Below are 288,358 nucleotides of genomic sequence, written 5' to 3'. Positions count from 1 at the left end.
AGCGAATGCCAACAACTCGCGTTTTACTCAAACTTATGATCATGTGACTTAGCACTTTGAATAAGTAGAACCCATGGTGCCATCTATTACAATACAATAAAACTAATATTTCATAACGCTAAGTGAATAATTCGCAAAAGTACCTAATAGAGTCTAATAATAATCCTTTAATCTAAACTACTTTTCTTTCTGTTGAACATTTTTGCATTTTAAAGTTCTTTCATATCTCCAATAGAAAAAAAATCAGTCCGTTTCTATTTTTTCGAAATAATCTATATAAATCAAACTTTTATTATTTATTAACATCTCTTGCTACTTTTCAGCTCGAGTTATTCGAAGAGTTTTCCTAAGGTAAAAGAGACAAACGTCTACAACGTATTGGCCAGTATTTAAAATCACATAAATGCCACTTCCAAATACATTTATTTCATCATCGAAGAAAATGGTATTTCTACTATTAGACTCTTTAGAATCCTGTACATTAAGCAAATTGTCTTCGAAAAAATAAATGATTCTGATATTTCTAATATTAATATTTCAATAGCATTCCTAGCCAAATATGACTTATGTGCCATAAAACGCAAATAAACTCGTACTCAATTGCATTCCATAAAGGATAATATAATTTTGGAATTTTCGCCCCCGTCTGAGTAGCTGAAAATAGCTATCTGATTAGAATCAATAATTATTCTGAGAATTGCAGGATGGCATCGTATTGTAATCCAAAATCTTCCGAATAGTTTAAAATATTTTAAGGCATGGAGGGATTAATTCTTAAAAGTTTCGGAAAATTTGGCCCAAAATAGGAAAAAAAACCGCTCATGCATTAAAAAAAAATATCCGATTATTCTACAATTCAAAACAATTCAAAATTCCTCTTATCTTCTATAATTTAACAGCATTTCAAGGATGAGTTTCTCTAAACGTACAAAAAATTTGGTTTAAAAGTGAATTTAATATTTTGCATTCTGAGAAGTAATGAGTGGCTGCTGTGGTCCTGTCGTAAGGTCTCGGCTTCAGAAGCGGAGGGTTTGGGGTTCTAAACACTGTTCCACCAATGAAACGTCGTGTAAACGAGTGTAGTGCACGTTAAATACGTCGGGGTCAGGCGTCTCCCCACTAGTGTGATGAGGATGTAATAGAGGGAGGGTGCCAGCTCAGGTGGCATCCTCATCATCTGCCCGCGGCTCAAAATTACGACGTCCATCTTAAAATAGCTTTAGCGTAGCTTTAAAACGGGACTTTAATATAACTGAACTGAAAAGTAATGAGATGTATTATTATACATTCATGAGTAACAGGATTTCTTTTAGTGCTTAGAAATCTAGGAAAAATTTGTAGGTCTGTTGTTATTCCTAAAAATTATTGTGAAATATCATGTTATTTTACTGATTTTATAATAATCATTATCCCACAATAATGTGAAAACAATGCATCCTGTACAATAACAGTCAAACTGAACATAGGATTAATAAGGGTTATTTCATATCCCGAAGTCTGAAAATCTAAGAGCGAGAGCTCATTTCTTTCGTGAAATAATAGATATTTCTATACATTTTGACAAATCTTAGAATACGATACATTTGGAATACTATACTTGACGCATTTACTGTTTAAGAAATGTTCTAGCTTAGAATATGATACATTTGGAATATTATACTTGACGCATTTACATTTTAAGAAATGTTCTAGCTTAGAATATGATATATTTGGAATATTATATTTGATACATTTACAACTTACGACTTTTTCTAGCTATATGATCACAGCAGCCTGGTTATTGAATCACTACTTCGCCAGGTAATCACGGATTCGAAACCCGATTCCAACATAGATCCGCTACATATGCGGTCCTGGTGAGCATTAAACCTCTCGACATTTATCAAAATCTTCAATTTAATGTGAAGTGAATTACGGTGCCGGCACTGGTATTGTCCTCCTCATCTGACTAATGCTATTGTAATATTCGTCCCAGAATAACTCTCATCTGCAATCAGTAATGGCAAGTAATCTATCAAATTTTGACTAATTCTATTAAGTTCTTTCCTTTATCTTACAATTTTAAGCATCTTATTCGCCTGTATTCAGTGTAGTTGTGAGAAACTTTTGACTTTTTAATATATAATTTAAAATCTTGATCCTGTGGTTCATGATAATCTTAATTTCCATCGCTTGGGGGTGGCTGATATTTTGAAAGTAGGTAAATAAATTTGAATACCTTTACGATAAAGTAATTATCACATTTATAAATATAAATTAATTTTATTATCGATAATGTGATTATCACATCGAATGTCTATTTATTTACTGATTGATTGATAACTGAGTTTGTCAAAACTCCTTATTCTGGGTACCTATAGGAAGTGCCCCCCCCGTCCATTTTTTTTTTAAACTTAGCTTATCAGACGAATATTTCTACTTCAAGGCAGGGAATAAAATCCAAAGACCTTAAAAATTCAGGCCAAAAAAGAGAATAAATTGTAATTCTTGAATAATCCGGAAAGTTTTTGGAAAGACAATTTAGGAAAACTTTATTTGAGATAAAGATGCCGTAAACATCCTAGATAATCGAACGAATGACCAAAATTTTTACAATAATTAAATATTTTGAAGTCATTTAGAAAAGTTCAATTTAAAAATGGATCGTTAAGTATTCTTACTAGGATGTAATCTCACTTTTCAATTGTCATTCTTAAACAATGTGAGTAAATGCAACATTAAAAGATATTGTAATTGTCTAAATCCTACCCATTTAGCCCGACACTAAATGTTATCAAGCCAGCAGCTTTCAATTCTAATTCACTGAGGGAAAATTCAAATATCTTCCCAATTCTATAAGCTGTCAGTGTTCTGTTATTTACCAAATTTTAATGACTGATATTGTTCTTAAAATTATTAAGACTTTGAAGCAAATTTAAAGTTCCTGCCCTCTCCAAAATTTTCTGAATTAAACTTAAGATGAAAAATTACTTTTCAAAGATTGTTTTTGATCGGTTTATTATCACCAACTAAGGAAAGTTACGGAAATCTTGTAAGTGATTACCAGTAGAAACCTAAAGGTAGCATTTACTTTGCATACATAAAAGCGAGGCCCTCAAAGGTGCAACTTTTGACCCTCTATTGACCTTAATAACCTGATCTCTGTTCTGATTTACTGTCCGGTCTATCTTCAGAGTTTCTCTTTCTTCCTTTCCTCGTTGCTGGACTCTACATGAAAAGCTGTTACCCTGTCTTTACATCTATCTTCTGATGAACAGGAAAGGCACCATTGTTGGTCCTGCAGACCAACCCTTTTGACAAATAATTGCAGAAGGGGGGAATAGTGTATCAATTTGGTGGTAGCCTAGTCATATAAATGATTAGTTTGCTGGAGATCAAACGAAAGTGGACTACTTCTAGGCTTTGATTAAAGTTAGTAAACATTCCCGGAAATTGCCCCTGGCTTATAAGTCCTCATTTGTGTATAAAGCAAGTAATGAGTCTGGTGATTCCAGAGTTAGCTATATTCCCTTATTAAGCTCGGCAGTGAGTAGTGACATAAGGTCCCGATTCTCTTTGCGTGGGTTCCTTCCTAAAACCACACAACCTGCAGTGACCGACCATTGACATTGACACAATATCAGTGAACGATTATTTATTCATATGACCTTTTGCAATCGAGAAAGGTTTGTATAGCAGTGCACCAAATCTTAATTTTTTTAAAAATTAAGATCAAGCTACCTGTCTTTAAAAATATTATTTACAAGGAATTTTCCCTATTCTTTTGGTCATCTTCTCATGTAGGCATCACAGGAAATAAACAAGCAAACAGTGAACCTCATTCAACTTCCATTTTTTGAATACTCTAGAACCAGCTTGTAGTCTAAGAAAATATATTAATATTTGTTACAGAAAAAGAGGCAAAAACATGGGAGCCAGATTACGATAAATTTCATGACCTTCAGCCTGTCTTTGAGAAAAGGTCAGATGCAATTAACAAAGAAATGGCGCAATTCCGACTAGGCTTCTCCATAGACACGAGATTTATCCCCTGCCATTTTCTGCTGATTGATTCGGGTACTAATTTTCTTTGGAGATATATTATGTCTGTGAAAAACATTCTTATTGATTATCCTCATTTTAAAATTCACCTTTCGAGAAGTTTAAAAAAAATTTAAGTTACACAGACCAAACTGATTGGTCAACATTTCCATGATTACTTATTTGTATATTGTTTAAATAGTTGGCTTTAATTATAAGCATTAAGAAATTTATAAAACATTTTACTTCTCGTTCCACTTTACATCTCCATGATAAATAAATATAATTTATATTTAAGAACCCTTCATATTTTTGAAATTAGCTTGCTTTTTTTCAGAATTCATTTTCTTGTTTGGCGCAGCATAGCCAAATAATAGCTATTATGCCATAATTCTCACCCCAAACTTAAATCAGGAAGGCCTTTTTGCGAACGGATATATAAATATTAAAATTTAAATTCTATTTTTAAATACGTGAATAACTAAAAATAAATGAGCACTGTTAAAACCTCAAATATTATTCATTTTTATACGCTTAGAACTGATGGATTCATATCTAATTTGCGCCAATTCATTTACAGTTCTCATTCCATGATTACACAGTATTCATTTACAGTTCTCATTCCATGATTATACAGTATTCATTTACAGTTCTCATTCCATGATTATACAGTATTTATTTACAGTTCTCATTCCATGATTATACAGTATTCATTTACAGTTCTCATTCCATGATTATACAATATTCATTTACAGTTCTCATTCCATGATTATACAATATTTAGCTTGAAATAAATCCTCCTAGACCAGACTAAGATAGATTTAATTTCAAGAGTGACTCAAAAAGTGCGGTAGTTTTCAACATGGTTTAGAGGATTTTATTACTAATCATTAGCAAATTTTTTCTAGGAATTCTAGTCCTCCCAAGATTAATTCTAGATGAAGGATATTCAAAAGTTCCACTTGCAGATAATTTAGATTATCTCTAATTTTTGCCTAATTGAAGATTGTAAGATTTTCCCGAGTTCTCTTTAAGAACTGTTATGGGAAAAAATTAATATTTCATGTGCGTTATAAAATCATGAAAGAGTTAAATATGTATATATTGGAACATTTTATGTGGGCAATATGTTTTCATTATTTGAAATTTAAAATGTGTAATTAGCATCTCTGTCAACAAATTCGGATTAACAGTTGATTTTCGAAAACTCTGATTAAGACTAAAATTTTGGCTGAAAAAAAATGAATAAGACTCGGATTCTTTCGTATTTGAAGAACCATTCAGTTCAATAATAGAAAAATAAAATAGAAATAATTTGAATAATTTGATATAATAGAAATAATTTGAGACAAATTCACGCCATCTTTGTAGTTAAAACTAGTCGTATTAAATTCTATCTTCAGGTTATTTTTCTTTAATATTGATGTTTTAATCATGGATAGATAAAATATTTAAAGTTTGCGCTTATTGTAACCGTAATTGTTTTGTATTTTAAAAACTCCTAACCCTTTAATCTAAGCCAAATTCGTTGCATTTAGAGCAAAAATAGTGTAAGAAAATTCGTGCTAAGTAAAAAATGTTCAAAACTTTCAAGTGGAATTGTGTAAAGCCTGCTTATTATTATTTTTTTTATGGAGCTATCAGATTTTTTGCACCACGTTATCGGAATATTGTATACCAAGTTAGTTGAGCATATTAATAAAGCTCATCTTTTCGCTTAATTCTGAAATACTAAAAAATTAATTCTCATTAAAAATTAATTGTACCTTTTGAATATATTTACTTAAAATGTACTGTTCGGTGATAATGTTTAATATGCTGATGAATGCTAAATAGGAGTTGATGTTTTTACTTCATTTTTAACATAAATAACATTACTTTTGAAAATGTTTAGTCTGAATAGTACTAGTTAGTTAGTTATATATTAACGTCCCGTTTTAAAGAAACTCTAAGGCTATTTTGGTGCGTATCTCGTAATTTTGAACCGCTGTCAGATAACGAGGACGTCGCCTAGGCTGGCACCCCTCTCTCCACACCACACCAAGCCAGCGGGAATACGTTTGGCCCTGACTGATTTAACGTGCAACAGACCCCCTTACAGGACGGTTCTTCGGTGGAATCGGGTCTCGAACCTGAAAACCATACGGCTCACGAGCCGAGACCTTACCACCAAGCCACCACGATCCTTGAATAATACTGGAACAGAGACTACGGGAAAAAATTTAAATCAATTTAATAGTTAAAAATATTGAATAGTTAAACTGAAATACTCTAGATTTTAACATTAGAGGGAAAATAAAAATAAAATTTCTTGAATATCCTTTTAGGATTTCCATTTCCTAAACATTCTGAATAAATGTAGTTTCAAAACTACTGGAACTTAGATAAAACTCGAACGTTAGTTATTCCGATTTGTCGATAATTCGAGCTTCAGCGAGTGCACCGAGCGAGAGTTGGTGTCTAGGATTTTCTATTAACTTAATGTTAAAAATATTTTGTGCAATTAAAATCCGTGCTTATATGAAGTCAAACATATTAAAATTGCAATCTATTTCTGAATATTTGTCGATTAAATGCGTCCTTGTTTTCTGTGTCTTCAGTAATCATTAGTTGATAATTATTTAAATAATAAATAATCTTTCAATATTCTCGGGGACATGGTTAATTTATAATGTGTTTAAATCTAAAACTCAAATTACGCTATTTAAATCAATTTAACATGGTAGAATCTGATTTGTAATGTTTATTAAGAAGATTTATTGTATGATAAATGTTATGTTCAAAATGTTGCCTATGCTGTTTGTGAATTAAAATTGTTTATTTATTGAAAATGTTTATAAAATTATTAGAATTTTATATTATATTATTTATTAAGTTCAATTATTGTTTATTTACAAATGTTGTAATATTTATCTAAAATGTAAAATAAATTCTTTGTTGCCACTTTTAAATATAAAATTTTCTCTTCCTATACTCATTTTTAGATCCAGTTTCTTTAATTAGAATTTCTGGATAAATTAAGTTTTTTTCTGCGAATCCATCAGCTTCGAATTAGCCATGTTTCACCGTATATCTATTTATGACAAACGTTTGGTTCAAGACAGTTTTTTAAGTTAATATTTTCTATATTCGTCGCCACATTGGAAAACAAAAAATCTTTGTTGTCACTTTTAAATATAAAATGTTCTCTTCCTATACTCATTTTTAGATCCAGCTTCTTTAATTAGAATTTCTGGACAAATTAAATTTTTTTCTGTGAATCCATCAGCTTCGAATTAGCCATGTTTCACCGTATATCTATTTATGACAAACGTTCGGTTCAAAACAGTTTTTTAAGTTAATATTTTCTATATTCGTCGACGCATTGGAAAACAAAATATATCATTGCAAGCCATTTTCCGGATTTAAAAAAAATCCCGGTATAGATCTTACGAACACGCTTTATAAAAATCTTTGCAGATTTAATCATCCAAGGGTGTTGCCTAGAAATTAATCGAATTTCGGAAAAGTTTTTTTTTCTTTTATTATCATAGCCCTCACACACATTTCATAGATTTCTATCAAGTGTTCAAATCTTTCCCCATAGATTTAAAATGTTAAATAACTGTAAAAACTCTCTTCACAAAATGAAATCTAAAGCATTGACTTTAAAAGATAAGAATATTTGAGTAAAGGCATTAGTAAGGGTTGAGTGGTTTAATCTTTCTGTACGAAAGATAAGGCAGCACAGAAACCTAATGAGAATCTGTTCTTCATTCAGCTTATCAGTTTGCGGTTTTTCAATACTAAATGCAATGTAATTCGATATTGTATGTCCCAATAGAACAGCTCAAATAAAGTATGTAAAATTTGGGAAGGAATATTGCAAGTAATTTTTCACCATATAAAATCGAACTAGAAAATAACTCTTGGCATGAAATTTCAGGGTGTAAGTAATTATCAAAAATTGAAATCTTAATATAGGATTCTGAAATTTAAACACATATTAGAATGGTCAAAAGTATTTAGTTCACTATTATGTTCAATACAAAACAGACTTATTGAATTTCGCAACGAATAATGTGCAGTCAATTGTAAATAATATTCATTATTCATGTTAAAATTTTAAAGTAAATTATGATTATCACATCCTAGAAGAAAGCAGTCAATAAGTCGTAGAAAAAATCAGACCAGTATCCAAAGTGATGACAATTCTCTCTAGAAGATGATATAACTAAGTTCGAAAAAAGGTTATATCTCAATGTAAAGTTTTGTACATGCAAGGATGTACAATTTTGTCCTTGAGAAAATACAACATTTCTTTTGATAAGTCGTAATGCCTCTTCCATTAAAAATTTGTATCGAATTGTCCTTACTGCAGAAAAACACGGATAGTTGTCTATTCCTCAAAGATCATTATAAGCATGCAGATATTGCGTGATACACATTGATTCAAATGCTAATGAGCCTTCACAAACACACATTAAACTTTAGTCGAAGGATTGCTTTCTTTTTAATTACTAAGAGTTACTCCGAAAATGCCCTCATAAATTTATAAAGTAATTTTATAACGAAGACGGTATTTAAGCAGTACTCCCCTCTCCAAACTTTCATTTCAAGCCTCAGAGTTTGATCCTTGACGTTGGATCCTTGACGTTGCATACACCAAGCACATATGTTTAGAGGAATAATATTTTGAACCAAGAATTCTCCCAAAGGTGAACATTACGTTCAGATCACTATAATCGTGGTCCGATAACGAGGATGATATTCATACTGGCATCTCATTTTCCAAACTTCCATGACTCTGAATGATATTTGACAAGAATCTATTACAAAATCTACGGTTTAATATTGTGCTTTATATATAGTGGCACCCAATCAAGGTGTACAATGTTTATATTTCTCTTTCGTTTTTCATGTTTTACACGAAAACTTTAATGCTCACAAAACTTTAATGTCATTTTTTTAAACTTTTTATTTACAGGAATAGTACAATATCCTTTAGAAAAGGGATTGTGTTAGGAAACAGATATGAGTAATTGGAATATTTTAATTAGAGTAATTTTGAAGTGGCGGATTTCCATGTCATGAAATTAAATATATATTCGTAATATATTTAATAAAATAAAACCATTTTTATTTGTGTGTTAAAAATATTTTTCTATTTTTTCTTTTAAATATAATATCTATTATGGAGATTTAAAATCAATTTTTTTTTCATATCGACTTCCATGTGGCACCACCAGTACAGAATCAAAATTTTGTTAAATAAAATGATCAACTAATAAATATCTGGAAAAAAGTTTTTCATCAATGATACATAAGTGCGCACTTTTATATACTTATATGATATTGTTTCTAAAATGAATCTATAATATTTTTGTAACATTATGATGCTGGCAGTTGATTTTCAAGTGAAAATAAAATTATAAGATTTACAGGTATAATAATTGCAATTATGTATATTTAGAAATTAGTATTTAAATGTCTGCAAAAGATAAATGTCTACATGAAATTACAAATGAATTCATCTTAGTTACATATAGGCTCGAAAAATTAACAGGAAATATTATAAGTTTGTTAAAATTGCTAATAAACTTGAAAAGGGAAATAAAAAAAGTTCTCAATAATATGATGAAAAAAAATCATTTGGAAAGTTCCAAAAAATTCTTAGATAAGTTGTACAAAAATAGCCCACTTATAATTTTCAAGAATAGGAAAACGTGTTTCTGCAGCAGTCATTTAGCACGTTTTACTTCATCCGTGCTTACAAAAAAAAACAGACATTAATATCAAATATGAAGATTTGTATTTACTGAAAAACATTATCATCACTGTTATATCAACTTCGAATGTTAAAATTGTTGAAACGTTTTATCGATGTAAAACACTTGAAAAAGTAACTTCTACTATCAAGTTGTTTTAAATAATGCGATTCTTGTGCGACGTCTTCAAATGACATTACCTTTCGTGGTTCCAGCTTTTATATTAATATTGCGTTTGATTTCTTGTGTGAGGTTTACATTGTATGAGATTTCGATATAATATAGACGATAATTCCAGTTTCGTAATTATATAGCTTCTTGGTTGTTGAAAGCGGAGGATTAAGGTATTGTATGCAGTATTCAGTTTTCTATTTTTTGAAATTTTCGTACATTGCATATAAGCTTTGAATAAAGATGAATTGCTGGAAATGCAATTTGAATTTTTAGAGATAATAAAACATTTGAAATCCTCATTCAACACTTTTATTGATATTTGTAATTTTTATTTATTATTAATAATAAAATTGTTATTGTTAATTGTTTTACTAATTTATTAGAAATTCAAGTAGTATGATTACTTCTACCATGCAAAAGTGACTGTCATTTTCCTTTGTTTCTTTTTTACACTCAAGAAGTATCTTGAATCAAGGAAGAGTTAATTATAAAGTATTCGCAATGAATGAATAATTAATTAGTATAAAAGGTTATAGGGCAAATATCTTAGATTGGAATCGTTTTTTATAAAAAAATCTTGAAATTTATCATGTGCTTTGTTGATAAATGATTGCTGTAGAAGGTGTAATTACATGTATATTTTTTAGACTTTCATGGATTGCTCAATAAGTGATTTATCATAAGCAACACCTGCTGTTCTATTATTTAACACATGCTTCTTATCGAAATATTTTAATCTTATCTTTTTATTTTATAGAACGAGAATTTATTAGTTTACCTATAAAGTTCATAACATATTAGCATTTAAAAAGCTCTTTTTTTTTTCTTTTTTTTTTTTTTGCCATTTTCTTTACTATTCAAATTGGTTTTGATAACCATTTTTATGCAATGTTTGTGAAGATTCAAATATTTTTGCAGCATAGCTGATTGTTCTTTAAATGTATAGCTATCATTATATAACTAATTATTTCAATTAAATCATCTGTTTTCGCTACAGCTCAATTATCCGGATGCAATTAAATGCCATTTGTATGCTTCCTGAGACGAGGAAGTTAATATAAAATTTTAAAAACAGGTCTCTTGAAATGATATATCAATAAGATCATTTTCAAGACATGTCCATAATGATACATGTATCCATTTTTTGGTAAAAATATTTTCTACTAAATAGTAGAATGCACAATTTTTTATCAATAATATGGGTGTGAAAACAAAATCCTAAAAGCTTAAGGTACCGATGCAAATACACTATGATAATGAAAATTTCAATAACATTTCTAGTATATTTTTTATTAACGTTTCAGAATTTTCTTACCTATTATATTTATTGTAAATTAATTATATAAGAATTAAGTTTAATTAAAAATTTAATTATAGTGCGGATTTCAAGACTGCACAATTTAGCGATTTTCTTTTGATATTCAAATTTTGATAAATTAATTTTTCGTTACGTAGAAAAAACTAGATTTATAAGTCATGTTTTTATAATTTCTGTTTTTAGTCTTTAATGAATATTGTACTTCATTATCTTAAATAATATGGTATCTGAAAGCCATTTTATTCCCTTTATATTCATTAACAAATTGCATTCTTTTAATATCAAAATTTAATACCTTGGCTGTTATGAGATTCATATCTAAAATCTAATTTCATTTCATTTATTAGCTAATTATGACTACATTGTACAACAGTTAAAGGATAGGAAGGAAATAATGGTCTAATTAGTTAGATGATAAGTCAGCCATCTGACTCTCTGACCCACCACGAAGGCACACGGATTTAAACCATAAAACTGAATGACCGGATCGCCGCAACAGCAACACTGGCGGGAACTGTGGTTGAGTCCTAAGGGCCATCACTGGCAACGGTACAACCCTCCCCGCGGAAGTACGTCCCGTCATCGATGGGAGGAGTCAGATCCCCCACCTATTTGTGTACCCTCCAGGGTGGGGAGATCCAACCACCATGCCAGAAGCATCTCATCCTCATTTCGAGATGCCCCCCGGGGGTCTTTAGTTAGATGATAAGAATCACAGATGTAAATCACAGCAACAAACGAGTTAAAGAAATAAATTGCCAGACAAGTTTAAAAAAAATTGTATTTTCATGAGGGACAAATAATTCAACAAGACTCCGGGGCAATCTATCGAGAAGATAAAATAAATTCGATTGCAAAAGGTTTTTGAAGAAAAAAGATGAAATATTTTAGAGTGAATAAAAGTTCGTGCTATGTTTGTTTCAAAGAGACCTAATTTCAAAATTGTATGAATCTATGAAGCATTTTGATGATGAATTATTTGATGGATACTTCATTTTTAGAATGATTCAGTCGCCTTAGTAAGAAACTTTGAATAATATAGACGACTAAATTTATTTTGCCTTTGTATTTCGAAATTCTTAATTTAGATGTCCCAATTCATTACAAAATAATATAAAACTAATCGTAATCATGATGTTCCGGATTAGGAGAATTAAACTATCCATATTCAGATTATTTACTTTAGAGAAAGAAAAAAAAGTGTATGGTCACAAGAGCTCTAAATTTTGGTGCTAGATGAAACTAGGAAAAATTGATCGTAGTTTTATTTTTTTAATTTCTTGAATATTTTGATTGTTGAGCTATAAACGACTTAGCCTAAGTACATACCTCATTTTTGAAAACTAAATTAACATTCAATTTAACAAAAAAGTCTATATATTTCATAATACGAAGTTTATGAAATTTTCCTAAGAAACTTGATCCTGTCTGAGATAGGGTTCTAATCCTAGGAGATTATCTTCTTAATAATTTAAAAGCACTTTTTAAATAATTGTCCTCATATAAAACTCGTCCAACTCATCTACTAGTAACACCAATTATACCACAACTGCAATTATGCCAATAATCAAAACGAAGAGAAACCACTCGTCTTGATTGTTTAGATTACCATATTTGCAACAAATTTCGCCTAGCCAGAAGTTCATCCCTATCGCAGATTGTACTCCAGACGGCTCGGAACATTTTAGGTACTTTTTTTTGTTTGCTGCAACTATTCCAACAATTTTTAGAAGCTTTTTATAGAATCAAACCTTCCTAACTTGATTTTTTTTCTATATAGACTAAGAATTAAACCACTTAGACATACGATATTGCCCAATATCTGGTATCAAACTGAAGTATTCTAAAAACTTGAAAATATGATGAATTAAAATATTTTAAAAGTAAAGTTCAGAGACTTCAAAGAATGAAAACTGAAAATATATTTTGGAACCCCGTTCCCAAAAACACTCAGCTTTACACCTTTTTATTATAATTCAGAATGGGTTGAAAATTATTTACTGTACATTATATAACTCAAGACCAAATAGATATGCCGCTAACAAATTATCAGTTGTCTTACAATTTAAGAAATTCATATCTTATCTAATCTCCTTAGTTTCCCTTATGCATTTATTAAACTGAGAAAACAAATGGTGCAAAATATTACAGAAGAGAAAGATACAGAAGACTAAGCGCCAGGTCCTATTGTAACCATAAACAGCTATTTCCGGCAGTACCATGCTAAAATGTCCAATTAGTATGAATAGTTGCCATCGCTGTATTAATATAAAAACTGAGGATAGAATGTTAAGAGCTTTCTCTGTCAATTACTTAATTCCTTCCACGCGAAGTACATTCCATCATCAGAATGGAGGTAACTTGAACCCAAACCATTTCTGTATTTTGCAAGTAAACCAGAATCTGCTTACTTATTCTGCGATTTTTCAGTCATGCATTTGTGATGAAAGAATAGTCTTTATTGTAAACATAATTCAATCCTCGTCTAGTAATAATTCATTGTAAGTCTGCATATTAATTAAGAATGTCAGTGATTTAAGAACGAAATAGGTACTAATTATTGTCATAAATTTCATTATTCTTTATGAAATAAGAGTAATGACAGATATTTTTCTTTATGAAAGTGCAATGACAAATACCATAAAGATGATACCCTATATATATATATATATAATATATATCTTTTTCTTTTTTACGTCTTCATTTCTCTATTCTCTGAAATTCATATGTCATATCAATATCAATGAATTCTTGTTTTAGAACTTTCCAATTCTGAAAATAATTATTATAATTATTGGAAATGTACCTGCCAATATGTTTCTATCTGCATTTGGATATTATAACTCTAAACCACAACAAACTCGAAAGATCAAAATTTCTCTCCAATGTTTGCAACCTTATACCAAAATTGAAGATTTCTATTAAATTTTTGCCAAAATCCTATGGAAATGACAAAGGATCAGAAAAACTAAGGAAATCTGTTTCTTTTACATGTAAATTAAGTCAAAACACTAAATTAAGTCAATGCATGCAAATTAAGTCAAAACACTAAATTAAGTCAATACATGCAAATTAAGTCAAAACACTAAATTAAGTCAATACATGCAAATTAAGTCAAAACACTAAATTAAGTCAATACATGCAAATTAAGTCAAAACACTAAATTAAGTCAATACATGCAAATTAAGTCAAAACACTAAATTAAGTCAATACATGCAAATTAAGTCAAAACACTAAATTAAGTCAATACATGCAAATTAAGTCAAAACACTAAATTAAGTCAATACATGCAAATTAAGTCAAAACACTAAATTAAGTCAATACATGCAAATTAAGTCAAAACACTAAATTAAGTCAATACATGCAAATTAAGTCAAAACACTAAATTAAGTCAATACATGCAAATTAAGTCAAAACACTAAATTAAGTCAATACATGCAAATTAAGTCAAAACACTAAATTAAGTCAATACATGCAAATTAAGTCAAAACACTAAATTAAGTCAATACATGCAAATTAAGTCAAAACACTAAATTAAGTCAATACATGCAAATTAAGTCAAAACACTAAATTAAGTCAATACATGCAAATTAAGTGAAAAATGCAATGAGCTAGATAGATGAAATTTAGTATATGATTTTATGAATATAATTTTATTACTATTCAGTATAAGATTTAGAAGATCCATAAATGTGTATTAAAGGCCTCACCAAATCCATCAGTGGGTGTTATCTGTTGATCTGTTTATAGTTCAAAAGGGCAACGAACTAGATGGATGAATTTTACTTGAATTGTACATTAAAATTCAAATCTGTCCCTAATTTAGCTATAAATCATCAAAAGACTGTCACGATTATGGTAATTGTATTGAAAGCCAAACACAAAAGCGTTATATTGTGTACGAGAAAATAATTGTGAAAATAATCCCACCTGTTTTTGTTATAATGCTTTAAAAGGAATTAAATCTGACAACAACGTACAGCATCCTACATTTCTAAACATCATGCTCAATAGCAGTTTCTTTTTTAACACTTAATAAGTAAGATAATCCACGAAAAGAAAGATTTCTTTTTATATACAACAAGTAAAGAAAGAAAGGGACAAAGTAAAAGGAGACAATTGAAGAGAGGACGGCGAAAACAGAATTCCTCAGGTTTACTCTACAACTTAACGAACCACTGAAGTACCACCGATTTTTATTTGTCGCTTTACTTTGTTCTCACTCATCTCAGGTTCAGTTAGTCTTCTAAGATCGGATTTCGTTAAGCTCCTAAAGTTCGAACAATTCTTGGAGAGTATTTGCAGGTAAAGCGTTCGATTTATTTCTAAGAACACAAACAGTATCTGGGGATTTAATTTTTCGCTCCAAAGCGTGCAATAAATCGCTTCTATTACGCTTGAGATATTATTTTTGGGTTTATAAAATTGAGATCTCTTTATTATTATTATTATTAGCAATCATTTTTACGAAACAGGATTTTTCCGAGTACTTATATTACGTCATCACGCATTTGCATTTGCTGTTTTTTAAAGACAAATATTATGAAAATTGCTTTTTAATTTAAACTCGCGTTTTTACTTATTTTGATTATTCTATTAGTTTCTTTTCTGCTTATGCAGAAATATACATATACAAAGCATGGATAGCATATATTGGATGAATATAAAATTGAAAATTGAAAATATCAAACATAAATGAAAATATGAAGTTTAGTTAAAGAAATTAAAATTAAAATGATGCTTTTATAATTATATTTAAATGTATGGCAGGTATGAGAGTATTTGCAGATAAAGCTTTCCATTTATTTCTAAGAATGCAAACAATATCTGAGGATTTTATTTTTCGCTCCAAAACGTGGAATAAATCTCTTCTATTACGCTTAAGAAATTAATTTTAGATTTATAAAATTGATAACTTTTTTTATTATTGTTATTAGCAATCATTTTTATGAAACAGAATTTTTCCGAATACTTATATTACGTCATGACGTATTTGTGTTTGCTGTTTTTTAAAGACAAATATAACTCGTAGTTATTTATATTATGAAATTTGCTTTTTAATTTAAATGCACGTTTTTACTTATTTTGTTTATTCTATTGATTTCTTTATTGCTTATGTAGAAATATGCATATCCAAAGTATGGATAGCCCATACTGAAGGAATATAAATTGAAAATATCAGACATAAATAAAAATATGTAGTTAAAGAAATAAGAATCAAAAATATTTTTATTAATGTATTTAAATGTAGAAAAAAAGTTTAGCAAAGATATAAGGCAAGCTAAACGAATTTATAGCATAAGATTAAAATTACCATAGTACAATGATCTAATTGTTCAAGCAATTTTTTTTTTTTTTTTTTTTTTTACGCTCTGTCTATTGAATTATCATATTTATAACTTTTTAAATAAAAATTGTCAATTATCAACGTTATAGTTGGATACAAAAATTACGAGGAATCCATAAATATCTTAAATATTCCATGAACTATCAGTTGAATCAAAATGGCTAAGCATTCTTAAAATAGGTGTTATCTTATGAAAGACCAGGAAGAAAAAAAATTAATTCATATATTTGCATCGTTTTATAGCAATCCACAGCAATTCCGCAATGCAGTAATTCCCATCCACGTGTTCTTTACTAAGTAAAAAAGAAAACATTCCTTAAGAAATGAATGAATTCCACTAATGAGGCTGTTTCAAGAATCCACGCGTGAGGTTCTTTTCCAAGGATCCACGTGCGGGATTCTTGGAATCCTTCGGTTTATGGGCCGCACGAGCTCACGATACACGAGTTGAAGAATTGTGAAACTAAGCATCAGATGGGGTATATGCTTTTTTACGATTTAATCTATAACGTGGGAATCCTAAAACTCGATATCATTAAATCACAAACGTACCTGAGGGAATTTATTCCATCAGTGTATACATGTAACATATTCTAATATGTCTTTTTAATTTATAATTTTCAGAGTTTTGAATTTTTTGTCAATTTTTCATCCTATTAAAGTAATTTTCACTATAAAACAAAAATATCTCATTTTAAAACTAGAAAATTTTTTTATTATATAAAATTTTTCAAACTTTATTTTTAACTTTCAAATCATGTGTTTTTGGATTTTAAACAATAACCTAAATATAAAAGATTCCATTAAAATTTCTAAATATTTTTTACTGTATTGATTTTAAATGCCATTAATTAATACTATATTTTATTATTTATTTTTCAATTGAGGTTAATGCCAGAGTATTTGCAATAAAAAAGATGTTAAGAAAGTTTTTTCATCCAAAAAGAGGGCCACCTTTATCCATGTAACATGTCATGGTTTAATTTTAGAATAAAAATATTAAGACTTACTATTATAATACTATTATTTACAAGCAAATCAATAGACTTTACTTATATATTGGCAAAATCAGTTTTCATTTTGAATAACAATCGTCTTCTAAACTGGAGTTTTTTTTTTTTTTAAATAGATCATTATGAAGTAAAATATTTGTCCTACAAAGAGTTTAGTTATATTAACGCCCCGTTGTAAAGCAACATTAGGGCTATTTTTGGACGGACCTCGTAATTTTTAACCGCGGTCAGATGACGAGGACGAAACCGCAGCTGGCACCACCTCTCCACACCACACCAGCGGGAGGACGTTTGGCATGACGGATTTAACGTGCAACAGACCCCCTTATACGACGGTTCTTCGGTGGAATCGGGTCTCGAACCTGAAACCCTACGGCTCACAAGCCGAGACCTTACCACCAGGCCACCGCGGTGGTTTGTATTTTTAAGAAACAAATACTTCTAATTTGAAACTATTTGTTTCGAGGTTATAATTTATCTAAGGATTCGCTTCATCTCTATAATTAATCAAATAATTATGCAATAAATGATAACAAGTGTTGGTCATGAATCTGAGATTACCACGAAACCATTGCTCCTATCTACCACTAAACATCATTTAGATGCTATTCTAGTAAATATAATTGGATAACTTTTTATATCTCTTTTTAAAATTGAACTGTTGCGTAGTAACATATTCTTGGTTTTTTTAATCAGAAGGTCTGTAGTTCAAAGCCCAATTCAATGAAATATCTCCTGTAGTAATTGTTGTCGTTTCTTATGGCACTTGCCACGGACAAGTTCGCTGTTACGAAGACAGCGATTTAAGCCGGAGAGGGAGTGTATTTTGTCTTTATAGTAACGCCAACTGGGGGCAACAGTACGACTTTGCTACTCACACATCACTCATTCGCTTGCACAACCCCTTTTTACAGGAGGACACATTCACACATCTCACAGATAGAACAACCATGCCCAAACCGGGACTCGAACCCGGGACGCCCAGATCACGGGGAAGATGCGCTACCCCTATGCCAGGACACCGGCTGTAGTAATTCCTTTGAAGGGAAACGTTCTCCCGTAGCTGTCATGTCAAAATTGCAGGAGGAAGATGCTATCTCAGTTACTGTCCTCGTCCCCAAGATATGTTCCAAGATATTCTCGCACAGCTTCAAAAGGGAGTATAATATTAAAAAAAATCGCCAAAGTATCACATCAGTGTTCACATATTATTCATCACTAACTCCAGAGTTATTAATGTTCATGTTGTTAAAATCACAAGACAAATATAAGTTTCCACATTATTCTGCACTGTAAAATCATATCATTCCTGTACTTATCATAAAATATGTCGGATTTATCCACATATGCGGTGTTTTTTATATGTATCTCTTGAGCATGAATAAAATCCTCAATTTTCAAGAACTTTTACATAAAGCTGAAAATTTTTTATGGATTTTTAAATAATAGAATTCTTTAATTTCTTTCTATATTTTTCTATGAAAATCGATACATTTGAAACCATTTTATAGCATTTTCTATTTGCCTTCAGCTTTGCCTCAACGTAACATAACTTGAAGGAGTTCTTATTTTCCTTTCTTCCTTTCTTTCTTTCTTTTTGCTCCAATTTCTTTATAAGAATCATCTAAGTTTCAGTGTAGTTTTTATAAGTCTTTGAAACTACATATTCTAAATATGAACTTCCAGATTAGAAAGCTCGTTTTTAGATGTTTATTTGAATAATTCACTTAGTTTTTAAGAGAACGGTAATATGCGCTCAGTGATGGCATTAAATGTTCCCATGAAATCCTCTAATACTGATGTATATAGTATATATTAATATTTTAATAGTTTATTTTTAGATAAACACGATTTTTTTCTTGTTTATACAAAATATTTTTATTCTTTTTGTATGGGATGGAATTGTGTTAAACATTAGGGTTGGTTGGATAGTATAGGTACGCAAAGCTAGCATATAAAATTTATTTAACCCTTTCTAGGGCCGTGGGAAGTATGCTTCCCACCAAATTTATCAATCTTTGTATGAAATTTTGGATGTTGGCATAAGTTCTGACAAATTTTTTTACTAAGTCAGAAACTTAGATGCTTCAGTTCTTTATCTCAGACAAAATGATGTGTCTTGATTTGTTACTTAATTATTAATTAACAGAATTAATTAATTAAACAAATTAAATTTATCTAATATCCTAAATGAATTCCTTTTCTTATTCTAATTTCAAGCCTAAAAATATTTTAACATAATATGACTAGAAAAAAATGGCCCTTTAAAGGGTTAAAAGAACCGATATACGATATAGCATACAAAATTTGCAGCTCTTCATTATCTCAATTTGAAAGAAGTTTATTTGATACAATTCCAAAATTTGTAAATACAGACCTACGTTTTGATGAGCCAGAATTTATAATTCCAAGTTTGAGTAAACTCTGAGATATTTATTGCTTCTGATTTAAGAACTGACAATGGAATCAATACACATGAAGGTCATGTGACGAAAATAATTCTGCATCGTCCAATCATCAAACTTTACGTTTTTATGTTGATATGAGGGTACATCTTTATACCGTTTGAAACTGGAGCAAGATTTTGAAACAAACATTGCAGCTGCGCACGGTGAACGCAAGAGCATAAATGAATTCCATTAAGGTGTAAAAGTAAATGAATTTATCTGCTGAACCCTGCAGCTGGATACCATACGACTTTGTCTCTAATCATTATTTCTGACAAATTGCTTTATTCTGACCAGGGTGTCTATTCTAATTGTGGCCTTATAGCTATTTTCCAAGTCGTTAGCGGTATGCGTATTTTTTCATTTGGGAAAACTCTTTGAAGTAAAAAATGATATTTTATGATGCTTGCTTCAATAAATAAATGAAATGAAAATGAAATGAAGAACATTTATTTACTCCCCAGTTCTGTGAGTAACAATTAGTGTTCATGACAGATTAACATTCTGTAAAACATTTTTAAACTTTTTACAATTAAAACTGTCCGAATTATGAATTCTACTATAATTGTCAAAATAATTTTAAGGCGACAGTGGGTTTTAAAATAAGCAAAAAAGCGTGCAGTTTTATTTTTATCGTTTCATCACCAAAATATATGTTTATAGTGTTACTAAAATACTGTTGTAAAATGTTTTGTTCAATAAAATAAATATTTGAAAGGTTAAGAGAAAAAAAGCACATCTTAATGACTTTTCTCAAAATGATATTGTAATTAGATTCAAATACCTTGGAAATGTTCCAGGTGTCTTAATTTTTGAAGAAATTAAATGAAATTGATAATAAAGATTTCGGTCAAACATTAAAAGAAAATGAGGTATGCATGGTATCTTTCGAATTTTTTTAAGATAGTTAAAACTCAATTTTATTTCAGAGAAACATAAAATTCCTATGAACATTCCGTAAATGCATAAAAATATTTCTAAAAAATTAGCATTTAGTTGGAATTATAAAATCATACATTATTTTGTTCCAATTAAATTTACATTGAGTAATAAGAAAAATAATAGAGAAAAAATAAAAATTAAATCGCCTGGAATATTTTAATTTTTTAAAAAAATTATGTAACTTTTAATTTTTTTAAAAATAACGTGTTTCGTTTTAAAATGTTTTTAAGAAATTGGGCGTATTTCTATTTTAAGGTGTACGTACACACTTGAAGATTTTTTTTTAAATTTTAACTTTAAAAATCCAGTTTTTACACAGTAGGTTATTAATATATGTTTAAACTCATTTCAGTGAGAAAAAATCATATTACACTAATTACTAATTAATTAAATAATATTTAATGAGCTAATTAGCTTATTTTTTGAAACATGATATCTTAAATTCTAATTTGTACAAACACACAATTCTAGTTGGAAATGATGCCTAATATTAGTCTTCATGTTGTCTGCCTCAAACAAGTTATAAAAATGTATAGTTTTTTTTAAACAATTTTTTCATAAACGATGAATAGACAAAGCGAGATTTTTTCTGTAATTTTCACTTTTAAACAACTATTAAAATTTTATTTCTATAAATACAACTTTGATTGAGGCATAAAACATCCGCTATTTTATACAGATTATTTTGATATATATATAACTGTATTTGGTTAATTTTTTGTTGAGTTATGATTGTTTGAATGAAGCAACATAGTCGAAAAATATCATTCTTCATAAAATGAGTTTTAAAAAAACCGTAACTAGAGTTTTTAATGAAAGCACCTCAAGAAAAATAATTATAACTCAAGAAATATTTCGAATATTGACAACATCTTGGTATCGTTTGAAAGCTAAAGGATCAGAGAACATTATTAAGCAATAAAAAAATATTCGATATTTTGAACGATTTTCAAAGTTTCAAGTGTGTACATACACCTTAATTGATAAGCATACAAAATTTCATAACCCTAAGTGAATAATTCACAATAGTATCTATTAGAGTCCACCGTCCCCTTAAATCTCAAGAACACTGGTAACAAACGCTCCTATGGAATTAAAGTTATCCATTAACGTATTTTAGGTTTAGAGTTCTTTCGAATACAAGGCAAAAGGAGGTATTACTACGGTTTCAGAAAGTCTTTTAATACTAAATTATTTTCTAAGGAAAAGTTTTATATCATAATTTTAATCATTATCATTGAACCATTTTGTTTTTAATAATTTGATAACCCTTCACAGACCTTTAAGAATTAAACTCCAAAAGGTTGGGATTTTTTTTCGATTTAATTATGAAAATTGGTATTTTGAACTAAACCGAGTAACAAAATTTTGCTTATCAGCTAATTAATTTCTGAAATTAAAGGAAGATAAAATACTCTTACCAAAGATCATTAGGGACAAACTCTGGAAGTGAAAAACATGTTGAAAATTGAGCAGTAATGCTAAAAATATTTTAGATTATTCACTGATAAGTTAACTCACCACTTAATTAAAGACCAATCAAAGTAATGGGATAGCATTTTTTAACACAACAGAATGGAATTTCTAAGAATTACGAATCAATTTTGAACTTCATTTTCCATTAAGTAGAGTAGTTTTACGAAGGGTTACATTACTAAAGATTAATAAATAAAACGGTTGCAGCGTGCCATTGTTTAATTAATATCATTTGATCCACTTGTTTTGTTGAAATACAGAATAAAAACTAAAATATAATCTTGTAAGTGCTGATTAAATTTAAAACGAAATCGAAATTTACATAAAAAACTGTTATTAATGAAGATCTCGAATTAAAGAAACATAAAGAGAAAATTTTAATACATAAATATGTATAATTTAAAATTGTATTTTAATTAATGTTAATTAATTTTAATTATGAAAATTAGATGTAAAATATTGTAGATAAAAGGTATTCAATGTAATTTTATTACTGAGAAACTCTTCAAGGCGAAATTCTTATCCAAATAAGCGCCATGATAGTTTTTCTGAGAATATTTTGGAACGAAAATGGATGATTACTTTAATCAGGCCCTTATTTTTCGATAAGGCTTTTACGCCTTTTAATTATATAACTATTTTTTTCTGGATCATTAACTGATTAGTTGGTGAAATCTATTTGGTAGGATATTTATTAAGAGTGCAGTTTTAAAATGATGAGACTCAGTTTTTTTTCAGTCACGTAACTTACCTGGCCACTGCATTTGAAACTAACATAACTGGATACGGGTGTCTTTGAGAGGGGCTCCTGTGATCGCCAGATTCAAGTCCATTATATCAATTCTTTTGTGGTTTCTTAGAATATAAAGTCTGCGAAAGTGAATCCACAAGTATAGCAGGTTTAATAAACTGTATTATTATGACATGTAAATATATCACACCAAATATATAAAATAATGTGAAAGGAGAAAGAAGAATTATGATAATAGGGTTCTAAGTAATATTTTATTTTGTAATGAAATTATTTCTTTTCTTCGTGTTGTTTACTGTGCAAACTTATTTATTATTATTATTTCATACAATTAGAATATACTCTTTTGGTTTCTGTTGTTTAAGCCAATAAAGTTGCAACAGCATGCTTAATTTCGATCAAATAATTTAGTTTTCGAAAACTTAATAAATTTTCTTTGAAATAAACATATGTGCGTCCCATTTGTTTTTAACTGCTATTACTGCGTCAGACTTTGTCACAAAACAATTTAACCTTTTTTATGATATATGTTAAAGTATATGAAGAATTTTACTAATTATGACTTAGAAACGAAGGACTGAATAAAAATTTCGAAATCTCAATTTTTTTCATGATCCCATTTATTGACTCAAATAACATAAAATATAATTATTTTCTTAGTTTAAAATTTTTCCTAATTGGAAGTATATGCCTATCTCTAAATCCACTTCATTTAGTAAGTATTTAAATATATTTACGAAGTTATATCCAAATAGCTTTTTAAACAATTCTACAGTTGGAAGTTTAAATAACTCTCCTTTTCATGTAGGTCTTAAAAAAATAATCAACTGTTTAAATATTAGTCAAATGAAAATTTTGAATAATACTTCTGGGACGAAATACTGATTTAAAGACATTTGCTCTATATTTCAAAATTTTGTTCAAAATTTTAGATATATCATGGATCTTCAAACCTTGATATGGAAATAAAATCAGTGATGTCTAGTCATTAGAATAAGAAGTCAATAACTGTTTATTCTTATTTGTAAAAAATGTGGGACTTTTTTTTCTCGTAAAATGCTGTTTCACAAATTCTATTCCTTTCTGTTGAGGTTTCTAATTTTGGCTGTTGAAATAATTAACTTTGCGCGAGGTGATTAACTGATTTTTGCAACTTTTTAACAATGAGCTTCTGATCACGCCTCTTATTGAAATTCATCATTAAACTTGAACGTTTAAAAAAAATCGCTTTGAAAAATTTTATACTCATTTTGGAAATTTGAAAGCGTTGTACATGTGATTGAATTTAAACTAAGAAATGGATGGAACTGAGGCTCGAAACTCAAGTTTCCCAAAATATTTGACATGTAAATGGATTAGTTCGAATTAAATTATTCAAGAAATAAACGTCTTCCAACTGTGTGAGATAGGTGTTTTGGGTGAAAGTTACCATTTTAGGTGCTCTCTTTATCGTATAAAGTCTTAGAAAGGTCTTTGTTGTCTAGTCATGATCAATAAATCGGTTGCAAAATATATCTTGTATTACTTGTGTAATTAAATTAATGAACAAATCAAGTCGGGAAAGTTAAGTCAGAATTTTCATGATTTTTCAGTTTTGTTGATACTCTTGTCATCTTTATTTTCAATGTTAAAATTGAAAAAGGATGAACAATTGGCCCACTCCAAAAAACAATAAATATTTCCTCTAATTTTGGTAACAAAATAATAATACACTACATTTGCTTTTTATTTTTACTTCTCTCTCTTGAATGGTTTTTTTTTTATAAAAACGATCCGCACTTAATAGAAAAAAATGGGTATCCAATCTTTTAATTTCTACGAAACAAATCTAATAATCGGCAGCACTGATGTGGTGTGTAAGTTTGGAGAGGGGTTGTGCGAGCTCACGTATCGTCTTCGTCATCTAACCGCGGTTCAAAATTACGAGGTCCTTCCTAAAATAGCCTTGGTGTTACTTTAAAAACTGGGCGTTAATATAACTTAACTAAAATTGATCGGCAGTTTTTTATTTTTTTAAAATCAAACAATTCTAAATCATTTAAAATCAAACAACTGCCATTTTTCAGCTCATTCTTTTTAAACTTGCAATGTAGTTTCAGGAAATTTGTCGGGTTGCTTTTTTCCTACGTTATCAAAAATAATTGTATGTTGATTTTAGAATTTTTACTTTAAAAAAAATGATTTTAGAATATAACTATGTTAATTGGGTGTGTTTGGCACAGCATTATCATATTTGACTCCAGCTAATTTTTATAGTGAAAATAATATTATGGACAAAGGTTTTATAATTTGGTTGTTATTGAACAAAATTTAAGACCCAAATTTCCAGAAAATGGATTGATTGCAGCTCTATTCTCTTGTAATTTATTATTAAAATGAAATGACATATTTTCAAGTTCTGAACAGTTGAAGTATAACGATATGGAAATTTATAACGCTTTTTAACGATATGGAAATTTATAATTCGTGATTTTAATTTCTTTCAAATTGTTTAAGATAACTGATCCAGTCATTATTTAAGAGTAAATTGTGAAATGGGCCTTCATTTTTAGATCCGGTGACTTTAGAGGAGTTCAAATATAAGTAGATTATGAGAACCACATTTTTTTTTTTTTTTTTTTGAAATACTTGTTTCCTGCTGTATTGTTTTTCTATAGTTTCCAAACTAAAAATTTATTATTTATCCTCTCTTTTTAGTTATTTTTCAAAAGAAAAACTAAATAACTTTTTTTTTCTAAATATTCCATTGTTTCGTCAGATTTTCTTAAATTTTTGATACAAATATTTTTACTTTCAACTACAAAAATTTATGTTCTAAAATTTTGATAAATGGTTTAAATTCTTTTATTTATGTAAACATTTTTCCAATAAATCTCTTTGCATAAAAATAAATGGCTAAATAAAATAAATAGCTCTGAAATCACTAGGAATTTACAATCAAATTCATAAATTATATTATTTATTTTCTCAAATTTTTGCTCACCCTAAGCTAACAATTTGAAGTAATTCATCTGCCATATCAATTAATTTAAAAAAGAAAAAAAAAATCTGATTTTCGACTAAATGAAAAAATAATTAATGACAGTAAAACATTTTTTTGTTATGAAGCTAAAAGAAATGTAATTTAAAAAATAGAAATTATACATTTTAAATTCTTACTCTAAGATATTTATCCTGGAACTACAATTGCATACTTTTATGAAAAAATTATTAGATAAGTAATTTCTGACAAATCATTTTGAACTAAAAATAAATTATTCATAAGCATTCAGTTTTTAAAAAATTACTCTAAAATGTGTAGTATTAATTAAAAAATATTTTGATTCGTCATAAAGTTTATTAATAGACAATTACTTGAGCGTTTCCATTGCATTTATTTATTAATCAAAGTAATTAGTTTGTATTTTTTTTGTTTTGTTAATGTTTTAACAAAAAAAATATTATTGCTTAAAATACTCAACATTATATATATATATATATATATTACTTAGGTCTGCAGAGAAATCTAATGTTTTTAAAAATTGTTTACTTTTATCGTAAACGTCCAAAATGAAGAAACAAAATTTTATTAATGTCAAAATTTTTGATATAAAAGATTCTTAAATTGGATAATTGAATCAGTTTCTCCTCTCTCTCTCTAATGCTCCTGATTGACCTGCCACGAAGCCAAGCGGGATTTTCCCAAACTAGTCATGATATAGCCTAATAAAGTTCTCACTAGATGGCGCTACCTTTTAGGAAAGTTGTCCTTGCGCTTTTAAACTAGAGCAAGTCGGAGCGGCAGCTGTCTTGCATCCGCATCAAGTCGGAGGATAGGAGGATATTTATCCCTCCTTGTCTCAGACTCTTTCCAAATTCTGGAGATGCAAGCCCCTAACGCATTTCTCTCGAGCGAGATACAAGCTTAGTTCCCGCATCAGAGCAGGCCTTGTGCCACAGCGTGTCTCCGAAGGGTAGACGACGGCTATATATACATTGTTTGGAAAGGTAAGTGTTCAACTTTGCTGCATTAGACCAAAACTTTTTTCTCATAAATTAATTATTCAAAACTGCGGATTTATTATAATATAGATTAATATTTCGCAGGAAAACTTAATTATTCTCTTTGAATTGGGAAGCATTCCGTGTAAAACATTAACCAAAATTTTTTAAAAAAATTTTACATCATTAAAAGTTAATAAGTTTCTTTAAACTTTTTTTGTGGAGTGCTTTTACCTAAATAAATTAAATATCTATATCCAACAGTTAATTTTTAAGTAAGTCTTTATGTTTTATTGCAAAAATTTATAAGAGAGTGATAAATGGTTTAAATTTTTCTATTGATAAAAATTTTTTTCCAATAAATCTTCAGGGGGAAAATAGCTTTGAAATTTCGTACAGTTGAGTTATTTTTTATCTAAGTTAATTTATATTAGGGAAGCACGTGTAAAATTAATGCTAAAAAATTATACTTGTTTATTTTTCATTTTATGAAAATTGTTTAAAATATCATTTAAAATCGATTTATCTTTCGCATACCTTTCACTTAAAAACTTTTTCTTCTTGAAATTTAATCGCGATAGTGAAAATTTATAAAATCAATATCATTCAATACTTATTATAATTACTATATTTTATTATATATAATCAATCATGATTTATAAATTTTCAGTCTAAAATGAAATTAGATGCATTTTAAAAGCAGAAATTTTGCATTTTTATTCTTAAATAACTTTGAAAATTAAATATTTGTCATAATGTGCTAAATAAATTCTTGTGTTTTTTTTAAATTGATTAATTAAATTTAAATTTTAAATTTTAAATTGATATTAGATAATAAAAAAGAAGCAATATTTTGAATCCAATTTTGAAAGAACAGTTTGTAAAGGGAGCCATTTCCCATGAATTTTTTATGAAATCTGCAAATTCAAATCTAATTAAATAAATATTAAAAATAACTAATTATTGCATTTTTTTATTATTTTAATTGATATTTTTTCATTCTTTTTTTACTTTAAAATTACTGAGAGCTTTTTTTGACCAAGGGTTTTAAGATGATTTATTATGTATTTTAAAGATGTATTTATTAGAAGAATGAAAGATTATCTTTCATATAAAATATTTCACTTAATAAATAAATTATTTATAATTTTGCAATACATTTTCGGAAGATATATTTGATAAAAGGAATACTGTATATGGTTATTTTATTTTGAGTAATACATTTAAAAACCTTCTTCTAAATTGTATTTATGAAAGTTTAAAACTCTTTCTGTTACTGATTGTCAAGTTAAGAATTCTTAAAATATTTTGAAACTGCGAGAATAGAAATTAAGAAATTGCTATTCTCACTAAATAATAGAATAGCAATTACGAAATTACTGAAAAATAGTGAGAATAGAAATTACGATATTACTGAAAAATAGTGAGAATAGCAATTACGAAATTACTGAAAAATAGTGAGAATAGCAATTAAGAAATTACTATTCTCTATAAATAATAGTATAGCAGTTAAGAAATTACCGAGAAATCGTGAGAATAGCAATTAAGAAATTACTATTCTATTCTCCAGAAATTGCTATTTTTATTTTATTATTTTATTTTTTTATTTTATTTATTTTATTATTTTATTTTTATTTTTTTTATTTTATTATTTTATTTTTTATTTTATTTATTTATTATTTTATTTATTTTATTATTTTATTTTTTATTTTATTTATTTTATTATTTTATTTATTTTTTATTTTATTTATTTTATTATTTTATTTATTTTTTATTTTATTAATTTTATTATTTTATTTTTTATTTTATTTATTTTATTGTTTTATTTTATTTATTTTTTATTTTATTTATTTTATTGTTTTATTTTTTATTTTATTTATTTTATTTTATTTTTATACTTCTTACTAATTTTAGAAATTTATCAAAAAATATAAAATGTTCACACTTGTTCATGAATTTGTATTTTCAAATACAGCAAAAGCAATTATTTTTCTATTTGAAATCACATCTTTTGTGAATTATTTAAAACATTTTTTTAAATCTTTTTATAAAAAATTTCCAAAAGCACACCATTAAAAATTTTTAATATATAACGGAAACTATTTCATGAACCCATAAATTAAATAAATTACAGAACAGTTCTTCAAGCAAATATACATGTTTCTTTCGTTCAAATATATATTTATTGCTTATTTTTTGCATATATCATCACTAAAATATTTATTGCATAATTTTAAAATAAGATTTAAACTTTGAGTACAAGTTTTAAAAACATATTAATGCTATATTTATATTAGAAGAAAAATGCTTCCAATTTATAGCATTTAACAGAAAATTAAAACATAGCTTTTTTGAGGTTCAAAAAAGCACTTTTTAACTGAGAGTCTAATAAGTTGTACATAAAAAAGTCAATTCTAAAATTAAAATTTGAGATATTATGTTCGAAAAAGTGTTACGTAAAATCCTATCTTCAATGTGACAGTATTGCTTTTCAATTTCTGATGCAAAAGCTCATAATGGTTTCGAGTACACATAGCATAAAATTATTATATGAAAGTGTTATGGCAACAGGCCAAAAAAATTTAACAAACGCTAAAATGCAATATTGATTCTCAATATTTTTGTATTTGTGTTTAGTTTGCAATTTATTGCTGTCTTTTAATATCTAGGACAACGGTAAAACCTTCTGAAAACGCTTTTACCCTCGAAATTTCTTTAATTTATTCACTAAGAAATTAATCTTTTATTTTAGCTTGATATCTGTTTTCTAAAATTGTATTTTCTATTTTAAGTAATAATCACCTTAATGTTATTAAATATGTTTGCTAATTTTAGAAATTTACCCTTCAATTCACGATTTTTAAATTTCAAAATCAAAAGTTTTGATTCGGGAAGTTTATGTGTAACAGAAAAATATACAAATATTCGAAACTGAATTGAGTTAATATTAAATAGATTTTAATGTATGTATAAAATTTGATACTGTGTGCATGATGTTATTTTTCCTCTTCTCTCATATTTGATATAATTAAAAGTTACAGAAACTTAAAACTTTTGTAAAACTTTTGGAAATTAACTTTTAATTATTCATACATGAAATTATCTTAATCAATTGCTGCTCTTGTTGAAACAAAAATTACACCACATTTTTCACATTTAACATAAAAATTTTTCATGTTTGGAATGTTTGTACCGTTGTCTATGGTCAGAAAGTATTAGAAAGTGTCCATTCCCACCTATGTGAACCTCAAAAAGAGGAACGCATGATGCAGAGGAAAAAGAGGAACGCAACTCATGAATTATCCAATAAACGACTGAATTTGTATTAAGAAATCATATGCCCTCACTTATTTTACAACAGCAGCAGTTAAATAGTACTAAATTCTTTTTCTGTTCAGAGCTTAAATTTTCTAAATTTATTCATGAATTTTAATAAAAAGGGTTAAATCGTTATAGCGCTATAGATTCAAATACTCCATCGATAAAACAAGTAATACTGTTATTCCTGCATTATAAAGGGACGATGGAATATCGATTTAAAATTTTGCCGATACTTTTCCCTTTTGTGACATTTCCAGATGACTTTTGATTTTAGCATACTTTTACCGATAAAAAATATTTATTAGGATTTTAAACATTAAGTAATTGTATGACTTTTCAGTGCATATTCAATTTAGTCCCACTCAGTATAGTCAGTTTTATATTGTGCAGGCATTTTGATAACATGGCTTCCTTCAAATAAACTGCAAATTTTATTCTATGAAGTCATTTCATACTCCAAAGAGAAAAAAAAATTACTCTTGCTCTCCCTTTTCTTTCAAAGCTGAAAATATGCTTTCATTTTGCATTTTTTCCCTTCTAAGGATTGGAAAAAATTGAATAGATGCTAATTGTTTGCCTTATAGGAAAACCTTATGCAGATCATTTCATTACTTAATTAAAGGACCCCTTGTAGCACTCTTGTTTTTATGTTAGCAATGTTTCTACTTCCTTAGTAAGGCTACCGGAAATTGCTTCCAGAAATAAGGTATCATGATGTCCCTATTACTACAAAATGAACAACTTCTCTTACGATAGGAGTGTTGAATGAACTGTATGGTCTTTTATACTCCGCCCTTATCTATCAAGGCTCATTTCATGATTACACTTTTGCATTTAGCGATTATTAACACGATCTATCAAATAAAATTGTATAAATAAATAAATCCAGTGTAGGTTTTCATCATGGCATTGAAGCTTTATGCAAATGCCTTCGTTGCTTATTCAAGTGATCCATAATGGCACTCCATTGTTATGCTGAGTGATCTTGCTCTTCGTGGGTGTGTTCTGTCCAAATAACGAAGATTCCTGGCTGAGCATCCTTTCGGGTAAATAACGAGCGTGCTCAGTCATTTATTAAGCGCTTATGTAGTATTATTACCGTGAAATACGGCCAACTTACGTCTGCTTATTATGAGAGGAAATCGATCCGTTTGGCTGTAGCTTTGGTACTAGCTGGTTATTAGAATTGAGGACCATTTTCTGAAAGCTTTGAGTAGGCTAAACACACCCAACTTCCATTCTACGGAAGTAGATCAATTTATTTTCACTTTAGTTTTCTGTAAATTGAATATTTTGTTAACCTCTTGTATTGAAAAGCAGTGCTTGACTCGTATTACTGAATCTTGGAAATGCTTAAGTATTTGAGGTATTCTTCCCATTCTTCTATGAATGGAGATAAATGTTCAACATAAAATGTGGCATTGAATTATTTTAAATAAATTTGTAGCTAAAATTATTAAAGTTGAAATCCATATATAAGCCAAGGTATTTAATTCATTGTAGAACAATTTTGTACATTTCATTTCTATTAAAATTAATAAAACTTAGAATATTTAGTTTAGCATTTCACTTGGACGTCAGTTTCAAGACACAAATATATTTAAAACGTGAAGTTGCCTTTTGAAAAGCCTTTGCCCTTTATTTTCGAAAAAAAAAAAAAATGTGGAAATAGTATTTGCACAATTTTTTTCACGATTTAATGCTTTTATCTTTCTTGCAAACACAGAAATAAAAAGTTCCAGTAGCTTTTCTATGAAGAAGTTAAATGACAAAACTTTCTCTTTAATCTTTAAAACTCTTTAATCTTAAACTCCTTCTTAGAATTAGTAGCGTAAATAAATAAAACTTAGAATTTCTGTATTGCAAGGGCTTAGTTTTTCTTTTTAACAAATTTCGTTTCTAACTGCATAAGTTGCATATTAATACCTTAAGAAAATAATAAAAGCAAATGAATAAAATTAATTTCCATATTCAGTAAAGGCTCCTTAATATAAAAAAAAATTAACTCTTTACTTGATAATTTTTTTCATAAAACTGGATTAATTCTTAATCGATAAAATGAACAAAAATGAAATTCTATCCCTTTTCCGAAAATATGTAGATTATATAAGTGAAGATTTAAAAGAACATGAGCTTAGACAGAGCTAACAAAAGACATTAAATATTTATTTTAATTAAAACAATTTCTCACAGAACAAAGAAGATCTTTTGTTTACAAACTTACTTTACGATCTGAACGAAGGAATGGGAAAAAAAAGTCCTTGACACAAAACAGTCTTACAAAGTCCCGAACCAATTTCCCTAAAGCCTTTTCCCTTTCAGTGTTTGATGGGAGGGGGAAAGATATTACTTGCGCTTTAAAAAATGGACCCTGAGAGAAAGCTAGGGAGAAACTACGTGAGCCATAATTAGATCCCTTGAGGCAGCAATCCCTGTTGACGCGGAAGGAAAAAGCAGCATTTTTACTCACGATAACTCACGATGAGATACTGAGAAAACTTTTGCTGAGTTCCACATTCATCGAGGGAATCCTTCGTGAGTTGTGAAAGCTCATATGGAAATTTCTGGCTGTGTATTATACATAAAATTTGAGCTATTGGGGAATTGAAGCAGTTATTGTTTCATGCCCTGCCGATTGCATTTTTGTTTGGCAACCATTTTTGAACGCCTTGCATGCTCTCTGAAATAATAAAATGTGATTTTCCTCGAGCGTGTTTAATTAACATATTAATATATTTTGGAAATAAAAAATAGGGATATCAAACTTTCAGTGTCTTGCGCATGAAACGGTCTTTCAACAGAAATGAATTAAGTATTATAAATACCCTACATTTGGTTCAAAATATGAATTCAGTTAATTATTACTATTATCAATATTATTTGTTGGAAAAATTAATTCACGAAAGAATTGGAAGAATTGATTCACGGATTCCGAAAGTCACGGAAGAATTGATTCATGACGATATATTTAAAAAATCTTTCCTTTGAATCAACATTCACAGAGAAAGTCCTCTATGAGTTTTGAGATATTGAAATTCCTGACTGTGCATATTATATATAAATTTTAGATGTTGAAAGGTTAGATGAAATTAATTTTTCATCCATTTTTGGATCAACATTTTGTTTATCAATAATATTTCTACATAAAAAAAATCAATTATTATGTGTGAAATAAATTTCTTTAAAAGTCCACTTAATGAATGCCTTAATGAATTTTGGAATTCCGAAAAATGAGTATCGGAATTTATAATTACATTTTTAGCAAGCAAAAAGAATTTGTAATGATTTGAAAATTCCTTTGTACATTGGAATGTATCCCTGTACATTGGAATGTATTTGTCAGCTTCGATGTAATTTACGAAGCCTAAAATCTGGGTTCATTTAAAAATTAGTTGATCAAAATTAAACTTTATTTATTATTACTCTTATTATCAAATGTTGAAAAAGTGATCTACGGTATCTATATTGAAACAAAGTGAAGGCATTAGTTGCCCGACTACCCAAAGAAAATTCCACTCATATAAGAAGTAATCCGAGAGGGATTAGAGCTCATATGGAAATTCCTGAGTGTCTATTATTACTCATGAATTCTATAATGTTACGTTTAATCTATTGTTCTTAAAATTAATTTCTGAAGATCAACAGACTGTTTATATAACTTAGTTATAATTTTTGAAAATATTTTGTGCCATCAGAGGTTAATACAATACGATTATCCTCCGGCGTATTTTATTAAATAAGAGTTTTAAATTTGAATATCAGCAAAATGCCTTGAGTACATATAGTTTTCCTTGGAATTGAAATAAACTTCCATGTTTCCTAAATAGATCACCAAAAGTTGCAATAATTATGACTAAAATATGCCTCCTTATTTTTTACGTGCCAATATCATTATAACTTTTTGCTGAAGGACAATATTCGCGGAAATCGAAAATGAAATATTGAGGAAACTTCTCTTTAAAATCTTCACTAAATGAAAGGAGTCTTCTCTTAGCTTTAAGAACTTATATGGAAACGTCTGGATGGATCAAGATATTGATTAGCTATAGAAATTAATTTCTTATGCAAAATGACTGAGCATTATGCTTAGTAATATATTCAAAGAAACTAATCATTGAACATAAAATCTGATTTTCCAAAACGGAATTACTTAATATATATTCATAGTTTTCGAAATTCTTGAAATATATATGCCAGCCTTTTAAATAAAACATAAATTGATAACAATTTGGGTATCGACGGAGCTGAAATAAGTCTCTGTTATTGTTTTCTTGGTCGGTTGCTAAGAAACTTATAATCGTACAAAAATCTTGATTTCAAATGTTTTGCTCTTAAAAAGGAAATCGATAACTTTTTCCGATTTAAGAAATAATGAAAACTCGTATAAATCGAAATAGTCCACTGTAAGTTATGAGACTTCATATTTAATTCTCTATCATGTACTTGAATTTCGGTGTATCAAATTTTTGTGTTAGTTCCAGAAGTTCATCTCTAATGCTTATCGTTTTGCTTATTAACTTTGAATAATTTGTGCTTTATCAATTAATCCTTTTTCATAAAATTATAATTTTTTTTTTCGTATTTTGGATGCGATGGATTTTGAAAATTCAGAAATATGTATAGAATTGAAAGTTTTTAAAAAAATTCCCGTGAATAAAAATAGAATTTACACAGTTTATTTAGTGATAAGCAGTTTAAGTGAGGAATCTTACGTGATTAAATTTTATACTTGTAAATTTCTCTTAATTGTAAAAGGTTCCAAAATTTCAAAAATATGCATGCATTGAATTTTTTTCAAAAACTTCCCCTAATGAAACGCATAAATATTCCTATAGGTTTTGCATGGTCCTAAATGTTGACGTTTCCCAGCTATGAGTGAAGTAGAAAATTAAGAGTTTAAGCTATCTCTCACAACTCTAATCTTATGAGTTTTGAATTGCCATTTCACCTATTAATGACTCCTTGCCTGTTACACCGCGGATTTTACCATTGCAACTATTTTTTTTTTTATTTATTTAAAAGCTTGTTTATTCAAGAGAATTTTTATGCTAATAATCAATGAAAGATAAGAGAAATTCAAGTAAGATTCTATGTTTACCATCTTAAGTCGTTATTAGAAATTTGCATAAAAGGTAATATAATAGTCTTTCCTTATTTCCCCCACCTTAAGAAACTGCTCAAGTTAATAATACCATTGATTAAATTCAGGAATTATGCCAATCATTATCCCTAAAGTATGGAAATAAATTCTACGATAAATATTTTCGAACTTAAATTCAAATCTTAATGAATCGAAAACTTTCCAGGTGCAAACTCACTTGTTATCAGTTTTAAATAGTTATCTGAAACTTACAATAGATATCCTTATCATATAACAAAGATAAAATTGCTCAGTTAAAATGGAAAGATTTTGATTTCTTAATATTACTAAATGGATGATTCATCATTAGAGGATTAAGGAGATCAAAATCTTCTAACCTTTTTTGAGAGAGATGGGAAATCTTAAAGGATTGTAGGGAAGTAAATGTTTTCTTCTCAAGCTGGGGGTGGGGATAAAAGAGAAAAAAAAAGGAAACATCAACATGCAAGCATAAAATGCAGAAATTCTATTGAATGTATTTAAAATTTCTCTCACAAACTATCACTCAGGTTTGAAATCGGAAAATGCATAGAATCCCCAGAATTTTTTTAATATTTCTATGGTTTCGTGATCCTAGAAATAGCAGATTTGTGCTTAACAAAGTTTTCACCTGATTTGAAGGGAAATAATATATTTTTGCTTTCATATGACACAAGAAGAAGTCAAAGCATGATAAGCTAGGCTATCTAACAGGTAATAAATTTTACCTGATCTTTAAATTTGACCTTGTCCAAAAGCCTAGTAATTTACTAACTCTCTAGTTAAAATGAGTAAGTAGCACAGGCTTTAAGGACATGTTCTTTTTTGGTAAGTTCACAGAAAACTTATTTTAGATAGATCAGGTTCTTTCCTACCTGCACAAGAACACAGGTAAGCTCTTACGAGATAGTCTCTTTTGGGTGCAGATATCCACTTCTTGTACAAGGAACTCTATTGCATGAACAAGATATTTCCAGCCATGTAATGCTTTGTAATTCCAAATCGTCTTCGTATTCTTTACTTCTACAATAAGTTTATTGCAACAAAATGGCTGAGATCATGATTTAGGAAACAACAATAATAAATCAAGATTTAAACTCCATTATGAAGTTACATGACTACTGTTTAAAGAGCGAGTTTAATCATTTTAGTCTGTTAACCGGTTGATTAATTTATATTCAGTGCGTTTTGCATTGAAATATTTCGTCATACCCAGTTAACGGGTTAAATGTGGTTAGACGGAGAGGATAACATCTAAGTTGAAACTCCCATGTCACGCCAATATAACAAGGGATCATATAAATATAACTGTAGTAAAACCAGCCATAAATAAGAAGAAACTATTAGCCATTTATTGTGTACAGTAATCATTAAGTGTACAAGAAAATGTGATCATTTTTAAATATATTTAAAAGTGAAAAACAATGTTTAATTTACAAAATTATATTTAAAAAATGATTTAGTTATAAAAATATGGCAACATATACATTATAATTATTTGAGGAATTTGGTTGCAATAATGGATTTAGATTTATTATTTTCCCAAATCCAGTAACTAGTAATCAGCTAGGTTTAAAATTTTTCACCAATTACATTTTGTTAATTTACAAAACGCTGCAACATTGGTAATTTCAAGGATTCCCACAGAGCTTTCGATTGAATTAAGCATAATCACACTTTAATACTCTTAACGCTCTTTTAAAGCCCTTTTAGCACTTAACAGAAAAGTACAATTTTATACTTCAAGCTATAAAATACAATGAGGTGTTTACTACATTGTTACTTGTTATTATAATTGGAATTGTTCTTGTTCCCTTTAAATTTTTTTAAAAAAAATTGTTTCCATATTTGATTTTCAATTTTAATTATAGAATTTCGCTGAATAAATTTTTGTTAAAGTAAAAAGGACGATGAAAGTAAGTTGGTCGATTTTCTATTTTTCTCTATAAATCCATTTTTACTTTGTTTCAACTAAGCAAAAAAAAAAAAAAAAAAAAAAAAAAATGCATGGCTTCATTATTTTTTTTTTAAAAAAAAGAGTTTATTTTTATTTAAAATCATTCAAATGTTAAAAGTAATTCTTTAAAAAAGGACTTTCGAATAGACTTTCAAATAATTCAAACGGTCAATAAGTTTCAAATCATAACAAAGAAAAAACACAATGCGACTGAGCATAATAAAAATTTAAATAAAATAAATTCTTGAATTTTGAAGAAATAACAGCATTCAGGTAATTACTCTTTTTTAGACTTGCTTACTCTCTACAACAAGGTTTTTTTTTTTTTTTTTAGTGATTCGGGCTAGAACCTTAAAAGTTTTAAGAAAAATTCATCACATATTATGCAAGAGCTTTAAACTTCTGTCAAAGTCAATAATATATAGCGCTTCTTAAATAACCAAGAAAATTGCGAGATCAGCTACGACCACGCTAAAAGAAAAATAATGTAATTCATTTCGTCACTTTGTTGCAGCATCTTTTAAGCTTTCTTTTGAAAGGAAAAGCAAGTTAATTTATTTCGTCACTTTGTTGCTGCGTTTTTAAACTTTCTTTTGAAAATGGTAAAAGACCGTTTTCAGTAAAAATCTAATGCATCAGCCACCAAATGCCAGTATTCCCGACAGATTTCATATTTTGTTATAATCCAAACGATGAAAAAATTATCAGAAAAGTATATTTTTATGCTTTATTTTACACAATGTTGGTGTTAAAATGTATAATAAATGAGTTGCCTGAATTCTAATGCCACAATGAATTCCATTATTTGAAATGCTTATTATAAATACAAATATTTCAATGTGTGTAATAAAAACATCAACCTTCTGTTAAATCCAACTTTTGATTAATTGAAATCTAAGTATGCAGGAAATATCTTACTTTTATGCAAGTTTTAAATGGGAATAAAGAATAAAAGATTCAATTATTTCTCTTCAAAATAATTTTTAAAATCTATTTTTACAATTTTTGAAACTAATACCAGTTTTCTAACTACGTAATACATGAGGAATTTCTAACGCGGTGCATTTATTTAATGTAGAATGTATGTTAAAACGACAAGTATAAGTAATTCCTAAATCTTTTTTAACTGATTTTTCTGTTTCTTACATATTATTTTGAAAAAAAAAACTGTCTGAGAAACATTTTACTATAATCAAATAATACATTTTATTTAACTGTAAATTAGTCAGACACTCGATGTAGATTATACTACTAATACTACAACTATACCAGTATATGCAACTTATATTATACTAATAATACTTATAATATAACTAATACAAGTTTTCTAACAACGTAATACATGAGGAATTTATAATACGATGCATTTTTTTAATGCACAAAGTATGTAAAACAACAAGTATAAGTATTTTATAAACCTTTTTAATCTGATTTTTTTAAATTTACATATCACCATTTTGGAAAAAGAACAAAACTGTCTGGCAAACATTTTACTATATTTAAAGAATATATTTTATTTAACTTTAAATTACTCAGACACTCGATGTAGTTTATGGTTGTTGTTAGAGGCAGCAGGAGGCCATTTTTAGCTTTAACTTGATTTTCTGGAACGTTTCTGTACTATTAAAAGCATCAAAACTAGAACTACCTACTCTCAAAACGGATTTTACGACTCAGTTGAAATAATTTATTTTGAAAAAAGTGCACCAGCTGTTCATTAAGTTTTGTTCAGTGCTTTTATGTTGATTGTAGCACAGAGAATTCCATGAATCTGTTTAGAAATCAAATTAAAATATTCAAATATTTCTTAAATGAAGTATTATTAGTATTTTCACTATATTGTATTTTAAATCTATTTTATTAGAATGATTGGTAAAGTTCATTTTGAATTGAATTTTTTTACCTGTTATACCATCTTTACCACAAATAAAATTTTAGCAATAACGAACTTTTCATTTTCAAATTTAGAGGCTAAATGCATAAAAAGCAACAAAAAGTAAACGAAATATGTATAAATCGCCTTGAAAATGGTGTGAATAAAATAGTGAAGCAAAAAGTAAATCATGAAACTTGTTTAAATTCAATAGCGGTACAAAACTTAGTATACCACCTAGACAATGATTAATAGTACAAAAATGTGATCAGATTTGAAAGATTTAATAAAGAAAATTTGCAAAAAATTTTCAAGGGTTTTTTTTTTTTTTTTTTTTTTTTTTGATAGTATACAAGAATTTAAGCGAATTATTAGAAACGCGGAATCAATTTTGGAGATGTCTAATACATGGGAATTCAGTGCCGCATTAGAATAATTCAACTGCGAGCGTTTTAATACTTTTTGAAATAACATGTATAAATATTAAAAGAGCATATTCAATGTTTCAGAAAATCAAATGGGTCCTGACTTACGCCCAAGTTCTGAGTATCTATGTGAATTCTTAAATATATAGGACATGTTCATATAGATGTTTATATAGAGTCAATGGAAGCAAAAGCAATCACTACAATTTAGTTTCAACTAAATGAAACACAAAATTTGAAGACCCAAAACAGCAAATGAAGTGATTCATATACGAATATCCTACTTTAAAGCTTCATAGGAACAATGTTTTATGACATGATATCTGTGACAGAAAGTCCTGTTAATAAGTAATTTGAGAGTGTAAAAAATCGTTAATGTGAAGCTCTTACTAACTGAATGAACAGATTTTAGATTTTAGAACTTATTTTACTTCTTCTGGTCTTCAATTAAAAAGCTGCTCTAGTTTGAATCTGCCATTTGCATTTCTTAAATATTATCAGTATGGTTCTTCGTCTTAGATTGACTTCACATCGGATGGCAATATCAATCGATATCGTAGGAATGAAAAAAAAAATTATGTTTGCTTTTATTTTTTTTTAAATATGAAATAAATATAAATATTAATGAGATATTATTACATGGATACCCATCTGGTGGATATCACCAAGAAAAATGTAAGTTGTCAAACTAGATCGTCAATCAAATTAGTCTAACAAGTCTCTATCAGTCAAATTAGATAATCAGAAGCCTGCAAGTTAATCTAATAAATAGGTGAGTAAATATCGTTTACACTACCTTCATTCTAGAAATATGCATCCCATAGAAATCCGTTTGTTCTCTCTGGCCAAATCATGAAAATTAAAAAAAAAAAAAAAACTAAGTTGAAACACTAGCCTTACTTATTACTGCCTAAAATCTCTAAAGAGATACATATACATTACGTATCCACAATAAATACAATTCTTTTCAATCTCTAAACCTTCTTAACCTGAGAGGACTTAAAAGATTTTAAATGTGTCTTAAATTATTAGAAAAGTAACTCAGATGAATATCCATTGGATGGATATCGCCAAGAAAATGGCCCACCGCTAGTTACTAACCTCAGACCGTATTGTGTTAGCGATCGATATCATTAAATTACTCTTCGGCAATGAAATATTCTTTTGCAAGCTATTATTTTTAGGCATGTATTGCCTATGTATTATTATTATTCATGCATTGCCTATGTGATATTATTAAGCATGTATTGCCTAAAATCTCTAAAGAGATACATATGCATTGTGTATCCACTGTAAATACAATTCTTTTCAATTTCAAAACTTTCTTAACCTGAGAGGACTTAGAAGATTTTAAATGTGTCTTAAAATATTAGAAAAGTAACTCAGACGAATGTCCATTAGATGGATATCGCCAAGAAAATGGCCCACCGTTGGTTACTAACCTCAGACCGTATTGTGTTGGCGATCGATATCATTAAATTACCCTGCGGCAATGAAATATCCTTTCGCAAGCTATTATCGGAGAAGGGAAATCCAAGGCTGTGGTGAGGGTGGATGCTCCTAACATCCCTCAAATCTCTGGCGATTTCCTTTGTATCCCTCAGCCTTTCCGGCCAGTCGAAGACACGCACAGGTGCTTAAATGCTCCCTCGAGAAAGCAAGGACTGGACTTTCGTAGCAGTGTCATTTATTCCCTTGTTTTTAGTACCCCTAAGGGAAAATGTACCATTGCATTTCGTTCTGTTTCTCTTCATTACTGTAAACTGAAAGGTGCGATGAAGGAGATGAATGAATCTAATTTTGTCTTTCTCAAAGGCTTATATAGTTTTGTTATCGTAATGGGATTTGCTACTGTAATTCATTCTTAATATTTACTTGAGAATAATTCTAAAAATTTCCAGTGTTTTTGTTTTCGTCTCTTTTTGCAATTAAGAAATCAGTTCACTTATACAAAAGTTAAAGTTATCGTATACAAAATTGTTTTCACTTCAAGACTTTTTTCCGAGTAATTTTTTTCTTTACTGTCTTGACTAAAAATTTTTGAACTACCTATTTTAGCTTGAAAATGAAAAATAATAATAATAATAATAATTTGTTTAGTCCGGATGGCGAAAGTATTTTTTCCCTTTCGATAATTCCTATGAATTTGCATTTCTGACCAACTGGCTCCAAAATATTATCACTTTCTCTTAATTTCCAGGAATTTGCTATTGATCATGCATTTATTTGGATTAAGTATTTAAATATTGTGGCTTTCTTTTAATTTTCAGAAATTTGCTATTGATAATGTAGATTGTCCTTATTTTGATCAAATAGAAACACAATCATAAATAAAAATTCGATAAGTCGAATATATTACAAAAATATTTAAATGGTAATGGAGCGTTCAGCCATGCTTAGATTTCCAGCTGTGATCTTTTATAAGAAATAAAATAAATTTCTTATATTCAAGCAACTATCACAAAAGTTCGCTAAAGAGCTTTAATGAGTTACCAGCTTTAAAATTCTGTTTTCTTATCATAAACTTCAAAAATCTGTAGTTTTCGTGGATATAAAAATATCCAAATATTTGAATTTTTAAAAAAAATTAAAAGCCTACTTTTATTAATATATTAAAGAGAGAATATGTCGCATTTTATTTCTTAGTCTTTAATTTATAATTACATTATTATAAATATTATGCAAAAACGAATCAAGTTTTTCTCAATTTCAAAACCGGTTGTCCCACTCTTACAAAATAAAATATATTTATATTAATTTATTAATTTGTAATTGAGTTCAGAAAGTATTAAAATTGTACATTTTCCTCAAGAATATGATAGTATACAAAATTTCAAGACATCAGTATAACAGAAAGTGAAAGAAACATTAATTGTAAAATGCCATCATAGAAAAAGTGAAAAATAAATGTGTAAAAAGACTTTTCTCTATAAAATAAAATCTCTTGGCAGTTCATATACTTACTATTAATATGGTTCAATTCTTCAGTAGAAAGCTCTATCTTAATATATTTTTCTGTTCTCTATATTTCTTGAAATAAGTAAACATATAATGGGGGATAACTGTACGAATTTAGATACGTCAGTGCGAATTTAAGGATCGTCAAAAAATATCTGTTAATAACTGGCATTTTTTTCTTAATTTTCACTTTAATAAAATATTTTACGATCATTTAGTATTTTATCTTAGATTTTTCCTTGAAAGAAAGATTCTACGTAGATTTCCTAAGTATTGTTTTCTTTTCCTAGATTTAAAAAAGAAGAAAGTTGTATTACTTTAGCTAAATTTTACGCTCAGAATAATTCAATTCACTTTTCAGCTAATGAGTCATTTAGCTTGGAAAAATACTTTGGTGATTAAATGGGATAAAAAAATTACCTAAATTCAAATCTATTAAATTTTTATAAAAAATAAAATGTTACTAAAAACGTTTCAGAATAATACAATATTTTACCTAAATAGTATCTTTTTTATATTTAAACCATACATCCCAACAAAATTAATTCTATATTTCAAAAAACATGTTAGCTACTCATGAAAGTTCTAAGCCAATACATCAAAAACAACTCGGAATTCACTACTTCCACTCCTAAGCATACAAATATAAAAATTTTCCTACTATCCATCATCCCAGTACACTCCCCCCACTCCCCGGATTCCTATTTAGATCTCCTATTTACTATTCTCAAGTTTCGTTTCAGAGAAATTGATTTGAGTTCAATTTATTCTGGCGACCGTGGGGGTGTATTTCAAAGGCCAACCCTAGAGCGTAAATCCTGATTGTGACAAGCATGGGTGGGAGAGTCGAACCCCGAGAGACAAATCTGCACCACATAGACTCATCCCTGTCTTCGTGCCCAACACACGCTCTGGACTGATCGATAGAGGCGGCCTTAGTTGCGATCTGTCCACCTGGAAAGCTGATTGAACCCCCCAACACGTGACTTCACTTAAAGGTAGTGGCCAGCCGACTTTCTCGGAACAAAAGTTTTTCTCTTAATTGAGCAAAGACTACGTAAATTAAACAAATTACACAAATTAAAACACGTGCCCATTTTGAGTTAGTATCTAATTATGTGTCGCAAATATCTTCCTTGGGGGGAGTTAGGGAGGGTAATTTTCTACGGATAGTGCCGCGGCAGAGGTAACAGCTTTGTTAGCGAGATGATTTGAGGGGGTAACTCCTGAAGCGGATGATGGGGTTGTCAATTTGCGGGGTGAAATGTGGCTTAGTGATAGAGAATAAGTGAATAAGTGGGGGAGAAGTAGGCTTAGAAATATTATCAAGAGTGTGAGTAAACACGAAGGTGAATTAATACCATACCTTCAACAATACCTTCTGTTTATTAAATTGTTATCTTAAATTGAAAAAACGCTCTTTAATTAATTATTAGGTTTAATTAATTGTTTTCAATGTAATATATTTAAAACGTAATTTAATGAATAAATAAATTTGACTCTTTGGAAGTTCGGAAGCTTTTCATATATATAATATCTATTTGTTCTGTAATGAGTCAAACTGACTCATTAAATGATTTTGTTATTAGTTGTTTTTATCAATCCTATGATGCAATTGAGTTTACTAGAATATAGTTGTAAGATATAAAATTAAATTCAATAAAAACCCAAGGAGGGAATGTATTTCTTAATTAGTTTAAATAAGAAAGATGTTTTCAATAAAGCGTTTTCATAATGAAATTTAAATAAAATTAAACTCGTTTTTTTTTTTTTTTTTTCAAAAAGCTCAATTTGATATGTGAATCAAGCTGGCTCTTTTTAATAAAAATATATAATTGATAGTCTTAAATCTAGTATTAAGGCGCAATGCCTACATTTTTTTATAATTTTGGAGCTTCCGTCTTTCAAAATAGTTTCTTCCCTAAAAGTCATAAAGAATCGGAGATTCTTTTAAAAAGGAATTGAAGGAAAGGATTGCAGCCCGTCTAGTTAAAAACTAAAGTAAGTAAAATTAGTTATTAAAGTGGGCATAAAAAATAAATTAACGTACTAAAAACTGTGAGCTAATTTTCTTTAGTGTATTTAAAACTTTTTTTCATATATTCAGTATGTGAGTATTTCCACTTTGACAACTCGAAATAAAAAAGCATATTGAATCGTAAAAAAAACATGGCAATTTATAAAATTATTTGAGAAAACTGCTTTTAGATTTAAATAAAAAAAATTATCGAAATACAGATTTTTAATCTTTGGAGCTACTCCTTCTTTATTAATTACTTTCAATTATATGATTGATAAGGACTTTGAATGATTAATTTGCGCATCAATAGTGGAACTAGCAAAATACTTATATTTAAACATGTTCATCATTAATCCTTCAAAATGGCCGTGTTTATACGTTTTAATTTAATTTTATTTGTTTCATGTTCATAATAATGGTAAGCAATATTGATTAACATTCTGATATGCTAGATTTTTGAAATTTCGTACGTTTATGTGTTTTTAGTTATAATTTTTTATTATTTTTTTTTACTATTTTACTATTTACTATTTTACTATTTTACTATTTTTACTATTTTAAAAGTTTCAGATTTTAATTACCATTTAATCCATTACTTTAATTGAAAATTTTCTTATGAGTGGTTCACTATTTTAAACGTTTCGGATTTTAATTACCATTTAAACAATTACTTTAATTGAAATCTTTCTTATGAGTGGTGCTATCTTATAGAATATTTAAAAAAATTATTTCCCAGACTGAGCAATATTTATATGTAAAAATACTACAGAAGAATATTAATTAACTTAAAATTATCACAAGCGTATAATGACAAAAACTAGAAAACAATGCATTTTTTTTAAATCTTTAGTATCAATAAAAATTTATTTTTAACACTTTTTTTATTGGAACGAAGATATAATTTACTTTCAATTTAGTTTATTTTAAATATTGACATACAGTTTAATTAATTGGGCCCCCATCTCTCTTTATATCCCTAAATTCAACCTAACCAAAAAGTCTTCTTACATGTATAAATACATTAACATGTTTATAATAAATTAAATTCTTTGCAAGTTTCCAAGGAATTGTATAGAAATAAGAAACATTAGATTTATTCCCCCTATAAAATTCTTTGAATAGCAAGGAGTCCTTTTTATAAAGCAAATTCCTTTCTCGCAATTCTTTCAAATCGGGAATACGTGATAAGTCATTCGTCTCACAGATTACATTACTCTGTTTTGAATTGAATACAGAATGTGGCAAAATTATATGGTAATAGCTTCAACGCATAAAAGCGAGGTTTGACGCTTCCTATTTTCCCTTATGCAAAATGCTGAAAATATTGCAGTAGTGAGAAAAAAAATAAAATTGAAAGCGGGATTTTGATAAATTTTTTTCAATTTTGACTACCATGAGTCAAAAGAAATCGTTTTTAATTTTTTGTCTATATACCGATCGGTGAACTTGTGTTATATATAGATTTAAATTCAACTACCTAGATGGATGAAATATGGTATGTAATCCATCAAAAAAAGTCTGTTTAAATAAATACGGTAAATAAATGTTGTACAAAAATGCGATAAATCAAAAACGCAACTTGCACCGTTATATTGTTTTATCTTAAAAATTGTAGATTTTCGCCAAATTTTGGGCTAAATTCCTCATCGGTTTGACTGTCTGCAATGCAATAAGTTAGATAGACCAATCAGTATAATTAATCTAAGACACTGTAAATCTGTAATAAATTCTGTTCATAATTGGTTATAGATATGAGAGTTTGTTTATCAAGACACATATTTGATTCACTTCATTTCAATACATGATAGAGCTTCATACACCGTATGACATGTATGAAAGTATATTAAAATTCTGGGAACAAAAAACAATTTCGGTATTTATATGAGTCTTCTTTTATATCAGTGTTTCTAAAGGCACTTTATATTGTACAAATGCATTTTCGATTTTAGTACAATTTTTGAGATTTAATTTGCAAAAATACAAATGGTTTAGACAATAAAATATTGTTTAAGTTTGTAAAATTCATTTTAAACTTTAGAATTCTATGCAGTTCATTACTTCATTTAAAGAGAATTTATACAATAATACTCCTAGAATAAAAGTTAATACATAATGAATTCGTTTATACCAACACCACTTATACTGCATATATCTTACGTCGCTGTCAATACAGCATTGGGATTAGCAAAATATTAGATTTTATATTTGAAGTGTATATTTTTGCTTTACTTTTTCATTTTTGAGAATAAATAGATTGTTGTTGTTGTTTATAATGGCACTTTCAACGGATAAGCTCGCTGACGAAGTCGGTGATTTTAAGCCAAGGGAGCGTCTCTTGCTTTTAGTAGCGCCAACTAGGGCCAAGAGTACGTCTTAGCTACTCACGCCTCACATTCGCTTGCACAACCCCTTTTTACAGGGGAGCACATTCACACATCTCTCAGATAGAACAGATGAAGAACAACCATGCCCGAACCGGGACTCGAACCCAGGACGCCCAGACCACGGGGAAAGCGAGCTATGTCTATGCTAGGACGCCGGCATAAATAGATAAATATGACTTTTGAATATATCTCTTCTATTTCATTAGTGTTGAGGGTATTTTATAACTGCAACCCAAACATGTTATGCATTGTGAAGTCAAAATTTACGAAATCACTTTTTAGGAAAAACTGACTTTTTAAGTTCAAATAATTTATCACAAACTGTAATAGAAAAGGAATTTTTAACGATTTATTATACAGAAAATAATCTTTTATTCCTAATCAATAAACCGAAAATATTAACAAAAATGTTACATGTTGAAAATATAATGCGTGAAAAACTGCCGTTTTAAATTTCAATCTATATTTCTAATATTTATTAAATACTTTAAATATTTTTCTCCTCTTTGCTAAAATATCCACTAAATATTGTAATAAACATAAAATGAAGCCCTGAAGTACATTAGCTCGAAACTAGACAGGGAAAAAAACTCGAAAACAAATGAGAAGCAGACTTGTAAAAAAAAGAATAAATAAATTCTTTGTGTCATTTTTAGAGACACCACACCCAAAACAGAATTTATGAGTTCCCATAAAATATGTTGCGCGATTTATTTTATAAAGACTAGACACAAATTTTACTTAAAAAGAAGCGATTCTTTTGCTTCTGGGATGACTTTTAATACTTTTCAGTGTTTGCCACATTTTCTGTCTTAGTTCTAGATATTACGGTAACAACTTTTAATTCCGTTTTGATGTGTTTCCTATGGAAGCACATAGGTATATCCTATCTAAACTTTAGAATCCATGTATCGGTATGTTTAAGCAAAATGTTTGACCCTCGTACCTCAAAACGGCCCGCGGTGGCTTGATGGTAAGGTCTCGGCTGCGGAACGGGTGGGTTTCAGTGGACCCGATTCCATCGAAGAATCGTCATGTAAGCGGGTCTGGAGCACTTTAAATCCGCAGAGGCCTAATGTTCTCCCACTGTTGCGGTATGGAAGCTTAGAGAGGTGGTTCCAGCTCAGGTATCGTATTCGTCTTCTGACCACGGTTCGAATTTTCCGAGGTCCATCCCCAAATAGCCCTAGTGTTACCTTAAAACGGGACGTTAATATAGCTAAACTAAGCTCGTACCTCAAAAACTATATAACCAACCACTGAAATCTAATGTCATTCGACAAATTGCACATGTTGATAATGTTACCTCTTAATATTTTCCCTCTATGGGCTGTAATTCATATGTGAATCTTAATTCCTTTCGTTCAAATTTATCTTCTTACCAATAAGTTATTTTCACATAATCGGCATTTTTTTCCAATAGTTACTTTCATCTAATGTCATTCGACAAATTGCACATGTTGATAATGTTACCTCTTAATATTTTCCCTCTATGGGCTGTAATTCATATGTGAATCTTAATTCCTTTCGTTCAAATTTATCTTCTTACCAATAAGTTATTTTCACATAATCGGCATTTTTTTCCAATAGTTACTTTCATCTAATGTCATTCGACAAATTGCACATGTTGATAATGTTACCTCTTAATATTTTCCCTCTATGGGCTGTAATTCATATGTGAATCTTAATTCCTTTCGTTCAAATTTATCTTCTTACCAATAAGTTATTTTCACATAATCGGCATTTTTTTCCAATAGTTACTTTCATCTAATGTCATTCGACAAATTGCACATGTTGATAATGTTACCTCTTAATATTTTCCCTCTATGGGCTGTAATTCATATGTGAATCTTAATTCATTTCGTTCAAATTTATCTTCTTATCAATAAGTTATTTTCACATAATCGGCATTTTTTTCCAATAGTTACTTTCACATAATTAGCATTTTTATGGCGATTATGTGGAATTGTGCTTTCAATAATCCCACATCCTACAGCTGTATGCTAACAAAACTAACCTACGCTTCTATAAATTTAAAACTTTAGGTCGGGGGGGGGTCGATGTACATAACATTTCAGTTTGACATGCCTGAACTGTCAGATTTGGCATGAACTAAGTAGCTCCAGTGGAACATCTTTGGTAGAATCATCTCGAATCCGTTATTCAAGGATAACGAAGAATTGTGGAGTTGTGCTTTCAGTAATCCAATTTCCTACAGCTGTATTTTTCTGTTGGTAAACTCTTAACTTCGTTAACATTGGATAGTGGATTCGAGTTTCGATTCTAACAATGTTCCATTTAAGTTGCCTGGAAAACTCAAATGCTAAAAAAGATCGATTAAACAAGGTTTAATTTTATATAGACTACCAAAAAAAACTTTTAAATTTATAAAAGCATAGGTTTCTTTTGTTTTTAAAAAACATGATAGTAAAAAAATAAAACGTTTTTAAGAAAATTTAATTTTGTCGTCATAAAAAGAATTTGAAAAGGAATATTCTTAATATTTAAAAGATTAAAGGTTATAAATATAACTGTTTTATATCTAAGATTATCCCTATACTTTCTTGATATCTGTATTTCTCATCACGTTTATAAATATTTAAAAATAGTAAATATATCCAATTGATCCCAAATTTAGTAAAATTATGCATTAGAAATATGCGCAATGTGTGATTTATTTTTAATATGAAAATTCGTATGATTCTTTCTTACTGGAAGAATATATCCTTCATTAAAGATAAATAGAAATCTTACTAATTTCACACTAAGAGAGATAACAAAGAATAAATCACATAAAACTGGAAATTTCTAATAAGAAAATTTTTAAGTTCCTTCTAAAAGTAGAGCAATATCTTTATTAAAACACTGCATTTTTTTTATTATTATTATTATTTAAATCGGTTATTCACCACCATTATTTTAGAGGCATTTGCACTGAATTAATTTAAATTCTGAAACACGATTCGATGTTTTGAGTTATCACAAATAGATGTTTTTAATCTTCCTTTTTCTTGCCACCTACTTATGTCTAAATGCACAGTTTCAAGGTCATTCTTTTATCACCTTATCAAAAAAAAATTGAATAAACGAACAAAACCTGTCTATCGCTTGTAGGCAGATATCAAACCTTCAATTCTACTTCGTTTTAATATTTGGTCTTTAAAATTTACTCTTTTTTCCTTGTTCTTGCAGAAGAATTGTAATAAATTATTCAGTCTGATAGAATGTTTAATGACGTTTAACAACATGTGATTTATTTTCTCAAACTATTTATATTTCTTGCATAAATCACAGAAAATTTCATAAACAGCTTTAAAGAAATAAAGCCACTAGTGGCTTTAATATTTGCAAGCTGTTATTCCTTCAAAATTTAGAAACCTTTTTTTTGTTGTTTAAATCTTTATTTTGCTTTATCTCGTATGTTTTTGGTGATAATTTCAAACTTTATGACAGTTTAAGTGTTTGGCAACATTTTGGAAGTTTTTATTATTCCTTTTATATTTAAATTATTTTAAATAAAAGGAATTAAATCTTATACAGATTATTGTAAATAATAAATTTTATATCTTTAATGCAGCTCCAATAGAATTTTTATGAAAAAAATGAATTTTTAATTTTAAAAAATCAATATTTACCTCCTATTAATTTTTATATTTACCTTCTATTATACTTCACCCATCTGGAAATTTTAATGAGTAATTAAATATAAAATATATTTTAATAGTATAAATTCTTACTTTTATTTATCTTTAAATATCATGAAATCGGATTCCTCTTATTACATTTTAAATTACAGACGGAACATAGATCCATAACTATGAAGATTAATATATATACACAATAATCTAATTATACGTCGAATAAGATAAGCAAATGACCCTTTGATAAAAATAAGAATTTTTTTTTTCGCTCGAGGTTACGTTAAACAAAAAAAAAATGTCTGGATAACTTCCTAATTTTTCTGGGAACAAAGCATTTGTTTCAAAACTGTTGCTAACGCCTGAATACCGATTGCCATTGAAACGGTTAAGTTATTACCTTAAATCGCCATGGCAACCCATAATTAAGAATTTCACCTAACAGCATCAAATTTTCATTGATTTTTCCATTATTCCTAACGCGCAACATTCGTTAGTATTGGTTCCTCCGTCTGAGTGGCGCGGAAAAGTCAGGTAATATTCATTAGTATTGGCTCCTGCGGTTGACTTACACCGCCTGAAGCAGATGCTGATTCGCACCGAAATTCCGTTTCACTTTACATTACTTTCGTGACTGTTGTGGGTGCAAATGTTGCGGTCGATCCATTTTTGACGCACCCTTTTCCTGTGCTGAATGTGATGAGCCTGTTATACTGAGTGTCGGCAGGAAAGAAGGGAGGGTAGACGTGAACAGGATGACGTACCTGCCATTTTTAAGACATGGCGTTATATGAGTAGCTACGTGCTGTGCAGCGCTTAGGTACAAGGATCGCTTGACATCAGAGAATGCATTCAGATAGAAGGACAAGGAGGGTTGTAATGTTCAGGATGCTGTAATCCATTTTTTTTTTCTTTTTTCTTTTTTGGAGAGATGCCGAGGGAAATGTAATACAATCCGATTATCCTTTTTACTTTTAGTCACATAAGATTTATTGAAGCGTGGAAATCTAAAACCATGAGAGTGAAGTCTCCAAAGGCGATGTTTCGAAAATCGCATTTGTTGGAAGCTAAGTAATGACTCGTCGGAATCCAGAATTTCTTTTAAAGATTATCAAAAGGCGTACGCATGTAACATGCATGCATGAAGTATTTATTACATCTTTTATCAGGCAGATTGAGAAAAGAGAACTGATACATATCCCGAAAAAAGATAATTATCTTTCATTATATTTCATTTTTGTTGAAAAAATATGTTGTGGCAAAAAATAAAAATGACTTATTTTTTTATAATGAAACATGTATTGAGTGGTAGTTATTTGAAATATTTAATTCATGATGATAATAATAATAGTAAGATTTTTTTATAAAATATTCTATATAAAGAATTTAACTAATAGTTATCATTAATTAACCTGCATTAAATCTTTATATGCTCTTGTAGAGCCTTCGTTAGACAAGTGTAATAGTTTCGGAATCGAAGGATTTTATTAAAAAGCATGTAGTTGGACAAATTTCTGTGTCTTATGTTACAGTTAAAAGATGTTAATAACATTGTTAAAAATTTCTTTGGGAGAACTATTTTAACTGACAAATCCATTTTGTTCAAATTTAAAATTGTTGTCATATGATAAAGTTAAAAAGTGATGCATCCATTTCTCTATAAATGAGCTTGAACAATTCCTTGTTGAATTCTTAAAATATCTCGATAATAACTGATAACATTTTGTTCAGTTTTGAAACGATGTAACTATTTTGAAGTAAATTCAAATCTAGGAGAATTTCTGTGATCCTATATATTTTTTAAAATTTCTACCGTAGAAAATTTTTAAAGAATTTTTTTTTCAATATTTTTTTAAGTTTTAAATTGTGTTTAGTTTGGAAATGAAATGTCTAAAAGATAGTGAAACCAAACAGATCATTGCTAAAATGTATGTTGGATCATTAACTTTTTTTAATAAACTTGGTTAATTATGAATAGCATAGAAATTGATAATAGCACACAAATTGAGAATAGCATAGAAATAACCTTCTTCGTCCTATTCATATAACCCAAAGACGGCAACTGTTCCTCTATGTTATTAATGAGCGTGCTTGGATTTGGTTCACATTAATTTCTTGTAGTTCAAATGTCTCTCTCTAGCGTGGTGTCGAAGTATGGAAAAAGGAATGCCAGCTTAAATATGACCTTTATTTTCTGATCACATACCAAATTGCAGAGAGCCATCCCCAAACAGCAGTCTTTTAGTTTTTAAGCATTACTTTGCACTAAATAACTAAACAATGCAGAAGTTCTAGTATTTTATATTTTAAAAATTTCATCCAGTCATTAAAGGTTCATTTCGTTCAATTGGAAAATTTATTTTCTTTGTAACATCTGAAAATAAGATTTTACAAAGTGCGCATTATAGCAACACAATATCTCTTTCCGCTTTTATTCGTCCAAAAGGAATAGCTCTTTCTTTCTTATATGGCATAGTTTTGTGTTCATTTATGAATTTTTTCTGTTTCTGTTCAAACCATTGTTTTGAAACACATTAATATATCAGAAGATTGAAAGTTTAATTTATAGAAATTATAAATATTGTCATTTATTGCAATCTAATTCTAGTATTTTTCTTTCAAGGGGAAATATAATTCTATGATGAATAACATACAAATTCTTTTTTAAATGAGAAAGTTTAGTTTTCTGTAATACGTTTTTATAAGGATTCAGATGCATGCTTAAAGAAGAAAGTTGTGTATAAATATTTTTTGCGAGAAACATGACATATTTTCTAACGCTAAATTTTGGAACATGATTTAGATGCATAAGATTTCTGACTTACAATTTCTTCATTAAAATTTCAAACTTCTTCTTTGATATATAACTGATAAATAAGATTTTCCAAACTTCATTCGAGTTTGTAATTCTTCATCAGAATTTGGTCAGATTTTAATCATTCATTAAATTTCATATAATTTAGAACAATTATAATACTAATAATACGATATCTAACGTATATCGTAACTTCATGATTTACGTAACGTTTTTATTGAATTGCATTTATTTTAATCATTTATGTTTAGAAAAAAAATTCCATAAGCTAGTCAACATTTAAAAGACTTATATGTTTTAAGAATGTAATTTTTTGTTATGAACCTAATTTTTATCTTCCTATTCAGCTACTAAAAGAAATTCACATGCAATTCATATACATATATTTACATCAAAAATGAATTTCTTAATATTGCAAAGTTTGTTTAATACTTCTCTTTCGCATTATAACCAGGTTTAGTTTTATTTTGTAGATAAACAAACATTTAATAGTAGAATTCATTTTTTAAATAAAAGTAAGCTCATTTTTAAGGATAAAATATTACAAACCTGCAAACTCTTAAACTAAAGCATGGCAAACATCACTTTAATTAGCACGCAAGATGTCAGTCTATTGCGTGCTATTATTTTGCTCTTTTTCGGATCTTTTAGCTTTTCTGCTCCTCCTAAATACCACTTTAGGACATATCTATATCAGAAACCCCTGAGTATGCTCAAAATGAGTAAATTGCGTGAGTGCCTTTAGTCGCACGCAAGTAAAAGCTAAAAGAGTGACTATACAGATATTTAAACCTATTCGTCTATTTGGGAATACATCCAGAGGCTGAAGAAATGGAAATATAGATCTTCGTAAAGCCCAGTAGTTGTCAAAGGCGTGTGTTTCTATAGCCATATACTGCAAATTATAAGACGCCTATGAATTAAATACAATCTGAATGTAAAGAAATGTGATTGAATAGGTAGAATAATAAATCTCCTTTTGACAATCCTAATTTATTCCTGTCGAATTTTTGTTTTTACTCATGTAAAAAGAACTTTTTTTCTGTATGCTTAATCTATCCTTAAAGTTTCTAAAAGATCTTTGGGAATACATCCAGAGGCTGAAGAAATGGAAATATAGATCTTCGTAAAGCCCAGTAGTTGTCAAAGGCGTGTGTTTCTATAGCCATATACTGCAAATTATAAGACGCCTATGAATTAAATACAATCTGAATGTAAAGAAATGTGATTGAATAAGTATAATAATAAATCTCCTTTTGACAATCCTAATTTATTCCTGTCGAATTTTCGTTTTTACTCATGTAAAAAGAACTTTTTTTCTGTATGCTTAATCTATCCTTAAAGTTTTTAAAAAATCTTTTGGGAAATCTTATCACGGCAAAACTATGCACAAAACGCGGAATGATGTGTAAATATATGAGAAAGTAAAGATCAAAACCTTTATTAAAAATCATTGATTTTCCAAAATGTATGATTTACGTTTCATATCTGAATTAATTTTGAGTCGCATAATGAATATATTTTAGTCAAACAGATTATTTCACCTTTACATTTTTAAAGCCCCTAAAAAGAACTTTTTTTCTGTATGCTTAATCTATCCTTAAAGTTTTTAAAAATCTTTTGGGAAATCTTATCACGGCAAAAGTATGCACAAAACGCAGAATGATGTGTAAATATATGAGAAAGTAAAGATCAAAACCTTTATTAAAAATCATTGATTTTCCAAAATGTATGATTTACGTTTCATATCTGAATTAATTTTGAGTCGCATAATGAATATATTTTAGTCAAACAGATTATTTCACCTTTACATTTTTAAAGCCCCTAAAAAGAACTTTTTTTCTGTATGCTTAATCTATCCTTAAAGTTTTTAAAAATCTTTTGGGAAATCTTATCACGGCAAAAGTATGCACAAAACGCAGAATGATGTGTAAATATATGAGAAAGTAAAGATCAAAACCTTTATTCAAAATCATTGATTTACCAAAATGTATGATTTACGTTTCATATCTGAATTAATTTTGAGTCGCATAATGAATATATTTTAGTCAAACAGATTATTTCACCTTTCAATTTTTAAAGCTCCTTTCTTTACACGGTAGAAGAGGAAATATCTCTCAAAGGCGACGGAAGCAAGCTAAGCAATCGTAGTTTCCCAGTCTTTGATTAATTACTGTAGTGCAGAAAACGAAATTAAACAACTCAACAAGAGGATTCGAATATAATATAAAATAAACTTTGTCCAAAAAGTTTTTTATACTATTATTATTATTCTGAACAGCAGATATTTTTTTATTTTAAACCTTTTGCTTTTTTTCATCTCAGGATGAATTATTTCTCAAATTCTCTACTAGATGGTGCCACTGATATATCATCGAACTTTAATCTAATTCATGATTAGTTTATAATTGTCATAATTATATCTTTTTAATTTTGATTATTTTATACTTTTTACTTTTATTTTATAATTTGATACCTCGAATATTATAAAACCAATCTTCTTCTCAAACTGACTACCAGGTGGTTCCACACGCTTAGAATCAAATTTTTAATTGAGCCAAACGATTAATTAATAATTAAGTTCCAAAAAAGCTAGAACAACATCATCGAAAACAAAATTTCAAAATTCTAGCACTTCAGGAAGCAGGTGGAAAAGGGATTATTCATTTCTGCCTTTTACAAACATGAAATATATTAATGTAGACAAAAAAAAATGTTTGATAAATTAAACAAAAATGATAAATGCAGATAAGTCTTTGAATTCCAAAATCATCTTAATTAACATGCAATTATGGAAATATAAGAAAATGAAAGAACAGAAAGCATATGAAAACACGCAAAGTGTTTGTCATCCAGACTGGTAATAAAGAATGGTTAAAATCTAACTAGTTAACTTTAAAAACTAACTATCACTATGGCAACCCAAGTCTCAACACCCTTCCTTCCATACATTTTAATACCCATTGGGATGAAGGAGTAAAGATTCTTAGATACTTTGAAACTAGAATACGAGTACTCTTCTAAAAATAGTAGCAGTAGTTGAAGATTGAGAAAGATTTAACTGTCTCTTAAGTGACGGTAAGAGTAAATTTTGTTAAAAATGAAGGAATTGTATTTTTGTCCAAACTGAGGTGTTTTATATGTTTATTTATTTATTTTATTGGTCTCAAATTTTGCTATAAGGAACTCGGAAAAATGAATGGTCTAAAGGATTTATGAAAAAAGGACTTACAATTTATTTAGGAAAGCAAATATTCTTAAGGCACTTCTGTCACAGTTTCTTGTCAAATTCAAAATATTCAAGGTTACTTCAGATAATAGAGTAGAAAGCTTAGATTTTTACATTAATTTATACAACTAAGACTTCCACTCTTGTAAAAATTGAAAAACGAATTTAAGGGAAACAAAAAGTAATAGTTTTATATTTTGAAATTCGAAATTCTCACCTTAGAGAAAAAATTTTACTACTACTTAAATAATTAGACATAAATACTAATAACAACTAAAAAGCATATTTCTTTTCTAAAATGGGTGTTTAACTAAACTTTAAATTTGAATTGAGATTCGAACACTTGATATTTTATTGATTAATGTAATAAGTGATAACAGTTGTCTGGGTTATTGAAGATAAAACTAAACTTAAACCAGAGGGTCTTGCCGAAACTTTTCCTACATTCTCCGCTTAAGGAATTGTCTCCCTTCTCCCGCATAAAGTTATGGAGCTTGGGTAGGACAGCAAATGTCCTGTATGGCATTAGTGAATAGTAATTACGAAATATATATTCTTTCGAATAAATCTAACATTTTGACTGAATCTATCATAAGAATGTATTTTGAGCATATCTTAGCCAACCGAATAAAACCAAAAATTGACACTTAACTACAGTTGTAGTCACAAGCTGACTTAAATAATTTCATTGATTCAAGTCATTCTGCTTCTAAGCTGTGTTTACATCCATGCAACAGTACATACAGACAGATGGTCAATCCTTTCAACAATGTGGTTCAAAATTTTACAAGAATATATATTTTAGATGCTAAGCTTGTGCACCAAATTTTATTTACCTAGCTCTTTGTATTTTTGAGTTATAGAGATCACTTGTAATTAAACAGCCAGCCTGCAGAAAAATCTGCACATCTGACCGTTCGTCCATATACCGAATTTCATCCATCTAGATCAGAATGCTTTTGAGTTATCATGTTCACAGATAGGCCAATGTGCTTTTCGAAATCGGGGGGAGTTCTGAAATGTGGAGATACGTCGAAATCTTGACTTAGAATTTTTTGTTCATTACAATACTTCATACATGAGAAAATAAAAATATCGCATCCTTACATTCTGTTTGTATTATTATATCCAAAAACTGAAAAAAGAAAAAAAAAACTTCTTTCTGGCAGGAGTAGTTTGGATTAATAGTTAAGATAATATCAAAAACTAAAAATAAACTATTGTCGAAGTGCCCGTGTTTACTGAATAACAGGTCTTCACAGATAACAATATAAGTACTGTGGTCTACACAGTGTAGCTTCTATTCTCCTCGAAGTTTTTACAACCCTTTATCGCCAATGCCCATTTACCACACAGCATCACCATTACTAGACCCTCCAGGCAAGCGAAAAACTGCAACTCCTCCAGCAACTTTCTTATCCTCATATTTATGGTATTCCCGCCAGAAAGGTTTGTATAGTTGCGATAAGAAACAATCGCGTCAGATAGTTCTTCAAATATCGCTAGAGACTAAAAGAAAATAAATATGTAATTATCATTAATTTATTATTAGGGGATTGCACTTTAGAAGAAAAACAATGCTGTTCAGTTTTCAGTTTAATTAACTATATAAACATGATAAAGTTATTTTCCTTAAAATTTTATGACTTAAAACAAAAAATGTAAACATCGTTTGAAAGATCTTAAGAAGTAAACCTTATAAATGATTTTGATTTCTTGGATTTAGAGATATTAAAGAAGAAAATATATTTTGAAAAAATAAAATGTAAGTAGAATTAGATTTTGAAAGTTTAGCCATAAACATCATTAAAGTGAGCCAATATACATTTCTTTTTTTTATTTCAGAGAAAAATCATTTTATTAAATTTTTGTTCTTATTCTTTCTAAAAATTCTAAATTTAATCTTCTTACTATGAAAGGAACAATGAACGAACTTTGCGAGAAATAAAAGTTATAGCAGTCATCAATTCAAACAAATGTTTAGTTGTTAGTATTAAATAATAAATCACCACTATTTCACGAGAATACCAAACTTAACTAAATAACTTTCAAATTAGATATTTTTAATAACATTTATTATTGAAATTTATTTTCTGTGCATGTTGTTTAAATTTTCGTTAATCAACTCCAGAAATTTCAGCCACTGAATTCTTTACCAATGCATAGTTTTAACCCAATAATTCCGTTCCGTTAAGAATGTTTTTATTTAAATTTAGTCCCTTTCAACCACTTAGTTAAATGTTTATAATCGACTAAAATAATTTAATTTCTAGAATGTTTTAAAAAGCTCTAATTTTTTATCAAAATTTTCACAAGCCTGAGAGATAATAACTACATTCTTATCTAGAATAATTAATGGTCCACCTCTGGTCTCGAAATAACTCAATTACTACCAATAAAATACTAAATGAACCAACTGCTCAGAAAGATCTTTAATTAATTTAGTTCTAGCATTTCCAGAAAGGGAAGCATTTTTCGTAATTAGTGCCTTTTTATAACTCGATTTCTTACTTTGGAAGCACGCCATCGCCGCAACTGCAAAACTCAATACAATTCTTTCATACCTTTAATTCTTGTGCTCTCATTAGCTAGACAATAAACATCCAATTCCAGAAGTTGTGGCTCAAAATGGTGAAAGATTGGAATGCATTCACATGATTTGTCGGTTCAAATTTCTTTAAGATCAGCGCTTTAACTTTATCTACCATGAATTTTAATTCTCTTAACTTTTTCCTCTGAATATAATTTTTCACTTATTTATTTATTTTGGATTATTTAAATTGTTTTTATAAAAATATTGTTATAAGAACCGTGATATATCAATACGACTTTCTATGAAATTCAACAGAATGATCTAAATTAAGTATCATCTTTTATATTCTTATCCTTGTTTTTGCTGTCAAAGCTAATTTTTTTTTTGAAAGATACGAATACATTCGTAAGATCGCTCGGCACGAATCTCAGTTTTCTCGAAGATAAATGTTTGAATAAATCGAAGTGGCCTGAATGTTGATTTTATTTTCAAATTGTATGATATAAAGTCCCTGTAAAATTTTTGTTTAATTGGATTTTTTCAATGCTTTTAGGAAAATTTTTAGTTTCATATCTTGAATCTTAAATTTTAATTGTGATTGTGTTTCCTTATGAGATTTCAAGGTGAAGAACATTTCATTCATAACGATTAATGTATTTTTAAGCTAACAATATTTATTAATAATTAACTTCGTTGGCATTGATTATAAAATAAAAAAAATATTAAAATTCTCCTTCTTTAAATGAAACATTCATTCCATAAAATTGCTACATTTCAAAGAATTCATTAAGCTTTTACTCTTTTATTTTTTCTAACTAAATCATACTATATTTTTCTTTAAAATTAAAAATTAACAAAGCATAAGTTTTAATGTTCCATATCTCTTTGTAAAACTTTATATTTAATAAATTATTAATAGTATTACAGCTAACTAAGCTAACTTAATTAACTATTTAATACTATTACAGCTAACCAAGCGAACTAAATTAATTATTTAATGTTATTACAGCTAACTAAGGTAACTTAATTAACTATTTAATATTATTACAGCTAACTAAGCTAATTTAATTAACTATTTAATATTATTACAGCTAACTAAGCTAATTTGATCAACTATTTAATATTATTAGAACTCACTAACTAACTAATTGTTAGTAGTATTGCAGCTATTGTCTTATTTTATAAACTGCTTAGTATTATTGCAGCTAAATGGTATGAACTTTTGCTTTTAATTTATAATATTCATAGCACGTTAGCTACCTCAAAGTTCAATAACATCAGTATCTGAAAAGATTTATCAATTTTATTCATTACAAAAAGCAATTAGTATAATGGAGAAAAAAAAAAGCACTAAATCGTCAAGAAATATAAATCCCCTATTCTTTTGCCTATGGTTGACATTTTAGACTCATTCATCAGTCTTCGATAAAAAATTTTATTTTATCAATTTCTTCCACCGCAAGTAAAAATCGTGCCCTAGTCACCTGTAGGACAGTGTGGTTTTTCTTCCTGTTACACGATGTTCATGAAAATGCATGATGACTCCGTTTGTTTTCGTGATGAACTGAGTATTCGTGTTACGTTTCCTCGTGTTACTGAACCACCTGCTCTTAGGGTTACGGAAGTCAAATACGTGCCACAGGGTAAGCGGGTAATTCAGTTACAAGACAGACGGTTGTAGTGTGTGGCCTTCCAGCTTTGCATCATTATAATCTCATATTCAATATCCATGAATGTTAAATAGCGTGCTAAGGATTTACATTATTTTACAAGTGTGTTTGTTACTTTTGTAGGTGTGAGCGTTCAGGTGATAAAGATGGATTCAGTGTATTACTATTTTCCTCTTTTCACAATTTTAGGCTGTCTCATAACTCAAGGTAAGTTAATTAAGTTATTAACATGCAAATTATTTGTAAAATAATTTTCATAATACGATTCGGATGAGCTTTAATTTGAATTTAACTGGTTTCTTTTTTCTTATGCACCTGTAAGTATGTAAAAAGCAATTCATTTTTTTCTGACTAGACCAAATCAGTCATAGTCACAGCCACAATGGAAGATAAAAGTATTTAAAAATAAAACTAGCTTTTAGCTTCAGTAATAACAAATATTTTGAATGAAATTGAATGAAACTTCAGAGCAGAAAATATTCGCATGCAACATAACCAAAATTACTTTTCGTCTATTTTTTTATACAAAATAATAATAAAGCTCCTGAAATTAGAATATCAAATAAAATGTCTTTGTAGGATCTTTTACATTTTCAGCTATAGGCAAATCCACTGGTTCAAACTATAGGCAAATCTATTAAAGTTTATCCTAGCTTTTTGGAAGAACCTTTTGTTAAGAGATAAAATATTCTGGATTTTTTCCTCGGTATAGCATAAATTTCAATAAATACAGAAGAGATGTTTACTATTTTATCTCAAAACAGCTCCATAATAAAACAGCGGGCTAAGGAATTAATATTCATTCATTCATACTTTGAATAAAAATATTTGCATAAGCAAAGAACTTTGCTTCGTATTTGTCAAAATTTCTCTTTGTTGAAAATACTCTTGAATTTTCATTCAAACTTATTTTTTTACACAGAATTGAAGGCTTAAGAATTCAAAATAAAATACCGCAGCTAAGTAACATTATATATTTACAATAAAGCCTAACAATAGAATATTCAATAATTCCTGTTTTCCTCTAAATTAAGTGCTCAAAAATCATTTTACATTTTAAAAATATAAGTTATTTTTTATCAAAATATTCCAAATCTATTGTTATTTAATCATTCATAAATTTATTAAATGTTCGCACTTTCAAATATGTTTTGAACTTTATCATTTTGGTAAAGAAAAACAGAATAACAATGAAATACTCTTGTAGATCAAGGTATATGAGATTTGTTTTTCCGTTATAGAATTTTTTAAATAAAAAAAAATTTCCAGGGCTTTTATTCTTTCTACAGCTTTTTACGTTCATTCTCCTGATAGTTATTTATCAATTTAAGGTTATTATTTATGAAAGTAAAACTTAACATAAAAATTGTCAAGGAATAAATTAAAAGTTTAGATTATTTAGATTAGAAAAGTTTTAGTTTCTAAAATTCTGCGAAGAATTTCCAAAACAGTTAATATACTTTAAATTGCATTTTAAAGTAAGAAATAAATTCCTAGAACTAAGAATTCAATAGTAAACAAATTCCTAAAACAAAGAATTCAATAACATTTCAAAGATCTGATGAATATATTTTTACGAATCAAGAAAGTTAATATTTATATTCCAAATATTTACATTTATAAAATGTTAAAGGGGATTAAACTACATCTTCTTCCTCAGTAATTGAATTCTCTGGTATTGGAAGGATGGTTTTTGAATTTTAATAAATTCAATTTTGATAGAATTCACATTTAATCCCTAATGCAGTTTTATTTCCTAAAATTCTACAAAATTTCTGATTATATATTTCACTGAAATAAACAAGATGTCAATTTCTGGGAAATGCAGTCCCTTAGATTATCTCTTTTGATAAATATTAAGTAAAAAAATATTTATCAGAAAGCTCAAAATGATTTTTTATATAAATGAAAATATGATGTAAGACGCAGGAAATAAGTTAATAAACCATTGTAATTTTAATATGCCTTAAAAAAAAGATTTTTCGGCGAAAATGATTGAACACCTAATAGCCTTAGAAAAAACTATTAAAATTCAGTAATGAATATTATTTTTTTAATGGTCACTTTAAATAAACCTACATTATGTAACAATAAATAAATAATATTTTAAAGAAAAAATAAAGCACTATAAAATTATTTAAGAAATCAAATTAAAATAAATTAAATGAAAGCAGTTTTTAAAACACTGTTTTATCAGTGTACTTAAAAAAGAATTTTTTATATTTATTACTTTCATCTATTTAGTGCTAATTTTTAATTCATTATTATAAATATTATGGAGTCTTAAAATCAATTTTTTCCTTAAATCTACTATCAGAGGGCGCCCTTCGTTTGAAATTAGTACTGAATCAAATGAATCTATTAACTTACAACTAAACCTTAAAGTTGTTAAAGTAGTGAATTGCCATCAAGAATACACAAGTGTAGAAGATTTCAAAACTTTATCTTATCGAGATATGGTTGAGAAATTTATTGCAAAATTTCATCTTGAAAAGAAAGGTTACAAACCAAGTTAAATAAAAGTGCGTGAAACAAAAGCAAGAACGAAAAGGCAATAAGTGATGGAATTTAGATAATACACAGAAAGCTAATATTTTATTTTATTTCCAGAGTACCTTCATTAAAATGTAGAAAAGCTGCTGAAAATTTCTAAAAAATAAAAAAAAAGATATTTTGGATTAATAATAAATATTTTTGTTCATTCTTTAAATTTCAAAGAAGGCTCCGAATATGTATATTTACATATTCAAATCAAAATTATATTCGACGTTAAATATATTATCTAATATTGGTAGCTTCTTACCTTTTTAACAAATTTTTTATACATATTGATAAGAAGTTTAATTATACAATTATTGAAACATCTAAGAATAATCATTTTATTATTCTGAGGATTTGAAAGTAATTTTAGGTTTCTTTTTTTCAATCTTTATAGTTAATAGATGAGTATGTTTGTTCATTTTCCCTCTACCATTTCTTGAAAATAATAAAATTGTTTTTGCAATATCATGCTCAACGTAAGTAATTATATTAAAATGAAATACACCCTTTATAGAGTAATAACTTATTTTTACTCACGTTTATTAAGTTATAGAATTGCTATAAAAGCCTTGGTATTCTAAAGTAGGTAATAACACTTCTTTATTCGTTTATAAGGAATTCTAAAAATTTAGTTCTGAGTTTATAAACAGTGCATAATAAATATATTAAAATTAATTTTGTTGTTTTCTACGAAAGTATAACTAAATTTTTATATATGAATTTTCCTAATGCAATGAAAGATGGAGTTAAAAATTTACTGTATTGAAAGTTTTTAGATAACATCTCACAAAATACTCAGTAATGAAGTTTTTTAGTATATTAAAAAGTAAAAAATAATCTGTTAATAAAAAATCTGGAATTCTCATATCGCTAAAACTTGAAATTCCGACAGAAATACTTTGGATAAATAGAAATTTTAATCCCACTAATATATTTTATTTTTTATTGGATGAATAGGAATTCTCTATCTTTTGATATTCATAATAACTTAATTCCTTATATCTTTGTTTTGATAGTATTATAACTTTTGTTTTAACATCCAGTTTTTATATAAAATATCTATATATTAGAAAACTAAACAAAAAAGGTTATATTTTAATATTTTATTTTATTAAATATTAATGATCCGCTCTGGCTTTCAATGCCTCAATTCTCATCGATTAAAGATCATTAATTCATCATTCATGATTATTAACTTAAGAGATTACAAAACTACAAAAGATTAATGCTAATAATTTTACGCTTGTATCATCAAATCATCAGAGATTAGTTTCTGATGATATGGAGATTAGCCTGCTGATATACAATCAGACTATCGCTCCACCTCATTCAAATATCTTCCCTGGTTGATTACAAGATTGTTTCTAATTCCCTCTAGATTAGAAGTTTCCAACTAGTGGTATGCGTGCAACAGGTTGGGAATTTATTACAATTTACAAGCATGCAACAAATGAGAGTTTATACAATTTACATATGAAATATATTTCTCCTCCAAAATTTGCATCAACCTACTCGGTTATGATTTATTAACAAATAAAAATATTCAAAAGAATTTATATTATATACTTAATATGCCAATCGTATGGAAATTCAGATAATTAGTAACTTTATATGCTTTCCTTTATTTGAATGGAAGTTATTATAGTTGATATGAGTGCTTCATAATTAAATTTATATTTTCTAGGAAATTGCATAAAATGCTACATTTGTAGCTTTTCCCCGTATGACAGGAACAACAGAACAGACAAGTGCACTGAGGAGAATTTTCAACATCAGATGGTGTACAGTGACGAATGTAAACTTGGATGTGAATCCGTTATCCAGTATGATGCAAATGGTAAGCTAATATTATTTCACAAACCAACTCGATTTTGGTTAAGATAGATTAATTGAATAACACAAGAATGAAAGATAATCCACAGTAAAAGCGTCGCCCTGTCTGCCATCTTTCATAATCTGAATGACCAGAATCCTCTCTTCTGGCAGAAGTACAGGATTCACTGAATGACAGCACCGCAGATAATAGAAGTATTGTGATATACACAATACAACTCTATTACAAGATGGTCCATGTACAGTCTGCTGTTGAAGTAGGTAAATCAACTGGCAAAGGACGCAACGCAAAATGGGCAATTTTATATGCAAACAAAGATACCAAAACCACATATAAAAGCCCTCCTCCGGAAAGACATGCTTGAGGAATGGCAAGGATATTGGAGCAATGGTGTCACAGGCAGAAAAATTTTTAATATCCTACCCTCAGTCAACCTTAATCCCACTAACTGGAACAGAGAGGAAATTATTTTCTTCTCAGAACACGGCCCTTTTCCTGCCTACCTCAAAAGGTTCAACCTGTCTGAGAGTGACCAGTGCAGTTGTGGTGGGATAGGCACCGCACTTCATTATGCTACGGAATGCATCCTTACAATCTCCTGGCATATGAAAAAATCATCACCAAGCCATGAACAGGAATGGCTGAAAAGAGTCGCCGGCAACTTCCTTTCCAGGCAAAAAATACACAGTATAATTAAATTTATAAGTGGAAATAGAGACCTATTCTCGCTTCCATAGCACTCAACATCAAGTCTCATACCAAAAAAGACTAAGGGGAAAAACAAGCACTGCAGTCTCCTGTCACACATTTCAATCAAACAGAGATTGTCTACATTTCCATTTCTCAAATCATTTTCGATCTGATTTTTTTTAAACTGCATCTTGATCTACTATAACATAAAAAATGTGAACACAGATTATATGTATATTTTTACAAATTTTATATCTCAATATGCATTATATTTCTAAGTTAATTACTACAAATTATAATTCTAAGTTGAAAAATTATGTAAACGGTCTCATCATAATATAATTTTTTATATAATTGTAAATTTTGTAAATAGTTATTTTTGTTTCGTTTTCCTACTGTAAATATTTTGTTAATTAAATAAAATTCCCGTAACATGCCTACCAAACCGTTCAGTGACCAGAATGGTCACGGATACGGGGGTATGAGACGGCGTTCTGTTCTGTTGAAGTAGGTATGTACCAACGTCGGCGATGGGTTCGTTAACGGAGGAACACCATCATTAATGTACCTTCCAGAGAAGCTAGAATTTGTTTACCTCTCCGATAATTTCTGAACCTCTATATCTAAGTTCCTCAAGACTTTAAAAAGTTCGTATTAAAAAAAAACTGTTTATAAAAAATAATCGGAGTAATTAAAATCGCGTAAAACGGGGGAAGTAACAAATATTAAAAAACATAATTAAAAGTTATGGTTTTTGAAATTTGAAAAAAAACAAAAAAACTAATAGATTAAAATATGTTCCTTAAAATTTTCTTCATTATTACTTATTTTATATTACTTAAGTCTATAAGATATTTTGTAGGTCACGAGGATAACGTTTGATTCTATTTTTTAAACTTGGTTTTTTTGTTATAATGGTGGAATTTTATGCCAATTTTTCCTCCGTTTTACGCAGATTTCAATTTCGCCGATTAATTTTATAAACATTTTTTTTAAAATAGGAACTCATTAAAGTATTAAGGAATTCATATATAACATTTTTGGAGATTTAGGCAAGAATTTATGATAATTCATAGATAAAATGTACACTTTCAATGTTTTTAAAACATAGTTATAAGTCAATTGATAAACTTAGCTAAATTGTTAGCATACAAGCAGCGCCATCTCGTAGCAAATTGGAGAGTTTATTTCAAAATTAAAAAGTATTTACGATTAGGAATTAGAAAAAAAAAAGACTAAAAAATAGAAAATAATTTAGAGGAAAGAAATTCTACCATCTATTCTTCTAATAAAGCCATATTTTTATATGATGGTAATTTTTTAGGAATTATTGTTTGTTAGATAGATTTTGTTTCAAAATATTACTTACGAAAACTTTTTAATGATCTATTTCTCTTTCAGATTAAATTTATAATTATTTATGCATTAGAATAAGGTTTTATTATGTAAGGTGATATATTTTATCCCTTAAATGTACATGCTTTATTTATTTATTTTATTTTATTTATTTATTTTTTATTATTATTATTTTATTTATTTATTTTTTATTATTATTATTTTATTTATTTATTTTTTTATTATTATTATTTTATTTATTTATTTTTTATTATTATTATTTTATTTATTTATTTTTTATTATTATTATTTTATTTATTTATTTTTTGCCAAAACTGTATAGTCTGTTTTTGGTAGTAAATCCTAACTTAATAAGATTTTTATTTTTTCTCAGATGAAATGGAGCAGTGGAAAAGAAACTGCCTCCAGGAAGGTCACAAACTGACCAACGACTGCGAAACCGAGAAGACTCCAGTCCTGAGACTAGTGCGTTGCACTTGCGACAGAGATTTGTGCAACTCAGCAGTCACAATCCAATCCTACTCTTTGCAATTACTGTTTGGCTTTATGACTCTAATATGGAGGTCATATTCTAATTGATAAAATTATCTCTGTAAATAACTCTCCTCTTCAATTCCCCTGTAAATTTCTCTCCCACTTCAATGTTGTGCTGTGATGATCAATTGATCAATGAACATCAATCAAAAACTTGGTTGTAAAAATGTCAACTTTGCAAATGAGAGACCACAAGCATCAGACTGTGGTTATCATTTTTTTTTTCTGTAATGTAAATGGGATCAATAAATAAACGGACAAAAATATTTTATATAAAATAAAAAAAAAATCAGAAAAATACTAGGAGATTATGTCTCTTTTACAATTTGGTGGCAAAATATCTTAGCAAGAGTACAGATATATGTGTTATGTCATCGTTGGTGTCGTGGATAAATGTTACTTGTGTCTAATAAATATATAAATGTGTCAAGAAATTGTGTTCGCTTGGGAAAAAAAAAAAACATTTTCGTTCCAGAGTAATCTGTGAACTGCTAAAGAATATTGTGTGCTCCAAATATATTAGCCATTTTTTGCAAACATAGTTGTAGAATGCTGAGTTTTTTTACCTTCGTTTCTATGTGAATGTCATTTTATTATAAAACTTATATATATTTCATGTTTCTAGATGCTATTGTGGAGAAAATATTCAAAGCTGTGTTTGTTGTACCTATCTATGCTTGGATTTAAATACTGATGCTATTAGTACTTTAGATAAATGGATATTTGTATATAACTTGATGCTATTAGTACTTTAGATAAATGGATATTTGTATATAACTTGATGCTATTAGTACTTTAGATAAATGGATATTTGTATATAACTTTTGACTCTTATAACAAGAATACACACTTCTGACCACGATATATTTTTCAAACAAAGCACTTTGCTTATGAAATTTAATTTGATCTTATAATATTAAGCTATTGTATCCAAGAAATATTTTATAAATTCTAATTCAATACTCTTCGGCTAGCAAATAATCTTTTAAGAATTCCTCACTCTGTAAAAAGTAGTCACAAAAAATGTGTGAGAATACAATTTTTTTTATTATCAAAGAATCTTTATGAAACCTCATAATCTTGTTTCATTATTTATAATTAAAATGATTATTCTAAGAGTGTATTTTGTATATGTTTTGTTGGTATCAAAAGTTACTGTGTTTGTCAGTGACTAAATTATTTGTATACTTTGTATACTGTACGTTGTATACTTCGTACTCTTTCTGGTTCTTTTAATATTTTTCGTACTTTATTTTAGTCATATTTTTAGTGATGATAGTCATATTCGACGCAAAGAAAATTCTATTTTTCTTTGATAAATTGCCTAATTTACCTTTAGATATAGATATCTAGTAATAGACGAAGATAAGACACGTCGTCTTTTATAAAAAGAGATTGTTTTAGCTAAAATTACAAAACTAATTTTGGAAGCGGATCTACATCTATAATATTTCATACACTTAAAAATATCTTGAAACATGGTATTTATAAACGGAACATGAATATTATTATTTCAATTTAAATTATGTAAATTTCAATGAAATCTGATGGAAGTATTTTTATAACTGCGCTAAAAATGACACAAGAAGGAATTTTATACAAGAATTATTTTGTAATCCGCATGTTTCAATAATTGTCTCCTCATTGATAAATATTGCAGTATGAAAATTGTTATGGAAACAGGTGCGGTGATCCTTTCTTATATAAAAATATGATAAATAATTTTACTTTTGTTTATGAAGTACCCTCTAAATATGCTTTGATAAATGAATTTCTTCAGAGTACCACCGGAGCAACCTAGGCTTATGGAAACATGCGACATCAGACCTGTTATCTGGGTCAATGTTGCCAATTTCCTCATATAATATATAAATGGCGCCATTTGTTCTTTTTGTTGAATTTCTTTAATTAACTCATCCATCTATTTTTGCTTAAAATTATCACATGGTATAGTAAGGAATGTTTAATATGGAACAAAAGATCTATAAAAACTATTTCATATTTAAACGTACATTAGTTATTGATTTCTTCTTATATTAAAAAAAGTATAACATAGTTATTCTTCAAATCGTTTTTTAATTATTATTTTGTATATAATAAATGATTTGTTAGTGGTGCGTATAATATGTACTAGTTTTGACAATTATTTGAAACTATAAATATGTCATAATGGACAAGTAATTAAAGAGATAATTATTATAATGATTTTTTTTTTTTTTTTGCTTTATGAATATTTCCAGATTTTTTTAATGAAAGGAATACAATTTTTGATACGGATTTTGTTAATGTAGTCTCATATATAACCATACGTAGATTTTAGATAGTTATAATAGTTAGTGAAATCTTTTGTATTTTGAATCTAAGGTGTCGTTTTGAATCTATACTGTATAGCTTTTACGGAACTGCTTTTTAGAATAGTATAAATTTTTATCCACAGTTGTTGCTTAATATGACAAGCTTGTAAAATATTTCCTATGTAATTGTTATAAGCATTTTAAGATTTCTGCACAGTTGATCATGAATTAAAAAATGTGTAAAATAAGTTGTGTTGAGAGTGTATTTATGTATATTGTTATATATCAAGTGAATTAAATTTAGCGCTTTTAAAGTGTATGCAAAAAAGCCTTTAGAAAATGCTAGTTTTGAATGGCTGAAAAAAAATGCGATTGTATGATTGAGTATTTTTATGCTTTTAATGGCTGCAATACTTACTCGTAGAAATTTCATAAACATTTTTTCGCACGTTTGCAAGAAAATTTACCCAAGAAATTTTTAATATCTTTAAATTTGAAAATGTATTTTTAAAATGTGATTGTAAATTTCAAACAGCTGGATGTCATGTACATAATTAGAAATTTATAGCATCAATGAAATATAAGGCTTTGGCATTTCTTCTTCATATTTTAACTGTTGCTGATTGTATGACAACAATGCCTTAATCAGAGAAATTAGATTATTGTATGATTATTATTATTTACGGAAGCTGTTATGCAATATGCGCTGTCTAATAGTTGTTGTAGTTGCAAGCAAATATATGTATGTCTATGGCGTGAAAAATTCCAATGTAATAGAAAAATGTAGATTCTGCTGATAAATAAAGACTTTCTCGGTCAATATTCTCTGTGTTTTTGAAAAAAAAAACCAAAAAACATCATTCATCTTAAAATGTTGTTGAATATTTCAAAAGCAGACATAATTTCAGATAATTACCAATAGAAACTGTCAAATCATAAACATTAAAATATGTTTATGCTATCAAAAAATAATGCATTTGTAGTAAAAAAATAGCAGATTAGAATATATCCTTTTTGTGTATTAAATATAATTCTTTAATCGTCTTCTTTTATCGATTTTTTCAAATCCTAAATATGGGATATTTTAATGCAAAAGAAAAATCCATTACTATCTGTCTCAATGTTAGTTTTCAAATAGTTTTATTTATAATTGTGAAGGTTATAAAATGCTGCTTTAATTCAAAACTGTAAAATAAGTATTCATTAAAATAGTACACAAGTTGTATATGTACATATTTTTGATAAATATCGTTTAAGGGGGCGGTTTGACTCTATAAGGCACTTTTGTGAATTATTCACTTAGGGTTATAAATTTTTTTATGTAAATGTATTAAAATATAAGTGCGTCAAATATCTATAAAAAACTCTTTAAAACGAATTATATAATTTTTTAAAAATTAAAAGATATATATATTTTAAAAATTTCAAAATATTCCAGGTGATTTATTTTTTATTTCTATTATTTTTTCCTTACTACCCCAACATATATTTTAAACAAAAATGTGTATAATTTTGTAACTCCAATTAAATGCTAGTTTTTTAGAAATTTTTTATGCACGCTTATTGAATTTTCATAGGAATTTTATGTCTTTCTGAACTAAAATTGATTTTTAACTATCTAAAAAAAACTCGTGATATAAAATGCACACCCTATTTTCTTTTAATGTTTAACAAAATCTTTATTATCAATTCTATTTATTTCTTCAAAAATTAAGACAGCGGGAATATTTCAAAGATATTTCAATCGAATTATAATATAATTTTGAGGAAAGTTATAAAATGTATATTTTTTTTCTCCAGGCTTTTCAAATATTTATTTTATTGAACAATATATTTTATGGCACTATTTTAGTTGAATACAAACATATATTTTGGTGATGAAACGAGAAAAATAAAATTTCATGTTTCCGTCCCCTTTTTTTTTTTTTTTTTTTCTTATTTCAAAATCTACTCTTGAGTTAATGTAAGTCATGTAAGTCAATAATTGACTCATGAGTCAATGTAAGTCATGTAAGTCAATAATTGACTTATGAGTCAATGTAAGTCAATGAGTCATGTCTTCTGGTCATGTAATTCGCAGTACTCCAAGACAAAAATATTAAGATCCTTCAGGGAGTATAGAAAGAATATTTCTACAAAAACGAATTTATCCTTAATCATTAATTGCAGTGATAAGTTTCAAATAATTTCAATATAAAAGTAGAGATGTGAAAAGATGACGCATAGGATGAAATAAATATGGATTTTTGACAAATATAATTTAATTCACATTTCCACATAAATAACTCTAAAGTCTAGAAGATTCTCTTATTTATGTAATTCGCAGTACTCCAAAGCTAAAATACTAAGTTGCTTTAGAGAGTATTTCCACAAAAACGAATTTATCCTTAATCATTAATTACAGTGTAATGTCCTGATCTAGACTGATCAAATAACGAAGCAGAATTTCCAGACAATTCTTTATTTTACAGTCCTATATATACAAAGAACAACTTGTTCTAATCTTTGTTAAATAAATAGTTATTTACACCTGTAGTAGGAGATACAACAGTCAAAGTCAAAGGATTCCTTGAAACTCAGTTGGTTCACGGATTCCGAACTCGTGGGCGTAGTTCAACAGTCTCCTGCAATTCGTTTCTTCTCTCCTAAAAAAAAATCTCCGCGCTTTATTTCGGCGACAATCTCCACCTCTTAATTTACATTGGTCATTTGAGCTCTCTTTCGGCCAATCGGGGTGCAGCAATATGCTCTCTCAGCGGCACCAGTGGGTCGTGGGAAGATCCTTTCACAAAGAGAAACATCTAGCATCCAGGTGTTTGGACACACCTTTCTCTTTGAAGGTACTATCAATACCTCTTGGACGAGGAATTCCACATGTGATCTTTCATTGTAGTCACTACTGAACAGATGCGAGACCACCCAGGTGAAAAGATCCGCCATCTGGCTATCTCGAGGAGTTTAGTAAGTAACAGCGACGACACAGCTGGCTGTAAATGTCTTATCAGTACTGGGAAACGGGGTATGTTACAACTGTGATAAGTTCCAAATAATTTTATTTAAAACTACAGAAATGAATAGATGACACATAGAATAAAATAAATGTGGACAATTTCTCTTTAACTTGGCCAACAAGTTGTATTATCTTTTCGACAAGTACCTTTTTGACTTTTTTCCACCAAAATAGACTATAGGCGATCATATTTTTAGTAGTTCCAAGAAAAAACGTAAGTTATGTTTAGAAAAACGATTGGAGATGAAGTTATGATCAATAAGACAATATTTTTATTCTTTACAAGTAGATTCAAAGTGGATTCTTCATGGACGTTTATAGAAAAACGGGTTAAACCGTCTCCGTTTCTCAACCTTTCTAGTTAAAAATTATGGTCTCTAATAAAAGAATCATTGTAAATAAAAAATGTATAATAATATCTTTAATACATCTCTAATTAAGGTGTACGTACACACTTGAAACTTCGAAAATCGTTCAAAATATCGAATATTTTTTTTTTTCTCTCTCTCTTCAAAATGTTCTCTGAATTTTTATCTTTCAAACGATACCAAAATGTTGTCATTATTCGGAATATTTCTCGAGTTATAATAATTTTTCTTGAGGTACTTTCATTAAAAACTCTAGTTTCGGTGTTTTTTAAACTCATTTTATGAAGAATGATATTTTTGCACTATGTTGCTTCATTCAAGCAATCATAACTCAACAAGAAATTAACCAAATACAATTATTTATATATCAAAATAATCTGTATGAAACAGGGGATGTTTTGGGGGGAAACAGGGGATCAAAGTTATATTTATAGAAATAAATTTTTAATAGCTATTTAAAAGTTAAAATTACTGAAAAAATCTCACTTTTTCTATTCATCGTTGATGAAAAAATTGTTAAAAAAAGAACTATATGTTTTTATAACTTGATTGAGGAAGACAACACGAAGACTAATATTAGGCATAATTTCCAACTAGAATTGTGTGTCTGTACAAATTAGAATTTAAGATATCATGTTTTAAAAAATATGCTAATTAGCTCATTAAATATTATTTAATTAATTAATAATTAGTATAATATGGGTTTTTTCCTCACTGAAATGAGTTTAAACATATATTAATGACCTACTCTGAAAAAATGGAATATTTAAAGTTAAAATTAAAAAAAAAAACTTCAAGTGTGTACGTACACCTTAAATAATAACAATAGATTTTTTAAAGTAAGTGGTAAGATAAATTCTGTACATATATGTGATAAAAGATTACTCCAATTTGACAAGAAAAGTACCTAATTTGAAACTATATCAAGAAATGATGCTGAATTTTATCGTATTTTCTTTTACATATGGTAATCCATTGCTGCCATCTTTAGTGAATTTTAAGTATGCTCTCAAGATTATGTATGAGGCACGTGTACGTGAATGTGACAGGAATTAAATAAGACAAAGCATCAGAATCGATAAATTAGCAATTAATAATTATTCGACCATATTTTTTGTCAAATCAGAATCCACTTATCGTATCGAAAAAGAAAGAAATGTTTTTCGTATCTTCAAATTGTCCAACCAAACTACTTCAGTTATTCAAATAAAACTAACGGAGAACTTTTCTCCAAAATTTCATATCTTCTTCAGGAAGTAGCGCATATTTTGATGCTGAATCTAAAATGCGGTGTCCATTCCTTGACGCAATATTATCTATGTTGCTTAGGAGCTCTCTGATATCGTATTTTTTATCCCCTCGAAGTAGGATTGGACTTTGAGCTTTTTTGCGATAAGGCCCAGGTTTGCTGTGAGCAACTCAATTGTCGTAATGCGTGAAAAGGTGCGCTAATGATACACTCTGAACTCACTTTCGTTATTTTCAAATTTGTGCTGTTTGGGTGTGGAATTTGAGTTTTTCTTCATTTTTCAAGTGGATTAAATTACTCTAAGATAGAAATGGCACCCCACGTCGATCCGGCTACAGCATGGATGAAATACATACTTTTCACTATAAACTTTGTTATTTGGGTAAGTTATCACTGATTTTTTTTTCTGAAGTTTACCTGTGTTGTCGAAGCAGAAGATGGCGCATGAAGCCATGTTGGACCACCGGCGCTCAAGATATGGAGGATGCGAATTGATTTTTTTACTTGTATATTCTTTATGGATACTTTTTATAAACCAAAATTGATAAGTTAAACTTTCGGTAACATATTTATAATAGCTAGTAATATTCTTATTGATTTTAAAATTAGTTAATGTCGTATATTACAGGTAGTAAAAAACCGTTACAGCTTGTAATACATATCCAAGTGATGACTTCCATGTTTATAGTCACGAAATCACTTTTCGATTAAATTCAACGAAATTGACTTGAACAGAGCTTCAGAAAGAAAACATTTTCTAAGAATTAATACATGATTCTCTTATTTTAAACTTTTACAAGATGGAATGTGATTTATACATATGTAGATTTTAAACAAATACAGAAAATGTCGCAAATGCTTCTTAAATCACGATATTTGAACAGAAACTAATAAATATTTTTTCGTATCTAAGAGCAAGAAAAAGTATCCATAGATTCAAAAATGGAAAACATAAAAATCTAAAATGCCTTTTGCTCTGAAGTTGTTTTTTTTAAAATGGACCAATGGTTCAAAACTTTTTTAAAAGTTGAACCTTTATGAATTTTAGAATGTTCCTTACTATAAAGCAAAATCTTGTCCTGTTAGTAGCATAGATCATGAAGTTTCAAAACAGTTTAAGGAAATATCGGTATCAATTATATTTTTTGTCGTAATAAAATTTATATGAAATGTTTACAATAAATAATTCCTGGTGCTAAAAATATGAATAAAGACATTTGTTTAATTTTTAAATTTTCGCTTGTCTTTGATATTTCTTTCTTTAATATATATACAAGTTTTAATTTTTTTTAAATATTTCTGAGGGTTTTTTAAAGTTTTTTTTCTTTTTATATAGATTTCTATAAAAAGCCATGTTTCAAATCATTTTATTAAACTATCTTAGCTATGTTATCGCCGTAAGCAAAAACTGTATTTTATTTTAATTGTATCGAGTGCGGAAGTGCGATACTATTAAGATAACATTTTATAGCTAAAGGGTATGACACAAAGCATGCTCGAAAATTATCTTTCTTGTGGAAGAAAATAAAATTAGAAAACCTTGTAAACTATTAAATTATTAAGAAAAGTTGAAATGATTTATCTTTCTCATATTTGAATCTTTTAACTCATTCAGCGTCACTTTATAAAATACATTACATATTTGTAATGTATCAATAATCAGATGTTATTCTGAAATGTTAAGTATAATATTTTTCCTAAATTCTCTCACTCATCTTGGCTAAAATAAAATAATTTAAAGCATGTGATATTTAATATAATGATTAAAATTTAAATAAGCCTTACTTACGTCATAGACATAAATTCCTAATACATACCAGTTCAAACCATTATCGTATTTTGTACCTACAGCGCAAAAAATTTCTTAAGGTTATCTTTTTTTAAAAATTTGCGTATCATTAAAACAAAAATTTACAATCTTAAAAATATAATTTATATTATAATAATGTTAATTTTTTTCTCCTAAGCGTAATAATTTGTTTAATAACTTTCGATGGCGTGACTTCTTGGCGAATCAATTCTCCGATGCTTTATATTCAGTAAGTCGTAGTTGTTTCATTGGCGATATGAATATTAAAAATAAATTTAGATTAAACAATTTTTAAATCACGCTTTTATTGGTGTATTAAAGAATAGATATTAATTTTATTTTAAATTTTTCTACTTTGGTTTTTGATTCATAATTCGTTAATATAGACATCGTGAAATCTTGAAATACTTTTTTTCTACTACTAAGTGGAGCTGCTAATATGAATAAAAAATTATTTATTTTAATATATAAACTGATTTATTTTAATATAGGACCTGATAATTGAGCTCTGAAAATACTGAAATAGTGTATTGTCCTCGAGCAAACTCAAGTGAACACAATTACAAAACTTTAATAAATTAGGAAGGTCACAGAAAATCTGTTACAAAATTTTATGTTTAGAGGTATGAAACAAGTCGGGTTAGATAAAAGTACCTAAAAATAAGGTTTTGACACAGTTTTATTTATTTTTACAATTTGATGGATTATAGAATCTAAAATGTTCATTGAACAAAATACTCTGAATCCATTATCATTTGCAAAGATTTATCATCAATTTGCAACCTTTATTCATCAAGATGAAAAAATTCTTTTACCCATCGTCCCATAGGAAATCGATTCAGACCGGCTGGTGCCTTTTGATTCAGAGCCAGATTTTACTGAAGAAAATTTTTAACTACAATAAAATTATCTTAATTTTTCTTGATAAGAGTGTAAACTGATATTAAATAATTTTGCTGTCATATTTATCATCTACCTAAGCTAAAATTGCATATAATAGGAAGGTATTTTTTTACTTGATTTAAGTCTTCAGTTGCATTTAGAAAAAATTAAGAATGATAAGCTAGGTTAGAACTTACATCAAAGAAGAGTTTAATTACGTTTCAACTCAGTGCAACTGATGAATTGTTATAGGTTAGAATATAATTTTGTATCAAATGAAATTCCGCTCAAACAAATAAAAATACTTTTGACGTAAAAAATATTTTTGACTTTATGTGTACGTAACAATGATTTGTTTTTATGTCTCCTGAGCATCGAAACGTCCCATTTTCTATTTTTTAAAGGAAATTTTGCATCAAGTTTATATTCTTCAAAATATTTTGTGAAGAACTTTCACTTATTAATACTAATATTAACGCAGCAGCTAAAACATTTCAAAAGAGGTATGCTTTCAAAGGTTTGACTTCAGAAAAACTTTTATAGTCAAGAACTTGCACCTGCATTCTATAAATATCACAGTAACAAAAAAATCCTAAGGATGATATAACGAAACTATCTTGGAATCAGTAATTTATCTAATTCAACATGTGAGATTATCTGACCTAAATAAAACAAAATGCTGTCATTTGGGTTTAATTATCATTTCAATAAGTTTTATCTGAGATGAAAAAATTTTGCACATTATAGAGGTTTAAAAACGATAGCATATTATTTATTGTCCGCAGATTTGTACAATATAAGCAATAGAAAGTTAATAAATGATGCTATATAATTTTGTGTATATTTTTTTCAGTATAACTTCTTCGAAACTATTTTTTAATATAAAATTGAAATTCAAGCTTTTATTATTTTCGTTCGACTACTTTTGTTCTTTTTATAGCAGTTGTAATTCCATTATTCTAAATATATAATTCAGTTTTTATTATTATTATTACTTTTTCAATTATTTTATAATAGTGGCAATTCCATCATTCACAGAAAACTGAATTAAACCGAGTTTTCTAATTTTTATCCAAAAGATTTAATTTTTTCTCTTTGAATAATTCTGAGCCTAAAAAATTAATACTCAGGCCATTATCTAGAAAATTTAAAAACTGACAAATCGAATCTCAACTACTACTTTTAGTACGGCTTTATGTTGCATCCACCCTTTATGGAAAATAAGAAGAGTCGTTAAATGGAGATAAGTGGAAACAATAATCAATTGTAAAATTTTTTGATAGAATGGTTTTTAAAAATTGAAATATTATTTTATCAACTGTTTCTGTCTCTACTTTAAATTTCAAATGTTTTAATTCGTATAGAGTTATTTTTATAATTTTTTTAATGTGGCGTTACTCTGCAAACCAAAGTTAATAGTATCACGAGTCAAGACTTTCTTCTAGTTTTTTCATTGAAGAAATTATTTAAATAATAGGTATTAAGGAGTCATTAGATTTTGAGGAATGTCGCATTCGAAGAAAACCAATTCATTAAGAGAAACCAAAAAATTAAATAAGCTGCTTTATTAGAATGTTTTTAAATATGAAATGCACACAACTAAAAACCGCATCACTAACGCCATCTTTGATAATGATCTTGCATTTCAAGTTCTAGAATTATTGATTCCGGAAAGTTTTCTAAGATATTCCTTAAAAATAAGTCGCTACGAAGTAGATATGTTTTATTTTCTAGAAAAGGGGACCTGTTTCTTTTTTTCAAAGAAAGCATTAGGATCATTTAGATCGGAACTTTAATTAACATATTTAAAAGACTGTTTATTTTTCCACATACTTTAAGCTCAACATTACCTCTCGAATTGAAAACTGGTCTGATGGCTTTATATTTACCCCATCAAATTCTTATCTCTTCTGAAGAGGATAAAATTTAACATTCATTGTTCTGTTATAAAAGAATGTAATCTAAAAAATCACAAACGTTTGAAAATTCGGGTTTTTATTTTTTATGAAACAAAACAGCATCTATAGAAGTTGGTAAACTGCATATCGCTTTTTCTGTTAAACCACTAAATCTCCAAAGCATGAATTAGAAATTTGCATTAATCAAGAATGAATATGATTTAAAATCAAATTTTTTCAACTGCTATTTGATTTGATGATATTCTGATTTTTGTTTTAATTTTCGTATTATTGAAAGTCTTCTTAAATGCTAGTTTTGTATACACAGCACTTCATACAAACAGGTTTTTTCAAAGGATCTATAAGAGTTATTTTAGTCTTTATGATAGCATTTATAAAAAGATTGTGTCTAAATTCTTAGCTACTTTTGTGATCCCTTGTTCAATCGTTAGGCTCAGTATGTTCGTCCCCATCTAAAGACTTGGGCCATGAATCGGGAAAACTTTACTTATAAAAAAAATTCGATCACAGACTATTACAAAATATTTTATGTTTGCTTGTGATTGTTCTGTAACATTTTTTTCTCTCTCTTTTCATCTCTATAAAGTAATCAACATTATCGCATACATTTAAATTCGTTCTTTTCGCTTTCGATTTAGGCTGATAATGCACACAGAGTTCCATTTCATACAAAATCGACGACATTGAACAGTTTTTCAATTGATATTTTCTCAAATATCGGATAATGTTAATGGTAGGATCATTAAGATTAACATTTCTTGGCTGAGGATGTTATGATTGTCTCCTTGAATTGAATATAATAACTGTCCACGTGCAGACACCACTCTTTATAGCATTTGTTACATCGTTCACAATTTTAATACTTGTATAACTTTTACGCTTTTCCGCCCGTTTATTTTCGAAGATATCTGATCTATTGTTGTGTAAGCATTTATAAAATCGTAACCTTGTGCAGTCATCCAAAATTACGTTAATTTTTTAACATGACTTGAATTAAGATAACAAACGTTAAAATATATTTAAAAACGTTTTAAAGGAAGCGACTGAGAATAGATTTTTTTTTTTTCTGTTGAGACTCGTTTAAGCTGGCTGATCATGTAAAGGCTTGACATGAAGTTTTTAATCTGTACAGGGTACAAAAATTAAGACGAATGATTTTTATTACAATTAAATTACCAAATACCTAAAATATAAGCGGAAAGTTATAAAGAAAATTTCAGAATCTTTCTTAGTAAATTTTTGAAGGCGATAAATATTTTAATGCCTTACATATTATTCCTTTTACAAAAGCATTTATTGGTTTCACGAAAGGAATTGTGTAAATCCGAAATAGTTGTAGAGGCCGTGGTGGCCTAATGGTAAGGCCCTGGCTCCAGGACGAGAAAGCTTCAAGTTTTAAACTCAGTTTCACTGAAGATATCCCGTGGTTGCGGGCCTAGTGCGTCTTAATGCCCTTATGCTGACGCGGTATTAGTATAAAATTCTAAAAAAATCCTATTTAGTTAGGTTCTATTTTAGCTAATGATTTATGATGTCTATAAACAATAAGTAAAATCATATTTTAAAAATACAATTGAAAAAATCTGAGAAATAAACAGAAAAATGTTAAGCAGCTTATGTGAGCAGTATATTAGTATAAAATGTGAGCAGTTATTAGATAAAATTCTAAAAAAATCCTATTTAATTAAGTTTTATTTTAACTAATGATTTACGATGTCTATTAACATTAAGTAAAATCATGTTTTAAAAATACAACTGAAAAAATCTAAGAAATAAACAGAAAACAGTTAAGATGCTAATGGGAAAAGTCCTCTGGTGTACCTAAAAAATACTACACAATATTGTTCAGTTTAGTATTTTCCATTAAATTATAACAATTATACTAGTGTCATTCTTTTAGTGTGTAATGTCTCCTTTTTTCTATTGCTTTATGGCAGTTTTCTTTTTTATCTGTCCATTTGACATAGCTGCATACATTTTTTTAAATTTAAAGTTAAAAATTTATCTCTTTATATTTATTAATTATCTTTATTAACCTTTGTTTGCTCTTTATGTTATTATTCCTATTATTGTGTTTTAATTGCTTAATTTATTTAACCTTTTGTATTTGATTTTTTGTTCAAATACAAAATGTGAAATACTCATTTTTTACTCCTATGACACTATATTATCATAGGAATACTCATTTTTTACTCTTGGTTCCTACTCATTTTTTACTATATCATGATATTACACACATTAATAGAATTCTTATATTCTGTTCACATAATTAGAAGATAACAAATTTATAAGAGATTTCTATAATTAAAAGGAATGTTCAATTATTATTTATACTTTAAATTAATTGATTTTTTTCCATTTCTTGAATGTATTTTAACTATTCAACAATTTTTGAGTTAATGTCCATTTTTTTTCTGTTGTGATAAGTAATTTTTGCAAAAGGAATGCTATTGTATACAAAATTTTTTGTATAGATTGAAACCTTTTATTCATAAAATCATTTTGAAATGAAAAGTTTTTCGTCAAAATTTATTAACAACGCTTTTATCAACAAAAGTGGATGACTCATTATCTTCTCCAGTTTTCTTTTATGGTTCAAATAAAAATGTCTTTGTTTCTACATTATGTAAATGGGCATAACTAAATAATTTAGAATGAATGTTAATACTTATTAATTTTGCATCCATATAAAGAAATGAATTCAAAAGTTTTTGCAATGAATTTACTTTCCAGTTCCGTTAGATGTTTCCAATTTATATCAGTAAAAAAAAAATTAATGCTCTATAAAATGTTTCAATAGCATTGTTTTTTTAAAAATTTAATTACATAATTCAATCGATACCTCGGAGTAGAAATTAATAGAATTATCCGATTTAAATATTAAAAGATAAACAACATTTTTATACTGATAATACGGGTATTTCCACAGATTTTTTATAATAGGGAATAAATGTGTCGAAGTACTGTCTTTTATTTTTAAAAAATATGTACCTAGGAATAATACCCATTTTTTTTCGCATTTAACACATAATATTTTAAGCTAACCCAACTCATGCCCTGAAACATTTTATAATTCATTTTTCATATTACTAATTTTTCTTACAAATGTTATTATGATTCATTAGTATGTCCTTCTGCGAGTTAGGAAAAGAATCATTTTTCCTCTTATCTCTGAGCATTTTTCAAAAAATATTCAGGATAAATGAGTCGTATATTTGAAGTACAAAAAAAATATAAATCCGATTAAATTTTCAAGATCAGTTCAACTTTTTTCTCCCATAACTGTGTACGAATCAAGAATATGTACAATTTGAAAATAACTTCTCTTATCTTCTAACACTTTCAAAAAATTATTAGAAAAAAAAAGTAAGTTTAATACTTAAATTCGGTGGCTAATAGGCTTAATTCATCCAAATTAGTTCTAACTCTTTCTTGTAAAAACGCTTATGATTCCCTCTTGAGATTGGAAATGATAATTTCTCTTATCTGCAAGATTTTTTTTTTCAAAAATATTTATTAGAAATAGGTCCCGTACTTGAAATTGAAACGGAGATTAATCATCTTAAATTTCCAAGATCGGTTGCAAGCAGTTTGTTTTAGTGATCTCAACATACGAAACTAACAAGTACTTTTCTTATCAGCCAACTCAAACAAGGTGAAGGAATGCACGTCTATCTGACGTGCTGATAAGGAGAAGGTGAGCTATCCACATACAGCAGTGAATCGTTACCTGTGTGTTCCTCTGGAATTGTATTGTTGTTGGATAAACGGTTGTTGCACCAAACACGCTGCATAACAACTTAGGAAAAGCAAAATACAGTTAGAATTTATTAATTAAAAATTCTTGTCACACTTTATCGCATGAATTAATAATGAATTCTAACTACTGGAAAACTTAAAGGTTATATCTTATCATTCGCCATTTAAAAAAAAAACGTATGCCGTTATCTTTTCATTGCTATAAAATATATTTAGAACGCAGTTCGTTAAACATTACCATTTTTTTTACCTTTTTCAAACAAAATAAATACGATCCCATTTATTGCTCGAAGAATTTTACTGTGTTCTTAAAACTGGAAAGTACAAAAGAGACTATGTACTAAAGAAAAAATATATAATTTGAAAAGTTAAAGATGGAATTCCAATGGAATATTTAAAATTAATTCCTTTCATGATTTTTTTTTTCCTTGAAATCATTGGAAAATAAAAATAAGGAATATGAACTGAAATTTTTTAAACATCCATGATTCTCAATTGTCTCGTTAAAAAAATCATTGTTTACAATTTATGAATCTCAAATTCATATTAAAAAAATAATTCATATCAAATATTATTATGAAATTAAGGGGGGAGGGGAAAGTTATACATCTTTTTTTTTTTTTTTTTTTTTGAAAATATGAGAAAATTCAAATAACTAACAAGAAATTAGACTATAAAAATAAGAAACATTAGATTAAATAGCAAATATTTTATAAACATTCAGTTATTTATGAAACTTTTATCATTTTCTTCGTTCAAAAGAATATTAAATTAATGACATTTAAAAAAGATGTAAGAAGATAAATAGATAAAAATCAATCAAAAGTCATATTTTCGGTTTATTGCGAGATGTTTATGCAATATGTTGAGTTATTCTAAAGGAAAATAAAATTTATACAGAAAATAAAATATAATATGTTAAGCATTTATTAAATTCGACAAGCAAAAAATATATCTGATTTAATAAATGCAACATGCCAGGTGCTGTTTTGTTTCCATGTAAATCGCATGTTCCCACATAAATATCTATTCTTAATTGGTGTTAAATTTGTAAGATGCAAGAAATCTGTGTGTAATATTAGGCCTCTCTACCACGGTTCCAGAATTGGTACAGACTTTCATCTGAACACGAAAAACTAGTAATAAGAATTTTTAAGAAAAAAGGCACTTTATATCATATAAGTTAAATTATAAATTAAATTTTAAATGATATCTCATTAGAAATTAAAAGAAACCTACATTTCCTATGAACGAATTTCCTCCTCTACCTACATTTCCTATGAACGAAGATGCTTCTACAAAAGGAAAAATGAAGTTCAAAAGAAATCTTTACGAGTGCGTAGAACTACATAAAAAATTCTAAAGATCTTTGGTTAAAAGCAAGCAATCATAAACAACAGATTTTTTTTTTACTTTACAAAAAGTAAACTAAATGTTGAAGTAATTCTTAAACAAATTCAAGCAACGGGATATCTTTTTGGAAACTAAATATCTTTAAATGATAATGATGCTTAGTAGTAATGACAAAGAAAACATTGTTTAATGGGAAAATTTATTTGTAATACTGCTTTGAGAAATTTTTTTCTTAGTCATAATAATATAATACTATGCTTTTTAACTTCAGATCCACGCCTTAATTTGAAATATATTATACTGCAATTTTTATAACCTTTTATTTGTGTTATACGGAGGCTAATTTAACAAACAAAAATCACATCTACAAAAGTGCTCACATAAACGTTTTGTTTTACAAAAAATGAAATTTATCAAGAAAATATGCTGAAGAATACGATAATGGAACTTCCTCTCCCCATGTTATAAGCTTAAGCTTTTTTTTTCTTTTTTTTTTCTTCTTCTTCTTTACAAGAGGCGCAGAATAATAGCCAGTTGATAATAAATAAATTTATGAAGTGGGAGATGCTTACTTGAATTGGTTGTACTGAATCACATTTGATCATGAAGAAAGCATTGTAGAATGCCCGTTAAAATGTCAGTAGTTCTTGAAAAAATATCTAAAGAAGTATAAGAGTTTTCTTTTTTAAAACAAACGCTACTAAATTTAATGCTATTTTCGTATCCAGTTTGTGATTCTAAACCATGGTCAAATGAGCAAATAACACCTAGGCACCTCCTTTTCTAAACTTCCGCATCATACCAGCAGAAATATGTTTGACCAAGACATCAGAATTAACCAACACTAAATCCATACACACAGTGGTTCTTTGATGAAATCGGATTACGAACATGAAATCCTTCTTTTTAGAAGCCGAGGCCTTTCAATAAGAACACCATGGCCCTTTGAAATCTACTCTTCTTTTTTGTGCTAGTGCTTTTTGTTTCTTGTCTGTTTTCATAATTTGGCAATTTTTAGGAATCTAGCAAATGCATTATACAAAAGTTAACAGCACAAAAATATGCACTCTTTCAGAAGGACCTACATAAACAGATTAATCAAGTGAAACAAAATTTTATTAAGAATGAAATTTTTCAAGAGAATTTGTTTGAAATATCCAGAAATGACCCAACACGATGTTGTAAACTCCTTTTACAAGTTTCTCCCATTAATTTTGCCTTCCGTGAATGTATCAGACTGTACATCATTTATTACCATAGAAACTAATCTATTAAGGTACGTGCAAGGATATTGAGAAAAAGTATTAAATAATTCTAAATAATAGTAGATAGTATTAAAAATCTATGAGTGGCACAAAAGATATATTTGCATTAATTACTTAAAAATACAAAATTAATTGAAACGGAGCAAAATTCAGTAAGAATGGTTGAAATGGAATTCATATACTAAAAAGTGAGAATTGTTGCTATATTTCAACGGAATTAAATAATTTTTCTGAAAAAAGTAATAATATGGTTGAAGACAAACAGATATCTAAATTCATCACCTGTTTAGCTGTATAATTATATAGTTTAACCTTAGTTTAAAATGGAAGAAAATACTCTTAAAAACTGAAAATAATTTTGATTTCTAATTGAAAAAATAAAAACCAACGGAATTAAATAAATAAAAATCATGTACAAGATTTTGATCTATCCAGAGTGTTGAAAAATTGTAAGTATAGAAACAAAACAGTTGACTTAAAAAATGTCTAGAAATTGTAAAAACTAATTTTTCAGAATTCACTAAAAAAAACTCATCTTTTTATTCTTAAATTCTGATCCAAATTACTAACACTAATAATCAAAAATTCTCACTAACACCATAATTTGTCTATGATCCAGTTCGGCGCTTATTTATCCTTGGGTTACAAGCACAAATGGGTGTTAAAATCTCACACGTGGCCTGTTTCTTTCGAGTTTGTTACTTTTTCCTTCATTATTTGCAGGCGAAAATTAATTAAAAAAAATTATGTGGGCTTAAGATGCTTGTTGTTGTTGTTGAGTGACAAGTGCAATGGAAAATAAGGGAGGAAAGAGAGAGGGGGGGACTATTAGATTGGGCCGAAAGCATGCAGAACAGCCCTGGCCATATCTTCAGTTTTATCGGAATAAAGAATATCCCTGGTGTAGTCAATGTCTATTTTGAAGAGGGCAATTTTGGTTGTGATGTCTCTTTTATAATTTAGATTTGTCAAGGAGAATTTCTTGCGATTGGTACAGAGCTTCTGTCTTGCCACGGCATTAGCATCCTGAGCAGTAGTAGACAGTGGGGTGAGATCCACTGCTCTGGCCTCCTTGGCAAGAGTGTCGGCCTGCTCGTTTCCCTCAATGCCCACGTGGGCTAGGATCCATTGCAAGATGCATGACTTCTTCATTGCCACGATAGAGAACAGAAGAGCATTAATATTGTGGGAACATCTTCAGCTTTATCGGAATAAAGAATATCCCTGGGCTGGGATCCATTGCAAGATGCATGACTTCTTCATTGCCACGATAGAGAACAGAAGAGTATTAATATTGTGGGAACATCTTCAGCTTCATCGGAATAAAGAATATCCTTGGGCTGGGATCCATTGCAAGATGCATGACTTCTTCATTGCCACGATAGAGAACAGAAGAGCATTAATATTCTGGCCACATCTTCAGCTTTATTGGAATAAAGAATATCCCTGGTGTAGTCAATGTCTATTTTGAAGAGGGCCGAAATAAGAGAACGGCAGTTAAAAATATGTTCCGGATCCAGCTGCACGTCTGGACAGTGTCTGCATTTTCCATAGAGTCTAGAGCCTTCGGGCATGATCCTGATGTCCCTCAGGTGTCCTGTTCTGAATCTTGTAATTTTGGTTGTGATGTCTCTTTTATATTTCTCTTTTATTTTTTATGTCTCTCCTCTATCTTGCCACGGCATTAGCATCCAGAGCAGTAGTAGATAGAGGGGTGGGATCCACTGCTCTTGTCTCCTTGGCAAGAGTGTCGGTTGGCCTGCTCGTTTCCCTCAATGCCCACGTGGGCTGGGATCCATTGCAAGGTGTATTACTTCTTCATTGCCACGATAGAGAACAAAAGAGCATTAATATTCTGGGAAAGTCCTGTCTTTCCACCCTGAATACTTAAGATCCTTAATTAACCCAAATGAAAGATTTCAGTAGAATTTGCTTTTGATTATTTCTAATTAGTGCTGCAGCCTCTTTATTATTTTTCTCTTTGGAAGTGTGGTAAAATTGTTCTTATAGGACTGCGGTTTTTGACCCCTTTCAATTCGAGAAAATAGAGTTGTTGTTTCTTATGGCACCTGCCACGGACAATCCCGCTGTTCGAAGACAGCCGATTTAAGCCTGAAAGGGAGCGTCTCTTGTTTTTATAGTAGCGCCAACTAGGGCCAAGAGTACGACTTAGCTACTCACGCATCACTCATTCGCTTTCACAACCCCATTTTACAGGAGGGCACATTCACACAGCTCACAGATAAAACAACGGAAGAACAACCATGCCCAAACAGGGACGCCCAGATCACAGGGTAGACGCGCTACCCCTATGCCAGGACGCCGGCCGCTAAAATAGAGTGAAAAAGCTTTAAGAAATGTTAATTTAGTTCATAAATCGTTTTCTCCTGTAATTCTTTATTGCAGAAAAGATAAGAATATGTGCATTAATTAAGTATAACTGTAGATAATTCACTTTCGCCAGATTTTAGGTTTTATCGCGTTATTCATCAGATTTATAAAAATGTTTCAAATCAAACTGAAATGAAATTTTCTTTGTATTATCAAATCAGCGGAATTTACCTAAAAGAAATGTTGTGATAATTTTGTCTACTAATGTTAAAGCATTTTTAAGCTATCGTAATATAGGTAATTTTGCGGAATTGAAGTTTTGGTCTTATCTATGAAGCGTTGGAATCAAACCAAAAACTGGAAGTTCATATTTTGCTTCTGATCATCTTTAAATAATAATCCTTATTAATAAATACAACTTATTTCTATTGCCTACATTCAGTTCTATGTGCCATTAAATAATTACTCTTCTAATTCGCGTTTCTGTTATCTTTTTAATTATAAAATTTTATTTTGTAATTTAACACCTTTACATGTTCTATTCTTTGTAAGGATGAAATTTTGCTATCGATATTTTGTAAACTGATAGATTTCCGATGAGAGTAGAATATTTTAATAATTTTAGAGCTCTTGAGTATCATTAATATTAAAATTTAGTTAACATTCTAATTTAGTTAACAGAACTAACACTATCAAGAAATTAATTTGGAGAATATTGATTTTTTAGTTCTGTAATATTTGTTATCTTCAGTTATGAAATATATTAAAGATCATAAGTAGTAAATAACAAAAAATTAAAAAAGCTTTAAACGCTGCTTTATTAGGATTGCAAAAAAAAAGATTTTTTCTTCGAAAATTTAGCAATATTACAGAGACATTAAGTAACACAATATATTGATAAGAAGAAAAGTTCTTAGTTATTCATTGGAACTTTAAATATATTATAAATGTGATTAAAATTCTAATTTACTTCGAGTATTTTCATCAGTCTCACACCTTTATGACTTTCGTTTTGACATCCATATCTTTACTAAAAAAAATAACTAAAAAAGAAATTAAGCTTTTTATAAAAATAGTTATTAAAAAATTTATTTTCGGAATAGGAATATTACTAATGCAAACTAGAATATTTACTATTCTGATAAATTGTTAGTTCTTTGCACTTGGAAAAAGTAATTCATTCGACGTATAATTATTCACTTAATAGATAGACTTATTTATTGCCTTGAAAAATAAATATATATAATTGTTTTAGGTTGAATTTCCTCCCAAAAAATAATCTACATATTCTTACTATTCTGTCGGTATTTTAAACAATCAAAATTAAAAAATAAATAAAGAAAACGTCAAAATGATGTACCGTCTTGAATGATTCCTGAAACCAATAAAAAAGCAATATGCTATTCGGAATAAGAAAAGCAAAATATAATTATTGTTATCAGCAGGATACAACTCTGATTTTGTTTGAAATCTCTGATCTCATTATATAAATATTAATAACTCATTCTGAGTTAATATTAGTAATTTCAAAGTGTTTGAATTTCAGTATGTCAATAATTAATTTTATACATAATGAAAATGTTTTTCTATAAAAAATAAAATGATAAAAATCTTTAAAATCGATAATGAAGCATTAAAAATTAATTAATAAGGAAATAACTGTATCATAGTCATTGCTCCAATGCCTTCCATACTGTCTAGCAGCACTTTTTGTTTTGAGATTACTTTTAATTTGAGTTCTATTTATTGGAAAGTTTCTTTAAATTTCAAATGGTTTACCATATATCAGGTTTAGAATGCCTGAATCTGGGCTTAAATTTAAAACTGAAGCCCCTTCTTGGATTAAAATAATTTAAACGGTGTAACTGAAGTTTCAAATAAAGAAGTTTTACCCAGAATAACATTAACTACAAATGTTTCAATTTCAGTCTGCTGTAATGCTTGGAGTATTGAATGAGCGGTGCCACCAGCGCCATCTGAACTGTAATCAGTTTTCTTGTGCGACTTTTAAATAGACTTTTAACGCAGAAAGTGCAACCCTTCATCGGAAATGGAGCTCACATAACACCATCATCATTATTATACTCCCAAGAGAATAGAGAACTCACTTTTTTTCCATCAGCTTTTAATTCAGCGACTTCAAAGAAATTTAATATAATAATAAATAAACTTTTTGAGGTAAGGCAAGCAAATATGACTTCTTGCTCAGCAGGGACTTAGCGTCCAGGCGATAAGACTAAAGGGCTACAAAATATTAGTGAATTATTAGGGGAAGCGAAATGATTGGTACCATTTTCCCATTCTGCTTCCCTAAGTTTCTGGACTTCAAAGTACTTCAAATATTTTCTCTCTTCAAAACAGATATTTCCACATTTATTCCCTGGTTTTTCTATGGGGTAAATAACTAAATTTTTTTATCAGAAAATTTTATACTATTTTCGAAAGCCCTTTTAATTTCGAATTTCGATAACTTATTCATTCTGATATAATTAAATGTGTAAACAAAAAAATCAAATACCTTCAAAATAAACTGTTACAGTTAAAACAACTTGGCCTTCACCCTTTATTAAAAATTATTTTTTAATGTCAGATATTTAACACTAATGACATTATAGTTTTATCAGCAAATAAAGCTCAAAACTATAAAAGAATAATAACAAAATTCGAATCATAAAGCAGAATTACTACGAAAGTTTTTTCTATAATATTAAATTTCATTAGAATTAACATTATTCTAAAATTATCGTTCAACATTTTATTTTTTAAATTATTTTGCCCTTTTTATCAATTTCTATTTTTTTAAATTATTTTGCAATTATATCAATTTTTATCATTTTTATCTAATTACATGAAGGGTTGATTTTTCAACTATATTTTGCCTTCTCCTACGTAACAAACAATTGTTAGGACTGTTTGCTAATTTCATTAATTTTAAGCACACTTCTAAAAAAACATTAGTTGATTAACAACTTGTTGAATAATTTGGAAATACATATATACCGTTTTTCATTTAGATGAAGTATTTCTAAAAAAGGAGAAAAACCCTTTTCATCGCAAGCCCTCAATATCCACTATGTTTTCAAAAACCTGAATTATTCAAAAGTCATATATGATATTTTTGACACTTTTTAAATAAAAGACCAGACTGACAAGAAATATATTATGGTAGAATTGCATAAAACTTTGCACGGCAGTGGAAATACCTTCGTTATATCCGTTTAAAATACTTCATTTTTAAATAAACACTACTTTGAATCATCTTTTAAACATTACGAGCATCGGTACATAGTTTTCATATTCTTTTAAATTGAAAATGAAAACTAAAAAGGCTCGCATTATTATACTTCTAATATTAATAATATTATCAAATATTATCAAACAAATTTTTATCATCAGAAACTATTTGAAATATATTGCTTTTTTTAAATCCATTCTTTTTATTACAAAATATATTACGTTTTTTTAACACGGTCTTTTGATGAATAAATTTCATAAATGTAAGTCGATCCTAAGAACAAGCGTCCCTGGGCTTAAAAACAAATTCTGAAAAAAAGAAATTTACCTTTTTAGTGAGGATATACCAGAGTTGGGGAGTTTTGACGGAGAACCCGATCTCAACGGATCACAATCTCCGACTCCTAATTTTTAATTAATCAAAACCTTGTTACTTTTGATTCAACCTTATGATCATGATTATTACCAATCATGTTCTTCTTAGAGATGTGGTAGATAGAAATGTATTTATTAACATTCATCATTATATACTCATACGCACAGTCATTCATTCATCATCTGATATGCATCTACATTCATACTTTCTTTCGCACAACAACAACAAAAAAGGTTTTTTGTTTACCTATGTTACCTTGTACCAGATACCAGATGTTACCTTGTGTGTAACATCTGGGACGTTCGGCTCAGCTGGTCAGGCTCAGATGGTTGTCATCTTGTCATCGCTCACTTCAGCTTCATCCCTTTGGTTTTCCTCACAAGTCCGCCATCCGGGGAGGGGGAGCGAGTTGCATTGTGTCATTCATTTCGTTACCAATGTTTAGTGCGGATATTCATGCATGGTTTCCTCCTTTCCTGAGAATTATGTAGGATCTGAAAACGCTCATCATAAGTAGCTCGTTATGTAGAATCTGAAAACGCTCGTATCGTGCTTTAATGTTCGTCGAGTTGTATAAGGGACTATACGATCAGTATGATGAATTCTTGGTTGTTCTTGAAGCATTGGCTTTGAGCATTTCTAAGCTCATAAGTGTTAAAGATGATCAAGAGTGGCTGCCATGTCTGTTTGCATTGTATATATACTATTTTCTTTTATATAATTATATGCCCATATTGAATTTCTTAAAATATGTTAATGACTTTCAAGTAATATTAAAAATAGAAAATTTCCTCTTATCTTAAGCATTTTTAAAAAATAAACCTGATTTCATTGAACATCAGCACAATAGAAAGAACTTCACAAAATCTGGCTTCATTTTTTCAATAATAATCTTTTCAATAAGAGTTATACTTTTGTAATTCATAGGTACATGTTTTGGATCAACAGGATATTATCAAATATACAGTCCATCAAAAAATATTTAAATACCTTTTATTGTTTATTAATCAATTATCTTACATTTTGATCAAAATGCCTCTGAAAGAGTATTTTCTTTCGCATAAGAGCTCATTTTTGTGTAAAAAATTCTACTCAAGTGACTTATTTAATTAAAATGCTCAATTTCGCATAAAAATTCCAATTCGCTGGATTAAATTTGTTAGAATAGATATTAAACTTTTATGTTTGAAGTAATTGGATTAAATTGGTGTGTTATAAAAAGCTGCAATTCGTATTTTTAATGTTTTATTTTTTATATATCTACTGATATAATCGTTTGATAATATTATTCTTGTTTGCATTAACCTTCCATGTCGGAAAATTATAAACTGTGCTGTTTTTGAAGCTTAAACTAACTTTCGTAGTTTTTACAAGCGATAGAGATGCAATGAAATTTCAATGCCAAATAAATTTGTATGGTAATTTCAAACTCTTTTAGAATTCTGTGAATTTTAGTTGTAGTTTCAACATATAATGCAAATTTACTGGAAGAAAAAAAATAAGATAAGTCAAATGCAAATTCAGACTTTGGATAATGCTTTAGATTAAAAAATAGGAGTTAGTATAACATTTCACTTTCTAAAATAATTCTAATGCAAAAAGAAAACATGTTGTAAAGACTCAGCAAGCAAATGTGATTTACATACTTTTCGACACAAATTGGTGTCGAGTAAAACCACAAAAGATAAATAGGAGCTGATTATTACTGAATTAAATGTTTTGATTTGCTTAAATTATCGATTAAAATAATAAAACAAAATTTGATTTTGATAAATTGATCAAAACGTATACGAACGTTTCTAAAATTATAAAGAAATAAAAGTATCAATAAACAAATTTAAAAATTAAATAAGTTTTAATTTGTGAAATGTGATTTGATGAAGTATCCTTTGAGAATGAGGCAGAAACTTAAAGATGCTTGAATTGTTTCTTTTGTGTCGCTTTTTTTAAATAAAAAAGCAATTAAATGCAAATATCGTATCGAATCTTCAATAAATGGTTCTAATTTTATTTGTGTGAACCATTTGATAAACGTTAACGCCATTATGCTTTTCATATTTCATGAGAAAAGTAATTTTTCTTAACGGCCATATGTCTATTTGCCACTTATGTTTATTTTCAGCTCCGATAAATAATTGTAGCAATCATATAATCTACTACTGTAACCATTTTGGAAAAGCCAATCTTTTTGCTTTTCTTCGATCATTAATAAAACGGTATAAAATGGATATTATCGAAAAGAATTTACAACTATATGTTTCAAACAGAAAGTTTTAAACTCGGTGTCAAATAAGATAATTACAAAGTATATGATTAATACTTCATTTTAAAGTTTAAAGATGAAGATGTTATGGTTTCGAAGACAACCAGTAGCAGCAAAAAATGTAAACAAATAAGTCTACTTTTTACATAAACCTTCATCTTTGCCTTTATTAAAGCTTTATTTATTTGAATCAATTTATTTTTGCGCTAGAGTAAGTGCCGTAAATTTTACTATGTCTTAAAATAATTGCAATAATGGAACCCATTTCATTGCTCCTACTTCTCATGTTTTTGTTGTTATTGCTGCTGCTTTAAAAAAAAAAAAATGGGAAAAACTACAAAATAATCTTTTCTTCTCATAATCATTCAAAGTTATGAGGCTCCAAGAGAGGGCTCTTTATCTAGGATGTAACTCTATATCTATCATATTTGTTTACATTACAGTCAAATTCAAATTTCAACAATTATTAAAAATTCAGTTCCGAATTTTAACCCCCCCTTCATAGTTAACTCTTTAGATAATTATTTTAGATAATGACAAATAATTATATTTCTTAAAGGAGATATATTATTTTACAATTTTCTGAAACTTAAAGCAAAACTATATGCAATATGAATCATTGAACTCTAATAGGAGATGATGTATCAAGTTCTATTTTATTTTATTGGAATGCAATACACCTTATTGATATTTAAACATGTCTTTGTTTTTGCAATAACGGGGAATGGAAATAGAAATCTTTGTTTAACGGAGAAATTCTCATTCAAAGAATATGTTTCTCAATGGATTATATTTCTACTCTAAACTGTGTTCTTCAACTTTTTCATATGCTTTTATTGAATTTGACTTGTTTAATGTTTGTAAAGAAAGTAGATTTTTTCCCTCACTTCTAGAGTTTTGAAATTTTGTACATTTGTATATTCTGTAATATAACACATTTTTTAAAATGCTTTTAGAATAAATAAATTTTGATTCTATGTTAGTGGTGCCATCTAATAGTAAATTTGAGAAATTTTAATTTGATGAATCCAAAATATTTTTAATAATTAATTATTAATTGAAGAATAAATGCTGGAAAAAAATTAAAACAATAGATAAACTCTTCTTTTTAAAGCACTAATAGAAGTGTATTTTTATAAAGTATTTATATTAAATTTATTCGATCATTATCTATTTTTCTGTAGGTGATGGGAGGAGCCATATTAGGCCTTGGAATTTGGGTGAGAAGTGACTCCGATTTCTGGGAGTACCATCGAGGGCTGGATATTCCACAGTATTATCAAGCATGCTATGTGGTGATCACGCTAGGCGTTATCATCCTTATTATAGGCTTCTTTGGTTGTTGCGGTGCTGCTTTGGACAGTCCTTGCATGCTTTTTACGGTAAGTGAATTGATGTAAAAGAAAGCGTTAATGATGTATAATTTCACTGGCTAGAAAAAAATACATAAAACGACCCTTATGCATTTCATAGCTGTGTACGCAGTTGGTAATTTATCAAAGCCTGTATTTGACGCAGAAGAATTCTTTGAACAAAGTTAGTTAATAATATGCGATTTTTATTTCTCAAATGCTAATGAATACACAAATGCATAATTTTTTTAAAAATCCTTTTTATATACTATTATAACTAAAATGAATACTTCATGATTATAAAAACAAATCTATGTGCAATATGTTATTCGCAGTATTTTAAATAAAGTCAGAGAACGCCTGCAAATCAATTTCATATGTTTTAATTAATAATTTTTCTCTTAAAATTAATTTGCATAAATTTAATATTCATTAAAATTAAACTATGTGAAACCCCTTATATATTACATCCAAATTCTTTAAGTTATAATTTTTTGAGACTGCTAAATAAAATGAAATAAAAATTCCTTCAGAATACCTGCTTAAAAATATGCACCGATGGCGAATCTTTAGTTTACCTTTAGAAGTAATTTAAATTTTATTCGTTCTGCTCCTTTATTTGTATTATGATAATTAGTTATGTGAAATTTGATTTTTACTTTAAAGTACTTTAAAGCAATATGTTATTCGCAGTACTTTAAACAAAGTCAGCGAACACATGCAAATCAATTTCATATATTTTAATTAATAATTTTTCTCTTAAATTTAATTTGCATAAATTTAATATTCATTAAAATTAAACTATGTGAAACCCCTTTTATATTATATCCAAGTCCTTCAAGTTATAATTTTTTGAGACTGCTAAATAAAATGAAATAAAAATTCCTTCAGAATACCTGCTTAAAAATATGCACCGATGGCGAATCTTTAGTTTACCTTTAGAAGTAATTTAAATTTTATTCGTTCTGCTCCTTTATTTGTATTATGATAATTAGTTATGTGAAATTTGATTTTTACTTTAAAGTACTTTAAAGCAATATGTTATTCGCAGTACTTTAAACAAAGTCAGCGAACACATGCAAATCAATTTCATATATTTTAATTAATAATTTTTCTCTTAAATTTAATTTGCATAAATTTAATATTCATTAAAATTAAACTATGTGAAACCCCTTTTATATTATATCTAAGTCCTTCAAGTTATAATTTTTTGAACCTGCTAAATAAAATGAAATAAAAATTCCTTCAGAATACCTGCTTAAAAATGTGCACAGATGGCGAATCTTAAGTTAGTTTACCTTGAGAAGTAATTTAAATTTTATTCGTTCTGCTTCTTTATTTGTATTATAATAATTAGGTATGTGAAATTTTTTTTTACTTTATTTATCATAATCTTGAAATAATGATTGATGAAGGAAAAATCTACAATCTAGAAATTTTTATACAGATTTCTTTATTATCGGCATGAGTTATGAATAAGAATAACATATATGGATATCAACAGAATTATAAATTTTTTGAACATCGAATAAATCCTCAAATTCTTTTCTAATTTCAGTATTTCGTCATTCTCGTGATAATTGTGCTTATGGAACTAACTGCTGCAGGTCTGGTGTGGAAACATGCTGATGGGGAAAAAGTAAGTGACATTGCTATATTTTTTCATTTTGGATTTAAGATTAAATTGCAGAATAATTTATTCCGTTGTTTACCTGTATTCTAAAACAAATAGTTGAATGAAGAAAAATAAAATAAGTCTTACGATGCAATATTTCGCATCTGCTTTCTATCTTTAAATTATTTTTACATTTTTGTAATTTTAATTAAAAAAGAAACAAGGATCACTCTACTTCCTATCATTTCACCAAAATTTTTAATTCAATTTCTTTATAATTTTTATGCTTTGACTTGTCAAAATATCGAAAAATTTAGCTTATGCATCTGTTCGATAAAAGTAACTTTTCTAATCCTCATTTTATATGCAGCATCATGGCTACAGAACTATTTCTCGTTCATTTCAAGAAATAGTTAAAGGTCAAAACTTGCAGCATCGCCACTACTTTAGAAAGCCCCCTCCCCTCAAAATAGCAGGTTAATCGATTAGAAGCTGCTGTGTGTTAAAAACAAGTATTTCTTCATTGTTGTGCGCTAGAAGACTTTCAATTACACCTTTTCTTCACTACCTATTTATTATATTTCCAGGAGCATTTTGGATATCTAGATGAATTATTTTTTCAGTCACTAATTTTGAAAATAATTTGTTTTATGTTAAGGCAATTACAATTTTTACTATGGATGTTAGGTTGATAATGGTTATATTCTAAACATTCTCTTTTAGATAGTAGAACATAAAATATGATAATCCCCTTTGTCGTCTTATCTGTTGGATCTTATTGTGATTTTATTTCTATACAATAAGATTTTATTCATACCATTTTTAATGTTTTTAACCTCGCATACAACAAAGAAATTGTTAAAGTTCCTCCAAAGTAGTTGTTTAAGACTGATACTATCTCAAGCTCTATTACTTTAACAAGCTAAATAATGCCAAAAATAGAAGCATTACCTATTGAAATTTTTATATAACAAACAACCATTTAATAATCATGAATATTAAATTACTATCATTTCAAAATCACGTTTTGAGTCAATTTGAGATTATTTTACATCTTTGTTTCTGGAAAATAAAGCATGGAATCACCTAATATTAAAGGAATTAAAATTTTTATTATATATAAAGCTTGAAATAAATATATAAATACACAAACTATTATGTATAGCATCTGAAGTTACACTATCTTTAATGTTTTAAGCTTTACATCATCTTTACTTACATAAACTTTAAATTATAATTAGCAGAATCAGAATCTTCCAATTATATAATTCAAAACGTAGATTATCATTTACTATGATTTATATAATCAGATTGGTTTTCCTAGAAAAAAAAACCCATAAATAAGACAAAAGTATTTTTGATTGTTTCGTAAGCTTTTATATTCCAGATAGCACAGCATGGTGTAATTATGGTGCGTTTTTGTTTGATGTTATACATTATTAAACGCGATTGTACAATATAATGCAATATTGCAAATATTGAACATACCATGCAATATAGTACAGTACTTTATGCTTGTAATAATATCCAATTAAGTTATTTTTAAAATATTAACTCTGTAATTAATTCTCTTAAAGGGGAGAATAAGTAACCTATTATAACCGAAATTATTATTTTTTTTTATTGAGGAATAATAAATGTCTATAGAAAATCATTTTTCATTATAAAATTTAGCAACAAAATTTTAGTATAAAATGCTCAAGAAAATAGCATTAATTTTATAAAATTAATGCTGCTATTTTTTACAAAATAGTATTTTGGTATTTTTACAAAATATCCATTTATTTACAAAATTAATTTACTGCACAAAATTTATAAAATTAATTCATAAGAAGACAAGAATTTACATAACCAGTAGAAATTAAATAATTAAAATATAGCTTGTATCTTAATTTCTTAATGATAACTGCATGATCAATGGTTTTAAAATATCTCGTATTTATTATTTTGTTACATTTCTCACTAATAAATATTGTTTTTCAGTTTCAGCAATTTTTGACGGATTCGATAAAAAATGCGATTGACAGATCCCAACGGGAAGACATGGCATCTTTGCGATTTGTGGAATTGTTACAACTACACGTAAGTAAAATAAAGGCAATATTTGATGCTGGTCGAGACGCATCAAAACACGATTTAATATTTATTACTTTTAGCTTCTGTTTTCAAAAAATAGATGGCGATACGAGAGTGTAATAAGCAATAAATATCATTACATGGCAGAAGGCATTAAAAAGGATCGGAAGGCTTCCATTAATTACCTTTTCTTTTTCCAGACATAAATTCTCATTATTTCAATATTTACAAGTTTGTTTTTAGGGGAAAAACCTAAGATTGTAGTTTTCTTTTAAATTACTAAAGCTTAAATGCCATCAAAAAATTTTTTATATAATTTTTGTTATAAAGCAGTAAAAGTAGTTTTAAAAAGAATTACTTTATCGAACATTGCAGTAGGATTTTATTCTTTATTTACTACTGTTTTGAAAAAATTCTGTTGACAATTATTATAATTATTTTTTAAAAATATTAGCAGAAGGAGAATAAGGATAGGAATATTTTTTTTCTATTTTCCTAACAGAATTAAACCTGACTTTGTTCAGTTACCTGTTGCAAAGTGAAAACAGAAGTTAAGAGTAATTAAAATTATTAGCATATTTTTAATTTTAAGTAAATATTTATATGCTCCTACTTTTGGGAATTTATATGCTCCTTTTTTTTCAATAGGCAGTTGGTTATTTTGTAATTATTCTATGTTCTTGAATTTTATTTCCCAAAATAAACTTATCAATAAGTAGAGGACTCCTTGAATTCCATTGTCTTCAACACATTCTCCATTTTATTATTTTAATAAATTATCTTTCAGGATCAAATATTAATTTTAATTATGTCTTATATATAATTTTTGCAGATTATTGGATATCAAATTTCCCTTTTCACTCGTTACAAGAAATGGATATTCTTTGAACTAAAATTTCTGAAGTTAAAATGTTGGGAAGAGATGCTTATTGTAGTTTCCAGACATATTTACCTAGCAACCTATAAATATACTTTTAAAAAAATATAAATTTTTAAAAACACTACCATTCCAGAAATAACTGTTATTACTTCTTCAATGCAGTATTAGATGCCTTTGCTCCATTGTATTGAAAAATAAACCATCATCTTGAAAAATAAATGTTTAGATCTTGATAGCAAGTCTAAATAAATAAGAGCATTTTTTTGAGAGGGTGGGAGGGGGGGTCTAACCTATTTATATTTTATCAATTGGTACTAGTTATGATGACAACCAAGTTCACTTTAAAAGTAAAAATCACTTTTCTTTCGCAACTTATTAAGAATTGGATATAAACATAAAAAAATTGCCTCCATTTTGACCTGAAAATTAAGATTCTATCAAATACATACACCGTCATTAATATAATTTCCATAAGAGACGTTAATCTAACAAAAAGCCAATACATACAGAACTGCATTATTTTTCATTCGATGTTTCTGAAAAGTAATTTCAATTTCTTAACTAGTTAAAATTTTCTTCCTTATAGTTATGCTTTAGACTTTTGTTACATTTTGTATTTGAAGCTTATTTCCCATTTTGATTCTGTTTATATTTGATTTTCAGTTGGAATGCTGTGGTGGTTACGATAAAAATGACTATCATTTAGATGATATCCCGCAATCCTGTAGCAGTGATCGAACAAATAATGTGTTCATTCATGTAAGTAATTCGCATTCATAACTTTAATAATTTGTCACTTTGTATTTAAAATGTGAATAAAATACAACGTTTGCTAATCAATCCTTAGGGTTGCGGAGAAAATATTCGTCGGTACCTTGAACAGAAGGCTGGTGCAATTGGAGGTGTGGCCCTTGGATTAGTCTTAGTCCAGGTAAAAAAAAAAATCTTTTGCATAATTTTATTCAATTTTTTCGTTCTACCGTTAATATATTTTTGTTAATTACTGTGGAAAATTATATTTTACTATTCCTGTAATATAACCAAACTATAACTTTTCCAGATTGGTGAAAACGTTTTTCAAGTTAATTAAATAACAATAAGTTTTACTGAATTGAATGTTATTATTTGAATTGTTCATAACTTTATAGAATTATGTTATTAAATAAACTGTATTTGATAAAAAAAAATATTATTCCAATGTCACAGGGGAAAAGCCTCATTAGAAGAAATAAAAGCCTCATTATTTTTTATTTAATGATAATACAAATGACAACAAACTCAGTATTTCTTCCTAAAATTGAGAAATCACATCATGGCATTGTTATATAAATGTCATGCCACTAATCTAGGGAAAAATGTATTCGTTTTATTTTATTTAAACAATTGGTTTACAGAAAGGATTTATGAATGAAGTAAAATCAGAAGTAATGATGCTGATAACAGTTCATCGGCTCTAGAAAACGATCAAAGTTTCTTTGTCAAGCAAACGATCTGACTAGAAACGTGTTTGTTTTGATGATTGTTATTATGATCTGAATGGGGGATTATTTCAACCCTAAAGCCATTTATGATCTAACTTTCAATTCGATGCTTAGTTGTTGTATGTATGTCAGAAACATATACCGCCATTAAGTAACCTTGGATTGATTTTACTTTGCATTTTAAACTAGCCAAACTTGAATGAAACGCGTCTAGGTCAGAAGTTCTTCCCAGTTGTTTAAGAATTCTCATCATAAGCAAATAAAATCTGGGATAAGAATTCGAAATTTTTCCGAGATTTAAAAACATAAATAAATATTTTTTTCATTTCCAACCAAGGATTGGAGACGACAAGTAAAATTTATCACCACATGTAATGTAAGAGAAAATTTATTTTGAGTTACCACTCCCATTACATAAGATTCGGAATATTAATTTTCCCATGATTTTGTAACTAAATTCTGAGGTTATTCAAATAAAAGGGGCAATTACTTCCCTTAACTTACATTTATTTTTCATTTCAAACTTTTATAATGCAATGTGACAGTTCTGATATAAACTGTCTCACTGCTCATAAAATCCAAACTCTTAAATCTTTTTTAAATCGAAGGTACAACACAGTTATACACTGTTTTATTCAATTTCAGCACATTTCCTCGAAAACATTGGAATTGGGTGTTTATAAATTCACTCGCTATGGAATTTGTAAGAATGCGTTTATAAACAATGTTGCGAAAATTATTTCTATGTGCTATCTAGTATATATTTTTGTGTACTGTTATAATAAATAAAACAATTACTTCAAGGTATTTCAAATTTCTTAGACTTTATGAAGAGTATTCTTATTCTTTAAAGAATTATAATGCAGGGTGACATAAATTTCATGTTCCTTTTCTACTTTCTCGCATACGTAGTATCGAGAAGGTATAGTAAGGTCAAAAAATTCGAACTCGAGGTTTGTCCACATTTCAAACCTCCCTGAGTTGGAAAACACATTTTTGGAAAATGACGGTCTGTTTTTCTGTCTGCGACAAAGATAACTCTAAACCGCTTTGAGCTAAACTGTTGAAATTTGGTATACAATCTTTACACCAAATTTGCAGATTTCTGTCAAATTTTGAGTAAGATCTGCTCAAAGGAAGTTCGTCTATCCACCTTTTCGAATATAAGTCAATACGATAACTACAAAACGAAGAGAGCTAGATAGATGCGATTTGATACACATATTTACATATTTAGCTTCTATAACATTCTAAAACTTCTGTCAAATTTTAAGCCAAATCCACAAAGGGATCATACTTAAGAAGGGACTGTACTTTCAGAAACATGTAAACGCGATAATGCAAAAACGCAACGACATAAATATATCAAATTTGATTTGCGATTTTGTGAGTACAAGTGCAGTTTTGTGCCGAATCTTTGTTCCAATCAGCTGAGAAAAACGTGCCTAAAGTATAAATTCAGTTTTTGGATATTATTAATGGCATGACAAGTTTAATTGCTAAAAACTCGCGAAGGATGATATGATAGATTCAGTAAAAGTACTAAATTCACACCAAAAATTAATATTTCGTAGCTATTGTACGCCAGTGCCATGTAAGACATTCTTTGGCATAACAAGTTTATTAAGGAGTGCGCGAGAAAGTTCTAAGAAGACCACTTCCGCTGTTTCAAATGTCTTTTCATCCTACAATTAAATTTTGAAAATCTAATAAATATCAGTTTCAACATTTCGGTATCAACATCAATATATAGTATACATTTATAAAGGCGTCACTATACCTTTTTCCCCCTTCTTTTAAGAAGTGTAGTTATAAAGAATAAATATTGGCGACACAAAATTGCCTTGACAATTAAAAAATTAAATAAATTGACCTTTTGATAAATAATTTTATAACTAATTTGAGATTTTTATATAATAATTGATAGTTAAATACCTCTTTTCTTTTCAGATTCTTTGCCTAATCTTTACTGGATGCTTGTTCTGCATTCTAAGAGAAGATTCGAAAGATTATTAGTAGCTGAAAAAAGGTTTCACATGACTTCATTTCACTTTGCTTGCTTTTATGAAGAATCAGATAACATTTTAGAGAAGGACTGAATAAATTTCCTGTGGAACGACGCAGAACATAAAAATGTGAAAACAAATGTTGAATTCCTATTCTGAGCATTTTGTTTTCTGAATTTAATAAGAAATGTAGAATTTTAGAGATTTGCGTTAAGCCTGTTTTTATTTCTCAGGTACTATGAACAATATAGTTAAAATCTAAGATCTCCAAAAAAATAGTTGTATTTTATATATTTAACTTTTATACTAAAGCATTTGATTTTATTTTGTCTCAAGCTGTTCAACTATTTTTCATGTTATCTTAAGACGTTCACTTAGCTTGAAAACCATATTTTGCATTTCACACATTTCTCATTTCACAAACCACAAATATGCGTGAAATTTTATTTCCATATTCTGTATTACCAGAAACAAAGGACTATTTCACGAAAGACTATGTTTTTATCGCCGTCTAAAGCACTTGAACAGCAAATGACAAATATATTTTGCTTGATAATCATTTTACACATTTTTATCCTAACCCCTAAACTTACATTCAATAGAAAAAGAGATTATTTGATTTTTGCGTCTGCTATTTTTATAAAGTTTTCAGATTTTAAAATCGAAAATAAAGAAATTCATTTGTTGATGCTCCAAATAATTAAACAGATTCACATTTGAAAAAAGTGACTCACCGATTTTAATCAAACCTATATAAGATTTTAAAATTTCCTTTGGCATGAATATATGCAATATTACAATATTTTTTAATATAAGTAATATAATATTTTTAATATAAGTGATGATATAACTAATATTACGATATTTTTAATATAAGTGATGATATAACTAATATTACGATATTTTTAATATTTATTTAAATCATCAAGAGGATCAAAATATAGTATTTTAAAGGTTTTGATACTTATATCTGAAGTAGAGCTAAATCTTATAAATTTATTAAATCATTTTTGTAAAATAAATCTCCCCGGGTTTTTGTTTTTTAATTTAAAAATATTTTGTAGTATTAGTTTTAATTGCAAAACAACATTTTTTTCCATTTTTATCAGAGTAGACTTACTAGTTTTTATATCATCTAAACTTTTTTGCTGTGTTGTATTTGATTTATTTTATAGTCTTCGTGTCACATTTTGTGGAAATTTTCATTTTATTTGTTCATATCACTACAAATGTATTCTGAGATTATAAATGTACTTTGTTTGATATAATAAAACTTTTCTAGTACGTTGTGTCATAAAGGGAAAAAAACTGATTTTTTTTTCAAATATATTAACCCAGTGATTTCCTTCAAATTTGATGAATTCTTTCAAAGCAAAACCAGCTGGTTCTGTTGGGTTTTGTTTTCAATGTTATAGGAAAAGTCAGACTTGTATTTCAGTTGAATGAGAGGAGTAAAAATTAGCCTTAGACTCTATATAGATCGAAAGTAAATTATTTCATCTATGAATTAATTGGTGTCACAGAAAACTAATATCAGGACATTGATATTTCATAAGAGTTATATAAAATCTAATGATGTTAGGCCCTGTTTTATGCAATATCTTGGATCATAAGTAGAGGTCATATTTTACTAAGAAAGAGAATGTCACATAGCTGAAATTATTAGTCGATTGTTGAAAATTCCATGAAGGATTATTATATGATGATATTCTAAGACAGTATTCTATGATATTACATTTATTTGACTGATATATCGGTAAAAATCCTAAATATATAAAGAAAAGTAATTTACAAAAAAAAAACCCACTCCCTTCTCATTACATATTTCTGTCATGTTCGTTTTTATTTTGAAAGATTTCGAAGAAAAGAAATCAAATAACAGGATTTTATCATTAAAGTGGATTATGATGAATATCCAAATATAATTTTTAATCATCAAATAGAACAATTATCTTCTGGTATTATACATAAAAGCATCAGGATAATATTGAAATGAATTGAATGGAATTTTAGAGCAAAATATAGTAAAATAGAGAACTTTTAAAGAAAAACAGTAAAATATCGTATAATAAACATTGCTAGATTTTTAAATCTAAATACGAATTCCCTGACATGTTTTGGACTATATGTTTTAGATTTGCTAGTTATATTAATAAATTTAGTTCAATGCTCAATTAAGCAAAAGTTTTTAAGATACTCCGGAAAAAACAGGGAAACTGAGCTTCGTTAAGAAAATATAATAAAATTATTATAGTAAGTCTCATTTAAAAAACATCTTGTAAAAATATTCAAAGAAAGCTATTGACACATTCTTTTAGCTCTCTGCATTCAGTAGTTAACCTATACGAATTAAGTCAAGTGAAACATCTGCAATAAATTTTCAGTTCACTCTTTAATTTTTAAAGAATGCTACATTTACTGCGTTAATATCTTCACTTTATTATAACTAGTGATAAATCTAGCGCACATCACAAAAAAAAAAATTATCGGCGAAACCACCGCACTTACTGTTTCAAACAGGGAATCAATAATTTAAAAACATTATGGGGATATAGGAAATCCTTTATATTACAGCTGATTATCTCTATGAGCCAGAAAAGATGTCTTCGAAGTCATAAACAAATAAGTGCTAACTTTGATCTGCTTCTTCTGCTAATCGATTTAAGACCCTTCTGTTTTTTATGGATTTTTAGAAATAATTTCTTAAACTGAAAATTACACATTCATAATAAGTTCATCCAAAATTGTCTTCGACTCCTATATTCAAACACCCTTTGTAATGTTAAAACATTTTTATGTAGCATTAACATGGATTTTTGATGACATATTAAAAAATATATCCTTCGTTTTTTAGGGGTAAGTGTATTTTGAAGCAAAATTTCTAAACAATAAACTAAGTGCAGACTAAAAACAAATACTATAAGCAATTTTCTTTTTAATCAATGCAATTCTCGATCATTTCCAACATGATTTCACAAAATATTAAATGGAATAAAAAATCTGGAGTAATTCTGTAAGTTCAGCAATTTATCATAATCCTTTCATTGAAATTAAAATATATGGAATGAATATCAACTCATATAAACTGCAAACAATATGTTTCTAATGATGATAATGTACGTTTCTAATGATGATAATGTATCATATGAGGCTAATGATTGATAATGTATCACACTCGCTTCTAGTCGCATACCATCTGACGTTCTTTTTCATTTCCTTATACATTTTTTTGCAAATATACATCATCTTTTGCAGGAGCGAAACAACTCTCATCATATCCAGTGCAAGAAATGCTAATAAGTTACCTTGAAAAACCTCGAGAACATTATCCCGAATAGCACATTTTCGTTACCTTGATACACTTGATTTTACCTTGATATACCTGAGGAAACCAGAACGTTTCCTGGTCTGCCGGCTCTTCCTCACGTTTAAGATCCATCGTAGGTGGAACCGGATACACTTTTAGAGCTTCAAAGGCTGTAGTTAACGTTACTTTAAGAAACTAGGAGAAAATTCTGTTCCGCCTGTAATTTCAGGAAAGTGCGAAGTTCTTCCTGAAGGGTTTCGCTTTCAGGAGCTCTCAAGTATATTATTAAGAGCACTCAGGCGGTAACATTCTCTACCTTAAGATTTCCATTTTACTGCTTCATATAACTGTGTAATGATAACAGTAAAACAGCTTTCGAAATTGAGATATCGAACCAGAGGATCAGAATGCTTTTTGACGGTTTATGCTAGAAATTTTAATGACGTATTCATAATTCCTGTCCTGGTGACATGACAGCGTTCGGATTTTATATGCCATTTTTATGGAGTTTTGTACTTAAATAAAAATTTTAATTATTATTCCGTTGCATCCAATGCAACTTTCTCTATTTTTTTATGTCGATAAATAGCAATAATATTATTTCCTTTTCGAAAAACTGGACACAAATATTATATCCTACGCATTATGAATCATGCCAAACTATTTGGTAATGTCTCCTCCATGATTGAAATTCTTAATAATGAATACTTTTTAAAATTTTTATTCATTTCTATGTTTATTTTATATTCTTAATTTCAAAAGAAATTATATGAGTTGTTGCAATTAAGCATGATTAGTCTTACAGAAATCGAAAATCAAACTGACGTGTTGTTAGTTGTTTTAATTCAAATTTGCCAAAAATGGTTATTACTTCTTTGGACTGAGCAGTTATAACATGTTCATAATTTAAAGAAATACATCGGCAGGGAAGATTAAATTGGCAATATCTAATAAAACAAAAGAAGTTACACTAGGAAAAGTATGATACAATATAAGATAAAAAGATACTCTATTCAGCGCTATATATATACATAGATTCTTTCATAATTTCACCTTAATGAATTATACATAGATATACATATGTACATATTTATATATATGCATAGATTCTTTCATAATTTTACCTTTATGAATTATACATATATATCTAGATACTTTCATAATCCCACCTTAATGAATTATACATAGATATATACATATTTACATAGATGCATAGATTCTTTCATAATTTCACCTTAAAATATAAGTAATTTAGTTGCAAAAAATATCTTCCCATAATGTAATTTCAAAGGACTTTAAAAATTAGCTTGTATTTGAAAGGATTTACAAAATACATGGGAAAATGTTATTTATATGGGTTTATATGTTCTGAATAAACTTTCTTTAATTGATTAATATCAGAAAAGTTATTTGATTTATCCTTAATGTTATATTATTCCATCATCAACCCTCATTAATTAAAATTCCCAACAATTTTGCCACGATATTGCATGATTTTCAGAATATCGACCAACAGCGTGGAGATATTGTACGATTCTTGTGATAATTGGGACAAATCTGCTGGAAATCTTATTGCCCTAATAATGATTAAATGCTGAGATCTTTTCGTGTTTTTACGATAAATATAGCTATTAAATTTAAAACAGAATTGACTTCAGTTGAAAATCAATGCTCAAATCATTTGAAATGCTTAAAATTAATTATTTCGTAAGGAATTTTTGATGTTGTGATAATATACTTTTTTATTTAATAAACAAATTATAAGTATTAAGCAACTTAAGTTTTACAGAGAATTGTAACAATGTCAGTTTTTTAAATGTACCTTTTCTGTAAACTCTTCGTGTAATGGTACCTGTTCCTGCAATTCCGATAGAAAGTTAACGCATTTTCCATTTCATTTATTCTACTAATAACAGATTCCAAAAAACATTGATTTAAGTTAGGGATGGTCAAAGCTAATTGTAAAATATTTTCGATTTTTGTTAAATATATTTTTGATTTCTTGATTATAACTACTTTTTTATAGATTATCGATTCATTCACAGTATGAATCAAAAAAACCTTTCAACAGTTTTGGTTATTTTAGCACCAGGAATATTCTTTACAATTGTAGGCGGTTACAATTTGCCCCGAACATGGGGTAAAAGTTGTAACAATAAAAACAAAAATATTTTAATTATTTTTTCTTTACCATTCTTTTATTAATGAAAGTGCATAAGACATTTGTTTGTTATTATTATCACTTGGTATAATGATATTAAATGATATCAAGTGGTTTACAGTAAAATGAAAGTAAAAATACTTAAGCAATTATTATAAAAATCAGTCCGCATCAGAACTGCATCTAAGTAAATAATAGATAGCTTCCAATCTCACACATTTTGTTTTCATATTTTCCAAATTAAGCATTGAACCCATTCTTTTTCATCATAATCGCCGCCCGTGCTGACCTGTTTGTAATGACTTAGCTTTGAATCAGGTTCTTTTCTCCGAAGAACACCCATGCCAATTTGGTGTATTCTAAATTTTTCAGAGTTGAACGCGTTCCCTCTCGAGTGTGCGGAAGGGGGAGAAAAGATAGCAGCTCAGCAGCTATCCTCGTCATCTGACCGTGGTTCAAAATTGCATGTGCAGTCCTGAACCAACCCTAAACGTTGCTTTATAATTTGATGTTAACACAATATAACATAATGCAATATATCATCAGAGTTGCTGTATACCGCTCCAGAACAAAATCTTTCTCTCTCTCTTTCAGAATTTCTGTGTTAATTCACAATCCTACTCTTCGCCTTTTTCTCTTCTTTTTCTTTTTTTCCTTAAACCTTTTCCCTTCTACTTGTTTCATTCATATCAATTAGATCTTAATTTTCTTTTTTCATTCTTTCTTCATCAGGTGGATGAGTTTGACATCGCTTGTTAATGTTTAAACCAAAACGTTTAGCTACACGAACCAAACACAAATGAAGGCAAATCTTATTAGTTGTAATATGTTACAATTTGCCCCCATTGATTAGTTTTGAACCTTTTTGTTGATTTATAAAATATAAAAACAACTTTATGAAATTTAATACATAAACGAAGTAAATATGCAAACACATTTTCAAAAAATCAATTTACTTATCTTAAATTAAAATTTACTAGATACTTTTTCTTCTCTGTTTACTAGTTAAAACTAAGCTCTTTCACAATTTCAAATGTTCAAAACTTCTCACTATCTTTATCGTAAGAGAATTGGCTATACTGACGTAAAAATCATGTTTAGCGAAAATTTGGATTAAAAATTTAAAAAAAAAAAACACTACGTAACGTGGGTATTATAACTTATTTTTGTTACAACTAGCCCCTAGCTCCCTACTACAAAACATTCAAGTAATTACACTAGTCTCACTATTCAAAAATGTTGGTAAGGATCCAATGATATAAGTAATTTCATGCAGCATTTTAATTTATGTCTTTCCTTAAAATCTGACCAAAATAATGCAAAGATCATAAGATAAGAAACATTTTATAATACCAGATGAACTTCTTAACGAAAACTGAAATGTAATCTATTTTTTTAAGTAAAAATTGTTCTTTTTACTCTCTCTTTATAAAAAATAGAGAAAGTATTGTAATTTTTACATTATTCGATTTCCAAATTTCGATGAATATCTGTATTTCAAACGTCCAGAGACAAAAAAGACATATTTAAGATTGCTACTGTCTATCAGTTTATCGAGATGTGAAAACGATAACTCAAATATGCAATGAGCTAGAATTTGAAACTTGGTGAAAGTCTTTAAAATAGAATTGTATTCTCTAAAATTTTGGACTAATTCTGTCATAGATAAGTCTATCTGCCAGTCCATACCTGTGAATGTGAACACGGTAAATCAAAAACGCTAAGAGCTAAGTGAATGGAATTTGGCATATTGATTTATCAATAGAATTATAAAAGCTTATCAAATTTAAGACTAAATTCGGCGAAGAATTGTTTATCTATCTAGTCGTAATATCATGATTGCAATAATTCAAGACCACAACAATCATATAAATGAAAATTGATTTATATGATGGATAATGTCAAGATAGTTTGATATAAATCAAATTATCTTGATTTTGATGTGAAGATAATTTGTTATAAATCAAATTATCTTGATTTTGATGTCAGGATAATTTGATATAAAATCAAATTATCTTGATATCAGAATTGTTTTTGTAACAAATCTGGTATTCAGTTATGAAAAGGGAAAAAATACAAAAGCGTACTTGATTATCCTCAGCATTAGGAAACTTGAGACAAATTGAAGGGAGAATTATCTCGTTGTTTGAAGACAATGAAGGCATGATTTTGTAAAAATGTTATTAGGACGAAAAAAAGAAGAAAATTATTTGTTATCAAGATATTTTCTACAGGTATATTCCTAAACCCTATTTAAACTATGAAATTATTTCAATAAAATATAAAATTAAATGAAAAAGCACAAGGCTTAGAAGAACCTACAATTCTAAACTATAATATTTATGGAATGAAAACTAGATTGCAGCATGTCAGCAAGATTGGCATGGTTTTATTGATGCGTAACATTAAAATCTTTATTTAAGAAGTTTTACATCAAAACTGGTCAGTTCATAAAACTGAGTTTTAAAATTGGATAAATTCATGTTTTGCATCTCCAACTTAAAATACTTTAAGAAGTTGTAGAAAGAGGAAAAATTAAGCCTTAAAACAAAATGAGCTCATCCTTGTATAATAGAATGCTAAAATTAAGAGATTGTAAAAAAGAGGGGTAGGTGGCTTATCTCGAAAAAAGCAGATGTGTTTACTTTTGATAAAAATCAAGCCCTCAATTCTTCAGGCATCTGTCATTATTCATAGTTCAATCAAGTTTGTAACAATCTGCTTATTCAACCATTTTTGAAATATCAAGACTGTAAATGATAGCCTTAAACTAATAATTGCTACTTGATTACTCAAAGGTGAAATCTCTGCCATCACTTCTTCAAACATCTTTCATTCTTAATAGTTCGATCAAGTTTGTAACAATCTGTTTATTTGATCATTTTCAAAATGTCAAGAATGTAAACGATAGCATCAAACCAAAAATAACTATTTGATTACTCAAAGCTGAAATCTCTGAAATTGAAATGATTCATAGTTTAGAATTCTTGACCAAAGAGAATATTTAGACCTTTGAACCTGAAAAATGCAAAGCGTAGGAGAACAATGAGTCCTAAAACGAAACAATTGGGATAAAGTAAAGTTCATGACACAGAAACCTATGACCCGATAAACACTTAGGCGAGATGGGATTTAGGCTGGAATTTTATAGATGCTGTCTGTGAAATTTTTGTGCAACAGAAAAACTACAAACAAGAGACGGTATGCTAAATTTTTAAAAAAATAGTACTCACTTTAGTATATAAATCAATCAGTTTAATCAGTACTAACAGAAACCGTACGAAAGCAAATTCAATCTATTCACATTAGCATATTTTGAAACGATGTGCTTTTCAACTAATGATTTCAATGCATTCAAAAAAGTGCATTTGTAGATACATTTTCATGTAAATAAGAAAGTGCATTTGTAGATACATTTTCATGTAAATAAGAAAGAGCATTTGTAGATACATTTTCATGTAAATAAGAAAGAGCATTTGTAGATACATTTTCATGTAAATAAGAAAGAGCATTTGTAGATAAATTTTCATATAAATAAGAAAGTGCATTTGTAGATAGATTTTCATGTAAATAAGAAAGAGCATTTGTAGATACATTTTCATGTAAATAAGAAAGAGCATTTGTAGATACATTTTCATGTAAATAAGAAAGTGCTTTGCAGACACAATCATTCCCTTATAATTAAGAAAGTGTTTTATAAAGACAATCATTTCCATATATTCAAGAACGTGTTTTGTCGAAATAATTATTTTCCAAATGCTCAAGTTGGATTTGAGACGAATTTTATACATTTTTTTCATACAATTATAGATCAGACTCTTTTGGAAATCTATTGGGAAATTATTACCATTGTCTTTTTAAAAAGTAACATTTGACGTTTTGGAAATGTTTCTTTTTACATAGCTTGCCTTTGTGGGATTCAACCAACTTTTTCTCTCTTTATTCATCCCTCGAAGAATGACGTGAAGAAATTTTTCTTCACCTTTATCCCAAATCGCTGGTTTGGTTTAACTTTCGACAGCTCTGGAGCTTATATTTCAAAAATTTGAAAAAACTGCATTCTTTGTGCATTAAAGAACTGACATTCTACTCAGTTGTGAAAAGCAGACAGAGAGTATATTACAGAAAAGCAGACAGAGACAGTATTAGTACAAGGTTAAGTCTTTGAAATAGAAATGCACTGATGTGCATTGACAACTCTTACAACAAGACTGACATGTTATTTGGATGTACAAAAAAGCATATATCTAAGCTATAGAATCAAAAAAAGCGTTGTCAGATCCAGAAACTGTGAATAGGCGAAGTCCCCTTCCAGAAAATTAACCCATCTGACATGTATTATATTACTCTCACAAATAAGGGCCAAAACTTAAGCTCCAAATAATTTATTTAAAATTTTTATTCATTTTATGTTACTTTTTCTATCCTGCAGGAAACAAACCTATCAGTGTGAAAATTCATTTGTGTAGTCTTTCTTTTAAATATTTTAACTTTTTTACATTTTTTATAAATATTTTACTTTATAAAATTGTCAAGATCAGAAAGTCAAGCAAAATAGACTTCAAAAATATAGATTTCAGATAATATTTAAGAAATTGTGATGTGTAAAATGTTTTTATATTTGAAATATTCTTTGATTAATTTAATTTTTTAGCAATTTTATCCATATAAATATTCAGAAAGTATCAAAAATAGGGTTTTATTTATGCTAAATAATTAAATAAATTATTTTGTGATAAAGAACTCTCTTAATAATATCGCTCTTAATAATAACGAGGCTGACATTAAAATCAACAAAAGTAAAAATAAGGAAGATTACTTATTTGTTTGGATTATTTTTTCTGTCTCAACTACAAGAAACCTGCTTGCCTTGTACGTTCTACTTTCGAAGTAAATGCTGTTATTTTGCCGAGCAGTTTTTCCCTTTTTAAAAGGACAAAAATCCCTTTATGAGTTAATATGTTATGTTCACTTTTTATCAAGAATTTCTTATGATATTTTCTTACTAAAAAACTTTATGGTGTGGTTTCTTACTAAAAAACCTTCTTAAATTTAAATGTAAAATCAAGTACATTTATTTCACACAGATAAAATATCAACTTCTCAAATTTCCTAACAATTAGACAGGAATTTAAAATGTCTCTAGATTTTACAAAGATGATGCTTTAGATAATATAATAAATTGTAGCTGTTGCCTTCTTATTTTTAAATCAAAATGCGTAACTTACATTAAAATATATTACGATTGAATGACAATTTTTCTACTAACTTTTAGCTATTACTATTGAAAGATTGCTTGATCTCGGACAAAAAAAAATTCTTATTCAAATTTTAAAACTTCATTAATAAAGTCAAAACTTTTAGTTTGAACTTTCCCTTTTCAATTTGTAAATTACTATATCAACAAAAAAATGTATAAAATTTTTATAATGTTTTTCAATTTTATCAATATTGTACAATAGCATAAAACTAAATATCACAGCAATAGAGTAAAATATTTTACTACATTTATAGTTAATACGTTCATATCAGCCCTGAATTGTAAACGGTTAACATAAATTAAACTTATCTATAAGTCAACAGTTGATAATGCTTACATCGGATTTAAAAATAAATATCTTAGCAATGAAGAAAAATATTTCACTGCATTTATTGTTAATACGTTCATATCAGCACTGAATTGTAAACGTTTAACATAAATCAAACTTATCGATAAGTCAATAGTTGATAATGCTTATACCGGCAAACAAGAAATTGTCATACTGTTGTCCTTGCAATAAATCATACAAGAAAGTTGACCAAGTGATGTATGGTAAAGTTTTTGTTCTTAAAACATCCATAGCTGTATCAATTCAAATTAATTGTATGCAATAATGGTAAAAGTTTTCAACAAGAAAATAATAGGTTTTCATTGTACTGATTTTTAATTTGGATGTTATACAAAAGAATTCATCTTTAAGAAAAAAATCTAGTCAAAATAATACCATCGAAATCACCAAATGCATATATCAGAAAAACCTATAAGTCAATAGTTGATAATGCTTATACCGGCAAACAAGAAATTGTCATACGGCTGTCCTTGCAATAAATCGTACAAAACAGTTGACCTAATGATGTATGGTAAAGTTTTTGTTCTTAAAACATCCATAGCTGTATCAATTCAAATTAATTGTATGCAATAATGGTAAAAGTTTTCAACAAGAAAATAATAGGTTTTCATTGTACTGATTTTTAATTTGGATGTTATACAAAAGAATTCATCTTTAAGAAAAAAATCTAGTCAAAATAATACCATCGAAATCACCAAATGCATATATCAGAAAAACCTATAAGTCAATAGTTGATAATGCTTATACCGGCAAACAAGAAATTGTCATACGGCTGTCCTTGCAATAAATCGTACAAAACAGTTGACCTAATGATGTATGGTAAAGTTTTTGTTCTTAAAACATCCATAGCTGTATCAATTCAAATTAATTGTATGCAATAATGGTAAAAGTTTTCAACAAGAAAATAATAGGTTTTCATTGTACTGATTTTTAATTTGGATGTTATACAAAAGAATTCATCTTTAAGAAAAAAATCTAGTCAAAATAATACCATCGAAATCACCAAATGCATATATCAGAAAAACCTATAAGTCAATAGTTGATAATGCTTATACCGGCAAACAAGAAATTGTCATACGGCTGTCCTTGCAATAAATCGTACAAAACAGTTGACCTAATGATGTATGGTAAAGTTTTTGTTCTTAAAACATCCATAGCTGTATCAATTCAAATTAATTGTATGCAATAATGGTAAAAGTTTTCAACAAGAAAATAATAGGTTTTCATTGTACTGATTTTTAATTTAGATGTTATACAAAAGAATTCGTCTTTAAGAAAAAAATCTAGTCAAAATAATACCATCGAAATCATCAAATGCATATATCAGAAAAACCTATAAGTCAATAGTTGATAATGCTTATACCAGCAAACAAGAAATTGTCATACGGCTGTCCTTGCAATAAATCGTACAAAACAGTTGACCTAATGATGTATGGTAAAGTTTTTGTTCTTAAAACATCCATAGCTGTATCAATTCAAATTAATTGTATGCAATAATGGTAAAAGTTTTCAACAAGAAAATAATAGGTTTTCATTGTACTGATTTTTAATTTGGATGTTATACAAAAGAATTCATCTTTAAGAAAAAAATCTACTCAAAATAATACCATCGAAATCACCAAATGCATATATCAGAAAAACCTTTAAGTCAATAGTTGATAATGCTTATACCGGCAAACAAGAAATTGTCATACGGCTGTCCTTGCAATAAATCGTACAAAACAGTTGACCTAATGATGTATGGTAAAGTTTTTGTTCTTAAAACATCCATAGCTGTATCAATTCAAATTAATTGTATGCAATAATGGTAAAAGTTTTCAACAAGAAAATAATAGGTTTTCATTGTACTGATTTTTAATTTGGATGTTATACAAAAGAATTCATCTTTAAGAAAAAAATCTAGTCAAAATAATACCATCGAAATCATCAAATGCATATATCAGAAAAACCTATAAGTCAATAGTTGATAATGCTTATACCGGCAAACAAGAAATTGTCATACGGCTGTCCTTGCAATAAATCGTACAAAACAGTTGACCTAATGATGTATGGTAAAGTTTTTGTTCTTAAAACATCCATAGCTGTATCAATTCAAATTAATTGTATGCAATAATGGTAAAAGTTTTCAACAAGAAAATAATAGGTTTTCATTGTACTGATTTTTAATTTGGATGTTATACAAAAGAATTCATCTTTAAGAAAAAAATCTAGTCAAAATAATACCATCGAAATCATCAAATGCATATATCAGAAAAACCTATAAGTCAATAGTTGATAATGCTTATACCGGCAAACAAGAAATTGTCATACGGCTGTCCTTGCAATAAATCGTACAAAACAGTTGACCTAATGATGTATGGTAAAGTTTTTGTTCATAAAACATCCATAGCTGTATCAATTCAAATTAATTGTATGCAATAATGGTAAAAGTTTTCAACAAGAAAATAATAGGTTTTCATTGTACTGATTTTTAATTTGGATGTTATACAAAAGAATTCATCTTTAAGAAAAAAATCTAGTCAAAATAATACCATCGAAATCATCAAATGCATATATCAGAAAAACCTATAAGTCAATAGTTGATAATGCTTATACCGGCAAACAAGAAATTGTCATACGGCTGTCCTTGCAATAAATCGTAAAACAGTTGACCTAATGATGTATGGTAAAGTTTTTGTTCTTAAAACATCCATAGCTGTATCAATTCAAATTAATTGTATGCAATAATGGTAAAAGTTTTCAACAAGAAAATAATAGGTTTTCATTGTACTGATTTTTAATTTAGATGTTATACAAAAGAATTCGTCTTTAAGAAAAAAATCTAGTCAAAATAATACCATCGAAATCATCAAATGCATATATCAGAAAAACCTATAAGTCAATAGTTGATAATGCTTATACCGGCAAACAAGAAATTGTCATACGGCTGTCCTTGCAATAAATCGTACAAAACAGTTGACCTAATGATGTATGGTAAAGTTTTTGTTCTTAAAACATCCATAGCTGTATCAATTCAAATTAATTGTATGCAATAATGGTAAAAGTTTTCAACAAGAAAATAATAGGTTTTCATTGTACTGATTTTTAATTTGGATGTTATACAAAAGAATTCATCTTTAAGAAAAAAATCTACTCAAAATAATACCATCGAAATCACCAAATGCATATATCAGAAAAACCTTTAAGTCAATAGTTGATAATGCTTATACCGGCAAACAAGAAATTGTCATACGGCTGTCCTTGCAATAAATCGTACAAAACAGTTGACCTAATGATGTATGGTAAAGTTTTTGTTCTTAAAACATCCATAGCTGTATCAATTCAAATTAATTGTATGCAATAATGGTAAAAGTTTTCAACAAGAAAATAATAGGTTTTCATTGTACTGATTTTTAATTTGGATGTTATACAAAAGAATTCATCTTTAAGAAAAAAATCTAGTCAAAATAATACCATCGAAATCATCAAATGCATATATCAGAAAAACCTATAAGTCAATAGTTGATAATGCTTATACCGGCAAACAAGAAATTGTCATACGGCTGTCCTTGCAATAAATCGTACAAAACAGTTGACCTAATGATGTATGGTAAAGTTTTTGTTCTTAAAACATCCATAGCTGTATCAATTCAAATTAATTGTATGCAATAATGGTAAAAGTTTTCAACAAGAAAATAATAGGTTTTCATTGTACTGATTTTTAATTTAGATGTTATACAAAAGAATTCGTCTTTAAGAAAAAAATCTAGTCAAAATAATACCATCGAAATCATCAAATGCATATATCAGAAAAACCTATAAGTCAATAGTTGATAATGCTTATACCGGCAAACAAGAAATTGTCATACGGCTGTCCTTGCAATAAATCGTACAAAACAGTTGACCTAATGATGTATGGTAAAGTTTTTGTTCTTAAAACATCCATAGCTGTATCAATTCAAATTAATTGTATGCAATAATGGTAAAAGTTTTCAACAAGAAAATAATAGGTTTTCATTGTACTGATTTTTAATTTGGATGTTATACAAAAGAATTCATCTTTAAGAAAAAAATCTACTCAAAATAATACCATCGAAATCACCAAATGCATATATCAGAAAAACCTTTAAGTCAATAGTTGATAATGCTTATACCGGCAAACAAGAAATTGTCATACGGCTGTCCTTGCAATAAATCGTACAAAACAGTTGACCTAATGATGTATGGTAAAGTTTTTGTTCTTAAAACATCCATAGCTGTATCAATTCAAATTAATTGTATGCAATAATGGTAAAAGTTTTCAACAAGAAAATAATAGGTTTTCATTGTACTGATTTTTAATTTGGATGTTATACAAAAGAATTCATCTTTAAGAAAAAAATCTAGTCAAAATAATACCATCGAAATCATCAAATGCATATATCAGAAAAACCTATAAGTCAATAGTTGATAATGCTTATACCGGCAAACAAGAAATTGTCATACGGCTGTCCTTGCAATAAATCGTACAAAACAGTTGACCTAATGATGTATGGTAAAGTTTTTGTTCTTAAAACATCCATAGCTGTATCAATTCAAATTAATTGTATGCAATAATGGTAAAAGTTTTCAACAAGAAAATAATAGGTTTTCATTGTACTGATTTTTAATTTGGATGTTATACAAAAGAATTCATCTTTAAGAAAAAAATCTAGTCAAAATAATACCATCGAAATCATCAAATGCATATATCAGAAAAACCTATAAGTCAATAGTTGATAATGCTTATACCGGCAAACAAGAAATTGTCATACTGCTGTCCTTACAATAAATCGTACAAAACAGTTGACCTAATGATGTATGGTAAAGTTTTTGTTCTTAAAACATCCATAGCTGTATAAATTCAAATTAATTGTATACAATAATGGTAAAAGTTTTCAACAAGAAAATAACAGGTTTTCATTGTACTGATTTTTAATTTAGATGTTATACAAAAGAATTCATCTTTAAGAAAAAAACTAGTCAAAATAATACCATCGAAATCATCAAATGCATATATCAAAAAAACCTATAAGTCAATAGTTGATAATACTTATACCGGCAAACAAGAAATTGTCATACGGCTGTCCTTGCAATAAATCGTACAAAACAGTTGACCTAATGATGTATGGTAAAGTTTTTGTTCTTAAAACATCCATAGCTGTATCAATTCAAATTAATTGTATGCAATAATGGTAAAAGTTTTCAACAAGAAAATAATAGGTTTTCATTGTACTGATTTTTAATTTGGATGTTATACAAAAGAATTCATCTTTAAGAAAAAAATCTAGTCAAAATAATACCATCGAAATCATCAAATGCATATATCAGAAAAACCTTTAAGTCAATAGTTGATAATGCTTATACCGGCAAACAAGAAATTGTCATACGGCTGTCCTTGCAATAAATCGTACAAAACAGTTGACCTAATGATGTATGGTAAAGTTTTTGTTCTTGAAACATCCATAGCTGTATCAATTCAAATTAATTGTATGCAATAATGGTAAAAGTTTTCAACAAGAAAATAATAGGTTTTCATTGTACTGATTTTTAATTTGGATGTTATACATAAGAATTCATCTTTAAGAAAAAAATCTAGTCAAAATAATACCATCGAAATCATCAAATGCATATATCAGAAAAACCTATAAGTCAATAGTTGATAATGCTTATACCGGCAAACAAGAAATTGTCATACGGCTGTCCTTGCAATAAATCGTACAAAACAGTTGACCTAATGATGTATGGTAAAGTTTTTGTTCTTAAAACATCCATAGCTGTATCAATTCAAATTAATTGTATGCAATAATGGTAAAAGTTTTCAACAAGAAAATAATAGGTTTTCATTGTACTGATTTTTAATTTGGATGTTATACAAAAGAATTCATCTTTAAGAAAAAAATCTAGTCAAAATAATACCATCGAAATCATCAAATGCATATATCAGAAAAACCTATAAGTCAATAGTTGATAATGCTTATACCGGCAAACAAGAAATTGTCATACTGCTGTCCTTACAATAAATCGTACAAAACAGTTGACCTAATGATGTATGGTAAAGTTTTTGTTCTTAAAACATCCATAGCTGTATAAATTCAAATTAATTGTATACAATAATGGTAAAAGTTTTCAACAAGAAAATAACAGGTTTTCATTGTACTGATTTTTAATTTAGATGTTATACAAAAGAATTCATCTTTAAGAAAAAAACTAGTCAAAATAATACCATCGAAATCATCAAATGCATATATCAAAAAAACCTATAAGTCAATAGTTGATAATACTTATACCGGCAAACAAGAAATTGTCATACGGCTGTCCTTGCAATAAATCGTACAAAACAGTTGACCTAATGATGTATGGTAAAGTTTTTGTTCTTAAAACATCCATAGCTGTATCAATTCAAATTAATTGTATGCAATAATGGTAAAAGTTTTCAACAAGAAAATAATAGGTTTTCATTGTACTGATTTTTAATTTGGATGTTATACAAAAGAATTCATCTTTAAGAAAAAAATCTAGTCAAAATAATACCATCGAAATCATCAAATGCATATATCAGAAAAACCTATAAGTCAATAGTTGATAATGCTTATACCGGCAAACAAGAAATTGTCATACGGCTGTCCTTGCAATAAATCGTACAAAACAGTTAACCTAATGATGTATGGTAAAGTTTTTGTTCTTAAAACATCCATAGTTGTATAAATTCAAATTAATTGTATACAATAATGGTAAAAGTTTTCAACAAGAAAATAATAAGTTTTCATTGTACTGATTTTTAATTTAGATGTTATACAAAAGAATTTATCTTTAAGAAAAAAAAACTAGTCAAAATAATACCATCGAAATCATCAAATGCATATATCAGAAAAACCTATAAGTCAATAGTTGATAATTCTTATACCGGCAAACAAGAAATTGTCATACTGCTGTCCTTACAATAAATCGTACAAAACAGTTGACCTAATGATGTATGGTAAAGTTTTTGTTCTTAAAACATCCATAGCTGTATAAATTCAAATTAATTGTATACAATAATGGTAAAAGTTTTTAACAAGAAAATAACAGGTTTTCATTGTACTGATTTTTAATTTAGATGTTATACAAAAGAATTCATCTTTAAGAAAAAAACTAGTCAAAATAATACCATCGAAATCATCAAATGCATATATCAAAAAAACCTATAAGTCAATAGTTGATAATTCTTATACCGGCAAACAAGAAATTGTCATACGGCTGTCCTTGCAATAAATCGTACAAAACAGTTAACCTAATGATGTATGGCAAAGTTTTTGTTCTTAAAACATCCATAGTTGTATCAATTCAAATTAATTGTATACAATAATGGCAAAAGTTTTCAACAAGAAAATAATAGGTTTTCATTGTACTGATTTTTAATTTGGATGTTATACCAAAGAATTCATCTTTAAGAAAAAAATCTAGTCAAAATAATACCATCGAAATCATCAAATGTATATATCAGAAAAAAATAGCTTCCTTACTTCAAACATAAAATATATTATACGAATTTAGTTTTATATATTATATGTATATCTTTATATATGTAGATCAAACATTAGTTTCACATTTTGTATATTAACTTCATATAATATTTTCATTCTCAAATAAAAGCTCAGTAATGGGTTGTTTTTTTTTGAGCAGCCCAAATGTTTTGAGGTCACAGCTGAGGAGTAAATAGTCTCTATTTTTCTCATTGGTCTCGATTTTTGAAACTCTGATTAGCAAGTAAAGATCATTAGCGAAAATTTTTATGAGCTTGCATTAATTATGTATGTAAATTGGTAATTAAAGATTCACGTGTGCAGTTCAGCTGATGAAGTTTAGTTAAAGGCAGCAGAAAACAGTTAATGGTCTGTGTACTGTTTAACGACAGTTCTTGCTTTACATTTCCTTTAGAACTCAAAAAAAAAAAATCGAAGAAACGACAAGCTCACGACTTAGTAAGATGAGTTATGAGAATTTATTTCCATGTTAAAGAAAGGAATAATGTGCAAAAGAAATTGCTTCAAGGATTCATTCTATAATAAATAAACAACATTGTTTAGGCTTTTTAAATTCAGTATCGCATAAACAAATGCTGCATGCATTTAATGCTAATATCGTACATAAGTATGTTTACGCGTCAGATATTTTTAACTTCAAAAACCTCTTTATTTCCTACTTAAATAACCTCAAAAATTTGATAAGATTCGTAAATATAATCGTCAAGAGTTATAACTGCTATATTTTCTATACAATAAAACACATTTTTCTGACTTACTGTTAAATTTTGTTTTGACAAGAATGCAAAAGTGGGAAAAATACATATAATTTCTTTTCTGAGTATAATTGAAAATTCATTCTTATTTTAGAAAAAGGAACACACCTGCCAGGGACACTTCAGTTATAAGGATGAGAAGCTTCCGGCATGGTGGTTGGTTCTCACCACCCAGGTGGACACAGAAATGTGGTGGGGTCAACTACCCTCTATCGATAATGGGACGTTCCTCCCACCGGACGGGTTGTACCATGGCCGGTGATTGCCCTTAGGACTCAACCTTTGTTCCCGCTAATGCTGTCTCAGCGGTCCGGGCATTCAGACTTTTCCATGTGCCATAGTAGTTGGATTGAGTACCCAATTTGTAATTTACAGAAAAAACAAATCTAAAATCAGGAAAAAATGCTAACATGCTGATAAATGATTGGCTACAATAATATTTGCAGCAAAATGCAGGTAAAGTTATTTTCAAAACTTTTAATTCTTTTTTCCACCAACTTCAAAGAGTACATACAACTTATTCTTGTATAATATTTTCTAAACATGTATTCTGTTAAAGAAGCCAATAATTATGAAATCATTAAAAATTAATTAAAGTTCTTCTTACGCTCAAGGTTCAAAATACGTTTCCATATTTTATAAGATATGTTCTTAATTGTAAAGTTGCGGTAGAAAGCAGATAATCTTTTGGATTTCTTTTTTTACAAATTAAATAAATCCAATGGTTATTTAAACCTCATTCTTCTTTTTCCATTGTTTAATTTGTAGTTTATTTAAGTATCAAAGGCTCATAATACATCAAAAACTTCTATTAAACTGTTAAATTTCATAATTGGAGCAAAATTTGTTACAATAAATTAATATTAAAAAAATTCAACAAATATTCTTATTTAAAGACTCCTATTTAATATTATGGCTATAATTTATTCAACAATATTTTATTAAATAAAATAAAAAAGATGTCATTCATCTTGACAATATTTTCTCAAAAATTTCTCTAAGAATTTTACATTTTGTTTTAATGCATTTTAATTATTTTTTCTATCCCTTATTAAAATTGGCCCTTAATTCTAGAGGAAATAATAAGGACTCGGCGTGAAATGTTAAAATTTTTATAAATTAAAATTTGCATTACTCCTCAGAAACTGTAAAAGAATAAAATAAATGAAGTCTCTTTCTAAAAATGATGCTAAATTAGCTAGCAACCCAAATTTTGAAAGTTTTAAGTTATATTCAGAATAAAATAGCAATGAATTTTGAAAAACATCTGAAATTCTATTCAATTACTTTTGAGTTCGAAATTATCAAATAGAATTAATTTTATGTGTCAACACAATACCAATTAAATTGAAAAGAAATTTACGAAAGATTTATTTACTGAAAAACCTAAATTGCATTTCAATCGTGAAAAGCGTTTGGGGGTATGTTCTGAATGCTTCATTTGTGAGTTCATTAAATATAAAAGGATAAAAATCTAAACTGAAAAAAAAATTAGAATCGAAATAAAAGCCTCCTATTTTTCACCGTAAAATATCATTACTTCAAAGCAGTCGTAAAAATGTCAAGATAACGAGGTTTTACTGCTAAAGGAGGAAAATGCCAGCCACTTAAGCTTTCTGTCGTAGGAAATATCTATTCTGTATGAATTGAATCAATTTATCGTCAGCTGACGCAGGTCATCCACTTCATTTAACTTCTAATACTCCTTTCACAAATATTGAAGTTCTTTCATTTTAATCTACTTTTAGTGCCAACAGATTAATCAAATCACTGACCCGTAGAGAAATTCCAAAATAATGCTCTTTTGTCGCAAGTTTTTCGCAATTGGCACAATTCTATTTATTGCATAACATGGACAATTTTTTCAAACTCCTATGAGCTTTAAAAAAAGAAGGGGTAACATTTTTGATTATTGATATGTTTATAAATAATTCAAGTACACAACTTCAATAAGGCGACATTCGAAACCGATCAATTTTATTTTTATTTACTTTGCTTTATTCTGATTTCTAGTGTTATGTACAGAACGGTACATACCTCCACCAACAAACTTCTAGGAGGAATCGTATATGTCGAAAAACCCTTTTGCCTTAGGGAAAGGAATTACAAATGCAAAGGTAGACAGCTACAGAGGACAGGTTTTTAAAAAATTTTCCTTAATTTATTTGCAAAGAGTCATTTGTGGAAATCACTTACCGCTTTTGCAATAGCATGTTCTATTGCGAAAGTTGTCGTATGTCATCGCTGCTGGAAATTTATTCAGGGATATTCGAGTATCCCTATTGATTTGACTTGAATTTTTCTTGTGGATTAATGCGCAGTTAATCGCTGATAAGCACCTGAAAACTATGTATAAATGTTAAGACTTTTCAGAGTATAAAACTTGTCTTTGAAATATCTGGATTCCAGACATCTTAAATATTGCTGGAACAAAGACAGCATCAGCGCGCGTACTCATTGTTTATAATGCTAAAGTAGTGGTGGCAAAAATTATAAAAAATAATCGTTACAGTACAGTTCTGTCTGTTCTCCTTCCTGAATATCATACCCAATTTTCAGCATTTTAGCAGTAAGGCGTTTCCGCATTCCACATATATGAAGTTCTCCATTGCAAATGGCAAGCAGCAAGACTGCAAACAGTGGGCGTAAAAGGCAATTCTACTTTACAAATGACGCCACTAAAACAAAATTACAGTTTATCTTTTAAAATAAAACTTTATATTACCTTTTTCAAAAATAAGGGAACTTATCTTTTAAATCTCGCTTCTCATTTTCTTTATATACGAGAGAGTTACCGTATGTGAACTTGTATTGTAACCTCAATTCTATTAAATATTAGGGCCAGAAAATAGGTAACTTACTTTGCAATGATGTAAATGTGATGTGTGAAACGAGGGTTTGGAGAAAGTTTTACGTGGCTGCAGTAAGAAAACAAATGCTTACATTTAGATATTATCAACTATATTTTTTAAAAAAAACTCTAATAGTAGCGACTGATCTAAAGTAAGTTGCCAAATATGTTAATATATCCTCAGACAGGAAACTTGCTTGGATAAAACTTTATTAAAATAGTTTAAACATATGTTTATTTTTGTTGTTTTTATTGTTCGCCAAAGATTTCTGAAATTAGACTACATGCTGTTGACTGAATTAATTGTTGACTGGTTGCCCAGTCAACTGATCGACTGGTCAAATCAATGGGATTATTATCGCGATTTTGAAAAACGCGCCAGAAAATAGTCATAATAAGACTCATAAACTGGAAGTAGAAGTCAAATTAAACAAACAATAAATGTTAGTGCTTAAAGACTATAAAATTAAGATAGAGGTTTTGTATTACACATGAGGAAGCAAAGAAAAAATAAATTATTCAATGCATCAAGTGTAATACTTGGTTATGCATTTTTCTTGCTTTAAAACTGAGAGTCAAATTATGCTTTTGCTTTGATTGTATTTAAGGCAAATTAAAGTTTAATTTGGAACATCAGTTTCTTTTACTGAATCAACGACGCAATCATAATAAGTTTTTTTATATACTCCAAAACTTATTTCATAAACATTAGTCACATTTTTAGAAGATAAAAAAACTTCAAAAAATTCTAATAACACTTTTACTAAAATACTTCTGTATTAGTGTACATTAAAAGTATTTAGCTAGTTCAAATACAGAAACCTTCCATTACTAATGAAACGCGTACATTTTACTCGAACTCATACATTTAATGCATCTTTCTAAGTTAATCAAACTCATTTTGACAATTCAGCATCTGTTTCATGCTAAGTCGATTTATCAAGTTCTTCAGTCAATCATTTAGAATTTCAGTTTATACAAAAAATTATTATAAAAAAATTTACGAATTTATTTTCCGTACTTAGTTTAATTATATGAACATCCTGTTTTGAAGCAACACGAGGGTTATTTAGAGACAGACTCTTCATTTTGAGACTTTGCTCAGGCGATAGAATGACATCTGAGCTAGCACCTCCTTCTCCAAGCCTCTGTGTTGGGTCTGTAGAGGTGTGGGATTTTGACCCAAGATGTCAGATTTAGTGCGCGCCAGACTGATATACGCAATGGATAGTGTGAATTTGGTTATTCATTTTCTAGGGATGATATGGAACAGTTATTCCTTTGCTAAGGTTTGGTATGAATATAGTTATTCATTTTCTAAAATTTGGTATGGATTAATTACTCATTTTCTAAGGTTTGGTATAAATTTAGCTATTCATTTTCTAAGCCATTAAAAACAAGTGATTCAAATGCGCATTATTTTACATTATCTATTTATTAATCATATTATTTTCTGTTATTTTTTGAATCGTAAATTCTTCAGTCGCTCATCAAAGCTACTGCATTAACAGTTTATAGTTTTGCTACAGAATCAACTTTTCTAAATCAAATACAGTTTTAGTTAAAGAAATATCTTGTCTTCAATGTACTTTTAAAAAGGCTAAATTAACTTGAAAAAATATTAAAACAAAAAGTATATCCGGTCAATATAAAAAAACTGGATTTTATGTCATTTTTTTGAATATATTAAGCGAATATGATACTTCAGTTTATATAATGTAATCTTAGCGATTAGGATTTGGTCAGATATCTGCCATTCTGTTTGACTAATCTGTGAAAAATAGCTATCTCTTTTATGAGTTAAGTGACCTCATCCTTATTTAAATATGGGAAAAGGGGAACATTTATGTGTCTATTATATTTTTACTATCTAGTAACAATTTAAAATTAGAAAATTCAATCAGTGAAATGTCAAACCAAAAAAGAAAGTTAATCTAACGCATTAAATAGATAATACGGGAACTCTAAAGTTCATGATGGTAGTTTTTAGAAGACTTCCATTAGTTTTGATTAGAGCAGAAGAATTACATCATTCACACACAATTACACATTATTAGAATTACATCATTCATTGTATTCTCAAGCTATTCGATTATCACTTTAATTGCAACAAATTTTCAACATACATAATTTCGATTGGATGTTAAGTCTTTCGAATAGAAAAAAAAATTTATCGAAGAAGATTATTTACTCCCTTCTGCTTAAAATTCTAAACAATGAAGTCTAAAAATTTAATATTCTTAAAATAGATGAATTATGTATGATTTCTTTTATATATGTACTTTAAAAAATTTTGAGTTTTACAAACAAATGGAATCAAAATGAGTAGAGATCCAATTAGAGTGCAGCAAAACGGCTTAAGATTTTCAATAAAAATTCTGTAACTAATTAAGTAATTCAACTTAACGAATATAAAATAACAACAAGACCTCATTCTTAACTGAAATTTCTCAGAGCCATTTAGAAAAACATTTAAGAACGGCAAAGGCAAGAAGTCGATCTTAAAACTGTTTTGAAATTATGTTTGACGCAATGACGTAACGAATTTTTATGTTGTTTCAATTAAAAAATTATTAATTTTAAAAAATCGTGAAATCTTTATATACAATGTAAGAGATGGAGAATTTTAAAGATTAGTAATGTAATGTCTTTCTTTTCTTCTAAGAATACAAAACAAGCTACAGACTTATTGAGATCTAAGATTTCTTTTTCTTTTACATTCAGAAGATCTAAGATGCCCTAGTGAAGACACTTTTGATTGGATATCCAATCAAAACTTAAAAATGAATGAAAAGTGATTCTCCTAATATATTTATTAAATTACAGAGAGAAAAATATAATACCTGAATACATATATTGAGTGAAAACGTATTCAGATTTCTCATTAATGCTTCTGTTTGTTCTTTCCATGCTGCCTATAGATCAAGTACTCAAACTTCGAATGACTATTAATTGTTGCTTAAAAACAATGATATATATCATTTATTTTCCCGTCTGAGTGTGAAATAGTTTTCACATACTAACACTTTATCAACTATTTTTCATCGAGAGATTTCCATTCATTTTTACTGGTTGGATGGTCAATAGTTTTTACATACCAACACCTTATCAACTTTTTTTCATCGAGAGATTTCCATTCATTTTTACTGGTTGGATGGTCAATAGTTTTTACATACCAACACCTTATCAACTTTTTTTCATCGAGAGATTTCCATTCATTTTTACTGGTTAGATGGTCAATAGTTTTTACATACCAACAACTTATCAACTTTTTTTCATCGAGAGATTACCATTCATTTTTACTGGTTAGATGGTCAATAGTTTTTACATACCAACACCTTATCAATTTTTTTTCATCGAGAGATTTCCATTCATTTTTACTGGTTGGATGGTCAATAGTTTTTACATACCAACACCTTATCAACTTTTTTTCATCGAGAGATTTCCATTCATTTTTACTGGTTGGATGGTCAATAGTTTTTACATACCAACACCTTATCAATTTTTTGTCATTGAGAGGTTTCCATTCATTTTTACTGGTTGGATGGTCAATAGTTTTTACATACCAGCACCTTATCAACTTTTTTTCATCGAGAGATTTCCATTCATTTTTACTGGTTGGATGGTCAAATCTAAACATCCATTGTTATGATTCTTCTGGTATATGTCCAAATAAACGAAAGCGTTCATCCAAATGTAAAATATCTCTGTGATCACTTATCTGCTTATAATGTTGCATCTATCATGTTCATTTTGATCCTTATCTACCCAATATTCATCTATTAGAATTTAAGAAATTGTTCGGAATATATAAGTTAAAATACTTATAATGCAATTCTACTATAGTGAAATTATTAATGGTATTTAGAGTGAGTTGTATTTTGTTTGAATTTAACATAATTGTTTTTGCATTTTGCAGATACCTGATTAGGATCTCGTCTAGATAGATGGCACCAAATTCTTGTTTTGTACAAATCTGTACTTATAGAGAGTTAAATATGAAATATATTTAATGAATATTGTTCATTAAATAAATTAGAATCTGGAAAAAAAAAAAAGCTTCTACTATGACTAAATTTTTCAGAAGGCTGGTCTCTGCTTTTGATATTTAAAAGATTTATTAGTATTAGTAATATAATAAATATTTTTCATTGAAATAGATACAGAATATAACTTTCTATTCGACCCTAATTTAAAACCAGCAAAAGTAGTCTCCCTGAAACTTTCTCCCATACACTCCAATCCCCCTTCCTCTGCATAAAATTATACGCCGTAAGTAACGCCTCCAATTTCTTGCATGGCATTGGTGAACATTGGTTAAGAAATGTTTTGAATGTAATGTGACATGAATCTAGCATTTTTGCACAATCTGTCGCAAGAATATGTATTTAGATATCTTTTTGCATGCTGATTGTAACCAAAATTTGACACGGGACAACAGCTGTAGTCACAAGATAACATACCAAATTTCATTGATGTATACCACTCCGTGTATGAGCTATTGCGTTTGCATGCATTCGAAAGTACCGACAGACAGGCGGTCAATCCTTTGAAAGATTTGGTTCAAAATTTCGTAGGAATCTATATTTTAGATGTTAAATCTGTGTACCATATTTTACCTATCTAACTGTTTGCGTTTTGTAATCATCGAGTACTCCAACAACCAGAGAGACACATATCCTGTCAATGGATTTCATACAAAAATTTGATAGATGTCTATAAATTTTCACGTAATTCCATTTACCAAATTTCAATAGTCTAGCTCAAAGCACTTTTCAGGTATCGCATTCACAGGCAAATAGAAATGCATATTGCCAAAAATGTGTTTTTTGGACTTAGGAAAGTCTGAAACATGGAGATAGGTAAAATTTTCGAGTTCGAATTTTTCAACAATTATAATACTTCCTTTATACTTCGCATTCAAGAAAAATTTAGCTTACCAAACTTTGGATTATTTTTGCTTTTGAAACATTTTTTTTTTATTTCAATGATAACATGATCGTTTTAGAGTCTGTTATAACATTTAAAAGGTTATATAATTTCAAATATCAAGCCCTCGACAGATTGCTCAATGTCTATACAGTATAGTTATCTCAGATCCCTTTTATAAAGCGCATGCATTTTGAATATAATCGTATATCTACCAGTTACAACACCTTGTAACTCCAATGAATGCTTTAGCTGTGTTATTCAACTAATGCCTGTATCTAATATTATGTGCTTTATGTATTTTATTCTCATTTCGAAGCTAAATAGAAATCCTCCGAATCCTTCGCTTTGATTTTGAAGGCCATCTTAAATTAGACTTCCTGTTTGAAATCTTGTTTAATGGTAGCCAGGAGGTTTGCGATTTTTTGCTGTTTGGTACGTCTTAAATGTCTTTATACTTATTCTGCATTTCTTGTGAACTCAGTTTTGTTACTCAGGCCTTTTGATTGATTTACTCCTTTCTCAATATTAACCATATCTTTTGTATCCAGTCATTGATTTTACTGTTTCTTCCGGGTTGTTTAATAATATTTTAAATTAAGCTATACTTGTTGCGAACAAAGCTGAGCTTTTAGAGACTTTGGGTAACACTACTTGCAGCTTTTTCTTTGCATTGTTTTTAGGATAAAGATGTATTTTTTAGTGTTTTTCTTGGATGATTAATATTAGAAAACAGAAGGTTATTTTCGTTTAAAATGTTTTTGTATAAAAATAACACATTTTACAATAATGGTGCCAGAATTGTTTGTTTCCCTTGTCACTGTTAGGACTTTGTTTTTATGCTTCATCAAAGAATAATTAAGGCATTACAATAAACTTTACATTGTCATAGAACAGGTTCTTTATTACTTTTTATAATTTTTAAAATAATCTTTCATTGGTTAAATTTATATCCCTCAAAAATTATCTGTGTTTCAGCTGAAACTCAGATTAGTGAACGTAAATGGGATGTAATAAATATCATTATAACTGGAGTATCTTGTTTATACTATACTTCATCTATTAATAATTAAAGCATTACTATATACTCTACATCATTGTATAACAAGTTCTTTATTACTAATTATATATTTTTAAATTATCTTTTATTGGTTAAATTTACATCCTGATACGTTAAATTTACACCGATGATTTTTATGTATATTAAATTTACATAAAAATCATCGGTGTTTCTGCTCAGAAACTTCAATTCAGAAATTCAGGTAGGTGAAAGTAAATAAGATGTTCACCATTAAAATAATTCTATTCACTGTCTTTCCTCCTAATTTCAACGTTTGCTTTTCTAATTACTTCTAACTGGTACAGTAATATCCTTAATAATAAAGAACTTTTTGTATGTATTCCAAATTTCTAAAAATGTGTTCAATATGAGACTGAAACGGAAGTAGTTAATTTTCTTTTCTTTCTAAGTGTAGGAAGAAGAACAAAATTCTTTAGAATCTTTTAGCATCTTACATAAAATTTAGTAAAATAAAGCAAATAGATTTCATTCTACAAAATATAGTACGAGTAATCAGCAATATCAAAGTCGTAGATTTAGAAAACGTTTGAGTACATCCATCTGTAATCATACATATGCATATGCCAAAGAACCATTATTTCTTTCACATTTATGCTCATAGATGTAAATTATATGAGGTAAATTTAGTAAAATAAAGCAAATAGATTTCATTCTACAAAATATAGTACGAGTAATCAGCAATATCAAAGTCGTAGATTTAGAAACGTTTGAGTACATCCATCTGTAATCATACATATGCATATGCCAAAGAACCATTATTTCTTTCACATTTATGCTCATAGATGTAAATTATACGAGGTAAATTTAGTAAAATAAAGCAAATAGATTTCATTCTACAAAATATAGTACGAGTAAGCAGCAATATCAAAGTCGTAGATTTAGAAAACGTTTGAGTACATCCATCTGTAATCATACATATGCATATGCCAAAGAACCATTATTTCTTTCACATTTGTGCTCATAGATGTAAATTATACGAGGTAAATTTAGTAAAATAAAGCAAATAGATTTCATTCTACAAAATATAGTACGAGTAAGCAGCAATATCAAAGTCGTAGATTTAGAAAACGTTTGAGTACATCCATCTGTAATCATACATATGCATATGCCAAAGAACCATTATTTATTCACATTTATACTCATAGATGTAAATTATACGAGGTAAAAGAAAATTTCACAGAAGCTTTAAAACAAAAAGAAATGAAATAAAAAACAAAAAAAACCGTAAAAATGATATATACGCACAAAACAAGATCTAGCAAAGAAAACTGGCGCTTTCTCTTTAGAAATGTACAGTATTTAAACGAAAAATTGATATAAAATCTGTAGCTTTCAACATTGCAAAGTAAGTGCTTTTAATCCAAGTACAAATCCATGTGTTAGTATAACTTGCACTAGCAAATGAAGGATTGACATATATCGTTGCTGTTACATCAAGGTGTCATATGTTCACACATTATATCCGATTTAAGCCACTAGCGATTACTGGTATTTTGTGATCACATGCAACAAGTACATGCCACATCAAAGCCAACCTATATAAGTGATTTGCATCAATAAAATGTTTTGGCAAATTTGATACAGAGCATTTTGATATAGCAGCGATGTTATTTACACGTAGAAAATGGGCTATTAAATGAGGAAAGACTAATGCAAACAAATAACGATTAAATCTTAGTTAATATAGTAAGTAATTCAAAAACAATTTGCAGATTTCTTTTATTCCCTACTTTTTCAAAATAATAAGTTATAAAAAATAATAAGTTCAAAATAATTTGTTACAACTTTGCGAATTAATTTTTATTTAATGTACTTAAATAGCATAGCAGCGTTTCTCAGAATCATAAAAAATAAAATTAAAAATAGCAAATAGTAGAGAATATTATTTACAGTATGGCTCAATTATATTCTAATTATATAAATAAGTCATACTACATATAATAAAAGTAATGAATAAGGAAAATTTTGCTTTGCAAAAATTAACAATCGAACTCCAATATATTGAAAAACGAGATAAATTCTTTTTTTACTTTGATCAAGATTATGAAAGATTATTTAAAAGAGAATTTTCAAAATAGTTTAGTTATAGAAATCAACTGAAAAAGAACAAATATCTATATATTTTAAGCAAAAAAAAAATGTATCTTGTCAAATTCTTCGATGTGATATCGAAGCTAAGAAAAAAACTAAGTCTTTTAAACTCTATTTTTATTTTTTTTTAAATGTGAACAATCTTACACTCATTACATACAAAATAAATACTGGGAGAGGCTCACTTAAGTCACAAATTATGAACTCAATATTACATTTTGACATAATTTCAAATCTTCAGTTTTGGCACTCTTGACAATACAGGAAAGAAAAGGACTGACAATCACTCATGAAAGAGCATTTCCGCAATCATCCTAAAGCTCAAAGGAGTTATTAAGAAAAAAAATTCGTCTGAAATAACACCAAAAGAAAACTTCCAAACAGCATAACAATATTTGCTGTTAACGCTATTTTTTTCCAAAAGAATTGCCTTAAAATAACGTCTTAAATATGTGTACATCGAAAACAAAACATTTAATTTAAATAAATATACATATATAAGAGAAATAATGAGATATAAATGTAATCATTTGTTTCAATAAAAATTTTGAGCAGAAAATTCAACAAAAAAATTTTATAATTTTGTTCTCTAATATATTTAATATATTATATAATAAAATTCTTATTTGATAATCACTTCCTGGTAATCATAGGAATTTATCATTTTCGAAACTCGATGAAGCAAAGCACGTCAAGTGACTTCTCCAGTTCTATTATATATGAATGAAATAACAGTTAATTCGGAAACAATGTATAAATGAAACATTTGCTGTCAGACATACTTTCTGGACTACGGAAGAATTTGCATTCCCGAGATAAATTGCGCTTATCTTTTATTCATTTATCTCGTGTTCAATACAGGCAATAACTCTTAACATAAAATGTTTCTAATATCCAAAAACAGTCAATGTTTAGCTGTTAGAATAAATAATACTTCAGAGTTAGAAATCCTTGACTATCAAAAATATCTCTTAAGTAAGTTAAAGCATTTTGTAAAACCAAAATAAAACTTTGTACGCCTGCTGCTACATAACTGAAGCTATACTAAGTTGTCTTTGAAAGCGATAAAATGTTTACTTTGTTGTTAAAAGATAACAGATACATTGAAATTCAAAGAGTGAAAACAAGTTCAAGAATGTAGTTTGTAGTCAGTGAACTGGTTACTGGTTACAATGTCAATGGGGACATTTTACAGCAACAGCTCATTTTAAAGTTTAAAAAAATTAAAATTATACTATCTCATGTGTCAAAAGAATATGTTAAATTTAAAATAAGTAAATGGTTTTATTCTTCAACTTCAAATTATAAAAAACTCATAATAACACTTCTTATAATTATTATATATTTCATATTAATTAGATTTATTTATTTGAAACTGTACATTTTCTGTGTCTTTATAACAGCCCTTACACAGATACTTGCATAGAAAGGGAAGAAATCACCATAATTTTTAATCACATTAATTAACTATAGTATCTAATTGTTTAATTTAAAAAATTACAATTTTTATAACAAATGAGTTATTAATTGCTGTAAAATAGAAAAATCTAAACAACACAACATTTTGATTGGTTTTTTTAAGTTAAATCTTTTTTAGATACTAAAATCATTAAAAGGAGATTTTAGAAAATTAAATTTTTTCGTACAACTTCCACAGTATCAAAAAAAATTATTGCTCTTAGTATACAGAATCAGGACTCACGTTTGGTTAAATATCATTTAACATTATTTTTAATTTTTTTTTTATATATTTCTTAACTGCTCCCACATTTCTTAAACGAGGCATGGTAACATCCAGAGAATATAAAAACACTTTAATATCTGAAAAAAAGCAAAGAATAGATTAAGAAGACTTTAGAATTACTTTCCTGTCAATTGAAAGTGTTGACCTTTTAGTAAAATAATAAGGAACCGAAGGAACTTTTACCGAAGTTGCAGATTATTCTGGATTTTTAACAAAATCATATAATAATAATTAAACTGGAATTGATGTTATGAAATTTGCTTATGAATAAGTTGAAATATATCTTTAGTTTCGTGGCGTTTGATCAGGAAAATTCCTGATGTAAATTTGCCATAATAATAAGCAATTAAAAATCAATCTTTCATTATCTTGCTGATATATCAATCAAAAGACTTAGCATCCTGCAATCATTTTACTAACCATTTCCTTAAGATTCTTCTATAATTAAGAACTACATTATAGTTTTAGTCCCCCTAAAATATCAATTTGAACTTTTCGCATTTCCTCGCCTTTTTCAAGGATTATAAAATTGATTTGTGACTTACTATATAATTGCAGTCATAATGCTGCATTAAGAAATAATTCTTATTAATTTTCGAAGCAATATACTGATATATATGCAGATTAGAATGCCATATTCACATTTTTTGTTTAATAGACAAAGTAAGAAAAGTATCACAGATATCTAATTAACCAAATTTTTAATTTTGTAACTAATTTATTTTAATTTAACTCAAAGGAATTTGATATAGTTTTTATTATGACTTAAATCAGAATTGATTATTGTTTAAATCATCAAAGGTAATCAATAAACTTTTATTGATTCCCTTTCATTTGACTACGGAAAAAAAATATTTCGTAGTTTAATTGGGCATGCTTGCAAGTGCAATCAACATTTAGAATTATACAGGATGTTTTAGAAATTAGAAAAGGTTAATTATATTTCTAATTAATATTGAGAACGTTTTTTTAACAATTATAAAAACAATTTTGTTTTTATTAAAAACAACAATTACGTTTTTCAAACTGCGAAATAAATAAATGAAACACAAATTACGATCCAGGCATTTCTTAATTTCGAAGTACATCTCATCAATGATATAAAATGCTGGTTTCAACAAAATCCCTTTTATTTTACTAATGAATTTCCTTCTCTTTGCGATAAACAAAGCGAACATTTTAGAGCTCCTACGAGACTTAGCTTCTTAAAATAGTCGAAATCCAGTCTTTCGTGAAATGGAGCAACTTTTATAACACAATGAATGAAAAAAATTCTTTTTCATCGTCCTAACCTCTTACATAAAAACCAAATTTTCGACAAGGACACCTCGGCTATGTCCGAGCGAAACATTCACTGGATAGGCTTTGGGGATTTTCCGGTCATCGTAGTAGGGAATTTTCTCATTCTTGTTTTTCGAAGGTTTTTTTCTTCTTTCTCCAGCCACTCTATTTGTTCAACTTCAGTTGCATTCCACATTTCTAATCGCTAGCTACTCCTAACAATCTCCGCGCTCTCTGATTTTTCAACATTTTTTTACCAGGCCATAAATTTAAATTATGCTTCGGCGGTTAATTCTTATGCTGAAAACTCCGGAACGATTTAATACATCAGTAGATTACTTGGAATAAAAGTCATGATAAAGTGCGGATGCTCACAGGAGAGTTAGTTTTATTACAGTGGAGAAAATTTATCAAGAAAGTGATCCAAATTTGTGTCTCGTTTTCAGCCATGGAAATACGAGGGCATATATTAAATTCGCAAAGGATACAATGCTTATTTTTATGGGGTAAGTACACTTTGTATGTTTTATTCAGATTTATCTTTCTCTTTCCAAAAATAATTTTGATGAATTAATAAAACTTTTTAACTGGATTAATCAAAGCTGATCAAAGGATATATAATGCCTATTTAATTAATTTTTGTCTCTAAAAATAGATGTTTCGAAACTTTTGCGATTATTTTTATTTTAAATTGTAAAAGATTATAGAATCGTAGATATTCTGGTTTATGAAAAACCAATTTTTATAGGAATAAATCCAACTTTATAACTGGATTAAACAAATCTGACCAATGGATATATAATGCCTATTCAATTAATTTTTGTCTCGAAAAATATATTTTCAAAACTTTTGGGATCTTTTTAATTCTTAAATAATATAGAATCAAAGATATTCTGTCTTGTGAAAAACCAATTTTTATAGGAATTAATCCAACTTTTTAACTGGATTAAGCAAATCTGACCAATGGATATATAATGCCTATTCAATTAATTTTTGTCTCGAAAAATATATTTTCAAAACTTTTGGGATCTTTTTAATTCTTAAATAATATAGAATCAAAGATATTCTGTCTTGTGAAAAACCAATTTTTATAGGAATTAATCCAACTTTTTAACTGGATTAAGCAAATCTGACCAATGGATATATAATGCCTATTCAATTAATTTTTGTCTCGAAAAATATATTTTCAAAACTTTTGGGATCTTTTTAATTCTTAAATAATATAGAATCAAAGATATTCTGTCTTGTGAAAAACCAATTTTTATAGGAATTAATCCAACTTTTTAACTGGATTAAGCAAATCTGACCAATGGATATATAATGCCTATTCAATTAATTTTTGTCTCGAAAAATATATTTTCAAAACTTTTGGGATCTTTTTAATTCTTAAATAATATAGAATCAAAGATATTCTGTCTTGTGAAAAACCAATTTTTATAGGAATTAATCCAACTTTTTAACTGGATTAAGCAAATCTGATCAATGGATATATAATGCCTATTTAATTAATTTTTGTCTCTAAAAATAGATGTTTCTTAACTTTTAGGATCATTTTATTTTAAATTCTAAACGATTATAGTATAAAAGTATACACTATTATAGTATCGTAAATATTCTGCCTCATGAAAAACCAATTTTTGTAGGAACTATAGAAAATATTATTTACTATTTAGAATATTTACTATGCAACACAGGATTTCACCGTTAATTTTTGAAATTACATGGCTCATTTTGTTATTCTCTGCGTAAATTCACCATGCTAACTTGCCTTCAGGAAATTGTCATTTCTTTCAAAAACTATAAGAGGATAAGGTTGGGAAGCCAATGCCTTTAAATAGAAGAACTGGTTGATATCCTGCATTGATAACTTGTTGAAGTATTTTACAAATACATATCACTTTCAAAGTTTTAATTTTGTATGGCAAAATAGAAAATAATTGCTTAAAAATTAAAACTTATCCTTTACATATAAAATTTAAGATAATAATTAATATATGTATTTAAAATAATAAAATAACAGAAATAATTATACCATAGACGAAAATATAATCGCTAACTGATATTTTTTTTTAATCTTAAATAACAAATTTTTTTTATTTTTTTTTATTTTAAATAACATTTTTTTTTATATTTTTTTATTTTAAATAACAACTTTTTTTGATATTTTTTTAATTATTTGGCATTTGTCACAGGCAATTCCTTTTCTTTTAAATTTGCACTTAGTATCCAAAATATCGGTAAATAGATTTTGTTTAAATCTTTTTCAAACTAGATGTTAAATTTTAACAATTTTTTTATTATAAGATCGAAGAAAAATTTTTGTGATTTGCACAATTCAAAATGAATGACATTTAAAAAAATATGAACAAATATAGCATCTTTAAAATGAATATGACGAACTGATGGCACCAAGACGATTAGTTAGTATTGGAATATATTCATTCTTTTCCACCAAAATTTCATATAACATCGAGAAGTTACGTATCCATGTTTCATGAATTTTAATTTTAATTAACGACATTTTTTCAGTCATATCATTCTATGTATTCAATGTCTTTCAGCATTCTGTGTGATAGAAATTTCTAGATGGCGTATTTTCTTCACTTAAGTTTCATTACTACAATCATAGATAAAATTTAAATTTTTAAAATAATCTTCAGAAAAACAGCTCAATAATTAATTGTCTCACCACCTTCAATAACTGTAATTATTTCATGACGGTATAAAATATCATAAAGAAAAAAATTATTCGAGACTCATTATCTAATAATTCTACTCATGAAAAATATTATAAATATCTATTTAGAAATCATTTAAAAACATTTCATAATTTAAGTAATGCGAGTTTAAAGTTTTAATTAAATTTTATCCGTTTTTAAATTTTATGGCAACTTGCAGTCACTTTAGAAATATAAATCGGAAGAAGATTTATTTTACTAAGAAATATAATGTCGCTTTTATTAGCACGTTTTATGAATTTTAATTTTAATCCGAGACTTTTCTAGCCAAATTTTTTTAGCTTTATATATATCATTAGTCTCAACATCTTAAATGAGAGCATCTATTTCAGGATATGAAATAATATGATAAAGACAAGATTATTCCTTTTATAATTAACAATTAAGTTTACAGCATTGAATTTTGAATCATTTTAGGTTCAAGTTCTAATTTTCCCTCTTTCTAAAAATTCAAAAAATATTAATTTACTAATTACACGTAGATATATAAGACATTTCATATTTTATCAGCTATGATGTAAATGTATCAAGTAAATTCTCCTTTTTTCCAAACTTGATGATAGGTTACAGCAATTTTTGAAGCTTAAAAAAATTACAAAAGATTTATTAGCTTCGAAGCTTAGTACAAACATTTATTCAAACAAACAAATGAAACGTAATTATTAACATTTCCTCTGAAGTTTGCAGAGAAAACACATTCAAAATGGAAGAATGAACCAATAATATAACTAGAAACTAGGTAAATAAGACTTCAAGAATCTTTTACGTCTGATTGCTTTTGAAATTTTATTATTTTCTCACGTCTTTTCTTTTCTCTTGCCCATTATTTGCAGTTCTGTATTTTAATCCAGCAAAAATACAAAATCGAGTTACTGGCATTTCTGCCAATTGCATCACAGAATACCAGTTTTGTTCAATTCCAATTTAAAGATTTCCCAGCAATTTTCAAAATGTAAATCATAAACAAAAACCATTCTGGAGCAAGAAATCTATTATTTGTTTTGTTTTGCTTTTTCCCTTTTCTTGTGATTTTCTTCCTTGAGATAATTTTCATTTTCAGTCTTCTTTGGTTCTATCTTTAAGGGAAAATTTAATTATAAAGAAGTAACACTTTTCTTCCTTTCATTTTTTCGTATATTTATAAAAAATGGTTCGATTTATGATTTTTGGTATTGTGATGAAATTCATTAATGCATTTCATTAATGCTTCCGTTGGTTAATTGTATCCAAAATTTGATATATGTTCATAATTTTAATGAAAATATCAGTGCATATTCCATTTATCTAGCTCGTTTTGAGCTATCCAAGGAAGCAAATGAATACACAATAAAAGACTGACAGTAAATTCATAGCTCAAATATAACTCAAAATTTGATACAGTTATATAGATACAGAAAGATATAGCTCAAAATTTGATGCAGTTATATAGATACAGAAATATACAGGTCAAAATTTGATACAGTTATATAGATGCAGAAAGATATAGCTCAAAATTTGATACTATTATATAGATACAGAAAGATATAGCTCAAAATTTGATACAGTTATATAGATACAGAAATATATAGCTCAAAATTTGAGAAAATTCTGCATTTCTAGTGATGAAACTGCATACTGAATATTTTGGGGTTATTGCGCTCATATGTTTACGGATGGACAGACAAACAGATATCTCTTATTTGAGTTTAGACTAAAATTTCTACAGATCTACAATTTTAGTATAAATGTTACATGGCAATCGTCTCGTTTGTTCGGTTTTAAAACGGCCATATTCACTGACAAAAAAATATAATTTCAAAAATTTGTTTTGAGGAACCGTGACGTTCCAGACGTTGAGACTCAACAAAATTTTGAGGTTGAAATTTCGACGTTTAAGGTATCTTAACTTTTCTTATTTCGTATATGAGGCAATAAAAATATCGGTCTTGAGTTATTCAATTTTGAAGTGCGTTTAAATATTCCACATTCGTTGCTAATCTGAGGGAAAAGGACTTTCCGTTTTTACCTTGTTTCTTTCTAAAATTTCGTGACTATAAATCCTAATAAATTGAAACAAATACGTGCAGTTAAAAAATAATTCATTTCAAATATTTAATAAGATATTATGTTGTTTCTAAATCAGTTGTTTCAGATTCAAACGTTTTTATAATATATATTTTATAATATGTTCCTAAAAAATTATAAATAATATGTATGTTGTCTTCTATGATTAAACAAAATTTCGAATGGAATACACTGCGCATTTGTAATTCCACCAGTAAAACGCTGAACACCAACGAATCGTCAGTAACATTGTCAGTGAAATAATAACTTCTAAAGAACTACCTAATTCATGCAGATAAAGTAAGTCATAAAAATCCCAACTTACTCTCACGGCAAATGCAGTTACAGTTACATGCAAAGGAATTATTTGATATCGTATTGATTTTCAATAATAATAATAAAAAAAAATAAAAAATAAAAAAAACGCAGTGACAAATGTTACAACAATTTGTATGATTTAAAAAATACTTATTATAATAATTTTATAGTTATTTGATATAATTATTTTCAATAAATTTCGAAAAAAAAAATATATTTTAAAAAATTAGTTCAAATATGAATTATCAAATATTAAATCTTTAATGATATTCTTTCGAATCAGTTCATTCACTAGAAAAATTGCGATAAAAATAGATTCCTGACATATATATTTAAATAAAATGGCGTAAAAAAAGGGTTCGCATTCCATGTATTGTTTTTTAGATTTTGTAGCATCTTTAAATACAAAGCATACAACGGAAAGGTTTATCTTCTCGTATTTTATATATGTATTATCTTTTGCTATCGTTCGCTATTTATAAAAAAAAATCTGCATTTATATATCAAACTTTTGTATGTATTTAAGCTCCGAAAATTTAAGTAAGGGAACTAAAAGTGCAAAATAATAATTTCAACCCACTTTAAAAACATTTTATGTGTTTGATATGCAAAAGTTATTTCATTAATAATATCGCATAAAAATAGTATATATATTAAAAAAGATACTCATTGAAAATATATATATCATAAAAAAGACTTGTTTTGAACTTCTTATTTCCTGCTTGAAACACCATATCGCAGTGTGTCATAAACCTAAACTTATGAATAATAATATGTTATTTATTTATTTATAAGCTCTTTTATCCATTACAAATATAATTAATCATATCGCATTTCAAATTCTTCATATTCAAAGTGAAATAGTTAATCTGTTCCTAATATGCCAAATCTTACAGCAAAATCCTTTTCTTTTGAACTGTTTTGCACATAATTTCCTTAACAAATGCGAATAAATAACACGGGATGTGAGTTTTCCTGATTGATGATTGCGTATAAATCATAGCTGCCATGCGACGAAACTGATCCTTCATGTTTATGACAATCAGTTACAAATATACATCCATTAAAAATTCAATAACGTTCTCATATGGATGAGTGAGATTCTAGAAATATGACAAAAGACATTAATAGATTTCACTGAATAAAATTAAATCAAATGAATTAGTTTTCGCTCAATAAATCACACATCATAATTCTGGAGCAATATACAATGATCAGATTTTTCTATGCATTCGAATTATATATTTCTAATATATAAAAAATTAATCTGTTCGAAATATAATATGCTTCATTATGTGTTTATGAAGAAGTTTTATAACTGAATGAAATGATTCTTTTTTTTCTGAATTACCCTCAGTTATAGAAGCATCAATCAACTACTGTTCGGTTTGCAGTAATTACTATTTTTTATCAATTTGATCGTTTTATTTCATCCAAACCGAAATTTTTATATATCAATGCATTAGAAAATCTGTCTTACTTTAATTTTCAGCACTCTAGTAGCAGAAACTAATTCCTTATTTTGAAAAATTAAGAATTTTAAGAGCTATGACAAACTTATATTTATAACTGTAAGTTAGCAACTCCCTTATTTTGAATTCATCTAACACCTTGTAATTCATATACAAAGCTTTGAAGAATTCACTTTTGCAAACTGGGAATCGCATAGTAAATATTACCAAATGAATTATGAATTAGGATTACGGAAATATAATCCAGGCACTTTTTTTCTTTAAGGTATCCGACTATGTTAAAAACACTGGTTTTCGACCACATTGGCGAATTCTTCTTTTATTATTATTTCTTATAGTTCAGGCTTTCCACTTTCCAAAATAGTATTTTCTAGGAAAAGGAAGGTCTGATCTATCATCCAGGATAATTTTAAATAATTTTTTAGCAAAAATATTTCTTTAATTTCAATTTTCTTAAACTTTAATTTTTATAAAAATTATCCACCGTTAACATAATATCTCAAAAACTAATAGAGGTATTTACATAAAAATTTCAGCGTGTTTTTTAAATACTGTGGGCAATGAAATAGACCAAAAGTTTTATTGTTGGTGAAATACGTTTTCATTTATTGGTATTTTTAGAAAAATTAAGTTGTAAATTTATGGAAAAAATGTATATATACGTACATTTTTACCCATAATTTCTTTTCATCTCAAAATGTTTCTTAGATTTTGGTTCATTTCATTCATCATTATATTCTATAACTTTTGTACAAAGAAAAATAGGATTGCTGCATTACAATTTTGTGTAGAGTGTTAACCGTTTAGGTTAAATTTCATTAAAATTTACTACAAATTTTCCTATTTCTCAAAATATATTATATTTCCAAATAATTTTTTTGTATATATAGTGTTTATAATTGACAATACATCTAAAAACCATAAATAATTTTTAAAAAATCCAATTTTTCAAAAATATTGCTTCGAACGTAGTCGGCTTCCTCAATCGCAAAATCAGGAAGCATTTCGAAATATTTTCCTTAAAAAACCCAAAAATTTCAAAACCTTTTATTTATAAGCAGGTGGTCTGCGTTCTTTATTCAATAACTGTTTCTTTGCAGTCTGTTATTACGTCTCAATAGTTTATACATAATTTTGGCATTATTCCATCACTGGTTTTTGTAGATTTGTTTAGTACTTCAGTACAAAGCATACAATGAAGATTATCATGGTTTATTTCACAAAGTGATATCTTTATTGCATATATAAAGAATTCGTGCTTTTAGAGAAAACATTTGTCATCATACATTCTAATTAACCTACATTAATCAAAATTACCTTTACCTTTTACCTTTAAAAATTTATTAAACCTTACCTTTAAATTACCTTACCATTTAAACAAAATGGAATTAATGCATAGAAAAAGGAAGAGATATGAGGAAACATAAAATATTCAATTGTTTATTTAGAGTTCTGTACTTACAGCTTTCAGAAATGTGGTAATTAGTGGTAAAAGGAATTAAAACAACAATGAGATAAATATTTTGATATATTTTACGATTAGCCGATTTAAAAGAAAACGCAGTTTTTATCTTTTAAATCATTCCGTTTCTTTACAAAATCCTTCCATCACGTTGTTGTCGAATTTTTCTTTAACAAATTTATATAATCCATTTTATGCTGAATAACATTCTAAATAGATTAAGGGATTTGAAATGTTTCCGCAATGACTGAAAGGAATCCATTATATCATAAATGAGATTAAAATAAATGAAATGCAGCCATTCCTAGTTCATTTACTTAAATGAATGGCAGTAAAAATCATTTCGCATAAATAAAATTAAAAAAAATAAATAAACATCCAACACAAGAAGAATTTAATTAAAAGAATTATTTACACGTCAGTATCATTATTTTCTAAGTAAAAAAAAATCCCCATTCGTTTGAGTACTACTTTATAATAAATTAGCATGATTTTCTATTTTTCTATTGCTGTTGTCATTTTGAGAATAGTCTTTGGAATAGTCTATAAAAATAGTTATCTAGTAAAAACATATATTTATTAAAATTAATAGTATGTAAGGTAAAACATGGCTAGTTTTAATCTTTTAAATTCTAATTTGTAAGAATTATTCTAACATTAGATTCTAAAATTATTGCTTTAAGTAGAATCCTAAAAGAGAGGAGCATCTTAACCCTAAAGAAGCTAATATTATTTCCTTAAACTCAACATATTCTTACATGAATATATTATAGATCTACTTCATAGAGTAAATCCCATATCTCAACAAGATCTAAGTGATAGAATTGATCCCATATATTGTCAGTATCTACTTCATAGAGTAAATCCCACATATAATCATTATATACTTCAAGAGGATCAACAAGATCTACTTCATAGAGTAGACCCCATCTATAATCATTATCTACTTCAAGAGGATCAACAAGATCTACTTCATAGAGTAGATTCCATATATAGTCAATATACAGGAAATCTGGCTTCTATAGATAAGAAATAAATTTTACTAACTGAATATAAGCTTTGTTTACCTACATTTGCAACTTCGGTAAACTAACAATATTCAGCATCCACGCTTATACATCCACTATTTATAAAATAGTAATAAGTTTATAAATTTTAACTTCGACGAATTTTGAAAAATCTTAACTTTCTTGATAAATTAAGTAAAATTTCCGGTAACCATATAATACCGTGATATTTACTATTGAATTTCAATGATTCCTATTTTGATTTATTCCTCCTAGAATATTAAAATAAATGCATGTAAAAGGTTCGTAATTGACCACAAAAACCTATTTTTACAATTCATTCACGGATATAAATACATGGCAGTAACTGTTTTCTAATCAGTTGTTTACCAACACAAATAATAAATTCCGCTCGCATAGAATCGTCCATTTCCTAATTCTTCCATTAGTGATGATTTCAGTGATGCGAGAAAATTGTTCACCGTGAAGTTAATCCAGTGTGTCGGTTTGATTACATCATTTCTCGGAAGACAAGGATGACACAATGTGATTAAGATCGTAAATTGCGATCGCCTAAATTGCAATCGACCGCTTTCTCTGTTTCGTGACAAGCATTGACATCTGCACTGATAACAGAAGCATCTTCGGGACACACTGAAAGAGAAAGCTTAGTAGGATAGTACTACTATTAACCGATTTCGTAAGTCTTAGCTTCATAATGTTTTCTTCACTTATAACAGGTTTGGGATTGCAAAAAAAAAAAGGAAAAAAGTTAATGATTGCTAGTTGTAGCTGACTTGGTGATCTATGTTAATACACAGTTGCTGTCTATTTATGTGAGAAAAGAAGTTCCCACGTGCTCTTCACGTTTCTTAAATCAGAACGAATTGTCAGTCGTGATGCGTTGATTCGCATTTAACATCATTATGTCAAAATTAAAACGATTTTCGGAACATGAAGTTTTTAGGTTTATAAAATGGCTCGTAAAATTATTTAGTAATAATTACATTTAAGTCAGGAAATGAGTTAACAGCAATTTTGTTACCGTGCGTTTTGTTGTTTGTTAATTTTGAATTCCATTAACCGACTATTTGAAAATTGAGCTTAATAAATAAAACATTTTCAAAGAAAGCGTGAAAGTTGTAAATAATTATGATTTTGAAAACAACACAGAAATTCATTTTAAGAAAGTGCCATTTCTTTTTCTTTTAACGAAACTTTATTTGCTTTGTGTAAATTGTTCAAAAACTACTACTTTTTGATCTCTTAAAAATGTTTAACGATTTAATAATTAAAATTTCAATGAAACAATTTTGTATAAGGCATTAAATTCTAAAAAGAACTTTAAAATGGAATTATAAAACCATTTATCAAAAGGTAACAATGTTTGACAGAAATTATCTGTAATAAATTTTGTTTTCTTCAATTATTAATCGTAATTTAAATTATTATGAATCGCACTGCATGAATGATAGCTCATATGTTATAACAAATTTATCCTAATTATTGTTTTTCAAATAACTTTTTGTTTCTTTGTGCTAAGTATTTTTATTCGTTCTGTATAATGCATTCAATAAAAATGCTGGATAAGCAATCAATTCAAAAGAAAAATTTTGCGTCCAGTCACAGAAGTACGAATTATTTTTTTACTATTTGTAAAAAAAATATAAATATAAAAAGTGTAATATTTCAGCGTATCTCTTTGCAATAAATATAAAAAAAATTTACTATTAAAAATTGCTGGCATGTGTTTCTCTGAAACCAAAAAAAGAAGTTGAAATGACTGTAATAACTCTTTTTCTTTTTACCTGTGCCATTTAAATTATAATTATTTAGACTTTCACTATCTCAGTTTAATCATTTGTTCAGATGAGACTCTCAAACCTCTTAAAAATGCAGTGCAGGATTTTTTTTTTTATCAAATTACACTTCTAATTACTGGCATTCCTTGTTGAGAAGTTAAAAATATCTCGTCTTTTTGGGGTTTTTTTTCAATTATTTTACGTTTAATTTTGATTTGTGCCATTTTGTAGGCCTGCTCTCAAAACTGTCATGGAATCGAACCATCTAAATTATCTACTAAAATATTACTTCATTCTTTCATAAATTTTGGAATTTATATAAAGAATAAAATAAAAAAGTTTTTTTTTTCTAAAACTATAGTCAATTTTCTTAAAAAAATGCCTACACGAAAGTAATATTATATATTTGAGTATCTATACACAAAAAGTATTTTTCGCTTTTGGATTCTCGAAAAAATATATAAACGTTCCATCTATAAATTTTCTAAACTGAGACAACCAAAAGGTTTACTAATGCTTTCAAGATGATTAAAATAATCTTGGTAAAATGTCATTATACTATCACCAAAAAATGAAAACCATGCATTATTCTGTTAAAAATGCATATGCTGTTAATGCAATTAAAACAAAATCCAAGCTTCATTAAACAAATTTAAATTGGAATGGTTTGTGAAACTTCTATTCATGTTATTTTTTATATTCAGAATGCTGGCCATCAAGAAATAAAACAAAGTCAGAATACTAAATAAAACCCAAAGCGGAAAATAAATAAATAGAATGAATCAGTCAAACTTCAGAAAATCTATTTCATGAATGTTTGACTGTTGCACGAACTGAAACTTCTAAACAATTTCCATCTATCATTCAAAAGATTTCAGGCGGTTATAAATCAGTATTTTCCACACAGTTTTCTTTTCTATTAAACATAAAGAAGCATATTTTCGTGAGTTATTTTAAATGCTTCAACGCTTCTGAAACGTTTCAAAAGCTTGAAAGAAAAATGACTCGCAGATTTGCATTTCGATAATACCCTGCTAAGTTACAAAATTAAATATCTGTGGCAACTGAACCGAAGCAATCATTTTGATTTTGCACGTTTGTTCAACTAACTTCCGGAAATCAAATTTATATTTCATATATTAAGTTAAATATTTTGTTAATTTATACACTGCAGTCATGTAAATTTTTTGTTGTTGTTGTTCTTCAGAAAACAACAAAAAATATATATGTACTTCCTTGACATATATATATTTATTTAGCGAAGTTTCAGACACGGTTTTGTGTGTGTGTGTGTGTGTGTGTGTGTGAGAGAGAGAGAGAGGAATACTCATAAATGTCCTCAAATTTACCGGATTTTATAGATGATGGCAAAATCAAGTCGCACAGTTATGCAATATTTTTACAGAATCCATGGGCTTGAAATTATATACAACATGATTTGGGTAAGAGGCATTGATGGCTAAATAAATAAATGTTTCAATTTATTAAAGTTTTTTAAATATTTCATATTACTCAAAAACAAAAAGGCAGATGAAAAATTCTTTATTTCAATTCGTGGGTTTGATGCTCTTTCCTTTTAAAACCGAAGAAGTTGTGAATAGTGTTATTTTTTATTATTATTGTGTATAAATACATATATTAAACAAAAAACATTTTAAAAATATTAAATAAAAAGTAAAGGAAAGTGAAAAAATTATCAACTTCTCGAAAAATTGTGATTTAAAAGGATTGATTTAAAATCGGTTAAAGTACAAATAGAAATTCGATATTATTCAAAACTCAAATCTAACACTCATTTGATAAAACTCTTAGGAAACAATGTTTGTTTCCTAAATTTAATTTATAAAAAGTAGTGTTTTAGAAAAAAAAAGTCCTGTTGAATCAAAATAGCATTATATGGCTCTTTCGTTGCTAAAATGAAAATAAATAAATAAAATGTGATAATAACTCCTATTAAAAACAAAACCATTCTTTTTTACATCCAAATTTACAGAATAATATTTAAGGTTTATTTTCTAAAAGCCCTCTATGTTTTGGTTATTAGATTCAAATAGTAAAATTTGATTCATCGTTTTAACAGCATAATATAAATTATTTAAATCCTTCTAAATTATTATAGATCGCTATATCTTATTGAATAATGGTTCCAAAGCAAGAAGGATAAAGATTGATTGAATCTCATGCTCGTAAAATTTGAGTTTTGAATCATGCATTTCTTTCCTGAACATGAAAAAAGAAAAATGTTTGAAATCGATTCTTCATTGTGTAGTTGAAATTCTTTTAAATGTCATTGATGCAGTCTTTTTTAATTCTGAATTATTCAAAAACCTTAAATTTTTATTACAAAATTCTTACTAATTTAGTAAACAATCTCATATCTTAATCGAAACGCACCGCTTGTACATTCAGAGATACATGTTAAATCGCAGAGTAAAATGTTAAAAGAGGAAAACAGCTGTTATTTAAAAGTATTTGCAAAACAAATTTAACTCCTGTCGATAATTTATAATTCATTTTGATTGCAGTTTCATAATGTGAATGAATTCCAATAAAGCGATATTCATTTATTGGTTTTGAAATGGGCGTCTCAGAAATCAAATGTTTGTTTATGGACTATTAGTCAATAAAAATAGTCAAAATATGCAACATGCAGAACCTTTTCAAATTTAATAGAACATTGAGGAAAGACTACTAATGGAGTCAAAACTTAAATATATTTTCAATGACCATCTATTTCTGTGAGTTTCACTTCTTGCCTTTCTTTCTCTTTGGGTATTTCTCTGCATTTAAGAAACGCAAACATTAAAATAATCCCAAAATTAAATTAAATATCTAAATTCTATTCATTCATATTTTGTTACAATCTTTTTGTATATACTGTTGTTAATACCAAATAAAGAATAAGAAGGTTATTTTTAAGGTGCATACTTTACTTCTAGTGTTTCAAAATAATTCTGAAGAACTGGGTTTTGTCAGGAATAAGTAAAGACAGGATACAATAGAAACATAAATTTTGTTAGATTTATTCTACAGAATTAGTAATTGACATAATATTGATAAAGTTTTCGGTATTTCATTCTATGTTATATTCTGAAAGCAGGTAATATTTCAAAACATTTTAATGCATCTCAAAAAATAAATTAATAAATAAATTTATTAATATATTAATGTATTGATCATGCACTTTTTTGTTCTGTACTTACAGTGATTACTTTATTTTTATATCGCGAAAATTGTCCCTTCCACCTTAAATCATATTTTCTCAAATTTTCAAATGAAGTAATATTTTAGAATATTTTAGTGTATCATAAAGAAAACAAATTATTAAATAACTTCATTAATATATTAATATATTGATGCTATACTTTTTTTGTAATTACGGTCATCACGTTATTGTTACAGGGCAAAGACCAGGGCCTCCCACCTTAAGTCCTATTTTCTCAAATTTTTCCAAGTAACACTACAGTTTTATTTTATTCAAATTTATAAATCTAATAATCTTGTCCATTTCCATCTAAAAGTCAGCATGCCATATTTTACCATCAAAATGCAGCTTCATATTTATATGTAATTTTCATTCTTTTAAACTCCTTGCTACAATAAAAGAAGCTGAAATATTTACAGAAACTTCACTAAATATTACAATTTAAAAAATTCATCTTCAATAGTTTCAACTTTACCTTCTATCGATTTCAGTGCTTTAGAAGGGATATATTTGATAAAATATATCCTTTTCCATGTTCAGCCGAACAATGCATTTCTTAAAAGGAAGTGAAACAATCACTAAGTCGTGAAGTCTTTCATTTATCGCTAATGATTCTGTGAGAAAGAAATGAGTTTTAATTGGATTCAAAATCTGAAAATACTTCCTAAAACAAAGATATCATCTGTTACAAAACGAATCCATTATCTTCTTCCATGCATTGAGAAAGATCTTTTATTAATTTCAGTCATTATCTCGTCGTAGATTCTTATTAAATCATAAGGAAGACCAACCACATCGTGTTCATTGTGCAACATAACAGGAAGGAAGTAAACTCGGAAACAACACTGCTGAATTATACTTCAGCTCATCTTATAAATCCAGTTAACCCAAAAATAAGCCGAAGAGGAAGAGGAAAAAAATATAAGAGTTTTCACTTTTGTTGGCCTATGGGTCAAGCAAGAATTGCCTCAGCAACAAAAAATGAGTTGAAACCAAAAAGACTGGTTTTCTGTCGGTCCTCAATCCATGCTGTGTCCTCTTCCGGTGGTGTTTAGGATTCATCGACGTTTTAGACCACAAAGGAGTGGAGTCTAAGATTAACTGAAGTGTACGGTAATAAAATGCCGGTTCATCTTTATAAAGAAGAGGTTAAGAATTGTTCCGAAAGTTTGTATCCTTTCAGAATGTTAACAAGGTAATGATAGAGACCATTACAAAAAGACGTTTATTTGAATCAATTTATCAAAGAGGCTGTTTTGTATCTGACTCGAAGTGTGTACGGAACTGGAGCTCGTCACCAATATATAAAGAAAATGAATACATTTATATTTAGTTGGCTTTTCATCTCAGAACCATTGTTATTAAATGGGGTTATTTATCTTTGTCGAGGAAGCTATATCAAATATCTAAAACGCAATAGCTTTAGCACTCGTTGAGATCATATCTCGATAATATTATTAAAAAATTGTTTCTCTTTGTTAATTAGGATATAACGAATCTTTGTTTTTACTCCTTAGTATAATTAAGCATACTAAAAATGAATAAATATTTTTTTGTTATTCTTGTGCCAATTAATTATGAGTTGGGCATATTTCCTCCATTTTTTGTCTATTCATAAGCATATTTTGTATTAATAAAATTGATTGAGTATTTAATATTTTTCATTTTATAAAATAAAAACCCTTTTTATAATGTTTTCCAATTAAACTTTTAAGCTATGGTCATTGATACAAACTTTAAGGATGTATTTAAATTCATTTCTGTTTAAGTTTCTATTAAAACTTTAGAACTATAAATTGAAGCCTAATATTTCTTCCGTGTAAAAGAACTTGACGAATTATTTTGAATACAACTGTCATATGACTGTACTTACCATTACCATGTAATATGATTGTTAATTTGAGACAACGGTAGAATGGGCCGAAACATATCGATAAAATTTAGGAATATCGATAAAATAAGGATTTAATTTGAATACAACTGTCATATAATTGTACGTACCATAATCATGTAATATGGTTATTAATATGGAGCAACAGTAAAACGGGTCTAAACATATCGATAAAATTTAGGAATTTTCAGTAATAATTAAAGAGTAAAAACTAATATAAACAAAATTAGCCTTTTATTTTCCTTTCAAAATATCTTGTTGTAAGTGAATGTAAATGTTTCGAATCAATTTATAGAAAAGACGTATAGATGCCTTTTTAGCGAGATGAATTAATTTACTTATCTAGCTCAAATTATTAATTTAGGAATTAAAAATTTAGGAATTTTCGGTAATAATTAAAGAGTAAAAACTAATATAAGCAAAATTAGCCTTTTTTTCCTTTCAAAATATCTTATTTTAAGTGAATGTGAATGTTTCGAATCAATTTATAGAAAAGACGTATAGATGCCTTTTTAGCGAGTAGATTTAGCGAGATGAATTAATTTACTTATCTAGCTCAAATTATTAATTTAGGAATTAAAAAATTAGGAATTTTCGGTAATAATTAAAGAGTAAAAACTAATTTAAACAAAATTAGCCTTTTTTTTTCTTTCAAAATATGTTGTTTTAAGTGATTGTGAATGTTTCGAATCAATTTATAGAAAAGACGTATATATGCCTTTTTAGCGAGTAGATTTAGCGAGATGAATTAATTTACTTATCTAGCTCAAATTATTAATTTAGGAATTAAAAAATTAGGAATTTTCGGTAATAATTAAAGAGTAAAAACTAATTTAAACAAAATTAGCCTTTTTTTTTCTTTCAAAATATGTTGTTTTAAGTGATTGTGAATGTTTCGAATCAATTTATAGAAAAGACGTATATATGCCTTTTTAGCGAGTAGATTTAGCGAGATGAATTAATTTACTTATCTAGTTCAAATTATAATCTTTTATGAATTATAACTTAAACTGTTAAACCCATTGACTATTAAATAGCATAAATGTTAACCTTTCACGATCAGAACTATTTCGTAGGGTCTGCTACCCATTAAAATTTTTCTTTAAGAAATATTGTGCAACGTTGATTTTTAACCTTTCTGCTCATTATCATTCTGCTAACTTTTCATTTGTCCCATTTCTGTGATCATTAACTCTTTTCTTTTCGGTTTCACCATTTTATCTTCGCTTTATTTTTTTAACGATAATACGGCCTTTTATTTTGTTTTCATTATATTAGTGTCCTTTAGCGACCTTGCGGCGTTTTTTAATTTATTTTCATCCCAACAAATTGATTTAAAAAAAGCTGAACAAATAATTTCACAGGTAATTGATAATGTAAATGAATTATAAAGAAAAATTTTGCAATGCATATAATTAAGTAACTTTTGATTTAATAATAAGCAAATGCATCTATTTATGAAATGGAAAAGGATTTATGGAATTAAAACTCAAATTTCTGTTCATTAATTGTACAAAAATGCTTTTATAATATTGTTATTCTTTTTTATGTCGCATATGACATTTCTTCTATAAACAAAAATAATAATACATTCATAAATTAAACTTCTTTTAAATCTGAGTTCTATCCAAGTAAAAGAAAATACAAAGTGTTGCATATCTCCATACATAAAGTTTCAAGATGAGTAAACGACATCGATGTAACTCGTATTCGTGTAGTAAATCATAATCGGAAGCGAAATAGTGATAATACTGCATCCCAGCGCTTTAGATTGTCAGCCAACGTTCATCTTATTAATGTACTAGCCGCCTTTGGCGACCAGCCGGTTCGCCAATCTTAATGCTCGTTAAAATTTTAATAGTTAAATATTTTATGTAATTCCTACTTTAATAGCTTCTTCATTAAAATATTTCAAAATTTCAAATTTCAATTCACTCATAATATTATAAAGACCTTCAGTCATAACGTAATCTGTATCTCTCTAATTTTCTGTTAGCTCCCGTAGAATTTATGCTTTACATTAAATTAAAGTGTAAATGATTAATCTGCAATTAATATAATAATATTTTTTACTGAAACAAAGCATTTTTTTAATAATATGATTACTGATAATAGAGTCACTGAGCGTTTAAACTTTATGTGCACTAAAGAATATCTTTCTTAATTTATGTATTATCTCAAGAATTTGTCAACAAAATTTTCTCAGATTCATCATGAACAGATCGATTCATTAACAATGTTTCATTTTAAATGCATCAAACACTAAGAAAATAAAATGAATCGTTTAAAATAATCGGTCGAAAACAGGTTTAAAAAAACTACTTAAAAAACGATGTGCTTAAAACTATAAGCATATACAAAAAAATATATAACTAACATAAATACAATTTACTTACAAAAGAATGCAACTAACCTAAAAATAATTTAAATCGTCCATTGATAATGGTTGTCATGACAACAATCGGAACAGAATGCGCATGCGTGAATTTTCTTCGTCAATTACGGTAGCGCAAAATGCGTGAATTTTTCTACGCCAGTTGGGGTAACGCTATGCAGATTATACATTTTTAATTTCCTTTATTCTGTGTTATTTTAATTCAAAAGTACTTCAGAATGAATCTGAAACATTGATTAATTAACAATGTTTAATTTTAAATGCATAAAACATTAAGAAAATAAACAGAATCGTTTGAAATAATCCGCCGAAAAACGTTAACCCTAGCCTCATTTCTGTTGGGAGAAAAAAAACTCATTTGGCGGTGGGGGAAAATGGAAGATTTTTTTGGCGGAAAAGTTGGCGGTGGAGAAAATGGATTATTTTTTTGGCGGGAAAGTTAGTTTTTAATTAATAATTAAAATTCTAATTAAAATTTCAAAAAAAGGGACCCCAGGTGCACATTCCGGACCTCTAAGGTATACATGTACCAAATTTGATAGCTGTATGTCAAATGACCTGGCCTGTAGAGCGCCAACACACACACACACACACACACACACACATTGAGCTTTATTATAAGTATAGATAACAGAGGCAATTCTTTCTGTGCGAGTACTTATATGGATTTTTATGCACAAATATCGTCATCATATCTGCGTCTCCAATAATAAGTACAATTCATATCAATATATATGTATATACCGACTTTTATGTGATGCGATATATCATCATCATATATATATATATATATATATATCGTCATCATACCGTGAAGTCTGCTTGAAACTTTTGGCATTCCATATGACATCAATGTTAAACATGCTTCACTGCGAATGATTTCTCTGATACTCATATTATATTCTTTGCCCTTCTTCTATCTCCTGTTGTTACCGTTTCCATCATTTTCTCCAATAATAAATATATTTCCTGTGAATATAACCTATTATCTCTCATAGTTTGGAGAGGAATTTTGAAACAGTACTGTATGCTACAAACGGAATTTAAAACCACCAATTTCTTACAAGTGTAAAATAATATGGAGTCCTTTTATAAAATGCGACTTATAAAGTAAATCCCTTTCTACATCTGATCCATTACCTGAGTAAGATGCTGAATTGGAATCTTGGGTTACTTTCATCAAAAATGTTGTAGATCTAAAATAAAATTTCGACAAAAATTATTATTATAGAAAAACAAAATAAAAAGTAAGTCAGATTCGTAAAATGTAATATTTTGTTTCTGATTTTGAAAACCAAGCTTTTGAAACTATCCAACAAGATACAATATCAAGCATTTTTTAAAGCAAAATAATATTAATTGTCGAATATTTAATTTTATATTTCTTCCTATTTGATAAATTCATAATCGATAAAAATGTTTTACAATTAAAAAATTGATTTGGAATTTTTCCTTTAAATTTCTATTTATATTTCTCTTATGTAACTAACCAATAACTAAAACTTGAGATTTTTAGATATCAAAATGCTTTATTTTAATTATTAAAACCTCCATTACTGTTCATATTTCATAAAATTCAATGACATAAAACTTTCCCGATGCGTTTTCTTCTTGAAATAACAGAAATAATATAAGGAATCCTTCACTGAAGAAAAGTATTTTTCACCTATAAAATGCATCGTTGAATTGATTAATAATTTAATACATTCACGTCAACTTTATCTCTGAATCTCAAAATTCCAATCTCGATTTTGTACATCAATTTTTTTAATTTAAATTTCATTGACTGCAAATTGTCTTTATTAATATATATTTTTTTCTATTTTTATTTAAATATTCTTCGTCAGCAAAAAAAAAGGTCAGATATTGGAACAGAAAATTGCTTACGCATCATCTGACTAAACTCCGAAACTAATTTTTTCATTAAAAACGGTACTACGCATACAAAATAGCCTTCTTTGTTTTTACCTTATAAAATCTATTAAATATTACATTTTTCAATGTAACTAAAGCAAAAATCATATTTAATGTTAAAATAATAATTTCTATTCTATGAAGCATATATTTTAATAGCACACGAGATAAAATTTCAAATTCAAACGCAAACACTTCTTCAAGCGAACAAGTCTAAACGTTTAAAAAGCTGCTTCATTCCAGCTAGTGACTGTTTTCAAATAATAAGCACGTCTTTGTTTATTCTTCTCATCTTCTTCTCATCGTTATTCTTCTCATCTCTGAAAAATGCGGTTTTGAGTTTAAAAAAGTTCACGGGACGCTCAGGAATTTCACATTATTTTCTCGATTTATTCTAGAAATCATAAAGGTATTATCTGTTTTTCAGAACTTGATCTCTAATGTTAATAGATAGAGTACGTTTTCGTTTAAGTCAATGGGTTGAAAGTAGAAATATGATTTTATCTTGAATAGAAAGAGATGTTTAAAGCAACTTAATACTCCGATATAATAATAAACTTCGAAAATAAAGATTTCAGTGAAAAACGCAAGCTTTCTACTACAGTTCCGCAACATTTTCAGAGATTTTATTGACACCACTTGATGTAATGTGTCCAAAGAGGACACGACTAAATCTCGCACCATATTTATCAAGAAATTCTTGAATTTTTTTAACGATTCGATCTTCAGATTTATTTAGAAATTTCTTCAAATTTGCCTGAAATGTCAAACTAGGTCATAATAATAAACCCATATTTTTATTATGTCCCACTGTATGCTATTTTGCATTTCTACAAATTATTATATTTGAGAATATATCGAAGAAAGAGTTTCTGCTCCTGTTAAGTTAAAAAAATTCGATTTGTGTGGACATTTGTGATAACCATATGACTTAGTATCTTTTAAAAGTGGCTTAGAACATTTTATATTTCTACAAATTATTTTATTTGAGAATATATCGAAGAAAGGGTTTCTGCTCCTGTTAAGTTCAAGGTTGTAAATAAACTCGATCAAAGAAATTAGGTCGCGTTTTAAAGGAATTGCTTCTTAAAAATGAGAATGCAGAATGTGAGACACAGATTCGAGAAAACTAGTTGTTTTATTAGACATCATGATATTGAAATGCACTTTCCATTTATTTATTCATTTTTGAAATTCCATCTCTGTTCTAGATATTCAAAAAGGGACAATTAATATTGTCTTTTTTTTTTGGAAAAAAGGGTAATGTAACATCTTTATGTAATTCTTATTCTATTGCGATGAAAAAATTAGAATTTTAATCATCTGAGTGTGTAAGTCGTCATTCATTTTTTCATTTCTGGTTAAAATTATTTAAATATTTTAATTACTTTATATCACGGTATTTACATTTGCTAAGCATGCTTTAAAGAATATTGAATTGTTTTTATGATTTAAATATTTTCCAAGGCTTCGATGAAAATAACCTTGCTATTTTTTTATTATGATTATAAAAAGTAAAATTTTAATTTTCGATGCGATTAGTTGCAAATAGCGTTTGATAAAATACACACCTCAAGCAAGGAAGGCGATATCCTTCGACATTACTGTATTATTATATATAATGGAAGCCTTGGGATATTCATTTAATTGTTCTTTTTACACTTTGTATTATTTCAGTAAAGAATATTTCCTTTTATTTGTATCTGAAAATAAAACTTCTTAAATCCGAAATTGCTATAGCATTACTTTTTGTATAGAAATGGAAAGTCTTAAAAGCAAAAATTTGCTTATAATTTTGAAGTTGAACACAAAGAATCCAGAACATCCGCATGAATCCATCGCACATACAAAGAATTCCAAGGCGTTTATCCTTTCTCACCATTTCTTCATTCGTCCTTGACATCTCACGTTTGCGCACATAATTCAGAGAATGAACTCATACTTTTCAGAAGAAATACCTTCACAAGTAACTATCAGTAAATAGAATTTAAAGATTCAAACCATTGTATCCTGAATTACCATAAAAATTATTTTTCCCTTAAAATTTGTTCATCCCGTCATCAACTTCAGGGTATGATTTCACTCTCATTTACAACGGCATTTAAATAAAGATTACCAAGAATGTTGCAACACGGATTACCATTATTCTTCTATTATAATTTCTTACATTCCACAGTTTTTCAAATCACTTTCCTCAAATGAGTGGCATTGAAAGTTTTCAAGGCTAAATAAGGATATGCCATTAAGAGCTAACCGCATTCAAAACGGATTACAGAAACGAAAACGAAACAGACTGCGCTTTTGGCACGCTTTGGGCCTCGATTAACGGCCTCAAACCGTTACCGGCATTGTTTTGGTATGATATTTTGTTTTGGGCACGTTTCTTGCCCTTAGGCCAAGTGAAATCGTCAACAGAGCATGCTAAAAAGAACGGCTGTGGAACCAGTTTCGGCATCTCAGTCTAGATTCGACGACGGAGGTCAGTTTCATTTCTTTCTGGAAAAGCGAAAAGAGTAATCAGAAAAGAGTTGAATCGAATTTGGGTAAATGATATTAGGCCAATAAGGTCAGATACGAGCAGTGAATGCTAACCTTTCGTGGAGTTGAGAAATTGAAAGGAATTGGCGACCCCTAACGGTACCGAGTCACGAAATTTTTCAAAAACTGTTCAATTTGTCGTTTGGGCACCTTATATTCTCATATGATTTATTATTTTCAGTCTTTTTTTCACTTGACTACCAGAATATGCATTCAGAATGAAGACATTACGTTTTAGTAAAAAAAAAGTAATGGTTATAAAATTTAAAATATGTACCATCACACACGTTGAAAAAGATTAATTTACCAATGGCCGACTAGCTACCAGTTTAGCTTGTTTAAGGTACGTTAACAAAATTGACCATTACATAACTAACAGCAATGGATTCTTTTAAAGAGCATTAACATATTTATAATCCTTATTGAGAATCATCAATCATCGTCATGCTATGACAGAGAAATACTGTTTTCATGTACTAAGAACCTTTTCTAAGATATTGTTTCTTGGACCTCAAAAAGGAAACGATTTTTTTTAAATTTTGCTGACAAAAATGTTTGGTTACTGATTACTACATATGATTTATTATTTTTATACTTTTTCTCACTTGGCTACAGCATAATTCATTCTAAAAGAACATTTTCTAGAAAACCGCCATGGTTGCAGAATTTAAAATATGACGTCACACTTGATGAAAAATGATAAATTTTTGGATGAATAGTTACCAGTTTGGTTAGTTTACGGTACGTTAGCAGAATTTGTTATTACGTATCCGGAAGTTCATGAATTCTTCTTTAAAGGCAGTAGCATAATTTAAATACTTTGCCAGATTTGTCGCTTATTATCACATCATCATAAGAGAAATGCCGTATTCATACTCTGAGAAAGTTCTCCAGGAAAAATTGTGTCAATGAAATTCAGTATGCTTCGGTTTATAGTATACTTCACTGATGTTGCGTATTTCGTGTTTAACTTCGTCGGATACTGATGGATTCAAATACATATTTTAGAACCCACTTCCGTTTTTTGAATTGTCAAGTGCCCAAACACGCGAATAAACAAAATGACAGATCGTGAATCCGATAATGGATTAAGTCTATAAATTAATGCGCATTTAGAATTCTAGAGATATGACAATATGCCAAATTTTAACCCTCCAATTTCTTGCATTTTTGTGTTATCATATTCACATACTCACAGACTGGTGAATTGATAGTAATGTCCAAAATCTGATAAAACCGAACAATTTTGGCGTAAAAGCTGCAAAACCCCTCCTTCTAGCTCACTGAATTTTCGAATTACCGTTCTCGAAGAAAGGTAATCCGACAAACATCATTTTAAATATGGTGTTTTCTGAACTCGAAGAGGTTTAAAAACTGGAGACTCGTTAAAAATATTAATTTCGAATTTTTCGACGATTATAATACTTTCTCATTGTATATTTCATATGATAAAGACAATATATTGATATAAAGAATTTCTGCTAAATATTTTAGTTTGTTAAAATTATTCCATAACTCATTGTTATAGTCAGCTATAATCAAATTATTCATGTAAAATCAATTCATAATACATGAAACAGATCCAGAATTAATTCATTAATGATGTACCTGTTTCATTCTTGTTCATTTCATCTGTTTCATTACGTTCCTGATCAATTTAAAGATACTCAGCAGTTTCAATCTGTCTGCCATATAACTATAAAAAATAATATAAAAATTCGAACTATTATTTCCCTTTTTCTTGTAAAATATTTAGTGTATCCTGGAGCACGATTACAATTCCAAAAATTGATGATATCGTAATTTTAGTTCGAAATACTGAGATTCACCAACAAAATATGAATTCAAATAATTAAGCTTTTAGATAGACTTTTAAACTAAATTTGATAAATGAATTATTTTGAATTAGAGATTGGACGCTCTAAGCGTTGATATTATTTTGTTATTACATTAATTTTAACATTAGATTTTTCTTTCGTTTACATGTGAAAATGAAGTGAATGAAATGAAAATAAAAGCCAATTATCATTCAAGAACAATAAGATACTTGACACGAAAGATCGTAAATATCCATCCACTCACAAAAATCAAGTTTCTCTCTAAACTTTTCCACTCAAAACAGCTTCTCTTCGTTTGTTATGAATTATCACAAAAACGTTTCCCTTGGAGCAGAAATGTTTTTTGAATAGAATGAATAATAAAACAATTTCTGTAACGTAAAAATACTATTGCTTACTTTGAAAGTAAAAGCTTAAAAGATACAGCCAATAAAAAAAATTGTTACTAAGTTTTATTTTAATTCAATTAAAATATCAAAATTGTTCTTTAAATAAAAATGCTATTTTCAAATATGCAATTCATCTCCCTTTGTTAATCAAAAATTGAAACAATAAACAAACAAAAAATGAAATTCTGCAGATTATAGTCCTTGATTGTAGAACGAGGTGACTTTCATCATGGTATTTTATTCAAAAAATACTTTATACGCTTTTTAATTTTTTTAGAACTAATTGTTTGCACTTACGTAATTTTAATCATAAAAGCATACACATTAGAGAGCAATCCTAAAAATGATTATCCATCCGCAAGTATGTGCGAAAGTTTGAAGAAGCACTACCTCCTCAGGAGTCCTCCTCGTCTTCTGATCATAGCTCAAAATCAAAAGGCTGATTCTTAAAGTTCCCCATATTGTTTCGAAATTCCGAAAAAAAGATAATTTAACTTAAGAGTGTTCAACTAGTGACTCGTGGAACGCATTCAGCCAGCATTGTAAATATTTTCTACCTACAAACATCTGATTATGTAGTTTTGTTTTAATATGTTTTAATAAAATCTATTTAATTTTTACAAGATTTGTAGTAAAACGATGCAGTAAAATTGTTTATAAAAAATACTCAAGAGGTAGTTAAAATTCAATATTGCTCAAATTTTAAGGCAAAATTCAGTTAAGTAGAGATGCCTGAATATTACAAATATTTCCCTGGCAGATTTTAAAACACACAAAAAATCGGCATATAAGATTATTTTTCATATTTTAAAGTAGTTATCAATTCAATCAATCGTTTGCACGTATGAAAAGAAATAAATCATCTCCTGTCAAATCGAGAATTAATGGCACTCATCTTGAATCAATTTGTAGTAGGAAAGATGTTAGCAGAACAAAGATGACAAACGTTCATCGTTGGCCTTGTTCTTTTTTATCAAGTATTTTTGAAAAACAAAACCTGCTTATCTGTGAAAAATGAAAGGTTTTGTTTTGTTTTCGTAGCCCACATAAACTGACCCCTTGTTTATATGGCCAGTATTAACATGTGAATTAGGCATCACTGTTTAAATTTAATTAAAACTTTGTCTCCAGCAATTTTTTAAGAAATTTTTTTCTACTCGTCAGCAATTTCTTAAGAAATATCATAAACATTAGATATTCTTTCTCCTCAATTCTTTTATCTTTTTTTATTCAATATACTAAATTAGAATTCGATAATTCTTAGAATTAAATTTAATCTCTTCTTTATGTAGGTCTTAAATTATATATTTTACGCGACGATCTTTTACAGGAACCAAAGTCATAGGTAAAAATTTAAAAACCCCTAATTTACATATTACCTATCACTGACATCTAAATTTTATTAAAAACTTTGTAATTTAAAGAATTAAATGGGGATAAAATAAAATCTCGTTTAGCCATTCTTTGATTAACTGTAATAATAGAAGAAATAAATTGCAAAATATTTTATTTTCCAACTGTTTTATACTTTATTTCCCAAAGGAGAGAATCGTGTTTTCTCTTTTTAGAAAAAACTATATTCTGTCTTCTGACTAATTTAAGGGCGATTAAGGAAAAAGATTTTACCCAAATTATATAAAATATTTTTTTTCTTGCCAACGAAAATAAGAAATGTCAGACAAAAACTTAAAATGAACCGTGACTTTATAAAATTTATTTATTTCTTCTGTACACATTTTGTTTCGATTTTTGATTCCAGACTTGAATATCATCCGAAACGATGAAAATGTCTACCTTTCTAAATCGTTTGCAGAAAGCTCATCTTAGTTTTTATCAAACAAAGCCATTCGAGACAATAACATTGTTCTGACAGCTTAAAAATTCTTGGGAATTTAAGCTTTATACTGCTTTATATTCTCTATTCATATTTTTAATGTTTAAAAAATGATGTAAAATTCTTTAGAGACAAGACAATAGATTTTTCGAAATATGATTGATTTTTATAACACGGTCTTTTGTGCAACGAAACAGAATTTGGTTTGACCTCGGTAACAATTTTTTAATGTTTAAATTATTTTACGTACTACTTAAAAATTAATAAAATTCTACAAAGAAGTAATAAATTTTCTTAAGAAATAAACTAATTCAGAAATAAATATCAAAAAGAGTAGGATTTTCTCAATAAACAATGGATTAAACATGATACTCTCTAGTCCTTCATCCATTGTGATACTTACTTACTGATTTCTTTTCTTACTTATGATACTGCTACTTATTCACACTACACATTTGATATACTATTATTACACTATTTAATACTATTTAAATGTTAACAAAATTTTAAAAATATGTAATAAAATTCTAATTCTTAAAACAATTATTCTCCGAGTAAATGACACAAAGAGCACGTTTTTCTTTAACAATGGAATAAAAATACTTAATTAATACTTACTTACTGATTTCTTTGCTTAAATACTTAATTACTGATACTTACTTACTGATTTCTTTGCTTAAATACTTAATTACTGATACTTACTTACTGATTTCTTTGCTTAAATACTTAATTACTGATACTTACTTACTGATTTCTTTGCTTAAATACTTAATTACTGATACTTACTTACTGATTTCTTTGCTTGCTTATGATAACTTAATGAATCATATAAAAATAGGATAATGCTTTTATACTTTCACAGGAGATTATTAATGGTTTATTAAAACCATTAAAACTAAAACAAATCAGTTATTCTATTACTGATTTAATGTTGACAAAATTTTCTTCTGTTGAAATCAGGAATAAAATGCGATTAATTTAGAATTAATTTTCCCGCTTAGGGAAAATTGAATACGGGCTCATTTCCAAGCAAGTGAATTAAATTCAATCAGTTTTAGAATTAATATACGATTATTTATAATACAAGAAAATTATAAAAGGAATTTCTAAAAATTCAGAATGATACTTTGCAAAACTCAAGAAATGATTTTAAGTCTAGAGATTTTTACTTTTTTTAAAATCATCAAGCATTGTTTGACAACATCAGAATAATTTCTGAATCTATTAACATTAGATTTATATCTTCCATTTTATTTTTTATAAAATTAAAAAATAAATTAAATCTCCTAAATAAATAAGACAAAATAATACCAATTCCATTTCATAAAAGAAAAATATTTTGTGAAATAATAATTGAAAAATTGTTACCTACGGAAATCATTAAACCGTACTTATACAATAAAAAAAGGGATTACTGCCTCAGAAAATTATATTTATTTTTATTTTTTAATTGATGCTTTTTGTATCTTGCTTCTATTCTCTATCAAGTTTTTAAAAAAGTTTGCAAGTTAATTAGAAAAATAAAAACATAATAATGGACTCATAAATCGTTTCACCCTACGAAAAAAAATTTATTTCTTAAATAAAAAGCTGCTGACATTTTTAAAACGTGTTTACGGAGTTAAGCTTCGGCAAACCGCATCTATCGGTTGAAAAAATCCAACTTGAAGAAAGAAATTATCAGTTTGAATAAAGCGACAAATAAATAAATTGCACACTCAGAATTAAATCAGAATGAAAAGAAAGCGTTTCTTTTATTGAGGAAATAAAATATAGATTATTTTTCATTTAGTGAAATGTGTTTAGAGTTGATGCTGTGAACTGGTTGCGAATTTCCTCCACTTTAATAAATTACTTATCGAGAATAATTTTCCATTTAAATGCTTCGTTTTGAAGGCTGTTTCTGATTTCCGAGTAAATAAATTTGTATTTATTACTCGGAATAAATAGAAGGTAAATAAATTTGTATTTATGCGTTTATATTTATAATATTGGTAATAAAAAAGTAGAATAAGGACTGGAATGAGGTGAGTTATCAAATCTGGGTTAAAAATTAATTTTCATAGTTTCTTATAGATTAAATTCCATTCAATTTCATCGTTTTTCTTATAAGGTTTAGTCATTTTATATGAATGCGGCTGAATTTTTCAAGCTTTCATAATCCTAAAACAATAAAAGATAATTTAATTTAGATATATTAACCCTTTAAAAGGCCATTTTTTTCTAGTCGTGTTAAATCAAAATATTTTTAGGATTGAGATTGCCTTAAGAAAGGTGACTCATTTTGCTTATTAGATAAATTTATTTTGATTAATTAATTAATTTGGTTAATTAGTAATTAAATAGCAAATCAAGACACACCATTTTGTGTGAGATAAGGAAATGAAGCATCTAAATTTCGGTCTGATTGAAAAATTTGTTAGAACTTCTGCCAACCTACATAACTTCATCCAAAAATTGAGGAATTTAGTTGGAAACCTACTTCCCATGGCTCTAGAATGGGTTAATTCCCTACACTGAAGAAATTCAGGAATTATTTGGAACAGACTGTCTGATTTTGAACCGCATTTCGAAGACGAGGACGCTACCTTCTACAGAATTCCACATCGCATCAGAGCACTCGATAGAATTATTGCGTACACGACGACTCGTCAGTAGAATTGAGAATCGAACCCAGATCCCTCTGATTCCGAGATTCTGCCAGAGGCCACAGTAAACTCAAAGCAGCAAAAGAAATGAATTGCATTTTAAAAATTGAAGATATCTTTATTCTTACAAAATGTGAAATAACTGCGTTTACAGTAGCAATAAATTAAAATAAAGTAATAGCCTTGATTAGCAATGCACGTAACAAATTATTTTACCATTCAAAGCAATACAATCATATACATTTTATAGACTTGCTGAAAAAATTTTACAAACAAAATCTCTAAATTAATGCCATTTTTAAAAAGCATAAAAAAGGTAAAATTAAAACTTCTTAAAAAGTGGAAGTGTTCATCCCAAGACTTTTTTTTTATAAATATTTTTCTACAAGTTGATATTTTGTGTTAAGTTTCGTCGTATATTGAAGTAGGTCGAATATGCATTTCAGATCTCATTCCCCGAATTACACTTTTAATTTAATTCCTCCAATTACACTTAAAAAATTCTCGTTGATTCTAGCACATTTTAACAAAGCCTCATTTCATATTAGTTAACAGATATGGAGTTTTTAATAACTGAATTGCTTTTGAGCCAAATTTGGTCAAGATATAAATGGGTTATAATCTCTCTCTAAGTTGCTCATTCGATTCAAATTATAAAACGCAATAAAATTTCAATATTAATCGTTCGAAATAACTTTCATTTTAAGTCTGATAGATGTAAAAATACTCAGAAATTTCCTAGCAAACGTAGAAAACAAACAATAAATAAATAAAATAAAATAAAAACTATCAACAGAAAAATCATGTACTTGTACATTTTTTTTTTCAGTTTGGAATAAATCGAATGGCCATTCTTTTCGCTGAAACGATAAGGCTTTGATATTTTCCTAAAATTCACACTCTGATTACAAATCTAAAAACAATCCTAATATCTATTACTGTACTTAACTAAGTAAACTACTACTACTTAAAAAGAGGCGCGAAATAGTGCACACAATTTCAAACTACTTTTTCCACAATAGGCTCCAAAATAATACAATGAGGAAACTTATTAATTAAAGATAATTCTCTTAAAAAATTATAAACGTTATGTAGGTCAATCGAACACTCGTCATTTTCTGAATCTGCTTTTAAAAATGTGAATTTTTATATAAAATCCAAATGCTGTAAAGTTTTTAACGTTTTAATTTGAAGCTACGCTGGTTCTTTTTTTATTATAAGTAATTTTAATGACAAAAAAAGGATATTGATTAAGTTCTATAAAAAGGTAAAAAATTATTTTTAAATTAAAGTTATAAATTTTAATATTCTTAATTCCTAAATCAAAAATTCTTTTTTCCACAATTTCGCTTCGTATTTCCAAAGAATACATCATTTAGTGCTATTTTTTTGTGTGCTTAAAATAAAGAAAAAATTTTTTAGTATATTTTAAACTCTTTAAATTAAGATTCTTAGTAAACACTAATTGCTCCAACCCTACCATTCATGTCAACACAAATTGCATTTAGCTTTTATTATGGTCTATTTCGTGCAATAAATTGCTTAAAAGCTTCTTTGGAAATGGAAACGATATCTGATTTTTAGCAATTTGGATAAAAGTTTTAAAGCTCACTTTAACAAGGATATCATCTTAATATAAATTAAAGTCATTGTGGTTATGTATATATAATATATATAAGTATGTTGCCCATATTCTTCTAAACAACTGGGCCAGATTCAATCAGTTTGCACATTTATTACGTATGACACGAGAAAGACTGCTACCAACTTTTCAAAAAATCATTAGATATTCAATTAATTAGAATTTCGTCCTTTTTTACGCTTTAAATTACTATGTAACTATCTTGTTTTATTTCTCTGTTATTTTAATATGTCTTTTGATAATATTTTTTAGGTTTCAAAGCAATGATTTATACTTGTTTAAAATTAAAGTGAATAGATCAAATAAAAATCGCCTTTCTTATACTTCGGCATTTGTGAACAAAATTTGCAATACTGATATAACAAATATTAATAACTCATAAAGAAAGGTAGCTTTCAGTATTTTTAAAAATCATATGGTTCAATTAATATTCCAATTTTGTATTAAAAGTAATCGATAAAGATTTTAGAAGATAAAAGGAAGATAAAGGATTCTAGAAGATATATATTATAATATTTTATACAAAAGTAGTTTTTATATTAAAAATATTAAACATAAAAAGATTCTAATATAGAGAAACGCTGGGTATATCATCTAGTAGCAAATAAAAGAGCCCTGATAACACAGCCTGTAGCGCGATATAATATTATATTATATTATATTGTTTAATATAATACAATATTTGTGTACTAGAGGAGAGGGATTTAATTTTTAGCTCTCCAATTGTTAAATTCTTTTATTTGCTTTTTTTTAAAAACAAAAGCAAAAAAAGTGCAAATAAGTTCGTAAAAAAATATTTGCGTTCGTAAATAGGTTTGCGTTAGTAAAAAAAGTGCAAATGCTTTTGAAGTAAAAGGCATTGGTGTTTATATGCAATACTATAATGTAATTCAATTTTTTATGATGAGAAGTATATTCACTGTTATTTTTACTGTTAAACTTTCTTAATGCAGAGGAACGTCAACTCATTTCCGTTCCGGAAAAATTGGGAAATGTACAGCTTGACTATTAAGCGAATCAGAAATTTAACCCTATCAAGACTTATTTTTCAAAATTTACATCAATTTGATGGCATTTAGATATTCCATCAGTTCATAAGAGATTAATAAGAAATCCGCAAGAGTGTTCTCCTCTTGGCATTCTTGATTGCAGGGTGCGCGGCATTTGGTGCTTCATACCATTGTGAAGGAAAGCAAATATGCATTTTGGTTGTCTTCCCAATGCCCAGTTGGCTATTTGGCTATTGCACCATTGAAACTCACAATCTAATCCAATCCCAATGCCCAGTTGATTCTTGCACCATTGAAACTTACAATCCAATCCAATCCCAATGCCCAGTGAACTCTTGCACCATTGAAACTCACAATCCAATCCAATCCCAATGCCCAGTTGACTCTTGCACCATTGAAACTTACAATCCAATCCAATCCCAATGCCCAGTTGACTCTTGCACCATTGAAACTCACAATCCAATCCAATCCCAATGCCCAGTTGACTCTTGCACCATTGAAGCTCACAATCCAATCCAATCCAATCCCAATGCCCAGTGAACTCTTGCACCATTGAAACTCACAATCCAATCCAATCCCAATGCCCAGTTGACTCTTGCACCATTGAAACTCACAATCCAATCCAATCCCAATGCCCAGTTGACTCTTGCACCATTGAAACTTACAATCCAATCCAATCCCAATGCCCAGTTGACTCTTGCACCATTGAAACTCACAATCCAATCCAATCCCAATGCCCAGTTCACTCTTGCACCATTGAAACTCACAATCTAATCAAATCCCAATGCCCAGTCAGAACCACTATTTAATACAGATATTCAGAATTAGTGATAGGACCACAATATAAATGTTCTTTACCTAACTAAATGCCATTTAGAACTATCGTGTTCACAAACTCGCGGATATACTGAGATGCAGGCGGTTAAACGGTTGAACGGATTTGGTCCAAAATTTCATGCAAATATATAAATTCCATCATATATATCATGTGTTGAATATATTTTTTCTATCTCTTTACATTTTTGAATCCTCATGACCTCAAGCTCAAGGATGTGGAAACAGGCAGGTTTATTTTAGACGGATTTCGTCCAATATTTAATAGGCATTTACAATTTTAGTGTAAAAACCTTATGTCTAATTTCGCCCATATTGCTTATTGAGTTAATATGCTCAAATGCCTACAGGAATTGTTCTAATAATTTTTTTCGGACAATTTGAAGCTCATAGCGTGGATATTTATCAAATTCTCAAGGTCGATTTTTTGGTGAATACAATACATTCTTTTTATATGCTTCGCAAACAAAAAAGTTATAAAAACAATGACTCTATGCCTAGTTTTTCGGGTGTAAAAATCACGATATTTGCCATTTCATTTATTGTTTATCAAGGCTTAAATACTTCGTATGTGTTTCAATTAATCTCATTCTTTCATTAGTCGAATGTGACATAAATGTTCTACAAAAAAAGCTGTCAGATTTTGGCTGTCGGCAAAACATGTAAGACACAATTTAAAACCATGCTTTTTTCCTTCTTTAATAAATAATCCATTCATCAAAGGCGTGGCATAGCTGATATCCTTCAATTTGAAGGACAAAACGAATATTTTTTGTGTGCATATCGTGGGATTGTAGAAAGGCTCTAAAACGCACTGTGCTCATTTATTTTTTGATGTTATTCTTGGAAGATAAAAATCACTCATTTCCTGCATTCATTTAGAACTCTGGTTTTCTTAAATAATTGCCTACTTTGAGTTTTTTTCGAGTTTGCTAGTTTTCCGCCTGCTCTCATATAAAAAAGGTTGCTTTGAAACTTAAATTATCTTGAGATGCAATAAAAATGTAATAATAATCTTGAGAACAAAAATTCTGTAACTTCAAAAAGCAATTTTGGTAATCAAATAAAGGAATAGTAACTAACAAAGAATAGTTAATTGGAAAAGTAGTAAGTTCTGAAAATTATTTTCTATATCAAAAATCAATGATTGGTAAGGATTCAACAAACTATAAAGATAGATTAGATATATCAAAACAAATAAGTTTCGAGTGGGAACATGTTGATACTAATAGAATAAAAAAATAAACTATTGTCGATATTGTTCACAAAATAAGTTTTTAAATCTATATTTACAGTATGTTAACGAAATTGCTCAAATTGCACGAATGTTGGCTCACTTTGCTATAAACGGGAAATACGCAGCTTCGCACAGCATGAGAGTAAACCAAGGAAAGATTTTATGGAAAGGCACGTGTTTGTTTGTAAATTATTTTTATATAATTAAATGCAATGCTGTTCGCTCATTTCCATCAGTTGCAACATTCGCAAACATATTTCAACATTACTTGATCTTTTTAATCCTACTTTAACTGCGAATTTGTCTAGGAGAATAATAACAAGTATTACTGAAATCACTTAAGATTTTAAAAAAATCTGAAAGAATTACCAACTGTGGGGCATGAGTCCCACCAACCAACTGAACAGAATTACCAACTGTGAGGCTTTTTTCTAGGTTGTGACAAAATCTTGAATGCATATGTGTCTACACAATTTGCAAAAAATGTGATGTGGGTTTAAATTCTCCATCGAAACACATATTTGAAATATTTTTTTAAAAAAATTATATTTAATTAGGAGATGTACTCATCTAAACAGGCTGTTATCTTTTTAGAAATATCTTAGATATAATTGTCACAAATTAACTAATAAAAATTGTAGTAGAAAATATCATTCACTGTTGTCACATAATTGCAAGGAAACATAATAACATTAAAAGTTTTATTTCCTTGCAATGGTATTTTCTCAATTCCTTGAATATTCGTGAAAATTAGTTCACAAGCACTTACAGCAAAACTAATTATTAAATGGATTAAAACAAATAATGATCCACTAACAGAAAAAAAATACAAAATTTTTTAAAATGTTGAGAGAAAATATTAGCAATAAATAACCTTCAGTCTAGCCCATGAAGAAAGAATATAACGAACTAGCAAAAATATAAAATAACGAAAAATTATAGACTTCAGCTCATTTATCTATGCTAAATATCCATGCTTAAATTTGTTCGCGCATCGATAAATCAGCCATTTTAAAGATAAGAAAAGCTGTCTCCATTATGAAATGCCGAAACAGAGATTGATATTTCGCATCCGATAATGACGCAACCCAAAAGGGTGGGGAAGTTTCGCTCATCTTTACAGGCAGCGGTAGATCATTATATATATTCATAATAAACGTTTTCACAAAAGTTCGTTTTTGTTCTATACCACATCTTTCGAAAGAACGTGTACTATTCGTCTCTGTAAAAATTTAATGGGATCGATATAAATGAAGTGGATAGCCTTGTTTACAATGTTTGAGATTCCCTGCTGTAGTGTACAAACGACATATCTTCCTATAGGTTACACTACAAAACTGATTTATTTTAACAGGATTGATCTAAGCTTAAAATCTATTTCAATACTTTCAAATCTCCTTGTATATTCAATAAATAAAATAAATTTTGTATACAAAATAATTTGGTTAAAATAAATAACTTAATTATTATTAACCTACTTCATATCAGTTTTTGTTTTGTTTTCAAAGAAATGTCATATGAGAACATAAGAAAGTATTGTTGAAGGTGCCCCATCAAATGCTTAAAAGGAAGTCTTCAATAATTTTTAAATTGTGTTTCCAAAATTATATAACCTTTAAAAAATAAATCTAAAATAACATCAATAACATAATATTAATAATTGGAAAGAAATTTTGGAATGTCTTGATTGAGCTCTTACTTTTCCTTACTAATAACGGACAGATATTTAATGGAAAGTTAGAGGATATCAATGGCATCAAAAGGGAGAATTTTATTCATTCACTTCTATTAACAATGTAAGTGTTTTACATTTTTTTGAATTTATAGAAGGGTAAAATATTATATATTTCAAGATAAATTAATAAATTTCTAGAAAATTAAATGTTTATTTACATGTTAGATGGAAAAGCTCTTCTGTGCTTCATAATCATAAACATTTTAATAAAATTTGATTTTCTTTTTTTGTACAAATAAAGGAAAAAAATGGGCAAGGGAGTGAAATTTTATTTTAATTATATTATTAAGACAAAAGTTTCACTTATTATAGAAGAAGCCAAATAATAATAAATAAACAATTCCAGAATAAATTTGAATAGACGAACCTTCTTCAATCTAAAAATTCATACTTTCTTTTTTGGAATTCTTTAATCTAGAAATTTGTAATATGTTTCTGAAATACTTAAAAACTTAAAATACTGTTGGCAAACCTTAGTTTTTCTTTTTCCCAAATACACAATAAAGTATTTCACACATCATTGTGGTTCTCACCACTTACATGGTTTAGAATATTTATCTTGCAATTCAATCACAGTTAACAATATTGAAAAATTGGATTCATACTTGGAATTAAAAGAGTAGCAATTAATTTCCATACTGACACTTAGGTCAATACAAATTAAACATTTTTTTTTTTTCATTTTATTACTTTTTACTGTGAGTCGTAACAAGAGGTTACTGATGAACAGGTTACATAGGGCAAGGACACAATATTACCTTTCAAAGTTCGAGGCTAAGAACTCATTGAGAACCGATGTCAAATTAGTTACTGAATCGTTGACAATTCTAAAGACAGAATTAAAGGGAGGGAATCCAGGTCACAAAAATAGTTCGATTTAAAGACCTTTACCAGTTTGACCTTCGACATCTCGTCCAAATAGACTTTTTAAAGTACTTCAAGAAACGCCAAAGTATTCATTTTAAATGAAACTAAGGGTGAAATAAATTTATATTTTATCACTGTAAATATCTGACTTACATATCCGGAGGTAATCTCTTGACCCAAATGCCCGAATCGACCAAAATCTCTGTCTGCTCTTATCTTTTTAATGCCCCTTTTTTGCAAGAGGAAGAAAAGGCAGTGATATACTATGTGTACTCCAGAAAAGAGTTGTAACTGTTATTATTTCGCCGATCCGTTATCCCGCTGCTATTGAAGCAAAATTAAAAACGATTTAGTGGTCACACCCTTCTATAATGCACGTGAGAAAGGCTTCCTTTCGTTTATAAACTAACGTTACTTCCTATTATCTGCCATAGCATTACCGGATTTAATTGTTTCGTAAATGAGTATGATTAACGGTTAACGTACTAAGCGTAAACGTACAATAAAAAAATGCCCAACCTTCATTTCTGCTTTTTCTAGCCATGTTCCGTCGATTTAATTGATGCTTCAAAGATCCCAATTCTTTCAATTGCTTTTTAATTAAAAAAAATCTTTCTAACTCTCTCTTTAATTTTCTACATCAAGCAAAGAGAGCATTTTTTTTCTTTCCTTAAATTGCAACCTAATTAGTTCCCATTTTTCACTTCCTGTAAATTTCTACGTCGCAATAGGAATAAAAATTATTGGGCCAGAAAATTATTTCTTTTACAAGTGTGATTTTGTCATCACTGGATCCACACATATGATTTCGAAGTAAGTATTTAATTGGCAAAATGCAAATACAGGAAATAAATTATTACCAGGAAATAGTAAACAAACGTTATAGGATTTGAAAAAATTAAAATAATTTGGCTGTAGTTTTTACAGGCATTTATTTAAATTAGATGATCCTTTATTGAAATTGGTTCAATTTTTTATGCAACTGGATTTAAGTATTTAATTGGCAAAATGCAAATACGAGAAATAAGTTATTAACAGAAATAGTAAAGCAGCATTATAAGATCTGGAAAAATTAAAATAATTTGCCTTTAGCTTTTAAAAACTGTTATTTAAATTACATGATCCTTTATTGAAATTGATTGTATTTTTTATGCAACTGGATTTAATTTAAAATTGATTACATATATGTCTGCTTTTTAAAACAAATAACCTCGTAAAAAACTTTAAAATTATGACTTACAAGAAATGAATTTTCCCAAAATTATATTAGTGTTATAGGAAGCATAAAGTTATATCATTATTGCCTAATTATATTTATTTTGCAGACACTTAGATTGCATTGATCATTTCACTGTTATTAACTCATGGAAATGTCATTATGAGTGAAGTAATAATACCAAGTTTAATAATGAAATACTATCACTATACTATTTTTCCCATTATTAGCTTCAAACGAAGTCAATTAATGTAACCATAATTTCGCTTTGAATTTTAATCATAAATTCCAATAGAAAATAACTTGTTTTGCATTTCCAAGTCTAAAGCTTAATTATAGTACTTGTATTTTAATCATCAATGCGTATATCAGCTGAGATGATCAAACCGTTTTTCCCCTCATGCGCTAGCGCTCCACTGCTGGCTTTTTTTTTCTTCTTTTTTTTTTTTCATGCTCTAGATCTATTGCTGGCTTTAAAGACAACTAGTCTTAACCTTCTTAACTTGTATGATTTTATCTTTGTCAGTCTAAGACAATCTAATATAAAATTCAGATAGATTCCCCAATTTTGTCTTCCACTGCTCGTAAGAAAAGGCTTTCAAATAATTCTTTTGAATTATTCAGTTCAACGTCTTTATTAAAAGATTCCTTTATTGTTGTCAACACGATATTGCGATTTCTACTTTTCTGAAGCTTTATATGACTGCTGACGTAGACTGCACGCATAAAAGATTCATATTATAATCCATACATACTCTTAAAATATAGACTTTCTTTAACAGGGTCGAAACTTTTTTGGCATATTTGAAAGATAATATCCTCTCGTATTCCCTGTGATCTGGGCGTCCCGGGTTCGAGTCACGGTTTGGGCATGGTTGTTCTTCCTGTTCTATCTGTGAGATGTGTGAATGTGCCCTCCTGTAAAAAGGGGTTGTGCAAGCGAATGAGTGATGCGTGAATAGTCAAGTCGTACTCTTGGCCCTAGTTGGCTCTACGATAAAAAAAAAAAACAAGAGGCGCTACCCCTTAGGCTTATATCGGCTGTCTTCGAACAGCGGGATTGTCCGTGGCAAGTGCCATAAGGAACAACAACAACATAATATCCTCTTTTTCGACTAATCGTAAGATTCTTTAACATTATTTAAATTTAACGTCATACAAATATAATAAAAATAAATGAATTTGCAATTTCCCATGAAGCAGTTTCTGAATAGAAAAACTTCATAGCATGGAAAGGAATCCATTTACAAAAGCGCCATTTTCTGTTGAATGGAGTGGAATTTAAGGAAGCAAAAGCATCTTATTTCCCTTAGAATTGAATTAAGAAAGTACTTTGAATAAGGCCATTTTCAAATTTTCTTTTTATCAAAGATTGTGAAAAAGGCATTCTAAAAAAATTGAAAAGGTACCTTTATTATATAAGATCTCTCTCAATATGCAAAGAGATTTTCGAAAACAAAAAAACAAATACAAATAATTCAAGCAAAAAAAAACAGGGAAAAAGAAATGCATTCTATGCTCAAATATCGAGTAAACGACTAAATCTGTCAGTGTATCTGAAAAGCACGTTTTTTGCTCGAATTCGAGGAGAAAAATAAAAGATAGCAAATGTAATTCAAGTTAAAGTAGCCTGGAGAAATCTCAGTATTATATATATTAAGTGTATATTGAAACTTTTCAATATTTTCATAGTATTTTATGACCATATTAATTGAATTTCTTTGATTCTTGTTTTTATTTTATGATATTTTTATGCAATATTCATATCATTCAGTTGTATTTCAAAAGAGAAAATTAGAGCTCTAACTAAAGAAACATTAAAGATTTTCCTAATTGAAGTTGTTAATGATTTATTTACCATATATTAATGCTTCGCTTATTTATGTTTATTATTAAAGTTTATATAATTAAAACCCTTGGCGCACATATTATGAAATATCACGCTGGGAACTCTTAATATTCATCTAAAATTCTAATAAAACTTAAGTAAAACTTTTTGGATTTCCATGGCTCAAAATTATAACTCGATTTTTATTTTTGAAGTGGATTCATCTCTTCAGTTGCATCGAATCCACTAAAATTATCACAATAAGAAAATCCATAGATTATTTTAACTCTTTCATTAAATCAAATATAAGTTGATTATAGACTGATTCTTAAAGGAAATAACGAGGGTATAAATATGACTCCTTCCTTTTTTAAGTTAAAAAGGCATTTGTTTACAATTAAAAAATATATATATTATTTATTTATTTTTATAAATCGCAACATATGTTCATCTTTCGGGTAAGAAACAATTCCGATAAGAAACAAATAGGTTCGTTTAGAAGCAATCTAGTTATCAAGCCAATTTTTAACATCTGCGAGAGAATTAATCATCTCTCCTTAAAGGGTACTCATCACTGAGCGAAACAAATAGTAGTCTGATGGAGCTACATCCGGAGAAGTGATTTGAAAGTTTCCTTCTATTAACATATGGGTAGCATTATCGTGGTGGATAATAACTTTGTTGTGTCTTTCGCCAAATTTTGGATGTTTCTCCTTCAATGCTTTTTTCAAATTGGTCATCTGTTTCTTCCATCATTCACCATTGATGGTTTCATTCACAAATGCTTCCAAATCTGCATCTTAAGTTTTTTTTAGGGGGGGGGGGGGCATAATCTTTATCAGGTGTATTTATAATTCCCTAAAACTCCTCTTTCGCAAGTTGTATTCGATGGGTCATGTTCACCATAAATGCCCAACATCAACTAATATATTGCAGATTAATTTTCTTTGCAGTGAAATAATTTAACATAACTTCCCGCAAATACTAGTTGTTTGGCTCAAACTTCGACATGTTCACTATGTCAGAAAAATGTAATAATAGCCAGAAGTCGCACAGTAGTTTTAAAAGTTTTAAAACCTTTCAAATACAACTGTGCTGATTTATTTGCAATCGATTAAAACTGGAGCAAAGTCATATTTATGTACCCAATACAAGAAGAAAAAACTTCTTTAAATGATATTTTTCTTCTTTTTTTAAAGTTAAACTAAATAGAAAATTTTGGATTTATATGATGGTGATGATTACCCCTAGTGAATACGATTATATGATGTAACAGGTAATTTCTCATCGCTTTAAGAAAAATATCTTTTGTTTAAGATTTGAAACATTTACAAATAATCTTACACAATATTTTTTTATAATTTGGTATTTCTTTCATTCAAAGTTAAATAATACTGATTATTTTGAACTTTAGTTTTGTCCTAAGTAAGAAACCAAAGTTGAAAGTTTCTCTAATCTGTGTTTAAGTTTTGTCACCTCAATTTAACCGTAATAGACTATTGTCTAGTTTGCAAATTCCGAGTTATATCATTTACCAATGCTAAAATCATTTGAATAGCTTCCTTAGAAACGAATTTATTTATAGCACTCTTGAGTTAGATGTCATCTCCATATAATTTTATTGTATTACATACAAAATGTATGTTTTTTAAACAGCGACAAAGTTGAGGAAATGCAGTTTAATATCATTGCCTTATTAAATTAAATTATATTAAAAATTATACTAAAAAAACTATATTCTCTAAAGGATGCCATAATTTTTATTACTTTGGACCAGAAAATGTAATTAATTTTCTATTTAAGTTTTTTTTATTATTATTATTATACAAATTTTTTCAATTCATATTAGCTCATTATGAAGCTGAAACTTTTAAATAATGTTTAATGCAAGAACAAATGTTGGCAAAAATCAATTAATTTTTATTAATATAATTGCTTCACATCCTTTCTTGATAAAATAATCTTATACTCTATGAATGAAATAATTTACAGTCATTTCAGATTACTTTTATTTTCTAACAAATATGTTAAGGAAATATTTGAGAAAAAAGATTGTTTGCAGAAAATTTTTTCGAACTTCATATTAGTTATAAATATTATAAACAACCAAACTGGATTATGTCAATCAAACAGTGATAATGTTTTTCAAACTTTTATTTTTCTAATCGCATTGCGATGAGACAATTTAATAAATCGGTTCTCTAGAGTCTGAACCCAAACACCTACTGTTCCAGTTTTTGTTCAAGGCAAACAGCTAGCTTTGTGTGTATTAGTTCAACGAAGCAAGTGGAGACTGGAACCGTTTCCGCCTTTAGTTAGAACGTATTTTAATCGGAACGGCTTGATAGAATCAACAAACCAAAGGTCGAGGGGGTCGTTTACCTGCCTAACTCCACACATGGATATGTTTTGAATTGACCGATATATTCGACAACGCTTTCTAAACGTTCATTAAGCCGGAAGCATTGTTAAGATTCGAATTAATTCATTAATAAATCTTTAAATGAGCACAATAGGTTAGTTACAGCACGGCAATATCAACGAATAAAAGTAGGAACCAACAACAGTTTGGTTACAATATTACTACTTAAGTTGGAGAGTAGTATTTACAAATTGCCTGAAATCACAATATGTATTTCGCTTTTTCAAGAAGCGAGAATTTAACTTTCAGAATCTAAATGGAAACTGTGCAATGTAAATATTAAATCATAAAATGCAAAAGTCTAAGTTTTAATTGCAGTTTCGAATAACTAGGCCACATTCAAAACGTGTTTTATGAATACATGGTGGCGTAATTTTATAACTGTTAAAGTAAAAACAAAACGGGCTTCTTGTGTTTGATGAATATGCTTTTTTATTGGAAAATGTTATCTTTCTCAATCGATAGAATAATGCTCCAGTTTATTAAAAATCCTTTATAGAAGCAGAAGCAAGATAACTTAGTGATTTTCTTTAGACTTGTTTTACTTCCCGACAACGTGGCGTTTCAATATGATCAAATTTACTGCGCCAAGCTGCAAAACTATTAAAAGCGTCATTTCTTAAAACTTGATTCTTAAATATATTGAGTTATTTTATTTATTATTTTTTTTTTTTTGTTAAAGAGCGTTAAAGAGAAATTTAAAAGTGTTAATGAAACTTTAAAAAGTTTATTAGTGATTTTTAAATTCTGATTATGAATTTTAAGTTTCAGTTAAAATGTGTTAAAAAATCAATGTCACAATATATCTAAAAATGTTTATTCTCTTCAAAAATATAAAAATCGGTATGTTTCAGTATATTAAAATGAATTATTCCAGCACTTTAAATTCATCTTTCCATTCTAGTTTTCATACTTTATATATTTTTAATTTATTGCATCTTTGTCATATATTATCGTAACATTATTCTAGTAAATTCTAACTATCATTAAAAATGTCATTTTTTATGAATTTACATTTGTATGTCATTCAACTATATGCATTAATATTTATTACCCTCACCTGAAAATAATTAAACAGCAGAGTCCTCATTGTTCGAACTTCAGTTATCCGGATTGCCAGTTGTCTTGCTCGCTTTGGGAGGGGGAGGAGCGAAGGAATCCGCAAACAAAATCCTCTGGACTAAAAACGGTAGTGAAACAACTAACTTTGATTGATCAGTTCAAGCAATAATTTTTTAATACAGCGTAAATATGAAAATGTAAACAAAATTGATTTTATGGTCATTCAATTAACTGGCAAATTTAATTTTTTTTATTTCTTGTGTACGAAGTATACAAAGTGAAAATACTCCAATCGTCAAAAAATTCGAAGCCGATATTTTGGCGAATTTCCTCGTTTCAGACCTCCCTGAGTTCTTAAAACGTATTTTGTGAATTATATCTGCCTGTCCATTTGTCTGTGAACACAATTGTGAATTATATCTGTCTGTCCATTTGTCTGTGAACACAATTGTGAATTATATCTGTCTGTCCATTTGTCTGTGAATACAATTGTGAATTATATCTGTCTGTCCATTTGTCTGTGAATACAATTGTGAATTATATCTGTTTGTCCATTTGTCTGTGAATACAATTGTGAATTATATCTGTCTGTCCATTTGTCTGTGAACACAATAATTTGAAAACGCTTTGAGAGACGGATGAAATTTGGTATATGGACTTCATGTCAGCGATTGATTGCCAAAAAAATCGCCAAAGTTCGCCCACTAAATGCAGTAAAAACGCTAGTTCCATGCCAAAGATCGATATTTCGTAGATACTATTGGCCAAACTGGTACTAGTTATCTGCATTATACAACGAATCACACAATTTTCATTTTGTGAGATTCTGAAAATAAAAATCTAAGTACTCGTGGCTTTCACGGCCTTTGTCAATGTCCACAATTTTATGATGGAAGAAGGGGATAAACTTTTAATAGAGAGTATGGGGAAACTTTTGTGCAGATCGCTCCCATAAGTGTAATAACCTGCCTGTATTCAAATATTCGATTGTCCGAATATTCGATTGTCTGAAGTTGTTTTACTTCGAATTAATTCGGATAACTTGAGGTCTGTTATATTTAAAATCACCTATTAGAGAGTATTCATTGAAGTTTTGGGTACACCACCCCCACTGATTTCTTTAAGTTTCGACCTGTGTTCAGGTACCCGATTGTCCGAATTAGGTGTATTTTGAGCTCTGCTATATTTAAAATCACCTTTAAAAATCAAACACCATTTTATTCTAAAAGCCTAAATATACTTAAAATTTGAATAAATAATCAAAAATTTCATTCAAATTTATAAGTTTCGATTCTCGGAAAACTATGATAGATCATGTATTAAAAGCTTTAAGTTTATTTAACATAATATATAATTAGTGATTGAAAACCCATCTGATTAGACTACAGAAATGTTTGCCGGTCTACGATAAACTAAGTTATCTGAAAAAAGAAGCTTAGAAAGCATGTCAGAATTTTATTTACTACCTATTACGCAATTAAAATTTTATAATGATTTTCAGTAAAGCTAATTAAGTTTAAACAGTTTTTATTCAATCCAAGAAAAAAGTTAACATTTCGCGATATAAGTAATTTTTTCTGTAAAAAAATTCAAATTAAAAAATTCAAATAAAAAAGATTAAAATTCAAAAGGCATTTTAAAAAATTAAAATAAAAAAAGACTAAAATTCAAATTGCATTTTAAAAAAATAATTAATTAAATTCGAAAAAATTGAAAAACAAAAGTAAAATTTTATTTTTTAACTTTTTTTCTTTCTTTTTTAGTCATTAATTTTATGGATTTAGCTAATTAGCTTTCAAAAGGAGATCTTGAATGTTTTAAATTAACGTTTAATTTTTTCTTTAATATTACAGTTTTATAAAAGTAGTTAAATCATTAAATAAGTATTAAATTATTATCTTTCATTTTTTCGTGAACAACATTTTTCCTTCCAACATTTCAACTATAACAAAATTATGGAAAATCGATAATTCGCATAAAATATAATAAATGCTGAACGGAAGCTGGTAATCATATAATTGCACAAAGTAGCCTTTGCGTCGCAAAATCGGATTTAGATGCTATAATTATCTTTTGTAATATGCTCGACATGTTGACTACGAATCAATAATTCGATAACCTTCGAGGCTGTTGAACCCTCTTTATCATTAGACCCCATGCGAGGAAAGCCTTTTACCAAAATCAAATCTCGAAAAACATCGATTTGAACATTTATTGCAAAATGTCGTGCACTCTGTCATGAAAGGTTATTTTGTCACAGCAACGGGTTTAATCGATAAAAACAACATCAAGTAGTATTTCTCCGTTTAGTTCGTTACCTAGATAAAATAAATTCAGTAACTGCACATTTATGTGCAATCATCTTCAAAAAAATAATATGAAAACACAAAATTTGGCAAACTTTGCATTTTATTATAAACTGCCATAAATTAGGATGCTACAAAAAATGTATAACTTTGTGAACGTTAAGGAGCTTTAAACTCTTTTCTATCCAATATCATACCAACGGTGCAGTTTTTATATTTTTACATTCCTTTTCATATCTTTGTTAAAACAATTTTATAAAACAAATTTAAAAAAAACTTTAATTTTGAAAAATAACTTACAAATTTTGAAAAATGGTGAAATCTGGAAAAGAGCGTATTTCTGCTTCTAAAAAAAGGACAAATTATTGATAAAAGCGTAATATTTAAGAAATATGTTTTTTTTCCCTTGATACAAACTATCAGTATTTTAGATGTTAAAAGTTATTAAGTTAGTTTAATTCATTCTTGAAGTTAACTATGTAGAATCTTTTGTGAATCGTAAGATGTTCGCAAGCAATTTCAGATGAATATATTCCGAAAAGGTCATCCATTAATTACTATATTTTGTTTAAAAAGACATTTCTATCTTTTTTATTTACATTCACTTAAATAGATCTATCTACTTATTTGATTACACATATATTTTTGTTGTTGTTGTTGTTGTGACTTATATTCCTTTATAAGACCGCTGACAGTTATCTGTCAGTGATTTAAGCTGAGGGAGCGTCCATCGTTTTTTCAGTACGGCCAACTAGGGCCAAGAGTAGACTTAGCTATTTCATGCGTCACATTCGCTTGCACAACCCCTTTTTACGGGGGGAGGGGGCACATTAACACACCTCACAGATAGAAAGAACACAGAAGAAAAACAACCATGTCCGAACCGGGACTGGAACCAGGGACGTCCAGATCACGAGAAAGAACATCTATTTCTAAATGCATTTAAATATTATGTAAAAATTATTTTTAAAAAAAATGCACTCTTTTACTTTTCGAAATTAATGCATTCTTTGAAAATGCTTTAAAAGAAAAGTTAGTAAAGTTCCCCTTATATAAATTTCAATATTTCTAATAAAAAGGAATTAGTAATTGAAGAGTTAATCAAAAGTTATTAAATATTTTTTTATAAATAAAATTCTTTGAAAATTGCATGAAACAAAATCAATAAATATTAAAATAACTTAAATGTTTAACATATGTAAAGAAATTTCTAAGAAATCTGGCGTTTTTGTAAGGTTATATACACATGTACATTTCTTTCGTTATTTTAGATTCTTTTATTCACACATGCAGGGTGGTTACAATTAAACTTTCCCTATAAACAGCATCCTACAACGCAAACGGTTTCCCGTTCTTTGAAGACTTCATGATAATTTTCATATGCTTCTTAAAGGTTTAAAAAATAATTTTTTAAAAAACACTAATTCTAAAATACAAACTTAAAATCCCAACTTTATTTTTATCATCATATGTTTTCATATATTATTTACTCTTAATTCTATAGCAACGATAAAATGCAAAAAAAAAGTACCTAAAATCGTTGAAACACGTGTCAATGTATATTCAGCAATCACAAATTAAGCAAACCCTTCCTTCAAACCGCAAACAACACCATGGGGATAAAAACTGACGACGCATTTCAATTATAGCTCAGTAGTTGTCCCCCTCCTGTTATCTCTCTAAAGGAAAAGAAGATTCCATTCTGTTTTCGCTCTTGAAAAACGTCTTAGGACCCCTATAAACAGCATCCTACAACGCAATCGGATGAACGGATTGCAATGCAACATTTTGATTTAGCAAATAGTTTAGCAATTTAAGACCTTGAAATACCAGATGTGGTAAAATTCCTTTCTAAAAATGTGTTAATGTTTATATATAACATCAGCTTACATTTCTTAGATTGTTTTCTGACATCAAAAATATAAATTGCATCACTGTTCCTCTGCTATTTTTGTTTCTTCCCTGTTTTGCTCTTTTCTTTCTTTCTTCCTTTCTCTGCCTTTAATAATTTCACTTTTTTCCTAAAATGTACTCATAAGTATTCTTTAAAATTAACATGGAAATAACTCCAAAATTCGGTTTAAAACTCCATTGATAGCATTAATAAAAATATTGATAAATTTACATTTTTAATTACAATAAGGGAAAATGAACGCAACTCCTAAATGTAGGTTCATATTTATAACTCCACAATGAAACCAAGAAATAACATTTTATTAAACAATTTAAACTTTCATTTGCAAAAGATCATAAACTTTATGCTTTCTCGAATTCGGAGTATAAGAAAAACATGATAATCATCAAAAAATTTAGCTTCCAAATTTTTAAAAAACTCTTCACGTTTTTAGATTCTTGCTTGGTCTAAAAAAATTACTTTATAGATAATATCTATTTTTCTTTCTTTAAACACGATAACTGAAAATAGTTTAATTTAGTATTATTTACATCCTTTTTTAATTAACACAACGGCTATTTTGAGCTTAACCTAGAAATTTTGGCCGTGGTCAGATGGCGAGGGCAACACCTGAATCGACACTTCTCCAAACTTCCGCACTATACCAAAGAGAGAACTTTGGCTCCGATGGATTTAACTTAAGCCAATTGAAAAAAGAAAAGGAAAAGAATTAAATTTGATATATGGCCTCTTCACCAAAACTGATCCATATAAAATTTTGGATAAAACGAAATAAAAGAGTAGTTATGTTCCAAAATATATATTAAATTCTCTTCACTCTACAACGAAGTTAAGTACAAAACTATTACAAAAATACAGGAGAAAGTCTTGAGAAGAACACTCCTGTTGGTTTTGCTTTATTCATCTTTTGCACATTATTTCCAACATTAATAAAATTTAGTAATATATATATATATATATATATATACTTTGAAAATGCCAAATTGGAAGCTGAGACTTATTCCTGTCATGCTCTAAATTAGCATGAAAATTCATTTAGCGTTTCAATAAAACAGAAGCGCAAACGCTACTTGAAAAAAATCGAATATTTACATAACAAAACGCTTCATATGATTGATATGATCTGACATTCTTGTTCCATTATCTCCTAGTATATTAATAATCATGTATACCAGCAGCGAGCAATTAATTATTTTTCATCCAGCTTTAACCCTATTAAATCAATGATTGCCATCAAATCAAGGTAAAAAATAAGTTTAACAGGCAATATTTATTGAGAACACTGTAATTAACTTGCCTGCAGTTATTGCATACAATAGATACTTTATAGATCAACGGCATTGTTTTCCATCGTTTTGTTTTCAATTGTTTATGTTTATTCCATATCATTACATTTAAAGTTTTACTTTTCAATATTTAATACTTCTTTTGTAAATGGAATAATGTCAATAAACGATGCATGCTTAAAACAGATAACTGGAGCTTTACCATGACACAAAAGGTTAAGGTTGTCTAGGCTGGCTTATTCTTCTTGGCTGATTAGGGGACAAGAATATTGATTAGGAAACTAGCTAGTTTTAATTCAAACTATTTTTGCAAGGCTAACCACCATGATCCAGATAAAAGGCTCATCAAAAAGACAGGCTTAGTCGAGGAAATACGAGATTCAACTTTACTTTTCCTGTCACTTTTCTCCTTCAGGCAACGTACATGTACCTTTATTTGGTATATTTTGGAAAGACCCAAATAATACTTACTCTTCAAAGAGTAAAAATTCACTCAGATTTGTATTGTAAATTGCTCATGATATTACATAATGGTTTGAAAATGTTAAGAATTTATATTCAAATTAATGACATTTATTCAACTTGAATAAAGCATATAATTAAATGCATTTGCGATATGATGATGTCGTATCCGTGTTACCACAGAAAGAGAGTGCAGTAGCTTCTGAGGGTAAAGACCCCTGAGCACCCGAGGGCAGAAGTCTGAGTTTTAGCTCATATGAAGATGAAACTAATACATTTGCATGCACAACACCTTTTTACAGGGGGGCACATTCACACACCTCACAGATGGAACACAGATGAAGACAACCATGCCCGAACCGGGATTCGAACCCAAGACGCCCAGATCACGGGGAAGTTGTGATATGATTACATATTAATAAGACCCAAAGTCCAAAATTTTAATCATTTTATAAAGAAATTTTCGACAATTTCGTTGTTTTCAATAATAATAACATATTTTGTGGTAAAATGGTTTTAGGATTTATTTTTAAGATGATGGTATATCAGCTTACTGCATCTTGATCAAACCCAGATGAAGCAATATTTTCAAAATGTAAGTTTCTGGAAGAATGATGATGCATTGCTCTCCAGTTAGTTTGACGATTTCATCACTTTATTTGATTTTCACTTTATTTAACTTTTAAATCGCAATATTGATTCAATACTGCGATGCGATGATCCGGGGCAGAGTTTCTTAAACATTAGTCTGTTTTTGACAACTTTGTTGCTTAATACTTTAATGGCCGATCACCCAACAAGTGCCTGATCTCACCGTTGTGTTTTATGTACATGTTCGCTTATGATGAATATTTTTGTAAATTTATATATAGATTAATTTATATAAAGTTAATTCTTCAAAAATATTGCCGTTAATTGGCGATGTGTGAATGCGTAAACATACGACCATTAAAGTACTAATGAAAATTTCCTCGTTCCTGAGTAAGTTTCCTGTTTGGAGTGTGGCCACCTCTTGCTCCAACAAACTAACGCATTGACTTATTTTCCGAGTGTTAAAATGTGCAAGAAAATAAAATAAGTGCATGCAGCGTTAATTAAAGAATGAATGAATTTGATTTGATCCAGTAGTTTGATAAATTCTGAAGTATTGTTTTAATTCTATACAATTTTCTCGTTAATTGGCGACGTTTGACTGCTTAAACATACAACCATTAAAATATTAATGAATATTTTCTCATTACTGAGTAATGTTTGGAGTGTGCCCGGCTCCAACAAACTAACTCGTCGATTTCTTTTCCAAGTGTTAAAATGTTCAGGAAAATAAAATAATTATATTCACCATTAATTAAAGAAAGAATTAATGGATATGATTTGATATAGTAGTTTGATAAACTCTGAAGCAATGTTTTAATTCTAGACAACTTCCTAGCTTATATTTGCTTACTAGTTTTATAATTATATGGTAGAAATGGGCGCTGTCAGTGTTTATCGTTCCATGTTGAACTATTAATTGATTAAAAGTTTCTAGAAATGAGTTTGATTATTTTTATTCAGTTTCAACAGGTCATAAATTTATGCACACTGTAAAAGTATTAAAAAAATTGAAAATATGCTATATTATAGCTAAATGTCTGTCTGAAAAAAACCATCAGTAGGGAGGAGCTTTTTTGATATTTTTTAAAAAATTTCTTTGCTGCATATATTTAGAATTAAAACAGCCAGAAAATGATCCCATCTTTTGTTACACTGCTTTCCCATGGCTCATTTTTTGGATGACACGGCAGGAGACCTTTGATGACACCGAGCGAATAGCTGCATTAACAGGTTACACCTGAAACGACCTACATAAAGATATAAAGAAAACAGATTCGCTTTCGTAAGAAAAACAACGCGGCCGAAGCAAAACTCTTCCGTTTCATTCGCTCTAGTCACGCGAGTTATTTTAATTAAAGCATAACCTCTGCCTTATCGAGGTGAAATAAGAGTAGCTAAGCTTCTTATCATACCTAAACAAATCCAAGGACAAATACAAACATGATATGAAATATGAGTAGATTTTGTTTTACAAACCTTCTATCACTCTCATTCTCTTGATTGCCATTCATATTTTTTATGAAAACAATGAAAAAAACACCCGAGAAAAGTTTCGCCTGTTGAATTCAGAATCCTTTTATCTCTATATAATGACTATTCAAGTTGAAAGTGCAGTAAAACCTCAGCGATGTATCATTACACCTAGTTAAATAGTCCTGAAACGGGCACTAAAATATTTAACACATTCGCTTCATTGTGATTCATGAATGGATCATGATAACAATGCTTCATTATCATGGTAAGATTCATGTTGAGAATATATTAGAAATAATTTATATATATATATAGAATTTTGTTCTTCACACCAAAAATATTCTCCAATAAAATTATACATTTAAGGTAGGTGAATAGGTGGATTTTTTGAAAAACGTTCAAAAATGCTTACACTTTTTAATATTTACATAAAAAAGGTTGAAAAAGTATTTATGAAACCAAAATATACCAGTTAAGTGGCAAAAGTTCTTTTTAAAAAAATTGTCAAAAAAGGGGGGTTTTTTTCGCTAAATAGAGGTATAAAGGAAAAATCTTTTAGTTTAATGGCTTATTTAATGATTTGCTTAAAAGTTTACAGATAGCTTAAAAAATACATTATCTAGTTCCTAAACTAAAAAATAAGTTGTATTTCAATCCATTTATTAAAGTTTGGGGTTCGACTGATTAATAACACGAAATTTTCAACTTTTTTCACATTGTAAAGCATCAAAATAACTATAGAATATTTCTAAAAGAGTACTTATTGTTTAGTTCAGGAACTTCAGAACATATTGAGAAATAATTATACCAAATTTGAACAAAAAATATGCCTTATATTTTAATTTATGTTTTTAATTTAAGTTTTTCGTAAGAAAATTCTCTCAAAGAATTTGACAAAATAGGATTTAAAGATATAAAATAGCATTAAAACGTATGTCAATGCAAATATAAAATCCAGTATAATTTCCCAAAATAATAGATTAAAAAAAAAATTCTAAGTGATTTATAAAGTAACCTCTTCAAACGTCAAATATATTAAATTTTAAAAAAAATCATAATTTCGAAAAAAATCACCTACCTTAAAGCACAAGATTGCTAAATGTTTATAGTTCTATGAATGCATACAATCGCCCCATCACTTCCAGAAAAAAGAAGATTTTATTAATATGCATTGTAAGGGGTTAGGAGAAAATGCAACAAAAAAAACTATTAAAATAAATTCAAATTTTAATTCTTATAGTAGTTTTATTATTTTAGAATAGTTTTCCTTTCAAGTTTAGTTATTTTTCATTCTTAACCATATGATATAATTAGCCATTTAGATTATAAAATTTTAATATATAGAGAGATTCATTTCTATCTCCTTATTGTAAAATTTCAAATTCTTAAAATCGATACTGACCATATCCCGAAGTGCTTAAAAAGTTCAGTATGAATTATATGCTTTGTGGGATGAATTAATGCTTTTTCTTCATATTTATATACTTGGGAAAAACACTTACAGCAAGGGTAACTGGAAGAACAGGATTATTTTATTTAAATTCATGACTTCAAGTTTCTAATCTTGAGGAAACTTGTTTCCAAAAGAAATAAAACAATTACATTAATTAATTGGCATAAAGAGATAGTTACAAGTAGAATCAATAGACTAAGTATTCCAATTTTAGCTTATAGTAATCTTTATCATTTTTTATATTATTTAAATAGTGAATAAAATTTGAGAAATGTTTTTGAGCAGAATTTTCTAATTTATCTCATGCATACAATTTTTTACGACCTTCAGTGGGAAAAAAATACATTTTAATTCATTTCCATTCCAAAGGAGTGAATATAACTCTGTCATGAAAATTCCTTCGGAATGAAACTATTATGTTTATATATCTCTGTTAATAAATATAGTAAAGATATTCTAAATTAAATTCTTTATTTTTGGTAATATGCCCTATTTCAGCATAATTTGATAACTTTAAACGAGCAATTTTTGTATACATATGAATTTATATCGTGTATTTCGAGAATGGCTCTAACGATTTGAATGGAAGATATATTTAGATTATTTTATATTTAGATTAGGTTTTACTTTTTTAAATTTATCTATATAGGTGTCTTTCCTGTAAAGACGAGATATAAATACATTTTTTTATAACTAACTATTAGAGCCTTTTTCTATCTGCTCCCATGAAGACAACGTCATACAGAGTCATCTCGGACTCGAACTTACCATGATAAAACTGAGTATCAAAAATATAAGTTATGATAGATAATATGGAAAATGAATACTGTAATATAGCAGATTGTTTCAAATAACAAGTTAAACAAGTGCATTCATGAGTTTTTTTTTATTTAAATGGCCAGTTAATATGTAAGTAGAATATGGCTAATATGCAATCAGAATATGATTCATACGTAAATATTTTCTCCAAAAAAAACACGATTTTACAGCACAAAAAAGGTGTCGATGGAAGCTCGACTCTTCCCAACATTGCTGCGTATAGTAAAAAATTTACATATTGAAATTCAGGAGCAAATTAAATACTGAAATCTGGGAGTAAAAATTTAAATACTAAACGATACAGCTAAAGTTTCGATGGAGCATTTCAAAATCTTGTGAATTAACACAGTATTATATTATACAGAGGTTGCTTCAAAGCAACTTTCAGTGGTAATCGTATTTCCGAGCAACGCTGTCTCGCAAATTAACGCAGGGACCGGGGAAGAGAGAAAAAGTAAAGGCTAGGCTGGGGAAAAGAAGTTCGAATTTATATTTCCGAGTTGCTTTGGCACTGAAAAATTGCTATCGGTGCGTTCTGAAATAAGAAAAATAATTATCCAAATTTTATATCTTCCCATCTCGCAAAGCGTGTATTCAAGAAACTGAAGAATTCCCCTATTTCTTACTAAAGTTTTTTTTTTTTTTTTTTTTTAATGTTGCTCCCAAATATTTGTATCGCTATAATGCAAGCAGTTGCAATGGATACTATTATGTAAGAAAAAAATATATGTTTTATAGTTCTCGAGCTAATGAATGGCTTTAGGATAAATATTGTAATCGTAGGTAATCTTACAACCAAAACAAATATAAATCAAACTTCTTGAACAAGATTGATGATGTAAAATGTAAGAAAATAGACTCTGGGGAAAACGTCTCTGGGTGTAAGAGTGTAATGGATATGCATTCTCTCTAGTAAAATTCCCAGACGTCTGCGAGCTTCCAAATTGCATTAGCTGATGTGTGTAAAATCCAACAAAAATCGAATCATTAAGTAAAAAAATTTTAACTTCAGAGAAAGCATGGATCAGGAAATATTTGTACTTTAAATACAAACGATGCAAAAAAAGTAAAATGATAAAAGCTACACCTTAAATAGGGAGATTTCAAAATCCCATTTAGCTGTTAGGAAGAAACCTGATCATTTAAATAAAATACAGCCATAATATTCAGTCAATGTGCTATGCCCTATGCAACATATGTATTTGATAAGTCACTGATGATGTCCGGGTGTTACTTACCCTTTCTACGCCATTGTATATGACGCTCTTACAACAATCAGAAGTGGGGTTTCGCTCGTTAGCTAAAAACATATCCTGCTGCAAGTTTGCTCAGGTAAATAGAGAAGTAAAAATAATAAATGTTTGGAAAAAATGCCAAATTTTCATTGTCGAGATTTATTTACAAGGAAATGTAAAGCAATTATTCCCTATCACAGTCAATATCATTACATTTCAATTCTTTATAGCTTTATTATTACAATATGGGGAGACCTTGTTTAAGAAAAGAAAGCTTCGTTTTTGTGTCATATGTGTAGGTCAGTACTTCGAGAAAAAAAAATTCAATTTCTGACGCACCTTCCTTGGTATTTAGTAAGCACGGTCTTCCTGCGTTCATTATATTAACTCTGAATGATGAAATTTCTGAACTTTCAAACTCTTTTATGTTGCCTTACAAATCTTCTATACTTAAGCTACCCCGCATTTCTCTGTGTTGCTAAGTAATGAATAAAATTACACACCCACATCACTGAATCGTCCTCACACCCACATCATAAAGCAATGCACGGAATTACAAGAGGTACTGATCATTGTCTTGGGGCAACCTATATATTAAGGCTATGTTGTGATGGAATCACCACAAAAATTTAAAGCAACTTCTTAAGTTCAGATGACTCATGAAGACAAATGCGTGTGGTTTGCAAAAAAAATGCATAAATCAAAGTCGCTAATTAAGCAAATATTTCACTTCGGGGCATTAGAAGAAAACGTGTGAATAGAAAAACAAGTAAACTCTGCATAGCCCGCTACTTGTATAACACGATTTTGTTCTAATGCCGTTCCAGGGTCATAGAAACACCACATTCAAAACCCTTTCAGGGCCAAATATAAAACCAATAAAAATATTTTGTGTTAAAACCTGCATTATTTATGTCTAACGTTATTTAAAATATTATGGCATATATGAAAACTGAAAAGTAAAATATTATACTTAAAAAGGATCGTAAAAGAACCCTAAAAGTTATCAATAGCTGTATTCTCTAAATGAAGATCCTCCTTCTGAAAGAAATTCTAATACCCTACTCATGTGTTTACATTGTATAAAGAAATTCATACATATGCCTCTCTGCTAAAAACAAATTATTTAAAATAAAGTATATTTTACAAGAAGACAGATTCGAAGCAACTAAAATGTTTAAAACAATTTAGAGGGAAACTTCATTTAAACGGCAAGAAAATGTTTTCGATTAATCTTGAAATTTGACAACGATGATGAAGAAACATTATTTTTTTATCTTAATATATCACATTTTTGTCAAAATTTGTAAATAAAAGCATTGCTGTTACATATAAATATATAATAGTATATTTTATTTCAAATTCGTACAATTATTTTTTGTCCAATTATTTTATATCTTTTTTGCAACAAGTAGCTCTTTATATCGTATAAGGTGATATTTTTGTGAAACTAACAAACTCATTATTAGGGAGTTACTTGAATTATCAAGTATTTTAATAACATTAATTATATATAAGTAATTATTATTTCTTTTTTTCAGCACTGCTTGTTTGTATCTTCGCAACAGCACTATCCCAGGATGAGCAATTATCCAGCACACCTGGTCTCCCTACTGTTACTGTCAGAGGATTTTTAAATTTTAAAACTACAGTGGACGGGACAGTTATTGTTTTTACTCCAGCATCTGAAGTTCATCAGCCAACCACACCGCCAAAAATCGTAATAACATCATCAGAAGTTCCGGAATCTTCAGAATCTCCAACAAAATCATTCATTCCGAATGAAGATTTAACTTCCGAGAAAGAGATGCACGAGGCTGTTCAGGACTTAGCTTATGCATCGCCTCCACAAAATTCTTTAGAGACAATCAAAACTCAGATTCCTAACTTAAATTTATTGGAAAATAAAATGAAAGAAACTTTTCTACAGCATATTTCGGATAATGCAGTTTTGCCATCAACTAGGCAGGTTAATAATGACCTCGATAAAGTAAAAAAATTATCCTCTTCGCAAAATCAGTATCCCACGGGACTTGTCACTGTTCTTGGTGGCACTTTTGTAGATGGCACCTCAACAACAGTTTTTGAAACTAAAGTTATTGGCACTTATATAGATGGTAAATATGCGCAAATCCTTCAGAGCACTTCTAGTGTTGTTGCCGATCCTACAACTTTTATGACTGCGACACCTACAATGACTTACTTAACTGTTGAACGAAGTCACAGCAAAGCGGTGGAACAAATTTCTAGTAGTTTTAGCGAAGTATCTGCTCCATCATCATCTATTGTATCAGTCCTGAGTTCGTCTACTTCTTTTTCTAAATCCCCAGTATCAAGTACACCAAGTGAAACATTTTCAATAGTTTCTACTCCAACTTTAACATCGTCAGAAACTTCCAAATCTGTAATTCCTGAAGAGAAAATGAAATCGCCAGTTTCTAAAATGAAGGAAATATCTTCATCGACAGTTGCGAAGAATGAAAATACGGCTTCCATTTTTCCTTCTCGGTACAAATCTCGCCAAAATACCCTGGAATCTTCCTTCGTAACAACAAGCGTAACGGTTTCATTTGACAATGAACAACCAACAGAAACTTTAGAAAGTGCTATTAGAAGTACTTTATCAAAACCCAAATCAACATTCATACCAGTTACATCAACGGTAGCAAGGTTCTCTGATGATGACAATACTTTGCCAACTTCACAAAAAACGCCAAGAAACAGTACATCAAGAACTCGCTTCCTTTCACCTCGAAGGCCATCTCAATCGGTAAGTATACAAATGAAAAGAAATTCTTTTCTTTATTCAGCATAAGAAAATTCCTTACTTCAGATTTGTTGTAACTAGATTTATCAGAAAAGAGAATTGGCATGGAAAGTTTTTTTAAGGCCTCAGAAATCAATAATTTTTCTTATGTTGTGACAAATGTTCCTTCAAAACCGTTAGTCTGAAAATCTCTAATCGATATTTTGTATTCTCTCATCGCTGATCTACTATATTTGGTATTTTGAATCGTTTATGTTGAAAAATTAATTTATCTTATAATTTGAAAAGAACTTATTTCCTCCTTATTATGATCTTTTCTGGTTTCGAAATTAGTCTTTCTGCCAACGCTTTTAGTCTTTAACACCTGAGGTCGCTTTCCATTCATCTATTTAATACCTAAAAATTGTAATTATAATTTATTTTAATTATTAAATTATTTAATTATTAAATTATTTAATTATTTTTTTAATTATTAAATTATTTAATTATTATTTATTTTAATTATTTAAAAATCCAAATATTACGGAAAATTTTTTAAATAATACAAATTTTGGAAGGGATACGAATTTAAATTGATAGAGAAAGTTGAATACTAAAAATGTAAAGTTTAAAAAAAACGCTGAATTGAAGTGAAGAAATGCAATCGATATAATAAAAACTATGTTCTCAGTCCAAAAATTTCAAATTATCTTAAAAATAAATATTGAAACATTTTCCCTCTAACTTTCAAAATTATTATAATTTAACATAAGAAACAATAAATTCGCTAATAATTAATTCGTTCTTGAAATTATATTCTGTAGGAGTGCCTTGAAATATTATTTTTGCATCACCTTTTAATTATTACATCTATATACTTATAAAAAATTATTCAAGAATTTTAGACAGTTTACATAAAACGTACTATGTATGTACTTAATAGAAATAAATTTCATTTATTACTATTAAGCATGAGTGTAAATGAAGAAATTCGGAAATAATTTTTAAGGGCTGAAAAAACTCAATTAATTTTTACTTTCATCTGTATCTGTTAAAGTATTCTAAAAATTATTATAATTTAACATAAGAAACAATAAATTCGATAATAATTAATTCGTTCTTGAAATTATATTCTGTAGGAGTGCCTTGAAATATTATTTTTGCATCACCTTTTAATTATTACATCTATATACTTATAAAAAATTATTCAAGAATTTTAGACAGTTTACATAAAACGTACTATGTATGTACTTAATCGAAATAAATTTCATTTATTACTATTAAGCATGAGTGTAAATGAAGAAATTCGGAAATAATTTTTAAGGGCTGAAAAAACTCAATTAATTTTTACTTTCATCTATATCTGTTAAAGTATTCTAAAGTAATAGATTTGGAAACCAGGATTTATAAAATCGAAATTGTTTAAGGATTTATAAAAATAAGATTTTATAGAATTTGAAAATTAAAACTGATTTTCTAAAAATATATTTGATAGTTTTACGCACAATTCTGTTTTAAAAGAAATTTATATTTATAAAAAAGTATTTATGCAATTTGTATTTTCTTGAATTTTAAACAAACATTTTTAAAGGTGTGTTACTTAATAAAATTTATTTTAGGAAATACTAATACTACTTTTAGGCATATCTAATTAATGTAAATTACAGAAAAGGAATAAATAATGACATATGAAGTATGTAAACAAGAGACAAGTAATTCAAAAGTAATGTTAAAAAAAGCTGTGACAAAGAAACGCGACAGATTCTTCTTGTTTAAGCTTGACTCCGACTAATGGGGCTCAATAATCTCGAAAGGGTTAAATATTACAAGGTGGTTTTTTTTTTTTTAATTTATAATGGTACACCACCAAATTTGCTCATTCCGAATACAGCAGACAAACTTTTCAAGAATATAATAAAATTTTATTAGTTTTTTTCAAATGGCGTTGCTTTAGTAATGACCGTTCTGAAACATCTCAATATTATTAATTAGCATTCAATAACAAAAGTTTAAACACAATTACATTAACAATAAGTTAATAAAATAGCTTCATGTTTGTGCAAATTTTTCATTTTTTTTTTTTTTTTTCATATTTTTAGTGTTGTCGCAGTTTTATCATTTCGCTCAATTGACGTAACTGTCTTTCTTTACGATTAGCTAACTTCTGAAAAATTTTATTCAAGTATCTCAACGTAAAACTAATCTGTAAGCTTGTTTAGAAATTGTCTGCAGTATATCATCCGGAAAAAAAAGAATAGTATCTTTATGTTTAGTCACTGATAGCATTATATCTCTTGAAATAGTCTGATATAAGGACTTCATTTAATAATAGGGGCCGCGGTGGCCTGGTGGTAAGGTCTCGGCTTCGGAACCGGAGGGTTTCAGGTTCGTGACCCGACTCCACCGAAGAACCGTCGTGTAAGGGGGTCTGTTGCACGTTAAATCCGTCATGACCAAACGTCCTCCCGTTGGTGTGGGGTGGTGTGGAGAGGGGGGTGCCAGCTCAGGTGTCGTCCTCGTCATCTGACCGCGGTTCAAAATGACGAAGTCCGTCCCAAAATAGCCCTAGTGTTGCTTCAAAACGAGACGTTAATATAACCAAAAAAAAACCAAAAACCATTTAATAATAAATTCTTCATTTAGAAGAGAAACTGATTAAAGTATATTAAAAGTTTATATATATATGTAACATTATTTTATGTGAAGTAGAATGCAGTTTGAAGACAGTGAAGAGACTTTTTACATTTTAAAATTCTTTTTAATCTATCGGGAAAGCATAATTATTTACAAGCAAAAAGACGCGGACATTGTGCGTCCGCCACAGCGCATTGCAAAAGCAGAACTGGGGAAAAAGCAGGGCCGAAATAAATTATCCCTCGCCTTATATAACCATTATATATACCTCGCATTATATATATATATATATATATATATATATATATATATATATATAATGATATTTTAAACTCTAATTTCAATTTAGTTAATTTCCACGGTTTTACCTCAATTTAGCCCATAGTAACTTCATTCTAAAATATTCTCTTATTTCCTGATCCAATTCCACAGCTTCTACTTAATTAATTCAAGATAAGCTTTGTAAAATTGCTGAATCGGCTAAAAGCCTAACTTTCCCACACTCCGCGTGAAGGCCTAGAAAAATGTCCACTAAGCACATTCTTTTTTTTTAAAGATCCCTGCGCTTCCCCTGCCTCTTCGGAGCTTGTAGCGAAAATCCCTATCGAAATTTCATTATATATAAGCACCATGAAAAAATATTTTCCCTATCAATATCTCAGGTTATATAAGACCAGGGATAAAATGTTCAAGAGCTTTTTCCCTCATTTCTTTCTGTGTCATTCTGTGTTATGTGTGTGCTCGTCGCTTGTACATAATGCGTGTTTCTCCTATTAAAATAAAATGACGTCACGAAATCGAGTCTCTTCACTGTCTTCGAAAATGCATTCTGCTAGTTCATTTGTTGTTTTCGTTGTAATGACGTCTGATTAATACTTTTTCTGAGAAAGATGTCATTATTAGGCCTTGTATTTATTCCATATTATAAGCAACTTTGGTGTTAACACTAAAACTACCAATGTTAAATATATATCTAGTTTTACCACACTCATCAAATTGTGGTGACACTTTTGACTTAGTTAATGTAAATAAAAATATATAACAATGAAAACAACATTTAATGTAATAATTCATTATTTATTAATAAAAAAATCCAAGAAAAACAATTTGTATTTGCATTTATAGGATATCATGTTAGAGCTTTTAGTTAAAAACTGAATCATAATGAAGCATGAAATTTGAAAACCGTTAAAATGAATGTCTTGGTAATTCTAGTGTTGAAGAAAATTTTCCGCATGGAACTTTTAAAATAAAATATTTTAAACCATAGAAACTGAAATTTTCTTCCCCCCCCCCCTTGTTCTATAAATAGCATAAAATTGATAAAATTAGTCTCCTGTATGTGAGTTATAGATAATCGGTTGTCTATCATCGAATGAAATATTTAGAAAACAAACTATCTCCAAATCATCACCCATTAAAAATTATTGATTGATTAAAAAAATTTATATATTGGTTGATTAAAAAATATAATATAGCCATTTAGAATAGCAACCGTGATAATGTAATGAGAGTTACTGATTAACAAATCCATCAAGGACAATCCTACTTTTTTAAAGCAATGCTTTGGGCAGAAGATATCACTCAGATAATTTTACATTAAAAATGCAGCTACGGAGATCTGCCAAGGTCAACTCTATTTTTTTTTCTTTCGGAATGATTATTTTAAGCAATCAGATCACTCATCAAATGCTTTAGAAATTAAAAATAAACCAAGGCCACAATTAATTTCGGTTTCTGATGCAGAAGCGGAGGTAGCAGGGGTGCAATTGCCCCCCTGTCGGCAGCGTCTTGCCACCCCCCAACGGCGAGAAATTCTCAAAGTTTCGTCGATAAAAGTGTTTACCACTTCAGGATGGTTGTAGAGAGATGCGCATTATTGAATATGATTATTTAAAAACAGCCTTGAAGTTAATATAATGTAAACAGTTGAAATATCCGAGTAACGATTAAAGTGTTTTGACTTTATTCGTCAAAATAATCGATAGAGTGGTAGGTCAATAATATGATGTATTTAGCGGACAATTTTTGGTATACCAACTATGAACTCAATGCGTTGAGTGTCGAAGGGGTTAAGTCTGCAGATTTTCAGATATTTGATTGAAATGTTCATTTAACTTATAATTTGCACTAATTCGGGGAATATATCCGACTGAATAGGATATCGCATTCTGCCGGCAATTTTAAAGCGGCCGATTGTGAACTGAATATGATGAATATTAAAGACTATACCTGCAGATTTTCAGACATTTAATTCAAATGTCATTCATCAAGCTTTTAATTTTCCCTACTTTTGGCAATATAACCGACAAGGTGACATGTGAATAAATCATAAAATATGTCGCATTTTGCCAAAAAATTTTGATCGGTCGACCCAGACTTCAATGCAATGGATGTCGACGACGTTAAGTCCAAATTCTTAGTCATCTGATTTAAATGTTATAATTTTCATTCAGCATATACTTTATATTATATTTAGAAGAAGAATCAATAAGCTGGCAAGTGAATAAAACGTCACATTTTTCTCGACTAATCTTTTTCCCTTCGACTAAGATTTTATCATAGATTATGGAGAAAAAAAATGTTTTCATCGAGCACTTCGATTATCTGCCAGTGGAATTATTACAGAAATTAATACTTTTATATTATTCATGAATAGGATGATAGAATTGTTTTGAATAATTCATCATTCAAACTAAAGTTCTAAAGTTAATCGCCGTCTTATTCATCTAATTGTTACTTCTTCGGTAACGAATCGGTAAATTTATTTTATTCATTTCACTATGAGAATTGCCTGACTAAAATCTAGTTAATGGTTAAATTAAATTTAATCAAATATTCTTTTTTTTTTACACGGTTGTGCAAATGCATGTTAAAAAAAGTTACTTTATTGTAGCGAAATTATCTAGCTTCATTATTAATTACTGAAGTAAGTAAATTGTACAATTGCAAATTAAGTTTATTTACAATAAAATATCTGTTTTCTTTCGCAATCTAATTTATCAAGCTACAATTATTACACTAAAGAAGTATTATCGACTACAACTGACGACAAAAAAAATATTTGTGGTATCGTAGCTTTTTAGCTACACTAAAAGTGATTAACCAAGTATGCACTAAATTTGCTAAATACTTCCTAAATTATTCAAATTCTGCATTCAATATTATGACCATGTAATCGGGGAACGTATCTTTTTATTTATTTTTTTCTTTCAATTACTATACGCAGCAAAAACTATATAATTTCAGATGTTTCTAAATTTTTAATAGACTTTATATAAATATGTCTTGATAAAAGGATGATTAAAATTGTTATTCATAGAATATTCATATATAACACATTAATCTCTTGACATACGAATTTACTTAACTTCCTAATTAGATAGCAGATCTTATTTGGGATAATTATTGTTATTTTAATCCTTAGAATAATATAAGGGCATTTGAGGTAGTGATTCAAGCGATTTTTGCATTTTAAATTACTTAATACTTTCCCTTAATTGCAAATTTAAAGTTAAAAATTTATTAATTCCATAGCGAAGCAGACTCGTCATTGTATACGAAGGGGTTAAGAAAATCCAATGCATACAATTGAGGGGATAAAACTCACTTTTTGGGAGGAAAATATTAGCTTGCAATAACTTTGAATTAAAAAAGTACTTAACCATAGGAACGCATGCCTAAAAATGAAGATAGGAGAATTCATATTCAAGATCTAATTGTTACTTAATAAAATTCACTGGTTTTTAAGCCTAAATATATATTGAAAAATAAATACATGGGGGATCTAATGTTTAAGCAGTCCATTATTCATGAGAATATTTTTCATATCTTACATAAAATAGTAAGTTTGTACATATATTTACAAAATATTTTCCCCAGTATTCTTAAGAAACGACAACATTGTATCTTTTCCGCATTCTACATTGATCGTGTTAGAACTATAGTAAATTTTTTTGTTGTATTAAATGTAATTTGTTGTATTTTTGTTCCGCACTAGAATCCTCGGATTCGAAATATATCTGAATTCCTGCTCGTTGTTGCAAATATTTTAAGTAGGCTGAACTACGCTGAAAAATCAATTTTTGGGAAAACATCAAATGTTTTTTATTTATTATTTTAGATTTCTGAAAAAGTTTCTTTTATAAAACTTTTTCTTTGAACATTTATTGTATATAGCTTCTGATATAAAATAAGAGCATGCATTTGTTCAGTTAGCATGACGCTTCATTCTGGCGCAATCTGTGTTTATATCTATATACTACAATCTAGAAAGGAATATAACATATTTTTTTTTCTAATTTTAGATCTCAGATAAATTAAATCTCAACAGCCTCATAAAAAAATAGACTCAAATATTGACAATTTTTTGATGGTCATTAAAAGAAACTCAGAACATTTTTTTACAAATTCCTTTGTGAAGTTTTAACATTTAACAATGTAAGAAAGGATCAGCATCTGTATAAAAAAGAAGTTAAATAATACTTGATTTTCTTTAATTAAATGTAAAATTAATTATTATGAGTTATTTATTTGTCTTGCCTCCCCATCGGCAAATCTCTACCTCCGCCTCTATTCCAAAGCGAACTCAAATGGAAGGGACGAAACTGACGGACAAAATAACCACCTATAGGAGTTTGAATGCTTCTATCATTTGTAAAGGGTCATCGACATTTTAAAATTTGCGAAACGATTATAAATTTTCACTCTTAATAAAATAACCCTATGACCCTATCAATATTAATTAAATAAATACAATAAAGGAAAAATTTCTGAGGATTAATAACTATTTCATATTTTTCCCAACGAAAATTAGGTTACATATTTTCTTTAAAGGTATTAAATTTCTTATTTATTTGTGCTAGTTCCGAGCAAGAGATTAAGAAAATTGACCGTGTAGAACTTTATTAAAAAAAAGCCTTGAAGCTACTGTAAAATCTATCGAAGGGTTTTTTTTCCCTCTTCTTAATTAACATAAACTACACATGAATTACATAATATGCATAACATAATAATGAAATACATAATATATGATACATAAAGTTACTTACTAATGCTTACATTTTTTTATTCTGATGAAGTTTAGATTTGGGTACGCTCAAATAACAAAAAAAAAAAAAATTATCGCATTAAAGTTGTTTAAAAAATGCAAATCCGTAAGCCGTTAAATAAAAGGATTCGTTTCGATTCACTTCATATTAAATAAACTATAAGATAAATAAACTTCGGACAAGTTTTGAAGAACATTGGTGTGCAAATACGCATTTAAATTGCATGTCCTTGTAAGTCTAGACCAAATAAATTCGTCAGATAAACCGTAATCAAGAATCAATATTACGATATTGATTTTTATTTCTCTTTTATTGTATTTCTCTTTTAAATTAAAAAAAATAATTCTTGTAACTTCATCTGTTTCTTTAACGGCTTATCACTTCTCATTTGTTTCATACTTTTGATGAATCACGTATAATAAAAGTTGATCGATATGTACATGGTTGGTACATGTACAAGATTTTTTTTTCCATTTAGCAAAATTGCCTGTACGCATTTGCCCAATTTTTATGCCTTAGTTAATTTCCATTGACCATCCCATAAGAATTCCATCCATATATGTGGTGTAGTATCTAATTTAGAGAATTTCATTAACTTTATGCTTTACACTTTTTATATTAAAAAGCGTTCAATATGTAATTTCTTGTTCATTTAAGTTTTAAAAAAAAAAGAAATTATCGATCTTGCACTTTATTACACATAGGAACTAGACTTTTATCGCAGGAAATCTCTTATCCTTTGTATCTAGAATCATGTATTTAGATTTATACCAGATAAATAATCCTCTCATATAAACAGGAAAATGCAATAGGATAAAAAGTTATTATCCACGGCTTATCGCTGCTAATACAAAAGCTATCTGAAATTATCATATTCAGGAAACAAAACTTTCTTTTGTAGCATTGCTCCTTATCTTTTCTTCTATTTAAAATTAGATATACTATTTATTTATTAATTCTTTTTAATTTTTGTTTATTCATTTTCAGGTCAGACTAAATCGCTTCAAAGTAAAACTCACTCTTAGACATGACTCCTCTGATGAATATAATGTCACTCTACCAGCTGATGATGAAGATTTGGAAGAAGATCACACTCACAAGACTGATGATGAAGCTGAAGTAGTGACCGAAGGCATAGGTATTGAAGTTGATCCAGCGAAGGTTGTTTTTCAAGAGACAACTATTACAAGTGAAGTAACTCTTCATGTGGGAAGAAGAAAATCTGTTCGAACTCTCACGATCACAACATCTGTTCCGCTGACAGTAAACCCAACAGATATTCAAGATATTCTTGCAGCTGAATCAACTTCTATGGAACGTGAAGCCTCAGAGGTAGATTTTAATCACCACATTGTAACACGCACGTTCACTACAACAGAAAGGGCCTTAAAAACATCTGTGGTTCCAGTTTATGATGGCAAATCAACAGCTTATCACACAGTAACAGAGAGTTTCTTCATTATGAAGATTATTACTGCTTACAGAACATTACCAATAGGAGATGCTTCTGTTCTAGAATCAGCTTTTGATGAACCGGATACACCAGAAACCACACTAGAAGCTGCAGCCAATATTCAACCATCAGTAATTCAGTCTGCACCACCGGAACAATTTTCAACAGAAAACACTGTGCAACCATCAATGATCATGCCTTCTGTCGGAAATGCTCCTCCTCAACTCTCGAATCCTTTCCTTTCTTTGGGAAATGCCTTAAATAACCCTCTAGCTGCTGTATATCTTGGATTGCAACAACTCAATGCCCAAATGACTTTATATTCAACAGTAAGCGATACATCAACATATGTTACAACTGAAACCCTCTACAGCACAAAAACAATCAGATTTTATGATGGAAGATCAACTCGATATCGAACTGTCTCGGATCCTACAGCTACTAAGAAAAGAACTGTTACTACCACGATAACGTCAGTTCAGCCATATCTTAATACACATGCATTACAGCAGCAACAGCAATTACAGAAGCTGATTGGAGCTACTCGCATAGCCCCTCCCGAGCCTGAATACAGCACTATTACTTCCATATATACAACAGTAACAACAACAACGAGTCTAAGCCCCCGAATATATACTCTCATTTACAACGGATTTAGTACGAAGTTCAGAACAGTAACAAGTACAACTATGTTTCCAACTACCGTAACCATAACGAGCACGACCAAAGTGCCAATAGCACCAACTAATGTTCCTTTCACTTACCCGTACTCGTTATAAATAGAATACAGCAATTTTAATATTTTTTGGGACTTAAGTTATTTTCAATTCGAAAAGAAAGCGTCTACAGAGCTTTTTCTTTTTAGATGGAAGTCAATAAGAGAGATACAGATGAAATGCCTATTTAGATGGAATGCTATCATAGTTAAAAACTCCATACCATAAACTAAAATGGAATGAAGAGAAATGCGTTCTGAATAAACGGAACAGAAGAGTAGCTGAACACAGAGACATTTTCTTGAGTGACATTTCGTGCAACAACTCATTGATTTAACTTCTGTTAACAACTCATGGATTGCACAGGAACGTACGTTCAAAAGAAAATTTTATCTTTCCAACGATTAATATATAAGCAAAAGGATGTGGAACTTATCAAAAAATTTTAACTTCACTTTTATTGGATACAAAGAACTATAGATGCTTCATCTTCTTGAGAAATATCGTATATTTTGAGATTTTAACTCCCAGTATTATCAATAAATATTTTTGACGTAAGTTCATTTTTGTGTAGTTAAAAGACCTGTATGGCTAAAAAATATAAAAGTACCAAGTTTTAAATAACAGCGAGGAGGATCAATTGCTTCCAAATCTATACGTTCTAATATTTAATTAAAATAAAACTACAGAAGAGCATCAATGATTTTAAATGGATTTCCTGTGTAGCGTTTTTTAAAGTTCAATCAATGAAAAGCTAGACATATCTTACAATCAGTATACGATTACAGGATAAAACAATTATTAATATCAAATGCTCTCAATCAAAATTGTTTTTCGTAAAAGCACGCGATAAGAATCGATCGCGGTATTTATTTTTCTTTACCGCTGACTCATCTTTCAGGTTTATCGTGTGAATCACAATTTGTTTTGTGTTTGCGAAATAGAACAGCCATAATGAAAGCTGATAATTAAAGAACTGTGAAAAACGCCATTTAAATTAATTTGATTACTCCGTTAATCAATAAGCTTTTAATTTCCATAAAGCTCTCATCAAACACTTTAGTTCCTTTATGAGCTATATTCAAATGTACAAAAACAGATTATTCTGCGAGATAACATTTCAGAAATTCAAAGAAAAAAAATTTACTCAATTATATCTGTATCATATTTTTCTTATTTCCTGAATTCAAATATTGTATTGCCATAAGTATCTTTATGAAAAATACCCATGTGCTTTGACTAAATGTTATTTGCACATTTTTCTTTAGAAATTGAAACAGTTCTGTCCACTAATTCATGCGAAAATTTAAGTGAAAACACTGTAATTCTTAACTTTATTTTCATATGTTCTTTGTTTTAATGTTAATGCTACTTCAAACAGAGCAAAACGTTAATTTTTAGCGTTATTATGTAAATAAAAAACAACAGTAAATAAGGAACTGGCAATTTTTTTAAAAAAAAGTTTATCACCAATTTTGCTCTGTTTGAAGTACAACCTACAAAATATTTATACATGAAATTATCTACTAGTATATTTTGTCAAACTTTATATAACATTCTTATATAATAAACCTTTAATAACAGTCTTTAAAAAGTTAATGATTTTTTCTATAAATAACAAGTGTAAAAATGTAAAGTTTACAAAATATTTGTTTTAATAAAAATGTATTTGTTTTATAATTGTTTCATTTGTGATTTTGTTCATTTCCTGCTTCAAAAGAAGGGATACACGTTGAGGTCTTTAACGATGTTAACGATATCACGATCCAGGTTCTTTGTTAATGCCACAACTAGAACAACGTATCACAGAGGTGTACCTACTTAAAATGACCCTTCCTTTTTGTTAAACTATAATCACATATTCCATCCTCTAAACTTTATGCCTCAGAGAGCTAAGATTGAAATCGCAATAAAAACTAAATACAGTGGAACCTCATTTAACGAGCATAATTCGTTTCCAAATCTTACTCGTAATGTGAAACACACGTTAAGCAAAACAATTTTTTTCTATATGAATCCATGTTAAATGGGACAATGCATTCCAATACGAAAAAAGTACCCCAACAAATTTACAGTAATGTTATTTATTAATTATAAAGCATGCTTTTTACAAGAAAATTGTCTAAAGACTTTTTTTTTTTGTTAGCATCAAAATTTGGCAAAAATGAGACACAGTATTATCATTAAATGAATTTGTTATTCTCTTAGCTATTGCCTTATCAAGGTGATGCTTCTCAACGCACGATGCAATAATTTTCCATGATTTCAGCATCTCTCTTATTTCGCTAGATGGTTGTTGTCTTGTTGAAGCTATTATTTCTTCTCCTGATCAAATATCCTTTGCAACATTTTGCTCAAATTCACCTCCATGAGCTCTTCGGTATTTCTGACTATGTTCTTCTACTAGCTCGTTGATGTCGTTGCTATCCACCTGCAGCCCCATAATCTTGGCCAGGCACCAAATTTTGTCGATTAAGGCTCCACAGGTACTTTCTCAAACCTCTCCGAGTCACATTCGTCAACGCTATCCGGTCAAAACTTCTTCCAAATATGTGTGAATGCTTTCTTCAAACAAGCGCTCGATACAGATTGATACAGGCCAATCCAACATGTCACATCTTGGTGTCTCCTCACCACTCGTTCTGCAAAACGTCGCTCTCTAAGCGAGTCACTTTATTATATTTTGTTTTACTCATTATGCAAGGTACTTACTAAGCGAGGTTTCACTGTAATAATTTATAAAATATTTTTAACTAATATGATCTTGCCGCTTTCGGCGTAAGAATGGCTCACCGATAGAATTAATTGTATTACTTCCGTAATGTGAATCGACTTAAATTTAATTATTGAAATTATTTGATTTTTGGTACGCTGAAAGCATTAATTACTGCAAATAACAAAGAAGTGAATTGGGAAATAAGGCGAGAAAAAACGAGGGGGAAATGTATTGGTGTTTGAATTAAATTTTGGTGCTTAGAAAAAATGAAAATGTAATAAGTTTTTGCAGCTAATGAATTGCAATTAATAATTTTTACCTATATATTTCACTATTAAAAAATCGTTAGGTTGAATGTCTTTCTAAAAAAAATCATATTTAACCAAATTTATTTATCATCTTGATTAAACATGAATTTAATTTCGATTATAATATCTGCCTATTACTTAATTAATTACAAAATAAAAATTTAAACAAATTATAAAACATTAAGGAAAAAAATGATAGAATCTTTTACATGAAATTAAGCAAAATTACTGCTTTATAAAATGTGCGCCTGAACACCCATCATAAACACCTAAATCATTCGTCTGCATAAAAAATAGCATGTTGTATTTAATTCGTAAATAAGGGGCCGGGTTAGTCTCGACGGTAGACAGTTGGGTTCGCATTCCTTGGGTTGTGCGTTCAAATCCCTCCAGCCGAAGACTCTCCGTGTGTGTGGTGGCTGGCGCAAGTATAAATCGGTCGAGGTAGAAAAGTCATCTATGTCGAGAGTAATACCACGTGGGGTTCTGGTTCAGAGGTGATCGTTCTCTGATTCAGATCAAAATTACGATCTGTGGATGAGTGAATGAAAGACAAGAACGAAGTCCGCCCCGTAAAATTGTTGCGACGTGTGAGTAGCTAAGTCGTACTCTTGGCCCTAGTTGGCGCTACTGAAAAAACAAGAGACGCTCGTTCGGCTTAAATCGCTCACAGATAACTGTCAGCAGGCTTTAAAAGTGCCATAAGCCACAATAACGCAATTCGTAAATGTAAATTATCTTTTACTCACAATTACACAAACAGGAATCTAGGGACATATTGAGCATGTTGAGAACTCTAAGAAATCATTCAACATTTATTCATGTGCATTTATTTCGACTTATCAGGCATCATGTTTTAAAATATAATTTTGAATGCTTTTATACATTTAATTAAATTTTTATCAATAATAACTGCATCTTATAATTGCTTAACATTTAATTTTCATTCTCAGTTCAATTTATCTGTTTAAATAATTAAGATGCTTTAAATTTAGCATTTTTAAATGAATGTGTGTATGTAGTTTCTATTTATAAAAATACACGTAAGTATTGTAATATATAAATTAACTTACAATATCAAAAGGTGGTTTTTGCTTATAATAAAAGAACGTATCCATGCCGTTTTGTTTTGTAATCCGCCTGTATTTTTTCAATGATAAACTTCTATAGTTGAAAAAAATAATTACTAAAAAGTTTATTAGGTTTCAAGGTTTACACTTTAAAAATTCGTAGCATCACAGCACATTCTTTTTAGAAATTTTACAAACAGAAATGATTTAATTTAATGTCAGAGTTTGAAATTTAAATGACGAGATATTTCTCATAAGTCAGATTTTAGAAAATATTTCCTCTCAAATATAGAAGATAACGCTTTGATTTTAATTTTACAAGAGGAAATATGTGGAATTGAAGAATAGGTAGATCCATTTCAAGAGCGTATTTTAAAAATAATCAACATTAAATTTTCTTTTTTATCAAATTAGAATTAATAATTGGTAATAAAAATTTTTAATTTATCATTGATGTTGAATTCTTTTAACATTAAAAGTGCATTGAAGATATTAACTGCTGGGAGGTTTCATTGGAAATGAAATACTTTATTATTAAAGAAAATATAATTCAAGAATTCGGTGCTATACTTTTCATTGAATTAAATCTATGGAAATAATTCAGTACTCGGTATCACAATCACTGCAATAATTAAAATATGACAATAGAACACAAATGAAAAACTTAATGCTTAAAAATAAATAAAATAAACTTTTAAAAAATTAAAAAATATTTTGATATTAGTTAAGAAAAGTTAATTTTTTAAAGAAAGCTAAGAAACTGGAACTAAGCTTCAATATATAGAAATATTTTGAAATGCTAAGAAATTTATCAACTTTTTATTTCTTTACGGGAGTTCGGAGAGCCTATTATTAATTATTTCTTGTTAAAACCTTTGTAGCAATTAAATTTTATATTAAATAAATTAAATTTTGAAGCTTATAAAGTCTGCTCAAATTGGGCCCATGTCTTACAACACAATTATAATATCAGCAAAGAATTCATTTACAATCGCAGACGTGATGTTCTCATGGAAACAGTCCAAAAAACTTACAAGGTTTCTTTCACCATTGTTGAGTAATTCGAACTTATGCTCACTCCAGCTTCAATAATCGATAAAAGTATCGGAATAATAGTTCATTATTACATCCGCATTATTTTCCATGGCGCTGTTTTTGCAGCTCGCATTGCTTTCTTTCTGTTTTCTCTTCAGCTCTGGGTGTTTGTTATTTTTTCAATCAGAGATTTATGTTGGGCTCTTCTCATTAAGTTTACCGTATAGAATACCAAACAGCTGGCCATCCCAAAATATTAATTGCTTTTTTTTCCCAGAATAATGGAATAACAATTGAATAAGTTTTCAGTGAATAAAAATATGATCTTTCAAGTGGTGTATCAAGTCCGATGTCACGTTGTGATTTTTTATCCTTACATTTAAAATAATGAGGCTAATAAATGCCTTTTTATCAAATATTATGCACATGATTCGTTTATATAATGGCTATATATCGATTTTTGCTAAATAGTTATCTGACAAGGTTGTGAAAATGCTTTTTACAGAAAAATTTGAATTTTTTTTCTATGATCTGAAAATAACGCTCCGACTTCGTAGATTCTAAACCAGATTTTGTTTTTAATATATGCTAAATAGGACTATAGATCTAGTAGTTTCAATAACATATAACAAACAAAAACGAAATCGGAAACAGTGGTATTTTTAACCGAAAATGTGTGATTTATTTTATTTTTATCGTAAAATTCTCCAAAATAATATTTGATACGTTTATATTAACACTCTACCAACTCAGCCTTAGTTTGCTTACTTTTGGTATTTTTGTTAAAAAGGCGCGAAAATTGCATTTGTTTCCAACGCATTTATTTGGATGAACTCATTTATAAGTATAACATTTAAACGCATTTTCTGAAGAAAGAATATTTCACTGTGATTAATTCACAGATAACATATCTCAAAATCAATTCAATAAAATTCCATGAAATTTCATATGCAAGAAAACAAACCCTTTGAGGATGTGATAGACCACAGAATTTCAGATAGCTTCATTTAGATATGTTATACAGACACTTTAAGTACAAAACATAGAATAATTTTAAGAAATTCATTAACGGACTTCAAATGCTCATAAAATTTTTATTTATTAAAATAATTTTTATCTTGTGATCTGTTACATTTTATGTACTTGAACTATGTACAGGTAAAATAAAAATTAAATATTTCCATTATTTTTTAACCTGCTCTGTTTATCCTAACATTGAAAATGTTGCTAAATTTTTATTAAATAAGGAGGGATTTTCAAAAACTAAAGACAATGAGAGTATTTTTTCTTCTTCTAATAGTGACCTTTCAAGTCTGTTGTAGCTATTTGGTGCAATAAAAAATATTTATGCATCATTTTTTTAAAATTCGTCTCCGGACCTAGTCGGATATCTTAACTCAAAATGCTGCCTGAGGAGAAAAACTCTATTATCAATGTGAATGAAATTGAAACAGAATCTTGGTAGTTGTCGTCTGTAGAACTTATTATTTTGTGATAATAAAATGAGAGGCTCAAAATTCTTCCGTTGGCGGTTTCTGGTATTCACCTGCAATATATATAAAAATTTACATTCTTACTCTTCTTACAAATATATCTGATTTAAAAGACACTATTTTTAGCTATTAAAGTTGCATATAATTTAATAATTATTACAATAATTGCCTTTATCTGGCAAATAGAAATTTTATATTTAATCTAGTTATATATCATAAATGAATAGCATAAATTAATAGCTACATATACATGGTTATAATTACAGCTCCACTTTAAAATTGTCATAAAAGGGAAACTACTGAACCAAATGTTATCAAACTTGGTAATAGTTTAAAAAAAGACATAGAAATTTCTTTTCTGGCAAAAAATTCAAAAACTCCCCACCAGGGAAGAAATGGCGCTGTATGCAATATTGTTAAACGAAACAGGACATGAAGACATCGGTTTAAAATGTGTTTAACCCTTTAAAGGGCCATTTTTTTTCTAGTTATAATTATGTTAAAATATTTTTAGGCTTGAAATTAGAATAAGAAAAGGAATTCATTTAGCTTAATAGATAAATTTAATTTGATTAATTAATTAATTTGGTTAATTAATAAGTAACAAATCAAGACACATAATTTTGTGTGAGATAAAGAACTGAAGCATCTAAGTTTCTGACTTACTAAAAAAATTTGTCAGAACTTATGCCAACCTACATTATTTCATACAAAGATTGATAAATTTGGTGGGAAGCATACTTCCCACGGCCCTAAAAAGGGTTAATCATTTCTGAAACATGTTTGCAAAGCATGTTCAATGTGTATTATCTCAAAAAGAACTGTTTATTGTGATAATCTGAACAATTTGGAGGAACTGAAAGATGTGATACACCGACATGTGCGTAACATTCCTCCTGATATGCTAAGATTATTGTTGAGAATGCAGTAATGCGATTTAACTTGAGTTCAGAAAATGGTGGAGGCCACATTGAACATGTTTTGTAAAACATGCCAGAAACGATTAAACACATTTTAAACCGATGTCTTCATGTCCTATTTTGCTTAATAATATTGCATACAGCACCATTTCTTACCTAGTGGTGAGGTGTTTTTTTTTTTTTTTTTTTTTTTTTGGCGGAAAAGAAATTTCCGTGACCTTCTTTAAACTATTACCAAGTTTGATAACATTTGGTTCAGTAATTTTCCTTTTATGACCATTTCATAGTGGAACTTTAATTATAATCACCCTGTAATTTAACTCTTAAAATATAAAGAACTGCCATTTTCTTATGAAATCCAGTGTTAAAGATATCTACAACTTTAGAAGCTATGAAAACCTACAAAATAATGGAAATGCATTAAATAAATATTACATGGTCAATTAAATTGAAAATGAACTACTTTATGCTTGAAGTCATACAGAGAGAGAGAGAGAAAGAAAGAAAATCTAATAAATATTTCGTAAGATACAATTTTACATCCTACTTTTTCATAGCTTAAAGAATAAATCAAAATTCTTGATTAAAATGTAATAATTTTAATTTTGTTGTTGTTTGTTGTTAATGTTAATAATGTTTGTTTGTTGTTAATAATTTTGTTTGAAATATAATAATCTTTTAGAAAGAAAAAAACAAATGATTTGATGAAGCCGAGAAATAGGTTTGGTTTAAATTTTAACATATAAGAACTGCAACTGTAAATCATATTCATTATGTTTACTTTTTAAATTAATGTCGGTAAAATTGCGTTAAAACAAAAATTTATATAATTGGAAAGATCATTTTTGGAATTTTTATATGAAGTGAAAATTATTATTGTGCGATAGTATTTTCTTAATTTTTTTCAAGCACTCACGCTTGAAATTTCATTTACTTTATAATAAATTAAAATTTTAATCAAGCTTCCGAAAAACTCGTTTAGGGTCACACATTTCCCGGCCCCTTCCAAAGGATATGTGGGCTAAATTTGGCAGCTTTAATCAAAACATCTGGCCTGTAATGTGCCAGTAGAGAAAAAGACAACATATGCCCATTTACTTTTATTATCCGCAGTCATGATTGCATAGTGAGAACTGAATACGCAAGACTTTCCTATAAAAGAAATCATAAAGACACCAAAAAATTTTAAACAATTTTTCAAAATCTTTTTGAAATTTTTTAATAAAATTTTTCTAAACTTTTGTGGTCAGAAAATCTGTCACAGTATTAATTTAACCACTTAAAAAGTCTAAAAAAATTATTGAAAATTTTTCGAAAATTTGACTCATTAGAAAAGCCTCACATATTTACACATTCCACTGATTTTGTACTTTAAAAAAAAAATTAGACCATAATGTATTCAAACAGATTAAACTATTGTAGAAATATCTAGAAATACCAATAATAATGACAAAATCGATATGTTATACGATACTGTTTTGCCTGCTACAAAAACTCTAAATATTGATCACTTAGAATAAACTCCCTTTATACCTTAGAAAAAAAGCGGGAGTTTTCCTTTCTTTACTTTTCTCTGCTATTTAAAGCTTGGGAGATCAACGCACCATAACATCTGATAACCTCTTATGTTTCTTTAGATCAGAGTATTACGAGTTCAAATGAAGTCCAGGGCAAAGTATTGAAATGCACGGTAACAAGAAGAAAATGTTCTCACATTTCGATATAATATTTTTTTATTTATACAAAAATACATTTCTCCACCCTAATTAAGCCACCATTTGGTGATTAAAAAGTATCTTTTTATTTATACAAAAATACATTTCTCCACCCTAATTAAGCCACCATTTGGTGATTAAAAAGTAGAATTTAGAATAATAAAAGTAAAAAGTGCTAATAAATTAAATTTTCGTTTTACAGCGACGGTAATTTTTATCGGTTCTTTTTGTGAGTTGAGTTTCATGCACTCGCTGTAATAAAAATAATTATTTATTTCCCATTACTTGTCGCACACTTCAGAAGAGACAAATACTGAATTAGTATGAATATGGATATGTTATACGATTACATTTCATAACATTTATATCATTTCATCTCCATATTTCTCCAGCTAGGAAATTTGAGGCAATCTGCTTTGTTATAGCATATCATCTGCCCTTTAAAAAAAAATCTGAGGATTTTCGTACATACTCGCCCTTTTTCCAGCGAGACAGATATCTGAAAAATGAACCTTCCTTTAGTAAGATTTCCTTTAAATAAATTTAATTAAGTCCATCATCTTTCTTTAATACAGGTCATTTTTTTATCTTGGGAAACTTAACTTGAATAAATTCCCAAGTTGTAATAGGACTTTGCATTTTCCTACACTTGATTCGAAGCATCTTAATTTTTAAGAAGTGTGTAGTAAGAATTAAAAAAACGCACTTTTCAAGGAAAAAAATATATTTAACTGATTCTTCAATCTTTCTTGCCTAATAATAGCGCCTAGGTCATTTGTCCTACATGCCCGACCCTAATTAGCCAGTTCAAGTGAGTAGGAAATTATTTTTAGAAAGTACATAATTAGAAATAATTACAAATATGTAAAACCCGAAAAAGTCCTTGATCCTTCTAAATAAAAAACGCCTTCACTATTATCTGATATTTTCATTGCAACAACTAATTTAAAATTAAATCATTACCAATAATAAAAATTTTAACAGTTAGTTTAATGCATAGTAAGGAAAAATATTTCTTATTAGAAATTTAAAAAGAAAATATTCCATTCAAAAGTTGGCTTTCCTTTCCATTTTTTGAAATATTCACAAATTCTTTTAATTTAATCGTTATTTCAAACACTTTATATTTCGGTCAAAACATATCTAAATGCTTATCTTACTTATCTTGAATTCTAAGTCGTATAGACGGTGGAAAATCTAGACAGACAACTCAGATAAGTGGGTTGCACTTGTAAATAACATATCAACATAAAGCGGTTCAAAATACTTCCGCTATCGGATTATTTCAGAAATATTCTAGATTCCATCAAAGCATCCACGATGTAAAACTACTACTTTTCACAAGATTCATGGAAATTGTAAAATAGGAAAAAATAAACCATAGATTTTAGTGTCTATTAAAAATAACATGATGCTCCAAACGTAGCTAAACATTCAGCAGAAAGATGCTAAAAAGCTTGCTTACAATATTTTGCCTAGAATGAAATATATTCTCCCAAATAAATGAAGAATAAGTAAAAGTAAGAATACGGGTGATAAAAATGATGCAGGATTTGTTTGGATTAGTTATGAGCGAATATACTATATCAGTAAAGTAACAGTTCAGCAGATATAATTAATCTTAAATAATAATGGACGACATAGTGAAATCTGCAAGAAAAAAAAATTCTTAAAATTGTAGGGTAAATACCTACATTATTTTGCCTTTAGGACTCTCCACACATTTATGAAGGAAATTTTAGCTATTTTTTCCCTAGATTCCTTCAAAAAATTAGAAATGTCTATTACAGAAAAATGACAAAATGATGCCTACGGTTCCTTTTGTTTAACGAAATGTGAAAAAAAAAATTAATGGCGACTGTTATAAAATAAGCTAATAAGAATTTTCAAATAAAATGGTCGATGACTTTCCTGCCTTCTTTTTGTTACCATGGCAATTCTTGTTGTCTATACATTTCAAGGAAAATTCTGAAAACAGTCATAAATTGTTGTCATCTGTTGTTTTTTCAAGTGCTTAAACAAAATATGCTGTTAATCTTTTCCATATAAAATAGCATAGAAAGTATCATACATGTTTTTAAGTTACTGTAATCATAATCCTAAGTATCGGAAAAATAAATTCTTTTTTTTTTTTTTTTTTTTTTTTTTTTTTGAAAAAGTGCATTTATTTACAATTTGCCAAAATGAATGAGGTGGAATTTTTAAAATCTTGTTTTGATTCTTCCTACAGTTAAAAATTAGAATTTATAATTTACAGACTAATAATATCAAAAAAATCAGGGGACAAAAGTTTTTGCTTCAATAATCTCGAAGAATAAGCACAAAGTAAAATGCGTTTAACTAATTTTAAAATTTCATAAACATATTTAACAGGGGGAAATAAAAATTAAAATAAATCTGTAGAAATTAGCATTTGTGTGGGAAATTATTTTTCTTAGTTTCGATATTTTGCGAATTAAACAAAAAAGAATACCAATAAAAAAATAATAATAAATATAATTAAGTTATTAATTAATTAAAATTATATTATTTAATAATATAATTTTATTAAAATAAAAATACATTGTATTAGTCATTTGGATCTTCTGAAAAATCACAAATAGCCATTCAGTTCTAAAACTGTTATTCTTTCACATAGAAAACAATTAAAGCATTCAAAATGTGACCTCAGATCGAGAGAAAAAAAGCAAAAAACGTTGAATAAGTTGTAATTAAGCTGTCTAACTGCTCTATTAGAACTCACAGTGCATAATGAAATCCAAAAATTCTCCTCTGTGGATTATCCAACACTTTTCAAGCGGTATGAGCATCATAAAATTCTATAAATTATTAATTAAAATAAATACATAGTAATAAAATGAATTATTAACAATAAATTATTAGTTAAAATTATCGAACCTTCAGGAATTTATAAATTCCATTTTATACTATGGTATTAAATCTTCACTCTTTAACCTATCAGAAGAAACAAGACTAACTTAAAATTAATTAAAGCTAAATAACCATCTGAAATGAGTAAACGGCTAAAAACGGCTTTATATGAATTGAAAGACCGTTAATAAGCTTTCAACTATAAAAATTTAGCCTTCCTAATTTTACTTTTACTGATGTAAATCCAAATTTTATTAATCAACTAGCCGCCTTTGGCGACCAGCCGGTTCGCCAATCTTAATGTTCGTTAAAATTTTAATAATTAAATATTTTATGCAATTTCTACTTTAATAGCTTCTTCATCAAAATATTTTAAAACTTCAAATTTTGATTATCATATAATTCATTCATAATATTATAAAGGCCTTCAGTCATAACGTAATATGTATCTCTCTCATTTTCTGTTAGCACCCGTATAATTTATGCTTTAAATTAAAGTGGAAAGAATTTATCTTCAATTAATATAATAATATTTTTTACTGAAACAAAGCATTTTTTTATAATCTGATTACTGAAAATAGAGTCACTCAGCGTTTAAACTTTATGGGCACTAAAGAATATCTTTTTCAATTTATGTAATATCTCAAGAGTTGGTCAACAAAATTTTCTTAGATTCATTATGAGCAGATCGATTAATTAACAATGTTTAAATTTAAATGCATCAAACACTAAGAAAATAAAACGAATCGTTTAAAATAAACGGTTGAAAACAGGTTTTAAAAAAACTACTTAAAAAACGATGTACTTAAAACTATAAGCATATACAAAAAATATATAACTAACATAAATACAATTTACTTACAAAAGCATGCAACTAACCCAAAAATAATTTAAATCATCCATTGATAACGTTGTCATGGCAACAATCAAAACAGAATGCGCATGCGTGAATTTTCTTCGCCGGTTACGTAACGCAAAATACGTGATTTTTTCTACGCCAGTTGGGGTAACGCTATGCGGATTAGAAATTTTTAATTTCCTTTATTCTGTTTTATTTTAATTCAAAAGTACTTCAGAATGAATCTGAAAGATTGATTCATTAACAATGTTTAATTTTAAATGCATCAAACATTAAGAAAATAAACAGAACCGATTGAAATAATCCGCCGAAAATTTTTAACCCTAGCTTCATTACTGTTGGGAGAAAAAAAAACTGAAGCCTTTCTCGTTTGGCGCTGGGGATAATGGAAGATTTTTTTGGCGGAAAAGTTGGCGGTGGGGAAAATGTAAGATTTTTTTTTGGCGGGAAAGTTAGTTTTTAATTAATAATTAAAATTCTAATTAAAAATTCGAAAAAAGAAACCCCAGGTGCACATTCCCAACCTCCAAGGTATACATATACCAAATTTGGTAGCTGTATGTCAAACGGTCTGGCCTGTAGAGCGCCAACACACACACACATTGAGCTTTATTATAAGTATAGATGAGAAATAATTCTATTTTAACAAAATTTCTATACCCTCGAAATGAAAATGTGGGTTCATTTTTTTAAATTTAATTTTTTTATATCACTATTATTAGTCTTTTGCGGGTAGAAAAGACAAACCAATTTTGTGGCTAAGTAATCCATTTTTTTTTTATTGTACTATGAGACGTTTGTGAGATTCAAAACAATTTCATTTTCATAATTATTGTTGATTGTCTACAGATTTTCGAAAAATAATCAAGAAAAAAATGTCTACAAATAAAATTAGAATTATAGCGAGGCTCACGAAAAGTAGAGTAATTGTTTAAAGATAAATAAGAATTAGATAATGTCATAATATCTTCGTTTTCAAATTTATATAAAACAGGAATTACTACGGCTTTAATAAATTCGCCCCACTTTCGAAATTTTTTCCTCTGTTTTATGCGTTTGAACTATTATTACTATCTATGTCTTTAAAAGACTTTATTGCTATTGATGCCTTTCCTTAAAATATTAAAGTATAATATGAAAAATATAAAATATAAAGTGTAATAAGACTAATATTTTCCTTAAAATATTAGTATTTTCTTTTCTTTTTTTTTTCAGAATTATTCGAATTAAAATAACATTGTACAAATAGTTTTAATTAATATAATTTGCATTCTTACGCAAAAATAAATATTTATTCTTCTTATACTTAAATTATAATTTCATTTTTTAAAAAAAAATAATTATAAATACAGATCTTTAAAAAAATTCAAATTTATTTGAAGTAAACAATTTTCAGATAGTTCAGGTAAAAAACAATTTTCAGATAGTTTTAATTAATATGTCACTCTTTTTTTATGCAAAAATAAATATTCATTCACCTGATACTTGATTTATAATTTAATTTTTAAACAGAAAAATAATTATAAATATAACTTAAATGGTAATAAATATTAACTATAATTACTATAGAGGAAAATAGTTTTATTCAATGCATCTCGATATTTTTTTCGAAATTGATTAATTTTTATTTACATACAAGAATTAGAATGGTAATTACCCTAAAAACATTGATAACAAAATACATTTTGACATCTTGCACAATTAAAAATGGTGATTGTTCACAAAAGCAATGTTTCTTTTAGAAATCTATAGAAGGAAAAAAAATATTTGCATTCAGAAATATTTGTCTTTGCACAGAAAGTGGGGCAACGTACCAGGCAATCTTGCATTTCAATGAAATTTTCAGGAGAATCTATTTCTCAATCATATTCGATTAACTAAGCAGAACTCTGCATAAGCTTTAAAAGCATTTTTACCTGTCTATAAAAATAAACATCACAAAGTTAAACAAAATATTTTGAAGGAATATTTTTATCTTTGCAAGCTAGCAATATCTGGTCTTTATGAAAGATTTCAAAATTGTGGCATTATTCAAATTGTCGTTTCAAAAAAAAATTTTGTGTATGTGAAAAATATTCACTTTCCCTGCCTTCATTCGAATTTGAACAATCATTAAAATTTTGAACCATCTGCCTACACATTCAATAGCTTAACACCTGCTTTTTATTATTTCTGTTCGATTGTAAATAACGGGAATGTGTACTTACATATTTAATAAATTATCAGATTAAGTTTTCACTTCCAATATTAATAAAATCTCGTGGAGATCGAAAAAATGATTTCGCATTATTAAAATCCAAAAATTTAAAACTTTTAATGGTTTTAAGATAATAATAATTAAATTTATTTTATAATCAGTACAATTGCATTTATAATAATTTTTCTTTTAAAAATTATACTATAATTCAAATATTAGAAGTATAAACGTTTATTTTTGTATGAAAGGTGAAAAACATATTAATTAAAATTACTTTTAAGTCGTTTATTTGCATGTTTTGGCAAAATAATTAAAAGAGAAAAACAACACATAGAGGACAGAATCCTGACCTCCCGCTTACGATGTGATTGTCTTACAACACGCCGTTGGACTGATGAATGCACAGACAAATTGCAAGTATATAGGCTATACCAACAGTTTGAAGGTTACTTTCTCGGAATTGGCTGGTTATTGAGTTTCAATATTTTGATGAATAAACGATATTGAACATTCTAAAGCTACACTACCATTATACTAAATCTCATCTTGAATTCAATTTCCCAACGCACCCGCCCCTTTAAAATCAATAATTTGCCTTTTAATATTTCTGCAAATTTTGGTGATCGAAATGTGAAACTTTGGGCATACATAAATGGTTGTAAGAAAAATATTTTACTAATTGACGCTTTTAGACTATGGAGGTCATTTAAAAATATGTTTTTTTTTAATAAAAGTCAAAACGTTTTCATACAATTTTTCACCTTTTTTAATGAAACTTAGTAATGGAAAATATATGTCAAGGTGCAATATTTAGGGAAATAAATCTTTGGTACAGTTTTTTTTTTTTCTGGAAGTCTGTGGAATGCAGGTTTCTGCTATCAAATTCAGTTTTTTGCAGGATAGATTTTTTTTCATTAGCAGGGTTTTTTTTTTTTTTCAATTATAAAATTTGGTGCAGGAAAACAAGTTTCCGCATTTTTAAATATTTGCAAAACTTCCAAATCTAGAATACGGATTTTGGCAGGCATCGTAATAACAAAAAACCCTGGAAACAACAAATCTTGCAAAAAGGATTTCACTAAATGGTTTTCTGATGTATAATTTCTTCAAATTTTAATATATTGTTACGAAATTTCCCACTTCTGACACCAAATGTTACGAAATTTTCCGGGTTCGTTTGGATAGTGGAAGTTATATGGTGTGAAGAACGCTCAATCACCAGGCGGCAGTAGAAAATAAAGCAACGACGTTTATTTACACGAAGACACACAGGACAGCACAAAGACGACAACTATATACAGCACAGAAGACGATTATCTTCAGCCGAGACGTGCAGCATACAACGGCATACACGGCAACATACAAAACAGCATAAACAGCAGCATAGAACAGATTCTACTGCAGACAGTAGCGCACAGCTTAGTTCAGCACTAGCTTCACTCCGTCGCTGCTCTGCTTATTTCTGGAAGGCCAGTTCTTTATCATCGATCCCGACTACGACGACTCTGGTTCACTACTACGACTACTCTTTCGCTTCCGACTACTCTTCGACTACACTGGTTCGCGACTACTCAGCAACTGCGGCTGCTTCCTTTTATAGGTTTATAGGTTCATTTTATTGGTTGAGGGGCTAGAAGCCTCTCAACCAATCAGGAACGTTCGAGGCGTATCTCCGTTCCTACTGGACGGATCGGGAAAATTCTCGATGTTTCGGGTATAATCTATTTTGGCGCCAAAGTCACCAAATTCGTCGCCAAGTTTGTCTCCAAGCTCTGGGACCTCCCATGGAACCAACTATGCTGGAAAGCCGCATCACAGATTCTTAACAATATCAACTCCAAAAGCTATAGTTCTGTAGTAGATATGATTCTGAAAATGAAAGAAATCTACTCTCTTATGGACCATTATGATATTTTCGTTGATATAAGACTCTCTTCTATGATTAAATTTTGGAAAATGAAACAGCCAAAGAAAATTATAAAAAATAAGTCCTCTTTCTTTTCAGTCATCCCAGGCCAATATAAAATCTCTCTAGTTCTATTTTTATATTTATTTCGCTTTAACTCTTAAATGGTTGTAATAAATTATCTTTAAAATGCATTTTTAAAGATTTTAGTAAAATCAGTTCATGTCTTTCTTAAATATTTGGCCACTAGCGATGAAAAATTCTTCCTTAAAATGAAAATATTACTCTTCTAAATCTGAAATTAGAACCTTTGCTTTTGGTCAGATATTATCAATTGTATTTGCTTAAATCTGCTTGCCTTTTGGGGTTTCGTTTTGAAAATTTTGTCAAAATATTTTAGCAAAGGATATAGGACAATTTTCAATGTTTAATCTAACATATACATCGATTCCGTCATGGAAGAAATTCCTTTGTAACTTCAAGATATGATTGTAGCTAAGAAGTTACTAAAATCTTTCTCGGTTAATGATTATAAACGGACTCTTATTCCTTACAATCTGATTCAAAATTTATAAGATGATTTTCTGAATGTAAATTGTTATATTTTACTATCTATTTCAACAATAAAATGATTTTCAAAAAGGTATAATCACTTATATCCAAAAATAATGAATTAAATTTCGTTTCCATATTGAATATGCAAGGTGCTCCAAAAATATTCCTTTGTGCGTATGTCTTATGTTCAAGCAATTAGGTATTTGTTTTTTGGTAGATTCTGATAGAGATGACAGAATAAGGAAAGGCCAATTTTTCAAAATTTTCATTCCGGAAATGACACCATTATAAATGTATACGGATGAAAATCTATCACAGTAAAATTTGATTTACACAGAAATTTTACTTATATTTTATATCAAGCTTATTCATTTTATATTATGTACTATTTTTGACGGAGATTTTTTGCATCAATTTAATTTATCCGCTGATTGCGAAGTATTTTATTGATTATGTTACTATTTTAAAAATGTCTGATAAATTAAGTATATATTCAATTTTTTTCTTTAAAATCTGTTTATATAAATAATGCTTATAGTAAACTCTTATTGAAATATCTTAAAATTACTAAATTATCAGACCCCAATCATCCTGTCAAACACAATACTATGCATCATATAACCAATATAAGTTCTCCAGTCGCAGTAAAAGTAGAACATTAGCAACAGACAGACTAAAAATAGCTAAAACAGAATTTCAGCGCATAATTCAACTTAATTACATGAGATCTTCCAAAAGTGCATATGCGTCTCCTTTACGGAAAGAAAAACGTTTTGTTGAGTGGAGATTAGTTGGTGATTATTGTACACATAATGCACGAACAATTAAAGGAAAGTATATATCCTATATAGCAGATTTTACGTCTAAATTATGTGGTAAGCAAATATTCTGTCGCATCTATTTTGTTAAAGCTTACCATCAAGTAGAACACCCAATTTATGAATACAGAGATTTATTTAAGAATAAATATCAAGATTTATGCAATCTAAATGCAAGAAGCTGACTTTGAAAATATTTTGATAAGAATAACTAATAATAAAAATAGCTAGAAATATGTGCTTCATAAAAACTATATTGCTTAACTATAAAATATTAGAGTAATCATGAAAAAATTCCTGTGCAAGAAATTTCCAATTACTTAGATATTAAAATTTGGTACCTCATTGTTATCAAGTGCAAATTTTATTCTGTGATTTCCAACACTGAATCAAGTTCAACGTCAAATATCAACTAATAGGAATAAATTTACTATACCTTAATGTCTCGAATATTTATATAAAATCGTTATTTTCGGTTAATTGTTACATTTTTCTAATCTGTACAAAATTACATTGTTTACAGTCCTTGTTTAGCCCGGATAAGCAATTCAGGCCTTAAGCAGCTTCCACACGATGCCAACTATTGCGCGCAATAGAAGACCGCGCCTCCTCTGGAAGATCACGTGACCGCAATGGAACAATGGCAGATAGTTGTTTCATCAGGGAAACACATGGACCCAGCAACATTTTCCTGTCTTTCTGCCCATGCATTGCCAACTAGCGGACAGATATCTGGCTGAGTGCAGCGTTCACACGAGGCCAACCATTGTGCACAATAGAAGACTACGCCTACCATAGGATAACAGAAACATAAGATAGATCCTAATCTTTATGGAAAGCATCTCCTGATACAAACTCCTCCTGATTGTGGGCTTGTAATTTTTTAATTACAAATGTTTCAATATCGTAGTTCTATTAGCATTAGCTAGTTGGATTATCTTTCCTAAACATCTATGTTGGATGCAACGGCGTAGTTTTTGATTGGGGAGAACTTCAGAACTATTCACTATATGAAAAATTAGATCATTATTCTTTATTTGGAAATAACAGATGCATTCTTGGGGATGACACATTCCCTTTGAAACCATATCTCCGTATAGAAGTCATCTACTGAGAACCGAGTAAAAGTTATTTAACTACCGTCCAAATCGAGCTACACGAGTTGTAAAAAATGTTTTCGGGATTTTAACTGGCCAATTTCGCATTTTCACACGAAAAATAGAATGTTAATTCACTACCACTTACAAGAACTCTTGTGCTTTGCATAATTAGTTCATATAAACTTCTGCATCGTCTTATCTATCTCGGAATTCTTTGGATGAAGAAAATACTCAAAGTGGTGAGGTTATTCCTGCTCGATAGAGATCAGAAATAACTGAACTGTTCAATATTCAGAATATTCCTGGTCGTAATCGTAAAAATTTGCCAAATTATATCAGAATAATCTTGCCAGATATTTGAATAATGAAGGAGCTGTGCCGTGGCAACGTGGTAAAATACAATAAGGTTTCAAAATTTATTTTAATGAAATAAGATATCTAGGAATTATTATATTCATATTTTCTACATATGCTAAAATGATTTTGGAAAACTTAATTATTACTATTTAATTAAAACATCTTATATTACTCCAGTGAAATTAATATTGTTTCATTAGCATATAAAAATTGAAAGGAATCAGATTTTGCCTATAAAATCTTTCATATTTAATTTTTGATATTTTTTTGATATTTATATTTTTTATTATACAAATAAAAAATAAGACATTATTATACCTACTAAATTGTCTGTTGTGGTTATCTTTTCGTTTGCTACATTCATAAACTCATGCAGCAGATGAAGCCATCTAATGTCTGGGTTATTAACTTTGTGGTGAATTGCATATAAGCCAGTAACAGCGCTTCTGCCCGAACAGCTGTTTTGGCATAATTGGATCATTACTGGACTGCTATCCAAAAGGTCCAGGTTCTATCCTCCCGCGTCCCTTACCGCTAAATTGGTGACCTGGACGTGATGGGTGGATGCACTTCCTACGGTATTAATGGGATGGAGAGCAACTTACAGAGAACACCTCGAAGCTACTCCTGCAAAACTAACTTACGGAACTAATGTATAAAGCTTTAAAGGAGCGCCTGATTGAGCAATTTGCAGATTCAGAGACTCACCGGCTTAAATTGCTTCTACAAGAGCTGCAACTTGGGGACGATCGTCCGACTCAACTCCTGTGCAAGATGCGAGACCTCTCTTCTAAGGTACCAGAAGACCTTCTGAAAAATTTATGGTTACAACGCTTGCCCACAGCTGTACAGCAAATCCTAGCTGTCAGCACCGGTGATTTAGATGCTCTTGCAAAGATGGCAGACAAGGTCTTGGAAGTTACTGACTCGTCATTCATCCACTTGGTCGAAGGCCCGAATAGCGGATGCAAGGACTGCCACACACTTCGAAGGCAAATCGAAGAGCTCTCTAAATCGGTCAAAGATCTCCAGGATACCAGAACAAAATGGAGAAGACAATCCCGAAGTCCAGCTAGTGGAAGATTTTCGAGAAGCCATTCTAGTTCACGAAGATTCGACCCCAGTGCTGGAATTTGTTGGTTTCATCATAAATTTGGAAGCACGGCCAGAAATTGCAAAAAACCTTGCAATTACAATCAGGAAAACTAGACAGGCCATCGCTTGAGGCCACAAGCGTATGCGGCCAATCTAAAAGAATGTTTTTGGCCGACAAATCAACTGGATTCCGATTTTTAATCGACACAGGTGCCGAAGCCTCCGTCATTCCACCAACAACTATCCAAGAAAAGAATTGCACTGCTTCTAAACTCAAACTATTTGCAGCAAATGGAACTACTATTTCAACTTTTGGCGAAAAACTTCTTACCTTGGACCTAAACCTTCGAAGAGTGTTCCGGTGGCCATTCATAATAGCATCTGTTTCCCACCCCATCATTGGAGCCGATTTTCTTAAAACCGTCGGTTTGCTGGTCGATATGAAAAATAACTGCCTCATCGACACGAGCACTGGAAGGAAGATTTCAGTTCAAATGATAGCCTCGTCTGAAGGAAAAATCACTCTTCTTGCTGAAGACTCTCCTTACAAAGAACTTTTGATGGAGTTTCCGGAAATTACTCGAGTGGAAGCAAAGGCTAAAGTGAAACATCAAATGGAACACCATATTGAAACGACTGGACCTCCGGTATTTTCAAGGGCAAGAAGACTTCCACCGGAGAAGCTAATCATACCCAAACGAGAATTCCAATATATGATCGATCAAGGCATTTGCAGACCATCCAAAAGCAGTTGGGCATCACCATTGCATATAGTACCGAAAAAGAATGGAGATTGGAGACCTTGCGGTGATTAAAGAAGACTGAATGCAGTTACAAAGTCTGACAAATACCCGATACCTCATATCCATGACGTGGCACTTCTACTAGAAGGAAACGCCATTCTTTCAACTATCGACCTTTTTCGAGCTTACCATCAGATACCGATGAGAGAAGAAGACATACCGAAAACAGCAGTCATCACGCCTTTTGGACTTTTCGAATTTCCCTTTATGAGCTTTGGCTTATGTAACGCTGCGCAGACATTCCAAAGATTTATCCACAGCATTTTGCAAGATCTCGACTTTTGCATGCCCTACATCGATGACGTCTTGGTTGCATCGAAAAACGAAGAGGAACACATCAGCCATCTACGTATCCTTTTTAAGCGTTTTCAAGACCAAGGAATTCGAATCAACCCTTCAAAGTGTAATTTTGGAAAATCTCAAGTAAACTTCCTTGGATACAAGATAACCGAAAAGGGAATACAACCAATGGAAGACAAAGTTTCCTCAATCGTCAATTTCCCCAAACCCTCAACTGTACAGGAGATGAGACGGTTTTTGGCGATGATGAATTTTTACAGACGTTTTATCCCGCATGCCGCATCCACCCAAGCTCCATTGTTTTATTACCTGAAAGGTGCAAAGAAAAAAGAAAAAAGACCTATAGTTTGGACAGTTGAAGCTGAGAAAGCCTTCCAACAGTGCAAAAATGATTTGGCAAATGCTGCAACTTTGGTTCACCCATCATCATATGCTAGTATTTCCTTAACCATTGATGCATCCGACACAGCCATCGGAGGAGTTCTACAACAAAGCTCTTCGGACGGCTATCAACCAATTTGCATTTTTCTCAAGAAAACTATCGACGGCTGAAAAAAAGTACAGTGCTTATGACAGAGAACTACTTGCAGTGTACGCATCCATTAGGCATTTTCGTCATATGCTGGAAGGACGTCAGTTTATAATTTTTACAGACCACAAGCCTCTCATCTATGCTTTCCGACAAAAGCCGGAGAACGCAAGCCCTAGAGAACTCAGACACCTTGATTACATTGGTCAATTTTCGACCAACATCCAATACATTAAAGGAGCAGAAAATGTTGTAGCGGATACTCTATCAAGGATTACAACTATCGATACACCATCTCCTATTAACTACAACAAGATGGCTGAAGAGCAAAAAACTGATGCAGAGTTACAGGAATTACTATCTTATCCTGACAAGACTAATCTAAAACTCCAACCCATGTATTATCAAGATTCGAATCTATACTGTGACATTTCTTTAGGGATTCTTCGACCATTCGTGCCTAGAAGTTTCCGCAAGATCATTTTCAACTCATTCCATGGAATATCTCATCCCGGAATCAGATCTACACAGAGGCTTCTGAGCACAAAAGTTGTTTGGCCTTTCATGAAGAAAGGTATCGCAATATGGGCTCGATCCTGCTTAGAATGCCAGCGCAATAAAGTCTCAAGGCACATAAGATCACCTCTAGGATTTTATCAACTTCCATCTGCAAGGTTCGAACACATCCACGTTGATATTGTTGGAAGACTGCCACCTTCGAGAGGATATTCATACTGCCTCACTTGCATCGATCGCTTTACAAGATGGCCCGAAGCTTTTCCAATCCAAGACATCACTGCAGAAACAGTTGCCCGTACGTTATACAAAAATTGGATTTGCCGCTTTGGAGCACCATCAAAGACAACAACCACTAGGTTTGGCAGAAAGGTTCGCTTTCGAATTGATCTAAAAAATCTACGTTGACACTGGAGGGGGAGTCCCTGTAGCGGTACTACAAAGTGAAACTAAAACTGACATTTGCCACGAGGTTCAAATTGACAATGCTGTAGCGGTACTACAAAGTGCAACTAAAAACTGACATTTGCCAGGAGGTTCAAATCAAATTGACAGTGCCGCTTTGCGGTTATTTTTGATCTCGGCAAATATGCAAATCAACGACTCCTTCAGGCTATTTATAAACCAGCGAAGCAAGAATAAAAAACAAACACTGCCGCGATCGGAACGAGTCTGACTCAATATTTAAGCGTGTTTCACTAATCTTGCAATTGTACAAAGTCTTGTAAATATGTTGTAATTAAATTTTCTTTAACTTAAACCTTGTTTTCTTAGTTCTAGCATATTTTAGATTAGGCAGGCAAATTTGTAGGTTAGGTCATTGAAACCAGCACTAACCTACAATTCCAAATCCTGATTTTTTAAATTTGGTTATTTTAGAAAGGTCAGTGTTGTGCATTCCTCTAGGCCTTCTAATTTTCGCATTAACTGTCTCAGAACTCAATCCTGAAGTACCATTTCTGTAGAAATGGCTTCAGAAACTGCCTCAAATGTGTTTCGTTTTAGATTTTTATTCCTGTGCAAAACACTATCAATGTTCAATAGAAAGTTGTGTTCGCGATATGGGGACACAAATTTACAAGTCTCATTGTCTGACAATTCATTATATGAATTGGGGAATATTATATATTATGTATATTCTGAAAGTTATGATGCTATTAAAAACTGAATAAATACAACAAAGGTCAAATTTAATAATTATAATTGCCCATTGAAATACTACTTTGTAGCATAATTATATTACCACAATTTTTCTCGTGCAACTGTAGAGAATTTAAATTTGTTAGTGGTATAATGAGGGTTCTACGTTTCTAATTTATTGCTTTTTCTAATTAAGCCTACAATACATAAAATAAAATTAAAACTGCAGATGGTAAGAGAAATTTAAAATTAATTAAATACGGAATTATTGCCATATAACTACTATAAATTTCATTAAAAAATATACATTGTGCCAAATAATTCATAAAACACATGGGAGTGCTAACTCATGATTCTAAACACTTTTATGAATTTCTCTCCTACACTTATAAATAAATTTAAGAAACAATTCACAAAAAGGAATAGAATTAAATATTTTATGAAAGTCAACAAACACAGTATTCTTAAATAATCGTATGTAAATAGTTAGAAAAAAAAGAGTTGCACATTAAAAATCTTTCACCAGATTTCATTATTAAAATATGGATCCACAATTATTGTTATTACTAACACCAAATGTATAAAGCTTATATTTCATATACAAATTTAATAAAATTAGGAATGCATTAGTATATTAAAAATCTAGATATTTCAATTAATGCAATTATGTCCATCTCAAAATCTTAGCAAATTCAAATCTAAGAAAACGATGACTATGCCAAAATATGGTTATAGTAAAAATAGTAATCGTTAAATATTTGATTTATTGAGAGTTTTATCAATTGACTGAGGAAATATGACAAAATAACCATTAACATGCAGACAACAATCTAAAAAAAGTATAGAAATATTGGCTGAAAGACAGGAATATACAGTACGCCGTCTCATGTCTCTGCCACATTTGACAAAACAGGTCTATAATATATTTTATAATGCACATTTTTCATAGCATTGGAATATTTTTTCATTAAAACGTAGACCAATTAAAACTTAGTTGATAAAAAAATCAAATAGATGAAATAAAAGCTACAGGAAATAAAAGTAAAAAAAAAAAAAAAAAATTGCTTCGGGGGAAAAACGAATGGCTGAAAAAAGCACTTTTAGAGAGATATGTTGGTAGAAATAGGCTTAAAAATTATAGTATACAAAATAGCGTGGAGGGGGGCACGTTGTTGAGAGGCTTGGAGCACGGATATTCTTTCATTTCTGTCATGCTAAATAAATTATATTTTCACACCAACAAATTTCAATTTTTAAACCAATTTCTACCAAAGCAGACACAATAGAGAAAATGGTGGGCCAAAGGCAAATTATTGTCTGGTCGGGACAACCATTTACCACTGTCCCAATGATGTTTTCTCAACTGTTACAGGACAATACAGGACACAATACCAGATGGTCAGCAACTGTGCGCATTAATTAGCCTCGTGTAAATCCACCTTAAATCTTTAGTCAGCTTTAAAAGAACTAACATATGAAAAGAATTGACAGAATAATAAAAAAATTTGAAATTTCATGTGAACAGATTTGAGCTTGGGCTCGAAATAGCAACCAAAGAAGTATGGTGATTGCTGAATTCAGAGGTTTACTGTATAGCGCTTCTGATGAAGAAAACAAAAATCACTCATGAAAGAAAATGAAAAAACAAGCATAAATAAAGATCCGTTTTCCGTGTGTTTGCTTATGAAAATTCTAAATCTGGAAGGTTTAAAATATTGTTAACTGCAACTGCTCTGAACCTTTCAGTTGTTGACTGAAAAAAAAAATCGAATTCTTAATTCGTTAAACTCACTGCTTGCATTAATTATTGATAGAAATAAACAATATTGAATATTTGATATCCCTGATTAATTATTTTTCCATTATAAGCTTCGCTATACCAACTACTGGTATTGCGAAGCTCTTTTAAATCAGTCAAGCAAATACCATTTCTACTGGAAGTAGTGTTTAAACGGCTTTTTTATTGAATTCGGAGACATTTGCTTTTAAAATACAAAAAATGAGTACCAAAATTATCTTATTTCACCATCTATAATCGGATATTTCAACTGTTTGTCAACATCTATTCGTTTCTACAGACATTTTGCCGGTTCGTATTTTTACAGTAAGTAAAATTTGTGTTTGCGTTGTTTTCCTCTTCATTATTTGTTTGCTGTTATTTTGTTGCACATTTTAATGCCATTTTTTTTCATTGAAAATAATTTATAATTATCTATTTACATAATTATAATGTTGTTTAAATTTTGTTGAAAGTGATGTATAAACGGTATATGATGCTCCGCCCATTTACTGGAACCTGCGATCGCGTCGCGCTTCAGTCAAATTATTGGTTTGGTTAGTCTGTGCTAAGAAAGCGAATGTAACAGTTATTCCAATTCAGGTATACACATTACTACAAAACTATCTTAAATTTTGTTAAATTCAGTAACATATGTTTTTTTAATTCATTGGAAAAAAATTTAATTTTCTGCCACAAAATTATATTTGTTTTATGTTCATATAACTGCACGTAAGAATTTTCATAATTTGCAGCTTTTGTATTTCATAGTTCTTTTCATATTTTAAACGGTTTTAGCCAAAATTTATTTTTATCAGAATGTTATATAATTATTAAAAATACTGTAGCTTTCATTTACTTTGATTTGATGCAAATATCTTGTTGAGCTTATATTGTAATTAATAATAAAATTTAATTAATATATTTTCACTTATAAATTTCACATTTAATTCTTCTATTTTCATCTAAGTTACATTGAATTGAGAATTTTTATATAAATTACATTTTATTCTTGAAATAGATCTGTTATAGAAAATTAAATTTAGAATTTTCTAGTAGCTATTTAATTATTAGTGGAACTTTAAATACTGTTATATTTAAAATGAAATCCTATTTGTTTATTTATATTATTAGGAACGAAACTATTTTAATTTGTCTTTTCAGTTGAATCTTGAAGAATATATCATGAGTTTTAAGAAAATTAAATATTTATATAATCTATGAAAAATATCAGTTTTTTTTATTAATTTGAGTCAATTGAATACCTATAAATTTTTCATTAATTAATTTTCATTAGTTGAAAGGAATTAAGCTAGAACTTGTGTACCATATGGTGAGTGATTTAAGAACTAAAATAATGAAAAAATTGCCAAAACCACTAATTATTTTTAAGATAGCTTTTTAGATGCTAATTAAAGATAAAATAAAATGGTTTTTTTTTTTTTTTTTTTTTTTTAAATTGTGATCTATAGTTTTGTCTAAAATCTGTGTTTAAATTTTGTATATTTAAAAGCATCATATTTATATCTGCATCTTGAATATGATTAATTATATTAAATAAATTTATTTTATGTAAATTCTATGTAAAAAAAAAATTATTTATTTAGGATTTTCTTCTGAAATAGTAAACTGTTCAGTTAATCATAATTGTAATGCGGAGAAACCGAATTAAAACTAATTCACTATCCTGTTGATGCAGGTCTGTTCTCACCTATTCATTATTCGAGTATTTTCCACTTTCTGTTACTTTTCCTACTTTCCCATCAATATCTTTCTTAGTTCTGTACTATATGTAAGTTTATATGTTTCTAAAACTTTGTGTAGAAATGCTTTACTTTTACTTTTGTCGTGATTAAAAGAGATCATTTCCCCAGTGAGATCTAATTTACTTGATTTATTTTTTTGCTGTATTGTGTTAACTATGCTGTACAAAAATTACAGAAGCATTTTAGATTTTGGAGAGAAATGAATCCCCCCCCCCCCCTTCTTTTAAAGAATGTACTTTCTTTAATTTGGCATGAAATTAGGATGAGAAACAGATGACGCTGAAACTGGAATATTCAAAGGGAAATTTTGATTAAATTGTATAATGTTTTACTCCTATCATGTCATACAAAATTAACCTTTACAAAATAGTTATTTGAACCATTACTGAAAGAAGTCTTCTTCTTCTGTGTGAACAGTTCTTTTATCTATAGCAAAGTTGAAGGTAAGGGTATTTGTGGGGTGTGATATGAGTGAAAATGAGACTGAAAATCTTATAGAGCTATTAGCAAACTTTTTTGAAAAGCCAAAGTGATCCAAACTCAAATTCGTAGAGATGTTTCTAAATTTTAAGATATTAAGGTGTAATCTAAACTTAAAAATTCATTTTCCTTTTTCACACTTGAATTGTTAATCTGAAAACTTCGATGTTGTCAGCATAAAACAGAATGAAAAATTTCACCAAGCCATGCAAAAAATTGTAAGGCGATTGATATCTTTGAAGGAGGAATATCAGCATGATTGCTGGATGTTGAAAAGTAACAATTTCCAGAAAGTCTTCTTAATTTTTTTTTTTTTTTTAAGCTGTGAGAAAAAGAAAAAATACTAATGTAGTGTTGTAACCTTTTTCATGGAATTATTTATCATTTAAATTGTGGTAAAACTAGGATATAAATGCAAGATATATGTTCATGAGGTAATAAAGCAGAAATGTCAAATATTTTATTTCCCTTGAAGTATTTGACCTTTCTGTCGGAAAAACCTTATTTTATTTTTTAATGGATTTTATTTTTGAAACTAAATTTAAAAATTATATAAAATTCAGTTATCAAAATTGAAACAGTTTTGAAAGTCGCAACAAAATCAACCCATTGGAGATGAGATACATATTTACCTTTGAAGTATTATACGTTTTGCGTAAATGGAAAGATAAAAAATGTTATGCTTTCTTACGTGCTGTACTTAATATTTATATAATGAAAATGACTTAATTTTTGAAAACAAATTTGGTCATCTTTGGATCATTGTCAGAAATGTTTGTTTTCATTGAAATTTTTCGTGGTGGCCAGCCAACCGGAAAACCGGGAATTGTCAGGGAATTCCGAAGGACAAGAAAAATCATGGAAATTTATCGTAAAACTAGGAATTTTTTTATAAATTGGCAATTTTTATCAAACATTATAATTCAGTGGTATTTTTTCATAAGTAGAATGAAACATTGTTGGCAACTAATGATAATCAAACTTTTACTGATAGTCTAAAATAGACTATGGAAGAGAGAGATTAACCGTCATATCTAATTTATTGCATATACAGTCTGTCAAAAAAGTATTGGGATGCACAAGTTCAGATTTTTATCATAATATTGTATTTAAATATGCAAATGAAATCAAACATAGAAATAAATATTATTTTGATATATACAAATTATAATAATTCAAATAAAACTCATATTTATGCAGTTGTGGTTAGGATTGAAAATAAAAGAAATCGAGCAAAGAAAAAAAAAAAAAAACATGCTCAAAAAAAGTATTGGGATGCTTCTCAATAAACTTTTAAAAAACAATGAAAACTTAAAGGTTAATATCTTGATGGGCCAGCCTAGCTTTTTATAACCTCTCATAGTATATTTAGCATGGGTTGGACTCATTTTTTGCAAAATGATCCATTGTATTTGGTTTTTAATTCAACCAAATGTTTTCTTAAATTCTGCTTGTTAGAAATTTGCTGTTCATATAGTTTTTGGCTGTAAATAATCCCAGACCTGCTCAATGGGGTTAGGTTCTAGACTTTGTGCAGGAGTCTTAACTCTAGGACAGTGGTAGAGGACCCATTACTTGCTAATATCAGCAGTATGTTTCGAGTCATTATCTGGGTACAATTTAAAATATCTTGCGATTCCCAGCTTGCTCGCACTTTGCTTTAAATTTCGCTTGAGAATATGAAGATAGACTTGTTTATTCATTTTACCATCAATAAAATGTAAGTTCCCGTCTACAGTGCTTGCCATACAATCCCAAACCATTTGATTGCCATTTCCATATTTAAGAGTAGGTCATAAATTTTTGACATGCATAGCTGTATTTGGTTACCACTAAGTGTTTTGCTTGTCTACCGATCCAAAAATATTATATTTGCTTTCATTAGAAAAAATTAAATTTTCCCAAAATTCTTTTGGTTGCTTTATAAACATTTTAGCCTAATTTGTCAATTTGTTTTGTTAATGCAGAGTTTTCTTTGAGGTACTCTGCAATGATATTTGTTTTCTTAAAACAATTCTGACATTTTCAGGATTTACAGATTTTCCGAACTTATTTTTTTTCATTGTAGAATCAATTTCACTGCACTAGTTTTTGGATTAAAATGAACTTGTTTCACAATCCATCTCTTTCACATTCATTAAATATTCTTGGACATCCTGATCTTTACCTGTTTTGAACACTGTTTTCCTGAACCTGTGAATAATGTTAAAAACTATAGACTATTCAAATTAAAGATGTGTCCTATACAGCAAACTGATTTTCTATTTTTCCAATGACGTATTACAAGATTTCGCACATCAACTGATATATCTTTCTTTTGCCATTTTTTTTCTATAACTAATCTTAACTATTGAACATTTTATGGTTAAATTTATAATCTAAAATTGAGGATAGTAAATTTAATTCTATTGATGAGCTATATATTTTTTGAATTTATCATTTGAAAAGTCAATTCAAAAATCTAGATCAAATTATAATTTTAAAGCACCAATAAAATTTTCTTTACAAACTGTACTCCAAATGTTAAAATATTTCTTGATTCATTTTGTTTTTCTTTTAATGTGATAAATGATTTTATAAATAGCTTTGTAGTTGTTCAAGCCAAGTGTCTCAATTTTTTTTGAGTGACTAATATGTATAAATATATTATATTTTCACCATAAGTTCTTGTTTATTTTTTAGAACAAGTTATCGAAAAAGGTTTTGCGTTTAATGGGAAAAGCGGCTTAACTAAAGCCCAGCTCCTGCTACTGTTATGATTTTAAGCGTTAATGGTTCACTTTTATTTAAAAAGATATACATGGAGCTATTCTCCCCCCCACACACACACACACACCTTTTTTTTTTTTTTCCTTTGAACGTTAAATCGATCATACCAGGTGTTACAAGAGCAAAAATATGAATTTTGGGTATTAATGTTCAAAACTGGTTGTAAAATACTGTTCCATTATTATAATTACAAAACAGTTTATTTTAATTAAATAAGTACTTTACAATAATTATTTTTCCCTCTTCTTGAAGATCTTTGAAATATATTAAGCTTTGAACATTATTGACATTTTCCATAAGACATTTTTTTTTTTTTTTTTTTTTTTTTTTTTTTTTTTTTTTATTCTTAAAGATTATGAACACAGATTACTAAATTTTTCATATGAATGGATGCTAGGGATGACAAGAAATGGACGTTATTGCTAATATTTTCTTCTTTTTTTGTGTGTGTGTGTTCAGTTAAATTTCCCAAATATTTAGGAAAATCCTTTAGAATTTAAAAGTTATATAATACATAAGAAATTAATTTGTTTGATGCGTTATAGGTACATGTCTCTTGGAATTTTTTTTTTTTTTTTTTTAAAGAAGTGCAGCATTTTTTTTTAAATGGTTTGATGTATATGGAACTGTTTGCCACAAAAATTTGCAAAATTCATTCATACTATCTTTTTTGAAATTTATATGTCTGAAACATTTTTCTTTTTATGCAATAAAGAAAAAAAATTGATAAGGACCAATTTTTCACTTTTTTTTCTTATTTTCTGGGTTAAGCATTAAGCCAGCTTGCAAGTAATTTATTTTAATTATGGTTGGTTCACTAAAAATTAATGCAATTTTGATTTCAGTGAAGATTTTATTTCTTACTTGGATGCACAGATTTCATTTTGAATTTGTAAATAATTTTTTCCTTCCTTTTAGTAAAATTTTTGTTACTTACAGTTGATGTGTTTGTAAACAGTATGGATAGGGGAGATCCTACTGGAAGGAAACAAATAATTTCATTCTTAAGCAGTCTGTCAATGAGCATATACTTTTGTACTGCATTTTTTGTGAGTAAATTTGACAAACAACTTTGAAATATGACTGGTTGGCTAAAAATTGGTCTAGATGAGAATGTATCTTCTAGTGCTGGTTAATATATTTGTGATAAAAGAGAAGGGTTTACATACTTGAAGCTTATCTTAAATTCAATAAGTGAAAATATGTTTTTCCCCTAAGAATTAAATTTTATTTTATACTGATTTTTGTTAGGAGTAGAACAATTTTTCAAATAAAGTTAAGAACATATTGTGCAATAATAAAACTGAATAAAATAAAACATTGCTCTAAAGATATTAGAAACATCAGAAAAATGCCAGGGAAATTTCTTAAAAAAACTTGGAAAAGTCAGGGAAATTCAAACAGCAGAAATGCTACCTCCCCCTCCCCCCATTGGAGAAGCTTATCTTTGCAATAATTTTCCTTAAAATCATATTTCTGAGAATAATTTTAAAATCTTAATGCTACTTTTCTTATTAAATGAAATTAATGTTTGCATTTGTGTATCACCATTATGAATGAAATAATCCACTTTATATTAACAGTAGATTATTTCACTATTGATATATCATTTATATATAAGTTTAAAATAAGCATATTTAAATTTTATCAGTGATGCCAAATTCTTATCAGTTACATTTCAATAAGGTTTTCAAAGATTTTACTTTCTTTTTCTTTTTAATTTCAATTATATTTTCCATGAAACATTCTAAATAAATCCTGAGCAAAATTTTGTTTTCATTTCAATGAGTTAATAGTATAGTTGAATTTCTCATTTTTTATTTAGTGTTTTTATGTAAAATTTAAATTGTTATTACTTGCTATGTTACTATACAAAATTGAATGGCCCAATGGCCTTATTAAAGATAAATATAGTTTATTTTAAATTTAATTGGAGTTCCATCTTCTTGAACATTTTAGTGAGAGTAATAAAAAGGAAGTATTGAATTATGAAAATTTTATATCTGTCGCCTCTCGGCTTCATTTAGACTTTTTATTAATATTTCAGTAATCTTTTCTTTTATATTTCTTAAGTGTTAGATGCAAAAGAATGTAATTATGAAATTGCTGAATTCTTTGAGCTATTTTAGATTAACAATGTTTAAAGAAGTTGCCTTTTTATAATTACACATTATGTTTCATTTAAAATTTAATGCTGTATGATTTAGAATAATTCAGGAAGAACTCTGTTTAATGACTTTGCTTTCAATTGAATGTTTAAACTTTAAAATATAGTCATCATTTTCATTTTAAAGATTCTCTCGACTATTCTTTGAGCATCTGTTCTTGCTTTTAATGAAAAATATCTTTTGATTCGAATAAACTGTATTTTTCAGACTTTATTGTTTTTATAACTAAATAAGTGTACCGTATTTTATGACAAAGTTAACTTGTTTTGTATCATTTATTGTGTATTTAATGATAATCCAAATATAAAATTTCATGTATGTCTTCATTATTCGTGCAATGTCCTTGCATCTACATTTCAAAGATTTTTTGACACAAGCTTTGGATCTATTTGATGATATTGTTTATGTTATTAGTTTTTCTGTCTAATGTTTTGGTAGTTTTCTGTTCAAAATTGTATCTAAAACAATTTATATTCAAAGCTATGCTACATAGTGTTGGTTGTTCTTATATAATAATAATAATCTGCATTTTATATTTCCATTCTTTGTGACATACCTAAAAACTATAAATGTTTTTGATTTCATTTTTTTAAAAATTAAATAATAAATAAAGTAACTTGAAAATTTTGTTTTGAAGACTTAATTAAATTATATTTTACAGATTGTACATGCTTTATTCTTATATGATTACAGGATGGATCCACAGATTTTCAACAGAAGAACTCTTGCAGTAGTTCTTGAGAAACAGGTAACTTTTTTTTTTTTTTTTTTCAATTTGTTGATTGAACTTTTCTTGATATTTTTGTTCCTTTTGCAGTCCATGATCAGTTCATGAGATTGCAGGTATTGGAAACATGAACTCTGAGATATATGTGGACATTCTGGACAATGCTGCTCTCCCATCTCTATTGCAATATTTTGGGGAAAGCCCATTTCTCTTCCAGCAGGGTAACTGCTCCATTCACACATCGAGGCTTGCACAGATGTGGTTTGATAAAATGGGTATTCAAAAACCTGACTGGCCTTCTCTGAGCCCCGATCTAAATCCCATAGAACGCCTTTGGGACGAATTAGAGCGCAGTTTATGTAGCCAGCCTAATCAACCATCCTCACTGCAAGCACTCACTTCAGCTCTTATGGACGCCTGGAAGTCAATTTCTATAGCCACCTATCAAAAACTGTTGGAAAGTCTTCCGAGACGTGTACAGGCTATCATCAGTGTAAAAGGAGGACCAACATCATATTAATATGTGCCTCAGTACACTCACTCTAAATCCATACCACTGGGTATCTAGATACATTTGCCCAGTTCATTAACTGGGAAAATCTTTAATTTATTCTTTAAATCTGAAAATAGCTTATTATAATTCGTATTATTTTCCACTTTTCTCTTCCAAAGATTCTAATAAGAAATTTCTTATAAAATTGAAAGTTATTTTTTTGCTCAATGAGATTCTTGTGTGGTTGTTTTGATGAAAGAATTAATTTATTTTCAACAAATCGACAAATCAGAATTAAGTGATAGTACAGTTCTTGAAAAAAGGAGCTTTCTATTATATTTAAATTTGGATAGTTAACCTTAAATTTTTTTTTTATGTTTCATACAAGTCAGTGATAAGAGTACTTATTGTGATTCTTAGATTATAGGAACCGATTCTTTTTCATTGACAGTTTTTTTTAGTGATGACTGTGTTATCATGGAGGTATTATATTTCATTTCATTTTAATTTTCTTTGAGCAATACTTTCAAACTAATTTATTTGTGACAGTCGAAATTTTTTAATGAATTATATAACTGTCTAAATTTAAAAATTAATTTTGAATTTCCTTAAAGCTTAGTTTGAAAGCTTATTTGGAAACATTTAAATTGTTTTAATAAATCATTAAGTAGGATTAAAAACACTAGATTATGAAAATTGTGAATATAGGCTACAACATTTAAAGATTTATGTAAATTATTAAAATTTTTCATAAGTTATTTTTTGATCTATAGATTTTGTTAAATATATTAACTGCTAGATGTGATCAGTTATTTAAAGAAGGTTCTTTTGTAAAAATACTTTTGATAAAGATTGATCTTAAAATAAGTTATAACATTTGGCATTTAGGAAAGTCAATATTTGCAAATTAATTTAATTTGCCATTTTGTGGTGATTGTTGAACAGACTGTTATTTTGTATTTGTTAATTTTGAATGACATATTATTAAGAACATTTAAATTCTGATAAAAATCTCTATTTTTCAGAGTAAACTCAGTTCAGAATAAGGGCTATGTTATTGTTCCAATTGATCTAAACAAAATGTTATTCATATGTGTAATTATTTAAATAATTTTTTATTAATTTTTGAAATGCTCAAAGTTTTCTATTTGTTGAAGGTTTATCTGAATTTTCATGGTCTTGTATTTTTTATATAAATTACTATCTACTTAGATTACTAGTTGATTCCACTATTATATTAATAGTAGTGATTTAGAATATTTTCTTTTAATTATCAACATGTCCTTTTTATTCAGTTATTAAAAAGTTCTGTGCAGAATGATCAACTAGTGTTAGATTTAATTGAAGATCTTTTTGAATTTATGTCCTTTATGATTCTAATTTAAACAGTAGTTAAATATTATTTGATTAACTAGAATTAATATTTTTAAATTAATCGTAATACATAAATAAATAAACAAAAAAAAATCGTTACAATTGTTTTTATGAAAATTGCTTTACACATTTTTAACTTAATCATCAAAGAAGTTTCTTGTCACACCCTCATAGGCAATGACTCGTGGACGATCTACATAATAAAACAGTCTGGAGATACAATAACATCATTGAAAAAATGAAAATAAAATGAATAATCTCATGATCATAAGAGTTTTATCTTGAACCACAAAAAAAAATTTTTTTTTTTTCCACAACAAAACAATGCATAGTATGGTTTCTTTTTATAAATGTTGGCTTTGAATGTTGTCAGTCATTGTTGTATTGCTTTATGATGCAAAGCATCACACTGCGACTCTAATCGAAGTTCCGCTCAAATGTCCGGATGGAAGGTATTTAATCATGCATCAAATATTTCAAATTTTTTGCTTAACTATTGCATATCCTTTTGTTATCTGAAGATTCCCAGGTAACAGGGGTTTAGACATGAATATGAAAAATGTGAATAGCTGACTAATCATCACATGTGATACAAGTTCAAAGAGAAGAGGCCTCCCAAACTTAGTTATTTATCATGATAAATGTTTAAATCAAAATTGCACATATTACATAAAAAAAAAAAAAGAAAGAAAGAAATGTACATCGCTAATATACCTTATCTCGTCAGTTTTTTTCTTCCTAAATTGAAAAGAAACTGGAAGAAGAGGTTTTTGAAAGACAATTAAGTACACTTTCAAGCCACATGTTGCCTTTGTTTTGTTGATGAAAGATGTTTTTTACTAACTTATACTTTTACAGTTGTATCTTATGATGGTGGCAAGACTGTTATAATCGGAAGTTTCTAAAATTGGAAAGCGCTTGGTACGACAATAAAACTGAAATCATTAGAAAAATAATGTTTTGACTTTTAAAGTAGTGTAAAAATAATTTTCATGCAAAAGTCATTTCAGAATTTGTTGACAGCTAAAATTGTGCAAAAATGCAAAACTTACTGAATTTTTAAAATTGACATTTTAATTAAAAATAGAAAAATGTCTTTAAATATGTTTCATATCTGCATCTAAATACCCTGATTTCCATTTCAATAGTCTGATCTGGAGATTGTAAAGAAATAGACATTCACTTTTATTAGAAATTTGATATATGAATTTGAGAAAATATCTAAGAAATAATTTCTTAGTTAATTTTTTTCGCTATAGTGGTGATGTTTTTGCAATTCTTCTTTCATTGGAAGGAATTTTCATTACTGGGGTACAAGTGTTTGGAACTTTATTATGTTACAATATTGCTTTAAATAAATTAAATTATTTTTGTTTGATCTTTTAAAAAACATTAATTTAGATTTTCCTTTTCAGAATTTTCCTCTGCAGAGCTATAATTTATTAGTGAATAATCCAGTGAAAAATTCTACTAAGCAGAACTCATCTCAAAGTTTGTCAGCTAAAGAATTGAGTGAAAATGATGATTTAGTCACTAGTTTAGTTTTAGATCCTTATTTAAACTTCTCAACCCACAAAATGAATACAAGGTATGCATGTAGTTAAGCATTCTTGTTTAAATTTCATGTTTTTCTTTGGTATTTTATATTTAGGATATTGGTAGTCTGGAAATTAAATTATGCGAGCAAAATACCTTGCTACAAAAATATTTTTATTATTCTTTTGAAAGTCCTGTGAATATCAATTGCTATTTAATTCAGGAAAATACATGAAAGCTTTTTTTCTAGTATTGAAATATGTCAAAGGGATTGGCTTTTATGGTGAAATACTAAAATTTGTTTATTGAATCTTCAAATCATGATAGTCAGTGAAAAGAAATAGTTAAATTAAAGTCTTAGAGGATTTTAAAATGGCTCCTTAATCCTATACACAAAATGTTATGGATCACTGGTAAGTATTAAGTGTAGAAAAGGGGGCACTAAAAAATGTATGGTTATCTTCTATATTTTTGGAATAGAAAGCTCTTGAATAATGAGAATTACGGCAGCTGGATTTTCAAAGGCACAGAGAAAGAGATTAATGCATGCATTTATAAAATCTATGGCCTTCTAATACAAATGCATTGTTATATTTAAAATAATGCAAAATTGTTTTATTGAAACTTGGAAGTTAGTTACCAATGAGGAAAAGGAGTGTTGATATGGGAATAGTATTAATTGATAGTCTTTGCTCTAAGTAGTCTGGAAAGAGTGGAGAAAACTCTTACAGGTTTCAACAGATTCCACCCTCCCCAAATGGTGGTACTGTTATATTTAGTGTTTTTTTATATTGCTTAGTTGCTGAACTGAAATGGTTTTAAAATGGATGAGGTATTACTGCTTGGGGGATTTACATTGTATTTGCAAGGAGATTTTACATTTTTTCTGAGAAATGAATCCAGACGTCAAGATTGTCAAAGTTTTTTTGTGGATCAATTCTTAATATCTACTTTGAATTTAAGTTTTGGCTTATTAACTGCAAGATGAACATATGTCCTTAATGTTATTTACTGAAACATCTCAAAGTTATCAGCAAGAAAGTACTAACAATAATTTGATTATAATTTAGCATTTGCATTTTATGTCTGAAACATGTAATTTTATATTCCTTGGATTTTTTTAGTTAATTAGTGTAGGACCCCTGTTTTGAAGTTCTAAGCAAAATAAGAATTTATAATTCAAATAAAAAATTTTATTGAAACTTCTGGGACCAGAAAGTATTTGATGGTAGAATCCACCTATGTTGCTTTGTCTACATAATACTATTCTATATAGTTTCATATTGCATAGAAACTAATGCATAATAGAAATGCAAAGTAATTTAAAGATGTTTTTTAATTTTCAAATGGTAGTAATGGATTACCAAAGGCATTCTCTGGGAACATTATTTTTAACAATTTATTAAACTGCTTTAGCATTTTTTTGAAGAAAATTATAAATATGGTGAAACATTAAATTTAAAAATTAAGCAATAATAAATTGATTCCCTTTTATGATGTAAAAGAAAACTGGCATAGAATTTTGTATAGATTTACTGATGCTGTTGCATTAAAAACCTTTTTATTTTTCCCAAGTAAAATCATTAATTGGGAGCATGATTCTTTCACCTGTATTTAAAAATTTTCAAATCACAACTTGGTGTTTTTAGAAAAAGTAATTAATTTTAAGAAAACTTGTTACGGTTTGATACTGCTGTATTTACAAAAGGCGTTAATTGAAACAAATTTGCATATCTAGATGATATTTTTAATTTTCCACTCCTGTATTGCCTGTTACTAAATGTATCTTTTTTTTTATATTTGCAACTATGCACATCATGAAGTGTTTATATATGTTAGAGATTGATTCATAATTCATACATTTTATTGTTAAGATAAATGATAAGAAATTTAGTGTATTTATGGGAAATTTTGATTTAATGTTCCGAAAGCTGACCTTACCTTTAACTTTTTGTGTGCTGAATTAAAATGTTTGATGAAGTATGCACTGTCAGTACTTTAATGACCATATCTGAGGTTTGCTAACAATATATTAAAAATCTCTAATCTAGATTACTCATGTGTATAGCTTTTTTAAAGTGGTTAAAATAGTTAAATGGGATTATTTATTAATATAATGGCTCGTTTTCTATAAGGGGTATTAAAATTTATTTGCATTTGCTAAACTTTTCTTCTGACATTAATTGAAACCTTCTGAAATTGTGAACTTGAATAGAGACTTTAATTAATTAATTAATTTTTTTTTAGATTTCGACCTCCTAAAGTTAATAGAGAAGAACTGAGACGCATTATATTAAATTTTGGTATTCACCAGAATTATGAAAAAGCATATGTAGAGTTGGTTTCAGGTGACTGGGCTACTGCATACTTTCATCCAAAATCAAAACATCAGCAAAAAATGTTCAAAGAGCATGTAAGTATTCTTTATGCCAAGGGTAATTTCTTATAAGTAGCATGCCTAACTTCCTTTGATTTATTCATTCACTTTTTAGTATTCTTTGACATCAGCTTTTTTTTTTTTTTTCAAATAACTTTTTAATTTGGAAAATGCTTGCCGTCATTCGAAAATTTGATTATGTATACAAAGTATTAGATAGTGGAATTTTGTTATATGCCAGTTGTGTTTAAAAAATTTGAACATGTAGTTTTCTCTAAATATAGTGTTTGAATGAATTTCAATTGTTAATAAATCAATTATTTTTATCCTTTCTTATTTATCATCTTGCTGACACAGCTACTTTATTTTGTTTATTGGAAGAATTTCAAGAAAATCAAACTGAAAAAATTATAGGAAAGTAATTTAATGGATAAAATAAATATTACTGGGTAAAGTGACTATATCCATAATTTTTCAACATTAACTATTCAGAACAGAAAATTAAAGCTAATTTCAACAGCAAATAAAGCATGCAAAACGTCTAAATTTGGATTGCTATTCTGACTCTGAATGTCTTTGTGTACTAGTTTGAACCAGCAGATATTCAGTACTGAATGTTCTGGATATAATTTGGACTTCAAATAACTTTTATCATTTCTGTTGTCCAACTCGTGTTATTCTTTCAACTCAAAGTTTTTTCATTTAATAAATTAAAAGATTGAAAAACAAATTAATTACTGAATTAATGGACCTAATTCACATTTTAACCTTTTTAGAGTCAATTAAAGAGAAGGTCAGCATCATTAGTCAAATCAAATCGATAAAAAGTCGGATTAAATCCATATTACAACCAATTTACAGACTTTTTAATCAGCCAACCAATTAAAAACATTTTTTCTCATAATTTTATTCTTTTGATGCTGTTGATAATTAAACTTGTTCATTGTACATGTATATATTGCAGGTGTTTCGTTATTTACAAATATTTGACAGAAATGCTGGTTTTGAAGTATTGCCATGTAAAAGATATTCCATGGAAAATTATATGGGAGCTAAAATATGTGCCACCAAAAAATGGTATGTGAGCAACTATCATTTCATTTCAACAAAAATAGATTTAGAATGTTTATTTATAGAAAATGTTCACTCTTTCTTTTTAGCATTTGGTGTAACTTCATCAATAACTCATAAAAGCCCATATATATACTATGATATACCGTCTTGTGTTTCTTTTAAAGTGTTTTTACTCTGTATGTATATTAATTATAATGCATTTGCTCATATTCTTAGTAAGATAAGTTTTTGCATTTTGAGACAGGGTGAAGCAAACGATTAGCTGTTTTTCCCTGTCCTTCTTAATCACTTCATAAATGTTTGCATTTACGGTTTCAAAAATTTAGGCATTGGCTTGAAACAATCTACATTTTCAAACTAATTAATCTTCTTACCTGATTCTTTTTCATTTGTTTTTATACAGGAAAAACAAAGCTAAGTAACAATGCCCTTTTAATTTAATTTCATTCGAATTACTGTTCAGTGTGTGGTAGTTTGGTGATCAATTTTACTGTTTCGGATTTCAATTTATTGTTATCGCTTGTCTTGGAATTTTTATAACCAAATTTAATTTCATAAGTATTTTTGTATAGTGGCATATTGTAGCAAATTTACTTTATTTCAAATTTGATATCTAATTATTGTATGATTGTAACGAATTATGCTTATAGAAAAACAAAAATAAAATACTTGGCATCCAAAAGTTATCACATAAATTGAAAAATAATTGTCAAATATGAAATATACAGTTTTAGTTAAATTATTTTTTCAAGCTGAAGTTAGTGTTTTCTCTTTTTGGTGAACTTGTCTTAGTTTATATTATATTTGTATAAAATTACACAATTTAAATTGTTATGGCAAATAATTGATTTAATAAATAATGAAGAGAACTTTGATTAGTTCAATCAGATTATAATCTTTAAGTTTTAAAAGCAGCTTTTATTATAATAGATCTTTTGATGATATTGGAAGTTAAGGTGTTTCAGTTATTGCTTTTATATGAAATTTTATCTGAACATTGATTATGATTTTCACCTTGGCATTCTTGATTAATTTGCACATGGCTTTTCAATGACTAAGTAGCTGCTCTTAGATAATCTAAAGTTCATTCACATCGTTTTTTGACATTTGTGGCAGAGATGAGTGGGACTTCTAGTAGTATTTTTATTCATGAGGAAACTAAACTTTATCTGTTAATTATTTATCTTTCTGCCTTACATATTATTATGTTCAACAGACTAAGTACAAAGATCTCTTGAAATAGTTTGAATTAATTTTGGGGTATTAAAATGTTTTTTGGAAATGTGATAAAAAGCTATTAGTTTTGAAGGTCTTTGTTATTGTGTTTATATTCAGTCTTTTATTTATTTAGTATTGTTATATTTTAAATCCCATCTTAAACGCATATGGAGTGATGTGAACTTATTTAAAAGGCTATTCTGCTGAAATATCAGAATGCCTTATTTTAATGGCTACAAAATTAGCACTAGTGCTCTAATTGTATTTGCATATGCTTATTATTACATGAACAAATTTTTATAGTTTAATTATGTGAAGATGAATTATGGCTATAAACACTTCTTAAGATTATATAGAGACTTAAGTAATTGACAAAATTAAATTACCTGAACACCACTATCACTCCAATGCAAATAATGAAATCATTTCTGAATTGTATGGAATTGTTCATCTTTGTTTTCATTATATGCTTAGTTTTTGATTGTGATAAAAATGAATTTAATATTTTTTTATCAGATGTGAAATTGTTTTTTATTCTATTTAAAAACAATTTTTATATAGTTAATTCTATTTTATCCTCACATGTATTCCTCTTTTAGGTACAAAAATGAAAGAATTCCTCTTTTGGTTGGTGTAATTGCGGAATTGACTGAAGAGGAAGAAGCTCAGTTACTACAACCAGGAAGAAATGACTTCAGTGTCATGTATTCTTGCCGTAAAAATTGTGCTCAGTTGTGGCTTGGTCCTGCTGCATTTATAAATCATGACTGTAGAGCTAATTGTGAGGTAAATTTTTCTAAACCTTTATTTGCTTAATTCTTCACTCTTAATAGTTATTGGAGGATCAGTTTATACTATAGAGTATGTTCATAACATTGTTGGCTGATTTAAGGATGATTGGCATGAATATAGAATTGCAAAGTTCTTTATTGTCAGAAAATTTTGTATACATTGGTTTTCATTTTGAAAGTTTATTTTTTTTATTTATTTTAATAACAGGTGAGAATGCATTTCACCAGATATCCTTTGAATATACTTGAAGCTGAAATTTGGGCATTTTATCTTCACTTTCCCGCAACTAAAATTACCAAAGTTAATATATATATATTGACAGAATATTTTTTAAGTGCTGGATTAAATTCAAGGAATACAAGTGTAGTGATTTAATTTGTTAATATGAAAATTATCTAATTTGAATATGAAATGTTTTATAACCTTTGTCTTGTAAATGTGATTCTTCTTGTGCTTTATCTAAAAGCACCTATTTGAATAAGGATTATCTTTTTCAGTCTATAAGTATATTCACTCATTTAGTTTATTTTGCATGTGATATCTAAGTATATTAACCCTTCAATTGCTTATTCCAGCGAGTTGACAGTTAGTCCATTTTCTGTTGCATCCCGCGTTTTTTGCAGTTTTTAGTGTTTTTCAAGATTACAGATTTTTATTATATTATTGTGTAACATTTAGTATCGGTTCACTTTGTTTGAAAAATATTTGGACTTATTTGTAAATATCGCATCTAAATAGTGATTTTTGGAATTTACCCAGTCAGAGGATTAACAAAATCACTTAATTCCCTTTGATGCTTAAAATGAAATTCAGAACAGAAAAGAAGCAACAATGTTACTTTAATGAAGTGCTAGGGAAAAGCTGGGCTGCTATGGAAAGGAATTTTCCTTGTCCGAGAACCATGGGGTTTTTTCTGTTGTTGCATGATACATTTCGAACTTTTTTTTTATAATTTTTGACTTTTCCCACTGTGGGGAAATTTTTGATGACAGAATTTGAAAATAAATCAATTTTAAAGCAAAGAATAGAGAAAAAATAATGAAATAACTAGTGGCAAATATTTTTTTAGAGTTCACTAACACATGCTTAAAAAAATCTGAGATAAGGGTTATTGCATATTCTTGATGATATTCACTCATGTGCGATTCAGAAAGAATATTGCCATCATTTTGTGTAATCTGGCATTATCATTGTGGAGATCCTGAATACATTCAATGAATATGTTAGAGGAATTCTATTACTGAAGATTTGCAAAATTGGTGTCACATAGATTATACTTGGTGACTTACTGTGTTAATGAGAGGTAAATATGAGGAGGGCAAAAGATCAATGCTTATACCTACAGTATTATCTAGTTAGCATTTGTTTATGTGTTTGACCTTTATGATTGACCATAAAGGTCAAATTATAATTGTGTTTGACCTTTATGATTGACCATAAAGGTCAAATTATAATTGTGTTTGACATTTTTTAAAAAAGTAACATATTATTCTTTAGATCTGGATAAATTTTTCGTGCAATGGAATGAAAATTACTGTTTTATGTTTTAGTTGGTCTCAACAGGAAGAGATACAGCATGTGTAGAGGTTCTTCGAGACATAGAAGTTGGAGATGAAATTAATTGCTTCTATGGTGCAAACTTTTTTGGTGACAAAAATTCATTGTGTGAATGTGAAACTTGCGAAAGGTATGCATTTCCCTCCTTTCTTCGCCAGGTTTAGGTTAAAAGTCTTTGTAAAAACTTTTTTTTAATGGAAAGAATTTTTTAATTACATTTTATATACAAATAGGAAAGTCTTTTCTTCACAAAACTTGTATGCCTGTTTTTGCAATTCTTTTTTATTGAACAAATAAAAAAGAATTACTAAAATCTAAAAATTTTTCATTTGGCAACAGCCTTTTTCAGAAATGTTTTTAATTCAAATAATTTGAATTATTTCAACTTTCATTTTTTTTCTGCAATATTTAGTGTTATTTACTTTTGTACGTTTTCAAATATTGTTTACTGATCCTTTATGAATGTGATTCGTGTAATAAATTACTGAATACTACCAATAACATCTGTTGCCTTTCTAACTTTCATTGTGCTGAATTTCCAAGAGCTTCTATTTTTTTTTAATGTTGTAAAACTTTATTTATTTATTTATTTTTTATTTTTTTTCATTTTACAGACGTCAGATGGGAGCATTCAAACCAAAAGATGATGATGCATGTAGTACCAGTAAAAAATCTGGAACTTATAGTTTGCGTGAAACAGATAATCGATTGAGTCGTTTAAAAAGAAACAAACATGGCACGATGAAAGAAAATATAAAAGCAGTTTCAAGTAAGCCTTTGCATTTTTGTGTTAATCATTTTCAGATTTGTGTTACATAGTCAGAAACTGATACGTTTGGCGATTTCGTTAATAGTATTAATTTTATAACTGAATTGATACCAGTAATTTGTATTCTGTTTGAATGTATTGTTTGTCTGATTTTTAAATCTGATGTGCATTTATTATTAAATCATTTTTTTTTTTGAAGTGTGGAATAAATTGAACTCATAATTTGAATGTCTCAAATTTTGACTTTGAATCTCTCAGATTTAGCTATGATTTGCAGGCATGTAATTTTTCAAATGTTATTATGTTAACCCTTTGCTTTATTTATTTCAAACTTCATGTAAACGGAACAAAGAAAAAATATTTTTCACGTCTTAATATTATTCAGGAAAGATAATTTTTAGATATCTATATTTATAAAATCGAAAGCAAAATATTAAGTCATTGGCCAAAAATCACTTACTCTTTCTATTTACATTTTGATAGTTCTACTTTAAAGTTCTTTTTTATCATTAAGTTTGATTTGGAAAACAGTTGATTCAGTATAGTGCGTATTGTCCGTTTCAGTATTCTGGCATTACCATTTTTCGACGATTCTATCTCACTAAGGGATGAGAGCCGGAAGGATTAGCGCATTTCCGGAATTCTTCATCATTCTTTGACCTTGATTTCCGCCCTATTAGATACTTTTTCTTTCAAATTTTTCATGTGTATGTGAATGTCGTATCGTTTCTGACCATATTATTTTATTTTAATTCAAAATTTATTAATTTTATTTTCGTGAGGAATCGTTTTTTACATTATTGTTAAAGGTAAACCTCTCCTCCTTTCGCCTTGCCTTTCATCCCTATTTTGACGAATTAACCAATCGTAACGCATGCGCAAAAGCGCGGTAAGTTTTAGAATCCATTGACAAACATTTTTTTTTTTTTTTTTTTTTTTTTGTTGGAATTCAAATTAATAATGCTTTGAAACAAATTTTATTTTATTTAGGATTTTTAGATACATGTAACCTTTTAAAAAAATTTCGGAATATAAATCTTTTCTTTAGCATTAAAGTTTGTTCAAAAATATCTTATACTTTGTCCCTTACTACTTTTTTTAAGTACACCAATCACTGTATATAGTTTACTTGGTTAGTTCAAATAATTATTGAATTATGAAATATTTTTAATTTACCCAAACATGACACATTTCCACGGATTTCTTCGTTTCCCGTATCAAATTTAATCATTCTCGAGCATTATAATACACCAATTGGTGAAGGTATTTGCTTGTTTTTTAATTTTAAAATAACAAGAAAATGTTAAAATTTAGATTGCAGAAAAGGCTCAATTTTTTGACACAATGAAATTCATTGAATAAAAGTACTGACGATACTGGGCATTTTTGTTTTCAATGAATAAATATTGAATTTCGGTGGATAGGGAGAAGGGCATTGTTAACTGGTATGACTCGCATTATTTTGTTGTTAATGAGAATACTTTTAAAATTGTTGGAGTATTTGAAATTTTTGGATATAATTAGCACTCCTAAATTTTCTATTTTTTGTGATCTTACGAAAAAACGTCTTGTACTGGTTTCTAATTCTCAAAAGCCATTTCATTTAAAAATATTTACTCACTGTGTTTTAAGTAAATGTATTTTTTTTTTTTAGTTTTCATTCTTATTAAGAAATTTTCAAATATTCAAATTGGAAAATCTTCATTTTATATGTATTTTAAGATTTTTTTTTTAAATTTTAAGTGTCGAATGTGGAAAAACGAAAACGTTGGCAAAATCGTATGCTTCTCTCATGAAGGATTGTTATTAAAATACTTCTTTCAGTTTAAAGGAAAATTATACTTCATGATTGAAGCTTCCGTTTTTATCTAAGAATATTTCTTATGTGTTTTGCTATTTGATGAGGGAAAAATGAAAATGCAAAGTTTTTTGAAAGAATTAAGTATTAAAGTTAAATTACTGAAGTTACTAAAACATTACTTCATAATTACTTTTTTTTTTTTTTTTTTTTTTTTTGCCAGAATGGAAAATTTAAAATTTAATTTTTTCTGAAATTTAATTGTATTTATCATAAGTTGTACTTATGCATTATATAAGACTACAACTTTTTTAATGTTGCTTAATAATAATAGTTTGAAATAATAATAGTTTGTTAATTCCTTTACTACTGAAGCAAAATAACTCAAATCTTTTAATCAAATTAGAAATAAACATTTAATTCAAAAAAGAAAAGAAAAATGATGAATCCGGCCTGAAGACTTTTTTCAAGGGTCACCCTCATGTGAGGATTAAAACCAGGAATTTTTTTTCTGTGAGGGGTATGATTTTCGTCCAAGTATTGACCCCACGTGACCCGAAAATTCCCTTGAGATTGAGATTTTTGAAGATAAGAATTAAAATCATAAAATCAAGGACAATAAATTGCACAATAATCAGCAAAATATTATTTCAAAATTCTAAATGAATCTAAGCAAAACCACTGCAAAATTGAATCAAACCAAACTACATTTAAAACCATTAAATCATAAAACCAAAAAACATCAATAAAATATAAAAGCAAAGAACATGCCAGTTAAAAGTAACAACTTTTATGATGAAACTAAACTTATCATTAAACTAAATTCAACTTTTCACGTTTAAAACTGAATACGTTTATAATGCATGATCAAAGTGCCTCATCATAATAAAAGATAAATTGAACTACAAGTTGAAAGTAAAAACTCAACTTTTATGAAGAAAATAAACCTATCAATAATATAAACTGATAGGTTTATTTTCTTTATGTAAGTTTTTGAAGTTTTTACTTTCAACTGGTAAGTTCTTTGTCTTTTATATTTTATTGCACTTTTTGGTTTTATTTATGATTTAATGGTCTTAGTTTGTAGCTTAGTTTGATTCAATTTTGCTGGGGTCTTGATTAGATTTGAATTTTGAAATAATATTTTTCTTATTATTTTGTAATTTTTGTCTTTGACTTTATGATATTAATTATAATCTTCAAAAACCTCAATTTCTTGGGATATTTGGGTCACGAGGGGTCAATACTTGGACGAAAATCAGATCCCTCACAGTTAAAAATCCTTGCTTAAGGGTGACCCATGAAAAAGTCTGCAGGCCAGATTCATCTTTTCTTTTTTGTTCCATTTTTACGTTTAAACTTTTTATATTTATTTCTAATTTGGTCAAGTTAATTTGTGTTTTAGATGCAGAAACATTAGTGTTCTCTAAATACAATATATCTTTTATTAGTTTTGATTCGGGAAATATTTACTTTTATTTTTGTAATGATTTTTTTTTTTTGGTTGATAGTTCCAAATCTTCTAATTAATTCATCATTGTTATTGCAATTGAAAAATTATTTCTTTTGTATGATTTGTCTGCTGAAGGGAAATATATTCTTGTTAGTCCTAGGTCTTTTCTATGCGACTCACTATACGCATTGAATATATTTTCAAATTTCTTTGATTACAATCTTGCTGTGATGTTGAATAGATGCTGTGGAAAATTTTAATATTTTTTTTCTCCTATTGGATCTGGTTTTTAGTGCACTTTCTGTTGTCTGTTAAAAACAGTGATAAAAAAAAAAAAAAAAACTATGCATATGAAAGAATTAAGAGCAGTTGAGTTGAATTTTCTAATGCTTTAAATTATTTGAGGGTAAATTATATCCTCTGCCATTTTTTTGTTATTTAAAATCAATTTTTTTCTGCTCGGTTACGGTGAATTCTTGATGAGTCAAATTTTTGAATCATTATTTTAAATCAATCTTATTTTCTGGATTGTTAAATTCTTAATTGTATATTGATACTGCATAAAAAACAAATGTTTGACAGAGACTTTGACTCATCTTGAATTGATTGTATTACTGTTTTAGCACAGTAAGAATTTTCAGAATAGAGCTCTTATGCTTTATTCTCATTTTCAACATCATCGGTTTTTAATTTGCTGTATCATTAGCATCAAGCTACTTTTAATTCATTGAGATAATATATTTAGAATCATTGTCCTTTTCAGAAAGCCGTTGTGTACAGCTTGAATCATCTTTTCAGAAACTTTGAATCATTTTAAGACAATATTTTAAAATTGTAAATAATTTTTTTCTGACTGTTTTTAAAATCAAAATTTGTTTTGTCTTTTTTTGTATTTTTTTAATAAATAAATATTTTTATCTTTTAGTGTGAGTTATTATTTAGTGAATTTGTTATTGAATTTTTAATATCAAGTTGATAAGTAAAATATTATTTTTATTAAAGGCATTTACAAAGGAAATCAATGTCAATTTTTGCTTTTTGAAAAAACTGAAATTTTTGCTTTATTATGCTGAAGTTATTAGATTTAAGGTTGCTGTTACCTAATTTTATTTTATAGATGTTTATCATTTTATTGATTTCAAAGTGCTCTATGTTTGGGAGATGATTAGGTTTTTTAAATTCAGTTTTATTAGTGATGAAACAAAAAGATCTAAAATTTATTTTTTTTTGTAGATAAGCTTATATCAGGTTTAAGGGCATGTAATTAGGCAAGTTAAAAAAAAAAAACAAATGCCATTTGTCTTTTCCTTTTTTCTGCCTTGTGTACTTACATAGTGTGAGGCATCATCATTACATTTTATTTTGATCTTCTGAATATTATGAAGAATGTATTATGATATTTTCTTCATTGACTGGTTGATGGGATTTAATACTAATGTGCACTGTGGGGGTAGTTTTCTTTAACGGAAATTCATCTGTCTAGTCTGTTGCATCTCTCAGTTATATTAATGTAGAAGTTTAGGTCGATAGTCACCCATTCACCAAATTTCACACTTCTAGCTCATTGCATTAGTGTGTTACTGCATTTGAATTTTTTCAAGTGGATAGGCGTACTTCCTATTGACAGATTTTACTCAAAGTTATTTACAATTATGGTATATGATAATACACTGATTATTTTTTTAAATAATTGTGTTAATAAATAGTATAATTCCTTTCTTTCTCCAACCCCTTTTTCTGAGAAGTTTTAACTCTTTCAAATGTGCAATAAAAGGAATCACTAAAATATGCAATAGCCTGAAGAGTAGAGATTTATAACGAATAAATGATTTGGAACTAGATAGCAAGAAAGAACGGTTTAATAATAAAGAAAATTGCATTTTAATGTATAACTTATTTTACTTTTAGTTTATCGGTTGTAATTTTTTTAAAAATGTTAAAAGTAATATTTATTCAAGACATGCTGTAGAACTGTTGTGCATTTAGACCATCAATTGTATGCCCTCCTATCTTGCCACCAATAGATAAAAATAAATGTCATGGGTTTTTTAATTAAGTTATATATTCAAATAGCTTACTAAAGTAATTAAAGTGTGGAACTATCAAAAAAGAAATCTTAAGGACAGTTGTGTCTAGAAATATTTTCTTTGATTTAGTAAAATTGAAATATATTCTAGATTGTGTAATGTAGTTTTATTGCTTTCTGGTAATGTATAAGGTTTCTGCTATTCCTGTTTAGCCTTTCCAAAATGAAACAGAGCAGGTCAACCATTTCAAAGTGTCGTTTTTCCTGGTTGCTGATTAATTTCTTATATGTCACAGTATGCACAAAATGTTATTTATAGAAACTTAAAAGAATTGTCTTACCCTAATTTGTCATATGTATTAAAGTTTGTGCCTTTGAAAAGCTTTTTTTTTTTTTCTACACTATTTAGTATATTTTACATTAACGGTTTCTTAATTTATTTACACATAAGTTATGAATAAAGATTGGATTTGCTGCGTCTGAAAATATTCCCCATTCTTTTAGTGGGCATGAATGTTTTCATGGTCTTCAGCCTTTCAGTATCATCTTAATCCAAATTTTCTATTTCTGCATTATGGAATTTTTTCACTTAACTCTTTAAAGGGCCATTTTTTTTCTAGTCCTATTATGTTAAAATATTTTTAGGCTTGAAATTAGAATAAGAAAAGGGATTCATTTAGCTTATTAGATAAATTTAATTTGATTAATTAATTTGGTTAATTAATAATTAAGTAACAAATCAAGACGCATCATTTTGTCTGAGATAAAGAACTGAAGCATCTAAGTTTCTGACTTACTAAAAAAATTTGTCAGAACTTATGACAACCTACATAATTTTATACAAAGATTGATAAATTTGGTGGGAAGCATACTTCCCATGGCCCTATAAAGGGTTAATCGGCCTTCCTTCTGCCTGTAAAGGAAGCATATATTTTGTCTAAGTAATACTAATTATACAGTCCAAAACCTAGTTACCAGTCATATGTTTGCTAGTAAACACTGAAAAGCCAGAAAAACTGGTACACCTATCTAATATCGAGGGGAGCCCCCACAAGCACGCAGTACGGCGTTTCATGGATTCAACTAATTTATGAAGAGGCAGTTTAAACGATGATTCCTGTAGGCCAGTTCACAAAACCATGAGACTGCGAAGTGATGGAAATCACCTAAAGGCTGGCAACACGTTGCAAAGCAACCCAGATATGCTCGCTAATGTTCATGTCTGGGGGGAGAGAGGGGGAACGAAATTCAGAGTACACCTCGAGTCACTTGGTAGCTATTGTAGAGCTGGGGGGAGGGGGGATCATTATCCTGTACAAATTGTCCACGTCCGTCGGAATGCATACAGGACATGAATGGATGCAGGTGATCAGAAAGGATGTTAACTTACCGCTAATCTGTCATGGTCGTATCTAGACTATCAAAGGTTCCATTTTATGCCAACTGCACACGCGTCATACCATCACAGAGCCTCCACAAACTTAAACAGTTGCCTGTAGGCATGAGGCCGATACAATTGGAAACGACCAGACAATGTTTTTCCAGTCATTAAGAAGTCGAATGACGATGTTGGCGAGGCGCAGAACTTTGTGCCGTTAAATCAACTACAGTACGCGAGTTGGCCTGCGGCAGCGAAAGCCCATAACAATTAGAGTACGTTTCAAAATGCGTATGCTGGTACTTGTTGATGATCCTACATTCAAATCTGTAGCAATTTGAGGAAGTGTTGAATGCGTAACGATTCTTTTCAGTCGTCGATGATCTCGTTCTGGCAAGGTCTTTTTCCGGCTGTGCCTATGTCGGAGATTTGAAGTTTTACGGTAAACCCTTCAAATGGTCGTGAGCGAAAATTCAAATTTCACCACTTCAAAAATGCTATGCCCCATATCTTGTTCGCCGGCGATTAGTCCCGTTGAAAATTACTTAAATCTTGAAAACCTGCTATTGTAGCAGCAAGAGCCCATGTAATAGCCTCCTCAGACACCTGTTGTCTTTCTATACGGACTGTCGACCGTGTCGCATTACGCTAATTGGTTGCATTGCTCCATTATTTGCATATGATCAGCTGTTCCAGTTTTTCTGGCTCTACAGTGACTGGTATTTACTATGCTTCTTTTCTGGTATTTATCTTTTTAAATATTTTTTTTCGCCCACCGTTAATACTAGTCTGGAAATCTACATAATGTGTATAAATTCATTTTCTTCTTGAGTGGTTTAATTAAAAATTTAGTTTTGAATTTAAATTCAGCAGTAATTTAATTTTTTCCCCCCTCGAAGGTAAAGATACTTCCCTCGTATATTATATGTAAAAAGCATTCAAAATCTCCATTTTCTTTTGCTGTTTAATCAGTTCTAATTGAAAAGTAATGCTTGATTAATTTCAGAATTAATTTTGTCGACGGAATCATCTTAAAAATGAAACTGGTCCGAATATAATTTCAGACCATATCTGTGGAAGTCATAAATGAAAAAGAACCAAATTTACAGTGGTTATTTATCTTAACTGATATAATGTTTTACATCGTTTAGGAAATGACTTTCTTTAAGTTATAATTCTGCTTCAAAGTTTATGCTGAGTGTATACTCTGGAGGAACAGATTCCAAACATTACATATAAATAGATCAGGAATGAAGTTTGAAATTTCTTTGGCTAGCTGAAAGCTTTTTACTTCTACATATAATAATGAGTTTTACGGAACGTCTAAAAATTATAGAATATATTGCAAGATTTGACATTCTATTTTAAAAATAGATTATTTTTCTAGTATGACTTCCAATGTTTTATTTGTCCAGAATTCGTTTAATCTTTAGTTAAAAGTAAAATATGTCTTTTCGGGAGAGGGAGAATTAAATAACTTCAAAAATAATTGCTTGTGAATAATTTTTACACCATCATCTTGAAAGTAACTAACTACTTTTATGGTATTGTAAGTGCAATCCTTGTGCAATAATTGGTCAGATTAAGAAATTTAAATCTAAATGTCCTGCAACATATTCATCTCCCTCCAGATAAGAAGAAATAAGAAAACGGTGTGGTAATATGTGGAGGTAAGGAGTGAGTGAGAAATGTCACGTGTCATAGATTTATTAGTATTCCTTTTATATTAAAACAATGTTTTTATTATTCAATTTTTTTTTTTTTTAAATAGGAGATATGCTCACCCCCGACAATTAAATGTAATGAAAAGCGTACACTATGGCACGGTTGCTATTCTATTCATAATTTTTACAAAATAATTGATATAAATGAACTCATTATATAAATGTTAAAAGCATTAAAATGCCTCTATATCAATGTTTGCGAATATGTCTGAATAACTACCATGATTGAGACGCCATTCAGCAAAAAAGTTCTATGTAATTTATACAAATTTTAATAATAGAAATATTATAATTTTTAGTGTTATTAATTTGTTCTCCCTTTATATATTCTAACTTTTTAGAGGAATTTCCTATATTTAGAATATTGAGAAAAATTTTAGATTAATGAAAATTACCTTTTAATTCAGAAAGGAAACTGAATCAATAAATAACTCGATATACGGACTTGTGTATTTTCCTCCTGATATGAAATTAAAATCTATTCACAGACATTAATTGAAACTAAAATGCCGATTTTGTCAATGTTAATTTGGCGAATGTAACATTTTTTTTAAAACGATGACGACCATCTGGTGAGAATTTTAACGTTTCGCGAGCTGTGTGAGGAAATTGTATCATAATTAGAATTCTAAAAGTTGTCTACTTGATAACTGAATTTTTATTTGTACAAAGGCATATAAAATCATTTTAAAAAATTGGATCAGTTAAGAAAATAATTCAAATGCTTCAAAGAAGTATTTAAGAATTGATTATATACAAAAAAAAAGGGGGGGGGTCTTGTGAAGAATTGCCTTTATTAAATTTTCTGACTTGAATCCTTTTTTGGTGGCGAAATATTCATTTTTTATTGTTTTAATAAAATTACTGATAATTTATCAAATGTAATTTCAGGTGATGAAAGCATTCTAACCTTGAAATCAAAAGCTGCCAAATAATTACTAAGTTCTTTATTGACTTAAGAGTTTTTTAAATTTGGACAACAAAATTCTTTATTTTGCATGAACGTTTCTCTTTGTGATAGCAATTCCTATCCAGGACTAGTTAATATGGATGCGTTAGATTTTAATCTATTATTTGAAATGTTAAGTGAATAGCCATTGTCTACTATGCCAAAATGTCTTATGAATCGAACTTTTCTTACTGAAGAATATAACTAATAATTTCTAGAATTCATCTTGTCTGCCTAAAAAATAAACGTAACAATTATTTAAAAAAGTGGAGAAAACAAAATACCGAATGATGTAATGAACAAATGTAGTGAATTATTATTTTGAAAATTGCTCTTGCATTCTTTGTTAAATGAAATTGTTCGAAAATATGCATGTAATATAACAGATAATTATTGTTATTAGTAAAGCATTTATTAGTTTCCCTTTATTTCTTATTAAAATTATTCTTTTTGCCCTACTGGAGAAATTGTTATAAAATATGATGAAGTATTATAGCATTTTATTACATTTTTACACCATGCTTGTTTTCAAGATTTTTGAAAAGTAGTTACAATCATCCTTGAATGTTAATACGTATTCTGGCGTCTATTTATTACTATATTTTGAATGTTTTATAATTTGCTTTGACTCCGTGAATTATAAGTTTTTAAATGAAGCTTCTTCGAATATTACATACTGGAGCATACTTGGTGTTTTTAATATTCATTTTTTGTGACATTCTTTTTATATACTTAGATAAATTTAAAAATCCGTGAAAAATCGTTTACATTTTGACACAATAAATTTTTCAAGATGTTGACTGATTTGCTGTTCCATTCTTGTCTATTAAATAGAATGTTGAAATTAGATTATCCTCAGATTTATTAACATCTGAAAAATAACAAGAAATTATAACCTAAATCTTTTAAAATTTATTAATCTCGATTTTAGAACTTAACATTGTAGAATGCGTGTTCAGTTTCTTGAATGTATTTTGCCCAAAATTATTAATAAAAGGATGGTAACCAGTATTATACCCTTTAGTTTAAGTTGCTGTTGGGCTGACACTGTCATTGAAATAACTGTTTAACCTAATGAAACATATGCCAGTAGTGTAGATGGTGCGAATTACAAAATCTTGTTAAAGCAATTTTCATCTGCTTGCAAAACTTACTATCATATTTTACATAGAACAATTCATTTAGCATTTGCCACTGTTTATCGAATAAGATGAGTAAGATTAAAAATATTGTCACGATTAAATGAGTAAATAAATTTCGATCTTAAATAGGAAAGATCTACAGATAGGAGTTATTGCTGGCTCAGCATAGAATAAATTTTTGTGATATTTGTATTGCACTTTGATTGTTCGTACAGGTGAATTTGTAAATAAAAGTGTTACTGTTTTTGTATTGTGGAATTAATCGTAGATTTTTTTTTTTTTTTTTTTTTCTCCTTAGATGATGGATCAAGTAAATCTGAAAATTTTCGAGGACAAGAAAGTTTTCCGTTTGTAATCTCAGATATTCTAAGGTACAGGCTAAAAGAACCTAAGGTAAATAGAGTTTCAAATAACTGTTTGGCTGCCCAGTCAGAATCGGTTGGACAGTCTCGGCAGAACGTGAAGCAAAGATCATCCGCATATAGACATGTCGTAACAGGCGATACTTTTAGAAGTACTGTGTCATTTCTGAAACGTAGAAAATGCCGTAAAACTGGCGATACAAATATCACTGGAATAATAAAATCCACTTCTCGATTGCCAAGCTCTTCTCTTCAGAAACCAATTAGAAGTCGTTCTCGTTTTTCCGTCGACCTACGAGCAGGAGCAGAAGCATTATTAAAACCTTTAAAAGAAGGTCCTATCTATAAAGCAAAGATTATCCGTACGAGACGAAATAAATCTGTTGAGAATTCTTTGAAGAAAAGAGAAAAATCTTCAGATAAACCTGATGTTCCAGATATAAGTGGAATGCCTAACATATTGTATTCTAATAATTGTCCGAGAACTTCGTCAAGAACAAGGAGGCGCAAAAATTCATTGGGTTTGTCTGAGCCCCCTGTGCTGACTCCAATGGGTAAATTAAGAGATACCGATTCCCCAGAGCTCGAGAATGCCTCATCTTCTAGTTTAATGGTGAAAGCAACTTCTCGTCCTTGTGCACAAGGTTGTGTGAAAGTTACTGTACGAGTAAGAAGAAATTCTGCTGAATCTAATTCAATCAATGCTGTATCTTCAGATAAAAGGCCTAGAAGTGTCAAGAATAAGCCTCATTCCAAAAGCATGTTTTATAAAATCATACCTGTAGACTGCGATGAAAACCACATTGAAAATGAAAATGCATCTGAAAAGCCTCAAGAGAGTTCAATTTCAGATAAAAATCCAAAAATTCAGTGCTCATCAGTTCCGGATCATACACTTGATATTCGCATCTCGTCTCCTTGCTGTTCGCGTACTCATTCTAAGGATGAGTCGGATATATTCAAGAATTCTCCTATGAAAGCCGTGACCAAAAGGTTCAGGCTTATTCTTGGCAGCGATTCCATAGACATTGATATCCCACCTTCTAAAAGAAACTGTACTTGATTATGTAACTTGAAGCATTGCTTTATTTCTTTTTTTATATATATAATTTATTTCACTTAATTACAGCTTTCGTTTTATCATAAGAATTGTTAAATTTTCATTTCTATTAAGTTTATTCGACTTCTAACATCATAATTTTGATGTTCTCTTATTTAACCGAAGAATGCGTTTAACAGAATTGTTATCTATTTTTAGTCATTGGCATTTGATTTAATTTTAATACGATCACGTTTTGAGGATATTTCTTTAAACTACTCAAGTTTCTGATAGATGATGCATGTTAAATTACTTTTGAAATGGACGTTTTGACGATATTGATAATTTCTTTTTAATGTATTATGACACAATAAATATTTTGAAGAAAATAACAGTCATGTTTTTCATGAATGTGCAATTAAATCTGAAAAGGGCTTGACAGCATTTGGATTTACTCACTAAGCATTTATTTATCCTTTATTACTTTCATATTGTGGATATTCTTCATAATTGTATATAAATAAAATGCTACTCTATGGTATTTAATTATTTTTAATTCATCCTGTTGACTGAGCAAGCATTTGTGTTAATCATTATTATAGATTTGTCATTTTGTTGCATCTATGAATTTTTCTCAACTTTGCCTTTTGTTGTTCATTTCTAATGAATGCGTGTAGATATTCAAACTATTATTATCTTTATTTTGAATTGCTTAGACATATCATGATTCTATTTTTCAGTTACTAATGCTTTCTGCAAATATGATCAAAATGTTTGTTACATCTATTTGTATTAGCTTGGAATATATACATGTTTTTTACACAATTATTCCATTTTTAAATAGGAATGCTTAAGATGGATTGTTACCAAAAATGTCCACCATCATTAAAAATTTTTTTAACATAATACCCGACTTTTTACTGATTTTAAGTATTTATTTTTCTTCCTTTATATTACAGAAAAAGGTTTTCTTTGCGATTGTGTATGCTACATCGGTGTATTAATAATTCAGTTCCCGTTATATTTTAATTTTGTTACATTATTTGATTTAAAAAATGTTTACACTTGCTTTTCCACAGATCATGATTGCAGTGTTATTTGTTTTGCAGTTTTCTCTTAATGTAATAATATCTAAGATGTATTTTATATGTACTGTATTAATGTTATTGTAAAAGAAATGTGCTTACATAAAGCAAAGTAATGTTTCATCTTGGAACGAGTACTTACAATTTTTGCATTAAAATATTGTGGTTGTAGCTTAATTGTTCTTGGATTTCAATTAAATTTCAGAATTCAGCATGTTGTTTCAAATAGATATCTTCATGTTATTTATAAAGTATAATTTAGAGTTGTGTAAGATACATACATATTGACATATGTAATGTATGAAGGCTAAAAAATAATTTTGTCATTGAATACAGAAATGTTGTGATCAGTTGTTTGGCTCCTCAAAGCTATTTTTATTGTTTTTGTTGGCTCCTGTGTACCAGCAGGAAATGTTTGGAGAAGTCATATTATTCTCGCATGTCTAAAAGTAGTTTCGGGAAAGTGAAATTCTACTTTTTACACTGTTTTAGAAGCTTTTTTTTTAAATTTTTTGTGAATATTTGTTTTCTTAGAAATGGTTTTCAGGAAAATTATTCAAGTGAATTAGCATGTTTCTTATATAAAATCCGGTTCCAGATATGAATTTGTTGACCATTCTGTAAATTATTAGAAACGTTAAACTATTATATAGTCTAACTAGTCTTTTATATTGTTAAATCTTTGCTAATATTTTGGAATTGTATTATATCATGTTTTAAAATGTAAAATTACTTGCTTTGAATAGCTTCTGGAAGTTTAAATATTATTTGTTTCGTTTAGGCGAGGTTAAATTTTTTTCACTTTTAATTTTAACTCTTAACAGTTATGTTGGCAATAGATGAAATATGAAGCAATTTAATTTTACATTAAATATGTATCAAGTAGTTTGCTTATGCTTATATAAGTGGAGATTGCTAGTTCCCTTGGTATTTGTCACAAAAATGAAATTGAGTGCATGCTTCCCCATATATTTCTTCCGCAGTATGGCTCTTTTATAACTGTCATACGTTGTAGAGAATTGAGTATTCATTCTAGAACATTACCGCTTTCTGTTGACCCATTTTGAATAAAATATAAATGTACAGTTTTGATATTAGAAGAACATACTACTCATTTGTGCAGCTGGTATTTGTGAATTATGTACACACATCTATGGACATTAATTTTTAACAGATTTTTTTTCTCTGTCGAGCGGATTTTTTCACTACTTTTATAAATGTGCATGTAATTTTAATATGAAAAACATACCAAATTTCATGTCTAGGTGATACTTTTGGCGAGTAATCATGTCCGCGTATATACGGACATGAATCCAAAAATTTGCTAAAATTTGTATTTAATAAAATTTTGGGCTACATTTCAAAGCAGCATTTTTTAAATGAATTTCTGAAAGATTTTGTTTTTCACTTGTTAAACAATTTCAGTTTATTTTAAGAAAAACTGTCTGCTTTCGTTTTTTAAAATTAGTCTTTATTTCAGAATTGTTCATTCCTAGTGAATAGTTTTTAGCTGTTCAATTACTTTGGTCAAAAAGGGGTTTGGGGGTCAAAGGGGTCAAAAGGTTATTTGGTTATTATTTTCTCTTTAGTCTTTGAGGGTCAAGAAAAACTACTGTGCACTTATTTATATAATTAAATTTTAAAATAAAACTTTCTTTCTTCGCTACATAAAATTTATTTTATAGATTGTATATTTTATTATTTTCTTTACTCCCTTTAAATTTCAAATAATAAGGTAATGTGAAGTAAAGATATGCTTTTGGAATAATCTTAAACATATTCTTTGATCATTTTACATTCTTGAAGTATTTTGATGGTTAAAATTGTAAAAAATAAATAAATAAAGGTAATAATAATCTTGTAATATCTCCATCTACTCTTTTTAGCAGATACTATACCTCGACATATGTCATTTATTTATTTTCTTATTTCTTATGATCAACTTTTGCATTTTCATATTGATGTTTTGTAGATATGTCTGTAACTGCTATAACTTCATATTTGATAGTGCTGTATCTTTTCTTGGAGTCATCAAAATATTTGTGAAAGATAGTACAAGAAAGTGTTTGTAAGTTAATGAAATCTGTCTGCTATATTAGTTCACGTATTTTTCATGCATTCTCAGATAGTACAGTAATTTTATCATGTTCATTGCTGTGTATTTCTTGTGGTTTTATTTCAGAACACTAAAATGAAGTTTATGTTCTCATCCACAAAACAATGCATTCATTATAAGTATATAAATCATTCATCATAAGTTGCAAATTATATATCTTAATATTATGGATTTTTTGTCCTTTGAATGTTCAGCTGTAATATTATGTTATTCGAGTAATAAAAATATTTTGAATTCGCTTATATCTTTTGTTATCTATATCTGAATCATTTTTACTTTGCAGTTAATGCATATTGAACTTTATCGCTGCCTCAACTATAAAATATGATAGTTGTACGCTTTAACACTGTTAATACTTCTATTTAAAAAAACTTAATATATAGAGATTGTCTCTTTAGTCTGCCAACAGCTTTTCTGCGAACGCCTGAAGGTCTTTTTCAACTTTATTTACAAATTTGCATTCAAACAATATATGCAGTAATGTAAGAGGGTGCATAATTATTACATCACTGGAAGCATATTTGCCTCCTGCTTATTAATGGCATAATTTCACTAAATTCTTTTAAAATCGTGCTTCTGATGAAATATAGCTTCGAAAAACATTCATGAAGCAAATCTGCTGATGTTTTTAGCTCATTTGCTGCCATTAACGCACCAATAGTTTCACTTTTATGTTTATTTATGAAAAATCGTTGGAATTTTTTTGAGCTGCAGAAAAACTATTCTTGCAGGTAACAAGTTATAAGTATACCCAAAACGATTTTTAAAAAATCTCAAGCAAAAGTTTAAACGATTCAACTGACACCATTGTTTTTAAAATATGTATTTATGAGAGCTGATTTTTTAAATACATTTTCTGCTGCCTAAAATTGTTTTTCCTATCATCATATGCTATAGATAGATCTTAATATATTATAATTTGATTATTCAAATTTAGCAATTACTTTAGAAAATGCATAGAGCAAACCTACTTCTGGGTTATTTTACAGTGGATAAGAAAATTTTTAGATATTAATAATTCAAAAAAAAGAAGAAAAAAAAGGATTGATCACCAGTGACAATTATTTTTGGCACTCCTATCTATTGCCCAATCATCTTTTTCATCTGCCACTCAAGGCATATGTCATTGATTGTTTGTGCGTACTTTAAAATAATATATGTAAACCTGTTGTGGCTCAAGCATCTTTCTTTAGTGCTGATATCCGACCCATGTGTTGTCAACTGTTCACGTTTCGAAATTACAAAGCCTGTTCCGAAAAGTTTATATCCGGAAAAATGAGTCTTAAGTTGTTGAGAGATAATTTGGCTATCAGAATATTTTGCATTATATTTCGTATAGTTATCGAGCGAAACCTGCTCGATGCAAACTATACAAGTACAGACAAATGTGAGTTGCTTCGATATTCAAGGGGGAGGACCTATCTTGTAACAGGATGCAGTTTTGAATACGCATCCTAGACAGGATGCGGTATTTCAAAAAATGAATTATCGATCCCAACTTCTTTTGATTCACCGTTATCTATCACGATAACTTTAGTCATTTTAGGTGTAAACACTGAGTTTTGAAATTTTCTCATGGGACTGTCATATTGATGATGCCATGTGTCGGAAATCGGAAGATTCATTCATCGGCTTACTGTATAAGTTTGCACCTGTTTCCATAATTGATGGCTTTTGGTTATTTCTGATGATGGATGGCATCAGGTAAGTGCAATTAAGTAATGCATCTGGACGCATTCTTTGTTATGCATTTTAAAATTGTTCTTGATTTATGCTTCAGCTCTATTTCTAATTGCCGTGTTATTCATTGTCCGTTAATTATGAGTATAGTGCATTTGTGTGATATAACATGGACATATTTTAGCAGGTGGGTGGCCGAGAAGAAAAGATTTTTGAAATTTTGCCTCTTCGATTTCACCACTGGAGACATAATTTACGAACAAAAATTAATTTCTTTTTATTAATTGTGTTTTTTCTTTCGTGAATTTCTTTGATACGTGTAGATTTAGGATATGGAATCTTAGGTATCTTTGAAATAATTAAGCACCAGCGTAAGAATCTTTGTAAGCATTAAGGAATTTTATGCCTTCACTCGGAGCGTTGAAAATGCTGAGGCCAACAATTTTATAGAGTGCGTGCAGAATTAATTAAATAAAAAGTGGAAATTGGATCAGGAAATAAAAGAACATTTTAGAATAAAGTTTAGATGAGCTCATTTCAAATGAAAATTAGAAAATTAACCAGATTTAAATTAGATTTTAAAATACCCTTACACACACACGCAGTGACGCTGAGACCGACAAACAAAGCGTTAGAGCGTTTTTGCCACTTTTTGAAGTCAAACATGATGAAACGGGCAGAAAAATAATGTCATACAACAGACACCACTTACCCTCGCTCGCTACTATTTCTTAGCTAGAGTGAACACTGTCTCAATTTTCAAGTGATTTGGATATATTAAACATGGTACTGCTAGTGAAAACCGATTTTACCTAAGTAAGTTTTTTTTATTAATTAGTATTGGGGGGGGGGGTTGTGTGTGTTTGTGTATTTCTTAAAATATACCATGCACTTTTATCCTAAAAGCAATTATTTTCTTATGTTGTACTTTTAAAGTGTTTTTTGATAGTCTGATTTAATTTATAACTTTTTAAAAACCGTGAGTGTAAACGCACTCTTACATTTATACCATGAAATTAAAGGTTCTTCTAATATGACTCATTTGCTCATACTTTTATGTTCTTAACATCGTTTTTTTAACTGCAGTTTTTATATAAGACGATGACGAATCTGATACTTTTTTCTGATGAAGAAAGTATGTTTGTTTGTTTTTTCCCACCAAATTTATTCACCCTTCCAGGCAATGAAAGGGTTAGTGCTAAGAGTGATTACAATTTATAAAATCTTTACATTCCCGCAGAGGAACAGGAAGAATGAGGTGTTATATATATGATGTAAACATTGACATTTTGGCTTTTTTTTTTAATTTATTTATTTTCAAGCTCCTCCGATGCTAATGTTTGAACAGTAGTCCAGAACTCAAAATTCCAAATCCGATAGTGTAGAGAAGGTTTCAACGTAATTATTACTATTCGTACTGCATTCATGGAGTATATGAACTGATACTACAATTCATCATCAGTGGCATTTTTTTTATAAATGCGTGGTGTGGCACTTTTACAAACTCTTTGGTTAGTTCTCTTTTGCATAACAATATGTCTGAATTGTGACCAATATAGAACCAGTTACTTTTGATTGTCATTATGTCTGAACTAAGGGATGAATTGGTTTTGCTGTACTCTGTAGATCTTTTCCGAAGTAAACCGGGGTAAAGAAGAAAAGTGTCTAAACATATGAAAAAAAGAAGAATATAGAAAACTCATTCAATAAGAACGCTCAAAAAGCTGCAATTCAAGGAACGCTGTGGAAATAAATCATTTTCTTCCTAGCCGCATTTTTTATAAAAAGCTTCTAATTTTAACTTTTTTCTACAAATGCTTTTCGCAGGGGTGTTTGTGCTCCGGGGAAACCCCGGAATTCCGGGGATTTTGAACTTCGATACCCGGAAATTCCGGGGATCGTCGTTCAAAAGGAAGTAGGAATAATAATGAATTATTTATTTTGATCTGGACGATTTTGTTTGCTTTGAAAGCAGAAAACGCAAGGTCAGCGTGTGTGGTGAAAACTTTTCCTTTCTTTCTCCAAAGGCAGTGATAATGCGTGAAAAGGGGGAAAAAACTTCTTTTTTGTTCTTTCCTTATTGCGAGTTATGACTCATTCCCCCGTTTCTCGGACATTCTCTTCTGGATTCTTTTCGGCAAGTAGGCGCGGCAGAAAAAAAAGGGAGAGACTTCACGACCAGATGTGTGATCACGTGACTCTGGGTTCAAAGGTCTTATCTCTCCTGGCGTGGCGCCAATAAGTAGAGAAGGGGGATTTTTCGCCGTATTAGCTATTTGTCATTGATCGCTTCGCAACTTTTTTTTCTCCGCTGTGTAAAATTTTCGTTTAATTTATTGATGCACGTGTAAATTTTTCGTTTCTCTTATTGAAATATTTTTTTATTTATGTACGCAAGAGAATTTCACTTTGAAATTTCAGCATATGAAACAGAAATTACCCCTTAAAAATTCATATCTAATTAGTTTTACAGCATTAGATTCAGAGCTAAGAGGTAAAACCAGTACAATATTAGCTTTTGAAAAATTATCATCTTTTATGTCCCATATTTTTAGTGATAATGAAAAGTCAAAAGTAGAAGCTGAAATAAGGTTATACCAGAGTGATATTGATATCACCAAAGAAATGCTCTACACATCTGATGAAAGTGGAAATCAAGTCAAGTGTACAATTGATAAATATTGGTCTAAAGTTTTTAATTTAAAAGATGATTTCACAAATGATTATAAGTATCCTACATTGGCTAAATTGGTCAAAGCCTGCCTTAGCTGCTTCCATGGCCCATTAGTGGAAAGTGCATTCAATTTAATGGATACACTTGTCACTGACTATAGAACCTCTCTTAAGATTGATTCCCTAGATGCAGTGCAGACTATTAAATATGATTTAATGGTTTCTAAAGAAACCTCATGTGAAAAATATGGCTCAAAAAATCCAATGACTGATCCAATTCACAAAGATCTCTTACTGAATATGAACAGAAGTTGGAAAACATATCAAGAGGACTTAAAAACATGTATTTCAGATGAGTCACCTATAAAAGTCTCTGAAAAACCTTCTACATTAGCAGAAAAGCAAACTGCTTCTACCTCTGCATGTGCAGTTCTCGAGGAAATTTCTTCAACTGTAAATGAGGAAAACAAAAGTCAATCTTCCTGCAATTATGAAGTTCACCACAAAAGAAAGACAAGCCCACAAACAACAGAAAATAAAAAAAAAGCAGCAGAAGTTAGATAATTTTTTTAAAGAATTAATTCAGGTAATTTAAAATATTTGCATAAAATGTAGTAGTTTATATGTTTGAAAATTTATGGTTATTAATTTTGCAAAAAAAGTAATTCATTGAACTTTTATAATTAGGTCATTCAATATTTCATAATTGTAATTTTTCATTTCTCTCCCCCCCCCCCTTCTCGAAACTCCAAAATGCCGGTAGTAAGTCCGTAAAAGTTTCAGGGGATTTTTTGGGGTCCCACAAACACCCCTGTTTTCGTCCCAATTTATTCTTTTTTATTTCGAATATTTTTTCTAACGTTACCTTCATCGCACACGCACAGCCATTCCTAGCCTTTCCCAGGCAATACTCCCTAGCAAGCGCCAAAGTCTCGTAACATGATATACCTAAAATATCCAGTAAATACACTCATGTCCAAAATTAAGGTCACAAAAATGTTTTTCAAAGCGAGGGTAATAGAGAGCCCAGGATATAATATTTTGCCCCCCCCCCAGTTGCCAGTTTTCTAGTAAATTTGGAGAACTCCTGGGGCATGACATTAGTTTTTTTAACCTTTCATGATAATTCATTTCAAAAAATGTTATAAATGCTCTAATGTTTTATTTCCATAATGTCCCATAAGACTAGTGCCAGGGACATCAATACCCTCTTGCCTCACAATCGCTACGCTACTGCTTAGCACTAAATTATCAGCTTTCAAAAAGTCCAAAAAAATTTTAGTTTCTTGATTTTGAACTGTTGAAACTTTTAAATTTTTTCTGTAATAGTTTCTTTGTTGTTTTGCTGATGATGGGGAATTTGTAAATATAAATTTGATTTCTCACTATCAGTTAAATTATCTTTGCGAAGAATTTATTGCCTTTTATGATTCAAGCCCGATAAATGATCTATTATTTCTGAATTATTTTCAAACACTTATATCATTTTCTTAGAATACTACTTTAGTAAGAGGAATTATTAAGGGAATCGTATCTGGCAATGAAAATGTTAACAACCATTCTTTATTCTAAGTAAATAGTAGCCTCACCTTATATAGCTTGTATTTTTTTCCCAGAAGTGTATTAAAAAATTTTTACAAGGAATTAGCCGTTTTTTTCTGATTTTTAGTCAGAGAGATATTTTCTTTCAGCAGATTCAACGCGCATTTACTCAATGATTTAATGATATTATTTGGACATTTTCTTTGAATAGAACCTTTTCCTTTAGTTTTAGAAATTCCAATTGTTGCTGTAAACTTGCTGCCATACTGAAGACAGATAAGTCTGGTTTAGAAAACTTTTTTTGATATAAGTTTTTTTTAAATGGTTTCCAAGTATCTTGACAATGCAATGTTCTTTCCATGCAGGAAAAAAACAATACACTAAATCAAAACAATTTCTTTATTTTTGGATAATTAAATATTTTCTAAATTTCTTTTTTTAATCCTTTACATACATACTTGGAAATGTTTTAATATCGTTGTTAAATAATAACAACTCAGGGTAGAAAATCTTGCACCAGAAGTTTGCCCAAATCATCATCAACAACAACCGCAACAACCCAGAGTTTCATACCACAATTCACAATCATTCCAATCGATATGTTGCTGGTGCTTGGTAATTCATAAGTAGGTGTGTTGTTTCTAAAACTTCACTTATTGAACTTTCTTGATAAGTATCATTATTCAAATTGCAAAGCGCCAAATCTTTTATTAAAATAAATAAACAGCTGTGGAGATTAGGAGTTTTTCAACATTTATGACTGCAGATGTCAGATTGATTTTAGACTAAAAATACTTAGCGAGACTGATATACGTAATATTTTTCACATAGAAAAGTCCTTGTGTACAGTCGACCACCCCGCCACCACTGGACGAAGTAGTATAGACACACGTGGAAAGAGCGTTGAGCGCACCGCATTGTGTTGTCAATCTGGGAGCTCAAGTCTACAAATAGATATACTGTATGAAAAAAAAGTGTACGGACACTTTCAGATTTACACATTTTTAAAAAATTTCTTCTGAAAGATTGGACGAACTGTCCTTGAGCTTCGACCATGTAAAGAGTATGTTTGAATTCACAGTGAAGATTAGATCGCGAAGACAACCAGGAAACCGATCGAAAATTGACGATGAAGAAAATGATCTAAGCTCATTCCGTGTTACAAAATGCCGATTATAACTTGCAGTATTCATCAGCCGTTTTGCTTGTTTTATGTAATAAGTGGGTGCGTTTTCGTAAAAATAGCGTAAAATTTGGAAAGATTTAAAAGTTTTTGCTTTGTTTTTAAATCCCAAATTTTTAAAATTGTTTTTGCTTATAATTGTTTCAGCCAAATTACAAAAAACTTGCAGAAAATATCACAGTGTACCATCAAGACATTTTGTAAAAATTTAAATTATATACTTTCAATATCCGAAGAAATATAAGTATCTGTAATAATTTTTTTAACTCCGCATATGTGAAATGTGGTGTATTTTTTCTTTATAATTTCAAAACTATATATATATATATATATATTAAGTCTGACGTAAATCAAACTGTTACGTTATTCCTATTATGTATAGCATAGTGTAACCTGATATACACTATATAATCAGAAGCATCCGGACACCTTTATGTTTTGTTTAACGTGTAAATGCATCAATTATTTATCTAAAGTGTATTTTACGAAAATCTTTTGGGATTGATTGGAAAGTCGAATTCAATTCATTACACAATTCTCTACATCGTTGTCAAATAATACCAATTTCTTTTAAAATAATGGCATGAAGTTCTTCAAAAATATTCCGAACTTTAGAGAATAGCCTTCCTTACAGAGTAATAACTGCCATTACAGCACACAGAGTAATAACTGCCATTACAGCAATTTCATAATAGTAAATGACACATTTGCAGAATAAGCAAAACTTAAAAGGTACTTAATAAATTCATTTAAATCTGGTTATGTTGTATAAGGTGCATTTGTGGAACACCGCCCTGCTTTGCTAGTTTTCTAAAAGCTTTCATTTGTACGGTGCGTATCAAGTTAATATTCTAAAATACGTGCAAATAATGGGAATCAAATATAAAATTTAGTTTTGTTAATGATATCTAAATTAACTTTTATTTCTGAAATAAATGTTTTTATCTGAATTTATGATTAGTCCTTCTAAATTTAAAATAAGCATATTTCAGCAAGATTTTGTAAATAAAAAGTAGAAATTGGAAACTTCGTATGTACATAGATAAAAGTAAAAAAAAAAAAAAAATACTAATTGATACTTTCACACTACAGAGTACGGATAAAAATTTAATTTGTTAACTTTTTGCTATCAACTTCCACAGAAGTTAGAATACTTTCATATACTTGAAGAAGTTAGAATACTTGCTTACGTTTTTTTAATGAAACATTGAATTGAAAGAAAAAGGGACTCAAAAGCTTATTCCACTTTTTGGAATATCCTGTATGATTATAAATTAGCTTTGAGCCAACTTTATTCTTTTTGGAACTGGTTGTGAATTCAAAGTAAAAGAATAGGTGACCTTATTGTTATTCATCGTTTTTAATATGCATTAATTCATAATCTTCTTGCTTATCACAGATAATTACTATTTGAAATGTGATATTGCATTGCCACAACTATATTTCTATTTATTTTCATCATTGGACATATCTTTCTAGTTTAGATAGTAGTTCTTTATATTTATTTGTTGAAATTTCATTCTTTTTTTTTTCTTCTTATATTTAAATCATCAGTCTCTAAACACAAATGGCAGATCGAATTTCAAAATCTAAAGTCAATCTTCTGCCACGAGTGTAATTCTCTTTGTAAATAGCTCTTTTATGTTTGTTTATTTTATTGTATAAGGGGTCGTAAAAGTATACAGCCACTTCAAATTTTCGTTAAATCTTTAAAAGCTTTATTCAAGAAAAAAAAATGCCATTCAAGTTGGAAGTATGCCCTTTTAAATAATATGCAAACTGTATTCACATAAAAGGACATCTGCATATTTGTATTTTCATAATTTTCAGATTTTCCAATTTCAATTCCCAGTTTTACATTTTTTAAATGAATCTGAACAATGAGAAATTCCTAAATGTATAATTTTACACATATCAAAACAACTGGAAACCTTAAAGAAGAAAGATTTAGAAGCTGTTTCAATATAGGCGAAAGTAGCAAATAAGTCAATCTTTAAATATTTTCCTTCATTCAAGCTTTATTTTCATTCTTTAACACGTTATCTATGTTCGAAGAAAAATTAATTAAAAAAATTAATTGTTTTGAACTATGAAACTTTAAATAAGAAATTGAAATGCATATTTTTGTTTGCATGTTTATTTATAAATAACACAATAGGTAAATAATATTCTCAGGGCATATCGTTTAAGATAACCAAAAATTCTGAATAAGTTTAATTATTAATATTAATGTCAGAAAATTCCTTTGTAAAGATGTGTTGCCCTCTGAAGGAAAACGAAAACCGTGATGATCTAAATGCTTTTAGTTTTTCCTACATATCTCAAAAACTATTTGGTGGAAAAGGATAAAATTTCGAACAATGATATTTTAGGTCCTACTTCCTCGATTGGCGTCAAAACTTTTGTGTGTTTCTAATAAAAACATTTTTTATGAAATTTAAATATTAGTAAATAAAACATATTTTTATATTTTTAGAAATGAATAATTTTTATCTTTCGTATAAAATATTTTTATTTAAATAAGTGCTATCGTAAAATAATAATAATAATAATAATTCATATCTTAAAATATATTGGAAAAATGAGAACCCTCATTTAACATTAGAAATCGAAAATCAGCCATTTACAGAAAATTACAAAATGTTATATGTATTTTGCTGTTTTAATCTGGAGAATTTTGATATGTATTTGAAATCGGATACTGCTATTTTAAAAAATTGAGTGTTTGTGTAACTCTGAATATGAAGTTCGATCCCTTGCATGAAAAAATATCTCATTCTCTTATAGAGAACATATTTTAACAAGGACAGGCATTTACGGTTTTATAGTGCGATAAATAGTTTCGGAATAACTATTTTGACTGATTTGAATGTATTTTTAATTTGAGAAATGCTGTTAATAATCAACAGAGCTCTCTCAATCTGGGCAATTACCCATTTAACTTCAAAATATTTTATACTTGCCGCCTTTGGCGACCAGCCGGTTCAATAATTTTAATGTTCGTTAAAATTTTAATAATTAAATATTTTATGCAATTCCTACTTTAATAGCTTCTTCATCAAAATATTGTAAAAATTCAAATTTTGATTGCCATATAATTCACTCATTGTATTATAAAGGCCTTCAGTCATAACGTAATATGTATCTCTCTAATTTTCTGTTAGCTCCAGTAGAATTTATGCTTTAAATTAAAGTGGAAAGGATAAATCTGCAGTTAATATAATAATATTTTTTTACTGAAACAAAGCATTTTTTTATAATATGATTACAGAAAACAGAGTCACTGAGCGTTTAAACTTTATGGGCACTAAAGAATATCTTTCTTAATTTATGTAATATTTCAAGAATATGTCAACAAAATTTTCTCAGATTCATCATGAGCAGATCGATTAACTAGCAATGTCTAATTTTAAATGCATCAAACGCTAAGAAAATAAAACGAATCGTTTAAACTAATCGGTTGAAAACAGGTTAAAAAAAACTACTTAAAAAAACGATGTACTTAAAACTATAAGAATATACAAAAAAATATATAACTAACATAAATACAATTTAATTAAAAAAGCATACAACTAACCTAAAAATAATTTAAATCAAGTCCGCATCCGTTGATAATAGTTGTCAACAATCAGATCACAATGCGCATGCGTGAATTTTCAACGCCAGTTACGGTAACGCAAATGCGTGAATTTTTCTACGCCAGTTGGGGTAACGCTATGCGGATTAGAAATTTTTAATTTCCTTTATTCTGTTTATTTTAATTCAAAAGTACTTCAGAATGAATCTGAAAGATCTATTAATTAAACATGTTTAATTTTAAATGCATTGAACATTAAGAAAATAAACAGAATCGTTTGAAATAGTCGGTCGAAAAAAGTTAAGCCTGACATCATTAGCGTGGGAAAAAATCTGAAGCCTTTCTCATTTGGCGGTGGGGAAAATGAAAAGATTTTTTTTGGTGGGAAAGTTAGTTTTTAATTAATAATTAAAATTCTAATAAAAAATTTCAGAGAAAGGGACCCCAGGTGCACATTCCCGACCTCCAAGGTATGCATGTACCAAATTTGGTAGCTGTAGGTCAAACGGTCTGGCCTGTAGAGCGCCAACACACACACACACACACACATTGAGCTTTATATAAGTATAGGTAAAAAGAGTAAACGAAGCATCTTACCATCGTGTAATGTAAATTACCATAGAGTCTTAGGAATTTTTTTAAGCTCCTGTTTCACTGCTTTGAAGAGAAGATGTAATACAGAGCATCGTAAAATTAATAAGATTTTAATGTTTACGCCCAAAAATGATGGAAAAATAGTGCCTCAGATTACAATCCTATGTACAGAAAAGTAACAAGAATTGAGGGTAGAAAAATTTAACAACTACTAAAACACCAGTCTACTAAACACTAGTCTGTGCATCAAAGTTGCATGGAAATTAATAATAAAAAAATAATTTACATTTGCAGAGTGGGACAATGACAACAAGATGAATGGTCTGACGAAGATTTCTGTGTTACGATGCCAAAATGAAATTAAATGTTATTATTGTTTCAGGAAATATTTCATTATAGAATGAAGAAAAATAGATTGTGCCTGACCAGTACGGACATCTGCATATGCAAATCCATGTCAAAATTTAAAGCGGCTTTTTGTCAGACTAATCTCATTAGCGATGCTCGCAGATAACTGATGACTTAAAAGTCAACTTCTGTTTTCTTTGTAATGATTTCTAAAACCAAAATCATAACCTGAGGATAATAAATCGATTTAAATTGTAATTGTATCATATTATATCTGAATAAATTATCTACAGATGCAGAAAAAAAAAGATTTCTTTCTTTACAGCTACTGATAATGAAAAAAAAAAAAAATGTTTGTGTGTTTGTTTTGGAGTTCTGCAGGATAGATTATTAAACCTTAGGCTACCAAATTTGAATATATTTTTGGAGTTTGATAATGTGTACCTCAGAATGATTTTTTAGAAATTTTAATTATTTAAAAATGAAGCGAAATTTTGTCACTTTTACTTCATAACTGCCAAAAATATTATAGCATATAAATAGAATCGACCACAATAAATCCTGTCGATACTGCTACGTTCAGTGGTGGCGGGGTGGTCGGCTGTACGCAAGAAGAAGAAGCATATAAATAAATTTTACATCATATTAAAGTTTAAAAAAATTATCTATCATTGATGCCGGTTTTGTTGATATGCAACTTTTTGTTTCTTTTTAATAATTTTTTAAAAATTCTTTTAAGTTTATCTTATGACGATATAGACAAAGCTTGCTTTTGCATATTGAGTTGGAGTTTTGTTTATTATACAGTAGACTCCCGATTATCCGCTGGCGGGTTATTCGCGCCTGCCGCACTAAGTTTTTTTTTTTTTTTTTTTTTTTTTTTTGCTTACAAGCAAAGAAAAAATGCTTCCAAAGCAAGAAGCAAACAGAAATGACTGATTTCTTCAAAAAGGTGTAGTTTTACAGTTATGCTTTTGTAATTACATAATACATTACAGTATTAAAACAGTACATATGTATTAATTTTTCTGTGTATCCTTGACGCCTCTCGTAAGTACAAAGCACTTTTCTGTTTTCATTAACAAAATGCATTTTAGATTAGTTTTGAGCGATATACTAAAACATTAAGCGTTAGTTATACATTTCCTGCTGTTTATTTTACGTTTTATTGTACATAAAACGAGTTTTCAAAGTTGGAATGACTGTTTTCTCTTTTGCTATACCCGTTTTTAGCTTTTTTCGGATTATCCTCGAGTTTTGTTATCCGCGGCGGCCGCGCCACCCAATTCCGCGGATAATCGAGAGTGTACTGTAGCCTGCTTTTAACAAAATATTTGAAATTTTGTTGTATTTATAAGTAAGATTTAAGTTCACAAATTAACAATAATGGTTTTTTTTTGTGAAACTGCTGCTCTTTTTTATTGTATAACTGAATGTTTAAAAATATGGTATCATTCTTATACCTCGAAAATTCCTTTTTTGTTTTTTTACCTGAATTTTTATTGAATCAGTATTTAATTGAATCAGTAAATCTGAATTTTATTGAATCAGTAATCAATATTTTTATTGAATTTTTATTGAATTTTTACTGAATTTTTATTGAATCCTCTCGGATATAATGAAAATTATGAAGCATATTCCGTAGTGCACAGAAAATTTTCCATGCTGAGTGATTCTACTTTTTTTTTTTTTTAACGAATATATTTAATCTCAGCAAAAAAATTATTGTATTAGTTGAAGTTTAATCATTTCCATTTAAATTTAATTTTCCACTTTCAAGTGAGATGATAGAAAATTAGGGAGGCGCATAGTACAATGAACAAAACTATGTGAGGCTTCAAATATCACATATGTTACAAATTAAACAATATGCTACTAAAATGCTATGTGTTGCATATTTTTCAAAATTTAATGCTTAAAAATATATTTATTATAATTATAAAACCAAATTTTAATGTCAGATTATTTCATGTTCAGATAATTTAAGAAGTTAGTAATTTTTCTTTTTAATGCAAAATTTACAGAAATTTTTAACTTAAAATATGCTAATAAATATATATACCAGGTTAGATAATGTTCATCTATGAAGTTCATCATATGGTACATTTTCCAATGACAGATGGCAAATTTAGCCAATATTTATATATGAGTCCCTTTTCAACTTCTAGGCGTTAAGGAAAAAAACAAAATCATTTTATACATTGTATATCATGAAATAATTAACTACAATGATTTAAAATAAAATATTTATATATTTAATACATATTAAATTGTGATACTAAAATTTTAGAAGCTATTTTTTACAATTTTATGCTTTAAAGTATAATTTTAAAAAATTAATATTGTTCTACAATATTCTAAACATAGAAAAGAATTTTTAATAAAAGTTTCTTTATCTTCCTGTCTTTATTGTTGCAAAAACGCCAATTCCCAAGTTAAACAATGCATTTTGTAGTATTTATAATTTCAATATATCGGAAAAAAATTTAAAATGTAATTTATTTCCATCCTACCTATACTGATAGGATAATACAAGGGGTGTTCAAATTAAAAGGTACGAAAAGACACTGTGGGTATAAATGAAGACTTTATTCATAGTATACACCATAGGCCTGAGCACAGCGATCCCATTGATTAACGAGCCGAAGGATTCCTTGTTCCCAGAATTCCTGTGGCCATGACGAGATCCAATCCTCCACAGCGTCCTTGAGTTCGCCGTCCGAGTTGAAGCGTTTCCCTTTCAGGTGTTTTTTTCAGGGGACCAAACGCCTGAAAATCGCTGGGCAATATGTCCAGGCTGTAGGGCGGATGGTCGAGCTGCTGCCACTTGAACTTGGCTTGTTCCACGTGTGTGACCCTGGAGACGTGTGGACGTGCATTATCATGGAGCAGAACCACACCCTCAGTGAATTGCCCAGGTCTTTTGTTTTTGATGGACCTGCGTAGTCTTCGGAGTGTTTCACAGCACACATCGGAGTTAATGGTTCTTCTGTGCTCGAGGAACTCAACAAGTAGCGGACTTGTCACGTCAATTGGACGGCACTCTTTATAAGAGCCTCTGCTCTCTCCTGCGCATGCGGGTGCTCGCGCATGGTCCGATATACACCGTAGACTCCAATCGCATGCCTAGATGTCTTGCTACACTCTCCCATAGCGGCATAGGCAAATATGTTAACGGTTACGTAGTTACGACGTTTCGTACATTTTCATTTGAGCATCCCTTGTACTAACCTAAGACAACAAATAAAGATTTTTCAAAATAGTGATGTACATATTTAATTACCTTTTATAAATAATAAAAAACAAAACAGACTGTTTTTCAAAAAATATTCAATAATTTAAAACTTTTATACGGCAGAGATCAGAAAAACTAATCACGTAAATAAACAAAACTAGCATCAAGTCTCTCATTAGCTCAAATATATAATTTTAAAGCCATTAGAAAATTATTCAAAATATTATTGAAATCAATATTTTTTAATCGATAAAGGCTAAAAAATTCCATTATTCTAATTAGAAGATGCAAAACAGAATTTATATCACTCTTCTAATGTAAGATTTTTGTTTATTTGGCTATCTTTGGAAAATAAATAAATTCGTGTTCTGACCGTTATGATCTATTTCATGCACCAAAACAAAGTGTAATATTTTTTTACTAACAATGAATAACATATTGTCAATAAAAAAAATATCATATGTTATCGGAATCTTTACAGCATATCACTCCTGAAGCGTCCATGATAATTCTGGACTATATACAAAGGAATTCCTATAAAATATTATTAAAAGTAATAATTGCGTCGAGATAATAAATGGCTATAACTTCCTGGTAAACAACGATAAGAAGCCAAAAAAAAAAAATTACACTCACTATAAATGAAGCTTAAAGTTTTGTTTGTGTTCATAATAATTGCTTTTTGAGACTTCTCTTGATCACATGGCAACATCCTTGCTACCAAACGAAATATTTTTTATGCGTATCTGAAACTTGTTCATTGTTGCACGGAGACGAAGTTATGACCGAGTCTATGTCATATCCTAATGAAATGATTACACAAGATGTATTTGCAGAAGATTTAAATAGTCGCTTAATATGCATATTGCTATCAAATGCACATCAATGGCTATAAACATGGATCATAGTACTCATGGTAAAATGGACTACCAGACAGATGTTACCCATGTAACCAGGGGAAGTTACATCGAGTAATTATTACGTGTGTAAACAAAATATCAGCTTCTTTTTGCATTGAATTAAATTATTTTCTTCGCACCCCTTTTTGAGTACAGCCGACCACCCCGCCACCACTGAACGTAGCAGTATCGACAGGATTTTCTTCGCACTACTGTTTACAAGTAGATTATAGCCATTCGTAATCGGTGCAACTGTTTTAAACGACCCTAAATTTACAAAAGAAAACGCTTTTTAATTAAGTATTTTGTCTTCAAAGAATACGAAAAATAATTGATTGACTCAACAACTTGACAATTGACTTACAACTTCTTATAAGTTTTGTCCCTTCGGAAAATGGTGCAAAGAAAAGGAGAAGGGGGGGGGGAGGACTGCATTCGCAGAACGAAGTTCAATATCCGTGGATTTGACTGATTGGTGTGATTCGTCTTTTACGTATAGCTTGACAGGAAAGTTGAATTGCTCGTAAACAGCAGATTTGTTGAAGGCTATCAAAACTTCTTTTTTTTTTTTTTTTTTTTTTTTTTCATTTTCTAAGGTTAATTTTTGAGCATAATTTAAAAGCGCTTTTCCAATAATTTTTAAGCCTATTTAGAATTCTTAATTAGATATTTAAGCCTTGTAAAAGCAGAAGTCAATGATTTGAACTACATTCCCCTAGTCTTTGAAATTCTAAGTGTGGTGATTTTAAGCTTAAATCAAGTATTAAGATGTTTTGTTTTTAAATTGTCTGTGCCCAATTTTGATCAACGTAAAGACTAAAGTACTAAATCCTTTTCAACATATTATACTTAAAAATAAATGAAAAAGCTTTAAGAAATAATATTGAAAGTGGCCATGATTTTAAAAATATTGTTTGCGAGAAAGAATCAAAATCATGGTTTCTTAATGATTAATTCATTCAATAGATACTGCTTTACTGCACCAAAAAAAATATTCAAAATGAAATATGAAAACAACAAATTTTCGAAAATATAATTGAAATCAATTATTTTTTCATTAAAGTTTAGAAAAGGGAAATTTCATAGACTTCTATTTATAACTGAGTTGCAAGCATCAAAATCAAATTCCATCGACATAAAATGTAGAAAGATATTTTTAAAGAAAAGAAATTGAAAACGATACACAATTTAATATTCAATATTTGCGATAATAAGAATTAGATATAACTTTTACTAATTTTTTTACTCTTTGGAAGATAAAACAAGGCCCATAATTTTTTTGCTTTTTTCTTAATCAACCTTCGAAATGGTACTAATTCTCATATTTATTTCATTATTTTAGCAGCTCCCAAGTGTAATAAAAAATGAGTATTTTCATCATTTGAAATTTCCGTATTTTAATATTCGGAATTATCGTCTCTTTTTTAATTAGTCTAGATGAAAAATTATTTTTTAATTATGACGAGGTAGGAAATATATTGTCTATTTCGTAAATTGATGCTGTTAAATAATTCACATTTGAATTTTCTAAAGTGCTTCATTTCTGAAATTTGTTCATTAGAAGATTGTCCATAATAGAGTGAGCCATTTTGTTATTCATATTGTCTTTCAAAAATATTTATATACTAAAAGATGTCATTAACATTTGCAGTTTCAAGCTGAGTTTGTTTTGGAATGTTTTATTTTTAGAATTGCCAAAGAGAGTTTGTAAGATTTTAATAACGCAATGGCAGGTTTTAATTAGGCGGGTTTAAGTTTTCATTCTCGTGTCAGCAATGCTGCCAAGAAAGATTTATGATAAAATAAAATTAATTAATTAATTTTTGCCAGGCTTTGAGCATTAAAGTTTCCTTAATAAAACAGCAATTATAATATTCGCATCGAAAGATAAACGTTTATGTCTTTTTATAATGCTGAATAAAATACAGCTGCCAGCAGAAAAAAAAAATTAGAGAATTCATAGTTAGCATGACTTGACAAAGAAAAGAGCATATCTAGAATTTGCTTTTTCCCTATCTATCATCTACCGCAGACAGTTATTATTGTAACATCAAATGACCATTTAGATCTCCGCATAGAGATCCAGTCATTTTTTTTTTTTTTTTTTTTTAGCGAGACAAGAATCATAGCCCTAAAGTTATTAAAATACATAATTTTAAAATTTGCACAATCTAAAGGATATGTTCAATAAATTTTAATCAATTACATTTAATAAACTTTAATTAAACATTTTTTAGCAATATTTTAAAAATATTTCTCCATTGCATCCTATGGTGTAAAATGCTGTAATATGGAAAAAAAATTAATAATATTTTAATGAAACATGCAAAATTATATGAAATGGTGAAAATAATCACGATTTTCTAAATTTACAAAAACTTTAATGGACACTTTTTTAATTCTAGCATTTTAAAGTTTTAACTTTTAATACATACTGTTTGGGACAAATATAGATGTATTTATAGTGGATTAAAATAAAGAAATTTTATTAATGTAATATAAATGTTTTAGAAATAACCATTAATTATTCAAATAAACAAATTTCTAAGACTTAAATTTACACAAACACAATATAAGAATTCAATTCAAAGAAAAGCTCTTAATGGAAGTCTTTCAAAACATCTAGATAATTAATTAATATATTTCTGAAAGCATGCTCAAGCTATATAGTGGAAGCAGAAGTTTCTTCCATTTCGAAAATGTAGCAGAATTTTTTGCCGAACTGCAATTTCTCAATCCTCGTAAGAATGTCAATCACATTAAGTAATTATCTGATGGGACAGACGACTTATCTTCTTGAAAAGAGCAATTTTCCGTGACAGTCAAGTTGAATAGTTTTATGGCGACACATTTTTCAATTATAAAATTGGATTTTACATAAGGGTATACATTTTGTTTCGTCAGTCGAAAGTTTTATTTGTGGTAGAAAATATCAGCTTCATGATTCTTACTTTTTGATCTCAACGCAAAATATGAATTTTTAACTTATTAGAATAGTACTTCTTGGAGTGTAAAGCTAAAGATAATTTTTTTTTATTTTAAAAGTCATGAGTTGAGTTATATCATTTCTTATTCATAAAAACAACTATTTGTTGTACGTTTTCCAATTTTTTCGTTCTTGTAATTGTATAGAGAGATGTAACTTGTCGTTTTGCATTGTTCAATTATTCGAGTAAGTTTTTCCATCTTTTTTAATATATTCTTATATCAATTATTGAAACAGAAATAATTGTTGAATGTAATTCAAAATCTGGCAGAAGTCATTCACTGCTTACTTATATATTTTACTCTTGCGCCAATAAACCATGAACAAACGAAACCAATTTTATATATTTTCATTTCATTTTAGATTGTTCTTACGCAAAATTCGCTTCCATATATATATATGTACACACATACACACACACACACACATATATATATATATATACATTCATACACACACACACATATATACATTCATACACACACACATATACATTCATACACACACATATACATTCATACACACACACACATATACATTCATACACACACATACACATATATACATTCATACACACACACTCGCACACACACACACACACATATATATACATTCATACTCACACACACGCGCATATACATTCATACACACACACACATACATTCATACACACACACATACATTCATACACACACACACACATACATTCATACACACACATTCATACACACACACACACACATTCATACACACACACATTCATACACACACACGCACATATACATTCATACACACAAACACACACACACATATATATATATATATATATATACATTCATACACACACACACACACACATATATATATATATATACATTCATACACACACACACACACACACACACACACACATATATATATATACATTCATACACACACACACACATACATTCATACACACACATACATTCATACACACACACATACATTCACACACACACACATACATTCATACACACACATACATTCACACACACACACACATACATTCACACACACACACATATACATTCACACACACACACACACACATATACATTCACACACACACACACATATACATTCATACACACACACACACACATACATTCATACACACACACACATACATTCATACACACACACACATACATTCATACACACACACACATATACATTCATACACACACACATATATACATTCATACACACATACACACATATACATTCATACACACACACACATACATTCATACACACACACACATACATTCATACACACACACACACATTCATACACACACACACATATACATTCATACACACACACATATATACATTCATACACACATATACATTCATACACACACACACATACATTCATACACACACACACACATACATTCATACACACACACACACACACACATTCATACACACACACACACACACATATATATATATATATATATATATACACACACACAACATTTGGAATTTATCGTCGATTATCTTCATTTAGTTATATTTGTGACAGAATTTAGTCTTCCAACACGTGTTTCAGGACCCAAAGATTTGTTTTTGTGCCAAGTAAAGTAAAACTATTGCTAACTAAAAAAAAAAAAAAAAAAAAAAAATCACTGACATAGATAATCGTAAAAAATCAAATATTAAAAAATTATGTGTTTGCCGAATAAGATTTTTGAAAGTAGGCAGGTGAAAGAAAAATTTGGGGATGATATTAAAGTGTTCAAAATTGTATAAATTTTTAATTTCAGTTTAAATTTAAAAGAAAATTGTCATTCGTTCAATATAATCGTTCATAATTCAATGCCATTTACTTATTAAGAAAATAAAGATACGAATTGCAATTAGATAGAAAAAGAAGCAATCCACCTTTCACAGAGGAGAAGGGGAATCTAAAGGAGAAACGCATATATGAAAAACATTCCCAACTTCATGCTTCTTGAATCCCTCTTGATTTAATGGCTGTTCATTGCTTAAAGGCTTCATCAGATATAAAGCCTCATCAGATATATAGCCGGTCTTCGAAAATTCGGACTCGAATGAAATGTTTTTCTGGGAAGTTCCCTTTTCCAGAAATTTCTTTTATCTAATGATTATTAAATCAATATTGTTCTTATCAATTCAATAAAAATTTCTAAAATTAATAATGTATAATAAAAATTAATATAAAAGTTTTATGATAAATGTTATGAAAATAAATATCAATCAGAGATTGAAAATTATGATTGCCTTAATAATAACTGAAAATCAAATAAAAATAACAAATCATTTCAAATATTTGTCAAATGTTTAAAACAATAGGCTGATTGACGAATGCATTTATGATTAACTTTTATCAATGTACTTTCTAAAGTGATATTAAGCCACATGCAAAATAGTTGAATAATTGTGGTGTATTAAATATTAGTTTGTGGGCTTTGAGCATATTAGATTTTAGTGTGGGTTAAATACATTTAAGTCGAAATAGAAGGAAATGTGGGAGAAAACAGAAATGGGGCCAGAGTGTCATGAAGAGGAGAACAAAAAAGTGAGTCAAGAATATAAAGTAAATGTTGAAACTTGGATGAAATTGGATCTCGAACCCATAATCTTTTACTCCTAAAGTCCTCACACACCAGATCAGGCAGTAATATGATAAAAAAAAAGGCTTTCTGGCATAAAGTCAGAGTCCGAATAGTTATTTATACTCTTAGTTATATCACTTTTATGTTTCTTCGTCGATATTTACCTTAGATCTCCATCAATAGATCTTAGTCCCTCAATATTACATTTCTGCTTTCAATTGAAAAAACTCCCATAAATTTGATAAAAATCAATTACATAAAAATAAGTATTATGCAATTTATACTAAAGTGTGTGAAATTAAACTATTTCTCTTTTGTATGCCAACATTTATTTTTTATTCATTTGCAAAGCTAAGAGGCAAACTTGATTTCCCTCCCAAAAGACTCAAAAATCGATTTTTGAGATGAAAGCACCAAAGTGAATTCTTTTTCAAATAACATTTCTCTATTTCTCGTATCTTAATTCCTTGCCTCTAAAGGGCAATCTACACAATAAGAAAAACAGACCTGTCAAACCTTATTTTCTTCAGATGTTGAATTTCAGAATTACGTTCCTATGATTCCCAACAAACGAGACTATGTCATGTAATTTTTCGAATCTTATTTCCAGGAGTGGTCCCTGAAATGAAGATATACAGAAACAAATAATAAAAACAAATTGAAGATTTCTTTCGGGTTTTATCCATACCACCATAAATAGCTTATAAAAAAAATTATAACCTGACGTCGATCTAAGACTTAACTAACTTTAATTCTGTCTTGAAATTAGTGTGCCTTTTCAACGCTCTCCTGCGCCACAACTATGGTGAACTAAACATTAATTTTTCTCTAACAAAAACCCGATTTTCATTTAAATACAGCTTTTTTTTTTCAAAAGAACTTTTGAGATAATAAATTCAAAATTATTATATATATATATATATATGCGTTCTCGATTAGCAGAAGTTAATCTAATTCTGTTTAAAAGAAATAAACCGAATTATTCGAATTATAAAAATAATAATGCAGATATTAAAAGTAATAATACTTTGAAAGATGTACAGTGTATTATTATAAAAAACAATACATTGAGAGAGATAACATGCAATCATTAATGTAATTATTGATCAACATATTTGATGATTAATGGAAAGAAAAGACAAAACAAACTTAAATACTCAGTGAATCAGTTAGCTATTACTTTAAAATGCACATGTATAATTGAATACATTTATAACGTGATTCATAAATTTGAATATTATAGCATTCATATAATTTTGCCTCAGAATGGAAATGAATGCTATAGCATTCACATTTACGAAACTGTTTGGTTAGAAACCTAGTGTTCATGTAAGGCTAAAAATTTAAATTAAATTGGCTTTGAGGCTTCTAATAACGTCGGTTCCAGAATTGGCTATTCTGAACGAAATATAATAATTTATTAAAATATATAATTCCATAAAACAATTGAAATAAAAACAAGTATATCTAAGTAACAATATTTAAAATTACTGAAGAACAATCAAACCATACAAATTTGTAGCAAGTAGAAAGAAAACTATAATCCAAATCATTATACCTAAGCCCTCAATATTTGTTCTGAAGTGTTCTTCGTTTTGATTCAGTTTGTTCGTGCAAGATATGGTTTGAAACTAAGTAATAAATTCTTATTGGGAATATTTTAAATTTTTGTGAAATGCGATGAAAATTTGTAACAGAAAAAAGGTAAAATTATCATCCAAGTCCTCATATCTAAGCCCAGAATAGTTGATCAAAAAAGATTTTAGGTCACTCCTCTATTTGATTCAATTTGCTCGCACAAGATACTAATTTGGAGCTAGGTACTAAATTTTTATTTGGAGCATATTTTAAAATTTCCTGAAATGAGTTGATATGGTGATGAAAATATCCAAATTGAAATATCATGCTTCACCTTCGTATAAACGTTATTTTTCATCTGAATTTATTCTGAAATGCAACAAATAATGTTTCACTTTTGTTTGTTATTATTTACTGTACATTTTCTAATTGAAGGAATGCAATAGAAATATAAATGAGCATGTCAATTTAAAATGAGTCTTTTATACGTGAAAACAATGAACAAGAAATAAAATTTACTTGCATTTTAAAAGACTATATATTTATATAATCTTTTCCAGAACAATTTTTTTTCTTATCATATTTACATTATCCAAACCCTATTTGATGCTGAATTGAATGTCGTAGACACAAGCCAGAAAAAAAAGCCCTCAAAAAATGAAATACAGTATGCAATACAATATGCTTTGGAGCTTCGAATTCTCTGCTAAAATGTTGAAATTG

General features: G+C 28.6%; 5 protein-coding genes across 6 annotated transcripts; all 5 read left to right on the top strand.

Moving 5' to 3' along the window:
- Positions 1-27,022: 27,022 nt before the first annotated feature.
- LOC129959439 (uncharacterized) lies at positions 27,023-71,215 on the top strand. The gene is made up of 4 exons (XM_056072271.1): positions 27,023-27,222; positions 61,282-61,365; positions 65,384-65,536; positions 67,953-71,215. Exons 2-4 carry the CDS (start codon positions 61,305-61,307, stop codon positions 68,156-68,158), a joined length of 420 nt encoding a protein of 139 aa, XP_055928246.1. The 5' UTR covers positions 27,023-27,222; positions 61,282-61,304; the 3' UTR covers positions 68,159-71,215.
- Positions 71,216-75,199: 3,984 nt separating this feature from the next.
- LOC129958571 (CD9 antigen-like) lies at positions 75,200-103,845 on the top strand. Its single transcript, XM_056071138.1, has 7 exons — positions 75,200-75,416; positions 95,411-95,608; positions 97,137-97,217; positions 99,177-99,275; positions 100,813-100,908; positions 100,997-101,080; positions 103,581-103,845. Exons 1-7 carry the CDS (start codon positions 75,345-75,347, stop codon positions 103,644-103,646), a joined length of 696 nt encoding a protein of 231 aa, XP_055927113.1. The 5' UTR covers positions 75,200-75,344; the 3' UTR covers positions 103,647-103,845.
- Positions 103,846-137,151: 33,306 nt separating this feature from the next.
- Positions 137,152-206,032, top strand: LOC129958990 (mucin-2-like). Its single transcript, XM_056071758.1, has 3 exons — positions 137,152-137,474; positions 193,400-194,628; positions 203,277-206,032. Exons 1-3 carry the CDS (start codon positions 137,336-137,338, stop codon positions 204,519-204,521), a joined length of 2,613 nt encoding a protein of 870 aa, XP_055927733.1. The 5' UTR covers positions 137,152-137,335; the 3' UTR covers positions 204,522-206,032.
- An 18,997-nt stretch (positions 206,033-225,029) lies between these two features.
- On the top strand, positions 225,030-225,587 carry LOC129959364 (uncharacterized). Its single transcript, XM_056072184.1, has one exon. It carries the CDS (start codon positions 225,030-225,032, stop codon positions 225,585-225,587), a length of 558 nt encoding a protein of 185 aa, XP_055928159.1.
- A 4,919-nt stretch (positions 225,588-230,506) lies between these two features.
- LOC129958897 (histone-lysine N-methyltransferase KMT5B-like) lies at positions 230,507-264,920 on the top strand. Of its 2 annotated transcripts, none has more exons than XM_056071619.1 (9): positions 230,507-230,865; positions 238,415-238,469; positions 241,731-241,903; positions 244,099-244,264; positions 245,193-245,305; positions 247,120-247,306; positions 248,863-248,999; positions 249,484-249,638; positions 260,407-264,920. In XM_056071619.1, the coding sequence occupies exons 2-9, from the start codon at positions 238,416-238,418 to the stop codon at positions 261,531-261,533; spliced, it is 2,112 nt and encodes a 703-aa protein (XP_055927594.1). In that variant the 5' UTR covers positions 230,507-230,865; position 238,415; the 3' UTR covers positions 261,534-264,920. The 2 variants fall into 2 exon arrangements, with proteins under 2 accessions (XP_055927594.1, XP_055927595.1); XM_056071620.1 differs by lacking the exon at positions 230,507-230,865 and adding an exon at positions 231,096-231,141.
- The last annotated feature ends 23,438 nt before the right edge of the window (positions 264,921-288,358 follow it).

The sequence above is a fragment of the Argiope bruennichi genome, chromosome X1, assembly GCF_947563725.1.
Source record: "Argiope bruennichi chromosome X1, qqArgBrue1.1, whole genome shotgun sequence".
Taxonomy (NCBI): domain Eukaryota; kingdom Metazoa; phylum Arthropoda; class Arachnida; order Araneae; family Araneidae; genus Argiope; species Argiope bruennichi.
Note: the sequence above shows the minus strand (reverse complement) of the source record. Positions and strands in the feature narration are given on the sequence as shown.

Coding starts and splice junctions, on each gene's coding strand:
- LOC129959439 (XM_056072271.1), top strand. CDS start 61,305: ATGGATTCAGTGTATTACTATTTTCCTCTTTTCACAATTTTAGGCTGT. Junction 61,366..65,383: donor AGGCTGTCTCATAACTCAAG/GTAAGTTAATTA, acceptor TATATTTTCTAG/GAAATTGCATAAAATGCTAC. Junction 65,537..67,952: donor TATCCAGTATGATGCAAATG/GTAAGCTAATAT, acceptor ATTTTTTCTCAG/ATGAAATGGAGCAGTGGAAA.
- LOC129958571 (XM_056071138.1), top strand. CDS start 75,345: ATGGCACCCCACGTCGATCCGGCTACAGCATGGATGAAATACATACTT. Junction 99,276..100,812: donor TGGAATTGTTACAACTACAC/GTAAGTAAAATA, acceptor TTTGATTTTCAG/TTGGAATGCTGTGGTGGTTA. Junction 100,909..100,996: donor CAAATAATGTGTTCATTCAT/GTAAGTAATTCG, acceptor ATCAATCCTTAG/GGTTGCGGAGAAAATATTCG.
- LOC129958990 (XM_056071758.1), top strand. CDS start 137,336: ATGCTCACAGGAGAGTTAGTTTTATTACAGTGGAGAAAATTTATCAAG. Junction 137,475..193,399: donor ACAATGCTTATTTTTATGGG/GTAAGTACACTT, acceptor TCTTTTTTTCAG/CACTGCTTGTTTGTATCTTC. Junction 194,629..203,276: donor CTCGAAGGCCATCTCAATCG/GTAAGTATACAA, acceptor ATTCATTTTCAG/GTCAGACTAAATCGCTTCAA.
- LOC129959364 (XM_056072184.1), top strand. CDS start 225,030: ATGTATAAAGCTTTAAAGGAGCGCCTGATTGAGCAATTTGCAGATTCA.
- LOC129958897 (XM_056071619.1), top strand. CDS start 238,416: ATGGATCCACAGATTTTCAACAGAAGAACTCTTGCAGTAGTTCTTGAG. Junction 249,000..249,483: donor GAATGTGAAACTTGCGAAAG/GTATGCATTTCC, acceptor TTCATTTTACAG/ACGTCAGATGGGAGCATTCA. Junction 249,639..260,406: donor AAATATAAAAGCAGTTTCAA/GTAAGCCTTTGC, acceptor TTTTCTCCTTAG/ATGATGGATCAAGTAAATCT.